This window comes from Dasypus novemcinctus, chromosome 25 (assembly GCF_030445035.2).
Source record: "Dasypus novemcinctus isolate mDasNov1 chromosome 25, mDasNov1.1.hap2, whole genome shotgun sequence".
NCBI classification, from domain to species: Eukaryota; Metazoa; Chordata; class Mammalia; order Cingulata; family Dasypodidae; genus Dasypus; species Dasypus novemcinctus.
The window spans coordinates 62100191-62314596 of record NC_080697.1 but is presented as its reverse complement, the minus strand read 5'-3'; the positions used below and the strand labels follow the sequence as shown (position 1 = coordinate 62314596).

General features: G+C 41.5%; 1 protein-coding gene and 1 non-coding gene across 7 annotated transcripts; one reads left to right on the top strand and one right to left on the bottom strand.

The window, feature by feature from the left end:
* The first annotated feature begins 1380 nt into the window (after positions 1 to 1380).
* FZD3 (frizzled class receptor 3) lies at positions 1381 to 130067 on the top strand. 6 transcript variants are annotated; one of them, XR_011647418.1, is made up of 10 exons: positions 1449 to 1556; positions 12226 to 12735; positions 28548 to 28744; positions 40457 to 41474; positions 79340 to 79488; positions 82755 to 82988; positions 87550 to 88003; positions 102398 to 102666; positions 105899 to 105978; positions 128676 to 130067. XR_011647418.1 is itself a non-coding variant. In XM_004454788.5 (7 exons), the coding sequence occupies exons 2-7, from the start codon at positions 12547 to 12549 to the stop codon at positions 87761 to 87763; spliced, it is 2001 nt and encodes a 666-aa protein (XP_004454845.1). In that variant the 5' UTR covers positions 1381 to 1556; positions 12226 to 12546; the 3' UTR covers positions 87764 to 90264. The 6 variants fall into 6 exon arrangements, 3 of the variants coding, with proteins under 3 accessions (XP_004454845.1, XP_058144062.1, XP_058144060.1); XR_009183512.2 differs by lacking the exons at positions 105899 to 105978; positions 128676 to 130067 and having other exon boundaries at positions 102398 to 102694; XR_011647419.1 differs by lacking the exons at positions 105899 to 105978; positions 128676 to 130067 and having other exon boundaries at positions 1455 to 1556; positions 28548 to 28740; positions 102398 to 102694.
* On the bottom strand, positions 28924 to 29030 carry LOC111763270 (U6 spliceosomal RNA). The gene has a single exon (XR_002796165.1). It is a non-coding gene; the product is annotated as a U6 spliceosomal RNA (small nuclear RNA).
* Positions 130068 to 214406: the final 84339 nt, after the last annotated feature.

Below are 214406 nucleotides of genomic sequence, written 5' to 3'. Positions count from 1 at the left end.
CAGGATTGCGTGTAAACTATGTAAAAGTGCACCTAGCAGCATCTCCACAAGTCCTGCAGTACAAGGGATCCGGCAGCCTTCTGCACCCCTCTGCCTCCCACTCCCTCGGCACAGGCAGCATCGGCAGCATCAGCTTGCACAAGACTCCAGACTCGGCCAAGGGCACTATAGTCCTGTTTGCTGTCAACAGGACCAGCGATGCCCACGCGGTCCAAGTTGAAGAGGCACGCCAGGAAGAGCGCGAGAGAGGAGCAAAAGCGGTCTAGTGAAGTGGAAACGCAGCCTTGGCTTTGCACGCACCCGCGCGGCCGTGGGTGAGTGCTTTAACCTCTCTGCGCTGAGGAATGGTCTCTAAGGACTCGGTACTAAAACCATTTGCGTAGAAAATGAGACGGGAAAACATTTTCTAAGGAGCAAAAAATGGGAACAGAAATCTCCAGTTCCACCTGTTTACAGATCTTCGCGAGGGCAAACATCCGCCTGGAGCTGCCGCCCACCCTACCGTCCCAGGCCTCCCCCAGCCCCAGGTCTCGCCCTGGCAGGTTTAGGGGACCCCTCCCCGTCCCAGGCCTCCCCCAGCCCCAGGTCTCGCCCTGGCAGGTTTGGGGGACCCCTTCCCGTCCTAGGCCTCCCCCAGCCCCGGGCCTCGCCCTGGCAGGTTTGGGGGACCCCTCCCCGTCCCAGGCCTCCCCCAGCCCCGGGTCTCGCCCTGGCAGGTTTGGGGGACCCCTCCCCGTCCCAGGCCTCCCCCAGCCCCGAGTATCGTCCTGGCAGGTTTAGGGGACCCCTTCCCGTCCCAGGCCTCCCCCCCGCCCGGGTCTCGCCCTGGCAGGTTTGGGGGGCCCCTCCCCGTCCCAGGCCTCCCAGCCCCAGGTCTCGCCCTGGCAGGTTTAGGGGAACCCCTTCCCGTCCCAGGCCTCCCCCCCGCCCGGGTCTCGCCCTGGCAGGTTTGGGGGATCCCTTCCCGTCCCAGGCCTCCCCCAGCCCCGGGTCTCGCCCTGGCAGGTTTGGGGAACCCCTGCCCGTCCCAGGCCTCCCCCCCGCCCGGGTCTCGCCCTGGCAGGTTTGGGGGGCCCCTTCCCGTCCCAGGCCTGCCCCAGCCCCGGGCCTCGCCCTGGCAGGTTTGGGGGACCCCTCCCCGTCCCAGGCCTCCCCCAGCCCCGGGTCTCGCCCTGGCAGGTTCGGGGGCTCCAGCAGGCAGCCACAGGCGTGGGCGATTCGGCGGCTCAGGGAGCGCCGGAAGCCTCAGGGCGCAGGGAAACCCTTCCAGACCCCGAGGCCGCCGCACCGACGCGGGGCCGCCAAAAGGCCGGCTCTGGGCAGGAGGAAACCCCGCGGCTCCCCCGGCCGCAGCCGGGCTGCTCGCGGGCGCCCCCGGCCGAGCGTGCGCAGCGCGCCTGCGTCGTGCGTGCGCGCCCCCGTCCCGGGCCGCGCGCCCCGGCGCTCGTGAAGGCGCGCGCCCACGCGGAGGCGCGCCCGGCGTCTCGCCCGCCGCGTCCGCCTGAGGGGCCGCCTGCCGCCCCCGCGCTGCCGCCTCCTCTCGGCCGCGGTCTGAGGTGAGCCCCGAGCGCGCGGCCGGGCTGGGCTCGGGCAGGGGCGCCCGGGGGCGGGGAGCGCCCAACGAGGGGCGCCCGGACGGCGGGGGGCACCCGGTGGGGGGAGCCCCGAGCCGTCAGCGGCCCCGCCGCCTCCCCGGGGACCGCGCTCCTCGTCGCGGCCACAACAAAAGCCTCGCGCGGGCCGGGGCGGGTCGGCGCGGGCCGGGGGGTCAGACGGGGGCAGGCGGGGTACCCCCACCGTGCGCCTCCCGAGCGTGGCGGGCAACCTGTGGAGTGCGGAGCCGGGGCCCCCTTCCCTAGGGGGGACCCTCGGGGGAGCCCCCTCCCTCCGGTGGGACCCTCGCGGTGGAGGCCCGGCGCGACCCCCGTCCCCTCCGGTGGGACCCTCGCGGTGGAGGCCCGGCCCGAGCCCCCTCCCGCCTGCTGGGACCCTCGCGGTGGAGCTGGCCCGGCCCGAGCCCCCTCCCCTCCGGTGGGACCCTCGCGGTGGAGCTGGCCCGGCCCGAGCCCCCTCCCCTCCTGCTGGGACCCTCGCGGTGGAGCTGGCCCGGCCCGAGCCCCCTCCCCTCCGGTGGGACCCTCGCGGTGGAGCTGGCCCGGCCCGAGCCCCCTCCCCTCCTGCTGGGACCCTCGCGGTGGAGCTGGCCCGGCCCGAGCCCCCTCCCCTCCTGCTGGGACCCTCGCGGTGGAGCTGGCCCGGCCCGAGCCCCCTCCCCTCCTGCTGGGACCCTCGCGGTGGAGCTGGCCCGGCCCGAGCCCCCTCCCCTCCGGTGGGACCCTCGCGGTGGAGCTGGCCCGGCCCGAGCCCCCTCCCCTCCTGCTGGGACCCTCGCGGTGGAGCTGGCCCGGCCCGAGCCCCCTCCCCTCCGGTGGGACCCTCGCGGTGGAGCTGGCCCGGCCCGAGCCCCCTCCCCTCCTGCTGGGACGCGGGAGCGCGTGGGAGCGCGGGGGGCGCGGGCTCGGCGCCGGGGGGTGGGCGTCCTGGCACCTGCTGACCCTCAGCTCCCTGCCGAGAGTTGTGTCTCCTCTGAGGGGAGCGCTCCCTCCCAGGTGCTCTTTCTTCCCCAGTACGTGTAATTTAATGGGGTGCTTTTGGATAATTAATCGACACCTCCGAAAGAAAGGTGCTGTTAAAGGATTAAGCAAATAAGTCATTTTAAGAAATTTAAAACTCTTCTAGAGGTTTTTAATATTTTAGGAGTCTGAGTTGTGTCTCTATGAGAGAAGAAGGCTCTTCTGAGAACAAAAGCACATGCTAATAATTTAGGCATAGGAGTTGACTTGAAGCTTAAAAATACCTGCCCCAAGAAAGAGGTCCTGTTTTTGCCCAGTATAAAATGAAAATTTGAATTTTGGTTCCCCTTTAAATTTAGACAGGCGCAGCAGCAGAGCAGTAACGCAGCATCAATGACTGCTATAAAGGAGCAGGATATAAGGTATAAAATAAGAGTATTCAAACAAAATCTTATTTTATAGAATTTGTTTTGATAGGTCTGTGTTCATTTATGGGAATTGGGTTATTTGAAAAGCCAGCACAAAAAGAGCAAAGAAACAAAGACCTGACTGACGTTGGGGGTGGTAGCTCCCTCTTCAGCCTTCCTTAGCCGTTAGGGGTGTGCAGATAGCTTTCTTTCTTTCTTTCTTTTTTTTTTTTACATTGTACCCTGGAAGAGGAATAGATAAATCCTTAGTTCTGTTAAGCAATTACTAAAACAAACAGAAAGTGAAAAAAAAAGCAGTTACTCCTCAAGGTAGTGCTGTCCATCCATACTTTTAAACAAATCAACGCAAACTTTTTCCTCCAGGAAAAAGAAAAATCCTCTCGTACTACCAAAGCACAAAAGGAAGGTAAAATGATTGAGTTAGGGACAGTAGGAAGAGATGCAAAAGCTTGGTTGGACAGGCTTTGGAAGTGTAGAGCTAAAGATGGAATATAATTAAGATGCAGCCCCTTTCTTTCCTTGCTGCCCTGTTTCTAGGAAAATAACATGCCCCTCATGCTTTGAAACTATTAGAAACATAAGTGCATTAATAAAGCTTAAGTACCTTCTCTTTGCCCACTTTTTTTCCTCATCCACTACTAATATGCTCCACCTCCACCCTTGCCTAAATCTGTAAGTCGTTCATTAATATAAGAAAGTAGTAAAGGCTCTTATGTGCTTTCATTTCTTTTCCCATCCTAGCTCCTCTATTCTTACAAGCTTTATTTTATGCTTTGAGCATGCTGGTGGATTTTTCTTGGGGGGGGTACCCGGATTGAGATATTTGAAGTAGGGAAGGTTGAGGGGAATTTAATAGCAAAGTGCACATTCTTTCTTTGTAGAGTACCTTGTGAATGCTTTATCATCCGGAAAGGACAGAGGAGATTTTTGCCCACAATAGTCCTCTGTTTCCCACTTGACATCAGGAAAAATATCTACTGAACTTAAATTTCATATTAGTGTGTTAGTAAAACTGAGATTTTATTCTCAAAAGTTATTCTGAGAGTATTTGTTGATGTTAGGGTGCTGTTGACTTTATCTTCTTCAGGAGACCAGTGATAGGAAATAGTTCTTAACCACATTTTATCTTTTTTTATGGGGGAGGGGTGTGTTGGCCTCAGATTTTTTTTACTCCCAAAGCTGCTAAATGCCACAGCTGCCCACAAATAGAGCAATATTGCAGATAAAAAGAGTAGTCTGGAAAATAAATACTGGAAAAATTATTCATTATAGGTTATAGAAAAGATGTGTAGCAGGGTCTTAAGGAATGAAATGAAGGTGTTCAGTGGTGGCATTTTTTATAAGGCTAGGAATACATGAGTTGGAAAGAGTTTTAAGTGACTTGTGTCAAAAATGAATGATCTCTTTGCTTTCAAATTCATTTTGCTGAGAACTCCTGACAGTTTTGGTGGATCCAAGGAATGCACTGCAAATGAAACTTGAAGTGAATATAACTAGGCTAATGGGCTTAAAAGCAAAACAAAAAAAACTCATCAGGAAGCTCTGTCCCCAGATTCTATCTCATTGAAATCTACAAAGCATCCCTTGCTAAGGAAAAATATCAATGGCTTGATATTAGAGAATTTTTTGATGAACAGATTTTACTTAGATAGGGAAACTGGGCTGGAATTTCAACCCTACTTTTAATAGTTCAGAATCTGACCATCTTTTCACTTTCCAGTTTTATTTTCAAGTTCATTTTTTAAAAATCTGCTTTTTTCGTTTTAATGTAAATTATAAGTATGGACCAACTTTTGATGCCTACCTTTCATTGTGATTTTGAACCTAAATGTTACCTGTTTTGTTTTATACTCCATTCCTCAGCACATTGAAAGATTATGTTATTTGTTGTAATCAGTAGATGACAAGATGGACTTTAAAAATTAGGGAGATGGGGTAGAGAAAGTCAGAAAAGGGATATTTATCCTGAGATAATAAGAATCTAGGCCCTATGAATAAATCTGAACTATATAAACTTTCCTGTAGCAAGCAGGAGGCAATAGTTTGAGAATGAATTTATTTTTTAAATAAGATAATGGAAAGCAAAAAAGGCCAAAGACCACATGGGCTTTAGGAAAAGGAGAATAACTCGCAGAGCATTGTTTATGCTCTGAGTGTGTATTTTCCCTCTCTAACAAGACTATAATTTCCTTGAGAAGGAACTCTGATATACAGAGGTAATCTTGCTAATCCTTGTAACTCATTCTTGGAAAACCGAGTCTGAAAGAAAGACAATATTCCTCCTACCCTCACTGTAACCACTGCATAACCTGTATATACTGTGAGGCAACCCAAAGATGGTATTTCTGAATTGGAAATGCAGTGTTTATAGGATGTCAAGAAAATTAAATCTATTCTGAGAATGATGAAACGAATTGCTTTGTGTACAGAAAGTGTGAATTGCTTCTGAATTGATGAACATCATCATCTGTTCTTAGACCCTCTTGATATGCCTTTAGGGCCACTTTTCCATTTTTTCTTGAGAGATTCAGCCTGCTTTCCTCTTCACAGTTACCACCCCCTGCTTTTCCCTGAGTTCTTTGGATCTAGTTTTGCAGCCATCCTAGGAAGTCTTCCAAGATTGTACCCCCTTCTTTATTGCTGTTCCTCAGGAAAAATACTAGGTTTATTGTATTTTAAGTGTATTTACTTTTATCATTAAAAAAAACTGATAAATAATTGGGAATATCAGATTTCTGATGTTTCACATTCATAAAAATAGAAATATGTAGGTTTAAAAGTAATCTAGTCAGGCAGCAGATGTAGCTCAAAGTGGTTGAGCATCTGATCCCATGTACGAGGTCCTGAGTTTGATGCCTGGTACCTCCTATAAAGCAAAACAAACCAACAAACAAAAAAAACAATTCTTACTAGGGAGCAGATACAGCTCGGTGGTTGAGCACCTGTTTCCCACGTATGAGGTCCTGGGTTCAATTGCCAGTACCTCCAAAAAACTCCCCAAAAAAGTATCTAGTGCATTTCTGACGGACCTGGAACAGTTAATAGCTACTGCTAAGGTTTCCACTATAGATGCAAGAAAAAGAAGGTCCTTGCGCTTTCTCTCTGCTTAGTTGTGGCAGCCATGATAGAATGGAATGGGGGAATACAGAAAATTCTAAAAACATGGGGAAGGGGAAATAATCTTTGCTACTCAGAAGTAAACTTGTAAACAGCAAATAGCCTTTTTATTACACACACACAGAAAGTAGTCTTGTTTTCTGATAGAGTGAGAACCGAGTAACTTAATCTGAAATCAGTTTTCCAAATATTTTATATTGCTTTATGGAGAAGACAATGTGCCTCTTTTTTAAAAAACAACAGGAGCAACAACTGTATTTTGAAATAATTTTAAGCTTACAAAACAGTTGCAAAAATAATACATAGAATATATATCTCCAAAATATTCCCTATCCAAATACCCAGATTTACCAACTTATAATATTTTACCACATTTGTTTTAATCATTTTTTTCTCTCTCTTCTGAACATTTGAGAGTAGGTTGTATGCATTATGCTTTTTGAACACTTAATACTTCCATGTATATTTTCTAAGAACAAGGATAGTGAATGTGCCTCTTAACCCTTAAATAGGGCATGAATAACTGTGGTCATACTACTCAGTTTTGGGGGGAGTGTGGGGCTTAGCCACTGAAGCTGCTCTTTACAATTATGTTAACCCAGCAGTCCCTTTTATTTACTTGAGATACTGTAGATTTGTGCAGTAAAAAATGTGGTGCTATAAATAAGAATGTAAAAAAAAGACTTGACCTGTATTAAGTGAGTTGCTTTATTTTGAAAGGATCTCTTTGGGTCTAGAACTTGAACTTACAGCTTTTCCAAGGATGAGCCCACTTTAGGAAAAAATGACTTGCTACCCACATTCACATGAGACTGATTAGGAGGAGAAAATTAGCTCATTATATTATTAAAGAGTAATTTGGAAACATGTATCAAAAATTTTAAAATATGTGTACCATTTTACTCAGCTGATAGTTGATCTGATTTTTTTAGCACTGAAAATCAGTTTTGACCCAGCTCAAACTAAGTTGGCCATTACTTTTTTGCTTTTCTTACCACCCACAGTGGAAAGGATGGTAGTGAATCCCTTGGCTTATTGTTTAATTAGCAGCCAACTAATTAGTCATTCAACTAGTATTTAGTCTTGTCATCCAGTCCGCATACATTTGTGGATTTAACAGAGGCTAATTATCCATGCACAAAATAATGTGCCATAGGTTCTTTTATAGAATCCCATAGAGCATTTATAACATTTTATTTTAACATAGTTTTATTAAAATTTTTTTGAGATACTGGAGATTGAACCCAGGACCTCATACGTGGGAAGTGGGCACTGAACCACTGAGCTACATCCACTCCCCAAGTTTTATTATATTCTCTGCACCTATTTTTTTTTTTTTTTACAAAAATGGGATTAGATATAGGAACTGTTTCTAAACTGTTTTTGTTTGTGTATTTTTGCTTATTATGTTGTGAATGTCTTACCATGTCAGTAAGTACAGGTTTATGGTCATCCTTTTTAGTGACTGTATAATATTCCACTATGCGGATGTACTATAATTTAACCAATCACTAGTAGATTTATAATAGACAACAAAAAATTGGTTGTTTCCAGTTTTCCCCTATTATAAACATTACAGTAGCATTTTTATTTATGCATCATGTGTTTAGTTTCTTAGAACAAATTATAAAATAGATTTGCTGGATCAAATTGTGCACATTTTAAGGGCTTTTGATTTAAATGGTCATTTTTTAAAGTAGCAATTTACATTCCACCAATAGTGTTGAAATGTTCTTTTCTCTATACTCTTTCCTATGCTGTGTCCTGTCATCATTTTTGGCCATCTGATTGGCAAAAATGCTATCTCATACTTGGATTTTTTATTATTTGTAAATTTGAACATCTTTTCATATATGTATTTTTTTTGCTATTTGTATTTCTTTTTTAAATTGTGTGGTTTATGTCCTTTGCCCATTATTTATTAAAGTGCTATTGTTTATCTGCTTTCATTTTTTAATAATTTGTTTTGTGTATTACTTTTCCTGAAAATATATTTGTGTAAAAGTATACCTGTACTCTTTACATTATTCTATTTTAGGATAGCACTTCTCAAAATGTAATTTATGCACTACTTTTAACAATACTGGAATAATTGTTAGAATGCACATCATTCTCCAGATTTCTTAAACCTGGGACTGGGGGAAGAGCAGTTCATGAATCTGCTGCACATTAAAATTAGAGAACTGGTGTTTTAGGGGGCATCTTTACATTGTCTGTTTCCTTTTGTCTCACTTTTTTTTCTTTCTCTTAGTTATTTTAATAATCATTAACTACACTCTTGACATACTGAGATTATTGCCCTACCACAGCTTAACATAATAGATATTACAGAAGTGTTTTGATATATGGTAATTTGGATCCATTAGTATACAATGGAAGCACCTTTGAAAGAAGGTGGAAAGTTTTACGTGCAAAAGTGGCAAAGGAGGGAAGTCGATGTGGCTCAAGTGATAAAGCTACTGCCTACCATATGGGAGGACCTGGATTCGATCCTTGGGGTCTCCTGGTGAAAAAGAAGAAGAGAAAGCGTGCCCACATGGGAAGCCAGTGCCCCTCACAAGCAAGTCATGCAGCAAGATTATGATGCCAAGAAAAGACAAGGGGAGAGTCAAGGTGAAGCACAGCAGAAACCAGGACCTGAGGTGGTGCCATTGACAAGGAACCTCTCTGCATCGGAGGTCTCCAGGATCGAGTCCTGGAGAATCCTAGAGGAGAGAAAATGGGAAGAGAAGGCAACACAGACAGCAACAACAGCAGGGTGGGAGGAGGGGAAGGGGGGAAAATAAATAAAAGGAATAAATCTTTAAAAGGAAAAAAATGTGGCAAAGGAACATTGGAGAGAAAATCAGGTGAAACAGATGGAGTAAGCAGAAGTATAAGGAGGTGTTTGAACTACTTTTAAAAATCCAATTGTGAAATCCATAACTTCTTGAAAAATAGATTAGTCTAAATGAAATGCTTGGTATTATTATACTCCTATTTAGTAGGGGACAATATTCCCTTTAATTTTTTTTTAAGTTACAAGCAGATGAACTTGCCACATAAACAACAAGCTACAAAGACTAAACTTAATGGATGTTTTAACACTGAAATCAAATAAAGCTTTCAAAAGTTATTTGACACATATTTAATGATATGCATAATTGTTATTGTGCTGTGTTATAGTTAAGCTTAATTATAAGTGAATATGTTTAATGTCAGTTTGTATAGCCAGACCTCACTTTTTGGAGATCAGCTTGAAGGAGAAAAAATGTGACAAGCCAAGAAGCTGTCCCAAAGATCTCTGATACAGAGCTCAGGGAAATTTAATTAGACTTTTGGTGCAGGGTTTGCTTATAACTTTAGTTTCCTAATTCTAGAAGCCACATACTTTCCTTTTCTACCATTCAAGACCATCTACTTGGGGGAGTAATTGGGAAGATTCAGGCATTGCTTTACTTTCCCCAAATAGTTTTCTGACTAGAGCTGAAGCTTCAGATGCAGCAGTCCCAGTCATAGATGACCAGTACAGAAAGTGTAGTTTCTTTCCCTATTTAAGCCATATCAGCTCCAGGCCCAAGATCTGAGTCCTCTTAATATGGGACTCAATTTCTGAACCTGAAGTTCTCATCTTTTTCCAACCTAGACTCTCCACACAAAATTATCCAGTTTACATGAAACAAAATGAAACAAAAGTAAGTTTAGCATCTTGATCAAACCAAATTGGAGTATAGTAGCTTAGACTGACAACAGATACTATACTTGGTCTTAGCAGAAAGGCTGAGAAGCGATGATAGCTTAGAATATGCCTTTTTCATCTAGACCTGTGTATTAGTCAGCCAAAGGGGTGCCAATGCAAAATACCAGAAATTGGTTAGTTTTTATAAAGGGTATTTATCTGGGGTAGGAGCTTATAGATAGGCCAAGCATAAGTTACTTCCCTCACCAAAGTCTTATTTTCACGTGTTGGAGCAAGATGGCTGCCGACGTTTGCGAAGGTTCTGGGTTCCTCTTGACTCAGCTCCTCTGTTTTCTCCGCAAGGTCAGCTGTAGTCTCTGAGGCTCTCTGGGTTTTGCCTCTCTCTACAAGGTCAGCTGTAGACTATCAGGTGAACAACTTTGTCTCTCTCCCTGGGGCTCCAGCTTCAGCATCAAACTCCAACATTAAAAACCCTAACTCTGTTCTTTGCTGTGCCCCATCAAAGGGTGGGGACTCAATGCCCTACTGGCATAAGAGGTTTACATAATTACTTAATCAAGTAAACCTATGAATCCAATATAATCTAATATGCCCAGAGGAAAAGATCAGTTTACAAACAATCCAATATTTCTTTTTGGAATTCATCAATAATATCAAACCGCTACACCTGCCTTCTCCATCCACACCCTTTTGGCCTAATTGACAATTGTGTGTGTTCTTTCTCCTGGAAATGTAGAGGCAAGTGAAAGATTCCAGAGTTTAGTGGAAACTATAATTGGGAATCATTACTATTTCCACTGCTACTTTTTAGGAAGGATTTTCTGTGCAGCCTGACTGTATAATGGCCATTTGTTGCTCAAATGTTTCTTATTCAGGGCTATATTTAAGTACTAAATTTTTATGCTACCTAAAAAGATAAAATCTTGGAAAATTTTCCTGGTATTACTTTTAGAATCTTTCATTTGCCAGTTTAATATTAGTTAAATATTAGGGGCTACCTCTATCAACTGTAGTTCAATAGTAAAAATACCTAATGTTTGATGCTGCTTTATCATTTATAAATGATACATTTTGCAAACATTTAATAATTCACACAAACTTCATCCCAGTGAAGAGATGTGGTATTGGAATCATTTGCGTTTTTTTTTTTTTTTTAAGATTTATTTTATTTATGTATTTCTCTCCCTCCCCCCTCACTGTTTGTGCTCGCTGTCTGCTCTTTGTGTCTGTTTGTGTGTTGTGTCTGCTTATCTTCTTTTTAGTAGGCACTGGGAACCAAAACCGGGACCTCCCATGTGGAAGGGAGGCACCCAATTACTTGAGCTACCTCTGCTCCAGCATGTTGTGTCTCTCATTGTGTTTCCTTGTTGTGTCTCCTCATTGTGTCATCTTGTTGTGTCACTTTGCCATGCCAGCTTGTCATGTCAGCTCTCGGTCTCGCTCGTCTTCTTTAGGAGGCACCGGGAACTGAACCTGGGACCTCCCATGTGGTAGGTGGGTGTCCAACTGCTTGAGCCACGTCTGCTTCCCCGGAATTTTTTTTTTTTTTTTAAAGATTTATTTTTATTTAATTCCCCTCCCCTCCCCCGGTTGTCTGTTTTCTGTGTCTTTTTGCTGCGTCTTGTTTCTTTTTCCGCTTCTGTTGTCGTCTGCGGCACGGGAAGTGTGGGCGGTGCCATTCCTCGGCAGGCTGCTCCCTCCTTTGCGCTGGGCGGCTCTCCTTACGGGTGCACTCCTTGCGCGTGGGGCTCCCCTACGCGGGGGACACCCCTGTGTGGCACGGCACTCCTTGCGCGCATCAGCACTGCGCATGGGCCAGCTCCACACGGGTCAAGGAGGCCCCGGGGCTTGAACCACGGACCTCCCATGTGGTAGACGGACGCCCTAACCATTGGGCCAATTCCGTTTCCCTGGAATTGTTTTAAGGAAGAAAAATTCTGGGTTCAGAGAAGTTAAGTGATATGTTCATGGTCAAGCAGTGAGTAAGAGGCTTGAGTCTATATCGTTTGACTTTCAAGGTATGGATGTCTTTTGCCAGATCAGCTGAGGTAAAAGAACCCTATTAATTTTTAATATATAATAAAATTTAATAACTTAGGTAATAAGTATGACAGTTATCTCTTAAAATTTAGGACAACAACATAAAAATTTTCAAAATCAGATTTTGTTAAAAATGAAAAATTGCCATCATAGATAAGAGGTTAACCTTGTACTATAGCTGGCATAGATTTGCCTTTAAATTCTGTTTAAGGATTGTTTTAATATATCCATAGAATAAGTAATAAAGTAGAAAATTATTATGTCTTTATGAAGTGCACATGTAAATTATTATGTCAGTATGATATCTTTTATTGAAGATTTTAATATCAAGTATACAATAATTATAGAGGAAATGGCTAATTTCTCCCATTCTTTAAATGCTTTTCAGATATTTCAATAAGAGGATGAAATAGTGCTTCTCCTAAAATGGAATCTGTTGTTTGGGAATGTGGTTAATCTACTTTATATTTTGGCCAAATATGCCCTATGTAATAAAATGAAAAGAAGAGGCAAGATGATGTCATTTTCCCATGTTGTGAAACCAAAAACAAATGCCTTTTGTGAGATCAAGCGAACAAAGCTCTGACGGCAGAGTATTTAACTGTTTGAAGAACTTAACAGTAAGATATATAAGAAGTACTCTCAAGCTGAGACCTAAAGTACATATTGAGTAGTCCGATCATCTGAATCTCATTCAGATCCAGGAAGGATGGCTATGAGTTGGATCGTCTTCTGTCTTTGGCCCTTGACTATGATCGTAGGGCACATAGGTGGACACAGTTTGTTTTCTTGTGAACCCATTACCTTGAGGATGTGCCAAGATTTGCCTTATAATACTACCTTCATGCCTAATCTCCTGAATCATTATGACCAGCAAACAGCAGCTTTAGCAATGGAGGTAAGACTTTATCTATTCTTTGACATGTCTTAGAAAATGACTCACATATATATATGCCCTATTAACTAATCTGAATGTGTCAAATAAACAACAGGAAGAATATTAAGGTTTTTCTTATTTTGAAGTACTGTATAACTATATTTTATACATTTAAAAAATTATGTATTTACATTCAAACTCTGATAGACTGAAGAATTCATGTTTAAGGAAAGTTACTTTTGTCTTATTTTTATCATAAAAAATTTTATAAAGAAATTTGAAACACTGAAATATGGAAGATATTAGCCATTTAGAAGTTTTACATTATTTAAATTTAATTTTAATATGGTAACACCTATTCTGTTATTTGGCTAATAAACTTCAGATAAAGAGCAGAATATTATTCACAATTCAGTTATTTAGTATTGAATCTATTGTAATTGGAAAAAATGAGTTCTTGTTCAACTTTTAGGCTTGAATTTCAACTTTTAGAATTTGAATTTTCTTGGATACTTAGAATGATTTCCTGGTCTTACCTTGTTTACATCAATTTAAGAATGATAACTCAAACAATGAAAATGTTTTTGTTTAAATTATTTCTTTCTGACCTCTCAGTATTTTATGAAAAATTATTGCTTTACTTGAATTTTTCTAATGGTGGTTCTTCATGCATTTCTCTTAATTAAATAATTACTTTATAACTATGAAAAATGAATGGTTATAGTCAATAATGAGTTTAAGAGAGAGAATGAGAGAGAATGAGAGAGAGAGCAGGAGAGAGAGTCAGCCTCTATCATGGTCTTAGAATTGTGGAAAAGGGGACAAGGGTCTATTTACCAGGTAAGAAGTGGGAAGCAGTTAACAGGAGTGGTAAGGAATGTCGGCTTTGGAGTTGCACAAACCTAGGTTTGCGTTCTAGTCCCACCACTTTCGAGCTATTTCACTTTGAGCAAGTTATTTGAATTTCATCCTCGTAATTTCTTTGCTTGTAATGTGAAGCTAATAATACCTACATCACATGGGTTTTTTAAGGTACAAAATGAAAATGTGTATACAGTACTTGGCACATAGTAAGTATTCTAGAAATGACAGCTTTTACTGTTTATCCATTCTCTTATACTCATGTACCTACAAATACAAATAATGTAGAGAGAATATTTTGTACTTTCGTCTTTAATCTATGTTTTACAGTGCTTTTAACAAATTGAAACCTATGTGTTTTGGAACTCTTCAATTTATAGTAAAACTCAAAGATTCATTACTTCAAAGTTGACTAACACAAATATGTTTTGGGAAATTTGTAGGAAGATTATTGTTCATAAATTTCTGTATGGGCGTGGGAATCATATATTCTAAATACTGGAAAATGCTGTAGAGGTTGAACAAAACATTTTCTTCTCTTCCCCTGATTGCAATGTGTAATTGGTAAAGAGGGAGTCTATGTACTGTCAGATTAGGATGTATTAAAATGGATATTTGTTTAATACAGTAAGTTGATTTCAGGCATGATAGTCCCTGCTGTTTATTAAAGCCATCAGTTTTCTCACAAAAAATTGTAATAGGAATAGCTTTATATCTAGTATCATTATAAATTAATATAACTCCTTTGGAAAGCAAATCGTAAAGATGTTTGTAATGGCTTGGATTCAACTTTTGGCTCTGCCACAAACTACTTGACTTTGGACAAGTCATTTAACCTTCTTGAACCTTAGTTTCTTTGTGAAAAGGCAATAATAATGAAAATACCTTGAAGGGCTGTTAGGATTAAATGAGATATTTATAAAGTGGCTAGTACAATTCATGGTATAAATAAGTGATTCATAAATGTTAATTCTGCTCCAAATTCTATATTACCCTAGAGAGACTATAATAGAAAGAAAATATGTTTGCTTCAGGTGAACTTGCATCCCTGATTACAGGTTCATGGAGCATTTATTGTCATGGTAGGGTAGACTATCTCTCTGCTTCTCAAAGGTGCCCATGCAGCTAGACGTTTTATGGGCAGTGGGGTTGGCCTCTGAATTTCAGACATCTAGGGAGAGTGCCTTAGTGGGTAGGAGTTTCTGAGAGAAAGCTCTGCTGATTTGGAGTAATGTTGGAGATAGTTGCTGGTGGTGTGGTTGTTATATCAGAATAATGATGTCACTGACAGAATCATCAGACACAGTTTTAAGATGTCACGTTTCTGTAATAGCAAAGGACATGGAAACTCAACAGACAGCACAGCATGCTTCCAGATGGAAGTCAGGCTTTTGGGTCCTTAGAAGCATTCATAGCTGCTGATGACACGTTCCACTTCTAACCCTCTTCTGATCCAGAGAGTCTGGATACATGCCTGCCAGCTTTTACCAGGAGCAAAAAACAATCTCAGCACATTCTTGAGTGTTCACTGTGAAACTGATGAATTGAAAAACATTTTCCCAGGATAGCCTCTTTTAGGAGGCCTAAGTTTCAAGACTGCCTAAGGTCCGTTCCTGTCCTGTTGTTTGGTGAAGCAGAATGAAAAGTGCCTGGAGCAGAGGGATGTGGGGGCAGGCTAGGGATGCCAAGGATGAGAGTCAGTGCAGAGTCTGCTTTATTTCAGATTTGTCTAGTCACAGTCTACAGGTTAGATGTTCTCTCATTGTGTGTAGAGGATTCCTAGTTTGTACTTTCATTGTAAGTGGGATAAGTTTAAATAAATGGGATGTGTCAATCCATTAAGTTAGAAAAGAAGGTCATTGCTGATACATTTATTTCTCCATAACTACCTTCCCAAACCTGCACATCGATATATAAACACACACACTAAAGTTTTTAAGTTCTTAACTTTATGTCTCTTTTTCCTCTTAAGTATCTGGCCTCTGATAGAAAAAAAATCACATTCCTGAGTTTCCCAGACCATTTTTGAGCCATCTAAATTGCTAAGTAAGTTTTTTGGGAGCTGTCCAGCATGGAGCAATAATCAACAAATTGTCAGTAACTATCAAGCCACACCTTATCGGGTATTTATAATTCCATTGGTAATAAAAGAGTTCCAGGCAGCTTTCCCCCTATACTGAATAATTAAACAAAATGGAATGGGAAGGGAACAGTGGAAAAGCACTAGAACAAGGATGGGAGATTTGTATCGGGCCATAAACTAGCTGCTGACCTCTGTGTTGATTTTCTCTAGGAAGTGGATTTTTCCCTGTCTGTTTTACAGGGTTGTTGTGAAGATCAAATGAGATAAGTGAACTGTGTATTAAAGAATTCTGAAAAATTAAAGTGTTCTGTGAATGCAGAGCATTATTCTTTGTTGCCTCTAACCCTGTCCTTAATGTCAGTTAGTATGTGGACAGTATGTGATCTTTAATCTTTTGGAAGGTAGGTTGAGTGCTTGTCTTTTTTTTTTAAGTAGACTTACAAGGATAATCAGAGGAAAACTTCTGGGAGATTTAAGATCTTTTAGTTATTTAACGTTTGCTTACAATGGGAGAAGGGGAAGCTGCCAGCAGGATAGATGCCTAGTGGGAATACAAAGCCTAAAAGCCTGAACATCCCTGGTGTCCTTTATAGTTCATTAAGGACAAAGTATGTTTAAACCAGTTTTCCAAACTTAAATCCCAGGTTTTTTATTTGTATTTTTTTTAGCTTTTTATTATGAAAAATTTTGGTTATATGTAAATGGAGAATAGTATAATGAATGCTATGTGCCTATTATCCGGCTTCAAAAATTATCAACTCGGAAGCATCTGTAGCTCAATTGATTGGGCTCCCGTCTACCATATGGGAGGCCCTAGGTTTGTGTCCCAGGGACTCCTTGTGAAGGCAAGCTGGCCCGCGCCCGGTAGAGTTGAGAGCCCGCGCCCACGGAGAACTGGCGCAGCAAGATGACGCATCAAAGTGAGACAAACAGACACAGAAGAACACACAGCAAATGGACACAGAGAGAAGTCAGCAAATAAGCCTCAAGGGGGTGGGGTGGGGAATAAATAAATCTTTAAAAAAAAATTGTCAACTCATAGCTAGTCTTGTTTCATCTATCACTGCACCTCCCCAAAACTGGGTTACTTTGAAGCAAATCCCAAACACTATAATTTCATACATAAATATTTCAGTATATATCTCTAAACGATTTGGACTCTTAAAATATATAGCCACAATACCTTACCACTTCTGAAAAGATAATGCTTATTCAGTTCCAATTAATATTCAGTTAATGTTCAAATTACCCTGCTTCATAATCTTTTTTTTCAGGTACTGGGGGCTGGGAATTGAACCTGGGACCTTGTATATGGGAAGCTGGCGTTCAACCCCTGAGCCACATTGGCTTTCCTAAGTTGGTCTTTTTGTTCGTTTGTTTTTGTTTTTTTCAGGAGTCACCTCAAACCCAACCCCAGACCTCCCTGTGGGAGGCAGGCGCTCAATGCTTGAGCCATATCAGCTCCCTCATAATTTTTAATAGGTGGTTTTTTAAAGTCAGAGTTATATACATTACATTTAATTGATAGGTTTCTGAAGTGTCTTAGTTTATAGATTCTCCCCCCCCCCCCCTTTTTTTAATCTGTCTGTCCTATAGAGTTTCTCATAGTTTGGATTTTGCTGGTTGCATTCTTGCAGTGTTATCATGTCCTCCATCTCCTTTATTTTCTGTAAACTGGCAGATATATAGGCTTGATTAGATTCAGGTTTGGTTTTCTAAAAACTTTTTGGAAACACTTTCATAGATGGTGCAACATCCACCTGGAGGCACGTAATGTCTGGTTGCCATTCTTTTTGTGGTATTAGAAGCTGTTGATGATCATTACTTCCTAGATCAAACATTTTATTAATGGTTTGCAAGGTGATGATATTCTAATTTTATCATTCCTTCTTCATTTATTAGCTGAAATACTTCTATAAACAGAAAATTTTCCTCCTAGACTATTGGGTTGCTCTGATGTGCGGTTTAAATAAGAAAGTCAGAGAAATACTTGATTCTTGCCCTTTATTTACTAGGTTTTAGAATAATGAATTGATTCACAAGCTACTCCGAAGGTGGCAATGAGTTTATTTTTAAAAATTTTTTAGTATCACTGTGAACTCATGGATTTTTAACATATTTGATGTGTTTTAACCCATTGCAGTTATTCTAAAATGCTCCGTCTTTGAAAGTAGGAGCCTCTTCAGCGGAGTTCCTGCACGCCTTTGACCCCTATTCCAGTGGTCTTTGAGAGCTTGCTTGTTTTCTGGTATGATGTAAGCTTATTTCATAAAATCCTGCCTCAAGTTGTGAACCAGCCATTCCTCTTGGCGCACTGGTTCCTTTTAACTGGAAATGATAGTTAGAGACCACCATCTGGGTGCTGAGCCTGGTACACGCTGGTCATTTTTAGGCCTTTTCGTGGAGAAGACTTTAGGAAATACTTTTTCTTTTTAAGAAAAGAGAAAATACATCCTAAATTCATATTGATACTTAAAATTCAAATGATACAGGGTTTTTATTAAATATCTTTAAGTTTATAGTTGTCTCTTTTATACTGAAGCTTTATTATATACAGATACACATTAGTTTCAAAATAATAGCAATATTATTACTAACTTATGATACTGAAAGCAGTTTAGTAATTTGTACTTCTAATTTGTAATTTGTCTTTAGAGATGTATGTCACTCAGGATGTACGGCAAATTACTGTGTTTTTTTTTTAAGATTTACTTTACTTATTTCTGCCCCCACCCCCACACACACTGTTGTTTGTGCTTACTGTCTGCTCTCTGTGTTTGTTGGTTGTGTGCTCGTAGTCTTTTTAGGAGGCACTGGGAACCAAACCTGGGAACTCCCACATGGGAGGGAGGTACCCAATTGCTTGAGCCACCTCTGCTACCTGCTTGTTGTGTCTCTCATTGTGTTTCTTCATTGCGTCATCTCGCCATCTTGCTTATCTTCTTTAGAAGGTACCAGGAACCAAACCCAGGATCTCCATGTGGTAGGCAGGCCCCCAACTGCTTGAGCCACATCTGCTTCCCAAATTACTGTGTTTTAAGGTGACTTAAGTAATTCCTTTATGGGTAGTTAAGCCACCAATTCAACATTCCTTAGGTTTCATTTTGCTTTTGATTGTGAGATACCACTTTAAATTTTTTTTTTAAAGATTTGTTTACTTTTATTCATTTATTTATTCATTTTTGTACCCCTGCCCCCAGATGTTTCCCAAATCTGTCTGCTCATTGCTTGCCTTCTCCAGGAGGTACTGGGTACCAAACCTGGGAGCTCCAGCATGGGAGTCGAGCACCCAACCACCTGAGTCATATCTGCTCCCTGCTGGCTGTGGCATCTGCTGGCTTGTGACATCTGCTCCTTTAGGTGCCTGCTCCTTGCAGCGGCTGTGGCAGCATCTGCTTGTCTTCTCTTTAGGAGGCACTGGGACCTGAATCCAGGACCTCCCGTGTGGTAGGCGGGTGCCCAACTCCTTGAGCCACATTTGCTTCCCTAAAAATATTTTTTATTTAGATTTATTTTATAATTTACAAATTTTACATATAAAATAAAGTGCATTCATAGAAATCTAGCTTCTATCTCTCCTCTTATTCTCTCCTTCCCCTTAAAGTTAGCCATTTTAAAAAGTTTTTTTGTTAATCCTTCCATTAAAAACTGTAAATATAAATATAAGATTTGTTTAAAATGTTTATATACTATATATATCCTTCCACCTTTTTTGATATAGTATCATACTGTTTATTTTTTCCACTTTTTTTTTTTTTCACTTTACAGTATGTTCTGGATATTCCATAGCAGTATTTATAGATATTTCTCACAGGACAATATTCAGAACTGTTCATGGTATTTGGAATATTAAACATTAAACATTTATTTACTAAGGAAAAATTTATGAAGTGCTCTGGAACTCTTTGAGTTAGGAAGATAAATATGCTTATGTGCTAATGGCAAATTTCTGCATACCAACTTGATGAAATTGGAAAGTATTTAATATGTTATCTTGGAATATTTAAAACAAATAAGGTTTGTAAAAGAATAGCAAATCTATTAGAGGTAATTTACACATCTAGAATTTTTTTTTAAATAAAATTCTTAAAGGTTTGGGCCTTTTTCACTAGGAATTTTGTTACAGAAAGGTGGAGTTTTAGAAAGTCTTATTTTTAATGACTTAAATTATTTATTTTTAAATGTTTATTTTAAAAAATGATTTCTTATTATATGAATCTGAAAAAGCCATATGAATACTGTTATTTTCAAGACTGTTCTATATTTGGTTATACGTTTAGTGAATTTATTCCCAAACTCAGGAGGATGCAGTTTCTATGGTTACCAGACCCTTTGTAGAGTAACAAAGGTTGGAATTCTGATTCTGGTGAGTCAGATTTTGGCCTTTGACATAGTCCCCCTTCACACCCTTTTCTAAGCTTGGGCCCTTGCTATGCTTGAAGGCTTGACAGCCAGCAGGTTCCTATGGTAACAGGAATGGAAATTTGAAAGAAGAAAGAACAAGAGTATAAAGGGTTGGTTGATTTGAATTTGAACAAAGAATGGAAGATTCCGTGTAATACACCTTTGTTCTAGAAGGCAGAAATTTAATTTTAGAAAGTTACTTTTCAGTTTGTAAACTTCTTATTCCCTAGTCTTGATTTAGTGAACAAAGGTAATACTGTTTAAGGAAGTATTCAATAGGAATCTTTTAAAATTCAATCACCTAAAGTTCATTTTTTCTACTACATAGAGCTATCATAGTGTTACTTATCTTATATATTTTGTTTTCAACATTACAGTATTTAAGGTATCTCAATTGTTAATGTTAAAACCAAAACAATTTGTTGATTAAATATTATATTTTGTTTTTATGTAGCAGCTTTATTTAGGTATAATTTATATACAATAACTGTACCCATTTAAAGTGTAAAATTGGATGAGTTTTGATAGATGTATTTACCACAGTCAAGACAGAGAGCATTTGCATCACCTCAGAAGTTTTTGTATCCCTTCTTTCTATTCCCTCTTCCAAGTACTGATCTGCCTATTGTCACTATGAATTAGTTTTCATTTTCTGGGAGTGTAATGAATATACGTCAACATATACAGTATCTTGTTTCTTGTGTATCTGGATTCTTAACTCAGCATAATGATTTTGAGATTCATCTATGTTTTGTTTTGCTTTTAAAAATGACATTCCAGTTTACTTTCTATGTATTAATAGATGCTAGCACTTAGCATTTAAAAACCGGATATTCAGCAGGGTTCCTCACATCCGCACAAAGGCCTGCTACAGATCTATTAAGTTGCCTACTCCTCCACCCACCTGTGTTTTTATTGAGGCAAAATTCACGTAACATAAAATTAACTATTTTAAAATACACAGTTCATTTCCATTAATGACATTCGTAGTGTTGGGCAACTGCCACCTCTCTGTCTAGTTCTGAACCATTTTCATCACCCCAAAAGAAAACCCTTTACCCGTTAAGCAGTCAGTCCTTATTCCCCCTGACCTCCTTCCCCTGGCAGGCAACATTCATTTCTGTTTTTAGCTCTTCTGGGCATTTCATGTAAATGGAATCATACAATATATGACCTTTTGTGTCTGGCTTCTTTTACTTAGTTTAATATTTTTAAGGTTCATCCTTGTTGCAGCACATATAAGTACCTCATTCCTTTTTATGACCAGGTAACAATTCATTAGATGTATCTACCACATTTTGTTTCTCCATTCATACATTGGTGGACATTTGGGTTCTTTCTACCTGTCGGCTGTTGTGAATAGCGCTGCTGACATCTGCGAGGGTCTGGGCTTTCTCTTCCTCTTAGGGCTCCATGGTCCCGGTTTCCTCCAATATCAGCTGTACGCTGGGATAAGTTTCTCTCTCCTGGGGCTTGTATCACTCCAGGCTCAGCTGCTGTGCTCTCTCCACAAGGTCAGCTGTAGACTATCAGGCTCCCTCTCTTCCCAGGGCCTCAGCGGTGTCTAAGGAGCCATCTCTATTCCTCTGTGTTCTTCTCCTGCTTGTTTACTTCCCGGGACTCTAGCATCCAAAAACTCCAACTTACTCTTATTCTGATGAGTAGTTTTTTCTGTTGGTCCCTACCCACTCAACATCCTACTGACGTGGCCCAATCAAAGCCTTAATCATAATTTTTTTTAAAGATTTATTTTATTTCTCTCCCCTTCCCTCCCTTGTCTGCTCTGTGTCCATTTGCTGTGTGTTCTTCTGTGTCCCTTTGCATTATCAGGCAGCACTGGGAAACTGCGTCTCTTTTTTTTTTCTTTGTGTCATCTTGCTGTGTTACCTCTCCATGTGTGCGGTGCCACTCCTGGGCAGGCTGCACTTTTATCATGTGGGGTGGCTCTCCTTGCAGGGTGCACTCCTTATGCGTGGGGCACCCCTACATGGGGACACCCCTGCCTGGCAGGGTAGTCCTTACACGTGGGCCAGCTTACTGGTCAGGAGGCCCTGGGTATCAAACCCTGGATCCTCCATATGGGAGATGGACACTCTTATCAGTTGAGCCATGCCCGCTTCCCCTTAATCATAATTTAATCAAGTAAAAGTGAAACCTCTGAATCCAATACAGTCTAATATACCCAGAGGAACAGACCAGTTTACAAACATAATCCAATATCTATTTTTGAAATTCATAAACAATATCAAACTGCTACACCTAGCAATCTCACTACTAGATATATACCACCCAGAAATTGAAAGCAGAGACTCACATAGATATTTGCACACCAGTGTTCATAGTAGCATTCTTCACAGTTGCCAAAAAGTAGAATTAAACCAAGGACCCATTAACTGATGAATGGTTAAATAAAATGTGGTATATTATTCAACCATAAAAAGAAGTAAAGTCCCAATACATGTGACAACATGGATGAACCCTGAAGACATTGTGTTGAATGAAATAAGCCTGACACAAAAGGACAAATACTGTATGATCTCACTGATATGAAATAATTAAGCAAATTTATAGAGTCAGAAATTAGAGTTTGAATTACCAGAGCCAGGGTGGAGGTAGACAATGGGGAACTAATTCCTAAATGATACAGAATTTTTTCTTGGGACAATGGAAAAATTTTGGTGATTATAACACATTGTGAATGTAATTAACACCACTGAATTGTGTATTTTAGCATGAATAGGGAAATTTTAGGTTATGTATGTTTTTTATTGTGAATTCCATGTTTAAATGTTAATAATTTTATTTAATTTTAGAATATTTCCATCTACCATTAAAAAAACCCACAAAAGCAACATAAAACAAAAACAGTTCTATCATTACAGTTTGAGAGGGACTAAAAAGAGAACATTAAAATCAAGAAATCAAAAGACATTCCAAAAAATAAACAATGCAAATGGGAAAAAATGTTTGCAGCCTACTAATTAACAAGAGGTTGTGAATCATTTCTAATAAATAAAAATGGACAAAAACATGTAAGTAGACACTTTACATGAGGATTCTGAAGGCCCCATCAGAAATGCTCAACATCACCATCATCAGGAATGTATATATGTTACTAGACTAAAAGTAAAAGAAAAAAAAAAAACTTAACTGTAGAGCTGTACAACACAGTGAACCCTAATGTAATTTATGGCCTATAGTAGTACAATTATAATAGTATTCTAATATTAGTACCATGCTAATATACAGTGTTAATAATGGGGGTGGAATGAAAGACTATTTTCTGCATAATTTTTCTGTAAACATGCAACATCTCTAATAAAAAAAAATTAAAGGGAAGCAGCTGTGGCTCAAGTGATAAGGCCTCCACCTACCATATGGGATGTGGATTCGATCCCTGGGGCCTCCTGGTGAAAGGTAAGAAGAGAGTGTGCCTGCACAGGGAGCCAGTGACTGTGTGGTGAGCCGAGTGCCCATGCGGTGAGCCAGTGCCCGTGCGGTGAGCCAGTGCCCGTGCAGTGAGCCAGTGCCCGTGCGGTGAGCCGAATGCCTGCCAAGTGCCTGTGTCATAAGCTGGATGCCCACATGAGTGCCTGCATGGTGAGCCAGCCTGTGCAGTGAGCCACTGCCCGCCGGGTGAGCCAGTGCCTGCGCTAATGAGTCGTTCAGCGAGATGATAATGCAACAAAAGAGAGACCAAGGTGGTGGGACATACATACACAAAGAACAGTGAGTATTTGCATGGTACAGGAGGATACATCTTTGTCAGTTTCCTCTGAGGGGCCAATCAATTTATTTGCCATTGACTTCACTTTTCAGGTCTTCCTTAAGTTACAGATTTGTTGTATTCACCATTATATATCAACAACTATAGATACAAAGGCTTTTGCTTAGGGCATATTTCTTTATTTGAACATTTAATTCAATAGTATCACTTTAGGTCAGTTATCAAAATAAAAGAGCAATCTTTAGTGAGTATTTTTGCACTTAATAAAAATGTAGGTTGTAATTCCATCAACGCTGAAGAACTCAAATTTTCAAAGCAGTATTTTAGTGTGAAGAATTTTGGTGGGAGATATTTCAGAAGTGTTTAAAAATAGTTTTTCTAGCGTATTTTAAATATTAAAGTGTAACAAACAAGTTCGCAGACTATAATTTTGATGAATTTTTACAAAATTACACACTCAAGCCGTCTTAAAATGAGAAACAGAACCTTACCAGCACCTATTACCCCTTAACTTCCTCTCTGTGAAAGCTAGCCCCTGTTCTAACTTCTGTCAACATAGATGATTTTTGCTTGCATTAGAATATATAGATGGAATATATATATAGATATATAGCTGGAATCATACAATGTTTGGCTTCTTTTGCTCAATGTTATATTTATGAGAGTCCATCATGTTTTATATAGCAGTAGTTCATTTATTATCATTACAGTATAATAATTATATAAATATGCCACAATTTAGTTGTCTATTTTTTTACCTTTTATTAACAAATCAATTTTACTGATACATATTAATAAGGCATAAATCCATCCAAAGTGTGCAATCAATGGTATTTAGTATAATCACATAGATGTGCATTCAATACTTCAATCATTTTTAGAACATTTTCATTATTTTAGTCATAATAATAGAAAACAAACCAAAAAACCTTCATCACCTCTCAGTCTCTGTGGTTCCCCTGCCGTACATAGCTGCTGTTCTGTTTCTGTCTTTCTAGTTTATTTGTATTTATTTTTGTAAAAAGTCTTATATATGCAATATTACTCATATTTATCTTTTATATGAGGTTTCACTATGTTATACAGTCCCATATTACATTTTTTACCTTCTAGTAATATACACGACCTTAGACTTGCAACCACTGTCATACCCGTATAACAGCTCTGCTAGTTACGATGTGCTTTCACCATTTCTTTTCATTTCCACAGGTTAACAACCTTTTTACCAATTCTGCACAGATTAAACCTCAGCTTTCCATTCTCTACCCTCATTCTGTTTTCTCGTGACCTATATTCTAATTATTAACTCTATGAGTTTACACAATATATTTAGTTCATAGAAGCACAGTCATACAGTATTTGTTCTTTTGTGTCTGACTTGCTTCGCTCAACATAATCTCCACATTCATGCTTGTTGTCATAGGCTTCATGATTTCATTTCTTCGCAGTTTATACTGTTTCGTCTGTTATCTCCAGTATCTTAATCACCAAAATGTATATTTTGTTCTTGATTTTAAGTCTTATATGGCCCTCTCTTGGACTGCCTGATAATTTTTAATTGAGTGCCAGATAATATAAAATATTGGTGGTTTTTTTTTTTTTTTAACTCCAGAGAGATTTCACTCTCTCTTAATTAGGAGATTAATTGGGACTGACTGCCTTTATTCAGAGACTAAATTTAGTCAAGTTTGAGTTGCAGTTCTGGTAAGTCTTTGTGTCTCTGATTTGCCCCTCCTACCAAGGTACAGTCATCCAGGGCTTCTAGCTAAGAGTCTGGAATGTTCAGTTCCCCTGAACATTCAAATCCATTTCTCTTCAGCCTGATAACACTGCCCAGATTTCAACTCTCTTGTTCATAGGCTTTCTTTTTAGTTTTTAACCTCTCTCCCTGTATAGCTTCAGAATTTTCAAATGTCTTGAACAATAAATGGGGTCAGTGTCACACTCAAACCTTGGCACCTCCTTCTCTCCTAGATATTCTTTCATTTCCAGTTTTGTCTCTATAATCTTGCAAGACTGAAAGCTAAAACTTCTGTTTCAATTTCCTGGGCTGTTCAAGCAAGTGTTTAAGCTTAAGCAATGGAAATTAAGCAATGGAAACTCATGGTTTTGAGGCTAAGATAAATTTCATATCAGGACATCATTCATGAGAAGGGGATGCGGCTGAAGTGATTGGGGCCTCCCATCTACCATATGGAGCATCCTGGGTTGGATTCTGGGGCCTCCTGGTGAAAAGCAAGCTGGCTTGCATGGTGCAACAAGATGATGCAACAAAGAGAGACACAGGAGAGACGGGGAAAGACACAACAAGCCAGGGCTGAGGTGCGTTGGGTGATTGAGAGTCTCCCATGTCAGAAGGTCCCGGGATCGTTTTCCAGTTCCTCCTAAAGAAGACGAGAAGAGAAGACAAGCAGACACAGAAAAACGCGCAGCGAATGGACACAGAGAACAGGTAGCGAGCGTGTAAGCGGCAAGGGGGCAATAAATAAGTCTTAAAAAAAAAAAAAAGGCATCATCAAGGTGATGCTTTCTTCCTGAAGACTGACACTCCAGGGCCAACCGCCAGTCATCCTTGGTTCTTGGTTCCTCTGTCACATGGCAGTTCACGTGGCCATCTCCCTGGCCTCTCTTCTTCTGGTTCTAGCGATGTTTTGTTTCTGACTGCTGCCTTTGGCTTTCTCTTTTTCTGTCTAAATTTCATTCTGCTTATAAAGGACTCCAGGAATAGGATTAAGACCTATATTAGTCCGCAAAATGGGTGTTGACGCAAAATACCAGAAATCGGTTGAAAAAGGGTATTTATTTGGGGTAGGAGCTTACAGATACCAGGCCATAAAGCATAAGTTACTTCCTTCACCAAAGTCTATTTCCATGTGTTGGAGCAAGATGGCTGTTGATGTCTGCAAGGGTTTAGGCTTCCTGGGTTCTTCCCTTCTTCAGGCTTCTTTTTGGGGGCTCAGGGTTCCTTTCTTCCTGGGGCTTGCTTCTGTTTCCTCTGTGAGCTTACTTCCTGGGGCACCAGCTTAAGGCTTGAGCATCAAACTCTAACATCAAAAACCCTCCAACTCTGTCCTTTGCCATGTCTTTTATCTGTGAGTCCCCGCCCCTTGGCCCAAGGGGCCAACACCCTACTGGCACAAGAGATTTACCTGATTACTTAAGTAAACCTCTGAATCCAATATAATCTAATATGCCCGGAAGAAAAGATCAGTTTACAAACATCCAGTATTTCTTTCTGGAATTCATCAGTAATATCAAACTGCTACACGACCCATCCTGATTGAGGTGGGTCACACCTTAACTGAAGAAACCTCACTGAAAGGTTCTGTATACAATGGGTTCACACCCACAGGAACTGAGTAAATTTAAGGACGTGCTTTTTCTGGGATATATACAGCTCAAAACCACCACAACTTTGACCTCATTTTAAAAGTTACTCCTGGGGAAACGGACTTGGCCCAGTGGTTAGGGTGTCCGTCTACCACATGGGAGGTCCATGGTTCAAACCCCGGGCCTCCTTGACCCGTGTGGAGCTGGCCCATGCGCAGTGCTGATGCGTGCAAGGAGTGCCGTGCCACGCAGGGTTGTCCCCCGCGTAGAGGAGCCCCACGCGCAAGGAGTGCGCCCCGTAAGGAGAGCCGCCCAGCGTGAAAGAAAGTGCAGCCTGCCCAGGAATGGTGCCGCCCACACTTGCCGTGCCGCTGTCGACAATAGAAGCGGACAAAGAAACAAGACGCAGCAAATAGACACGGAGAACAGACAACCGGGGGAGGGGGGGAATTAAACAAATAAAAATAAAATAAATCTTTAAAAAAAAAATAAAAATAAAAGTTACTCCTGTTTTTTTGGCTATGTCTTCTAATCTTTGCATTATTTATGTGAGGCTCTGGAAAACATTTCATAAATAAGTAGATTGTTACTCAATTGAAAGGCATGGTGGTGAGAATATACATTATCAGTTCAAAATCAGCATTGATTTTGAAACTATTATATAAACAAGTAGAAATATTATTTGACAGTCAAAAGCCCAGGTGCACATTTCTTGGGATATTTAATCTATTCCTATGGTTATAATTATTTTAGTATGGTTTTAAGTTTGGGACTGCTCTATTTTTCTCTTTCCTTCATATCAGCTTACAGTGTTCTATTAATGTCATGTGATTTCAGAGTTTAAAGAACTCTGTATAAAAAGTTTTGAAAAATGTAAAAGGACAAGAAAATAGACAAAGGTTAGATATCCTCCCCATTGCACTCAAAATAACTTATGTATAATTACTTCTTTCCTCCCCCCTCCCTCCCTTTCTTTTATTGCTTGTCCTTCCTCTCTTATTGATACATGTTATTTAATGAAAATGTAGATTGAAATATATAAAAAGAAAATGAAAATCTCTTGTTATCTCACTATCAAGCAGTAATCAGTCTTTGGAAATTTTGGTGCATATCTTTTGTATTATTTTTCTATATAAAAATGAATTATATTGTATAATATATTAGTGGTCCTTAGCTCTGCCTCTGTATTAGTATCAACTGTAACAATTTAAAAATATATGTAGATTCTGGGATCTTCCTCACACTTACCAAATCAGAATCTTTTAGGGTAGTTTAAGAGGGTCTTGTTTAAAAAGAAAACAAAAAAACTCCCCTTCAGAATTTAATAACCTTCAGAAATTTTTTAAAATGGTAAAAACTGTAATACTGTAGAAAGCTCTAACTTATATACAGTTCATATCTAATTATTCAATTTTAACTTTTTCCTAGCCATTCCACCCTATGGTGAATCTGGATTGTTCTCGGGATTTCCGGCCATTTCTTTGTGCACTCTATGCTCCAATTTGTATGGAATATGGACGTGTCACTCTCCCCTGTCGGAGGCTATGTCAGCGGGCTTACAGCGAGTGTTCAAAGCTCATGGAGATGTTTGGTGTTCCTTGGCCTGAAGATATGGAATGCAGTAGGTGCGAAGTCATACTTTTTCATGGATCATTTCATTTGTTGCATTATGTTTAAAATTACTTATTGCCTTCCATTTCACCAGTTTTTAAAATGTTTGACATATACATACAGAAAAGTATACATAGTAGTCATCACTTTTATTTTATTTTGATTTTTTTCCCTATTTTTCTTTAATTTATTTAAAAATATGGAACACTTCACGAATTTGCATGTCATCCTTGTGCAGGGGCCATGCTAATCTTCTCTGTATCATTCCAATTTTAGTATATGTGCTGCCGAAGCGAGCACTAGTCATCACTTTTAAACAGAAGTTTCATAGCCTCAAAATTTTTCAGTTCCTTAGAAATTTAGAAGCATGAGATGAAAAACATAGAAAAAGGAAAAGTTTCTATTATAAAATATTTTAAAGAATTAAATTAAGAAATATATAATCAAGACAATTAGTAGATTTCCCCTTTTAAATTTTTTTCCTGATTATAAATGTAGTTCCCTTTAAGAAATATTAGAAAATACAGAAAGATATAGAGAAGATAGTGACTTTTATGATTTGTGTTAATGATTGAGATAGTTGTGTCAGTTCTGTTTTTCTGTCATGCATTAACATGCCATATCCCGGAAATGTCACATGCTTTTCATGTTACTTCCACTAGGAGGTGCTAAGCATTTCCTAAAGATTGAGGATCTGTTTATTAGGAAATGTTATTGATAGGATAATGTGAAAGAGCATTATATTATTAGTAATTATATAACTATAGTTTTTTATATATAATAGTGGTATTCTGAAATATTTCAAGGATAAAGAATACTAAGATGAATATGCATTTTTTATTATCTAGCTTTATTCAATCTCAACATTTTGTGTTGGTGTTTTTTTTTTCTTTTTTAAAAAGAAAACAATACAGATAGAGTTGATGATTCCTTGGTACCCGTCTTAATCTCATTCCCATCTTTCCTCCCTAGAAGTGAGGTAATGTTTATCTTAAATTTTGTTGTTAATCATTCCCATCTTTGTTTTTATACCCTTTCTACCTATGTACATATCCATCAACAATAATTTTGTTTTACATGTGTCTGTAAGTTAGGTTATTCTTTTTAATTGCTATATAGAGGCCAGTTGTATTAACATACTGTAGTTATTGAACCATTACCTGCTGATGGTTGTTTAAGTTGTTTCCACTTTTTTTGCAAGCAATGCTGTACTGAACATTATTTTCTCTTTCATTTTGTTCATTTATTTATTTTTATTTGTTAGAGAAGTTGTGGGTTTATAAAACAATCATGCATAAAATATAGGATTCTCATATATCACCTCATCACCAACACCTTGCATATGGGACATTTGTTACAATTGATAAAAACACATATTTATTTATTTATTTATTTATTTATTTATATAATTCCCCTCCCCTCCCCCGGTTGTCTGTTTTCTGTGTCTTTTTGCAGCGTCTTGTTTCTTTGTCCGCTTCTGTTGTCGTCAGCGGCACGGGAAGTGTGGGCGGCGCCATTCCTCTGCAGGCTGCTCCCTCCTTCGCGCTGGGCGACTCTCCTTTTGGGTGCACTCCTTGCGTGTGGGGCTCCCCTACGCGGGGGACACCCCTGCGTGGCACGGCACTCCTTGCGCGCATCAGCACTGCACATGGGCCAGCTCCACACGGGTCAAGGAGGCCCGGGGCTTGAACCGCGGGCCTCCCATGTGGTAGACGGACGCCCTAACCACTGGGCCAAAGTCTGTTTCCCAAAAACACATTTTTTTAATTGTACTATTAAGTATAGTCCATAGTTTGACTTAGGGTTCACTGTTTGTGTATTATAGTTCCATGCATTTTTAAAAAAAAATTTTATTGAAGTATATCATTCATAACATGAACACACATAAACGATAAGTGTATAGTATAGATTGCGAACTTACAAAATAAACATACATAACATCTCATGGGTCTCATATATCACCCCTCCACCAACTCTTTGCATTGGTGTGAAACATTTGTTACAAACTATGCAAGAACATTGTCAAAATATTACTACCAACTATATTCCTTATCTTACATTTAGTGTATTTTTAAAGTATTTTTGTTACAGATATTGTGAACTTGCAAAACAATCATGCAGATGTGTAGATTTCCCATACAACTCCACACCCTGGTGGAACATTTGTTATAGATTATGAGATAATATCATCAGACTATTACCACCAATCATGGTCCATAGCATACATTTGGCACACTTTTTCCATGCACCTCCATTATCAACACAGTATAGCTTGGCATTAATGCAGGAATATTATAGTATTGCTGTTAACCACAGTCTATAGGTAGACACCAATTTTAGTTTTCCCATCACCCTGCAATAGTGATGTACATCTGCTCTAGCTAACAGAAGGACTCTCTTGCATTTGTACCCTTAACCACAATTCTCAACCACCTCTGGACTCACTGTGTTATTCAGTCCCTAGATTATTCTTTAGCTTGCTTTCTACTGACATTTACTTCCCCAGACTACCTTTTTCAGTCACAATCCCATTTATAAACCCGTTGTTACTCGCTCTAATGTGTTACTATCAACTCTATCCATCTCCACACTTTTACAGTCAAGTTAATTAAAACTTCTATGTACATTAAGCATCCATAGTTCTTCTCAACCCACCTCTTATCTCCTTATAACCTCTACTCTAGGTTTTAATTCCATGTGTTTATTTGCGGCGGCTTGCTCGGTTGGTAGAGGTGGGGTCTGGCTGCGGACGAGGGGTCGGTCCAGCTCTGGACGAGGGGTCGGTCCCGCTTGGGACGAGGGGTCGGTCCCACTTGGGACGAGGGGTCGGTCCGGCAGCAGACGAGGGATCGGTCTCACAGGGGTTGCGCGGTTCGGCTGACGGGGTCGCCCGGCGAAGCCGGCGACGAAGGGGTCGCCCGGAGAAGCAGGCGACGAACTGGGGACAAGGGAGGCCAGGCCCTTGTCGGGGGCTCTCAGGACTGGAGGGCGCACGGCAGAAGAACTACCGCGGAGACAAGGTAAACACGCAAGTCCATTTTACTGAGGGAGAGGCAACAGTTTTATAGGGGCTGGGGAAGGCTGATTGGTCGAAGCCACGCCCTGTTCTGATTGGTTGCCGGCGAAAGGTCAGTGGGCGGTACTGGACGGGGGAGGGGTGGTGGTTAGGGATTGGCTGTTGCTGTTGCTGGGGGAAGGGGCAGGGTTTAGGGATTGGTGGCTGCTGTTGCTGGGGTGGAGGGCAGACTGGAGTTTCCCACCCACGCCTGGCTGTTGCTGCTGTCGGGGGAGGGGAAAAGGGCAGACTGGAATTTTCCGCCCTGCGCCTGCGCAGGGAGAAAGAAGAAGAAGGGTGCCGCCCCACAGGCATCGGGTGGCGCCATCTGGGAGGAGGGGCGGCCGCGGAAGCATGGCTGCCGAGAAGGGGAGACCCGAGGGCACTCTGCGCCCATGCCGAGCTCCCTTCAGGGGTGGCGGTGAGTCCGACCAGCCACCCTATTATGGGGGCAGCGGCTTGGCCTACCGCGGCTGCTCCCCCGCCAGGCCAGCAAACCACACTTCAGCCCGAGGGGTGACCGCATTTATTATTTGTATTTAGTTCATGTTAATGAGACCATGCAATATTTGTCCTTTTGTGTCTGACTTACTTCGCTTAGTATAATGTCTTCAAGACTCATCCATGCTATCACATATGTCCCAATTTTGTTTCTTCTTATTGTAGCATAGTATTCCATTGTACATATATACCACATTTTGTTTATCCATTCATTGGTGGATGGACACTTGGGTTGTTTCCATCTTTTGGCAATTGTGAACAACGCCACTATGAACATTGATGTGCAGATGTCTGTTCGTGTCCTAGTTTTTAGTTCTTCTGGATATGTTCCTTGTAAAGGAATTACTGGATCATGTGGCAGTTCTATATTTCGCTTCCTGAGAAACCGCCAAACTGTCTTCCTCAGAGGCTGCAATGTTTCATTTTTAATTTTTTTGTTTTTTGTGTATTTTTTATTTATTTATTTTTGATTTCTCTCCCCTTCCCGCCCCCTGTTGTCTGCTCTCTGTGTCCATTCACTGTGTGTTCTTCTGTTTCCACTTGCATTCTTGTCAGTGCACCAGGAATCTGTGTCTTTTTTTTTTTTTTTTTGAGTCATCTTGCTACATCAGCTCTCCATGTGGGAGAGAGGCGCTCAATTGCTTGAGCCACCTCAGCTCCCTGGTTTGTCTTGTCTCTCATTGTCTTTCCTCTTTGTATCTGTTTGTTGCATCATCTTGTGTCAGCTCGCAGGACCTGCCCATCACGCCAGCTTGCCTTCTCCAGGAGGCACAAGGAACTGAACCTGGGACCTCCCATGTGGTAGGTGGAAGCCCAATCATGTGAGCCATATCTGCTTCCCTGCCAAAATTATTTAAAAATAATTTTTAAAATTCTGACAGTAGCTCTTGGAGATAGGTAAAGCAAATGTTACTTTCATTTGATAGATGAAGAAATTTAATAAATAATATGTATTAACTTTCTTTAGTTAATTTATTGACAATTAACTTTTTCTTATCTGTCTACTCTTTTCCCAACTATTTGACCTATTCTATCCTCATCTAACTATATATCTACTCTCTCAAACATCTTGTTACAGTCCCTCTTTATTTAATTTAATTTAATTAATTAATTAATTTATTTATTTAATTTCTGCCCCCCCCAGTTGTCTGTTCTCTGTGTCTATTTGTTGCGTCTTGTTTCTTTGTCCGCTTCTGTTGTCATCAGCGGCACGGGAAGTGTGGGCGGCGCCATTCCTGGGCAGGCTGCACTTTCTTTCGTGCTGGGCGGCTCTCCTTATGGGTGCACTCCTTGCGCGTGGGGCTCCCCTACGAGGGGGACACCCCTGCGTGGCAGGGCACTCCTTGCACGCATCAGCACTGCGCATGGGCCAGCTCCACACGGGTCAAGGAGGCCCGGGGTTTGAACCGTGGACCTCCCATGTGGTAGACAGACGCCCTAAACACTGGGCCCAGTCCGTTTCCCTACAGTCCCTCTTTAAAAGTCTACAAATTGCTTGATGTTTATAACTAGAGTTATAAATTGCCTGGGCTCTATTTTATGTATCTTGTATATAACTCCCATTGTTCAATGATCTTTTTATTTTAATACCCTAAATACAAAAGTAGAAGTCTCATAAACTTCAGGTGTTTTTTCTTAATGTGTTTTGATAGGATTGAATTTATTTTATGTCCCCACCATTGCCTAGAATTGCCTAACTCTGAAATTTAAATTTTGGCAAACTGATTTCTCATAACAACCTTTCATTCTTCTATATTTCTAATACCCTTATTCTTACTGTACCTCCTTCTCAACTTCATAGACAACTCCAGATGTTAGGCCTTTTTCCCTTCTAGTAGTCCTCTTCCTTATCTCATTCATTTCCTTATTTAGCTTAGATTTTGTAGTCTATCACTTGAAATATACTTTCCTAACAATTTAAACTCATCCTTCCTTCCACTGTACTTGTTCAAACTCCATCCTAGATCAACGCAGTCATTATGCTTACATATTTATTGATTCAAACCTTAGAAATTTTATTTGTTTATCACTGCTTATCTTTGGCTAGGAAAACTTCTGCTCATTCTCCTCAGCAGCTACATGAAATTTGTTCACTTCAAACCAAGATATTACCCTCATTCTCCTTAACCTCAGCCTGTCCTGCTTTCCTAAAAAAAAAAAAAAAAAAAGTCATTTAGACACTCATGTGTGAAGTACTGTGGACTGTTAATCTCAGACCAATCCTTCTCAATTTCCTTTCTTGGATCCTCTTCCTCTTTCTGTCTCTTCACAGAATTCTGCTTCCCAGAATTCTAAACCTTTTCTTAGGTAATTTGGCATGCTTTCCCCAGACAATCTCTTCGCACTGATTTTAACTATTTTTCATACACTGATGGCTCCCAAATCTCAATCTGTAGCCCTGACTGTTCCTTGCTAAGCTTTATATCTGCATATCCAGCAGCCATTAGAAATGCTAATCTGAATTTGTCTCAGATGCCCAAATTTCAGCATGTATAAAATTGATCTCATTCATTTTGTTAATGAATGTCATTTTCTTTTTTTTTTTTCTTTTTTTTTTTTAATTTTTTTATTTTTTATTGACTTTGTAATAATATTACATTAAAAATATATATGTGAGGTCCCATTCAACCCCATCCCCCCACCCCCCCTCTCCCCCCCCCAACAACACTCGTTCCCATCATCATGACACATCCATTGGATTTGGTAAGTACATCTTTGGGCACCTCTGCACCTCATATACATTGGTTCACATCATAGCCCATACTCTCCTCCATTCCATCCAGTGGGCCCTGTGAGGATTTACAATGTCCGGTGATTGCCTCTGAAGTACCATCCAGGGCAGCTCCATGTCCCAAAGACGCCTCCACCTCTCATCTCTTCCTGCCTTTCCCCATACCCTTCGTCCACTATGTCCACTTTTCCCATTCCAATGCCACCTCTTCTATGTGGACATTGGATTGGTTGTGTCCATTGCACCTCTATGTCAAGAGGAGGGTCAGATTCCACCTGGATGCTGGATGCAATCCTCCCATTTTCAGTTGTAATCACTCTAGGCTCCATGGTGTGGTGGTTGTCCTTCTTCAACTCCATCTTAGCTGAGTGTGGTAAGTCCAATAAATCAGATTGTAGGTGCTGGAGTCTGTTGAGGCTCAGGATCTGGCTATCACATTGTCAGTCCAGAGAATGAATGTCATTTTCTATTCCTCCTTCATTGACCTCAGCCTCCTCTACAATCAATTATAAATCATGTTGCTTTTATTTAATTAATTTCAAATCTGTCTTATTCCTGCTATCTTGGCTGGCTTTAATTCCAGCCCCCATTTTTGCTCAGCTTAACCTGTCTTCCACAGGCTCCTAAATCATCTTTCTGATTACTTGGGTTGTTTATGAATATATTCATTAAACAATTGTTTTAGTTTGCTGGGATGCAGTATGCCAGAAATCGGTTTGCTTTTACAGTGGCGATTTATTAGCTTGTGGTTCTGAGGTCATGAAAATGTTCAAATCTAAGCACCGTCAAGACAGTGCTTTCCTCCTGAAGACTGGCTGCTGGAAGTCCTGGACCCCTCTGTGGGAAGTGCTTGCACAGCAGCCATGCTTGGCTTCACCCTCGTCAAGCATCTGGGTGGTGGCCGAACTCTAGCCTCCAGCCTCCGAGAAAACTGGGGTGGAGGCCAGACTCTCCGTAACCCCCCGGGCACAGGCTCAACGCCCTTAGACAGCGGGGTGCTGGCCAGACACTTCCCAGGCCCAGGAAGTGTGCTCCTCCCTCTCTCAAGACCGGGGCAGCAGCCTCTTCCTGACAGTGGGGCAGAAAGGTCACCCTCTGCGTGCGCGCCCTTTGCACACACACGGGTGGCTCGCTCTTGTGGCCTGAGCGGATGTCTTCATTCCAGACCTCAGCTCCCACGATTCACCTTTGAAATCATTTTCCTTCAATTCATTCCTTTTCTGTCCCTTTTAGTCCAGGCTGGTAGTGGTTCCGTTCATACAGAGCTCACAAAAAAACTCTCAGTTTTTGCATGTAGTATACTGATCCCAACTGTCAGACAGTGAGACCTTCCACAGATCCCTCCTGGAATTTCCAATCCTGACTTGCACTGAAACGGCCTACGGGTTCCATGTTCAGTTAAGTCCTCACATGGGGCACTATGCTCTGGGGATTTGTTTTTCCAGAAGTTCAGAATTTTCCAAACCATCAGTTACTGGTTTCTTCATGCCTAGGAGTTCAGTTCTCAGTTTATCCCTTTCCTCTTACTTTTATTATAATCTTCAAGGATAAATCAAGTCACACCATCCCCATTTAGTTTGGAAATCTCCTCAGCTTGTCACTTTCAAACTCTAACTTCCACTCGATCGGAATGTAATTTTGCCAAGTTCTCTGCCACTTTAGAACAAGGGTCGCCTTTCTTGTAGTTTGCAGTGACACATTCGTTTGTGTCTAAGGCCTCATCAGAAGTATCTCTAGCATCCAGTAGTCTGTTTTTCTACCAACAGTCTTCTTCAAAGCAATTTGGGCCTTTTTGTCAAGCACCTCACGATTCTTCCCATACATCCAATCCATAAGCCGTTTTCACATTTTTGGTATTTGTAATAATACCACACCATTCCTGGTACCAAAATTTGTTTTAGTTTGCTTGGCTGCTGGAATGCAATATGCCAGAAATGGGTTTGCTTTTACAATGGGGATTTATTAGTTTTCAGGCTTGAAGTTCTGAGGCCATGAAAATGTCCAAATCTAGGCACATTAAGGTGATGCTTTCTTCCCAAAGACTGGCTGCTGGTGATCTGGACTTTGTCACGGGACAAGGCCCTGGCGGCGTCTGGTGGGCCCTCCCTTCTCCAGGTCTCGTCACTTTTAGCTTCCTGCTTCCCGGGCTTTTTCTCTCAGCTTCTGTGTCTCTCTTGGTATTCATCCTGTTTAGAGAGGACTCCAGTAAGAGCATTAAGACGCATCCTGGGCCATGCCTTAATTGAAGTCACCGAAGCAAAAGGTCCCACCACAATAGATTTACACCCACAGGAGTGGACCAGCTTTAAGAGCATGATTTTCTGGGGGTACATACAGTTTCAAACCACCACAACATTCATTAACTCAACAAATACTGATTGACTGTCTTCTATGTTTGGCACTATATTCTAGGTCCTGAAGATGAGCAGTGAGCTAAACAAAGTCCCGGAGCTAAAATTCTATTGGTGGTAATAGTGGTGGGAGATAAAAATAAATACGTAATGCCATATAGTAATAAGAAAGAGTTGTTAGGTTATAGAGATACGATACAGGGAAGTGGTGAGCCTCTGTTTTCTCTAGTGTCATCAGGGTGGGCCTTTCTGATAAGGAAGCATCGGAATAAGGACCTGAATGAGGTGAGAGAACAGCTATACAAATCCCTGGGGGAAGAATAGTGCAGACCAAGGAAGAACAGTGTGCAAAGGGTTTGAAGCAGAAGCATGCTTGGAGTATTCACAGAGTGACAAGGGGATTAGTGAGGCTGGAGCAAAGTGAGTGAGGATGGAAGGCAGTAGGACCAGAACGGTAATGGGGAAGGTCAGATTTAATAGCACTTTGCAGCTGTGGTAGAGAATTTTGACTTGATTCTCAGTGAGATGGGGAGCAATTAGAGGGTTTTTACCAGAAGCCTGATCATGAGCTGAGGAGATCACTGCGGCTGCTGTGTGGAGATGAGGGATCAGTTGGAGGCCACCGCAGGAAGCCTAGGAAGAGGCTCTGGTGCTTCATCTAGGTGGCAGCAGCGGAGGAAGGGGTGTGCCAGATACTGAGTATGTTACCACATCGAGCAGTGTGAACTGCTGGCAGATCAGATGTGGTATATAAGAGAGAACTGCCATCAAGGATGGGCCCAAGGTTTTTTGCCTGAGCAACTGAAAGAAGGAAATGGGGAAAATTAACAAGTGGAAATCAAGAGTTTGATTTTTAGAAATGTTAAAGATTGAAGTGACTATTAAATATCCAACAGTATGTGTTGAGTTGACAATTGGATATATAAAAATATAAACAGAGTATAGTAGTATTACTTTGTATGGTTTTTAATGTTTCCATTTATGTAAATATATACATACGCAGATATATTTGTTTATCTACCTAGCTATGTATTTATTTCTGCAATATTCTTACTTTTCAATGTCATATCCTGTCACAAGTCCTGCACACTTCATGCTCCAGCTGTACTAAGCATACCCTTGTCAGACCTCAGTGCCTTTGTTCCATTTGCTTGCTAAAATGGCCATTCTTTACCTGATAAATCCTCATTCAAAATTCTGAGGAACTTACTCTTTGAAGTCTTTCATAATCCTTTCCCCTGAAATAGCTATTCCTTCTCTTTATCATTGTTATTCCTTACGTACATTTTGATTGCTTCATATATTACACTGCTGTGTTTGTACTGTTTACAAGTTCATGTCTTCTTTAGACTCAAGGATGGAGATCTTGTTTCTTTCTGTCTTTAATCCCTATTATACTGCATGATTCCAATAAATACTTGAACATAAGTTTTTGTACTTTGGCTTTATAATTCCAAGTCCTGTGAAGAAAATGGTTTGTATTTGAATATAAAAGATTTGACTATATTAATCAGGACCATAGGAAAAGTTATTTGTATATTTTGCAGTCTTAATACTAGTGATAGTTTCTACATCATGCGAATTATTATTTAGTAGTGTCTAGTTAGTGGGGAGTCTGAAGGCTTAGAAACTGATGGCAAGAAATTTGAAGATGAAGGAAATTCATGAAACTGTTGTCCTTGATCATATTAAGTACATCTGCAACATACCAGGTTTTTTTTTTTGTTTTTTTTTTTAATCCTGAGACTATGACACTTTATCAAGTATTTGTGGATCTGCTCCCTCTGGAAACTTGTTAAAAATAAAGATTTCTGGGCCCTAACCATAGGCATACTGAAGTATGATTTGTGGTAGTGGAAACCAGGAATTTGCATTTAAAAAACATCCCTAAGATTCTCTTATGCACACTGAAGTTTTCGATTAATGGAGTTAGGTACTACAGTAGAGCTGGAGAGAAATCAGGAATGATAGGAGAGAACTATTTGACATTAGAGACCTAGAAGACCTTTCACTAACCAATAGTATAAGCAGAGAGCAAATGTAAAAAGGGAAGAAAAGTTCCAAAAATGGAGCCTCTTGCAAGGATTTTTTTTTTTTTAGTTTTCGTAATTCAGATTAGTTTTATTATCAAATAGCATCCCATTCAAAGTATCAGTAACTTTTAAATCTTTAGGAAGTAAAGTATCATTAATTTAAATATATAGTCATGATTTGGGGGTGACATTTTCACGAAATTTCTTTAGAGACGCAGAATATTCATTAGCAACAAGGGTAGCTAATATTTATTATACACCAATTAAGCATCGAAGAAGCTAGGTGCTGTTTTTACATGCTATCTCATCCTTTTAATCTTTGATGGAAGTACAGGCTCCTTTTACAGTAATATCTCAGCCTTCGGATGGATTAGTAAATGGTTCTGAGAGCTGATGGCAGAACTCATGTGAGATTTTTAGCACAAAAACATACAGAACTGTACATCTCAAACTTTTATTGCTGTGAATCACCTGGGGAACCTTGTTAAAATACTTGCAAGGATTTTTAATGCTAATTAACTCAAAGCACCTTGAGCAACACATTTATGGGAAGATTTTTAACTTGATAACATCCTAAGTAAACTCTATATGATCTCTGGTAAATTCAGGACTAGACTATATTTGAAGATTAGAAAAGAGGAACTTTAGGTACTGTGCTGTTCAAAGTTAGATAAAACTAAAGAATAGAAAAAGAGCTATATCATTGTGACTATATATTTTTATATTTTGAAATCTTACTGTAATAGGTGTATCCTAATTAAATATTCTATTAACTCTGCTATTCCTTGATTGCTACATGTTACCATTTTAACAGAGTAATGTTTTGAAGCCAAAACAGAATTATGTATAACATCATATTTTTGTCAAATATGGGAAATCTAGTTGTCAGGCCCACAAATAAGATATCACCATCTACTTTATTCCTAATACTTATTTTAATTCCACTCCAAGAATATATGAATAAATAAGGTCATGGGTGCTAAATTCGGAAATTCAAATTGTTAGGTAACAGATGTCTCAGAGAGTAAAGTGGTTTTCATTTCGTATTTTTCTAGGTTCCCAGACTGTGATGAGCCCTATCCTCGGCTTGTGGATTTGAGTTTAGCTGGAGAGCCTACTGATGGAGCCCCAGGAGCAGTTCAGAGGGACTATGGCTTTTGGTGTCCTCGAGAGTTGAAAATTGATCCTGAACTTGGTTATTCCTTTTTGCACGTGCGTGATTGTTCACCTCCTTGTCCAAATATGTACTTTAGGAGAGAAGAACTTTCATTTGCTCGATATTTCATAGGATTGATTTCAATCATTTGTCTCTCAGCCACATTGTTTACTTTTTTAACTTTTTTGATTGACGTCACAAGATTCCGCTATCCTGAAAGACCTATTATATTTTATGCTGTCTGCTACATGATGGTATCCTTAATTTTCTTTATTGGGTTTTTGCTTGAGGACCGAGTAGCCTGCAATGCATCTATCCCTGCACAGTATAAAGCTTCCACCGTGACACAAGGATCTCATAACAAAGCCTGTACCATGCTTTTTATGGTACTCTATTTCTTTACTATGGCTGGCAGCGTTTGGTGGGTAATTCTTACCATCACATGGTTCTTAGCAGCTGTGCCAAAGTGGGGTAGTGAAGCTATTGAGAAGAAAGCATTGCTATTTCACGCCAGTGCGTGGGGCATCCCTGGAACTCTAACTATCATCCTTTTAGCAATGAATAAAATTGAAGGTGACAATATTAGTGGCGTGTGTTTTGTTGGCCTCTACGATGTTGATGCATTGAGATATTTTGTTCTTGCTCCCCTCTGCCTATATGTGGTAGTTGGGGTTTCTCTCCTTCTAGCTGGCATTATATCCCTAAACAGAGTTCGAATTGAGATTCCATTAGAAAAGGAGAACCAAGATAAATTGGTGAAGTTTATGATCCGGATTGGTGTTTTCAGCATTCTTTATCTTGTACCACTCTTGGTTGTTATTGGATGCTACTTTTATGAACAAGCTTACCGTGGCATCTGGGAGACAACATGGATACAGGAACGCTGCAGAGAATATCACATTCCATGTCCATATCAGGTAAGGGAAACTTTGTTATAAATTTCAGAATGCATAATAATGAAAAGAAAGAATAGTAACTAAAAAGAGCTAATCCTAGCTGTTTTGTTTTTAAAATTCTTTATGAACCATCAACTTGTACGTGAAAATTATAAAGGAAAGATAATGAACAAATATATTGTAGTATGTAATATGCATGTTTCTGTAAACATCTGCAAACTTCTGTTATCATGAAACAGCTGTTTGTTACAGTTGATTCTTTAGAAGTTTTCGGGTTTGGGGAGGATGCCCTTTACAAACTCTGGTAAAAGTACACCTCTATCTTTTTGTGGAAATTTTATTAATGGTTGGAATAGGAATTGTTAATTGTTTTAACAGTTTTTCAAAAATAATGGAATGCAGTCACACAAACTAGTTCATCCCTTTGATGGTCTTGGTTTTTCTTCTTTGCATACTGAATGTTTCTGTGATTTTTATTTTTTTTAACAAAGCAGTTTTATTGATACATATTAATAAAGCATACAATTCATCCAAAGTGAACAATCATTGGAATTTGGTACAATCACATAGTTGTACAATCACTTCATTATCAGACCATTTTCATTATTTCAATAATAATAAACAAAATACAAAGTTCTTCACCTCTTAATCTGTTTCTCCTGTTGTACGTAGCTGCTATTTCTGGCTATTCTTGCACAATTATTTATTTATTAAGCAGTTTTACTGAGATATATTCACATACCATACAATCTATCTGAAGTGTATAATCAGTGGCTTTTGGTATAATCACAATGTTGTACCTTCATCACCACAAAAAGTTTTAGAAAATTTTGTTACTCCAAAAAACTCCACAACCCTTAGTATTCCTTCCACAGCCCTACATAACCACTAATCTAATTCCGTCTTTATAAATTGATTTATACTTACATTTTATATAAATGGACTCATACAATATGTAGTACTTTGATTCTGGTTTCTTAGCATAATTTTTTTGTCTGACATTAACATTTTATAGTATTAACATGTTAGTTCAATTTCAAAGAAAAACTCTGTTATATGCAATATTCCCCATATTCATAATTCATTTGTGCTTTTATTATGCTGTACAATTCCGTGTTACACTTTTTAACCTTCCTTTTAGTAATATACATGATCTTAGACTTTCCCTTTAAACCACTTTCATACCCACATAATAGTACTGCTAATTACAAACATTATGTTGCACATTCTATTTATTTCCAAAGATAACACAAATCATTTTTACCAATTCTGTACAAGTTAACCCTCAGTTTTCCTTCTCTAAACTCATTTTATTTTCTGGTGACCCATATTCAAGTTAGTAACTTCATGAGATTATACAATATAGTTCATAGTAGTGTAGTGATACAATATTTGTCCTTTTGTGCCTGGCTTGCTTCACTCAACATAATGTCCTCCAGGTTCATCCATGTTGTCATGTGCTTCACGACTTCATTTTTCTTACAGCTGCATAATATTCCATCATGTGAATACAACACGGTTTGTTTATCCATTCATCATTTGATGGACACCTGGTTTTCAACTTTTGGCAATTGTGAATAATGCTGCTGTGAACATTGGTGTGCAGATGTCTGTTTGTGTCACTGCTCTCAGTTCTTCTGGCTTTATATCCAGTAGTGGTATTGCAGGGTCACATGGCAAATCTGTATTCTGCTTCCTTAGGAACTGCCGAACAGTCCACCACAGTGGCTGTACCATCTACATTCCTACCAACAGTGAATAAGTGTTCCTGTCTCTCCACATCCTCCCAACACCTGTGGTTCTCTATCTTTTTGATAGTGGCCATTCTGATAGGTGTGAAATGATATCTTGTAGCTTTGATTTGCATTTCCCTAATCACTAGTGATGTTGAACATTTTTTCATGTGTTTTTTCGCCATTTGTATTTCTTCTTTGGACAAATGTCTATTCAAGCCTTTTTCCCATTTTTAAATTGGGTTGTCTGTCTTTATATTGTTGAGTTGTAGCATATCTTTATATATCATGGATATTAATTTCCAAATGTTTTCTCCCATTTAGTTGGGTGTCTTTTCACCCTTTTGATAAAGTCCTTTGAGGTGCAAAAGTTTTCAATTTTTCTTTTTCAAAAGTGTTTAATTTTGAGGAGGTCCTATTAATCTATTTTTCTCTTTTGTTCTTCATGCTTTGGGTATAAGGTTCAAGAAACCACCACCTACCACAAGGTCTTTAAGATGATTCCCTACATTTTCTTCTGGTGGTTTTACGATCCAGCTTTTATATTTAGGTCTTTGGTCCATTTTGAGTTGATTCTTGTATAGGGAATGAGATAGGGAGATCCTCTTTCATCCTTTTGGTTATAGATACACAGTTCTCCCAATGCCATTTGTCAAAGAGACTGTTTTGTTCCATTATGGCTTTGGTGGGTTTGGTTGGCCGTAGAGTTGAGGGTTTATTTCTGGACTCTCAATTCTATTCTACTGATTGATGTATCTATCTTAATACTAGTACCATGCTGCTTTTTTTTTTTTTTTTTTTTTAAGATTTATTTATTTATTTATTTTATTTATTTAATTCCCCTCCCCTCCCCCGGTTGTCTGTTTTCTGTGTCTTTTTGCTGCGTCTTGTTTCTTTGTCCGCTTCTGTTGTCGTCAGCGGCACGGGAAGTGTGGGCGGCGCCATTCCTCGGCAGGCTGCTCCCTCCTTCGCGCTGGGCGGCTCTCCTTATGGGTGCACTCCTTGCATGTGGGGCTCCCCTACGCGGGGGACACCCCTGTGTAGCACGGCACTCCTTGCGCACATCAGCACTGCGCTTGGGCCAGCTCCACACGGGTCAAGGAGGCCCGGGGCTTGAACCGCGGACCTCCCATGTGGTAGACGGACGCCCTAACCACTGGGCCAAAGTCCGTTTCCCTACCATGCTGTTTTAACCATTGTAGCTTTTTAATATGTTTCAAGGTCAGGCAGTGAAATTCCTCCAACGTTACTCTTCTTTTTTGAATAGTTTTGGCTATTCCTGTACACTTCCCTGTACATCTTCAATTGATAGCATTTAGATATATTGGATGGAAGAAAATACCTTATTAAAGTTAATCTTGCTGTTTTTGCCTTTTTAAAATTAGATTAGAAAATTTAAAATTACATGTGTAGGAAGTGGGTATCACTCATTTTAATTTTTAAATTTTTATTTTTTATCCCCCACCCACCCCGTTGTCTGCTTTCTGTGTCCATTTGCTGTGTGATCTTCTGTATCTATTTCTCTTTTTGTCTTTTCTTCTTGTCTTTCTCCTCTAGGATTCATTGGGATTCAGTCCTGGGAACTGTGAGGTGGAGAGAGGTTTCCTGTCAATTGCGCCACCTCAGTTCCTGGTCTCTGCTGCACCTCACCTTAACTCTCCCTTTCGTCTCTCTTTTGTTGCATTATCATCTTGCTGCGTGACTCACTTGTACAGGCACTGGCTCGCCCCATGCACTTGGAGTGAGCCCTGGCTCACCACATGGGCACCCGACTTGCTGTGCAGGCACTTGGCTCGCTGCATGGGCACTTGTGCGGGCACTTGGTTCACCGCATGGGCACTTAGCTTGCCGCATGGGCAGTTGGCTCACTACACAGGCATTGGTTCGCCGCACAGGCATGCTTTCTCTTCTTCTTTTCCACCAGTAGGCCCCAGGGATCAAACCTGAGTCCTCCCATGTGGTAGGTAGAGGCCCTATCACTTGAGCCACATTCACTTCACCTCCCTCATTTTTAAGAGAAAGTTTTGGTAGATATAAAATTCATGGCTGGCAATTTTTTTCTTTCAGTACTTTATTTCTTACTACTGCTCTTGCCTCCATGGTTTCTGATGAAAAAATGGCATTTAATTTTATTGGCATTCCAATAAGAATTATTGGAACTAACTGATTAACAAGTTGTATGTAACTTATTGCTTTTCTCTTTCAGCTTTTGGAATTCTCTGCTTTTCCTTGGCATTGGACAGTTTTATTGTGTATAGTTTATTGTGCATAGTTCTCTTTGAATTTATCCTGTTTGGGACTCACTGGGCTTCTCGAATGTGCATATTCATGTCTTTCCATAAATTTAAGATGTGTTCTGCTACTGTTTCTTTGAATATTTTGCTGCCCCCTCCATTCTTCTCCCGGGACTCCTTTAATGCCTATATTGTTATGCCTGATTGTGTCCCACAGGTTTATCAGGCTGCTGTTCTTTCTTTTTTATTCCTTTTTTCTTTTTATTCCTCAGCTTGGGTAATTTCATTTGTCTTGTCTTTGAATTCACCGATTCTTTCTTCTGCCACCTCCAATCTGCTGTTGAAATTGTCCAGGGAATTTTTCATTTCAGTTACTGTATTCTTCAACTCTAGTATTTCTCTGGAGAGATTCCCATATTGTTCATTCATTGTTTTCCTTATATCTTTTATTTCTTTCTTTTTGTTTTCCTTTATCTCCTTAAATATATTGAGTTTCATTCTTAAGAGTCTCTACCCAGTAAGTCCAAAGTCTGGTGGTCTTCCTTGATGGTATCTGGACTTTCATCTTGCTCCTTTGGATGGGCCATCATTTCCTGTTTCTTTGTCATATAATCTTTTGTTCTACACTGTACATTTTAATTTTCTGAAGTGTTAACTCTGGGGTTTAGTCCCTGGGCTGTTTATTGCTTAAGTGTGTATGCAGTTAGTGATATGACAAGAGATTTTCTTGTATACCAGGAGCTAACCAAACAAACCAAGGCAAGAAGCACCTTTCACTGTCTTTGCAAATTGGCTTGCTTTGGTTGGTCCTCTTCTGTAGAGCTTAGGCTCGATCAAGAAGATAAGCCTGAGGCAGATGGGAAATGCAAGGTCATGTCTTATCTGTGCCTGCCTGGAGCCAGAGTCCTGGAGCTAGCTTTTATGCTTATTAGAGGCCTTTGGAATTCCTTGTTTACAGTTTGCAGGATTTCCTGTGCGCACTCCCTCTGTCTCTTTGAAATACATCTCCTCTTTCTCCTGGGTGCTCTGTTGAGTGACTTAGTGCAGGTAGTCCCTTGCCCCAGTCTGTTTCAACTCAGTTGTTTCTCACACTGTCCCAAGGAAGGGGGGGGAACCAGCAAGGTTGCCAGGAGCTTCTTTGGTAGCTGATGAAACAGTTTTCTAGATTCAGCACTTGCCCAGTTAATGCAGCCCTTTATGTGTTTCATAGTTTTGAGGAATTTTACTGCCTTTAAGATTCTCTGCCCTGTTTGCCTGAGGGGGAGTTGGAGCAATAGCCACCCTCCTCTAGACATGAAGTAGTTGATCAAACGTAGAGGTCTAAGATTAGACCTTACATCCCCATATTTTGGAAGACTCGGTTTTTTGTTCTGTTTTTTAAAATTTATTTATAGTTTTATTATCTTTTTTTAAAAAAAGATACATAGATCACACAAAATGTTACATTAAAAAATATGAGGTTCCCATATACCCCATTCCCCACACCCCCCATTCCTCCCACCTTGACAACTTCTTTAATTAGTTTGATACATTGATTGCATTTGATGAATACATTTTGGAGCATTGCCGCACAGCATGGATTACTCCCAGTCCATTCAGTGGGCTATGGCAGGGTGTATAATGTCCTGCATCTGTCCCTGCAATATCATTGAGGACAACTCCAAGTCCTTGTTTTGTTTTTTGAGGTACCGGGGCCCAGGGATTGAACCTGGCACTTCACATGTGGGACGCTGGCGCTCGACTGCTAAGCTACATCAACTTCCTTGAATTGTTTTTTTCATATGTTTTGCTTCTTGTTTTTGTTTTTGTTTTTCGCAGGGGGACCTGGGAACCAAACCCAGACTTGCCATGTGGAAGGCAGGTACTCAACTTCTTAAGCCATGTCTGCTCTGGAAATCTAGAGTTTATGTCCCGTTCTAGTGCCAGCAAACTGTGCCAGGAGCCTGAGCTCCAGTCCCCTCTGCTGCCTGCCATGAGGCTAGGGGTGGTAGGCCCTGTAGGGAAGGGGAAACTTACCCTTACTTATGGCAGTTTACCAGCCTCTTCTTCCTACGCCTCCTTGGATGCTGCCCAGTGTTCTGCTAGACTCAGGAGTTTCAAAGTAGTTGATTCAGACAGTTCCTGCCAGTTCAATAGTTGTTTGGGTGGAAGGACTGATTTCTGGAGCTTCCTACTCTGCCATCTTCCCACAGTCCTTCATTGGTTGATTTTTTCTTTGTTTTCTTTGAAAGAAGCCTATATCATAAAATATTTAAAATATATAGAGGTATAGGAAATAACATAAGCATCCATAACTCATGCCATACTAAATTACCTAATATTTAATATATATTTATAAAATATAATATTAAGATAGCGTTGATGCCCCATATCGCCCTTTGATATTCCCATTCCCTTTCTTCCTCCCTAGAGGGAAGAAATATGATATTTAACGTTCTCCTGCATATTTTATAGTATTATTGAATATTAATGTATCTATAAAACTTGCTGTTTTACAGATTTTAAAAATCCATGTAAGTGGGGTCACTGTAGGTTTCTTTTTTCACTCAGTTTTATGTTTTCGGAACTATTTATGTTGATACATGTACCACTAATTTGTTCTCTTTAATTGTAGTGGGGTTTTCCATTGTACATATTCTGCAATTTATTCACTCATTCTTCTGTTGATGGACATATAGTTCTTTACAGTTTTTTTTGCTATTATAAACCACCTTTCAATAAACATTCTTTTAATACTTGTCTTGAATATAAACAAGAGTTCCCATTGGGTATATACCAAAATGTGGAATTAATTGCGTTGTAGTATATACTATATAAACATCTTCAACTCAAGTGGTTGTTTTAGTTTTCATTTTACCAGAGTATGAGTTTCCCATTTCTCCTCCATCTTGGTGTTTCCAGGCTCTTTAGTTTTTGCCAAGCTTTGAAATGGCATCTTTTTTTTTTTTTTTAAAGATTTTATTTATTTATTTAATTCCCCCCCGCCCCTGGTTGTCTGTTCTTGGTGTCTATTTGCTGCGTCTTGTTTCTTTGTCCGCTTCTGTTGTCGTCAGCGGCACGGGAAGTGTGGGCGGCGCCATTCCTGGGCAGGCTGCTCTTTCTTTTCACGCTGGACGGCTCTCCTCACGGGCGCACTCCTTGCGCGTGGGGCTCCCCCACGCGGGGGACACCCTGCGTGGCACAGCACTCCTTGCGCGCATCAGCACTGCGCATGGCCAGCTCCACACGGGTCAAGGAGGCCCGGGGTTTGAACCGCGGACCTCCCATATGGTAGACGGACGCCCTAACCACTGGGCCAAAGTCCGTTTCCCTGAAATGGCATCTTAATTCTATAACAACACCTTCCTTTTCACCAGTAAGGTTGAGCATGTTTTCATAAATTTGTTAGTCATTTGTGTTTTCTGTTCTGTGTTTTGCCTGTTTTTTGTCTTTGTCCATTGTTCTTAGGCTTTTTAATTTGTTTAGGTTTTCTTGTTATTAATTCTATCAGTTCATTTCATTGAACATATATTCTCCTGGTCTTTGGCTTGTCTTTTTGCTTTGTTTGTGCTGTTTTTTCTTTGCCTTTTGTATTTTCAGAAATCCTTTTCTACCTCTAAATTCATAAAAATGAGTAAGTATAGTTTAGTAATGTAAAGACTTTACTCTTTTGATTCCTATCTCTTATCCCTTGGAATTTACTTTTGTCTATTATATGAGGAACATAATTTTATTTTCCTGTGTATGTAAGCGTTGTGCAACTGAATTGTAATGCAACTGGATTGTAATGCAACTTTTTCTACTTAAAGAGAGACATTTCTAATGTCTCTCTTCTGTTCCCTTGGTCTATTTGCAGAACCTTGGGTCAGTTCCACATTTCTCCCACCTTATTATTCTTCTTTAAAATTATTTTAGTTATTCTTGGTACTGTGCTCTTCTATATGAATTTTATTTTATTTTTTAAAGATTTATTTATTTTCCTCTCCCCCGCTTGTCTGTTCTCAGTGTCTATTTGCTGCGTCTTGTTTCTTTGTTCGTTTCTGTTGTCTCTTTGTCCGCTTCTGTTGCCGTCAGCGGCACGGGAAGTATGGTGGCGCCATTCCTGGGCAGGCTGCACTTTCTTTTGTGCTGGGAAGCTCTCCTTACGGGGCGCACTCCTTGCGCGTGGGGTTCCCCTACACGGGGGACACCCCTGCGTGGGACGGCACTCCTTGCGTGCATCAGCACTGCACATGGGCCAGCTCCACACGGGTAAAGGAGGCCCGGGGTTTGAACCGCGGACCTCCCATGTGGTAGACGGACGCCCTAACCACTGGGCCAAGTCCGTTTCCCAGTATATGAATTTTATAATAAATTTTCCTTGGAAAACACTGTTGAGATTTTTAAAAAAATTAATTTATTGAAGTATATCACTCATACATAAGCATATATAAACAGTAAGTGTATAATAATAGATACGAACTTACAAAACAAACATGTAACATCATACTGGACTCTGATAACTCCCCCTACCACCAATAACTTGCATTGTTGTTAAACCTTTTTAACTAATGATTAAAAGAGCATCGTAGGGAAGTGGATGTGGCTCAACTGATAGAGCTTCCACCTACAGTATAGGAGGACCTGGGTTCAATCCCTGGGGCCTCCTGGTGAAAAAGAAAAAAGAGAAAGCGTGCCCGCATGGCAAGCCAGTGCCTGCGCGAGTGCCCACGTGGTGAGCCAGTGCCTGCACAGTGAGCAAGTGCCCCATGCAAATGAGTCACACAGCCAGATGATGATGCATCAAAAGAGAGACAAGGGGAAGTCAAGCTGAAGTGTGGTACAAACCAGGAACTGTGGTGGCGCAGCTGACAGAGAAACTCTCTCCCCATTGGAGGTTCCAGGATCGAATCCCAGTGAATCCTAGAGGAGAGAAAATGAGAAGAGAAGGCAACACAGACAGCAAAAACAGCAGGATGGGAGGAGGGGAAGGGGGCGGGGAATAAGTAAATCTTAAAAAAAAAAGAGCATCGTAAAATATTACTATTAACCAAAGTATTTTCCCCCCAACCAACCCAATTATTATTATCTTTATATCATTTATATATCAGCATACATAAACAATAAGTGTATAGTAAAAGTTGTGAACTTACAAAGCAAACATGCATAACATCATACGGGGTCCAATACATCAACCTTCCACCAACATCTTGTGTCATGAGAATTTGTTACAAATTAAGAAAGAATATTGTCAAAATCTTATGACTAATCATAGTCCTTATCTTACATTTGGTGTGTTTTTCCCTCAACCCACCCTATTTTTTATATATATATATATTTTTTATGACAGAAGTTGTACACTTATAAAATAATCATGTACATGTTCAGAATTCCCAAACAACGCCCCTCCATCAACAGATGAGATTGTGTTGGAACATTTGCTACAGATAAGATAATATCATATGATTGTTACCATGTTCCATAGTGTACATTTGGCTCACATTTTCCATACTGCCTCATTATCAACACAGTACATCTTTTGCATAGATGCAAGAATATTATTACTGCTAATCACAGTCCATAGGTCACTCCAGCTGTATTTTCCCCATGCTTCTTCACATTCCCACTCCCCTGCAGTAGTGAATGTATGTTTGCTGTAGCTCACAGAGGACATTCTTGCACCTATACCATCAACCACAATTCTCATCCATCTCTTGGTTTACAGTGCTGTTCAGTTCCTAGATTATTCTCTAGCATTCTGTTAATTGGTATTTACATACCTAGACTACCATTTTCAGCCATTTCCCCATTTATAAACTAGCTGTTACTATGTGTTACCATCCACTCTATCCATTTCCACACTTTTACAATAAAGCTAATTAAAACTTCCACATACATTAAACATCAGTAGTCCATCTCAGTTCTCTTATCTCATTTAAGAATCCACCACCAGATCTTAAAGATATTTTCCTAAAATGGCTGAAAGCATTATGTTTCTTTTATTTTTAGGTTTTTGATCCATTTTGAGTTAATTTTTGGATAAGGTGTGAGATAGGGATCCTCTTTCCTTCTTTTGGCTATGGTTATCCAGTTCTTTCACCACCATTTGTTGAATGGACTGTTCTGCCCGAGCTGTCTGGTTTTGACAGGTTAATCAAAAATCACTTGACCATACATGTGAGGGTCTGTTTCTGAACCATCAGTTTGATTCCATTGGTCTATGTGTCTATCTTCATGCCAGTACCATGCTGTTTTTACCACTATAGCTAGGTAATATGATTTAAAGTCTGGAGATGAGGGTTTGCTTTTCCTTTGCATGTTTCTGGCTCTGCAAGACCCCTTACCCCTCCAAATTTGATGATCATGTTTTCAATTAAAAAAAAAAATGCTGGTGGAGTTTTTTGATTTCTTTTAACATTGAGTTGCAGTTTTCTGAATATAAGTGCTCTACATCATTGGTTAAGTTTATTCCTGACTATATGAGTTTTATCTGTCATATTTTATTTTCACCACTCTTTTGACACTTTTAGTTACTTTTACTGATATAATCTTCATTTCTAGACCCTCTCCCAGGCCTCCCTCTCCTGCTTTTTCTTTTTAGGCTCTAGCACACCCTTTAGTATTTCCTGAAAATCTGGTCTCTTGCTTAGAAATTCTGTCAGTTCTGTGTATCTGTGAATATTCTAATCTTGCCCTCATTTTTGAAAGACAGTCTTACTGGATATACGATTCTTGGCTGGAAGTTTTCCTCTTGTTGTATCTTTTTTTTTTTTAAAGATTTATTTATTTATTTAATTTCCCCCCCTCCCCTGGTTGTCTGTTCTTGGTGTCTATTTGCTGCGTCTTGTTTCTTTGTCCGCTTCTGTTGTCGTCAGCGGCACGGGACGTGTGGGCGGCGCCATTCCTGGGCAGGCTGCTCTTTCTTTTCACGCTGGGCGGCTTTCCTCACGGGCGCACTCCTTGCGCGTGGGACTCCCCCACGCGGGGGACACCCTTGCGTGGCACGGCACTCCTTTGCGCGCATCAGCACTGCGCATGGCCAGCTCCACACGGGTCAAGGAGGCCCGGGGTTTGAACCGCGGGCCTCCCATGTGGTAGACGGACGCCCTAACCACTGGGCCAAAGTCCGTTTCCCTCTTGTTGTATCTTAAATTATATCGTACCACTGTCTTCTTGCCTCCATGGTTTCTGGTGAGAAATCAGCACATAATCTTATTGGGTATCCCTTTTATGTTATGCATTGCTTTTCTCTTACTGTTCTCAGAATTCTCTCTGTCTTTGGCATTTGACATTTTGATGAGTATATGTCTCGGAATTGGTCTATTTGGATTTTTATGGATGAGAGTATGTTGTGCTTCTTGGACAGGGATATCTATGTCCTTCAATAGGGTTGGGAAATTTTCTACCATTATTTCTTCAAATATTCCTTCTGTCCCTTTTCCCTTCTCTTCTTCTGGAACACCCATGCCATGTAATGTTTGCACATCTCTAGCTATCGTTTAGTTCCCTGAGACCTTGTTCAATTTTTTCCATTCTTTTCATCTGTTCTTTTGTATGTTCACTTTCAGAGGTCATTTCTTCAAGCTCACCAATCCTTTCTTCTGCCTCCTCAAATCTGTTATTATAGGATTCCAGTGTTTTTTAAATTTCATTTATTGCACCTTTCATTCCCATAAGATCTGTTATTTTTCTATGTATGCTTTCAAATTCTTCTTTATGCTCATCCAGTGTCATCTTAATATCCTTAATCTCTTTAGCCATCTCACTGAATTTACTAAGGAGATTTGTTTGAATATCTATGATTAATTGTCTCAACTCCTTTATGTTATCTGGAGGCTTATCTTGTTCCTTTAACTGGGCCATAGTTTCCTGTTTCTTGGTGTGGATTGTTATTTTTTTGTTGGTGGCTTGGCAGCTGGCTTACTAGAGTGTTCTGGATGCAGTTTTTCTCTTTAGTTTAGGGCTCCCTGCCTTTCTCCTTTGCTGGTTGTGCGGTTGGAGCCAAGGACATAGTTGGTGCTGCAAGCTGTGGAGGCTGAAGCTGTCCTCATCGTCCCAGGGACTGATGAAGTTTCTCCCAACTTTCTCCTTTGTCAGGGGTCTGGACAGAGTGACAGGTGTTTGGAATAATCCAGATCGTGCAGGCGTGGCTGTATTTGCCCAGAGAGACTTTTGAAGCTTTGCTCCCTTTTCTCCCCTGCCTGGGGTGGGGATGGAGCTGCCAGTGTGGGCAGCATTCTGTACAATGTGGGTCCAAGATGACTGCACTTGTCCCGGTAGACTTCCGATTTTCAGTCTGTGCCAGCCAAAGATACCTACAGTTACCTGGATAGGCTGCAGGGCCCACTAGCCTCCTCCCTGCCAGAGGTGGGGCTGAAGCGTAGTCTAGGGCTGCCGGCGATCTAGGTGAAAGAAACTGGTTCCTACTGTCGCTGTGATTTTTGGTCAGCCCAGCTTCCCCGCAGGCTGGGGGTGGAGTCAAAATGGCAGCCCCCGGCCTCTTTCCAACTTGGACAGGTTCACACCCAGCTGTTCCCGGGGTTATATCTTAGTCAGCTGAGTCTACCAATTCAAGCCGAAATCAGCAGCCAACTGTCTCTTCCTCCCGTTTTTGGGAAATGGAGCTTCAATTCCAACTACAGAATAGCTCCTGGGTTCACTCATGCCTCCAGAGTAGGATAATCACTGGCCTCCGTGGCTTGGCTGGTAATTTCCCTGAGAGGTTGGCACAGGTCCCTGCAGCTTCCTCCATGCTGGAGGTGGCACTGGGGCTTAGGCTAGAGCTGCAATCTGACCTGGATGGAAAGAAGCCAGTTCCCACCAGCCTTGATTCTCCATCCACCCCGCTTCTCCTTGAGCCAGGGGTGGCCTTATGATGGCAGCTCCCAACCTCTTTCTGACTTGGACAGGCTCAAACTTTAGCTGTTGTCAGGATTATATTTCAGCCCACTGAATTTACTCTTCAGTAGCTGAAGTTAGTGTCTGACCACCTCTTCCTCCCCCATTTTGGGAAATGGAGCTTCCAGTGCCAGCTGCAGAATAGCTCCTGAGGTGGCTTGTGCCTCTAGTGGAGGATGGGCACCGGCCTCCATGGCATAGAGCACTCTCCTTATGAGTTTTCTCTGCAGATTGGCAGTTTCCTCCTTCCACTCCTTCAGGGATGTTGCAGGATGCTCATCTGGCCTCCTGGAGCCCGAATCAGGTGCTTCACCTAGCTCCAGAGAACTCTGGGTGGTTACTAATTGGCCTGTAGCAGGAGCTAATGCTAGAGCTCCTTATTCTGCCGCCGTCTTGCTGGCTATCCCACTGTTGGGATTTTGATTGAAATTACCTTCAATTTATAAATGAATCTGGATACAATTGCCATTTTTGCAATACTGAGTTTTAATTTTTTCTTTGTTTATGTATTCATTCTTTTTTTCCCTAGGTACCTTATGCTTTTGTTGCAATTGTGAAAACAGTCTCTATGTTACATTTTGTAATTGGTTGTTGCTGTGTATAAGAATAGTGTTGATTGTGTAATTTGTATTGAATTTATATTGAACTAAATCTTTTATTACTTCTAAAATTGTATGTAGATTCTCTTTAGATATTCTTTGTAGAAATACTATTGCTTGAAAATGAGGAAGTTTTGTCGTTTTTTCTTTCCAATAACTCAAGCTATCCATATCCAGTTTAAAGAGTTGATACCTATCTATTCTTGTTTGCTAGATATTTCTTTAAATTATGAGTTTTAAGTCGTATAGAATCCTTTTTATGCATCAACTAATACGATTATTTGTTTTTCTCTTAAACTTACTAATGTGACTAGATTAGTTTAATATATATTTTGATGTTTGAGCCCATCCTTACATTCCTTTGGGTAAATTCCATGTATTGATACTGTATTATTTTTAAGCCTTGCTGAATTTTATTTGCTAATATTGTACTTAGGATTTTTATATCTTTACTCATAAGTGAGATTTGATAATTTTTTCTTTTCTTTTATTGTCCTTGTCCAGTTTGATAACAAAGTTATAATAGCTTCATAAAGTGAGTTGGGGACCATTCTTTTCTTTTTCCTATTCTCTGAAATAGTTTTTACAATAAATAGGGACTATCTATTCTTGAACGGGTTGGTACATCCTCCTGTAAAAACTCTCTGTCTTGGTATCTTTGAGGTAAGGGGAAAGGTTGTGTTAGACAGTAGATTTTTTTTTGAATAACCATCTCAGTTTCTTTAATAGTAATTGGTTTATTCAGGTTTTTAATTTCTTGAAAGATATTTGGTAATATATATATTTTTCTAGAAAATCATTTTCTCTTAACTTTTTTTTTAAAGATTTATTTTTTATTTTTTTTCTGTCCCCTCTTACTCTCCCCAGCCCAACCGTTGTCTGCTCTCTGTGTCCATTCACTGTGTGTTCTTCTGTGTCCCCTCGCATTCTTGTCAGCAGCACTGGGAATCTGTGTGTCTTTTTACTGCGTCATCTTGCTGCATCAGCTCTCCATATGTGCGGTGCCACTCCTGGGCAGGCTGCGCTTTTTTCACGTGGGGTACACTCCTTGTGCCTGGGGCTCCCCTACACGGGGGACACCCCTGCGTGGCAGGGCACTCCTTGCGCGCATCAGCACTGCATGTGGGCCAGCTCACCACATGGGTCAGGAGGCCCTAGGTTTGAACCGTGGACCTTCTATGTGGTAGGCGGATGCTCTTATCAATTGAGCCAAATCTGGTTCCCTCTTAACTTTTCAAATACATTGCCATGAGGTGATTGATGTTATTCTTTTTTTTTTTTTTTTTTTTTTTTTTTGAGGTAATGGGAGGCAAGGATTGGACCAGGGACCTCATATGTGGAAAGCTGGCACTGAACCACTGAGCTACATTGGCTTCCTTGAGTTGGTTTTCTCGTTTGTTTTGCTTGTTGTTTGTTTCTGTTTTTTAAGAAGGCACCAGGAACCAAGCCTGGGACCTCCCATGTGGGAGGCAGGCATTCAATGACTTGACCCACATCTACTTCCCTCCTTTAATTTTAAAAAATGCTACTACTACCTTTTTTGCTCCTAATGTGTTCTCTCTCTTTTTTGACCTTGATCATCTTGCTAGGAGATTATCTTTTCATTTATTTCTGTTCCTATTTCTTTCTTTAGAATTACTTTGTTTTTCTAGATTCTTGAATTGAAAGCATGACTTGGGTATTGTCAGTATTTCTTAATTTTTAAAATATATTTAATAATCATTTTAAATTTAACCATTAACCAGCTTGGTCACTGATATAGTTCCCATACTTGGCTCCAAGCAACTTTATGCTTTTTTAAATATTCAAATATTAGAATTTTAATATTAGTTTTCATTCAAAATTTTACTATAGAGGGATCTTATACAGATTTGTGACTTGAGTATCAGAGGTATTAAATTCCTATTTGAGGTAATATCCACACATAAATGAACAACATTTGCTATCAGGGAACATGCCTAATAGAACATTTAGCAGACTCTGATAATTTCTAATGAGAAGTTTTAAAAAATGTATTAAGCAGTGATTTAGCCTTGGAGTAGTCTCCTGAGATGACTTAGAAAAAGAAAATAATGTTTGAATATGTTTGCTTAAAAATCAGTAAGGCTGCAGAGTGGGTGTAGCTCAGTGGTTGAGCACCTGTTTTGCATGTGCGAGGTCCAGGTTGGGGGTTCAATCCCTAGTAACCCCTAAAAAAAATAAAAAATGTTGCTTAATTTTCTGAACCATTTATAAAATACCTACCATATTGGCATGCTGTTAATTGTTGGTGACAAAAGAGTAAATAAAATACAGCCCACAGTTTAAAAAAGTGACCTTTTTCCTAGAATAATTTTTCATCTTATGTATTATCAGCAGTTTTATAGGTACTTGCTTTTATTCCTTTAGTGATAATTCGCTCTATTTATTTAGTGCATTCCAAGAAGCCAAAATAGTTTTTTTGACAAGAGTAACAGGTCTCAAAGACTGTTCATTTTTCTAGAGAAACATTTGAATATAATGTATTGTTTAAAAATATGGGCTGTAAAATCAGACAGACTGGTTTGAAGTCCTGAGCCTACCATTCTGAGCTTCGTTACCTCATATGAAATGCAAGTAATCTATGTTCTAAACAGTAACACATATCTCACAGATGGCTATAATGATCAAATGAGAGAAATTTAAATTTCTTACCATAGTACTTTGCATAAAGTAAGATTTCAGTGAATTTAGCCTCTGTTATTACAAATGCATAATTCTTGAGGTTTGAAAAACGATTATCCCTGTATCCTGTACTAGAATCATCATACCTTTTCTTTTAAACTTTGATTTTTAAAAGAACATCTATTCCTAAAGTGACTCTTTCCTCATTTTTATCTCTTCTTTTTCATCCATCTAACTGAATTATTTTTTCTGTTTTATAAATACTGTACATGCCAGGGAATTTTTGTTTGTTTGTTTGTTTCCAGGGAATTTTGGTACTAGAAGCTTTGTTTCTATATCAGAAAAATATTACCATAGTACAATCAGCATAGCTATCACATTCCAGTAGAGCCATTTGTAGAAGTCTAAAGAAAATTATTTTTATAAAAACAAACCAAAATTATTGTATTATTTGTATTATTAATACAAATACATTATTTGTATTCTTCTGCGTACACCAGACACCCCATCTGTTGTTTAGTCTTGATTCAGAAAAACTCAAAAATATAATAATGTCAAATCTAACATGTGAATTTAGCCTCATTTTCTCAGAAGAATGCTTCCTTTTACTATACAATTTGAAAGGAATCATTTTATTCTACTGAATAATTATATTCAATTGTACAATTCAATTGTTCAAAATATTCAGTACAATTGTAGTACTAGTATATCACTATAATCAATAAATAGAAATAAATCCCAGTACATTATTATAATAAAGACATGCTAATAAGTCTTGTCTCCAATAATATTTTAAAAATTTATTTATTTCTACTGCGCCCCACCCCACTCCGGTTGTCTGTTCTCTGTGTCTATTTGCTGTGTGTTTTTCTTTGTCCCCTTCTGTTGTCAGTGGCACCATAATCTGTGTTTCTTTTTGTTGTGTCATCTTGCTGCATCAGCTCTCTGTGTGTGCGGAGCCATTCCTGGGCAGGCTGCACTTTCTTTCGTGCTGGGCGGCTCTCCTTACGGGGCACACTCCTTGCGCATGGGGCTCCCCTATGCGGGGGACACCCCTGCATGGCATGGCACTCCTTGCGCGCATCAGCACTGCGCATGGCCAGCTCCACACGGGTCAAGGAGGCCCGGGGTTTGAACCGCAGACCTCCCATGTGGTAGACGGACGCCCTAACCACTGGGCCAAGTCCACTTCCCTCCAATAATATTTGAGGGCATCACCACACTATTTTAAGGAAATAATTGCAGTAGTTTATGAGAAGAGTAGAATAGAAGCAACATAGTGTAATAATCATCATGGATTCTAGTTATTATGTTCATATTAGGTGCCAGATCCTATACTCAGCAAATTATAACATCTCATTTAATTGTCACATTAGTTCAGTAAGTTAGGTTGTATTCCATATTACAAATGGGGAAATTGAGTCTTATATAATTATATAAGTTTAATCAAAGTTTATTTGAACTGTCTGATTCCAAAGCCTATAATATTAGCAGTATCATTTTATGCCACGTTCTTATGCAAAAAGTACTGATATGAATAAACTGGAAAGACATGTTCTAGTTCTAGTCTCATCTGTATCTTGAGGCTCGTTACTTAATTTACAATTTCTTCATCTCTAGAACGATTAGATTGAATAATCTTTAAAGTCCCTCTCAGGTCTAATATTAAATGAAATCTAGAAATTATTCTGTCATTAACAATAGCTTTTTTTCTTCCTTTATAAAAACTCATTCACGAATTCAACAACTATTTATAAAATACCTACCATATTGGCATATTGTTAATTGTTGGTGACAAAAGAGTAAATAAAATACAGCCCCTGTCCTAAAGGAGTTCATAACTTTGTAGGAGAAAATAAATACGGAAATCAGATAATTCTGTGACTAAAGTACAATAATTTTATGTATTATTAAATTTTTGAACATTTTAAAAATATGGAGAAACTTAGTGAATCAAAAACACCTTATGGAATATAATATCAACTATACTATAGCTGAAAATACATCATATAGTAATTATACAAGGATTAATTCAGAGCAGTTCATTTTATTTTTCTAGCATTTCCAGTATCTATTTTTCAGAGCTAAGTTAAAATATGTGTATTTTTGAGTAGGAAAAACTTCCTTGAGATTGTAAGATTTAAAAGTGACCAGATATTCATTTAAATGACTTGTTTATTTCATCTTTACCCTAAAATAAATACAACACTTTAATCCCAAAGGGTAACTTTGGGAAAAATAGAGAAATGAGGTCTTGAAAGAACCATCAGCTACAGCTCTGTGCCTCAACCTTATATCAGATGATTGTTTTAAGTTAGTGCATTATTTTTGGGAGCAGCTGTGGCAGGCTGAGCACCTGCTTCCCCTGAGCTCCTGGGCTCTCCCTTTCCTTCCCAGATATTGTTACCTAATAAGCATCTTGTGCCCTAAACTTCATTTCTGCGTCTCCTTGAAAACTTACCATGTTCGTAGGAACACGAGAAATAGTCATTTTCATATAAACAGACTTAAGAGTTTACCACGAAGAAACTTGTACTAAAGGAACTTCTAAAAGATGAAGAAGAGGGGAGATGATTTTAAGGATAGTAGGAGATACAAGGAGGAATGATGAAAATTGTAACATCTGTATAAATTAAATACTGTTCTATAAAATATTAACTACCTAATTTGAGGGTTAAAAGTACACCCCAAATCCAGTTCATAATAGAGGGTGAATAGTATATCAAGCTGATTCACACTGAAATCCATGAGTTGCATCAGAATTGAGTTAATGGTGACCCAGAACCCCTGTCAAAATGCTCTTTTAAACCCCTCCTTTTGCTCTCGCCCCCTCAAAGGCCTTTTGTACTTAAGCAATTTTTTTTCCTTTTTTTCTGGTTATGTTTTTTAATTTAATTTTTGATTGGGTGACAAATTAATATGATTCAAGAATGTTAAAAATATATATGTAGTGAAATGTCTTGTTCGCATTTATATTTCTCATATTCCCACTTTCCAGCCTATCTCTAGCCCCTTAAGTAACCACATTTATTAGTTTCATGTATATTTCCAGTTTCTTTTTCCCTAAGATTGTTTTGAGAATGAAAAGTTATGATATACTTTAAAAAGTCCAATATATAGTAGGTTACTAAATTTAATCCCCTTCTTCCATTATCCATTTTATGACATTGAGACCCAGAAAAAACATTATGTATCTTGCTGCTGAATGTCATAGCTGCTTTATACCTGAAAACATAAATTAGAACCTGAAACCAAGTTTCATGCATGTCATGTCCTCAGTGAAAAATTCAGAGAACTTTGCTGGGTCTTGACCTAAAACTAAATGAAGAGGGGAAGTGGACTTGGCCCAATGGATAGGGCGTCCACCTACCACATGGGAAGTCCGTGGTTCAAACCCTGGGCCTCCTTGACCGTGTGGAGCTGACCCACATGCAGTGCTGATGCGTGCAAGGAGTGCCCTGCCACGCAGGGGTGTCCCCGCGTAGAGGAGCCCCACGTGCAAGGAGTGTGCCCCGTAAGGAGAGCCGCCCAGCACGAAAGAAAGCGCAGCCTGCCCAGGAATGGCGCCGCACATGCGGAGAGCTGACCCAACAAGATGACCCAACAAAAAGAAACACAGATTCTCAGTGCCACTGGTAAGGATAGAAGTGGTCACAGAAGAACACACAGAGAATGGACACAGAGAGCAGACTAGGGGAGGGAGAGAGATAAATGAAAAAAAAAAGTCTTTAAAAAAAGAAAACTGAAGAGGTAAAATTTTTTTTTTTTTAAGATTTATTATTTATTTCTTGCCCCTTCCCCACCCCCATTCACTGTGTGTTCTTCTGTGACCACTTCTATCCTTATCAGCGGCACCAGGAATCTGTGTTTCTTTTTGTTGCGTCATCTTGTTGGGTCAGCTCTCCGTGTGTGCGGAGCCATTCCTGGGCCGGCTGCGCTTTCTTTCGCGCTGGGCGGCTCTCCTTACGGGGCACACTCCTTGCACGTGGAATTCCCCTACGTGGGGGACACCCCTGCGTGGCAGGGCACTCCTTGTGCGCCTCAGCACTGTGCATGGGCCAGCTCCACACGGGTCAAGGAGGCCCTAGGTTTGAACCCTGGACCTCCCATGTGGTAGGCAGATGCCCTATCCATTAGGCCAAGTCTGCGTCCCAAAATGTATTTTTAAGTGTACATGATTGATAGAGCCATGTGCACTGTCTGGTCTGTGGCTCTGGTGTTTCAGAATATGCTATCCGTGGCATTAGGAAGTTTTAAGTATTATTTATAAAATTATAAAAATGTGTGATCAGATTTTTCATAATTTGAAAATTATGACAATTTTGATGAGCTTTAAAGATGGTCTATCCCCTACATAGTTTTTACAAGACTAAGAAAGTCGACCTGTTGTGTCAGTGTTTGGTAATGTCTAAACAATGTTTCCTGTTTCATTATTCTTTACTTAACGAACTGATTTTTTTCTGATTATTCTCAATTGTTTTAATCCAGAAAAGAAAGATTATGCATCTCACATAATGAGTGAGCATCATTATACTGTGAATGAAGATTATTGTTTTTTGTGGGTATCAAGATTAAGCATACATTTTATAGTGCTTTTGTTTCCACTATGACATCCACTATTATATACCTGTGGTATGCTTTTCTATTTTTTAGTTATTTCTAGTTCATAAGACTTAAAATGATATCAGAGTGATGATTATTTTTTCCAAAGTATAATAATTTGGATGAAAGTTCATGGTGGTGTACTTTGCTTAATTAAATATAATTTGTGGAAGAAATGATATTTTCTATTTCATCATGCCAGCAAAACAAAGGAATTATAGAATAGAGATCACTGGATTGTTTCTGTTCTTATTTTATGGTCTTGAGTGAGTTTTGACTTTAAACTTTTTCCATACATCATGTATGAGTTTTCTATAAGGTTAAGTTTTTAAAAGAATATGCAAAATATATCCAGGTGTCATGGCAAATCTTTAAGATAATATTCTGTGGTTGCTTCTCTTAGGAGTTATGGTCTGTACCAACCAATTCCTTCCTATCAAGCAAGTTTTGCTTTATTTCTTGTCAGTTTACTCATCAAGCCATTCTCTCATCTCTTTGCCTTTCTAGTCTTTCACTTGGGTGACTGCTTGATCCTTGAATAATGAAATAAACATCTCATTCTTTAGTGTTTACATTTTATTTTTTATTTATCCAAAAGTTAATATCACCGATGGTTTTGTGAAAGCCATTGGTAATGTTAATTAGAATCTAAATTGTTTGACTTTCCTCACTGCCATTAGCAGTTCTTAAATTTGGAAGACAGAATTTTTTTAGGAAGGTAGTCTTTGTGTTTGGAAAAAGAAGTGTGGTTATTTACAAGTATTTGAAAGGTAGAGTTTGTATTTTATTATTTCCTCTAATGATTGGTAGAAAGTTTGGGAACTTAAATCCCAGCTTACTGTACTTATTTTTATAGGGTTATAAATAAATTGGTGGGCTAAAGGTAGGAGAAAATAAGCTTAGAGAAGAGAGTAAAAGGCAAATTTGTCATCTATTTATATTTTTTATACATACACACACATACATTATATAGACACAGTTAAAGGAGGGAATTACTAACCAGCTCTCTATTTTATTTACTCTATAAAGTGCTGTTTTAATTTCAAAAACCATTGCCTCCCTGGAAAGAACAAAGTATATTGTAATTATAGAAGCCTTCTTTTTTTTGTCCTTTCTTTTTAAAAGTATTATAAATGTACAGTGTATTAGACTGAATACCAGTAGTTCTACCATTCACTCAATAAAACACTAACGATATCCTGTGTGTACCCCTTCCTGATGACATCTACCTTTTAAACTTCCATTGTCCAGAATTTTGTGGTTTTGTGCATTTATTTATATACTTGTGTATATTTTTCCTAATATAGTATATTTGTTTAAATATTTTAAAAATTTATAAATAGTGTTAATACTGTTTGTTTGAAAATAACAGCTTGCTTGTTTTATCATGTTTGTGAACTTTGTCTATAGTAATATATGTGTGTTCATTTACTCTCACTACTGTTTAGCATACTGTTATATGAATAGACCACAATTTGTTTATCTGTTCTATACTTAATGGGCATTTAGGTTGTTCCTTGTTTTTTTCCTTGTTTTTGTCCTTTTGTAAATAACGTTGCCATGAATATTCTTGTGTACTTGTGGACTTCTCTAGAATATATACATAGAAGCAGAATTGTTGGGTCATAAGATCTATGAATCAACGACCTTACTAGATGTTGCCAAATTGCTTTCCAAAGTGGATATACCAATTTAGAATCCCATAGGAAATACAACAGTTCTCACTGTTCTCCCATCTTCTCCATCACTTTTCTTCACACTTTAGTTTTTACCACTCTTTATTGGTGTGAAAAATTTATCATTGCTGTTTTAATTTGTATTTCCCTATTTACTGGTGAGATTGAACCTCTTTTATTATGTTTACTAGCTATTCAGATTTCCTATTCCATAAACATACAGACCCAAATATTCAAGCATATATGCTGGATTATAATTCTTAGTTTTATGCATTACAGTATCTAGTTTGGCTTTTCACCTTTTCACTGGTGTCTTTTGATGAATAGCTGTTTAAAATTTTAATGTAGAAAAATTTATCCATATTTTTCTCTTTTTTTCTTTTTTCTTTTTTTTTTTAAAGTAGTTTTTTGTTTGTTTTTTTTAGATACCCAGGGCTGGATATTGAACTGGGACCTCATATATGGGTAGCTGGCACTCAACCTCTGAGCCACATCGGCTTCTCTGAGTTGGTTTTATCCTTTGTTTTGCTTGTTTGTTTTTGTTTTTTCAGGAAGCACTGGAACCAAACCTGGGACCTCCCATGTGGGACCTGGGTGCTCAACTTCTTGAGCCACATCTGCTCCTTAAAAGTAGTTTTATTCATATACCATACCATCCATCCAAAGTATACACTCAGTGGCTCTCAGTATAATTAGAGTTTTGCATCATCACAATAAATTTTAGAACATTTTCATTGCTCCAGAAAGAAAAACCCCATAGCCATTATATTTACCTGTTATTGATACTTATCATGGGTGTGGTACCTTTGTTACATTTGGTGAAAAACTATTAAACCATTGCTGTTAACCATAGTTCATAGTTTGCATTAGGTGTATTTTCCAATATACCACACTATTATTAACACCTTGTAATAGTGACATACATTTGTTCTAGTTCATCAAAGAACATTCTTACATTTGTACTATTAACCACAGTCATTGTCCACAACAGGGTTCACTATGTTACACGATCTTGTTTCATCCTTTAGCATTTTTTCTAGTGACATACATGACCCTAAACTTCCCATTTCAACCATGTCCACACACATAATGCAACATGGTTAATTACACTCACGATAATGAGCTAGTATCTATATCCATTTCCAAATATTTTACAATTAGCCTTACTAAAAATTCTGCACAAATTAACCATCAGCTCCCCATTCTCTATTCTCATTCTCTCCCCTGTAACCTACATTCTACATATTCCATGAGTTTTCTCATTAGAATTAGTTCATATTAGTGAGATTATACAATATTTGTCCTCTTGTGTGTGACTTATTTCTCTCTCAAAGTAATGTCCTCAAGGGTCAACCATGCCACATGCATCAAGATTTCATTTCTTCTTACAGCTGAATAATATTCCATTGTATGTATATACCACATTTTGTTTATCCATTCATTAGTTTATGGACCCTTGGGTTGTTTCCATCTTTTGGCAATTGTGAATAATGCCACTGTGAACATCGACATGCAAATGTTTGTCCCTGTTTTCAGTTCTTCTGAGTATGTACAATATAGAGGCAGGATTCCCAGATCATATTATACTTCACTTTCTGAGGAATCACTAAACCGTCTACCACAGTAGCTGTACTGTTCTATATTCCAGCCAGCAGTTGAATAATTGTTCTATTTGTCCAAACCCTATCGAGATTTGTAGTTTTCTATCCTTTTGATGGTGGCCATTCTAGAAGGTATGAAATGATATCTCATTGTGATTTTGATTTACGTTCCCTGATAGCTAGTGATGCTGAACATCTTTTCATGTGCTTTTTAGCCATTTGAAGATCCTCTTTGGAAAAATGTCTGTTAAAGTCTTTTGCCCATTTTTCAATTGGGTCATTTGTCTTTTTCCTGTTAAATTGTAGGTATCTTACATATTCTGGATATTAAATCCTTATTAGAGGGAAGTGGATGTGGCTCAAGTGATTAGGCTCCCGACTACCATATGGGAGGTCCAATGTTCAGTTCCAAGGGGCCTTTTGGTGAAGGTGAGCTGGCCCACGCAGTGAGCTGGCCCATGTGGAGTGCTGGCCCAGGCCCGCAGGGAGTGCTGGCCCGCACAGGAGTGCTGGCCCATGCGGCAAGCTGGCCCGAGTGGAGAGCTGGCACAGCGAGATGACACAATAAAAAGAGACACAGAGAAGAGACAAGAGACTCAGCAGACCAGGGAGCTGAGGTGGCACAAGAGATTGAGCACCTCCCTTCCACTCCGGGAGGTCCCAGGATTGGTTCCTGGTGCCGCCTAAAGAGAAGGCAAGCAGTCACAGAAGAACACACAGTGAATGGACACAGAGAGGAGACAACAAGGGGTGGGGAGAAGTAAATAAATCTTTTTTAAAAGTTCCTTATTAGATATATGGATTCCAAATATTTTCTCCCACTGAGTAGCTGCCTTTTCACATTCTTGACAAAATCTTTTGAGGCATAAAGTATTCAGTTTTGAGGAGATCCTATTTATCTTTTTTCTTTTGTTTCTGTGCTTTGGGTGTAAAGTCTAAAAAACCACTGCTTACCATAAAATCTTGAAGATGCTTCCCTACATTTTCTTCTAGGAGTTTTATTGTCCTGGTTCTTACACTTAGGTCTTTGATCCATTTTGAGTTAATTGTTACATAGGGTGTTAGATAGGTGTCTTCTTTCATTCTTATGGATAATATAGTTATCCAGTTCTTCCAGCAGCATTTGTTAAAGAGACTGTTCTATCCCAGTTGAGTGGACTAGACAGCTTGTAAAAAGTCAATTGGGGGAAGTGGATGAACTCAAGTGGTCGAGCACCTGCTTCCCGTGTCCCAGGTTCCATCTCTGGTGCCTCCTAAAAACAAAACAAACAAATGAAAAAATCAACTCTGGGGAACCAGTATAACTCAGTGGTTGAGCAACCACTTCTCACATACAAGGTCCCAGTTCAATCCCTGACTTTGATACCTCAACAATAACAATAAAAAAAGTCAATTGACCATAGATGGTGAGGGTATGTATCTGAACCCTCAATTCAATTCCATTGATCAATATATCTATCTTTATGCCAGTACCATGCTGTTTTCTCCACTGTAGATGTGTAATATGCCTTAAAGTCAGGATATGTGAGTCTTCCAACTTTGTTCTTTTTCAAGATATTTTTAGTTATTTGGGGACCTTTACCCTTACAAAGAAATTTGATCATTGGCTTTTGCATTTCTGCAAAGTAGGCTGTTGAAGTTTTGATTGATTGTGTTGAATCTGTAAATCATTTTTGGTAGAACTTTACATCTTAATGATATTTATTCTTCTAATCCATGAACACAGTTTGTCCTATTTATTTATGTCTGTTTTTTTTAGCAGTGTTTTGTAGTTTTCTGAGTACAGGTCCTTTACATCCTTGGTTAATTTTATTCCTAGATATTTGACTCTTTTAGTTGCTATTGTTAATTGAAATTTTTTCTTGATTTCTTCCTCAGCTTGTTTATTACTAGTGTTTAGAAACTTGATTTTTGCATGTTGTTGATTTCGTATCCTGCCACTTTGCTGAACTTATTAGCTCTCAGCACTTTTCAGGACTTTCTGTACATAGGATCATGTCATCTGCAAGTAGTGAAAGTTTTACTTCTTCCTCTTCAATTTGGATGCCTTTTCTTTCTTTTGGTGTATTTTCCTCCCAACCCGCCTTATTATTATTTTTAAAATATATTTTTATGACAGAAGTTGTAAACTTATAAAACAATACTGTTACATGTGCGGAATTCCCAAACAACACCCCTCTATCAACACACCACAGTGTGGTGGAACATTTGTTAGAGATAAGATAAAATCATCTGATTTATCACATCCATAGTGTACATTTGGCACACATTTTCCATACTTATCAACACAATACATCTTTGGCATAGATGCAAGAATATTATATTATTACTGCTAACCACAGTCCATGGGTCACTCTAGCTGTATTTTTCTGATGCTCCACATTTCCACTACCCTGCTGTAGTGATGTACATTTGTTCTAGCTTACAAGGGACACTCTTGAATCTGTACCATCAACCACAATTCTCATCCACCTCTTGGTTTACTGTGCTATTCAGTTTCTAGATTATTCTCAAGCATTCTGTCAAGTGGCATGTATATATCTAGACTACCATTTTCAGCCACATCCCCATTTATAAACTAGCTGTTACTCACTGTGTGTTACCATCCACTCTATACATTTCCACACTTTTAGAGTAAAGCTAATTAAAACTTCTACGTACATTAAACATAAGTAGTCCATCTCAGTCATCTTTATCTGCTTTAAGAATCCACCACCTACCACCAGGTCTTGGAAGATATTTTCCTACAATTTCTACTAGATGCTTTATGGTTTTCCCTTTTATTTTTAGGTTTTTGATCCATTTTGAGTTAATTTTTGGGTAAGGTGTGAGATAGGGGTCCTCTTTCCTTTTTTTCTATGGATATCCCGTTCTTTCAACACCATTTGTTGAATGGACTGTTCTGCCCAAATTGTGTGGGTTTGACAGGCTAGTCAAAATCACTTGACCATACATGTGGTCTGTTTCTGAACCATCAGTTTGGTTCCATTGGTCTATGTGTCTGTCTTTATACCAGTACCTTGCTGTTTTTACCACTATAGCTAGGTAATATGATTTAAAGTCTGGAGATGAGAGTTCGCTTTTCCTTTTTAAGATGTTTTTGGCTAATAAGGATCCCTTACCCTTCCAAATAAATTCGATAATGGTGTTTTCAATTAAAAAAAAATGCTGGTAGAATTTTTATCTGGATTCCATTGAATCTTTATATCAATTTGAGTAGAATTGACATCTTAATGATATTTAGTCTTCTAATCTGTGAGTATGGAATGTTCTTAAAATTATTTAGGCCTTTTTTGATTTAACATTGACTTGCAGTTTTCTGAATACAAGGGCTTTACATCGTTGGTTAAATTTATTTCTATTTGAATTTTATCATTTCATTTTCACCACTCTTTTGATACTTTTAGCTACTTTTATTGATATAATCTTCCTTTCTAGACTCTTTCAGTCTTCTTTCTCCTGTCTTTTCTTTTCAGGCTCTGGCACACCCTTTAACATTTCTTGAAAATCTGGTCTCTGCTTAGATTATTTTCTCAGTTTCTGTTTATCTGTGAATATTCTAAACTCGCCCTCATTTTTGAAAGACAGTCTTGCCGGATATAAGATTCTTGCCTGGAAGTTTTTCTCTTGCAGTATCTTAAATATATCATACCATTGTCTTCTTGCCTCCATGTTTTCTGATGAGAAATCCACACTTAATCTTATTGGGTATCCCTTATATGTTATGTATTGCTTTTCTCTTGCTGTTCTCAGAATTCTTTGTGTTTGGCATTTGACATTCTGATGAGTATGTGTCTTGGAGTTGGTCTATTCAGATTTTTTCAGATGGGAGTACTTTGTGGTCCTTGGACTAGGATATCTATGTCCTTCAATTGGGTTGGGAAATTTCCTACCATTATTTCTTCAAATATTCTTTCTGTCCCTTTTTCTTTCTCTTCTCCTTCTGGGACACCCATGACATGGATGTTTGCACACCTTTTGCTGTCCTTTAGTTCCCTGAGACCTTGTTCAATTTTTCCATTCTTCATCTGTTCTTTTGTATGTTGACTTTCAGAGGCCATTTCTTCAAGCTCACCAATCCTTTCTTCTGCCTCCTCAAATCTGCTATTATATGATTTCAATGTTTTTTTAAAATTTCATTTATTGTGCCTTTCCTTCCCATAAGATCTGCTATTTTTCTATGTATGCTTTCAAATTCTTGTGCTCATCCAGTGTCTTAATATCCTTAATCACTTTAGCCATCTCATTGAGTTTATTAAGGAAATTTGTTTGAACATCTATGATTAGTTGTCTCAACTCCTTTGTGTCATCTGGAGGCTTATCTTGTTCCTTTAACTGGGCCATAACTTCCTGTTTCTTGGTGTGGATTGTAATTTTTTGTTGGTGTTTTGGCATGTTGCTTACTAGAGTATTTATTGTGGGTACAGTTTCTTTCTTTAGTTTAGGCTTCCTCCCCTTTCTCCCTTGCTGGTTGTGCAATTGGAGCCAAGGATGTAGTTGGTGCTCTAATCTGTGGAGGTTCAAGCTGCCCTTCTTGCTCCAGGGACTGATGAAGGTTCTCCCAACTTTTCCTTTGCCAAGGGTGGGGACAGAGTCACAGCTGTGTGGAATAATCCAGGTCGTGCAGGTGTAGACTGTAGTTGCCCTGAGAGACTGATGAAGCTTCACTCCCCTTTCTCCTCTGCCTGGAGTGGGGATGGAGCAGTCTGGGTAGTGCGGGTCTAAGATGACTACAGTTGCCCCGATAGACTTCTGATTATTCAGTCTATGCCAGCCCAAGCTACCTGCAGTTACCTGGGTAGGCTGGTGCAGGTCCCGCAGCTTCCTCCCTGCCAGAGGTGAGGTGGTGCTGGGTCCTAGGGTAGAGTTACAATCTTATCTGAATGGAAAGACGCCGATCCCACCAGCACTGTGATATTCAGTCCACCCTGCTTCCCCTTGTGCCAGGTGTGGAGTTAAGATGGTGGCTACTCGCCTCTTTCCCACTTGAACAGGCTCAAACTTTAGCTGTTCTTAGAATTATACTGAGTTTACTCATCAGTAGCTGAAGTTGGTGCCCAACTGTCTCTTCCTCCCCTGTTTTTGGGTAGTGGAGCTTTCAACTCCAGCTGTGGAGCAGCTCCCAAGTGGCTTGCTCGTCCGCTGTAACACGAGCTGACTCTAGGAGCTCCTTACTCTGTTGCCATCTTGCTGTTTGTCCTCTTCTTTGCTTTTTAAAAATAGTTATCTTATATAGGTATTCACTTAGCACCTTATTGACTAGTCCCTCTTTTCTCCACTACCCTGTAATACCGCCTCTGTTATATATCAAGATTCCATATGAAAGTGTCAGTTACCAGATTCTATCCTGCAGTCTGCTTTTCTCTACCTGTGCTAGGTTGTTTTAATTACTGTAGCATTATAATAGATGTTCGTATCTGATAGGGTAAGTAGGTGACTTTTCAAAGCAGAGTAAAAATAGAGGCAGACTTATATCAAAGTTAGAGTAAGCCAAATGGGAAGTTAAAAGATAAAAATAACCCAAGCTTGTTTTAGTCTAGCAGGTCCTTTTTAATATCTGCATTTGTGATTTCAACAACACTTCATATACAGTTGTTTCTTTGTTCTTGTATTAAATTTTTATGTAGAACAAATTCAAGGGACAGAAAAGAAATAAATCTATGTACCTATACTGTGAAAAAAAAATCCTTTAATAAGAGGGCAACTAGTTGTCCAGGCTGGGATGGGAGGGTTTTTGGACTTTGACACTGTGTGATGGTTAGGTTCGTGTGAAACTTGGCTGGGTTATTGTGTGTCGCTGTTTAGTCCAGCAAGCCCTGGCCTCATTGTTACTGTGGAGGTATTTTATCGGTAGATTTAAATCATTAGTTGATTGCATCTATGCTTGATCACATCTATGATCAATAAAGGAGAATATCCTCAGCAACGAGAGGTGTCTCATCATCAAATCATTTTGAGGCCTTAAAAATGAAAGCTGAGGATTTCAGTAGTCAGAAGAATTTCTATCTCTTTTTTTTTTTTTTTGCTAAGCCATTCTATTTTTTTTTTTTTTTTGTGGACAAAGATCATTGAATTTAATGCAATCAAAGGGTATCACAACCAGAGGAATAGATTAGTTTACAAACATAATCCTTCTCTTTTTGGGATTCACAAACATAATCTCAAACTGTCACAATACCTTATTATTAACACTTTGCATTAGCATAATACATTTGTTACAATTCATGAAAAAACATTATTATAACTGTACTATTAACAATAGCCCATCACTTACAATAGTGTTCAGTGGTTATATTGTATAGTCCTGTTTCTTTTTATTTTTTAATTTTTTTTGTTTTGTTTTTATTTTTTTTATTTTTTATTTTTTTAATATTTATTTATTATTATTATTTTTAATTACATTAAAAAAAAAATATGAGGTCCCATTCAACCCCACCGCCCCCGCCCCCCAAGAATTTCTATCTCTACTTCAGTTCTTTTCTCCTGGGGAATTCAGCATTGTCTTTGTCAGCTTTCCAGCTTTCAGCCTCCCCTTTGGTATAAGAACTTGCTAATCCCCACAGCATATGAGCCAATTCCTATAAAAAATCTCTTAATAGTCACATTTTTAAAAAAGTAAAGGCAGGCAAAGCAATGTAGTGTAATAAAATGGACACAAAATTTGGAGTCAGGAGTCCTCAGTTCTAGAATTGTTGCCACTTAACCTGTTGTATGACAGACTTTGCATGAGTCTGCTCAGTAGTTCATTTTTTTGAAAGTTTTATTTATTTCTCCCCTTCCCCCCTCCCCTGTTTGCACTTGCAGTGTGCTTCCTGTGTCTTTCATCTTCTTTTTAGGAGACATTGGGGTGGAGGTGTCTAATCACTTGAGCCATCTCAACTCCCTGTTGTGTCTCTCATTGTGTTTCCTCACTATGCCTCTTGGTTGCATCATCTTTCTGGTCAGTGTGCTGTGCCAACCTATCAGCTCACTGTCTTGCTCATCTTCTTTAGGAGGCACTGGGAACCGAACCCAGGACCTCCCATGTGGTGAGTGAGTGCCCAACTGCTTGAGCCACATCTGCTTCCTCCAGTGGTTCATTTTTATGTAGTCTTTAAATGATCTCAGTCACAGTATAAGTCAAGATTTTGTAATGAAACCTATTGCCAGAAAATAATAATAATAAAAGCAAGCCTAATGCAATATGCATTTCTTAGTGAAGTGTACATTACACTTTTTTTTTAAAGATTTATTTTTATTTCTCTCCCCTCCCCATTGTCTGCTGTGTTCATTCGCTGTGTATTCTTCTGTGTCCACTTACGTTCTTGTCAGTGGAACTGTGAATCTATATCTCTTTTTGTTGTGTCATCTTGCTGTGTCAGCTCTCCGTGTGTGCAGCACCATTCCTGGGCAGCTGCGCTTTTATCACGTGGGGCGACTCTCCTTGCGGGGCCACTCCTTGTGCATGGGACTCCCCTACGCAGGGGATACCCCTGCATGGCACGGCACTCCTTGTGCGCATCAGCACTGAGTGCGGGCCAGCTCACCACACAGGCCAGGAGGCCCTGGGTTTGAACCCTGGACCTCCTGTGTGATAGGCAGGTGCTCTATCAGTTGAGCCAAATCCGCTTCCCTAGATTCTGCTTGATAGGAAAAGAGAAGCTAAGCACTCTGCTAACCTGATTTAAAGCCAAGAACTCAGAAACAATAATTGAATGTAGACCCATTTCAATAACCATAAATATGCCCTCAGTCATTTTCTTTTTTCCAAGCCTTTTTTTTTTTTCCTTCTCAGGAGTAATTTTTTTCCATTTAATTAAAAAGAATTTTAGCCCCAGCTGTCTTTAATGAATTATGGCTCTAAATAGGGAAATCAGTTTGTGGGAAAATGTTTTTTATCTTATGGTCGAATAAAGACATTGTTAAATTTTATTGATTAAAATTAGAGTGGTCATAGCAGGGGTTGTTCAGAAGATAGTGAATGCGGCTGTTCGTAGCAATTCAGGCTGCTACAGAGAAAAGGACAGGGATTACGACATGCGGCTTCCAGCGGATGCTGCGTCTTCCTTCCTTGCTGGGTTTCTTCTTCAGAAAATAGGCCAAAGAAATTCATCAGGTGAAGTTTTTCAGTCCTTACACTGAAATATTTAACATGAAGAGTTAGGGTTTTCAGAGGACACTTAAAAAAAGAAAATACTTTATAAAGTTCCTCATTTGTCCATTTTTTCTTTGCAAGAACTCAGAAATATAACTGTAGACATTCTGTTCATTATAGGCAGTTTAAAAATAAACACTGAACATTGTATTCCTTTTCCTTTATTTAAATATTTTTCTTTAAGTGGGCTCTCCCTCTCCAGTTATATATCCTATAACTCTTTCCGTACTTTTTGTATTCCCTGTGTAATTGATTTATAACCAGATAAATAATGGTTTATCTTTCTTCTTTCTTTTTTTCTCATTTATAAAGAAAACAGTGTTCTTTATATTCAAAGCTTAACATTCCTTCCTGGTATCTTAGACTTCTGTCACCAGCACTCTTTAACTATAGCATGTTCTCAAAACAGGTTGCTTGGGCTGCTTTCTTACTGCAGTGTTACCATGGGCAAACGCTGACTTGTCTTCCCTGGAATTTTTACTTTAACCAGTGCTTTGTAATGCAGAATGTTCCATGTTACATCCCTGCTTTTTTCCACGTCACCTATGCTCTGCCCTGCCTAACTGAAGGTTTTTAATTCTTGCTCCTGTTCTTCCTTGTTTTATTTATTGTTTTGGTCACTCTTCCCTTTAATTAAAGCATTTCTGTTATGTGGGTAGTAGTTCTAGTTTAGGAACGACAACACACTGTAGTTTAAAACACTAAATAATAGAAATTAGGAGATAAGATTATCACCTAGTCTTGCTCTTCTCTCTCTCTCTCTCTTTTTTAAAATCTTTTTTCTGGGTAATCTCATCCAGGCCCAAGTTCTAGAATATGTAGCCCAACCTCATTGCTGAGTCCCAGACTTATACATCTATGTACATGACATTTCCATTTGGAAATCTGCAAAGCACTTCAACTTACCATGTTTAAAAGAGAACTCTTAAATTTTCTACTTAAACCTGCTTCCTATATCCCATCTGCAGGTATTTTACATTTAGTAAATGGTATCATCCATCAGTTGCTCAGACTCAAATTTGGAGTCATCTTTTGTTTAATTATCAATATAACATTTGGTAATTTCTTAGAGCAATTCATTTGTAAAACATTTATTGATGTCTACTATTTAATCCAAATTTACATATTCTCATGAGCTTTTGACATTCTTTTAATCTGTTATGGCTTTAAATTTTTTCCTGGCTAAATATGTTTTGTAAATATTGATTATATACATGTAGTTTTCCCCACTTTAAAATTATCAGAAAAAAATAAATGTAACTGTTGTAAAACATTCATAGAGGAGGTGAAAAGTCCCCTCCCAACCTATCAGTGTGATCACTGTTTACATTTATGTATTCTAGGTTTTAGTTCCTGTGGTACCTAGTCTTGGTGCTTTTATTGAAATTATTTTGAATTTAATAACTAAATCTGGGAGACTTTGTATATTTATTGTAATAATGATATTTTTTAGCCAAGAGTATATTTTAAGGGCAGTGTGTTTTAAAGCATTCTTCAGAGAGGTCACCACTTTTCTTATTAAATTTATTCCTAGGTTGTTTTTTTTTTTTAATCTCTTACTGTGGTGGTAAAGACTTTCTTTTATATATATGTGTATTTATATAAAAACTTTTCACATATATCCTATATGTATATGTTTTTATTTCTTCTGGCTTTTATACCTTTAATTTTTTTCCTTTGATTGTAATCTGAGCAGTTGAAACAAGCTTAATTAAAAATGGTAACAGTAGATAATCTTCTTGTATACCTGACTTTAATGGAATATTTCCAGTGGATTGTAGTATTTTCCCATTAAGCATGATACTGGCTTTTGGATTGAGATAGATACATTTGTTACTTTGAGGAATTATTTATCATCTATTTGTATTTTACTATAATTTTTAAAAATCAAAAATGGATATTTAATTTTATTAAATGGTTTATGATGTCCTTATATATCCATGGAGCTAATCTTGTTTTCCCCTTTGATCTAATAATATGCTGAATTTGTAATTAAATTTACTCATATGTTTTCATTCTTTTGAGATACCAGGGCCTGATTTGGTTTTTTCATTTGTTTCCTTCTTGATTTTTTTATTTAGGAGGCACTGGGGACTGAACTCAGGATCTCCCATGTGGGAAGCAGGTGCTCAACCATTTGAGCCACATCTGTTCCCAGCATATTCTTGTAATGTGATGTTAGATAAATGCCTTTATAAATGAGACCTATCTACAGTTTTATTTTTTTAATGCAGTCTTTGTTGAGCTTTTAACCAATATTATACTTGCTTCAGATAAGGAATTTGAAAGTTTTTTTTTGTGTTCCAGGACTGTTCGGAATTATAGATTCTTAAATGGCTTCTTAGAACTTTCCCATGAAACTGTCAGGATCTAGTGCTTTTTGTGAGGAAGTTGCTCTTTTAAAGATTTATTTTATTTATTTATTTCCTCCCCCCCTCATTGTTTGTGCTTGCCGTCTGCTGTGTCTGTATGTTGTGTGCTCTCTGTGTCTGCTCCTCTTCTTTTTAGGAGGCACGGGGAACTGAACCTGGGACCTCCTATGTGGGAGGGAGGCACTCAATCGCTTGAGCCATCTCCGCTCCCTGCTTGTTGTGTCTCTCGTTGTGTCTCCACATTGTATTTCCTATTTGTCAGCTTTCTAGTGTTCTTTAGGAGGCACCAGGAACCTAACCTGGGACCTCCCATGTGGTAGGCGAGTGCCTAACTGCTTGAGCCACATCCACTTCCTGGAAGTTGCTCTTTGATAACTTTATTTCTTCTATAATTTATCTGCTTAAATTTTCTGTGTCTTATAGGGTCAGTTTTATTAAATTATATCTTATTATTTGTTTCCATTAATTTCCAAGTTTATTTGCATGGAATTAAGCAAGGTCTCTTAAGGTTATTTTAGTTCTGCTGTATTTGTAGCAATTTCATTATCATTTTTGGGGGAGGGGTGGTGGTTGCTGTTTTCTCCCCCTTTGTTGTTTGATTATGTTAGAGAGTGGCCTATTTTTTTTTTTCAAATAACCAACTTTGTGTTTCTTAATTAGTTCTACCATTTTTTACTATTTTTCTATATTGCAATTACTTAAATTCTTTATCTTTATGAATTCCTTCATTTCCCTTTCCTTAGACATGCTTTATTGATATATAAGAACTCTTTAATGCTCTACCATATATAATACAGTTAATATTCCTAGTTTGTTGTTAGTCTATTAATTTGATTTGTGGTGACTTGTGCTACAGAAGTTTTAAATTTTTAGTAGTCAAAACTATCAGTCTTTTCTTGTATGGTTTCTTGAGTTTACACAGTACTCTACAAAAAGGTCTTCTGTATCCCTCCTTCCCAATTATAAAAATGTTCTTCTGCACTCCTTTAATACTTTTACAGTTTTTTATCTGTCTAGATTTTATTTTTCTTTATTGTGTTATGTGGGCCCTAAATGATTTTATCCCCAAGTTGATTGCCAGCCATCCCATTTTTTTCCTGTTTATTTGAAATAGCACTTACTATTATAAACTAATTTTGCAAGTTTTAAAAAATTTTGGTCATTTGGTATTTTATTAAGATTGTAGGATTAATCAGACTAATTGAATTTAATATCTTTGAAACATTGAGTCTTTACATTAGAAATATGGAATATTTCTCCATTTACTCTGATCTTCCTCTTTGTCCTTCAGAGAGTTTTATAGTTTCTTTATCTTTTTTGTTAGGTTTATTTCCAGATGCTTTATAGTTTTGTTTGATATTATAAGTGAAATTGTTTTTATTATGTTTTCTCCCTGGTTATTGATGATATATAGGAAACTATTAGACTTGTATATTTATCTAAGCCAATTTATTGAATTTTCATTGTTTCTGTTGATTTTTCAAATGATTATTTTGAATTTTCTGGATAGACTTTTGTGTCTTCTTTCCCAAACCATTTTTGTTTTGTTTTGTTTTGGTTTTGGCATGATATCTTACTGAATTAGTAGGACTTCTGGAATAGTAGCTTTATTCTTTATAGCTCCAGAGGCCTGATGAGCAGATTACTAGAGCTATTTGAACCTGGAAGACACTCTCTTGTAGTTTTATCAGTTTACACTGTACTAAATGTATTCATAGAATAACTAAATGGAGAGGAAATCATTTCTTAGCTAGAGAGTAGGACTAGATGACTTCTAAGTGATTAGTGGAGAGGAAAGAGAGAAGAGAGGAGTAGTGACTTTAAGAACTTCTGTATGGGGAAGCAGATGTGGCTCAAATGACAGGGCCTCCAGCTGCTATATCAGAGGACCCAGGTTCTATTGTTGGTATCTCGTGGTGAAAAAGAAGAAGAGGAGGCATGCCTGCGCAGTGAGCCAGTGCCCACTTGGTAGCCAGTGCCTGCACGGTGAGCCAGTGCCCATGTGGTGAGCCAGTGGCCACGCAAGTGAGTCACACAGCAAGATGATGATGCAACAAAAGAGAAACAAGGGGAGAGTCAAAAGTGAAGCGCAGCAGAGACCAGGAACTAAGGTGGCGCAGTTGACAGGGAACCTCTTTCTATACAAGAGGTCCCCAGGATTGAATCCCGGTGAATCTTAGGGGAGAAAAGACAAGAAGAGAAAAAGAGAAATAGATACAGAAGATCACACAGCTAATGAACACAGACACACAATGAATAGGAAAACAAACAATGAACACAGACAGCAAAAACAGCAGGGTGGGGGCCGGGGGAGGGGAAAAATAAATAAATCTTAAAAAAGAAATAATCATTAAAAAAATTTTTCGTATGGAGCATAGCAGAAAAGGGGGGGAGGGGGACAGGCAGTAGCTGGCTAGGAGGTCCAGAAGAAAGTGTAATGTCATTTTAGGAGAATTATCATGACTGGGTATTATAGAAGCCAGGGGAGATAACAATTTTGTAAAATATGTTACCAGTGCTACATACAAGTAAAAATAAAAAGTGAATAAAAAAGAAGCCATTATATTTATTACTTGAGGAATTTGTTTCTGATCTGCTTTAGTGGTTCTTCATCTACTGCTTCTTTACTGTTAGATAAATAGAAAATTTGTCAAGAATATAGATTTGAAAAACAACTATAAAGTTGATCTAATATATATAAAGGATGTTGTACCCAGAAAATGAAGAATATGTGTTATTTTTGAGCCCGTGAGGAATATTCACAAAAATTGTCCTAGATCACCGAAGAAGCCTCTAAAATTTAAGGTCTCCAGCATCACATAGACCCTACTCTCTGACCACAATAATTAAACTAAAAACCAGCAATAAAAAGAAACTTTTAAAAAAACTCATCTGACTAGAAATCAGAAAATACACTTCTAAATAATTCATAAGTTAAAGAGGAAGCTTGAAAACCACCAGCAGAGTGAACATAAAGTAGGTAAAAGGAAGGACAAGTTAAAGATAAGAACAAAAATTAATGAAATGGAGGAAAAAGGTTTTAATTCTTTTCTAATTTCATATTGTGATGACCAATGATAGAATTAGTAAGATTGGCTAATAATAATTTAGATAGTATTTGAACCACTATTCCTATTCATTGTTTGTTTTCTAAGTTAGTAATCTTTTTCTTTGAAAATGTTTGATATCAGCTGGTAAGAAAAATAAAGGATTTAAAATACAGAATATAAAATATTGTCAAATTTTCAGGAGTGTATCTTTTCCATGTAGCAAAAAATTTACCTATATAGGTATAGAACCTTATAAATGAAAACCTCAAATTTGTAGAATCAATTATATTTCTATTATTTATTTTATTTAAAAGATTTATAGTGGGTTTTCTTAAGTAGCAAGTTCTTTTTATATACTTGAGATGTTTTTATTTCCCTTTTTGTAGGTTACTCACATGAGTCGCCCGGACCTGATTCTCTTTCTGATGAAATACCTGATGGCTCTTATAGTTGGTATACCCTCCATTTTTTGGGTTGGAAGCAAAAAGACGTGCTTTGAGTGGGCCAGTTTTTTTCATGGTCGTAAAAAAAAAGAGTAAGTTGAAATAAATGATCATCATGTTCACAAACTTCACATCTACATAAAGTTTTGTGTTGTTTATGTTGAAACTGTTTGGATATGGAGGAAGTAGTCGAACAAGATTATAACCTTGTAAGCAGCTACCAGTTGTGATCAACAGAGTAGCATGTCTTTTTTTTTTTTTTTTTTTAAGATTTTATTTATTTATTTAATTCCCCCCCCTCCCCTGGTTGTCTGTTCTTGGTGTCTATTTGCTGCGTCTTGTTTCTTTGTCCGCTTCTGTTGTCGTCAGCGGCACGGGAAGTGTGGGCGGCGCCATTCCTGGGCAGGCTGCTCTTTCTTTTCACGCTGGGCGGCTTTCCTCACGGGCGCACTCCTTGCGCGTGGGGCTCCCCAACGCCGGGGACACCCTTGCGTGGCAAGGCACTCCTTGCGCGCATCAGCGCTGTGTATGGCCAGCTCCACACGGGTCAAGGAGGCCCGGGGTTTGAACCGCGGACCTCCCATATGGTAGACGGACGCCTTAACCACTGGGCCAAAGTCCGTTTCCCGAGAGTAGCATGTCTTAATTAAAAACTAAAACTTATTTTCAAGTAGAAGCAGTGTTAAGGTCTGTTCCTGTATTAATTCAGAATATTTGAGGGAAGGCCAATTCTTACGAAAAAAATACAAATTATACTTTTCTTAAAGTTAAAAATAAATAACTCTTGATATTCCTATGAGGATTAGTTTGTATTATCGTCTGTTTTACAGATGAGAAAACATACACAGTGAGATTGAGTGCCTGGGCCACAATCACACAGATTTGTTGTTTAGTTAGATAAGACTTCTTTTTCCTGATTGTTCATGGTTCCTTCAACTATACCAAAAATGACTTAAAGAGGTGTCAGTCCATCATGATGTAGTACATATTAAAGCCAAAATTAAAAATGATACTAGTAGATGAAATGAGAAATTTAAACAAATGATTTTAATTCATAATTGACCAAACTGAATAAAAATGTGTATGGTAAAATATAAGACTTGCAGAAGCATCATTTAGGTGCATATTTTAAAAATATTTAATTTCTTGAAGGTTTAGTTTATTAAGCAAAACAGAAAAATAAGACCACCCTAAAGTATTCACAAAGGAAGAAATTATTTCAAACTTTTTACTCAGTGCAAATATCGTATGTACACCGTATCTGAGTTATTACAAATTCTAAATTAGTGGAATCCATATACTTATGATTTTACTTAACCTAGGGTCCATGAAAGATGGACTTGGGGGGATGGCTAGTCTATAAAACTCTAGGTTATATGTAAAATGTTGTGCCTTTCATGGGTTTAGTTTTCTTATGTGCTATAACTTAAATTTACTTTAGTTTTTGCCTCCCAAATAAAATCTGTATTCACTAGAACAACATTTTTTGTTACATAGATAAGATTAACAACAGAGATAAATTAATCACTGTTTTAAATTGACATTTCTTATTACAGTATCCAAGATTGCTACTAGTGATGTATTTCTCCTTTAAATACAGTTTTATAGGTCAGAGAAGGAAAGAAGGGGAACAGATCCTATAACAACAACAAAAATGTATTTCTTAGGTATTTATTCATTCTTTAAGAAAGTCTTTACTGAATGTTTCCTATGTACCATGAACTATTTTAGGATACCAGAGACTCAATAACCAACAAAACTGTCAAAGTCATTGCTTTCATGGAGTTTCCTTCTTTGTAGGGTTTACTCTGATTTGCTATGTATTCTTTGAAATTTTTACTATATTTTGTAATCATAGTAAAACATGATGCTGAGGAAAGGACTTGAATTAAACTTCTTTGGGCATGTCTGAACCATAGAAAACAATTCTGTAATAGGTTGTCTTAGAAATTCAAGATGGAGCTAACCCCAGGCTACCCTTACTTTTTGAAACTGGTTTGCACTCTCAAGGAACATTCTACCTGTTTGCAGCAAACCAGTGCTTGTGCAGTGAGCCAGTGCCTGCACAAGTGAGTCACACAGCAAGATGATGACGAAACAAAAGAGAGACGAAGGGGGAGTAGAGGTGAAGCACAGCAAAAACCAGGAACTGAGGTGGCACAGCTAACAGGGAAGGTCCACATCAGAGGTCCCCAGGATTGAATCCCAGCGAATGCTAGAGGAGAAAAAATGAGAAGGCCCGAAAGAGAAATAGATAAAGAAGATCACACAGCGAATGGACAGATAGCAAAAACAGCAGGGCATGGGGAGGGGGGCAGAGGGGGGAAGGGGGAGAAGGAAGGGAGAAATAAATAAATCTTAAAAACAACAACAACAACAAGCAAACAAACACAACAGCCAACTTATGGCAGCTGATGTGGCTCACTAGCTGAATACCAGCTTCCTACATACGAGGTCCCAGGTTCAGTCCCCAGAACCTAAAAAAAACACCAAAAACCCTATGCTTATGCCAATAATTCTGACAGTGATTGAAATATTATTAGAAATCTTCTCTTGAAATTATCTTGGTCAAGTCTTAAGATTTCTCTGAACCTCTATTTTCTTATCTGTAAAACCTTCAGATAAAGAGGGAACAAACCTTTACCATTTAAGGGTGGATTAAGTATTTGGAACAACAAAAAGTCAGTTTGAATCAACTCTAGAAAATAAGGTCAGCAATCAGGTCAGGTGTTTTTTTTTAACTTGCAAAGCAAAGTTCCAAGGGAACTTTCTTCCAAGGGAAGAAGGTATCCCTTTTTGGATGTCTCTTTCTCTATAATGCCTTAGAACATAAACCCGATTGCTACTTAGACATACTTGGTGGGATGTATGTGTATATATATATTTATTTATATATATGGCCATTGATAACAGAAACAAATCAATATTGCTTTTTACTAATCATTTTGACTTATTATTTCTTCTACCTAGTTTTTGATACTTTGTTTTTAGGATATATATAAACACAATGTTTCACCACTATTCTATATTTGGCTTCTAAGTCAATTAAAATGTAGGTTTGATTCCTGACTGTTGTTGGTTTTGTTGTGACTTCTGGCAAATTCTTTAATCCCTTAGAACCTAAGTTCCTCATCTATACAAGGGGAACCACAATATCTATTAATAAGTGTCTTATGTCCTCTTGTGGTGTTTTATTGGCATGGATTTCATTATATTCTTTCTTCAATCAACAATGTTTCTTTATATTAATCCTAAAGACATAATTTGGGGAGAAGTTAATTTCAAAAATGACATCTATGTTCATTGGGCTATAGGGCATGCTAAGCCTGTATTTTAAACTTAGTATTTTGTTGTTTAGGATAGTAAATGAGAGCCGACAGGTACTCCAAGAGCCTGATTTTGCTCAGTCTCTCTTGAGGGATCCCAATACTCCTATTATAAGAAAATCAAGAGGAACTTCCACCCAAGGAACATCCACACATGCTTCTTCCACTCAGCTGGCTATGGTGGATGATCAGAGAAGCAAAGCAGGGAGCGTCCACAGCAAAGTGAGCAGCTACCATGGCAGCCTCCACCGATCACGCGATGGCAGGTGAGTTTCATTATAGCCTAGCTCATTTCATGTGCTGAATATGATCAGGCAATTTAAAAAAGAGTAGCTAGTTCTGAAATAGAAGTGGAATCTTATTAAGCCTTTTGAACTTTTGCTAGGTAAATTTGTCCCAGATTAAGAACAGACTTGAAAGCCACAGGAGTTCAGAGTTTAGACCTCATGCAGTAAGCACTGTGGAGTCATAGTATATTGAGTAGGGAGAAGACAGAGTGAAAATGGTAATTTTAGTAAGATTAGTTTAGCAAACAGTTATGGAATACCTCTGTGTTAGGCACTGTGCTGGTTCTAGGAATATGAAAATGATTTTATATGATCCTTATTCTTAATAAGCTTAATAAATAAGCTTTTGTCCATTACAAAAAATAGTGTAGATCAGGGTTCTTAACCAGGGATCCGTGGACGGGTCCATGGAAAGATTTCAGGGAGTCCATGAGCTTGAATTGAAAAAACTCAACTTATTATCTTTATTTTCTCTGACCTCTGATGTTGAGTGTCATAGAACTATCTGTCACTACATTCTGAGAAGGGGTCCATGGGACAAAAAAGGTTAAGAACCCCTGGTGTAGATAGTGTAGGAACATGGGGTCTGGAATGATAAGCCTTAGTTTCCTCATCTGTAAATGGAAATAATTGGGAATGTTGTGAAAATTAAGATAATATATCTAATTGCCTATGTCATTAAGTACCTGATAACCTTCTATTATTATTGTAAATGAACAATTAAGTGCAGCAGTGTATGTAATCCAGGGGTTAGCAAACCTCTTTTTAACCACATTCAAAGATCCTTCATCTTTCTTGCTTTCTTTCCTTCCTCTTAGCATTCCTAAATGAGAAGCTTTCTTCTAAGTGCTAGGAATACAGAGATAGAAGCAGAAAAGTAAACAAAATAGGTATGAGAGGGAAACGGACTTTGGCCCAGCGGTTAGGGCGTCCGTCTACCATATGGGAGGTCCGCGGTTCAAACCCCGGGCCTCCTTGACCCGTGTGCAGCTGGCCATGCGCAGCGCTGATGCGCGCAAGGAGTGCCGTGCCACGCAGGGGTGTCCCCCGCGTAGGGGAGCCCCCACGCGCAAGGAGTGCGCCCGTGAGGAGAGCCGCCCAGCGTGAAAAGAAAGTGCAGCCTGCCCAGGAATGGCGCCGCCCACACTTCCTGTGCCGCTGACGACAACAGAAGCGGACAAAGAAACAAAAGCAGACAAAGAAACAAGACGCAACAAATAGACACCAAGAACAGACAACCAGGGGAGGGGGGGAAATTAAATAAATAAATAAATCTTTAAAAAAAAAAAAAAGGTATGAGAGAATTATATCCAAGTACTTTGAGGGCTGAGCCCAAAGAATAAAATCATCTACTTCATGGAAAATCAGAAAAGCTTCACAAAGAAGTTGACACTTCTACTTTAAAAATAATTTAGAGGAGGCAGTAGGGAATTAAAGATAAGGAAACAAAATATATAGTGGCAAAGAGAACGAGCATGCAGTTAGGTACATGGATCATAGCATGTATTTTTGGGTAATTGTAGGGGATAAAACCATGCTAAGGAATTTGGATTTTCCCCATTGAAGGCAGTGAGGAACTACTAAAGGTCTTTGGGCATTAGGGTGATAAAATTAGATTATTTTAGAGAGATCTCTTTGTTAACAGCATCAGAGAGGAGATTTTCAGTTAAGATCAGTTAGAAAGTTACTAATTTAGGAGTCCTTTTTAAGACACTGGTAAGGAGGGAGGGAATATGAATGTTGTTTTGTCATCTTGCTCCATCAGCTCTCCGTGTGTGCAGCGCCTTTCCTGGGCAGGCTGCACTTTCTTTCACGCTGGGCGGCTCTCCTTACAGGGTGCACCCCCTGCACGTGGGGCTCCCCTATGCGGGGTTACCCCTGCGTGGCAGGGCACTCCTTGAGCGCATCAGCACTGCGCATGGGCCAGCTGCACACGGGTCAAGGAGGCCCGGGGTTTGAACCGCGGACCTCCCATGTGGTAGATGGACGCCCTAACCACTGGGCCAAGTCTGCGTCCCATTAACTGTTTTTTACCTTTCTTTTGGTTATGATCTACTTTCAGCACATTTGTCTTTCCTCAGTTAAGTCTGCAGCCTCTGGAAGAAGAGAATTGGGTGACAGACAACTCTGCACACTCTGGCACTATCTAGTACAGTGCCAGGCATATATCAGGATACATATTTATTGAGTAATTAATGACTTCAGAAATAATGGGGTCATTTTCCTGGAATTCAGGGCCCAGGGCTTACAACAACAACCTTCTACAGGTGTTCTATAACGTATAGCATAACTACTCATGATAGGGCAGATCTGAGAGATTATAAGACTATGTTGGAGCTAAGTCTGAGTAAGGATTTTCAGGAACACCAGCAGCCGTCTCATGGAGATTATTTTCTGCTTCAGTTGGTTTTTAGGTTTATGTATAACACTATCTTTTTTTTTTCTTTTTTTGTTTTGTTTTTTTATTTCCTAACACTATCTTTTAGCCATCATTTTCTCATTATTACATGGTATCTTGGTTATGGGATCACACGCACACTCACACACATCCATTTCCCAATACTCCTTCTGGTCCAGACTCCCTGATAGATAATCATTGACCTTTGTGTTATATAAAATGAAATAGGCTTAGGTAAATACACCTACATGTGTATGTCAACTTCAGAGAACAAGTAATTGGTAGTTGAATGGGAATGGGTAGAAAAGGAAGTGGGTGAGTAGATAAGGAGAAGTTTTGAGGCATAATTCTAAAGTTCATTTCACCGAGTCCATGGACCTTGGATAAATTTTTTTTTTATTACCAGTAGTTCTTCAACCATTTATGATTAGTTTTTTTGCTGATTTTTAAAAAAAAATGGCCTGCTGTTTCCTCCTTATTTTTAGAAACATTGCTTAAAATTTAATATACTATATATATCAATAAAATTGATTTGTTAAGGAAAAAAGTTAATATACTAATTTAAAGTTATAAATTATATTCAATTAAGTTTTCTCTGAACTTTGTTATCCTAAATAAATACTTTTTACAAAGTGGTATATGTATGAGTGGGTTTGAACAAAAAGCATTTTGTACAAATATTTCTTGAGGTACTAGGGATAAAAAGAGAAATGAGGGAAGCGGACTTGGCCCAATGGATAGGGCGTCCGCCTACCACATGGGAGGTCCAGGGTTCAAACCCCGGGCGTCTTTGACCCGTGTGGAGCTGGCCCATGTGCAGTGCTGATGTGTGCAAGGAGTGCCCTGCCACGCAGGGGTGTCCCCTGTATAGGGGAGCCCCACGCACAAGGAGTGCACCCCGAAAGGATAGCCACCAAGTGTGAAAGAAAACGCAGCCTGCCCAGGAGCGGAGCCACACACACGGGAGAGCTGACACAACAAGATGACACAACAAAAAAAGAAACACAGATTTCTGGTGCCTCTGATAAGGATAGAATCGGTCACAGAAGAACAGAGAGAGCAGACAACTGGGGAGGGGTTGGGGGGAGGGGAGAGAAATAAATAAAAAATAAATCTTAAAAAAAAAGAGAAATGAAATACTGCCTGTACTCTGGAAGTGCTCACTTTAAAGCCAGAAAAAATGACAAACAGCATATTAGAGGTGTAAGCAAAGTACTAATACAAATTTTTTAAAAACTGGTTTTCATGACCTTGAGTGGCCTAGAGCTAATCTCACATTTCTCACAGCGAAGAGGTTTTATATATTCTTGCCTCCAATGGGAATCCATGAGTCAGGGTTACAGCAAAAGAAAATTTAACAGCTCCCATTGTGCTTTCAAGGTAAGTACAATGATGGAGGGAGAAGACCACTTACAATACACAGTGCAGCCTAGTTTATAGAACTGGAAAGCTGGGACCTGGATTATGGATACAGAGAAAATTTGCTTTGGTGGGAATATGCATTACAAAGCGTTAGGGCGTTGTTATAGGTATATTTAAGTAGATGTATCTTCTATGAAAGAGCATCTTCACAGCCTCAAGCCCTACTGAAAAGTACAGGTAGTTAATTCAGCTATTAACTGGGCTATCTAGAAAGAAACTGTCAGCAACATGTCATCATTGCTTGCCAGTTCATTTACTTATTTTTTCTGGTTACACAATTTCTCCTCCAACTTCATATGCTTTCTCTTCCTATCCTATTCATTTAGTTAAATTTGAGGTTGCTGTAATACTGATTATAAGCAGTCTTCTAGATTCCAGGGGCAATGGCTTATTCTATTGTTTCTTCTTTCCCTGAACCCATTGCCCAGAACTCATTCAAGTGAGAAAAGTACCCGTACATGACCTAAGTCCCTCTCATCATTCAGCTCAAATTATCTTCAGCTTCTGTCAATTTTATTCTGAAAGGAGGATCATCTCCACTTTTTTGTTATCCATGTCAACATTTCTACAGCATCGGTGAAATTTCTGTTGATCAAACGTTGTTTTGCATGTGTGCTTTCCTAATCATTTCACTAAATTTCACTTAAATTAGTGAAAATTAATAGTGCTGTTTTCTAACATGTTCTGCCACCCATTTCACAATGAACTCTCCTGTGTCAGGTATACTCCGTGCAGTTACAGAGGAGTGGAGGAGAGACTACCTCACGGCAGCATGTCGCGGCTGACGGACCACTCCCGGCACAGCAGCTCTCACCGGCTCAACGAGCAGTCACGACACAGCAGCATCAGGGATCTCAGTAGTAATCCCATGACGCACATCACACATGGCACCAGCATGAATCGGGTCATTGAGGAAGACGGAACCAGTGCTTAATGGGTCCCAGCTATGGTGGCAAACATGTGCTTTTTAAAAAGCAGTTTTTATGCTTTGCCTTTGCATGACTGATTGCTGTAACTCACTGTTATCATGCTTTCAGTCAAATGCAGACTGGGTCCAATGGAAAGGTTAACTTTTGCTTTTTATATTGCATCAAACTTGCAACATCAAGACATCTAACACTAATAATTATAACACCACAAAAATAATTCTAGGTAATAAAGAGATATTTGTCTGGTAAGCATTTTTATAAACCTACTCATTTTATATTTAGAGAAAACCCTCAATGTATGGTGATTGCTTTGTAGTGAACTTTCATATATATAATACAAACTTTTGAGTGATGAGATAGCATTCTGGTAGTTCTGTTATTAAAATTTCAGAATTAAATTTTCTATGCAAGGGTCATTTCTCAGATGATAGTAGGACTTTGTAGTTCTTTCCACTTGTGTGAAAAGGAACTGTGTTTTTTAAAATGTAGGAAAGTTTGATAAACTAGCAGGGATATTTTAGTTAATAGAATATAAATGTAACTGAAGAATCTGATTAGTTTATTGAAGGATTTTTGAAAAATTCTGTCAAAATATTCTTCATCCAGAGATATTCAGTATTAGGATTAGCAGTGGAATAAAAGCAGAGATGGACATTTATCCCTATAATTTTGCTGTTTTTATTACTTTTGTAAATATTACTTTTCCTGGCTATGTTTTCATAACATCCATATGCATGACAGAAAAATGTTAATTTGTAACCATCTTTTCCCCGTAATATTGATTCATTGAGAACTTCATGTTCAGATCTGTTTTGTGAAGGCATGTAGTGAGATAATTATCACACATTATAAGTTTTTTTTGTGGTAGCATAACTACAAAATGGCAAAACATTTTCTCTGTACTCATTGTGCTGTTTTTCTATAGTGAGATGTGATCTTACCAAAGCAACCAGACCTTGGCTTCCAGGCCCCTCTTAGCAGGGAGCTGATTGTCTGCACTCGCATTGCCCTGATAGCCTACAGCTCTTTCACCACACCCTTGTTTTCAGATTCTGGATCATTCTTGTTTACAGCTGAAATATAAATAACCTAAGTCTAAAATAGTGATTAATATGGAGTATTTGAAAAGTACTGTAAGTAAACGAAGCATGATTCGTCTCGCTGTGATAAATCTTTTATCTTAAAAATATCAACTGAAGATGTTTGGCATTTTGGCTTATAATGTTTAAATAATTTACAGTATGAACTGTGAACTTTGTTAGGCATGAAACTGATTAGAAGGAAAAGAAAAATTCTGGAAAATGTTGAAGGTGTTATGTAGAAGAGCATGTTTAAAACAAGAGGTCCTTAACCCTGACTGCAGGTATGAAACACTCGGGGAACTTGGCAAGGCTCAACATCTTCAATTAAATTCAGATTTAATTGGTTGGAGTGAGGCCCAAAGAATTGTTTCCTTTTTTCTTTATCTTCTCCCTTTTTTTTAAAGCTTTCCAGGTGATTCTAATCTGCAACCAGGTTTGACAACTACTATTTTAAACTAACTTCCATGCCCCCCCATAGTGATCTGATGGTGTCTTATTATACCATGTAGAAATCTAGCTGTCTTCAATAGTATATTTTTATATTATTACCCACAGTACAGTTGTTTTTCACTTATCATCCATTATAAAATACAGAATTCTAGGTCCTGCTCCTAGAGATTCTTTCTTAGTACGTCCAAAGGTGATAGGAATTTAAAAATCTATATTTATAAAAAGATCACAGGTGATTCTAATGCAGGCAATCCAAGAATCACACTTTGAAATACTTTGTTCTAGACTCTAGAGAGGCCTGTCTGCCGTATCCTATTTTTTTGATCTTTAACAAGTTAACCTGTCTGAGCCCAGGTTCCCCTATTTGTGAGTGAAGATAGAAGTTAATACTATCTACCTCACAAAGTTGTTGTGAGAACCAAATGAAAAAATCATACAAAAGCTCTTTGGAAACTGTAAAGCATTATGAAATGTAAGGGCTTAATATTGAGGAGTTAAGAGATCTTTTTGAGGACTACTATAGTACATTCCTTGACATACATTTAATTAAGTTGTACTTTTCTGTCTCACCCTTTAAGAAAAATTCCAAGATTAGGTACTGAAAAGTAAAAAAAAAAAAAGCTTTTCTCAGGCACAAATTTTCTGGAGTAATAATTTATTTCTTTTTTCTTTTAAGGTACATATATCTTAATGTGAATCATTACTAATTAATTCTTCACAAGATACATTTGATCATTTGACCCAAAATATTTTTCTTTTTATTCTCTTTTCATTGTCTTTCTCCTTGAAACTGGAGTTAGAGCTCAGCACAGGCAGAATCTGATTTACCTCAGAACTGGCAATTAATAAACCTTTTCTCCGAAGGACAGACTTATAGCAACTTATGTATAAATAAATGATTCGTGAGCCTTTTGTCTGAGAATCTCTCCTGACAACAGCATGAGAGAACCAAAACACACATTAAAAAATAAAAATAAGAAGTTAAAATAGAAGGTACCAGTTTGAGCTCAAAGATGTTGTCATCCATTGCCATCTGCATTATGTTATTGACTGCCAAAATGTTAGTTGGTTTTCTTGTAGACGTGGGCCAAGTGTAGACAGTTAAGTGAACATTGCGTGAAAATCTTAACTTTGTCTCCTGATTTTTATATATTTATTTGTGTCTTCACCAATTGTTGGTTATGTGTAAATATTATATTGCCCTTTCAGTTACTTCTGCTATTGTTTTATATTGTCCCACAAAATCTATATATTATTATTAGTCCATTGGTTTAAATAACATTATTTAGTTGGACCATGTTATTTATCAAAACTATTGCTTCAAATTAAGAATTTTTCTTTTGACGTGAGTTGAAGAGCTTTAGTAAAACTGAAGTCTCAAGTTTGAACTAGCTTAAACCAGTTTGAACAAGTCTAGACAGTTTTCTTACCATATGTTTAACATTAATTAGTGTCTTAATTGGCATATGATAATGTTTAGTGTTTTGTTTGTGTAGTTGACAACTGAGAAAATAATAGTTCTCTCCAAAATGTTACTATATTAGAAGTTTTTAAGCAATATGCTTTTTTAAATTCTGTAGTTAATGCAAAAGACCAGAGACCATGTTAGGCTCAAAACATAATTAATCTCAAATAACAACTGATTAATAACCCAACAACTAGCCCAGGGGCTAGTACATAGTAAGTTTTCAATAAATATTTAAATGAATGAACAACTCATCACACAATTCATTTTTATCACAATAGTGAACCCCTCAGTTCAAAGAATTTTGGTGTTTCATAATTTAAATTTAGTGAATGATGTCTCTGCTTTACCAGAATTACATGTGGCAGGTAATAAGAAATAAAGTACTCCAAATGAAGCTTCTTCTAATTAGAGCAACAGTCCATTGCTACTTTAATTAAAGAAATATATATACATACTTATACCAACATTTCATGTTAATTTTAAAAGGTAAACAAGTGATTCTTTGTTAGCAAATAATTAGGCTCCTATTGGTCTCATGTGATGTTAGATCTTTGCAGACCAGTGGGTGGATGAATATGCAAGCAAACTTTTTTCTTTTTTTGAGGTACCAGGGCCAGGGATTGAACCCAGGACCTTTTTTGTGGGAAGCCAGCACTCAACTGAGCCACATTGGTTCCCAAGCAAACTTTTTTTAGTTTGATTTTTCCTTTTTTGCTGTTTCCTAGAGAAGATTAATAAAACTTCTAAGAACCACTTCAGATTAGAAAAATGTACTACATTTTTACCTACCTACCTCATTAATTTTTTTGTAATAACAGAAATAAATTGTAATTATCTTAGTTTAGGGTATATCCCAATGAAACAAAAGGAACTACTTGGTTTTGTTTTGTTTTGTTTTTATAAAATAGTGGATCATTGGCTGGAGCTTGGAAAACATTAATTTACCAACATTTCACTAATGTGGCTTTTGACATGCCAAAGGTATATTTACATATTATGAATACATGAATGACTTATATAGTCTAGTGTCCTGAAAATTCCACTGGGCTTGGAATTTGAAGACCTATGGGTCTTCACATTAAGATGTGAATTGGACATGTCTTTTAACTTCTCTTAGTTTCAATTTCTTCAGTAAAAATGAGGATAAGGTAATTTTTTGTTTGAACCTACCTTACTGGGCCTTGTGAGGATCAAATGAAATAATGTGCATTATAGTATTCTGTAACCTATTAATTGCTATACTGATATTATTTTTGTTAGAATCTTGGAGGTATAGAAAACAAGAATATGGTCTGCAGTAATATTTACTTTTAGCAACAACAAAATGGACAACTAGAACAGTATTCATTTGGTTCAGTCCTTAAATCAGTAATCCAATTAACCTTTAAAAACAAGTTTTACTTTTAAGAGGAGCTATACTCTTAAATTGTGTTGGTTCTTGAAGGTATGTCTATACCATGATATGCTCCCAAATATTATATGGTTGAATTCATAGGTAACTTCCAACAGAAATTGGGGATCTCCATTATGTTTTTCCTTTGATATGGAATTATATAATAACATTAGCCTGACCTGACTGAAATTTCTAAGAAAAATGTAAAGAGGAGTACAGGCCATGTAACTTTTTTTTTCTTTGAGGACTTTTCATATATCTAATTATTTTTTATTAAGAACAAGTTTTGAAAAGATGATTCCTATAATTTGTGGGTTTTCTTTATGGCAAAACTTTAAATTTTAAGTCTTAACACTATGGGAATTGTTTATATATATATATATGCATCTAATTTTTAAAAATCTGTGTAAAGTAACTTTCTTCTCCAGTTTTCTCTTTACATAAATACACAAATGATAGCTTTCATTTGCACCCTAGATTTACAAAAGAACTCATGATTCTTTTAAACTTCTTTTATGATTTTTTGCAACTGAATAAGAAAAAATGTTTACATTTAATTCAGCTACGTTTGCTGAATTGCTAGTAGCTGTATAATTTTATATATTATACCATTTTGATTTATTTTATATGAAAAAATATGTTGGCATCTCTTCATAATTTAATTATTTCCCCTTCTCTTTTTATTCTGACTGTATGAATTTGGGGAAAGGAATGGGAAGACTAAGCATCAGGACTTTACCTTCCATCTGACTGTAATAAGTCTTCTGCTTTTTTCTCATTTAATTTTAATCCTGTACTTCTTTAATAATCAAATTATAAAGGACTATAATATTCTTGCAAGGATCCAAAATCTGTTAAGAAAGAAAATGAAAAGGTCTACCTAGAACCAGCCATCTTTGTAGACCTTCCTATTTGGTTGATTTATAAACATTTAATATAAGTTAATGAGCATATAGAATTCTTAGTCTGTGGTCTCAAATTAATTAGAAAATAAAAATTTGTTGCCATAAAGATAACAGGCAGTAAAGTACACTTATATTTTTAGTCAAATCCTATACCTGTATAAAGTTACTGTAAGGAGAGTTGTTCCATCTATTTAAATGCTTTGAAGGATAGTTTCCTTCAGATTTTTGAAAAATAATCACCTCTCCTGGGAAATTTACTGTGTTCTTTCTTGAACATGTTCATTGGTATGGTAGCTTTACTCATAATTTTCATTTTACTGGGCATTGTCACCAGTTTTCCCTGGTAAACAAGTTTTACCTTAATTTGGATTTTGAAGACTCAGTGCTCCACTAATTTGCTAATTAGCCTTAACTAGTAAGTTAGGGTTTATAAGACAGTGATTTTTTCCCCTTGCTTGCTCTTTTATCATATTTTCTAATGTAGAGTGAATGACTTTATTATTACTCTTATTGTATCCTTGAAGTTTTTGTCTTATAAGTCAGCTTATTTGTATATGTTAACTTAACAAATATTTCTTTGTGTTGTGCTTATTGGCTGTTTGTTTTTTAAATTAGAGCTTAATCATTTCTATTCCCTAAGTTGTCAGTTTTTAATGCTTAGTAAAGAGGCATTATATATTTTTTAAGACATGGAATTTTGAGTCAAGAGACTTAATAGTTTTAGTCAGGAGACTCTTATCAATGAGCTGTTTAACTTTGGACAAGGCACTTTACCTCTTGGGGCCTCTGTTTTCTCATCTGTAAATAAAAGGTTAGACTAAATAGTCATTCAATTCTACCCAACTCTACTTTGGTTCTCTCTTGATCATTTTGTCATAATTCTGGTCTCACTTTTATTATTTTTCTACCAATGAGTTATATTTACTAGATTAATCTGTTCTATTGTTGCAATTTATACTTAAATTGATAGGATTCAGATGTTACCTCTTTTCCATTTGTGATTTTAAGTAATTTTAAAGGTGAAAAAAGTGAAAGAAAGATTACACATAATAGACAGGACCTTTTTTTTCCCATGGGAAAGTATAGCAATATAAACACCTTAAATTGATATATGGGAAAAAATGACAAAATTTTATGATATTTGTTCTCTTAAGTATGAATAGAGCTAGCCTAAACTTTATCCAAAATATATTTAAGATAAAATTAGCTTATTTCCTTAGATTCATTGAATAAATAATTTCTTCTTAACTATAAGATAATACAATATAGTTTCATTGGTTTCATCTCAGCAGAGTTCTCTTCTAGATCAACTCTTTCTCTCAGAAGCAGGCCAGAAATTTCCTGTTACTTTTAGTTATCTACAGTAGCTCCTGTTGATCTCTTGAACACTTTGGTCTATAGATTTAAGTCTAGGTTTGGAGCCTGGTGGGTAGAGAACAGTGGAAATTGTATTCGTTTTTAGTGTGATTTCTTTGACCATACTTGATTTATTCTCTTACATAAATTCACTGGATCAAGTAACTCTTGACTTTCAGAAATTAAATTAGATGCCCAGCCTTTCTCTTTCAGAGATGTCTGTATTCCATTGTTAATTTAATTGCCTGAAGATAAAAACTTTATTTTAAATTCTCTCACTCTATAAGTTTTATTGTCACATTTGTTAAATTTAAATACGATGGCTAAACATTTCATTGAATATTTTCCAGTTTTTATTAGGGAATAATCTATAAAATACAATCCTAGAGTGATTCAATTTACAAAGTATCCCTCTACCATTGTCCTCTTTTTCTCTAAAATGTCTCCCATCTCAATTTGAAAAGGAAATTTTTCTTCCTTAGCACTGCCTCATAATTTTTCCCTGGTGAGCTTCTCTTGCTTAATATCAAATATTTAGTATGAAATGATTCTATATTTCTGAGATAAGATCAGCATATAGTTCATTACATTGAGCTGGGGTGACTATGTACTTGAAAATAACATATCTTTATATGAGAACTTAAAAATTATTTTTAAAATCATAAAAAGAACTTCCCAGTGTGAAACTATTGCTCTAGAACTTCTCTTTCATCAAGTGCTATAATTACTTAGCTATGAGATTTCAGAATAAATCTGAATTATTCTTTATCATTTGCCTTTTTATAATATTTAGTTTCTGTAGAATTATCCCATTTCCTATGTCTTTAACATCATCTTCAAATACCCATTTTGCTTTTATTTTCAAATGCACATTTTATTTTTGAGAGTTTTATTTTCTCATTGAAGTTTAAAAGTGTTGCATAAATGAAGGAGTAACTGTAGTTTAAACATTTACTTTGGCTTGACAAAGGAATCACCACCACCATCCCTCTCTCCCAAACCCCAAAATGAAAAGTTCATTTGACATTCAAAAGATATTAAATTTTCTTATTTTTTTATTTGAAAGAGCTGTAAAAGGCTGTCTCTTCTAAATTAAAAATTTTGAATTAAGAAAATACTGACTTCTGTATCTTTGTAGGCTGACAGTGAACTTTGGGGATTACTTATATAAATATATGTATCTCTAATTAGTAGTAGTTACTGTAATTTTACTTTCTGTAATACCCAAAGCTCAATTTATTTAATTGTTCTGAGCCTCTTTGTTTTGTTTTGTTAACCTTGGTCAGTGTTGTATATGTCGGGTGTCGTGGTCATCATCAGCAGAGCAATTCGTTGTAGATTAACTGTTCTCTTTGAGAATCAGGCCAGGGAGGTTGTTTATGTTTTCAGGGTAAGATAATACTACTCTGAACTATATGCTATTGCTGTTTTGTTTGTTTTTTTTTTAGGTCAAAAGTGATTAAATGTTAGCAATTTCGGAAAATAGATTCAAAAAACAATCAAAAAATATTTTAGAACAGATACATTAACCTCTGTCCCAACTCTTCTTATCTACCTACCAGAGACTTTCTGAAAGGAGACTACACTAAAGAAAACGGCAGTCTATCAAGAGAAATTAGGCTTGGTAATGTTAAATTCCAAACTTTTCAAAGATATTTTATAAAAATGACATTAGTAACTGAAGCAAATACCTTTTGGGGATACGTAAGTTACATAAGTCTTTTCATTAAGTCTCCATTTACTTTTTAAGTTTCATAATTTGAGATTATTTTTATATATAGAAGGATTAATCTGTGCATACCATTTAAAAGTAAAATAACTTTTTTCCCCCTCACATCCAATATGGACTCATTTTGCTAGTTATAGAATTTTATCATCTTGGTAGGCCCTCTAAAATAGTTAATACTCTTGTGTTATATAGTTATATTAAACATCAATAAATTTGCCTTAATTGCCATTTAAAAGATTTTCTTAATTCCTTTGTTTCAGGTTTTAATAATGAAATATAAAAATGCGTATAAAAAGTATGATGCTCCTATATAAGAAAACCCCAGTTTTAAGTAGAGCTATCATCTAAAAGGTTGTAAATTAGGTAGTTCTAAATGCAGACTATACCTCCTCAAAAAAAAAATTAATAAATGTGAAAGGCTAGCTAACTAAAGCTGATGTAGTGTGCTCCCATATCAATCTAGGTGTTCTGGTTTTGGATAATACAGAATTGTACCACAGAAAAGTTGGCTTGACCTCTCAAGAACGGCCTGGTATACTTCTTTCTGGGTGATAACCTTGGTGATACCTGAGCCCTGCCCACGTACACACCCTGTCCTTCTGACCTGTTCCCCAAGTGCTGCATTTCCCAAAATACCTACCTGCCTCCTAGCCCCAGTCTTTCCTGACAGTGGTTCCAAAGTACAACCTATCTCAAGGTTAGGAAGAAGCAAAGTTGCTTTAACTAATTGATATTAAAGTATTAATGACATATCCCTTTATCTCTTAAAGTGAAGCATACATTAGAGACAAACACATTGCAGTTAGCACAAATTAATCTAAAAAAGTAGAATGTTAAGCTTTAAAACAGAATTGGAAATATTTAATCAGTGTCGGTGGGATGATTTTGAGGCAAGAGATGTTATTAGGTTGACCTAACTCAGGAATCTGCCCCTATTTATCCCAACCCACATAATGTCTGAAAGCGCTGTATATTTTCAGTGACCTAGAGGAAGGGAGCGGCTTGGTTTGTATTTATCAGCCAGATGGAGTTGGGCTGATCCTGTGGTTCCCCCTTGAGCTCAAGAGCTGTGCCTGCAGCATCCTGGAGCTCCCTTGCACACACTGTTCTAGGCTGTTTCCATCTCGGGCTACTTACTCCACGCTGCAGCTAGAACTGTCTTCCAGCTCTGCCCATTGAGAGTAAATTTACAGATCAGCACTCTCCATGGTGCAAAGGAAATAAAGAAGGCTTTCTCTGTTTTACAGTTATCAACAGTGACCATCATTATTTTCAAGAGTTATAAAGGTAGAAAAGAGACTTTTCATTATTCTACAAAACTATTATTTTTAAATACCCAGCATTTGGCATTGTTGTTTCTCCATATGTATTCTGAAGTAAATTGCTAAGGTGATTCTAAAATTTATTCATAAAATTCAATCTTGCTTTATCATATAAACATCCAGTTAGAAAATATTTATGATAAAGCTCTTATACTGTGTAGCATTGGTTCTTCATATTTCCTTTTTATATGCTTATTAAAATTGTTATTCATTTCCAAATGAGTGGAAAAGTTACTGTTTTGAGATATGTATAAGCCAGTGCACTTGGTTAGAGCATGAACTATATTTTAACATTAGCTGGATGTGCTTTGCACTCTGCTCTTGTAGATTTATTTTGTTTACGGTAGACTGATGTCAGTTTTTGTAAATGGTTTTTCTTAGCACTTTAACTGTGAGTGTACAAACTGATTTTAAATGTAGTGGTTGTATATTTTGGTTATAAATTGGAAATTTTTAATAAAATTAAATAATTTGTTCTCTATTCTGTCATTAATTAACCTGATTGCATATAATTTTCTACATCATTTTCCTGACCTTTTGTTTAAATAGCTTATTTAATATATTATACTGCTATTTTTAAATTAGGTTTCCATTTTATGTTGTTCTTCTAATATTACTAATTTTTTCATTCATAATAACATAGGATTCACTTTAACCTGAAAGATGGAAATACATAGACCCACACCATCCTATGTCTAATATCCCTTTCTCCCACACTTATTTTATCAATATAGGTAAGACCCATCTCTGTTCATTGTTAAATACTCAATATATAGTACTACTAGGAATATAATAGGGCTTACTAAATATTTGATGGAAAAATGAATACTTCAAAGTATATTAATATCCCAATAGGAAATCCTATCCAGATAAGTAAATGTATTATCAGACGATTTTTCATTTCATACATTAGAAGGCAGACCAGGATTAAAATTACTACTAGAGTTTCTTACCTGGATCATATTTTAATTGGAAGGGGCCCTAGAAATCTTAAAGTTCAACTTCCTACCCAGTACATGAATTCTTTAGTACACCATTCTTTATAAGTATCTGCTCAAATGATTTCAGTAATAGGAAGTGGCTGCTCTGCAACCCACATTTCCACCAAAAGCAGGTTGTACCTTGGAAAAATATGGAGATTTTCAAGTGTGCAAAATACTAAAAAGGGTGAGGAACATAGCTTTATTGCCTGGTTCTTGGATACTCCTGGATACACACAAGAGAGGTTTATATACAAATCTTTTTTTTTTTTTAAATAAAGATAGCAGGCACTCAAAACCTTTGAAAATAAAAGATTTTTGCTAAGGTACTGATTAATTACTGTCTTTTATAGCTAAAGAATTATATTGCACCCTTTCACTATCTTTGTATACCTCTCAAGACTGAAGGTCTCAGTTAATATTAGATGAGCTACTATATAAAAATATAAATAATAGAAACATTTAGACATTTAAATGAAATGAACCAAAGAAGTATATGAATTTTTATTTTAGGAATTTTTTGACATTAGTCTTCCTAGAAATGTATTTGCTGAATATTTGAAATAACATTCATGCACTAATATCTGAATGCAAGCTTCTGTTTCCCACACGTCTCAATGGCTAGAAAGGACAGAAGGTGGAAAGTCGTACTCTGGCTATAGATTGGGCACATTTAAGCCAGTTTAAGGAAATGGTCAGTAGTAAACCCAAGGACAGGGATAATACATATGTCCCTTCACCATCAATTTAGTGGATTCCAAATGAACCCTTCGAGTAATGACAAGGATAAGTCCCTTGCATTCTCAGTGTAATGATAAACATATCTGAAAATTCCAGAGACTGTGTGGACCATGTGGCTGCCAGAAATTCTATTTCTGTAGTCATAGCTACAGAACTAAAGTTAGTTAGCAAAGCAAACTGTAAATCCTTTTATCTAAAAATCCTTCCTTTCCTTTCTTTGTCTGGAGTTTGTTTTCAGGTTTTCCTTTACAGAAATAGGCATGATTTAACTTTTTTAGTTGTCATAGTTTTAGGATTTTTCCAGAAGCAAAGGTCTTATCTACATTGTTTTCTTGTCTATTAATGAAAGTCATTCTAGCAAATGGTTCTTCAAGTCTTTGTGACCATTCAATAGCATTAATTGATTAATTCATTTATTTAGCAAGCACTCATTTGTTTACCTACTCATTTCTAGGTAGTAATACCCTAGGAATTCAAAGAAAATGGCATGGTTTCTAGCAAAGTTCACACTCTAGTTAGGAGAGAAACTTTTAAATACCTGAGTTTTAAAATACTGGTATGTTCAAAATGTTCTGGAAGTACAAATGTGGAAGAAGTTACTTCTGTCATGAGGGCTGCATGTATTGGGAGTTTTTATAAAATATGAAAGATTCATTCAGTAGATGTTTATTGACCATCTAGTAGTTGCTGAAGATATGGTAGAGACCAGAAGAGGCAATGGTTCAGTTGGAGTTCTGACTCTAGAATCAGAATTTTTAGTATAAAGGGAGGAGACAGACAAATAAGTAAACATAACAGCTAGTGATGTGTTATGAGATTAATAAATAGGGTTGTAAGAGAGTGATAGAATTGAGGGAGACTATTTTAAAAAGGGTGTTCAGGAGAGACCACTTTGAGGAGGTGAGGTTTTAACTAAAATCTGATAGATAAGAAAGAGCCAGATACTGGAAAAGATGAAAGAGCATTCCAACAGAGGAAGGAACAATTTCAAAAACCTTGACAAAAAGAGATCCAAGATGGTGGAGTAGAGAGCGGCAGGGCACACTCCAGAAGCAACGAGAGGACAGGCAGAAACTGGTGGCAGTGCTCAGAGGCCAAGGGGCCACGGTATGTCATCCAGGAAAGAGCAGGACGGGGAGCCTGGGAGCCTGTAGCAGAGGAGCTGTGTGTACCTGGTCCATGGCAGTGCTCAGAGGCCCAGGGGCCATGGTGCGTCATCCAGGAAAGAGCAGGACAGGGAGCCTGGGAGCCTGTAGCAGAGGAGCTGTGTGCACCTGGTCCACGGCAGTGCTCGGCACCCTTCCCCCACCCTCGAGGCAAACAGCCTCGGGCACAGCTTGTGGCTGGCTGGCAGCTGTGGATGAAGAGGGGCAGAGAAACCTGCCTCCCTGCAAACGAGGCAAGGGCCCAGCAAAGCTCCTGATCAGAGAATTTGAATTGCTGGGTCTCACCTGAATAGTGGTTTAGCCGTCAGTTCAGGGGTCCTCCCTGCCATTGTTTCACCATGGCTCCCACAGAGGTGGAGCCTGTGGATGGGGGGAAAAAAAAGAAAAAAAAAATTCTCCCTAATGTGAACAGTTGACTGAAGAGTGCCATCTCCTGGGCAGGCAGGGAAAGCACATTTTCAGGGAGCCAACAAGACCAAAAAAAACTGGCCTTTTGGGGTCTTTGCCAACCTTCTCCCCAGGGCCCTCTGGAACTGATCTGCCCACCTTTGTGGGCCCAGGCCCTGTGATCAACATGGACAATTATAAAGATTTAGAATAAGTTGAAACAGGTGTCAAGGAGGAGCTTTAATTCAAAGCCAATCAACAATAAAACCCTAGGTAAGAGAGAAACTCAACATCAGCGTAAATTCATCGCGATAATTAGATGCCTAGACATCAGCAAAACATTATAAAGAAGATTTGGCTCAGTGAAAGGAACAAATCAAAAAGGCAGAGGACACACAGAATTTGGAGCAACTAATCAAAGATATTCAAACAAATCTAAATCAATGCACACCTGAAGGAAGAGATAAAGGATAATAAGACATTGGGTGAGCATAAAGAAGAATTTGAAAACATGAATGGAAAAACAATGTTATATACATACAATAGAATATTATTAGGCCATAAAAATGAAATCCTGATACATGTGATGACATTGATGAACCTTGAAAACATTATGCTGAGTGAAATAAACCACACACAAAAGGACATATTATTAATATATAATCTCACTGATATGAAATAATTAGAATAAACAAACTCATGGAGTTAGAATCTAGAATCTAGGTTTCTGCTAAACTCTGTGCTTCTCCTTGGTACAGCACATGGGGAGCAAGGGCTTCAGCTAACCACCGACACCAACTGAGTCTAATAGGAAACTTTCATAAATCTGGGACATCAAAGTATTTTACCCTCAATGTAAAGCATGGAGTAGGGAAGCCACAGAGAAGAGAGTATCAAAGAAACCTGACTGCTTTGAATTTAGCATTCATCGGCAGAAGTAGGGGGGATTGCCCCTGAGAATTTGTAACCATAACCAGCCCTTGTGGAGGTTTTTGGTCCAAACACACACTATCTGTATCAATAGTCAATAGTAGGAACCAAAGCACCCTTGCTTGTTTGTAAACTCAGGTAATCGGCAGAAGCAAATACACATCTTCTTTAGAGGAATGCAACTTCAATTCAGGTGTCAGGGAGTTCCCACAGAGAAATTTCCATGGAAAATGAGCAGCTCACAGTCAAAACTAGCACAACACAAAGAGAACAAGGCATCATAAGTAAGAGCCTACTTTCAAAAGATTTAAGATTTTATAATTAACAGGCAATACATAACAATTTAGTACGTTTAAAGAAATAAAAGAAGATATTAGGTATTTAGGGAACTGGATATTATAAAAAAATCACCAGGCAGATTTGAAAAAAAGACAAAATTGAATATCCAGTTGTGAACAATTTAATAGCTGAAATTAGAAACAACATTAAATATCAATGAGGGATTAGTGAAGTAGAATGTATGTGTGGTTTTAAACGTCCATAATTCTTCCGTACTCCTTCCTTTAAGAGGTGGAAGTTAATTTTCTTCCCCTTAAGTGTGAACTGGACTTAGTAATTTACTTCTAACAAATAGAATAAAGTAGACATGAAGGTGTGTGATTTTGAGAGTAAAACATTGAAGGCTTTTAATGTTTCTAATGTGACTTTCTCCTTTCTCTCTTTCTCTTAGATCCCTGGCCCTGGGGGAAGCCAGCTGCTGTTTCTTGAAGACTCGTAGGCAGCCCATGTGGCAAGGAATTGAAGATTTCTACAGCAGCCAGTGAGGAATTGAGTCCATGACCAGAAGCCGTGTGAGTGAGGTGCCGTGGAAGCATATGTCCAACCCTGGTCGTTCCTTTAATGACAGCAGCGCTGGCTGATGCTTGACTGTCACCTCCTGAGAGACACTGAGCCAGGACCATCCGGCTCAGCCACTCCTGGATCCCTGACCTCGAAATGGTGAAATAATAAATGCTTGTTGCTTTAAGCTGCTCAGTTTTGACATAATTTGTTATGCAGCAATAAATAACTAATACACAGGAAGTGGACTTGGCCCAACAGGTAGGGCGTCCGCCTACCACATGGGAGGTCCGCAGTTCAAACCCCGGGCCTCTTTCACCCGTGTGGAGCTGCCCATGTGCAGTGCTGATACATGCAAGGAGTGCTGTGCCACGCAGGGGTGTCCCCCGCGTAGGGGAGCCCCACGCGCAAGGAGTGCGCCCCATAAGGAGAGCCGCCCAGTGTGAAAGAAAGTGCAGCCTGCCTAGGAATGGCACCGCCCACACGGAGAGCTGACACAGCAAGATGATGCAACAAAAGAGAGACGCAGTTTCCTGGTGCCGCCGGGTGATGCAAGTGGACACAGAAGAACACACAGCGAATGGACACAGAGAGCAGACAACTGGGGGGGGAGAAGAAATAAATAATAAATAAATAAGTAATACAGGATCCGTTTTTAAGAAATTACCCCCAAATGCAGCACAGAGAGACAAAGAGATAGAAAAACATGAAATTAAATTAGCATTTCAGAAATAATAACAGAATGAGAACAAGGAAATATTTGAAGTGTTAGTGTTGAAAGACAACAATAATCATCAAGTCCATGGAGCCCAGAGACTCTAAAGACATATTTTTTTAATTGCACTTAGACACTTTATAGGAAAATTGGACAACAGCAAGGGAAAACAATCTTAAAAGCAACCAGAGAGAAGAGATAGATTAATCATAAAGAAATGGCAATTACATTTAAAGCTGATTATCTACAGCAAAAGTGAAAGTTGGAAGACAGAGGAATATATCTCAATTTATTGAGAGAAATACAACTGTAAACCAAGAATTCTAAGCCAGCTAAAGTATCTTTCAAAAATGAGGTTAGGGAGTGGGTACAGTTTAGTGGCTGAATGCCTGCTACGCACTTCATATATATGAGGTCCTGGGTTCAATACTGGGTACCTCCCAGAAAAAAAAGGTTAACGTAGACCTCTGAGTAGCTGAAACAATGGTGGTGACCTAATAAAAATTCCTCTCATTATTATTTAAAATGAAAATAAAACCACACAAATTGCATGCCTTCAACATAACTAGAGGACAGACACATGCAAACTCTAAATTACCTAAAGTAGAAAAATAGACACCACTTTATAAGAGAGATTTCTCTTGAGCTCCTATTGCAAAACTTTGTAGAAAGGGGAGTAGATGTAGCTCAGTGGTTGAGCACCTGCTTCCCATATATGAGGTCCTATGATCGATCTCTGGTACCTCCCAAAAACAAAACAAGCAAAAAAACCAATTCTCATTAGAGAGCTGATGTAGCTCACTGTAGAGAGAGCCAAAAGTCCTGGAAAAACTACACAGAAGAGAGAAAAGAGGATTGAACTAACAACATCCCCAGAAAGAAAGCTCATTCTAAGTGTGAAAATATGGGAAAAGTCAGATTAGAGCCTAATGTGGCTTAAAAAGTGCTTTCAGGGTTTGAGGGGCATCTTCTAGGGGAGAAGAGAGTTTAAAAAAAATAAAAATAAAGGCCAAGAAAAGTGTTGCCTACTGGAAATTAGGTGGTAAAGGAGGAAAGAATCGAGGGGAGGGAAGTGGGCATTGCTCAAGCGACTGGGCTTCCGCCTGCCACATGGGAGGCTCCAGGTCCAGTTCCCGGTGCCTCCTGGAGAAGGTGAGATGGCACGGCAGGCAGGCGAGGCACACTGCTGAAACAAGGTGATGCAACTAAAGAGACACGGAGGGAAGGCAATGAGAGACACAGCAAACCAGGGAGCCGAGATGGCTCAGGTGATCGAGCACCTCTCTTCCACATGGGAGGTCCTGGGTTAGGTTCCCAGTGCCTCCTAAAGAGACGATGAGCAAACACAGAGAACACATGATGACTGCAGACAACAAGGGAGGGGGATAAATAAATCTTAAAAAACAAAACAGCGAATAGACAGAGCAGACAACTGGGGGGTGGGGGAAGGGGAGAGAAATAAAAAATCTTTAAAAGAAAAAAAAAGAATTGAGGGGAAGTTTTGGCATCTTGTAAGATGAAAGAAAACCAAAAAGTCAGATGACACCCCTTCTCTCTACACAAGAGCTATCCATTTGAGAAATGCATTCTGCTACACAGAAGAAGGTACTCCTGAGCTACTCACCGCCCTGTCCGGGAAAGGCTTAGATGAAAGCAATCTTCACTTATGCAAGCCCACTGCAAGAAGAAAACAAAACAAGAACCAAAATATTAGCTGCTGAGAGAAGCAGCTGTGGCTCAATCAGTTGGGCTCCCACCTACCAACAGAAAGAAGGGAGACAAGTGAGAACGCAGAAGAGCCCACAGCAAGTGGACACAGAGAGCAGACTGCATGCAAAAAAGGCCGCAAGGGGGGGTGGGATAAAAAAATATATTAGCTGCTGAAAACGTCCACCAATCTCCTCCCCGCAAAATAGCAACACCCACAAAGCAGAAGGAAACTGTAACAAAGTTTTATCCAGGAATAAAAGAACACTTGAATCTACCTGTTGAATGGGTCCACTGGGTACTGGGAAAACTCAGAACTGTCAACTCTGAGACCTAGCCTTACAGGTAGGTGGGGGCGACGGCCGGGGCCCTCGGGGTCTGACCACATGTGCTGCTGGGGCCAGGGGGCTTAGTAAGCGGGATGCAAGCAGACTCCCTCAGGTGCACGTTTAGGCTCGTCCCCTTGGAATGCTGCTGCTCAGAACCCTGAGCCCGTGGGCAGAGGTCCAGCTGCCTGCGGAGAGAAGCCAGCCCCAGCTGCTCCTGTCTCCTCGGCTGACACACTGGGGGGGCGAAGGCGCTATCTTGGGCCCCCCAGTCCCAACAGGCTCTTGGTGAAGCAGGACTGCCCACCCCAAATTGCAGAATCAGGAGAAATAAATCACTGTTTAAGCCACTAAGTTTTGGAGTGGTTTGTTAGCTAATGTAGCTGGTAAAGCTATTAGACTTTAAAGATAAAGAAAAAATCCTCAGAGCCTTGAGGGGGAAAAAATTAACTTATACAGGTAAGAGAAGTAGCCTGTCCTTCAACTTCTCAAAAGCAATATACAAATCAAGGTAACCATAAAGCCATCATTTTAAGAAACTCAAGAAAAGAAATTATTTTATATACAGCCAATATATCCTTCAGGTTTCAAGGCTATAGAGAAAGTCCTAACCATGTAGGAACTAAAGGAACATGTCTTCCAGAGTCCTCATTGAAGAGTCCACTAGAAGTTAAGCTCCAGCCAACCAAGACATGCCCGGAAACTTTGACAGAAGGACTTACGGTGAGCATTTAATATATTTAATTTTAGATCTAGGACCAAAACAAAGGTGGGTTTGAAGGTGAAAGAATAATCTAGAAATGTTTTATGTCCCGATAAATTAGAAATATTTTAATTTTTACATGGGAGGGTAAGAAAGAAAAAGAGGATGTAGAATAAGTTCATTGACTGTTGTCTAGGCAGTTGGTGGGAGTCAAATGAGACCATTAAAATCTGATGCCTAGGTTAAACAAGGTTAATAGGTTAAACCAGGTTAATAGGTTAAACAAGAAATAAGGGGTAAAGGAGGAAAATAAGGGATAAGATATGAGAGCAAAAGTGACTACTTGAACAAAATCACAAATCTCCCTAGATATTAAAAGAAATTTAACAAATAAAAGAACAAGGAAAACACACCAGCATAGAAAAAAACACAGCAAATAAAATGTTGATACATAAATGTTTTAAAGCCCCTTATAAAAGAAAGTAATAAATATAAAGGGAACATTAGAAAATCACCATTTAGCAACCATTTTAGGAATAATTAATTCAGTAAGATTCATTGATGGATACTAAAAAAATGGGTAAAAATCATAAATAGGTTATATACATAGCCTCAAAGTATCTTCCAACAAATTACTTATTATAAATTATAATAATATTATAATATTATTATTATAAAGAAAGTGTTACAGGAGAAAAACCTGGTAGACACCTCCTTAACCGTGTTACCAAAATTAACATCACCAATAGTGGGACAAATGACATCATATGCCTCTTGATGCACTGAGATTGACACAACATCGCTTCTGTGGTATTCCTGCTGAAATGGATAATCTGAATTAATCATGAGGAGACGTTACATCCATCCAAATCAAGGGACATTTTATAAAAACAGCCAGCAGATACTTCCCAAAAATGTCTGGCCATGACTAAAATACTAGGAAATTCTGAGGAGCACTTCCAGAATGAAAGAGGCTAGAGACATGGTGGTGCAGGGCAGCGGTTGGACAGACCCTAGAAACCGAGAGGGTGTGGTGGGGCTTGGGTAGGAGGAGGAGGGCGTCCACGTGGGGATGCAGGGATGCCGGTGCGGAACATCAGCCTGAGAACGGCAGCGGCTCTGGACAAGGTGAAGACAGAGACATTCCTGCCAGGGGACATTCTACAAAATTTTTTAAAAAGATTTATTTATTTATTTTTCCCCGTCCCACCTTGTTGTTTGTGCTTGCTGTCTGTTATCTGTATCTGTTTGTTGTGTGCTCTCTGTGTCTGCTCTTCTTCTTTTAGGAGGCACCGGGAATTGAACCCGGGATCTCCCATGTGGGAGGGTGGTGCCGAATCTCTTGAGCCACATCCGCTCCCTGCTTGTTGTGTCTCCTCATTGTGTCTACTCATTGCATCAGCTTGCCGTCTTGCTCGTCTTCTTTAGGAGGCACCAGGAACTGAACCTGGGACATCATGTGTGGTAGGCAGGTGCCCAACTGCTCGAGTCATATCTACTCCTCCTACAAAATCTTTTGTAATCTTCAAAAATGTCAAGGTCATGATAGTCAAAGAAAGACTAAGTAACTGCTCCTGACTGAAGGTGACTAAAGAGATATGACAGCTAAATGCAACACAATTCTGAACTAGGTTCTTCTGCTGTGAAGGCCATTATTGAAATAGTTGGTGAAAAAGGAATGAGTTCTGAGAATTAGATGTTAGTAGTGTATCCATGTTCATTTCTTGGTTTTGATTATGTAGGAGAATGACATCATTTAGAGGAGACACATTAAAGAATTTGGGGGTGATAGGACATCAGGTTGGCAATTTATTCTCCAGTGGCTCGGGGCGGGCGAGGCAGGGAGAGGGAACTATAAAGAAATTTTTGGCAAAATGTTAATAATTGGGGAAACTGAGTGGAGGGAATAAAGGAGTTCTTTATACTATTCTTACAAATTTTCTGTAAATTTTGAAAGAAAGATACAATGAGACATTTACAAACAAAATTTGATAGCACCTACTGCCCAGAGGCCCTTATGAAAGGACATTCTAAATGATGTTTCTCAGGCAAAAGGAAAATAGTCATTATGTGGAAGGTCTAAGGTGCAAGGAAAATCGGTGAACATGGATATAGGAAAATGTGTCAGTAAATCTAAGCAAGCATTAATTGTATTTAATTAATATTTGTGGCATTATTGAAAACAAATCCTAAAACTAAAATACTGAAAAATAACATGAGTTAGGAGAGGACGATTAAGACTTAACAAATTAAAAGGTTCAGTAATATTCAGGATTAAAATAAAAATATTGTTAGACATTAGGCAAAATAGTGGTGGTGGATGGAGTCCAGGGAATGAATAACATGTGGTGTGAAGGAGGTTTAATCAACCCAAAGTAAAGCAAGGAACTGGTAATGGGGAGAATCGGTAATAGGGAGGAGGCTAGTAAAAGCAGGACAGCAAAAAATGTAAATGTACTAAATTCTCAAGATAAAATACAAATATTGTTAAAATATAGCAAAAACAGAATTCTGTCATAAGAGACACATGAAAATCAAAGAATGAAAAAAAAGATATATTAGACAAACACTAACTTATCCAAAGTGGGATAAACTGTATTATTACCAGATAAAATAGTGTTTAAGGCAAGTAGAATTAGAGATAAAATGTTATTACATAATAATAAAATTATTCAATTCACTGGGGAGATAAAAACAACTTAAAATAGGTAGGTAACGACTAATATTGTTCCAAAATATATATAGCAAAAATTGACTATAAGGAAAAACTAACAAATCTAACATCTTTTTGGGATATTGTAATGTATTTCCAGCAATTGATAGTTAAAGCAAATAAAAAACAGATAGGGGCACAAAATATTTGAATAGTACAATTAACAAACTTTATCTAAGGGGCACATGCATAACATAGAATCAACAGCTGAGGGATACATACTCTTTTCAAGCACTGATAGGTACATGTATAAAAAATGACCATGTGCCAGCCATGAAGTTTAAAAGAACATTGCCTCCATGATTAACAGAAACAAATCAAAAAATGGCTTGTCCACAAATCTGGATATATTAAAATACCCAGTGTAGCAGTTTGATATGGTTATGAATTCCAAAAATAGATCATGGATTATGCCTGTAATCTGATCTGTACCTGGGCATGGTTGAGTTATGATTAGAGCTTTGATTGGGCCACATCATTAAGGCATTGAGTCCCCACCTTTTGGTGGTGGGGACTCACAGATAAAAGGCATGGCAAAGGACAGAGTTGAGGGTTTTTCTGGTGATGACATTTTGATGTTGGAGTTTGATGCTGAAGGCTTAAGCTAGAGCCCTGGGAAGTCAGCACGCAGAGGAAGGAGAAGCCAGCCCCAGGAAGGAACCTTGAACCCAGAGAAAAGCAAGCCCCAGGAACATAGGAACCCAGGAAGCCTGAGCCCTCGCAGATGTCGGCAGCCATGTTGCTCCAAATAGACTTTGGTGAGGGAAGTAACTTATGCTTTATGGCCTGGTGTCTGTCAGCTCCTACCCCAGATAAATACCCTTTATGAAGACCAGCCAATTTCTGGTATTTTGCATCAGCACCCCTCCGGTTCACTAATACAGAATTTGGTACCCAGGAGTAGGGAAGTGCTTTTGCAATTACTGAAATGCTGGGACAGTTTTATAAATGGGTAAGGGGTATTTTTTGGAGGAATTTTGAGATGCTTGATGGAAAAGGCCTAGAACACTTTGAAGAGACTGTTGATAGCAATATGGATGCTAAAGAGACTTTTTATGTTGCCTTAGAAGTAAATGATGAAACTATTATTGGAAACTGGAGGAAAGGCGATCTGTGTTTTAAAGTTGCAGAGAACTTAGCAAGATTAACTCCTGGTGTTTTATGGAAGGCAGAATTTGAAAATGGTGAGACTGGGCATTTAGCTGAAGAAATTTGCAAAGTAAACCTGGAGAATGTGGCTTGGCTTCTGCTTGCAGCTTATAGCAAAATGCTAGATGAGAGAGATATGCTGAGAACTGAACTGTTGTTGGGCACAAAGAAAAGAGAAACTGACCTGAAAATTCCAAGTCTCTGGAAATCAGGCTCCCAGATGAAAGTGCCCCATTGGAGGACTTAACTAAACTTGGAACTTGTAGATCAGGATGGAAGATGCAGTTATGTTGGAAAGACTTGTGGAAGGTCTTACTGTCTGATGGCTTGGACCCCTGCTTCCTGCATGCTAAACCAACAAGGTTTTTGAGAGAGCTATATGGACAAAACCACTGTCAGCCTGGAATAAAAAGGATATGGAAAGGAGAGTTTGAAGGAGAAACAGCTTTAAGAAGAAAACCATGGAAGCTGATCTGGAATTAGGACATCACCTTGGGCCAAGAGAGGAACCACCCATGTGTACAGAGAGGGTGAGTTTGCCCAGCAGTTGAAGAGGGTGGACGTTCCATCTGATATTCTGGGAGAGTTTTGCCACACCAGGATATAGAGAAGGTGGAGCACATTCCCCAAGGATTAGGATGGTTAAGGTCAGCACCCCCAGGTCTGAGAGGGGTGGGCCTGTCCCCCAGAGGTTAGGGAAGGCCAGGTGGTCAACCCTTTGCTCTGAGAGAGTTGAGCCTGTGTGCCAAAGGTTAGGGGGCATGTTGTCGTCATGTCACTGTACTAGGGAGGTTAAGATTCTAACCCAAATATTGGGTAAGGTGTGGCAATCACCCCCACACTCTTGAAGGGAGAGGTCTGGAGCTTGGTTGACACCCAGATGCTTGATGAAGGTGGAACCAAGAAAATGGCTGTTGGGCAAGCCAGGGGAAAGGGTGGGTCCCCAGATGGCCCCAAGGAGAAGAAACCATCTTCTTAAGGATGACTCTCAGACTTTGAAATCAAATGGAGGATGCCCTGCAGGTTTACTGAACTGTAGAGGACCTGTGACTCAGGTTTCCCTCCTAATTTCTCCTTATTGTAATGAAAATGTTTATCCTATGTCCATTTGGGTACTGGAAACAGATAAATTATTGTGTAAGTTTCAGAGGTCTATAGCAGACCGGACTTTGCCCCAAGACAATTTAATTTCTTTAAATTGATTGTGATATGATTTAGTACTTGCATTGTTACTGATTTAAGTTTTTTTCAAGTATTGTAATGTCTTTTTGGAATTCAGAGGGTGGAGTGTAGCAGTTTGATATGGTTATGAATTCCAAAAATAGATACTGGATTATGCTTGTAATCTGATCTGTACCTGGGCATGATTGAGTTATGATTAGGGCATTGAGTCCCCACCTCTTGGTGGGTGGGAACTCACAGATAAAAGGCATGGCAAAGAACAGAGTTGTGGGTTTTTCTGATGATGGCATTTTGATGTTGGAGTTTGATGCTGAAGACTTGAGCTGGAGCCTTGGAAAGTCAGCATGCAGAGGAAAGAGAAGCCAGCCCTAGGAAGAAAGCAACTTTGAACCCAGAGAAAAGCAAGCCCCAGGAACATAGGAACCCAGGAAGCCTGAACCCTCGCAGATGTCGGCAGCCATGTTGCTCCAAATAGACTTTGGTGAGGGAAGGAACTTAAGCTTTATGGCCTGGTATCTGTCAGCTCCTACCCCAAATAAATACCCTTTATAAAAACCAACCAATTTCTGGTATTTTGCATCAGCACCTCTCTGACTGACTAATACACCCAGTTAAACAACTCATACTTAATAAAAATATCATAATGGATGTAGAAATATTTAGAAAAAAATGAAAATCAAGATACTAATATTGAAATTTGTAGTATGTAGTCAAAGCAATTTATGGAGATAACTTTATATCCTGAAATATTTATGACCACCCAATAAATTGTTACTATTATTGCTTTTAACAAATCATTTATCTTTACACCAATTAAGAATAAGAAAATAAAATATTTTATTTTACCTTCATCCAATAGTCTTCCCTTCTTTATGTAGAACCAAGTTTCTGACGTATAAAATTTTCCTTCTACCTGAGAACTTTGTTTTTAGGAGGTACCAGGGATTGAAACTGGGACCTCATACCTGGGAAGCAGGCTTTCAACCACTGAGCTACATCTGCTCCCCATCTAAGAACTTTTATTATTATTATTTTTTAAAGATTTATTTATTTATTTCTCTCCCCCCACCTCCTCTATCCCCCATTGTCTGCTCTCTACGTCCATGCACTGTGTGTTCTTCTGTGTCTGCTTGTATTCTCATTAGGCAGCTCTGAGAACCAATCCTGGGACCTTCTGGGTTGGAAGAGAGACAATCATTCTCTTGCGCCACCTCAGCTCCCTGATCTGCTGCATCTCTTATTGTCTCTCCTCTATCTCTTTTTGTTGCATCATCTTGCTGCACCAGCTCTCCACGTGGGCCAGCACTCCTGTGTGGGCCAGCCTTCTGCATGGGCCAGCTTGACACACAGCCCAGTTGCCTTCACCAGGAGGCTCTGGGCATCAAACCCTGGACCTCCCATATGGTGGAAGGGAGTCTCATTGTTGTTGTTGTTGTTGTTTTGTCTTTGTTTATTTTTTTAATGTTACATTAAAAAAATATGAGGTCCCCATATACCCCCATCCCCCTCATCAGATTCCTCCCCCCATAACAACAACCTCCTCCACCATCATGACACATTCATTGCACTTGGTAAATACATCTCTGAGCACCACTGCACCTCATGGTCAATGGTCCACACCATAGCCCACACTCTTCCACAGTCCACCCAGTGGGCCATGGGTGACATATAATGTCCAGTAACTGTCCCTGCAGCACCACCCAGGACAACTCCAACCCCCGAAAATGCCCCCACATCACATCTCTTCCACCCATTCCCTACCCTCAGCAGCCACCATGGCCACTTTCTCCACACCAATGCCACATTTTCTTCGATTACTAATCACAATAGTTCATGTATAGACTATAACCACAATAGTTCATGTATAGGCTATCAGTAAGTCCACTCTAATCATACTCTATTCCTCCATCCTGTGGACCTTAGAATGGTTGTGTCCACTCCACATCTATGTCAAGAGGGGGCTTAGATTCCACATGGATGATGGATGCAATTCTCCTGCTTTCAGTTGTAGGCACTCTTGACTTCATGGTGTGGTGGTTGACCTTCTTCACCTCCATGTTAGCTGAGTGGGGTAAGTCCAATAAACCGGAGTGTAGGAGTTGCAAGTCTGTTGAGGCTTAGGGCCTGGCTATCACACGGTCAGTCCAGAGATTCAGGTCCCTGGGTATACACTAAACTCCAGCACCAACTACAGATCCGTTAAAAGTAACAGGAGAGGCTTGTGGACAAAGATCACATCTGAGTCCAGCTCCATCACACAGAAACACAGACTCCAAAGTAGGACCAACTGACATGGCACTGAACTCCATCTGCCATGACCATAGAACCTGTGGGTCTCTGTAGCCCTCAGAAGAACCAATACCTGGGGTTGTATCTACTTTACCTGTCTCTGGGACTCTGCTCAGGTGTGCATAAGGGTGACCCCTCTGATAACCTCCTGGCTCTTTTTGGAGACTCATAGCCATATAAACTCATTTGTCCTTTCTATTTCCACCTTTTATTCAGGTCAAAAAGCATTTTTTTTTTTTTTTAAAGATTTATTTATTTATTTAATTTCCCCCCCTCCCCTGGTTGTCTGTTCTTGGTGTCTATTCGCTGCGTCTTGTTTCTTTGTCCGCTTCTGTTGTCGTCAGCGGCACGGGAAGTGTGGGCGGCGCCATTCCTGGGCAGGCTGCTCTTTCTTTTCACGCTGGGCGGCTTTCCTCACGGGCGCACTCCTTGCGCGTGGGGCTCCCTCACGCAGGGGACACCCTTGCGTGGCACGGCACTCCTTGCGCGCATCAGCACTGCGCATGGCCAGCTCCACACAGGTCAAGGAGGCCCGGGGTTTGAACCGCGGACCTCCCATATGGTAGACGGACGCCCTAACCACTGGGCCAAAGTCCGTTTTCCGCAAAAAGCATTTTTAACTCCTGGTATTATATGTAGACTGAGATATTCTGCTGGTCCGAGTTGACCCTTTTATTCAAGGTCATTTTCTAGTTGCATCATCAGCTGGTACTTGGTAGTAATCCCTCAGCGCCAGGGAGGCTCATCCCTGGGAGTCATGTCTCATGCTGGGGGGAAGGCAAAACATTTATATGCTGAGTTTGGCTTCAAGACTGGCCACATTTGAGCAACATGGAGGCTCTCAAGAGGTAACTCTTAGGCACCCTGCAGCTCTAGGCCTTGTCCTTACTTCAGGTGCACAGGCTCACAAGCATAGTCATTAGTATCAAGGGCTCATTGTTGGACCTTTCTTCTTTTTTGGTCTTTGCCATTGCACTTGGGGGGTTGTTGCTGTTCCTTTAGGGACTGTGATAGAGCTCCCCTGGCTGGGAACTCAGCACTCCCTGAGTTGTTGTTTTTAATTGTAACCACTATGAAAATATCCAAACATTTTTATGGACCCTGGATATATGCCCTGTAAAACTCCTGCCAACCATGTGTCCCGTCAATAACATCCCACACCAGTATTCCTCCACTGCCATTGTTGAAACTCTCTGTGATCCAAAACTTCTTCAAAAATGAAGCCCAATATATTGCCAGGTTCCATTAATAGTAAAATGGAATATAGTGATGAGTTTAAAGGTTAGATACAGAATACATATTAATTTTTAAAAATTAAGGTAAAAATAAATTGGGGTATCAAAAAATTAAAAAATGCAAAAGCTTTGTTTTTGATGCTTTGCCTTCCATCACTGCAATAAGTGTTGTCCTGTATGCAAATTGGCAAGGCAATTTCTTCCATCTTTTCCTCAGTGTCTATGTCCTTTCTTTTTTTCTTTTTTTTCCTAATTATTAAACTTATCTTCACAAAAGTTTTAGATCTCAGTAATCCATATATACAATATACAGTACTCCCACATATCCAACATAAAACCCTTTTCCCTTCCACAGCAATAATGTTTTTACTTGTTCATACTATATTTACTGAAACTGATGTACAGATATTGAGACAATAGCTTTCAAACAAGGTAACATTTGGGTTTACATTGTGATTTATATTTTGGACTATACAATTTTCTAAATTTTTAATTATCTTATGTTTTACATTATGATTTACATTTTAGCCTATCAGTCCCTATATATTTTTGGTGTAATTTAACATGTCTTATATTCATCCTTGCGTAATCTTGTGGAACACTTCTATTGCCCACACAGTTACATTGATTCCATCTATCCAACACCTCTTTCTCCCTCCCCTCAGGGCCCACAGTGACAGTCAATCTTCTTTGCTTGAAGGGCCATGTTCAGAGATACTTGCATCAGTGTTGAGGACTTGACATGCTCAACTGCCCTAATGCACTGGGAGCCACCATTTCTCTCGAGAGATACAATTCCCTCTGTGTGAGAACATCAGTCATCCCCAGGATGTGGGTATACCTTCACTCTCATTATATGGGGCTCTATCCAATGATATAACCCACTGTGGCAAAATGAGCACTGACACAGTCCCTAGAAGCCTGTCCTACATCAGATTATCCCCTTTAAGCGTCTTAAATAGGTAACCCTCCTTATTATATTTTTGAAAAAGTTTTCTCAGCATTATACTCTCAACCAAATACCTAACAATCTCCTATGTTCATATGTTCCCCCACCCTTCCGGGAGCCACATTGTTGAGCCACATCTGCTTCCCCCCTTCTAAGAACTTTTAAACATTTCTTGTAGGGCAGATTTGCTAGAGATGAATTCTCTCAGAATTTCTCCTCCATTTTTTTTTCTTTTTTAAAGATGTATTTTATTTATTTATTTCTCCCCACCCACTCGTTCACTCTTGGCTGTGACTGTTCGTTCTTCCTTGTTTCTTTTGGAGGCACTGGGAACCAACCCGAGAACTCCAACATGGGAGAGAGGTGCCTAATCACTTGAGCCACCGCTGTTCCCTTTGTTGTGTCTCTCATTATGTTTTTCTTCTTGTATCTCTTGTTGCATCATCTGTGTCATCTTGTTGTGTTCTTGCCATGCCTGCCCATTGCATCAGCTTGCTGTCTTGCTCATCTTCTTTAGGAGGCACCAGGTACCTCCAGTTCCTGCTTTGTTGTGTCTCTCATTATGTTCCCTCTTCTTGTATCTCTTGTTGTGTCAGCTTGTTGCACCTGTCTGTCGTGCCAGCTCACTGTCTTCTTTAGGGGGCACTGGGAACTGAACCAGGGACCTCCCATGTGGTAGGTGGGAACTCAATTGCTTGAGCCACATCCATTTCCCTCTCCTTTGCTTTTAAAGAATACTTTCAGTGGATATAGAATTCTAGGATGTTTTTCTTCAACACTTCAAATAGTCCAGTCCACTCCTGTATAGTTTCTGATGAGGAGTCTGCTGTAATTTTACTCTTGCTCCTATACAGGTTAGATATTCTTATTCTCTGTCTTCTTTCAAGATGTTCTTGTCTTTGGTTTTCTGCAGTTTTAATATAACCACGTATGATTTTGGGGGGTACTTATCCTGCTTGGTATTCTCTGAGTTTCTCAGATCTGTGGCTTGATGTTTGCCATTAATTATGGAAAGTTCTCAGTCACTATTACTTCAAATATTTTTTCTGTTTCTTTCCCTCTTCTGATAGTCCCATTATGTTTTTGTTACATCTTTTTCTTTATTTGTTTACATTCACCTTATGCCTGAAAAATTCAGACACACAAAAAAAGCCAAAATGTACTCTTTTCCTACTGTTTTGTTTTATTACGAAGTTGTAAATTTACAGAAAAATCATACAGAAAATAGAGTTTCCATATTGCCCCCATCACACACATATTTTCCCTATTATTAATACTTGCATTAGTGTGGTATCATGAAACTATTGAGGAAACAATATTATTATACCTATAGTATTAACTATAGTTCATAGTTGATATTAGGATTCATTGTTTGTGTTGTACAGCTTTATGGATTTTTCTTTGAATTTTTACTCTAGTAACATATATACAATCTAAAATTAATCATTTTAATCACTTTCAAGTATACAATTCAGTGGTATTAAATACATTCACAATACTGTGCAACTTTTGGAACACTGGAATTGTCCTGCATGTCATTGCATGATGGATACAGGGAATTATGCACTTTGTCAAAACTTATAAAATTGTGTGGGGCCAAGTGTAAACTATAATGTAAACTATAGTCCATGATTAGTAGCAATGCTTCAGAGTGTGATCGTCAATCGTAACAAATGTAGTACACTAATGAAAGATGTTACTGTGGGAAAGTGTGAGAGGGGAAGGGGTGGGGTATATGGGAATCCCCTATATTTTTGATGTACATTTATGTAATCTAAAGCTTCTGAAAAAAAAAAAACAGTACAACCGTCACCACCATCCATTACCAAAACTTTTCTATCACCCCAAACAGAAACTCTGTACCAATTGAGCAATTAATTCCCATTCTCTATTCTCAGCCCTGACCCTAGTAACCTGTATTCTAATTTCTGACTATGAATTTGCATATTCTAATTATTTCATATAAGTGAGATTATACAATATATGTCCTTTTGTGTCTGGCTTTTTTCAATTTGATGTGTTCAAGGTTCATCCATGTTGCTGCAAGTACCAGCACTTCATTCCTTTTTTTTTTTTTATCTTTTTTTTAAAAGATACATAGATCACACAAAATGTTATATTAAAAATAAGAGGTTCCCATATACCCCACTCCCCACAACCCCCGCTCCTCCCACATCAACAATTTCTTTCATTAGTGTGGTACGCTCATTGCATTTGATGAATATATTTTGGAGCACTGCTACATAGCATGGATTATAGTGTATGTTGTAGTTTATACTCTTTCCAAGTCCATTCAGTGTGTTATAGCAGGATATATAATGTTCTGCATCTGTCCCTGCAATATCATTGAGGACAACCCCAAGTCCCAAATATGCCCCCATATCACACCTTTTTTTCCCTTTCCCTGCCTTCAGCAACTCTCATGGCCACTGTCTCCACATCAAACATATCATTTCTTCCATTGCTAGAGTCACAATAATTCTATAGTAGAATACCAGTAGGTCCACTCTAATCCATATTTTATTCCTCCATCCTGAGGACCCTGGGATGGTGATGCCCACTCCAACTCTAAATTTAGAGGGGGCTTAGTCTCATCTGGCTGATGGATGGGATTCTACTGCTTGCAGTTGTAGACTCTCTCAGTTTCTTGGTGTGGTGGTTGACCATCCTCACTTCCTTGTTAGCTGATCTGGGTAAGTCCAATGAACTGGAGAGTAGGTGTTGCAACTCTGGTGAGGCTCAGTGCCCAGTTGGCACAAGGACAGTTCAGAGATTCAAGCCTCCTGAGCATACACCAACCCCAGTGCCAACCACAGGTTCAGTAAAAGTGACAGAAGAGGCATGTATAGAGAAGTTACTTCTGAGTCCAAGTCTATCACACTCAGGCACACAAATTCCAAAGTAAGGCCCACTGGCAAGGCACCAAACTCTGGAGCCATCTGCCATGACTGTAGGACCTGGGTGTATCAGTAGCCCTCAGGAGTACCACTACCTGGGATTGTTTCTACTTTGGCTCTCTCTGAGATCCTGCTGAGACATGCATAAGCATGACCCCTCTGATGACCTCCCAATTCATTTTGAAGTCTTTTAGTCATATAAACTCATTTGTCTTTACCCTTTCCCCTTTTATTCAAGGTATTTTTCTATTTGCATCACCAACTGGTGCTTGGTAGTAATCCCTTGGCACCAGGGAGGCTCATCCCTGGGAGTCATGTCTCATGCTGGGGGGAAGGTTATGCATTTATATGCTAAGTTTGGCTTAGAGAGTGGCCACATCTGAGCAACATGAAGGCTCTCAGGATGTAACTCTTAAGCACCCTGTAGCTCTAGGTCTAGTTGAAATTTCAAGCACACAGTCTCATAAACATAGTCACCATATCAAGGGCCCATCAACGGACCATCCTCCTTCACTGGTCTTGTCCTTGCACTTGAGAGATTGTTGGGGTTCCATTGGGGAACACAACAGAGCTCCCCCAGATGGGAACTCAGCACTCCCTCAGTTGTCGTGTGAAACTCTACCCACTATGTCAATACCCAGTGAACATCTGGACACATCTATATGCCCTGCATGCATGTCCTAGTGAACTCCCTCCCACCCATGTATCCCCCGTCAATGACACCCCACACCAGCACTCCTCCCCTGCCATGGTGGAACCCCTCTGTGATCCAAAACATCTTTAAAAATGAAGCCTAGGGAAGTGGCTGTGGCTCAATCAGTTGGGCTCCCGCCTACCGTAAGGGAGGCCCTGGGTTCACGTCCCAAAGCCTCCTCATGAAGGCAGGCTGGCCCGCAAGCCACGGAGAGCTGACAGCCTGTGCACCACGGAGAGCTGATGGCCCATGCGCTGCAGAGAACTGGCACAGCAAGAAGACCCAACAAAGGGAGACAAGCAGATACAGAGAAAACACCCAGCAAATGGACACAGAGAAGAGACAGCAAAGAAAGGAACAAGTTGCAAGGGGGGGGAGGTTAAATAAATAAATACATAATGAAGCCTCATATATTGCCAAAATCAATTATAGAAAAATGAAATAGTAATGATAGGTTTAAAGATTAGAAATAAAATACATAATAATTTAGAAAAACTAAAATAAAGTAAAAAATAAATTGGGGTATTAAAAAAATGAAAAATACCATAAAATTTTTTTTGATGTTTTGCCTTTCATCACTGTAATAGTTGTTACCCTGTATGTACAGTGTCAAGGCAATTTTTCCATTTCTTCCTCAGTGTCTTACATCTTTTTTTTTTAATTATGTCTTCAAAAAAGTTTTAGGTCACAGTAAAGTCACATGTAGAATATAGGGAATTCCCATATATCCAACATCCTCCCCCTTTTCTCCCTTCCCCAGCAATGACCTTTTTACATGTGGATGTTACATTTGCTACAACTGATGTACAAATATTGAAACATAGCTACTAACCGTGGTTACATTATGGTTTACATTATGGTTTACATTTTAGACCATACACTTTTATGAATGTTTGGTGAAATTTACCATGGCCTGTATCCATCATTGCAGGATCATGCCGAACACTTTCATTGCCCCCCAGTTGCCCCTCTTCCATCTTTTCCTCTCTTCCTCTTCCCTTGGGACCCACAGAGACAAGCAAGCTTTCCTGCTTGAAGGACAAGGTTCGTAGATACTTGCAACAATGCCGAGGGCTTGGCACACTAGTCTGTTCTCCCCCACTGGGAGCCACCCATGCTCTCAAGAGACACCCTCCCCTGTTTGAGAACACCAGGCCTCCGCAGAGTGGCAGTACAACCCCTTCCTGCTCACTGTACGGGTCTCCACCCACTGATATAACACCCTATGACAAGAGGAGCCCTCACACTCCCTAGAAGCCTGCCCCAGGGGCACCCCGTGCCAGATGCCCCCATCAAACACCCTAAACCAGTAACCCTTCCTTCCTACATGTTCTAAAGAATTTTCTCAACATAGTTTCAACCACACACCTGACAATATCCCATGTTCTCCTGCTCCCCTCCCACCCTCCCCCCAATTCCATGGACCTTCTGACCCATCCTCCCAACCCAGGGCCCCCTCAAGCCTGCAAATCCCCACCCAATAGTACCCTCTACCCCTGTCTTACCCCTTCACAGCACAACTACTTACCTCCACTTATCAAAGATTTTGCCCTTGTAGGCATCAGCTCACAACCTTCCTCTTCCCCTATTTCCTTTAAGCCTGTCTTCCAGTCTCCAGCTCTCTGACACAGCTTGGTTTGCTTGTTTCATATCAGAGAGGTCAGGTAGTATCTGTCCTTCAATGCCTGGCTTGCTTCACTCAACATGAGGTCCTCAAAGTTCATCCATGTTATCCCATGTGTTAGTACTGTATTCCTTCTTACAGCTGAGTAGTATTCCACTATATGTATATACCACATTTTTTTGTTGTTGTTTTGTTGTTTTTTTTAAGTTAGACCAGTAATTTATTCAGGTAGGGAGGGATGAGAAATGGGAGAAAATAACAGGTCACAGGTCCCAGGTAGAGAGGAAAGGGATAAAAAGTGATAAAGAGGGCTGATTTACAGACTACAATTCCTTGTTATAGATTATAAATGTCCAGGTTTACTTGCGTGGCCACATGGCAGAGGAAAAATGGTGAGAGCAATGTGCAGAGGGTAGGAATGGGTCCAGAGACAAGAGCACAGGAGAGAGCGCGGTTTCTGGCCTGTGCTTGGCTTTTGAACTGTTAATTATTCCACCCTTTGTTAATGGCAGGGGAGGGGTTCCAGCTGTTTGCTGTTTTATTTTTTGTTGTGTTTTTTAAAGACTTATTTTATTTATTTCTCTCCCTTCCCCCCTTGTTGTCTGCTCTCTCTGTCCACTTGTTGTGTTTTCTTCTGTGTCCACGTGCACCCTCGGCTGCACTGGGAAACTGCATCTCTTTTTTGTTGCATCATCTTGTTACGTCAGCTCTCTGTGTGTGCGGTGCTGCTCCTGGGCGGGCTACAGGGTGGCTCTTCTTGAGGGGTGCACTCCTTGCATGTGGGGCACCCCTATGCGGGGGTGCCCCTGCATGGCTTGGCACTCCTTGTGTGCGGCAGCTGCACGTGGGCCAGCTCACCACATGGCTGCCACATTTTGTTTATCCATTCATCTGTGGATGGGCATTTGGGTTGATTCCAACTTTTGGCAATAGTGAGTAATGCCGGTATGAACAATTGTGTGCATATATCAGTTTGTGTCCTTGTTTTCGGTTCTACTGGGTATATACCCAGCAGTGGAATTGCTGGGTCATATGGCAAATCTATACCTAGTTTTTTGAGGAACCACCAAACTGTCCTCCAGAATGGCTGGATCCTTCTGCATTCCCCCCAGCAGTGGATGAGGGCTCCCGTTCCTCCACATCCTCTCAGCACCTGGAGTCCTCTGTTTTTTAATAGCTGCCTTTCTAATGGGTGTAAGGTGGTATCTCATTATAGTTTTGATTTGCATTTCCCTAATAGCTAGTGATGTTGAGCATTTTTTCATGTGCTTTTTTAAAAAAAGATTTATTTTTTATTTATTTCTCTCCCCTTGCCCCCCGCTCCAGTTGTCTGCTCTCTGTGTCCATTTGCTGTGTATTCTTCTGTGTCCACTTGTATTCTTGTCAGCGGCCCTGGGAATCTGTATCTCTTTTTGTTCCATCATCTTGCTGCATCATCTTTCCATGTGTGTAGGGCCACTCCTGGGCAGGCTGCACTTTTTTTGCACGCAACAGCTCTGTCTACAGGGCACACTCTTTGTGTGTGGGGCTCGCCTATGCAGGGGACACCCCGGCATGGCACGGCACTCCTTGCGCGCATCAGCACTGCATGTGGGCCAGCTCCACACGGGTCAGGAGGCCCTGGGTTTGAACCCTGGACCTCCCATGTGGTAGGTGGACACTCTATCCGTTGAGCCAAATCAGCTTCCCTCATGTGCTTTTGAGTCATTTGTATTTTCTCTTTGGAGAAGCATCTGTTCAAATCTCTTGCCCATTTTTCAAATGGGTTGTTTCTCTTTTTATTTTCAAGATACAGGATTTCTTTATATTTCTGGATATTAGGGTCCTATCAAATATATGGTTACCAAATATTTTCTCCCATTGGGTAGGCTGTCTTTTCACTTTTCTTGATAAACTCCTTTGATGTGCAAATGTTTTAATTTTGAGGAGGCCTATTTATTTTTCCTTTCACTGCTCATGCTTTGGGTGTGAAGTTCATTAAGGTATTTCCTATTACAAGGTCCTGTGGATGCTTCCCTATATTGCCTTCCAAGGTCTTTATCATCTTGGCTCTTATATTTACATCTGATATTGAGTTGATTTTTGTATAAGGTGTGAGATGGTGTTCCTCTGTCATTCTTTTGGCTGTGGATGTCCAGTTCTCCAGGCACCATTGGTTGAAGAGGCCATTCTCTCCCAGTTGAGTGGGCTTGGTGGCCTTGTCAAATATCAGGTGACTGTGTATGTGAGGATCTACATAAGAACTCTCCATTCTGTTCCATTGGTCAGTATGTCTATCCTTGTGCCAATACCATGCCATTTTGACTACTGTAGCTTTGTAGTATATACATTTTTTAAGATTTATTTATATCTCTCCCCTTCATCCCCCTCCCCCAGCTCTCTGTGTCCATTCACTGTGTGCTCTTCTGTGACCACTTCTATCCTTATCAGTGGCACCCAGAATCTGTATTTCTTTTTGTTGCGTCGTCTTGTTGTGTCAGCTCACCGTGTATGTGGCGCCATTCCTGGGCAGGCTGCACTTTCTTTTGTGCTGGGCGGCTCTCCTTACGGGTGCACTCCTTGCGCGTGGGGCTCCCCTACGCGGGGGACACCCCTGTGTGGCATGGCACTCCTTGCACGCATCAACACTGCACATGGGCCAGCTCCACATGGGTCAAGGAGGCCTGGGGTTTGAACCGTGGACCTCTCATGTAGTAGGCAGATGCCCTATCCATTGGGCCAAGTCCGCTTCCCTGTAGAGTATATTTTAAAGTCAGGTAGTATAATTCCTCCGATTTAATTTTTCTTTTTCAACATGTCTTTGGCAATTTGGGGCCTCCTTCCCTTCCAAATATATTTCATAATTAGTTTTCCCAGTTCATTAAAAAATGCTTTGTTGATTTTTATTGGGATTGCATTAAATCTATAGATCAGCTTGGGTAGGATAGACATATTAATGATATTTAGTCTTCCTATCCATGAACAGGAAATGTTCTTCCATTTATTTAAGTCTTCTTTGATTTCCTTTAACAGTGTTGTATAGTTTTCCGTGTATAAGTCTTTTACATCTGCAGTTAAATTTATTCCCAGGTATTTGATTTTTTAATTTACTATTGTAAATGGTATTTTTTCTCAATTTCCTCCTCAGATTGCTCATTATTGGTGTACAGAAATGCTGTTGATTTTTACGCATTGATGTTATTATATGAGAATATACTGAACTCATTTATAAGTTCTAGAAGTTTTGTTGTAGATTTCTCAGGGTTTACTATGTATAGAATCATTTTGTCTGCAATTACTGAATTTTGACTTCTTCCTTTCCAGTTTGGATGCATTTTATATCTGCTTCTTGCCTCAGTGCTCGAGCAAGTACTTCTAACACAATGTTCAATAGAAGAGGTGACAGTGGGCATCCTTGTCTTGTTCCTGATCTTAGAGGGGAAGATTTTAGGATTTCACATTGTAAATGATGATGGCTGTGGGTTTTTCTTATATACCCTTTATCATGTTCAGAAAGTTTCCTTCTAATCCCATCTTTTGCAGTTTTTTATCAGGAAATGGTGTGTATTTTGTCAAATGCTTTTTATGCATCTGTTGATATAATCATGTGACTTTTTTCTTTTGATCTGCTTATGTTGTGTATTACTTTGATTTTCTTATGCTGAACCATCCTTGCATACCAAGAATGAAACCCATTTGGCCATGGTGTATAATTCATTTGATGTGTTGTTGAATATGATCAGCAAGTATTTTGTTGAGGATTTTAGCATCTAGTTTCATTAGAGAGATTGGTCTGCAATTTTCCTTTCTTGTGGTGTCTTTGTTTGTCTTTGGTATTAGGGTAAGGCAATGTTCTTTCTATTTCAATTTTTTGGAAGATTTTAAGCCAGATTGGTGTTAGTTCTTTCTGGAATGTTTGGTAGAATTCACCTGTGAAGGCGTCTGGCCCGGAACTCTTCTTACTCGGGAGGGTTTTAATGACTGATTCTACCTCTTTATTTGTGACTGGTTTGTTGAGAGCATCAATTTCTTCTAAGAATTTGTCCATTTCCTCTAAATTGTCCTTCTTGTTGGCATAAAGTTTTTCAAAGTATCCTCTTATGATACTCTTTATTTCTGCGGGGTCAGTGGTGATATCCCTTTCTCATTTCTTATTTTGTGTATTTTCACCTTCTCTCTTTTTTCTTTGTTAGCTAAGGGTTTGTCAATTTTATTGATCTTCTCAAAGAACCAGCTGTTTGTTTTATTTTTTCTAGTGCTTTCTTATTTTCTATTTCATTTAGTTCTGCTCTGATCTTTGTTATTTCTTTCTTTCTTCTTCCTTTGGGGTTAGTTTGTTGTTTTTTTACTAATTCCTCCAAGTGTGCAGTTGGGTCTTAGATTTTAGCTCTTACTTCTTTTTTGATATGTGAATTTATGGCTATGAATTTCCCTCTCAGTACAGCTTTTGCTGCATCCCATAAGTCCTGATATGTTGTGTTGTCATTTTCATTAGTTTTAGTTTCATTAGTTCTTTTGAGTTTTCCTCCTTGGCCTACTGTTTATCTAAGAGGATGTTGCTTAACTTCCATATATTTGTGTCTAATCTTGTTCTCTGGCCCTGGCAGATTTTCATTCCATTGTGGTCAGAGAAATTATTTTGTATGATTTAAATCTTTCTGAATTCATTGAGACTATTTCTGTGGCCTAGCATGTGGTCTATCTTAGAGAATGATCAATGTGTGCTTGAGAAGAATGTATATCCTGCTGTATTTGGGTGTAATGTTCTGTATATGCCTATGAGGTTCAGATCCTCTAATATATTATTCAAAGTCTTTATTTCTTTATGGATTCTCTGTCGAGATGTTCTGTCTAATGGTGATAATGGTGTATTAAAGTCCCCCACTATTGTAGGGACATCCATTCCTCCACTTAGTTTTTCCACTGTTTGCCTCATGTATTTGAGGCACCCTGGTTAGGTGCATAAATGTTTATGATTGTTCTTTCTTCTTGAAAGATTACCTCTTTTACTAAAATATTCTTTGCACATATATACCACATTTCGTTTATTCATTCTTCTGTTGAATTGGGTGAAACTCCATTTTCCACAGATTAAATCTACTTATTTAAAATGCTGTTTAAACTTAAACATACTAATATATTTTTATTGCTAGGGCTGCTTATCCAAGCTGTCTCTCTTTCCTGTCTAGCAGTTTTGCAGTAGGCTTCCCAAAGTCTACCAGAGAAGAGGTTCTCAAATTCTTTTTAAAAGCAAAAGTGATTCTGATGCATATGTTTAAGGACCATTTTTTGGAAAACAGTATGGGTTTTTTGGTTTTTTTTTTTAATAGGAGGTACCAGAGGTTGAACCCAGGACCTGGTGCATGGGAAGCAGGTGCTCAACCATTTGAGCGGCATTTCTTCCCTGGTTTCTTGAATCCCCTCGGCAACAAGTGAATCCTTATAAACAGACAGACAAATAAGCAGGTGAAGGTGAACTGTTTTCAATGCTTCTCTGTATTTTCTCCCTACCCCTTTGTCCCAGCTCTGCTTGCTCCACACATTACACAGCATGGCATCGTCTGTGCCATGGGGTGGCCAAGTGGAGAATCTGCAGAAATGTGCAGCTAGCCTGGTGAGTGGGTACAGCTCCCGGGAGGGGACAGGGCACTGAGTCAGCCTTCCTGATGAGCATCACTTGTCGACTGAATAGAGAGGAGGAGCTCATTATTTGCATTTGGCCCAAAGCCTTCTCTCGGGGAATTGTAAACGAAGGGATGCCAGGATGCCAAACAGCTTCCCTGTTCACCATAGTGGAGAAAAGGGGAAAGAGCATTAAATCAACAGCGTGGTTCACACGTCTCATTGGAGACGTTCAGACGAGCTGGAAGGAAGCTTGTGGGGCTGTTAGAGGATTTTCACACTTGATCTGCTCTTTTCTTCCTCAACGGATTACCCCTGCCCCACCCACCCTGATCCCTTGAAAAGGGACATTGTCTGCTCCAAGTCATCCAAAACAAAGCATCTATTCTTTTGAGCAACACCTGCCCACCCCCATCCCCAAGTCTAGGAAATACAACCCCTAAGAAAACAAGCGGAGGTAAAGAACATCGTGTTGGGAGTCCGTGTTCCTTAAAGGGGCTGGCCAGATCCAGAAACTTCATTTCTTGTCTTTCTGCTTCAAACCCTTCACCACCTTACAGTACTCTTTTTTTTTTTTTTTACCACCTTATTATTTTATTTTATTTTTTAAAATGTTACATTAAAAATATATGAGGTCCCCATATACCTCCCACCCCCCTCACCCACTCCTCCCATAACAACAACCTCCTCCGTCATCATGGGAGATTCATTGCACTTGAACACATCTCTGAGCACCGCTGCACCTCACGGTCAACGGTCCTCTTCTTATAGCTCTCCTCTTGGTAAGAACTCTAGAATGAAAACCCTGGGGCCAAGCAGTTAAAAGTTAAGTCAGAGGTTCAGTTGGAATTTATGGAACTCTCCTCCAGAATGGGATCGGGAAGAGGCTTGGGGCAAGGTCAGATTTAGATAGTTTACAGATCGCCACCTTCTTTAGTCATAAAAAACAGATGATGCAGAAGTTCAAAGCGTCTCCCTTCCCTCCTGCTGCCGTTTCTGAAGCCCAGCCGCCCGGAAGGCAGGGGCAGTTCAGCTGCCTTTCCGCAGCCGCTCCTCCTGTTTTTGCAGTCACCCCTGGGACTCCTAGTGCCCGGGGCAGCTTGTGCGCTGGCACTGTCATTCGAAAGGTTCTGCTTCCATCTGCTCGAGCCTGTCATTGTGAAATTAAGAAATAGGGGCCTTGGAAGGTAACTGTCTTACCACAATCACACTGCTATACATGGACTCCTGCTGATCTAGAATTGCTCCTATAAGTTTGAAGAGCGCAGGACTCCCTTTTAGGGCGGGGAGTGAGAACGCAGGTGGATGGAGAGAGTAAAAGGCGCCGAGAAATGCCAGTCCCCTGGGCTTCGTCTAGTTCTAACCTCGGAATGGGCTCTAGGTGCAGGAGGGCAGGCTCGACATTGGCCCTTCTCTCTATCGCTCTCCGTCTTTCTCCTCTGTGTTTCTCTGCTTTTGCTTCTCTATACCCCTTTTTAGAATACGACTTCTTAACCTATTGTTCATGGACCCCTTAAGTATATAAAAAATATGTCTATTTTATGGAAAGTTGTCTGTAGTTTCTCATATTCTCAAAATGGACTGTGATGAGAAAAAAAGTTAAGGACGATTAGTCTAGACTTTGCCTCCACTTTCCTCCTTTCTGACCGTCTCTCTGCCCCTTTAAGGCTCTGGCTATTGTACCATGACCACTCACAATAATAAGATATTGTTATCCCTCTTCCTCCCAGCCTATGACTTTCTCCTTCTTTCATGTCCATTTTGTTTCTCCTTCCATTTTTTGCTTCCTGCCCCATCCTATTTTCTTCTCCCCCCACATGCCCCCATGGCTCCCTCCTCTGTTTGCTTTTTGTTTTTGTTCATTGTTTGCACTTGTTGTCTGCTCATTGGCTGTTTGTTTTTTCTTTCAGAAGCACCAGGAACCAAACCTGGGACCTCCCATGTGGGAGGCAGGCGCTCAACTGCTTGAGACACATCCATTCCCTGCTCATTTGTTTTTTGCTCGTTGTCTGGTCATTGTTTTTGCTTGTTGCCTTGCTCGTTGTTTTTGCTCATTGTCTTCTTGTTTTTTTCTCATTGTCTGCTCATTGTTTTTGTTCAGTGTCTGCTGTTGTCTGCACACTGTTTGTTTGTCTTTTTTAGGAAGCACCAGGAACCAAGCCTGGGACCTCCCATATGGGAGGTGGACATGCAACTGCTTGAGCCACATCCACTCCCTATTTTCTTTTTCTTTCTGTTAGCTAGTCATAATATGAAACCAAATACTAATTGCTATTTGTTGAACAATATTTAGTAATAATGGTTTAGGTTTCCTAGTAATGTACCCGTTTCTAAAAATCACTGAATTGTGTATTTTATATTTTTCTCTAAAATTTTTTTCACAGGGGGCAGTAGCGGTCTACGTGTTACTTCCCTGTGACTCAGTTGGCTTTCCCCCCCTGAATCCACAGCTGTCAAGAAGCTTCCTGACCTCGGTCCAGTTTGACATCGGGAGCACGGTGGCTCCCTCTAGTGTCAGAGCTTTCACCTGCACATTGCTTTGGATGAGGAAGGGAAGGAAAAAGGCAAGAAACCCGAGGGAACTCGCGTGGATGAACAGGCTCGCTTTCCACAAGGTCCTGGGCTTTCAGGACAGGTGGTGGCAGAAGGGCGGAGGAACAAGGCAGGGTCTGACACCGTGTCCTCTGGCAACATGAGCCCAGTCCTGCTTCACCTCAACAATTAGATGGAGCAGATCTCTGGAGTTCAAGAGTGCGCATTGCTATCCCAATTTTAGGTGTTCTGATGTTTTTTAAATCAGTGTTCCAGTGCACTGTATTATTTTTCAGTACTAAAATACTAGCATTGTTTGTTGATGTAATGCTGCCATCTAGTATTTTTAAGAATCGGAAACGTTTACATCTGAGATATATATTTAGAGAGCTAGACATATTTTCAGAGGAAGTTAAGGTATACTTATCTGAAAAGTGTAATTTATGGCTCTGTAATGTTCAAGAAGAGCAAGAAAAATGATGATAAAGACTCATTTGTCAGAATGAGCCTTAGCTTTCTTTCTTTTTACCCTTAATGGAAGAATATTAATATATTACTATATGCTATTGTCCATATTTTGTTTTGGTTGTATTTTTGCCCTTATTAACATTTTGTGACATTAACATACATGTGTTCAGTTTCAATGAAAAACTGTCTTATATATGCAATATTGCCCATATTCATATTTCATATGGGGTTTTGCTATGCTCTATAGTCCCATATTACCTTTCTAGTAATATACATGACCTTAGATTTTCCCTCAAAGACTTTGGACAAGCAAAATGTGAACCTGATGGTACTGAAAAAGATACAGGTAACTATGTTATAATCTCCAACTAGAAGATAAAAATAATCCAGATGAAAACTATAACTCAGAGTCAATAAAATGATTGTAGTACCTGAAATCCAAAAACGCCAAAAGGTTCTAAAAAGATTTTTTTTCAAAGTAATAAAACAAAAATTGTGATATTTGCAGATAGATTCGGAGGAAAATACTTAGCGATAGCTTGTAACTATTGTTTTCTCACTATTCCTCCAACTAGCAGAGGGTCAGAAGAGGCTTTTACAACAACTGGGAAAATTTGTATGAAATGCATTTATAACTCAACACTGACACTGTTGGGGCATTTTGTTTTTTAATGTTTCACTTTTTTTAAAAAGCTTAAACTTATATTTTTTCATATTCAAATTGTCATTAATCTCTTTTTTATTATTTTAGATAATAAAATATCTAAATATTATCACTTGATTCTGCATTTATAATTTTAAAATTTGAAATGCATTATAATTTTTACTGGTACTTAATTGCACGAATTCTGAATTTAAAAATGAAATATATAACGTGTGCCAAGCACTGTTATAAATGTTTGGCACATATTAGTTCATTCAATCCTCAACAATTCTGTTATCACCTCCACGTCACAGATGGGGAAAGTACAGAAAGATTAAGTGAATTTCCCAAGGTTATAACAGCTAGTATGTGGTACAGCTCGAGTTTAAACCATGCAGTCTGACCCCAAAATCTGTGCTTTTAAACCCTGTTATTCTGCCTCTCCAAAAACTGAAATATTGGTATTTCAGTATTACATGAAATAAATATCAATATTTTTGGTTGGCATCAAAATTGTAATCACCATTTCGAAAGAAACGTATTTCAAGAGTTTCACAAATTCCCGGTTCACAGATTCATTTCCCGTGCAGTTTTTAGGTCATCAGCCGGGATCTCGCAGAGCCTAAGGAGATTCGCGTTCACATCGCGCCGGCGAGCGGCGGCGCAGGCACCCGCGCTGGGGGCGCCGGCCCTGCGGGGCTTCCCGGGACAGCGGCCCCTGCCAGCCCGCCCCTGCCGAGCCGCGCCCCACCCGGGTCCCCCGGGTCCCCCGGGTCCCCGAAGGGGGCAGGAGGCGGGAGGGGCGCCGCGCGGGGCCTGCCCTGCCTTCACCCCCGGGAAGCCCCGGGCCCGGTCCTTGGGCCCTCAGACGGCGCCGCCGGGGCCTCTTCTGTCCAAGGACGCTCGGCCACAGCCACGGAGCCCCAGGATTGCCGCCTCCCCGCGAGGCGCGCCCCTGCCTGTCGGCCCCCCAGGCCTCCCTGCGCTCCCCTCCCCCGTCTCTCCTGCAGCTCCCCTTCCTCCCATCCCCAAGTCCCCTCGTCCCTCGCCCGGGCTCCCCGCAGGCCCCCCAGCCTCGGGGCTCCCTCCTCTCCAGCTGCCGCCCTCCCTCCCAGCCTCTCACGTCTCGCCTGTGACCGGCCCTCCCGAGAAGCTGGGGCCGGGACCCGGCCCTTGAGATCCAAGTAAGGGAAGCGGATGTGGCTCAACGGATAGGGTACCCGCCTACCACATGGGAGGCCCGCGGTTCAAACCCCGGGCCTCCTAGACCCTTGTGGAGCTGGCCATGCGCAGTGCTGATGCGCGCAAGGAGTGCCGTGCCACGCAGGGGTGTCCCCCGCGTAGGCGAGCCCCACGCGCAAGGAGTGCGCCCAGTAAGGAGAGCCGCCCAGCGCGAAAGAAAGTGCAGCCTGCCCAGGAATGGTGCCGCACACACGGAGAGCTGATGCAGCAAGATGACGCAACAAAAAGAGACACAGATTCCCGGGGCTGCTGACAAGAATGCAAGGACACAGAAGAACACACAGTGAATGGACACCGAGAGCAGACAATTTGGGAGGGTGAGAAAATAAATTAAATAAATAAATTTTTTAAAAAATCCAAGTGAGAGTGCTGTGAACACCTCTTGGGTGCCCTGGGGAGACTCGCCCTCTGCCCCACTCTCTGCCCCCGAGCCCCGCTTCCTCGTCCTCAGCTCGGGGTCTCCACCCCACAAGCACATGCTCTGCACTGTATCCACTCAGCAGCGAGATTCAGCTTTCCTCTCCGTTTCCGCCCCACACCTGCTGAAGGAGGCGTTTGTGACAGCGATAGACAACTGAACTTTGGGGGGGGGGACCCCCAGGCTTCAGGGCACCCGGCTTCAGAGCGAAGCAGACGCTCCTGTCTTAGCGCTCCTCGCCAGGCTGCGGCGCCTGCGGGGCACGTCTCCCACTTGCTGTTCTGTCCTTCCCGTTCACGAGCCGCGCAGCCTACTCGGTGCGTCACGGCCAGGTTGCTTTAACGTGAACCAGACACAGCAGGCGCAGGAAGTGCGCGCGTGCGCTCGGTAATGCGCACTGCTGTGCCCACGCGCTTCAACCGTGCCCTGTAGGTAAGAGCTTGGTCGGGTTGTAGTGATCGTGGAAGTCGGTGGCGCAGGCCCCCCCGCGGCTGAGCAGCCAAGCCCACCTGCCGGCCCCACCTGTCCTGTCTCAGCAGGTGACAACACCTGCCTTTGAGCACGAGCCACCCCCAAAGGCCGATGGGGGCGCGATCTTAAATACACCCCGCACAGGGTCCTGTGCGCCCGCCGAGCAACCCCTCTGCGGTTTCTGAGCGTGTTTGTAATAAAGCAGGACTTTTCGGTGACTTGATGTGGCTCTTTGGCTCGGGGACTTGGTGACAATGTCGGTTACTTCTGCAGCGCCTAAAGGGAAGGCCGTTCTTTGTTTTGCTACTGCAGCACCTAATGCGTCCTGCTCTGGAGATGGGCAAGTCTCGAGGAGCGAGCGTGTTTCTCGCATTACTTGGTAATATTTCTTAAGTTAAAAAAAAAGAAAAAAAAGACGGCCTTTGCGCCACGTCCAGTGCTGCCACGACGAAGCGGCTGCGTCACAGCGTGCCAAGCCCCGAGGACGGGGAGCCGAGCGGCGGCCCAGGCCGCGCTGACCACACGGCGCGCGTCCTGAGCGCCCGCGGCGCAGGAGGAGGTGCGTCAGGCACGGGGCGCGCGGCGGGGCGGGGCGGGGTCCCCGGAGGCGAGGTGTGCGGGCGCTGCCCCCCTCGGGCCCTCAGGCCACCGTGGGCGGGTCACCCGAGGAGGCGGAGCTGGAGCCTCCGGCGAGCCCGGCCCTGGGCACGCGGAGGGGGAAGGCTTCCTGCCCAGCGCTCCGGGGGCCGGTGGCCTGGGCGGCTGCAGGCGGTGTTAGCTGCTGGCGTGGGGCAGAGTGCCGATGCGCGTCCACACCGCCAACGCGGGCGTCCACACCGCCTTCCGAGGGGCTGGCGTGCGGGGCTGAGGACAGGCCAGCACTGCGCCGAGGCCCCGTCCCCCGCCCTCAGCTCCGGGCGCCGCGCGGGGACACCGTCCCAGGCGGGGCCCGGCGAGTCCCCTGCGCCCGCCGGGCCGAGGAACGGGCGTGACGCGAGCCCCCGCACTGCGCTGCCGCCACCGGGCACGGTGTACGGTACTGTCCCTGAAGACGGGGCCATTCAGGCGTTCATGCGTCTTTCACTTTGCGCAAAGCTTTTCAGTGCTTAATAACACCGTTCAGTAAACTCCTTGTTTTTCTGAGAAAACAGCGAGCCCGTCCTACTTCAGTTCCAGCGTGCTTGTTTATACCGTTTAGAGGGACAACCATGTAGCTTAAAAGTCAAATTTCCACATGACATGGTGTACAGGGGTGTGTGTTAATGGTAAAGGTGTTTTGAAAAGCAAGATCTAGCTTTTTCCAAATTCTTTTAAAAATCAAACAATTCAGATGAAAGAAAATCATCCTAGAAGAAAGAAATGAGTGGGAAGCTTGAGGTGACAGAGGGACGCACAGAGCGGTGGGGAGGGAGACCCAGTGGCGAGGTCGGGGCTGCGAGGGAAGCGCTCGTGGTGCGCGTGGCGCCTGGGTGAGGGGGCTGTGACGCTGTGGGCGAGCGCAGCGGGGTCTTGCCGCTTCGGGGGAGACTTTTCCTTAACTATGAGGGGGACTCTGAGAGTGAAATCAGGGAACAAGCAAAGGGGAAACAACCATAGAGAACCTGTTTATTTTGCCATTTTTCGCAGGGCACATACTTACTGTCTGTATCCACAGCTGCGGAGACTGCAAAAGGGTGGGCCCCGTTTTTCCTCCCGCAAGGAGGGCTCCCTCTGCCCGCTGTCCGCTGGCTCGCACGTTTCCCCCGCGTCGTGTGCCATCCCGGCGCACACCCAGGAGGAAGCAGCTGAATCAGCACAGTGGTGGAGAGAGAGAGAGCACGCTTGTTCTCTGTTTTGGAGTTTATGGTGACCCATGGGTTACTTAATTTTTTTAACTGTAATACTTCTTAATTGAGGGACAACGTACATACAATATAATGCACAAATTGTGACAATTTTTAAAAAGGTTTATTTTTATCTATTTCTGCCCTCCCCCCTCCCGTCTGCTCTCTCTGTCCATTTGCTGTGCATTCTTCTGTGTCTGCTTGTGTTCTCATTAGGCAGCTCCAGGAACCGATCCTGGGACCTTCTGGAGGGGGAGAGTGGCGATCACTCGCTTGTGCTACCTCAGCTCCCTGATCTGCTGCATCTCTCTCTTTTTTAAAAAAAGATTTATTTATTTATTTGTTTCTCTCCCCTCTCCCCTCTCCCCTCTCCCCACCCGACCCCGGTTATATGTTCTTTGTGTCTATTTGCTGCATCTCGTTTCTTTGTCCGCTTCTGTTGTTGTCAGTGGCACGGGAATCTGTGTTTCTTTTTGTTGCATCATCTTGTTGTGTCAACTCTCCGTGTGTGCAGCACCATTCCTGGGCAGGCTGCGCTTTCTTTCGCGCTGGGCGGCTCTCCTTACGGGTGCACTCCTTGCGCGTGGGGCTCCCCTACGTGGGGGACACCCCTGCGTGGCAGGGCACTCCTTGCGCGCATCAGCACTGCGTGTGGGCCAGCTGCACACGGGTCAAGGAGGCCTGGGGTTTGAACCGTGGACCTCCCATGTGGTAGGTGGACGCCCTAACCACTGGGCCAAGTCCGTTTCCCTGCATTTCTTATTATTATCTCTCCTCTCTGTCTCTTATTGTTGTGTCATCTTGCTGCACCAGCTCTCCATTTGGACCAACTCGCCACATGGGCCAGCTCGCCTTCCCCAGGAGGCCCTGGGCATCAAACCCTGGACCTCCTATATGGTAGACAGGAGCCCAATTGCTTGAGCCACATCTGCTTCCTGAGAATTATATATATATATATTATATACACACATACTCATGTACTCACCAGCCAGATCGAGATATAGGATGTTTCCAGACTCCAGTAGACTCTCTGCAAAGGTAACCATTTCTCCAATCTCTAGCACTGTGAATTATTTTTACCTATGTGATTTATTTTTAATGAATCATATCATGTATATATAAAAATATGTATTTGTGCATTTGACTTCTTTTGCTCATCGACTTTGAGAGCCATCCATGATATATGGGACTGTGTATAACAATAATTCTTTTTCATTTCTGGGTAGCGTTCCTTTGTGTGATATATATATATCACAATTGATCCATTTTATGTATCACAATCGATCCATTCTATTGTTGATGAGCATTTGAGTTGTTTCTAGCTCTGGTGATTATGAATAAAGCTGCTGTGAACAAGTTTGGACACATCTTTTGGTGGACACAAATACTCATTTCTGCAGGGTATATACCAGAGAGCGGAATGACCGAGTCAGCTTTTTGTTAGACAATCTTGGAATTCGATTAAATGGATACTGTAGTTTCCTTTTGGTGGTTTTGAGTTCATTCCTTCATTGATCTAATCAAATGTATAAGTTGATTCTATTCTAGTAGTGCGAGATAGACAACAACCAAAACATAATAATAAACACGAAAATTATCAGCTGGTGATAAGAGTTAAAGTACGGAGGCACAGCAGTGAGTGCCTGGGTGCCCTCGCACTGGGCCATCTGGGGAGGTGACGTTTACCCTGAGTTCTGCCTGGTTCCAGCGGCAAGAGCCCCAGACGCAGGCACAGCTGGAGCAAACCCCCGAGGCAGGCTGAGCGCGCCAGTGCGAGGGACAGAGACAAAGCCCACTCTGTCTGGAGCAAGCAGGAAGGGGGTAAGAGAGGGGGGGACGCCAGGGGCCAGATCGTGAGGGCTTGGCGACTCGGGAAAGGATGCGGATTTGCTTCCAAGTGCAACGGGAAATCTTCAAGCAGAGGGATATTTCGGTATATACTTCTGGTGGACTTGTGAAGAGCGGACAAGATTGGAATCTGCGAGCCCAGTTAGGGTGATACTACAACAGTGAAATAGTCAGGATGGAGAAAAGAGAATGGCTGTGGGGTGCATTTTTTAAAATTTATTTTTATTTTTTTATTTTTTATTTTTTTGTGGGGTGCATTTTGGAAGTAGCTTTGCAGGAGATGAGGAAGAAGAAAGCAGGAGATAAAGGAAGTTCTTAAGAGTTTTGACTTAAGCAACTGAGTGGACAATTGCGCCTTTTCCTGAGAAGGGGAGACCTGGAAGAGCAGATTTGGGGCTGGGGGTGGCTGGAATCAAGTGCTCTATTTGAGGGAACTCATTTGAGGTATCTGAAACCATGCACGTACTCACCTGAAGCTCTGCGTAGAGGTCAGGTCTGAATAAAGATTTGAAGAGCCACAGGGAAATATGGTGAAATCTTAATGTTGGTAGCTAAACCGCCATTGCCTCCACTCTTCTCTCTACAAATCCCAGAACCTCACTCTCCTAAGATAATGGAGCTTTTCTCTGCCTATTGGCTCTTTCTGCAAAAATAAGGACCTGAGCTGACCAAATTCCTTTCTTTTTTTTCCCATTTTTGAAAAATTTATTGAAGTACACCACTCATACATAAACATACATAAACAATAAGTGTATAATAATAGTTGTGAACTTAGGAAACAAACATATATAACATCATACAGGACTCTCATAACTCACCCTACCACCAATACCTTGCCTTGTTGTTAATCATTTTTAACTAATGATTAAAGAGCATTGTCAAAATATTACTACTAACCAAAGTTTTTTTTCCCAACCCACCCTATTTTTATTTTCATCTTTATATCATTTATATATGAACATCCATAAACAGTAAGTGTATAGTAAAATTATGAAAGCAAAGCCAGCATGCGTAACATCATGCAGGGGTCCCATACGTCAATCCTCCACCAACACCTTGCATTGTCGTGAGACCTTTGTTACAAATTATGAAAGAATATTGTCAAGATCTTACTAATTATAGTCCTTATCTTACATTTGGTGTATTTTCTCCCAACCCACCCTACTATTATTTTTTAAATATATTTTTATGACAGAAATTGTAATCTTACAAAACAATCATGCACAAGTGCGGAATTCCCAAACAACACCCCTCTATCAACACACCACACTGTGGTGGAACATTTGTTACAAGTTATGAGATAATATCACCCAATTGTTACCACGTCCATAGTGCACATTTGGCTCACATTTTCCGTGCTGCCCCATTATCAACAAAGTACATCTTTGGCATAGATGCAAGAATATTACGTTATTACTGTTAACCACAATCCATAGGGCACTCCAGTTGTATTTTTCCCATTCTTCTCCACATTCCCACCACCTTGCAATAGTGATGTACATCTGCTTTAGCTCACAAAGGACACTCTTGCATCTGTACCATCAACCACAATTCTCATGCACTTCTTGGTTTACTATGCTATTCAGTTTTGGAAACTGAGGCACAGTGGCCTCTCAAGGAGAGACGTGCTGTCTCCATAACTACACTTGCAACCTAAGCAATGTGGTAATTAAGAGTTCCGAGCAAATGGGATGAAGCTGTTAAAGGCTGAAAGAGAAGATGAGCACATACCTTTTATAATGAATAGAACATTTAGACTTTGTACCTTGAGATAAGATTTTTTAAAATTCCTTAGACTATGGGTAATGCTGATAGTTAATAAGTGTTGCTCCTTAATGTCAGGTGTGCTATGTTTGTGCTTACTGGAACGTAGGCTACCTTTGCCTGCTTCTTGGCACGTACACTGGGGTGTATAAAGAGCCCCTTGTAAACAATAAAGTTGTCTGATGAGCTTGAGGCTTCCATGCTCTCAGGTCCCCTGATCCCAATCTCTCTTTGTCTTTCATTTCCGATACCCTTCGGGTCTGCAGCTCTGACATCTGGCGCCCAACGTGGGGCCCGAAGCAGTGACTGCAATAAAGATTCTTCCATGGCAGTATCGGGAACGCGGAAACTGAAAACCTTCCTGAAAGGTTGAGGTGTCCAATGAAAGGTGACTCGAGTCTGACAATACAGTGGTAAGAATCTTAATTAATTTTGTTTTCTGCTAGCATCAGAGTATGGGTACTCAACCAGGATGTCTGGAAGAATATTCACAGGTACTGAAAACTCTTTTAAATACTGTCGGAGTCTCAGTAAAAACTACTGATTTACTTGAACTTTTTGCTCTAGTACAAAAATACTGTTATTGGTTTCAGCCACAAGGAAAGAATCTTTTAAATCTTAAACAGTGGAAACAAGTAATGAAGGTGCCACTTAGAGCATACCAAAAAAGAAAAACTATACCCCTGTCGGTGTGGGCTTTAGGACAACAAATTGCAGCAGCCTTAGATCCTTTACAGTCTAAAGAAGGAGAGAAAGATGAAATTCCTGTATTTTCTAAGCCCATAAGTAAATTTGAAATGAAAGAAAGTAGATTGGAACAAGAACAGGAGCTTGAGGCGAATGGGGAACCATCAGGTTTTTTCCCTCATCCTGACATTAACCCTTTCATCAACAAAAGCTCAGTGAATTGTTCTAATGAAATATCTTCTGTGTATCCAGTACAACCCTCTGCACCTACTGAATTGCCTTCTGTTACTAAGCCTAAATTAGAAATGTTTTCAGATGTTGCCTATGCTTTGCTTTATGTTAAACAATTATTATCTGCTTTCCCCATAACATTACATGTGATACCACCAGATACAAATAATCTGCAAGGGGGTGTCGAGTTTCATCCTGAGCCAAAACCTTTTAAACTATTGAAAGATTTAAAATGGGCAAAAATACTAAATAAATTCCTTGTTAGTGAAATTAGGCTTGTAAGAAAACTCTCTGTTAAAGTGTTAACTAAGATGAGGAAACTATTCTGGCAGCAACTCTGCAACCCCCCTGCTATCTACATGACAATGTAGCTGTGGGCTAGTGGGGGTTAACAGAGTTAAGCCACTGAAAAAAGAGAAAAACATGGCAGATTTGGTGTTCTGTTTTGTTTCCATGTTAATTCTGATTGGGCATATTTAACCAAGATAATAAAATTATTACAAAATTTTTATCAAGGTCTAAAAGGAATTTTCAGTTTTAAATCAATAGTTTACTCTGGAACTTCAAGTCTCAGTATAGTCTTACAGAGTAGTAATCCAAAAATGTGTGTTAACAGTCTGTCTAAACTGCTAAATAAGAGCTTAACTACATTTATGCTGCTCAAGTTATCTTAACTGATTGCTGATAACTAATAAAAATGTCTCCAAGCACAAGCTTGCATGTTACAGGCAACATGGATTTCAGGAGAAATCTTAAAAAGTACAATATAAGATGTGATATAATGATTAAAAGCAGCTATACCAAGAAAGTAAGAATTACGAGCCAATCGTAAACTGTATGTTTCTGTTAATGTGTTGTAATTGTTTTGTGTTTGTCTGTCTGTTCAATGTCAGTGTATGTTTTGATACCTCCGGATGGTAATATAAATTAATAAGTAAAAATTTATAAAAAAGAGCTCTATTCAAATGGCCAAAAATTAAATAAGCACTTATATTAATACATAAGTTTAAATGTTAATAAGATATCTACAATGATAAAAATTGTAAGTCTTGATTAACAAAATTACTATAAGTCTTTTCATAAAAAAATTGTTCTTGCCTAGATTGAAATGAAAAGTTTATTTTTCTTCACAGAATAAAATGAAGGATATAAAACTTAAGTGAATATTTAAAAAGGTTAAAAGTTTGTGGGAATGCTGACTGAAATTTAGTAAGTTTTTTCTAAAAGGTGTGTTTTGTCCTAAAGTAGGATGGCTAATTTTTCATAAACTCTTGGAACTTAAAATGCATGTGGCAAGTTGTAGAAGGTATTGTGCTAACTTTAAGTAAGAGAATGTTTCCTCTGAAGGCAAAATTTGTCTTAAAAATATAAATAATTATAAAAAGTTTAATGAAGCATTGTTTAAATTAAGGTATTTAAATGGCTAATTCCAAAAAGTCTTTATTAAACAAAAACTGAATTGATAATACTAATAACAAAAAGTAATTTTATAACAGGAAAACTTGTTGGTGGCCAGTCTCCCCTGCCAGCTTGCTTCTAGGGGGCTGTTTCTGGTATTGCATGCTACTAAGTATTTAAAGTGAAGAAAAGTTCATTATTTTAACAAGCTTGTTTAGTGTTGATGGCAATTATGTTGTAAGAAGTTTGCCTGGTAACTTAGTATGAGGAATATATAGAATGTGTTTTTATTATTAAAAATAATAGTAATAATTTTGTTCTAAGATAAAATGATTGATTATTGGGAAAGAGTAAAGTGTGGGACAAAACCTGAATGAATACTGAAAGCGTAGAAGGTTCATGGAAAAGAAATTTTTATGATTAAAGTTAAATAAAATTTGATGGGTCTGTCTATAAAGTTTTTAAAGGTTTAGTATCAAGTAGTATACTAATGCAAACATTAAAATTTTGTCCTTTTTCAAAGTCTCAAGTCATTAGTCTGTTTTAGTAAGTTTCTGGAATAATCAGTATACAAAGACAGTGTTTTATCAAAATAGCTTCTTGTGCTTTAACCTCATCATTTCCTCAGTGTTTGAAGAAGAAAGAATCTTATCTTTTAAAGGAAAATAATGTTTAAACCTGCTTTCTTTTTATTCCAAACTAATTACAAGAGATTTGTTCTTTTACCTTGAAAGAAAAATTAAAGTAACAGTTAAGTTCATTTAATATGTTATAAGTTAAGTAGAGAGTGTTTAAAAGTGTTATAAAATTAACAAGATTTTTTAACCTCCTGTTAATTAAAGTTGTATGAGTAAAAGTTTCAAATGAGTACTTAAGAGTGTATAAATTTGGGAAACGGACTTTGGCCCAGTGGTTAGGGCGTCCGTCTATCATATGGGAGGTCCGCGGTTCAAACCCCGGGCCTCCTTGACCATGTGGAGCTGGCCATGTGCAGCGCTGATGCGCACAAGGAGTGCCGTGCCACACAAGGGTGTCCCCCGCATGGGGAAGCCCCACGCACAAGGAGTGTGCCCATGAGGAAAGCCGCCCAGCGTGAAAAGAAAGAGCAGCCTGCCCAGGAATGGCGCCGCCCACACTTCCCAAGCCGCTGACGACAACAGAAGCGGACAAAGAAACAAGACACAGCAAATAGACACCAAGAACAGACAACCAGGGGAGGGGGGGAAATTAAATAAAATAAATAAATCTTTAAAAAATAAAAATAAAAAAAAGAGTGTATAAATTTACCAATATTTCAGCATAATATTAAACAGAAGTACAATGTGGTTTATTATGGTTTTAGTTATTATAAAAAGGAATGTGTCACAGAAACAACCTCTTATCATAAATTAAAATAACAACATTGTAGTATGCAGCAGTCACAAATATTGCTAGTTTGTTGCAAGAAGTTAATGTCCAGCTATGTTGCTATCACTTTGTTTTAAAATGTGCTAAGACTTTCTCTAGTATTTCCTTAGGCAAGTCAAGCCAGCCTGCATTCTCCTGCCTGTAGAAAACCCCAAATGGACTTTTTTTTTTTGCAGTGCTTCCCCAAGGCTGTGTGCATAACCTAACCATCTGTCCTGGCATGGTGATAATAATCTAGCTGTGTAGAAAAAATCGGTGGCTGAAACTCTACTGATGACATTATGTTAACCAGTAATCCTTTTTTCAGAATGAAAAGAAACATCAGAGATAATAGTATCTTCTCTTAAAAGCCTGAACTAAGGAAACAATTGGGACAGGCTGCAGGGTCCTTGCTGCTCCATCAAATTCCTAAATGTGCTTTGGCTGGGTGGAATAAAACTACGCCCTCTGTTATAACTAACAGAATGCAATGTTTTCTTATGTTAATAGAGTTTGTAATATTGTTGGAATACTGAAAATCTTTCATCTCTCACTTAGTCTCAAATATTAAAACCATTGTATATAATAATTGGGAAAAATCCTTCATGAAAGTAGGAATACCTCCAGCAAGCTGCTTTTAATAATAATAAAGGGAAGGTTAATTGTGGACATTAACTTAGTCTAAGAATTGGATGTAGCAAGCACCAATATTGACTTTAGGTGGATTTGTGGCAAAAGCAAAATTCTAAACAAGTACTCCTTGGGTTTTAATCACAATTCTGGAAGGAGGTCAAAAGTACAATATAAAAAGGCAATTGTGTGCAGCATAGGAGGTCCTGCTAAAAGTGAAAGACTTAACCCAATAGTGTCTGGTCACTCTAAAGACTGCCATCCCTATCCAGGGGTAAATTGCAAATACTAAAAACAAGACAGAAATGATGGACTGTTGTAAATCACCCTCAAATCTATGAAAAAACATCCGGGATACCTGCTAGTAGTAACAGGTGACTGTCATGTCCCTGCCACTCCTCTAACATCACTTTTAGGACTGTTGACGCAGATGCCTTTGTGAAGATCCAGGGCCTACCACTGAAACCTGAGAAAAGGCAGAGTAGCTCCACCAGAAAGATGAACAACGTGAGTACCAAACCTTGTGGTGCCTAGCCCAGCAGTTCCACCTGCGTGTTACTCACCAACAGCTCATAGACATCCCCCATAAGTTCCTTCATGCTTACGCCAATGACTGACATCAGATCCCTCCTGCTCTTGAGAGGAATGAGCCCTCAGATGCACTATTCAAACCCTCTGGGGAGTGATACAACAAAAATTCACCGAAGCTGTATTCATTACTTTACAAAAAGAAAAAGGGGAAATGTGGAAATATGGCTGGAGATTAAAATACTTCACTGAGACCTGTGGCAATTGCTGCCACATTAACTTTACAAATGCTGGAGCTGTGAACTTGCAGCTTGTGTCTGCCTATGGACTTTGGGACTTTGGGCTTGTGTGCCCTCTCCTTATGCTATTGTGGCAGGAACTGTTAACATTACAAAGGAAAATGGATCCCAGCCCTTTGGATTAATGGCACTCATAGTCATAACCTACAAAAGAATTCGTGGAAAATATTTCTTGGAATTGCCCCTCCGTATGAATGGCTGGGAAATATAAATAAGACAGGACAGTATTTGATGCTTAGTCAGACATATCATTTTAAAGCCTGTGTTAGAGATCCATTTGTTTTCATAACTGGTAAGATAACTATTAAGAATGACTCACTGTTTTATGAAAATGGTGCATTGTATATATGTCTATCAGAAAGTGTGTTGCAGGATGGAGAAACAATAGCGATGGCCAGAAGAAGAAAAGGCATCTGGATACTGGTGAGAATGATGCAGATTTGGCAGCCATCTCCTGAAAGTCAGTTATTGCTACATATGGTACAAGAATTCTTGAAACAGACTAAACACTTTATTGGACTGCTTATTATAAATAACACAACAATATGTGCATGATTGGCATAAAAATACTAGTGATTTGTGGCATAACCAAGAGCATATTGATGAACAGTTAAATAATTGGGTTAATGATGTAGAATCTGCTGTTTTGCATATTGGAGATCATTGTATAATTTAAACTTAAGGGGATTGAAATGTGATTGGAATGTATGACTCTGCCTATAATTCATCAGATATAGTATGGAAAAAATTAAGAATCATTCATTAGGCCATAAAAGTAATATCTCTCTGGAAATTATGAAATTACAAAGAAAAATATTAGAAATGTCTCAAAATCAAATTCATGTAGGAAATGATAAGGCAGATATGATTTCACATATTACAAAATTTTACCCAGTTAATTGGTGGCAATCACAGCATTTCCTGTCAGCTTTAGGAATAGGGCTAATCTATTTGTTCTGTTGCTCATGATTCTCGCCTGTGCCAGACAGTGCTTTCAAAGAAAACTGCAAAGCATAACAGTCATGGGACATGCAAATAAGCAGGTGCTAGCAAAAGCACTTCAATAATTTCCCCAAGTTGAAGAACTTGGCTGATAGTCAATGACGGGTAAGACTCTCAGAGGAGGGCAACCTAAGACAGGCATGGTCACCTCGACTAAAACAAAAAGGGGGAAATGTTGGAAACTGAGGCACAGTGGCCTCTCAAGGAGAAACGTGCTGTCTCCATGCTAGTGCTGTCTCCATGGCTACACTTGCAACCTAGGAATGTGGTAATTAAGAGTTCCCAGCAAATGGGATGAAGCTGTTAAAGGCTGAAAGAAAAGATGAGCACATACCTTTTGTAGTGAATAGAACACTTAGACTTTGTACCTTGAGATAAGATTTTTTTAAATTCCTTAGACTATGGGTAATGCTGATAGTTAATACGTGTTGCTCCTTAATGTCATGTGTGCTATGTTTGTGCTTACTGGAACGTAGGCTACCTTTGCCTGCTTCTTGGCACGTACACTGGGGTGTATAAAGAGCCCCTTGTAAACAATAAAGTTGTCTGATGAGCTTGAGGCTTCAATGCTCTCAGATCCCCTGATCCCAATCTCTCTTTGTCTTTCATTCCCGATACCCTTCGGGTCCGTGATTCTGACAATTCAGTTTCTAGATTATTCTCTAACATTCTGTCAATTTGCATTAACATACCAAGACTACCATTTTCAGCTACATCCCCATTTATAAACTAGCTGTTACTCACTATGTGTTACCATCCACTCTATACATTTCCACATTTTACAGTAAAGTTAATTAAAACTTCTACATACATTAAACATCAGTAGTTCATCTCAGTCCTCCTCTTATTTCCTTTAAGAATCTACCACCTACCACCAGATCCTGAAGATATTTTCCTACAATTTATTCTAGAAGCTTTATGGTTCACTTTTATTTTTAGGGTTTTGATCCATTTTGAGTTAATTTTTGGATAAGGTGTGAGATAGGGGTCCTCTTTCCTTCTTTTGGCTGTGGATATCCAGTTCTTTCAGCACCATTTGTTGAATGGACTGTTCTGCCCGAGCTGTGTGGGTTTGACAGGCTAGTCAAAATCACTTGACCATACATGTGAGGGTCTGTTTCTAAACCATCAGTTTGGTTCCATTGGTCTATGTGTGTGTCTTCATGCCAGTATCATACTGTTTTTACCAGTACAGCTAGGTAATATGATTTAGATGAGAGTTCGCTTTTTCTGGGTATTCAGGATCCCTTGCCCTTCCAAATAAATTTGATAATCGTGTTTCCAATTTTAAAAAAAATGCTGGTAGAATTTTTATCAGGACTGTATTGAATCTATAGATCAATTTGAGTAGAACTGACATCTTAATGGTATTTAGTCTTCCAATACATGAGCATGGAATGCTCTTCCAGTTATTTAGGCCTTTTTTTATTTCTTTTAATATTGAGTTGCAGTTTTCTGAATGCAAGTGCTTTACATCATTGGTTAAGTTTATTCCTGACTGTTTGCACTTTATCTGTCATATTTTATTTTCACCACTCTTTTGACACTTTTACTTTTATTGATATAGTCTTCATTTCTAGACTCCCTTCCAGGCCTCTCTCTCCTGTCTTGTCTTTTCAGGCTCTAGCACACCCATTCATATTTCCTGAAAATCTGGTCTCTTGGTTAGAAATTCTCTCATTTTCTGTTGATCTGTTAATATTCTAAACTCGCCCTCATTCTTTGAAAAATAGTCTTGACAGATATACAATTCTTGGCTTGGCTGGAAGTTTTTCTCTTGCAGTATCTTAAATATATGATACCACTGTCTTCTTGCCTCCATGTTTTCTGGTAAGAAATCAGCACTTAATCTTATTGGGTATCCCTTTTATGTTATGCATTGCTTTTCTCTTGCTATTCTCAGAATTCTCTTTGTCTTTGGTATTTGACATTCTGAATAGTATGTGTCCCGGAGTTGGTCTATTCAGATTTTTTTGCATGGGAGTACATTGTGCTTCTTGGACATGGATAACTATGTCCTTTAATAGGGTTGGGAAATTTTCTACAATTTTATCTTCAAATATTCCTTCTGCCCCTTTTCCTTTCTCTTCTTCTTCTGGGACACCCATGACACATATGTTTGCATGTCTTTTGCTGTCATTTAGTTCTCTGAGACCTTGTTCAATTTTTTCCATTCTTCATCTCTTCTCTTGTATGTTCACTTTCAGAGGCCATTTCTTCAAGCTCACCAATCCTTTCTTCTGCCTCCTCAAATCTGCTATTACATGATTCCAATGTTTTTAAAATTTCATTTATTGAGCCTTTCATTCCCATAAGATCTGCTATTTTTCTATGTATGCTTTCATATTTTTATTTGTGCTTATCCGATGTCTTCTTAATATCCTTAATCTCTTTAGTCACCTCATTGAATTTATTAGGGAGATTTGTTTGAACATCTGTGATTATTTGTCTCAACTCGTTTATGTCATCTGGAGGCTTATCTTGGTCCTTCAACTGGGCCATAGCTTCCTGTTTCTTGGTGTGGACTGTAATTTTTTGTTGGTTTCTTGGCATGTGGTTTACTCAAGTATTTATTCTGGGTGCAGTTTTTCCCTTTAGTTTAGGCTTCCTGCCCTTTCTCCCTTGCTGGTTATGCAGTAGGAGCCAAGGATGTGGTTGGTGCTGTAAGCTGTGGAGGCTCAAGCTGCCCTTATTGCCCCAGGGACTGATGAAACTTCTCCCAACTTTCTCCTTTGCTAGAGGTAGGGACAGAGTCACATCTGCGTGGAATAATCCAAGTCGTGCAGCCCTAGACTGTCGGTGCCCAGAGAGACTGATGAAGCTTCATGCCCCTTTTTCCCTGCCTGGGGTGGGGATGGAGCTGCAGGTGTGGGCAGCAATCTATGCAGTGCAGGTCCAAGATGACCACAGTTGCCCCGGTAGACTTCCAATTACTCAGTCTGTGCCAGCCTAAGGTACCTGTATTTACCTGGATAGGCTGGTGCAGGGCCCACCAGCCTCCTCCCTGCCAGAGGTGGGGCTGACGCCTAGCCTAGGGCTGCAGGCTGATCTGGGTGAAAGAAACCAGTTCCTACCATCGCTGTGATTTTTGGTCAGTCCGGCTTCCTCACAGGCTGGGGGCAGAGTCAAAATTTTGGCCAATGGCTTCTTTCCCACTTGGACAGGTGAGTTCAAATTTCAACTCTTCTTAGGATTATACTTTAACCTGCTGAATTTACTCCTCAGTAGCTGAAGTTGGCGCCCAACCGTCTCTTCTTCCCTCATTTTTGGGAAGTGGAGCTTCTAATTCCAGTCATGAAACAGGTCCTGAAGTGGCTTGTGCCTCCAGTGGAGGATGGGCACTGCCTCTGTGGTGTGGAGTCTCTACTTACGAGTCTTCTCTGCAGATGAGCAGTCTCCTCCTTCCATTCCTTCAAGGATGTTACAGGATGCTCTTCTGGTCTCCTGGAGCCCCCAAACTGTGCTGTAGGTAGCTCTGGGTGTTTACTAACTGCCCTGTACCAGGAGCTGACTCTACGAGCTCCTTACTCAGCCGCCATCTTGCTGGTTCCCTTTTTCTTTTTAATAGATTTTTATTTTTATTTATTTATTTCTCCCTGCCTCCTCGTTGTTTACACTTGCTGCATCTGTTCTTCCTTGTTTCTTTAGGAGGCCTCGGGAACTGAATCTGGGAGGGGGGGCAAGGTGCCTAATCACTTGAGCCACCTCCATTCCCACTTTGGTGAGTCTTTCATTATGTTTTTCTTCTTGTGTCTCTTGTTGTGTCAGCTTGCTCTGTCTGCCCATCACGCCAGCCTGCTGTCTTTAGGAGGCACCAGGAACCAAACCAGGGACCTCCCACGTGGTCGGCGGGAGCTCAGTCGCCTGAGCCACATCCTCTTCCCCCAAAGTCATTTTGACCCTGAGCATTTTTCCATCCTGCCCATCTATCCCCATTTCCTTTTTATCCTATCCCCCATGTGTGGCATACATATGAACACATATATGTGTACACCTGGGTTTTGCAACATATGTATCCATAAATATAAATTAAGAAAATTTTGCTGAATTTAAAATTTGGCGAGTCTTCCAAAATATCAGGTATCGATTTTCAATGACAGTAGCCCTATTCCTCAGATGGAAAAAATCGAAGAGAAGGTGGATCTTGGTTTTCATGCATATCTCATCAGTGGCAGAGGCAAAAACGAAGTCCCCCTGATCAGTATCCCGTGCACTGGACAGCAGAACCCCAAGCGCACTACAGGACACCCAGTTCATGTCTTTCATCTCCCACTCAGCCTGCGACTGGTGCTGCTGTCGTTTGGAGCCGAAGAAAGAAGCATGAACTGGGAATACGGAACAGACTCGTGCTAGAGCCAAGAAAGAGGGAAAGCCTGTGTCAGGAACCGTGACGAGTGCTTTACACGTTATCTAAATGTCCACACCAGCATGGTGAAACGACTTGACATGACTTCTTGGGAGTCAAGCCTATTCTGTTGATTTAGTAACACATACTGCCCCTTGCTGTGGGACCTGGGCAAGTATTTTAACCTCTCCGGGCTGGGGTTTCTTCATTTATTAACTAGAAAGTGAAAATAAGTGATTTCTATGCTCTCATCTCTAATATTTCTGGATTCTAAATGCATTTACGTGTGTTTACTTAATTTTTCAAATTTCCTAAGCAAGAGTTTTGAATCATACTGTAATTGAAATGCTTTAGCCAGCTACGATTTCAATCCCTTACGGCTTCTTTGTTCCCCTTGTTTAAAGATCTTGGTTTCCTCTTTTCTTTATCTCTGGAAAGTACTTCTCATTTTCTAAATCCTTGTGCTGTGAAGACCAGTTTGCCAGGAGAATGTCGAAGGGGGCGCAGGGTTAGATACAGAGCTGCGCCTTCACCTCCAGACCTGGTCCCCTCGCCTCAGTGGCGAGAGCAGCGCTTGGCACTCAGGACCACCGCCTCCCTCAGAGCCTGACAGCACAGCCCCCAGGGCGCCGGCCTGGCTGCCCGCCGGGCCCAGGGGCGCATCCCGAGGCGCGGACGAGGGGCGCACCCAGCAGGGGGCTTTGGTCAGAACCCGTCTTCATGGCAGAAGGCACTTGGGAGGGTAACCTCCTGTTGCGATCCTCTGACGGTCGTCCACTTAGGGCGTGTTTGAAAATCCAGCAGGGCGAGCCTTCTCTCTCAGCATCTTAACCAGCCATTTGCCAGGGGAAGTTTCACTGTTATCTTATTATATTTTATAAAATATCCCACATAGCTCTTTTTTTTTTTTGGTAATATATCAAATCTGTCACTGGTGAAGTTATTCCTTTGTCCTTAGTGTGGTTTAGAACATAAGCTCCTTCGAGAACCTGGCAAGGGTAATTTTACGGGGAGGGAAGTAGAGGCATTGAGGGTCGGTACCTGAGGGCGACACAGCCCCTGAAGAAAGGAGAGGGGTGGGATGTGAGAGCAAATCCTGCGCTTTCAAGGTTTTGCGTATGGCGGAGCTGGCTGGGGTGCCTGAGGGTTTCCTTCCTGAGTGAACTCCTTGTCAGTGAGTGTGGCCGTGGACGCGGAGAGCGAGCAGGTGTGCCTGAGGGCACCCGGGCATGGCCTGAACCAGAGCACCCAGTGGCCCCTTGGGGTCTGCGTTCGAGTTTGCTATGGCTCCCGCTGGGCTTAGGAAACAGAGGAAGACAAAATGTACGTCCCGGCTTATCCCCAAGTTCCTTTTTGCTCTCGTCTTACCGCCACATCCCGTTTTATGGTCTCACCCTCTTTACCCGGGTGGTCGGGTGGCACAGCGTCCTGGCTGCGCTCTACTCCAGGAGGCAGAGCGGTCCAGCCCGCCCCTGCTGGGTCTCGAGAGGGTGTCAAGGCAAAGCCCGAAAGGTCTCCAGCCAAGCCGAGCGTGCGGTGTGATTTGAGGGGCGCCATCAAGGGGGTCATGCCCAAAACACTATTTCCCACTCAGGCCTAAAATCCCATTGCTGATTCATACTTGTTAACACACTGTGCCTGGAGGAAAAGCACGGAGAGAAGATGCCCGCAGCTTTTCCTCATTTTGCTCCGGGCCGGTCCACGACTAGGGTTGTGGAGGCACTTCTGGGTCTGTGACCTGGAATGTCTTACGACTCCAGCAGGGGAGAGAAAATCACGGCATTTAATGTGTGCTCAATTGAACGTTCTTGCTTCTACTGAGTATGCTGTACTATTCATGTCCATGTAAAAACACCCAGCATCCCATTGCTCAGCTTTGTCCTTAATGGACCAGATTTATTATTGTTGTAGCGATTTGGCAGCTTCGTTAAAGTTTTGCTGAGTGTTCAGATGATAATTAGCAAGCTCTTGTCTGTCCCTTTTTAAGTCGCTTACTCTATTCTCTCTTTTAACCATCTGTTTTAGTTCCCCTGCTGCTAATGCAAACACCATACATTGGGCTGACTTAACACTGGGATTTAATTAGCACACGGTTTGGGGCTAGAAGTCCAGGTGGAGCCGCCTGCCGGGCGGTGCTCTCTCCGGAAGCCTGGGCTTCCCGGGCTGGCTGCCAGCGGCCCTTGGTCCTCGGCTTCTCTGTCACATGGTAGTGCACAGGGCGGCATCTCCTCTCTCTTCTGGGTTCCGGTGACTTCTCTTCTTGCTTCTCCCGGTGGCCTCTATGCCCAGTGACAGGAGTAAGACCAGCCCATCCCGATTCAGCTGCTCACGCCTCAGGTCAAAATAACCTCATCAAAAGTTCTATTTACAAGGCTCACACCGCAGGGATGGACTGACGTTAAGAACACGTTTTCCTGGGGTCCTTCACTCCAGCCACCCCACCGTCTGTCTCCCATTCTTTGAACTCTTTTCCATCGGCCAGTTCATAAATACACACCCCACAGCAGTCTGTGCTCGCTATTACCAGCTGAGAACGGCTCTGCTGGACTTGGGTGAGGATCAAATGCAGACCCGATGTCATCCTCTTTGGGGCAGCCCCTATCCTTAATTTGGGGGTCACTGGGGCCTCCTAACTAGCCTCTTCATGTGCTCCTACTTTAATTTCTCCCTGTTCGCTGTTGCCAGAAAGCATCACCCCAATCTCAAGGCGGCTCCTCGAGGAAATCCTGTAATTCAGTGTTGCAAAGTGGAGCTTTGGGCTTGGGCTCTTGTTTTCCTACTTTATACTTATAAAGGACTCTGAGGATAAATAGGAGTTGACCAGGAAATAGATATGAAGGCCCAGAACACAAGCAAACTTTGTTTGGGAAAGCAGCCAAGATTAGGTGAAGTTTCCAGAGGCAGGGCAGCAAGTAAAGCTGGAAATTGGTAGGCGTTATGTGCTGTGCAGAAGAGTGACCGTAACTCAGGGAGTGGTTTTAAGAAGGAGGGAAGTCTGATCAGGTTTGCCTGGTAGAAAACAACTCGTGTAGGCGATGGGTGCACAGAACAACGTGGAAAGCAGAGTGCCTGTCAGATCAACGGCTTCGTCTAGACCAGAGCTAATAAGCGCACGAATCAGCACGTAGAAGGTGTCTAAGATCCAGTTTACGTAAATTCGTAATTCGCCACCGTTTCTCCTTGGTTTTGTTACCGCTGTGGCACAGGCTTACCTAACAGGAGCCCACGTGTGCCTCCACTGGCTCAGCCGGATGTCAAGGCCCCAGACGGGACAGAAAGCCTCTGTGGGGCCAAGCCCCGTAAGGACTGCCCTCGCTTGAGCCCTGATGCTCTAACCTCAGTGCCCACCGGGCAATGCCCTTCAGGAGGAATTCCCTAATAAGGGGAATTTTCTTCAATCCGAGAAAGTTCCGGTGGCCCCGCTTTCGCCCTCGAGCTGTGTGAAAGCAGCCCACGCGGGTTCCTGCTCCTCGCGCAGGCCGGCTGAGCTCTCTCGGCTCTGAAAGGACGCTCCGTCTCCCCGCAGTGCCCCCTGCCCGTCCCCCGGGGGCCGTGTGGACCCTGCGGTCACCGCGCCCTCCCACCGCCCGTGGCGCCCACTAGCCTTGCTGCCCACTTGGGGGCCCTAAACCCACAAGAGCGACCCCCTCTCTGTTCTTGCCAGTGTGCCCACCCGCCATGCTTCCCTCGGCAGCCCCGGACTCCTCTCGTCGAGAGGCTTTGAAGCGAGTTAAGCTCGACGGCCTGGAGCCCCGGCTCTGTGCTCAGTGGCCTTGTGCTCGTGGCTTAAGATCAGCCACGGTGGGAGTGTTCACACCATGGAGATCTGCAGACCCTACACATTGGAGCTTTTCTTTCCAGAGAGAAACACTGATCAGCATGCAGCGACCTGGCTTCCGGTTCTTGCAGACTCGGGCAAGAAAAAGCAAAACTGACACCAAAGGGTTAGGCAGGGCCTCCTCCCCCCAGAAATCTCCTGGCCCTCGGCTCAGGAGGCAGGAGGCAGTGCTCAGGGAGGCTAGACCTTCTCGTCCACCCACGTGATGGGGCTGATTGGGAGAGGGTGGCTTAGCTCAGGAAACATTCCGCTTCTCCAGGGACCCGCCCAAGCTGCAAGGGCTCCTACCCGCCTCTTCAGCCAAAGCCTTGAGGTCTCCAGCCGACGGCGTTGGTGTGTGCCTTCGGGGGACAGGCACCCGTGCTCTGTAATCGTCAGCGGGTCTTCCTCTCGGCCGGGCTCTGGAGGTTCAAATGCGAGAGAGGCGCCTCCTCCCGGGCACTGGACATGCCCTTCCCACAGGGGACAGGTCCACCAGAGACCCCAGGTTTCACAGACTTTATGAAACCTGCTATTGTTAACTTCCCGAGACTCAGCTGGAAAGTCCTGGAAAGGGTTAAAGCAGAGAAAGAAAATGTTGTCATCCATTTACAACTGATTTTACTGAGTTTGTGCTGTTAAGATTTTGATACAATAAAGATTGAGTGGATTATTAATTTTTATTTCTTTTCATTCAGTGGGTTTGGTTTTCGTAAGATTATGCTTTGAATCCAAACCTCTTACCCTCCCAGCGTCCCCCCAAAAAATATACTTTCCCTTTTGTACTTCACCAGGGTTTGCAGACAAGCAAAATTGTCATGGTTCTCTAAAACCTCAGAATTTTTCTTTTAGATAAGTTGTTATTATTGCTTAGAGTGAGGAGAACCTGAATACTGTGATGCCATCCAAATGAGAACTAGTCCCAACAACCAGAAACATTAAAAGAAAGTTACTTCCTAAAAATATAAGGACCTAAGATCTATTAATTCTAAACTATTTACATTGCTCCAAAGTTTCTCTTGTATTTGTCATCGCATATGTTTTCACATAATTAGTCATAGGCCATGTGCTTTCTTGTGTTCTATGTTTTTCATTTAACATTTAAGAAATATTTCTACATCGTGACAGTGCTCATACTGGCAGTATAAATAGCTACATACTATTTTTTTTTTCAAGATTTATTTATTTATTTTTTTCCCCTTCCTCCCCCCCCACCCCGGTTGTCTGTTCTCTGAGTCTATTTGCTGCATCTTCTTTGTCCGCTTCTGTTGTTGTCAGTGGCACGGGAATCTGTGTTTCTTTTTTGTTGCATCATCTCGTTGTGTCAGCTCTCCGTGTGTGCGGCGCCATTCCTGGGCAGGCTGCACTTTCTTTCGCGCTGGGCGACTCTCCTTACGGGGTGCACTCCTTGCGTGTGGGGCTCCCCTATGCGGGGGACACCCCTGCGTGGCAGGGCACTCCTTGCGTGCATCAGCACTGCACGTGGGCCAGCTCCACACGGGTCAAGGAGGCCCGGGGTTTGAACCCTGGACCCTCCATGTAGTAGTGGACGCCCTAACCACTGGGCAAAGTCTGCCGCCAGCTACATACTATTTTTGTGCTTTCAACTATTTCCTTGAGACACGTATCCAGAAGAGAAAGCCTGGCTCACACAGTTTTGTGTTACCATTGTATGCTACCACATTATCTGTGTTTTTTGCCAGAAATAAAAACTTAATGTTCTGGTTTCTCCATAATCTCGTCTTTATTTAATTTTATAACCTTTAAATATTTCCCCTGGTTTTATAAATGTATACTAATTGTAACATTGCTTTAGTTTTCACTTCTGCTGCCAATGCTAGGGGGATGGCCCCAGGAACTTTTAAAGCATCCGGTTTATTCTTATTTTTTCTGAGACACGAGCACTATGTGACCAGCCCTAGGTCACCGCAGCCGTAAACTTCGCTGCAGGTTGGAAGGACCTTTCGTGCCCCCACCCCGGGCTGCGGGCTTGTTTGGGACTGCGCTGGGGGAGCCCCGGCCTTGGGCTCTGGTTCCGTGAGGCATCGGGCTCCGCCTTGGGGGTTAATTGGGCTGCGGCGGCTGAAGACCCGACCTGGGGGTCTGCAGGGGGGGCAGGAGACCCGGGGGTCTGCGGGGGCATGGACCCAGGGGCTGCTGCTTGTGCAGCTGCGGGCCTCCACCTGCTGCGCCCCTCCTGCTGGACGCCCACCTGCTCCACCTGCTCCACCTGCTGCACCCCTCCTGCTGGACGCCCACCTGCTCCACCTGCTCCACCTGTTGTGCCCCTCCTGCTGGACGCCCACCTGCTCCACCTGCTGTGCCCCTTCTGCTGGACGCCCACCTGCTCCACCTGTTGTGCCCCTCCTGCTGGACACCCACCTGCTCCACCTGCTCCACCTGCTGTGCCCCTCCTGCTGGACGCCCACCTGCTCCACCTGCTCCACCTGTTGTGCCCCTCCTGCTGGACACCCACCTGCTCCACCTGCTCCACCTGCTGCGCCCCTCCTGCTGGACGCCCACCTGCTCCACCTGCTCCACCTGTTGTGCCCCTCCTGCTGGACACCCACCTGCTCCACCTGCTCCACCTGCTGCGCCCCTCCTGCTGGACGCCCACCTGCTCCACCTGCTCCACCTGCTCCACCTGCTGCACCCCTCCTGCTGGACGCCCACCTGCGCCACCTGCCCCACCTGCTGTGCCCCTCCTGCTGGACGCCCACCTGCACCACCTGCCCCACCTGCTGTGCCCCTCCTGCTGGACGCCCACCTGCTGACCCCCACCTGCTGACCCCTCCTGCTGGACATCCACCTGCTGACCCCCACCTGCTGACCCCTCCTGCTGGACGCCCACCTGCACCACCTGCCGTGCCCGTCCTGAGGGTGGCCGCGCTGGCTCAGGTCTGCCGCCCCCCTCGGAGACCTCCCCCTGGCGCGGGAGCACGGCAGGGGCTCTTCAGCGTCGTCCTTTTGGGGAGGGTGTGCAGTGAGGAGAAGCTCAGGCTGCTGAAGCTTCAGATGTTTCTTCTCCCTGAAGCGCCAGGTTGGCCCCGTCGCACCTGCTGTCAGACCCTCTGCTGCCGTCTCCCCGCCCGGTCCCCGGCTTCGGGAAGCTTGGGTGCTTGTGCTGGGCAGTTTCAAACTCCCGTATGCGGGTGAGGACACTGTGAGGAGCCCTGGGGTCTGGGCTGTGTTTCCTCACGTCTGTGGGGGTGTGAGAAGCGATGGGCACCTGGATGCGGGGCCGCTGCACGGGGCTCCTGGCCCCGCAGGTTCAGGCCCCCCGAGGCACGTGCGCCTCTGCCTCCCCATCCAGGTCCAGGGAAGGCTCGAGCCCCCGAGGGCGCGGCCCCCCGCCCCAGGGCCGCCCAGGGCTCCAGGGGGCTCGCACCTCGTTCCCAGAACCGCTCGCAGTGTGCGAGCCTTCAGAAAGCAAACTGGGCGACAAGCCTTGGCCGGCGGGGCTCGAGCCTGCTGGGGCCGCCTCGCCGCTCCCCGGCCACCGCAGGGCCCATCCCCGGGTCCCACGCCTCCACCCTCCTATCTCCCCACCCGAACGCTCCAGGCGGAAATCCTAAGGTGACCCCAGCTTTGCCCACTTCATAAAGGCTCAGAAAGCAGTCCTCTGTCCCCAATGTAGAATAATTTATATAATTTAAAGGTACATCTTCCTTTACTTCACTCTTTATTTTATCCATTCCAATAAATATCAATCAATTGATTTTACTTTTGAAATCCAGGTTTCCTTTACTGTGTGGAAATTAAGACTATAATAGGGAAACTGTCTATGAGAGATTCTTCAGGTGAACATGATTCCAATTAGCTAATAAAAAAGGCAGTAGGTGGGAAATCAGGCAGGTGCATTTCTAGAACATCTTTGCCACTAAGAAAAGAAGGCTGAACTGTTACGTTCTCTTTTTTTGTTCCTTCCAAACCTAAAATATTATGAATGAACACATTGATTCCTTTTTGTAATTAGGTACATACACCTCTAGCTTGAGGTAACTGTCAAAAATAAGAAATACTTTCAAACTATTATCACCTTATCTCTGTTCAAGAAAGAAGTCTAGGAAGAACCTAGGATTATGTTAATAGAATTTTAAATCTTTGTTAAGATGGTTCTTCACCCTGTCTCTGGGTAATTACTTTCCTCCAGAAGTGTCAGTTTTCTATCAAAATAAGAAATTATGAATTGCTCATTATAAGTATTTTCTATTTGTTTTCCACATCTACTGTTAATGTCCATTTAAAAGTAAAGTGTATTTGTAAGTAAAAAGAAACAAATCTTTAAAGATTAAAAGCAAGAAAAAAAGCATCAGTAGTTATTAGTGATTTCCACATCTACTGTTAATGTCCATTTAAAAGTAAAGTGTATTTGTAAGTAAAAAGAAACAAATCTTTAAAGATTAAAAACAAGAAAAAAAGCATCAGTAGTTATTAGTGATTTCCACATCTACTGTTAATGTCCATTTAAAAGTAAAGTGTATTTGTAAGTAAAAAGAAACAAATCTTTAAAGATTAAAAACAAGAAAAAAAGCATCAGTAGTTATTAGTGATTTCCACATCTACTGTTAATGTCCATTTAAAAGTAAAGTGTATTTGTAAGTAAAAAGAAACAAATCTTTAAAGATTAAAAACAAGAAAAAAAAGCATCAGTAGTTATTAGTGATTCCCATCATGGGCCCCTGGGTTAGTGGCAATGCACCCAAAAGATATAACTGAAATCCGTCGTCGTGATCAGCAGCTCCCACAAGAACCGCAGGGCAGCCGTTGAGGTGCCGAAGGACGGTTAGATAACTCTGTACAGACTGCAAGCACCAGTAGCCCACAGCCTCAAGAGATTGCTGTAGGAAAACACCCACGTCCACAGGAAGACATTTAAGAAGAAATTCATGGGCTTGCTAGCAGTCAGCAGATCAACTCTTTGCCACATCATCTTTAAATACGTGCAGTTTGGGCTAATTTAAACAGTTGGTCCACTGCTTTTACAGCCTCCCAAGCTGAAGGAGGTAAATAAAAAACTGACCTCCAGCCTGGACTGTAGTTTATAGGAGTTACCACAAACAGGGGACTCCTCTCTTATCTAAGTCTTCAACAGATGTGTATCAAGCACCTACTGAGTGCAAGACTTGACTCATTGCTTTGACCCACTCCTAGGGAAAAATAACCTGTGCGTGATCTAGCAACCGTGGTCGTGTCATCAGTGCCACCCAGTAGGGCCAGGACACTTCTCAGACACTGAGGAGGCAGGCGCGCCTCTCAGAGGACCGTAAAAACCAAGTAAAACACATGCCATTTAATTAGAAGGGAGAAAGGGATAGAGGAAGTAGGTCCAATTATTTCTCCTTTGGGCTCCACTCTTGTGATGCCAATTTTTAAAAATCTTTAATAAATAATGGTATTGAGTATTCCTATTAGAGAATCATGCAATATGAGGCAGTCATTCTGGAGGAGAGGGTTAACCACGGGAGAAGTATGTGAATAATAGAAATACCAGCCTGTTTATTCATATTTATGTATTTGCTCAGTAACCATCCCAGTGCTGTGCTAGGATTGGAAGTACAGAGATGAATCATGTAGCCTTGGTTTTAAGAAGGGGCTCTAGCTGAGGAAATCAGCCCACAGGTAATTCTAGTATTGTATCTGCTCGGTACTGCGGCAGATACCTGCTCCTAGAGCCGTGGGCGCCTCGCCCAGGCGGGCCGGGCCAGGAAAGGCCTTCTGGAAAGTCAGTGCCTGAAATTTGTCTTACAGGTGTCGAGCTTAAAGCGCCTTGGGCCAGATGGAAGCGCCGTCTGGATCACGAGGTAGAGTAGCAGTTTGGCGTTGCCACAAAGCAAAGTAGGATGTCCAGACAGGAAAACACGGGAGCCTGGGCAGAGGGGAGCCCCAGAGGACGCGGGCAGGAAAGGGCCACCGCAAACAGCGCGCTCTGCAGAGTCGAGGGTAGACTGAGCGCGGGAGGCCCGAGAGCTGCCGGCAGGCGAGCAGCGAGAAGCACGAGGGCGCGTGTCCGGCCAGCGTCCTCTGTCTCTTTGGGTTTTCACAGCCACTCTGCAAGGGGTGGGGAAGATTAACCCTTCATCTTGCGAGCGCTCGGCCGGGCGCTTTGTGGACGTTCCCTCTAGCCCTTAGGGGAGCCCCACAAAGCGAGCTAGGAGGCTCTCGGAGGCTCACGGGCAGGGCAGGCTCAGGCGGCCACTTGCCCAGTGCAGGGCTCGTGCCGGCCACCGCACGGGCACCGCCGCTCCAGCAGGTCCACGGTCACTCCAGGGGCTCCGCGAGCTTGACCTGGAGGAGATCAGCTCGATCAGATGTCCAGCACGAAACGTGCGGTGCCGTGTCGAACACTACACCAAGTTTAATGCTCTTATTCAAATAAAGAACAGCAGCCTGCGCACTGACATGCCTTTAAAAATAAGATTTAACTTTACCTTTCCTCTATTTTTGATGTATTGGATTATTATTTAACGTGTTAAAAAAAGAAGCACATATGTACGGTATTATATCAGGTTTTTAAAATTTTAGTAACTGTATTTCAAGATATGTAACTGATTTCCTTTATAATTTTATGCATTTAGAAACAATCTTGTGGGGACGTGTTGGTGTGGGCATGATATATTTATTAAACAATACACAGTTTAAGTGTAGTCTTAGTGTAATTTTTATTTTGATGTAGTGTGTTCTGAGTGCAGTGGATAACTGCCTCCAAAAAGGTTGGTAAGGACGGTGGGGATGGTTTTATGACACCGTGGGAAAACTGGAATTTCTAAATGTTTGCCAAAAATGACTATTTGAAGAGATGCTGAACTGTGTTAGGTTATCAGGTATTGAAATTATGGGAAAGTTGTAAAGCGTAAGCTTGAATCATCCTAAAATTGAATTTAAAGACATGCCGACGATGAGTGTCATGAAACTACCTGCGGCTCATTCTGAGAAGGGCCCGTGGTTTCCACCTGGCGGCAGAGGGTCCTGGAGCACCAGAGGCTGGAAGCCCTGCCCTGGGGGGCAAGGGGGACTCGCCAGCTGTGCCGCCAGCAAACCCGCACCTCTGCGCTCCTCCAGGGAGGGCGCCGGGCCCAGCTCCCGGCAGCCTGTCTCCGCATTTCAAGGTCAGATTACCAAGGCCTAGGAATTTATGACGAATTTGTGATAAGAAAGAGTCAGACACGCAAGTCACAGATTACAACAGACACCTCGGAGAATGCAACCACGAGAGAAGCCTGCCAGGGCTCCTGGACGACAGGGCGGGCGCCGCCAGCGGGACACTGAGCCGGCAGGACACCGAGCCGGAGGGACACCGAGCCGGCGGGACACCGAGCCAGTGGGACACCGAGCCGGAGGGACACTGAGATGGCATGACACTGAGATGGCGTGACACTGAGCCAGCGGGACACTGAGCCGGAGGGACAATGAGATGGCATGACACTGAGCCGGCGGGACACTGAGCCGGCGGGACACCGAGCCGGCGGGACACTGAGCAGGAGGGACACCGAGCCGGAGGGACACTGAGATGGCGGGACACCAAGCTGGAGGGACACTGAGATGGCGGGACACCGAGCCGGAGGGACACTGAGCCGGTGGGACACTGAGATGGCGGGACACCGAGCCGGCAGGACACCAAGCCGGAGGGACACTGAGATGGTGTGACACTGAGATGGCGTGACACTGAGCCGGCGGGACACTGAGCCGGAGGGACACTGAGATGGCGGACACCGAGCCGGAGGGACACTGAGATGGCGGGACACCGAGCCGGAGGGACACTGAGCCGGTGGGACACTGAGATGGCGGGACACCGAGCCGGCGGGACACCAAGCCGGAGGGACACTGAGATGGCGTGACACTGAGATGGCGTGACACTGAGCCGGTGGGACACTGAGCCAGAGGGACACTGAGCCGGCGGGACACTGAGATGGCGTGACACTGAGATGGCATGACACTGAGCCGGCGGGACACCGAGCCAGAGGGACACCGAGATGGCGGGACACCGAGCTGGAGGGACACCGAGCCGGCGGGACACCGAGCCGGAGGGACACCGAGCCGGCGGGACACTGAGCCGGAGGGACACCGAGCCGGAGGGACACTGAGCCGGAGGGACACTGAGCTGGCGGGACACTGAGCTGCCCTTCCTCGGCTGAGACGCGGTGAGACCTGGCCGGGGCCACGGAGCAGCCGGGCCAGGCGGCGGTGCGGGGCGGCTGCGCTGCTCCTGCCCTGACAAGCCCCTCGAGGCCGCCGGACAAGGCCGCGCTGGCAAGCTTTTAGGAAGAAAGAAAAGCCAACTTTCCCCTCTTTATCGGCTTTGCGTGCAGCAAATGAATGGGATTGCTGAAGACACTTGGGTGCCTGGGATGGCGTCCAGCTGCTGGCTCTGTCTGGGTGGGAAAGTGGTGGTAAATTAGTTCACGCATTCGTTCATTCATTCATTCATTCATTCACTCATTCATTCATTCATTCACATCAAGTAGCCGAAGGCCTATGAGGGGCCGAATACCCTCCAGTTTCCAACTGTTCTGTTAACGCCTGCCTGCCCGCTTCCCTCCAGATGCCCTGCCTTGGAAATAAACTCCCAATAATGTCCTAACCTTGGTTTACTCCCGGGAAGGGCCAGTAGGGGAACAGAGGGGATGGGGTGACCGAGGTGAAGGACAGCGTGCCCCCTGCCAGGCGGAGCTGTGATCCCCGCGGCTCACGGGGCCACGGCGCGGCGGGAGCAGGGGCTGCCGTCCTGCCCGCGCAGCTCGCTGGGGCGCAGGCCACTTCTTGCTGCCTGCACCAGAGTGACACAGGAGAGACGCCCACAGACAGGCACAGAGACACGCAGAGCCCAAGGAGAGCCCAGAGGGAAGAGCGGCGTGGCCGAGGGGAGGCGGGCGGAGGCCACGTTCTCGTGACTGACGCCCCGACCTGTGGCACTTACGGATGAAGCCAGGTGGCTCGTCACAACTCCGTGCACAGGTGCACACACCCTCTTCTTTTTTTAATCCAATGTTTGGGAACTGCCTGCCTCCGGGAGACCAGAGGTACAGGATAGAAGGTAAAACATAATTAAAAACAAGGCGCTGGAGTTGTGCGTTAGTCTCCCGGGGTTACCAAGAGCAAAGTACCTCAAACTGGGTGGCTTAAAACAGCAGAGGCATGGGAAGGGGATTCGGCCCAACTGATAGGGCGTCCGCCTACCACACGGGAGGTCCGCGGTTCAAACCCTGGGCCTCCTTGACCCGTGTGCAGCTGGCCCATGCGCAGTGCTGATGCGCGCAAGGAGTGCTGCCCCACGCAGGGGTGTCCCCGCGTAGGGGAGCCCCACCCGCAAGGAGTGCACCCATAAGAAGAGCCGCCCAGCGCGAAAGAAAGTGCAGCCTGCCCAGGAACGGTGCTGCCCACACGGAGAGCTGACAGAACAAGATGACGCAACAGAAAGAGACACAGATTCCTGGTGCCGCTGACAAGAATCCAAGCAGACACAGAAGAACACACAGTGAATGGACACAGAGAGCCAACAATGGGGGAGGAGGGGCAGGGAAAAGGGGAGAGAAATAAATACAAAATAAATCTTTAAAAAAAAAACCCAAAAAACAGCAGAGGCAGAAATCCAAAACCACGGTGTCGGCAGGGCTGCTTCCCCGGGGCTTTGCGGGGCCCGCCGGCTGACGGCTGCTGACCGACCATGGCGCTCCCTGGCGTCCAGCTGCCTCACGCCAGCCTCCAGCTCCGCCGCGGCGTCCTGTCCTCTCGTAGGGCACAGTCACGTTGGACTCGCCCTGGCCTTGCGTGACCTCATCTCGATTTAACCAGCGGCCTCTGCGAGGACCCTCTATCCAAATGAGGTCACGTCCTGAGGCTGGGGCAGACGTGGATTCTGAGAGACACTGATCAACCCAGTATAGGTAGTTTAATAAAACAAGCATCAGATTCGAAATCACTTATCACACTCTGTGACCTTGAGCAATTACTTATCACAGTGTTACATCTTCTTTTCTGTGAAATGCAAATAAGGACAACCTTACAGAGTTGTTGTGAGAATTAGAAATCCTTTAATGTATTCATCCAACAACACGAAGTGTCAATTTAGGAGAGAAAATGATGACTAAGGCGTGGTTCTTGCCCTGGAAAGGCTTATAATCTGTGGGTTAGAGGGAGACACACGTGGACAAATAAAAGTAGCAAGGTGGTAAAAAGGGCTATACTCAGTGTAACAGACTCACTTGTTTTCTACACGTGATTCTTCTCCCACTTTTACTTGAACCTATAATTAGCATTATTCCCATAAAATATTTGTGCCAGAGACTTAAACCTTCCGTCTGTTCATAGACCAGTGAGCCCTGACTCTCAGCAGAGTTGCAGCCAACACCTACTCTCCAGTTCATTGGACTCGCCCAGGACAAGTAACTAAAGGATGATGATGGACAACGACCATCCCAAAAAGCAAAGAGCATCTACAGCTGCAAGCAAGACAGTTCCTTCCATCTGCCCCATGGGATCTAAGCCCCTTCCCAACCGGAAGCAGAGTGGGCATCACCATCCTGAAATCCTCCAGACCGAGGAACGAGCATGAGGGGGAAGTGCAAACGTGGACCAAAGTAGACCGATGGCTATTGTAGTAATGGAAGCACTTGTCACACTGACGTAAAGACAGTTTTTACCAGAGGTCCTGAGGGAGAGGGAGGAAAGAATAGGTGGGACACGGGGCTTTTTTAGGACACTGGAATTGTTCTGCACGGTATTGCAATGACAGATACAGGCCATTAGACATCTTGTCAAAACCTATGAAATTATATGGTGGAAAGTGTCATCCGTAATGTCAACTATAGACCACTTGAGCAGTACCTCAGTATGTGTTCATCAATTGTCACAATGTACCACACTAATGAAAGATGTTGACAAGAGGGAAAAGTGTGAGAAGGGTAGGGGATGGGGTATATAGGAACCTCCTATATTTTTTATGTAACTTTTCTGCAATCTAAAACATCATTAAAAATAAAGTTTTAAAATGTCTGGAAAAAAATAAAAGGGGTCTACTTGACATATGTATAAGGGGAGGTGGACACAAAGAAGGAGGCACTCATCAGTGAAATGCACAGTATAGAGTATGTTTTTTAAATTATAAAACAAAAGTGATCGCAGCATCTGTTTGTAAAGCATGCGGCTAACAGTTCAGTTCTGTATTTGTTGACAGGTTAAACTGAGTGCCATCCTTGAAAAAATGGTCCTCTAACACATGAAAATAATAAATTGTAGGCCTCTGCAATTGAGTTTACAGCAGTGTGACTATGTTGCATAAATACCACTCATAGCTTTTTAGAAAAAAATAAGGTTCTTAGATTTAGAATAAATGAATTTGACAGAATTTACCTTGTTATTTGTCAAATAACATTTTGAAACTTTGAATGTATCCATTGGATTTCTAAACTATATTATGGATTTCTAAGGCCAGTATTGGAGAGATTGATGCTGGATTATACTGGTTTTGTTTGTTTAGAAATAAATGTTCAGTAGTTTTTTGAAAAGATGATCATAGCAGCGATGCAGAGATTATTCCTGCTAGGCACCTGAATGAGGTGATTTGGCACAGAATTTGGCTTAACGTTTCTTGAAAGCCGCACTATGAAAGGAAACAGGTTAGCTTACATCAATTTCTTGTTCTGGCAAGCTACAGTGTGCAGACTGAACTAGAGAGAAGACTTTTTTTTTTCTGGAATAGACTCATAAGAAAGGATTTATTAGGTGGGTTTCCTTGAATACACTATCTTTAATAACTTTCATGGACAACTCTGAAAGCATTATACAGATAAATGGTTTTTATGCACAACAGTCTTCTCCCTTTGGTGGAAAAGATCTGGAGTTATCACTGAATATGTGAAGTGTTTTCCTGTTAGAATACTGTGGTGGGGTTCCAGGAGAGGCACTTTCAAGAAATTGCCTAAGGATGAGTCATCAGAGAACACCTGGAGAAGTGACCAGAGCTGCAACCCGAGCGGCAGTGGCTCTACCTGTCCACGGAGCGCCGTCATCTTTACTTGGCAGGAAACAAGGGCGAAGCGGTCCAACAGGCATCTAACCTTTGAAGCAAGAATAGAGTAAGTCACGTACTAATGTGGACACAAGATCGCAGGCTCCAGGGAAGAAAATGCCTACCCCCGATATAGACCAGGGATGAACCACCAGCCAGTGAATATACTTCAGACAAACTAAACAGGCAGTAGAGACATGTGGTAGAAAGGGGATGGTCTTAGGAGTCAGACAAATCTGGTTCAAATCCTAGCCCTGCTGCTTACTAGCATATGACTTTACAAGTTACTTAATTTTTCTTTTCTTCAATGTAATATTAATATCTACCTTTCCTGAGTTTTCCAGGTTAGAGATGAGGTGTGCATAAACATTGTTGTTTATATACACACATATTATTGTTTATACATATACATATAAATTATAATAAGGGAAGCGGATTTGGCTCAACTGATAGAGCATCTGCCTACCACATGGGAGGTCCAGGGTTCAAACCCAGGGCCTTCTGACTCGTGTGGAGCTGGCCCATGCGCAGTGCTGATGTGCACAAGGAGTGCTATGCCACGCAGGGTGTCCCCTGCGTAGGGGAGCCCCACGTGCAAGGAGTACACCTTGCGTGAAAAAAGTGCAGCCTTCCCAGGAATGGTACCGCACACATGGAGAGCTGATGCAGCAAGATGACACAACAAAAGGAGACAAAGACTCCCATTGCCACTGACAAGAATACAAGTGGACCCAGAGGAACACACAGTGAATGGACACAAAGAGCAGACAATGAGAGGGGGGAAGGGAAGAGAAATAAATAAAAAATAAATCTTTAAAAAAATTTTTTAAAAATTATAATAAGCGCTAATAATTGTTGAAGCTTATTTCATGTGAGGCAGCTCTGTGTGGTACGTACTACTTGACACCTAGTAAGTGCTCACTGGATGGTATACTTTAGTATTACTGGTATTAGTTGCAATGATAAGCTCATCAGACCCAAGTGGACGAGGCCAGTTTTGCCCTGGGAGGCAGAGCACAGAGCAGGGTCGCACAGAGCCGGCGGGTGACCTGCGCACTGTCTGCTTCTGCACAGCCATCAGCCTGACTCAGTGCTTTTCGGCTGACTTATTGTCTAGCGTTGCTTTCGTGCTAAAAGGGCGGAGTTGAGTAGCTGCATCAGGGACCGTAGCCTGCAAAGCCTCAAATATTTACTGTATTTTTATGATTTTTATAAATATTTGCCTTTAAGAAAACGTTGGCTGGCTCCTGGCCTAGATGGAAGCCTCCAGGGCCAGGGCAGCTGCGCAGCAGAGATTCCGCGCAGCTCAGCCCAGCCAGGTGAGTGTTAAACGCCGGGGCCTGGGAGAGCACAGGCCCGTGGACGGGGCTGCGGCCGCTGTGTCAGGAGCCTGGGCACCGGGCGGGGGAGGACCGGGGCTGAGCGTCCACAGGCTGCGCAGCTAAGCCAGGCTGGAGTTCTAATTTTGTTAAAGCCAAGAGATTTGAGATCCGGGGGCTGTTTGCCATAGGTTGGTGCAAAAGGAATTGTGGTTTCGGACCATGAATTTTAAATCATTATAATGAGGCTCAAACACAACTTTATTAATCAAAATAGGAACCACTACAATCGACACATTTTTGCCAATGAGAAATAAGTTTGTTTATTCCTGTAGCATAAAAATCTGTGCTTCAGGATTCGATAAACTCTTGGAAAGCATTTTCTGCATCCTGCTGGTTGTGGAAGCAGTTTCCCTGAAAAAAGTTGTCGAGATGCTTGAAGAAGTGGTAGTCGGTTGGCGAGGGGTCAGGTGAATGTGTTGGATGAAGCAAAACTTCGTAGCCCAATCCGTCAACTTTTGAAGCGTTGGTTGTGTGACGTGTGGCCAGGTATTGTCGTGGAAAAGAATTGGACCCTTCCTGCTGACCAATGCCGGCTGCAGGCGTTGCAGTTTTCAGTGCATCTCATTGATCTACTGAGCATACTTCTCAGAGGCAATGGTTTCGCCAGGATTCAAAAAGCTGCAGTGGATCAGACCAGCAGAGACCACCAAACAGCGGCTGTGACCTTTTCGTGGTACAAGTTTGGCTTTGGCAAGTGCTTTGAAGCTTCTTCTCAGTCTAACCACTGAGCTGGTTGTCATATGAAGTCCACTTTTTGTCGCATGTCACAATCTGATTGAGAAATGGTTCATTGTTGTGTAGAATAAGAGAAGACGACACTTCAGAACGATGATTTGTTTGATTATTGGTCAGCTCATGAGGCACCCATGTATCAAGCTTTTTCACTTTTCCAGTTTGCTTCAAATGCCAAATGATCATGGTCAGTGTCGAGTTCGTCGGCAACTTCTCGTGCAGTGTGAGAGGATCAGCTTCGATGATTGCTCTCAGCTGGTCGTCGTCAACTCCCGATGGCCGGCCACTGCTCCTTATCTTCAAGGCTCTCGTCTCCTTTGCTTTTATTTTTTCAAGATTTATTTTTTATTTATTTCTCTCCCCTTCCCCCCCGCCATTGTCTGCTCTCTGTGTCCATTCACTGTGTGTTCTTCTGTGTCTGCTTGTATTCTTGTCAGGAGCACCAGGAATCTGTGTCTCTTTTTGTTGTGTCACCTTGCTGCTTCCGCTCTCCATGTGTGTGGCACCACTCCTGGGCAGCCTGCGCTTTTCTTCATGTGGGGCAGCTCTCTATGCGGGGCACACTCCTTGCACAAGGGGCTCCCCTAGTGGGGGACACCCCTGCGTGGCACGGCATTCCTTGCACACATCAGCACTGCGCGTGGGCCAGCTCACCACATGGGTCAAGAGGCCCTGGGTTTGAACCCTGGACCTCCCATATGGTAGGCAGATGCTCTATCAGTTGAGCCACATCCGCTTCCCATTGCTAAACTTCTTGAATCACCACTGCACTGTACGCTTGTTAGTAGTTCCTGGCCTAATGCGTTGATGTTGCAAGTTGTCTGCTGCTTTACGACCCATTTTAAACTCAAATAAGAAAATTATTTGAATTTGTTTTTTGTCTAACATCATTTCCGTAGTCTAAAATAAATATAAAGTAAACAGCAAATAATGTCATTAGCAAAAGAACATAAAGTGAGAAATGCATTAAAATGATATACAATATAACCACATTTATTTAAGAATGTATTCCAATATCAAAAGGGAAAATTTCAACAACTTAAAATCGCAATTACTTTTGCACCAACCTACTTTTTAGGCTTTTGTCTTTTGTGTTTTAGCAAAATTTCTCTTTCAAAATTCTACTCTTATGTAAGCTGGGCCAAGGGGGAAAAGTGATAAACCCACAGCTGGGTCAGGGTCAGTCTCCGCTCCTCTTAGGCTGCGCAGTGTCTGCTCTGGCCCCTTCTCGCGCCGGCCCTCCCTGAGCCTGTTCTACTCGTGCAGCTCACAGCACCTGAGGGAAGCCACGTCACACGTCCCGCTTTCCTAATTTTTTCACTTCTTTTGAAAAACTTTCAAACTTACAGAACATTTACAAAAATCCTACAAAATCCATGTAGAGAATCCAACCCACTCCACACAGACATCCCCAGAGCCCCCAACTTTTAACATTTTACCGTATATGGCCGTATCATCCAACTGTCCTGTTTGTCTTTCTGTCTATGTTGATTTATTTTCTAAAAAGAGAACGGCGGGTTGTACATATCATACTCCTTGAACATTAATACTGCCACGTGTATTTCCTAAAACCAGGGATATTCACTTATGTAACAAGCTTAACTACAATTATCAAGTTCAAGAAATTTAACATTGATACAAAGCTTGTGGTCTACATTCCAATTTTTCTCATATGTTCCAATAAGCTTTCCTGAGGCATTTTCTACACCCCTATTAGATCTAGACCATATCATATATTGCATTTAATTGCGAATATCTCTTTAGTTTCTTTCTCTTTATAAAATTGTGGAATATATATACAACATAAAATTTCCCATCTCAACCACTCCCAAGCATACAATTGAGTGGGATTAATCATACTTATATATTTTGCTCATCTCTACCCATTATCAGAATTTTCCATTAACCCCAAACAGAAACCCTGTGTGCATCACACATAACTCCCCCCTGCCTCCCTCCTGCCCCTGGGAATCAAGGTCTTTTTCCATTTGCACTGCTAACTGGTGCCTGGTAGTAATCCCTCAGTGCCAGGGAGGCTCATCTCCAGGAGTCATGTCCATGCTTGGGGGACATATTTTATCTTAATCAGTTTTCTATACTTCGTGATATCACTTTTTTTTCATTTGAGAAGTTGTGAGTTTATTTTAAAAAAACAGGCTTTTTGTCTTTTTTGTTGTAGGAGTTCTTTATATATTCTTGATATTAATCCCTTAACCAGATGTATGGTTTCTAAATACTTTCTTCCGTTCTGTAGGTTGTCTTTTCACTTCTTTGATAACATCCTTTAATACACTGTATTAGTCAGCCAAAGGGGTGCTGATGCAAAATATCAGAAATCTGTTGGCTTTTATAAAGGGTATTTTATTTGGGGTAGAAGCTTACAGTTACCAGGCCATAAAGCATAACTTACTTCCCTCACCAAAGTCTGTTGCCTTGTGTTAGAGCAGATGGCTGCCGATGGCTGCCAGGGTGCAGGCTTCCTGGGTTCCTCTCTCCCCGGGGTTCTATTCTCTCTGGGTTCAGCTGCTCTATCCTCTGTGTGCATACTTCCTGGGCACCAGCTCAAAACTCCAGCATCAAAACTCCAACTAACTCCTCTGCTCTACCATGCAGTTTTATCAGTGAGTCCTTACCCACCAAGGGGGCAGAGACTCAACATCCTACTGATGTGACCCAATCAAAGCCTTAATCATTATTTTTCAAGTAAAAGCAAAACCTCTGAATCCAATTCAATCTAATGTGCAAAGAGTCCACTTTACAAACATAATCCAATATCCGTTTTTGGAATTCATAAATAATACCAAACTACTACATACACAAAAGGTTTTAATTTTGATCAAGTTCAATTTATCTTTTTTTTTTTTTTTTGGTTGTTTGTGTTTTCTAAGAATCCATTGCCTAATACAATAATACAAGATCCTAAAGGTATTTCTCTATGTTTTCTTCTAAGGGTTTTATGGTTTTAGCTGTTATTTAGGTCTCTCTCTTTTTTTTTTTTTTTAAGATTTCTCTCCTCTCCCCCACCAGTTGTCTACTCTCTGTGTCCATTCACTGTGTGTTCTTCTGTATCTGCTTGTATTCTTGTGAGTGGCACTGGGAATCTGTGTCTCTTTTTTGTTGTGTCATCTTGCTCTGTCAGCTCTCCATGTGTGTGGTGCCACTCCTGAGCAGACTGCACTTTTTTCACATAGGGCCCTCTCCTTACAGGGCGCACTCCTTGCACATGGGGCTCCCCTGCGTGGTGGACACCCTGTGTGGCACGGCACTCCTTGTGTGCATCAGCACTGCACATGGGCCAGCTCACCACATGGGTCAGGAGGCCCTGGGTTTGAACCCTGGACCTCCCATGTAATAGGCAGATGCTCTATCAATTGAGCCAAATCCCCTTCCCTGTTATTTAGGTCTTGATCCATTTTGAGTTAATTTTTGCATATGGTATGAGGTACAGTTCCACTTTGTTCTTTTGCAAGTGGTATCTAGTTTTCCCAGCATCATCTGTTGAAGAGACTAATCTCTCACCCACTGAGTTGACTTGGTACCCTCGTCAAAAATAGATCCGGGTTTATTTCTAAACTCTTGATTCTATTCCCTTGGTCTACATGTCAGTCCTTGTGCCAGTACCATACTATTTTGAATACTGTAGCTTTGTAATACTATTTTGAATACTGTAGCTTTGTAATAAATTTTGAAATCAGGACGTGTGAGCCCTCTGACTTTGTTCTTTTTCAAGATATTTTTAGCTCATCAGGGTCCATTGCCCTTCTATATGAATTTGGCAAATATTTTTTCTACTTCTGTGAAAAATGCTGTTGGAAACTTGTTTGGAGTTGATTAAATCTGTAAATTGCTTTGGATAGTATTGATATCTTAATGATAAGCATGGAATATCTTTCCATTTATTTAGGTCATCTTTGACTTCTTTCAGTAATGATTTGTAGTTTCTCACATACAAATCTCTTACAAACTTGTTTAAATTTATTCCTAGGTATTTTATTCTTTTAGTTGCTCTCATTCTTTTATATACTCTGCTGCTTTCTCTGCTTCCCATCCTTTCCCTCCTTTCTGCCTTGAGAAATCTCCTCCTTCAAGATTCCACTGAGTGTCACCTGCTCTGACTCTTTCGGTCCACCCTGGAAGATAGGATCACCTCTGCCTCCTTGCCCCCACTCTACCTCCTATCGAAAAGCCCATCACTCTGCATTGGCAGTTACTTTAGGAGTCAATGATTTTTTTCTTTTTTTAGGTACTGGGGGTTGAACCCAGGACCTTGTATGGGGGAAGCTGGTGCACAACCACTGAGTCATATAGGTTTCTTTTTCTTTTTCATTTAAAAAAAATTTATTGAAGTGTACACTCACACATAAACAGACATAAACAATAAGTGGATAGTAATAGTTGTGAACTTACAAAACAAACATGCATAGCATCATACAGGACAATCATAACTCACCCTACCACCAATAACTTGCATTGCTGTTAAACATTTTAAACTAATGATTGTCAAAATATTACTGCTAACCAAAGTATTTTCCCCCAACCCACCCTATTATTATTTTTATATCATTTATGTATGAATATATATAAATAATAAGTGTACAGTAAAAGCTGTGGACTTAAAAAGTAACCATGCATAACATTACACAGGGGTCTCATACATCAGCCCTCCACCAACACCTTGCATTGTTGTGACATGTTTGTTACAAATTATGAAAGAATATTGTCAAAATCTTACTACTAATTATAATCCTTATCTTACATTTGGTGTATTTGCCCCCCAACCCACCCTATTATTATTTTTAAAATATATTTTTTATGACAGATGTTGTAAACTTATAAAACAATCATGCACATGTGCAGAATTGCCAAAAACATTCATCTATAAACACACCACACTGTGGTGGAACATTTGTTTAGAAATAAAATATCATCTGATTGCTACCATGTCCATAGTGTACATTTGGCTCACATTCTCCATATTGCCCCATTATCAACATAGTACATCTTTGGCATAGATGCAAGCGTATTGCATTATTACTGCTAACCACAGTCCACAGGTCAGTCCAGTTGTATTTTCCCTATGCTTCTCCACATTCCCACCACCTTGCAATAGTGATGTACATTTGCTCTAGCTCACAAAGGACACTCTTGCATCTGTACCATCAACCACAATTCTCATCCACCTCTTGGTGTACTGTACTATTCAGTTCCTAGATCATTCTCTGGCATTCCGTCAACTGGCATTTACATACCTAGACTATCATTTTCAGCCACATCCCAATTTATAAACTAGCTGTTAATGTGTGTTACCGTCCATTATATCCATTTCCACACTTTTACAGTAAAGCTAATTAAAACTTCTACATACGTTAAACATCAGTAGTTCATCTCAGTCCTCCTCTTATTTCTTTTAAGAATCTACCACCTACCACCAGGTCCTGAAGATATTTTCCTACAATTTATTCTAGAAGCTTTACGGTTCTTGCTTTCATTTTAGGTTTTTGATCCATTTTGAGTTAATTTTTGGATAAGGTGTGAGATAGGGGTCCTCTTTCCTTCTTTTGGCTATGGTTATCCAATTCTTTCAGCACTATTTGTTGAATGGACTGTTCTGCCCGAGCTGTGTGGGTTTGACAGGCTAGTCAAAAATCACTTAACCATACATGTGAGGGTCTGTTTCTGAACCATAAATTTGGTTCCATTGGTCTATGTCTGTCTTCATGCCAGTACCATGCCGTTTTCACCCCTATAGCAAGTTAATATGATTTAAAGTCTGGAGATGAAAGTTCGCTTTTCCTTTTTAAGATGTTTTCGGCTATTCAGGACCTCTTACCATTTCAAATAAATTTGATAATCATGTTCGCAATTTTTTAAAAATGCTGGTAGAATTTTTATTGGGATTCCATTGAATCTGTATATCAATTTGAGTAGAATTGACATCTTAATGATATTTAGTCTTCCAATCCCTGAGCATGGAATGTTCTTCCAGTTATTTAGGCCTTTTTAAATTTCTTTTAACATTGAGTTGCAGTTTTCTGAATACAAGGGCTTTACATCATTGGTTAAGTTTATTCCTATTTGAGTTTTATCTGTCATATTTTATTTTTTCCCACTCTTTTGATACTTTTGATTACTTTTATTGATATAATCTTCATTTCTAGACTCTCTTCCAGGACTTTCTCTCCTGTCTTTTATTTTCAGACTCTAGCACACCCTTTAGCATTTCCTGAAAATCTGGTCTCTAGGTTAGAAATTCTCTCAGTTTCTGTTTATCTGTGAATATTCTAATCTCATACTCATTTTGAAAGCCAGATATAAGATTCTTGGCTGGTAGTTTTTCTCTTGTTGTATCTTAAATATACCATACCATTGTCTTCTTGCCTCCATGGTTTCAGGTGAGAAATCAGTACTTAATCTTATTGGGTATCCCTTATATGTTTTCCATTGCTTTTCTCCTGCTGTTCTCAGAATCCTCTCTGTCTTTGGCATTTGACATCCTGATGAGTATATGTCTCAGAGTTGGTATGTTTGGATTTTTTTGGTAGAGTACATTGTACTTCTTGGACTAGGATATCTGTGTCCTTCAATATGGTTGAGAAATTTTCTACCATTCTTTCTTCAAATATTCCTTCTGCCCCTTTTCCATTCTCTTCTCCTTCTGGGACACCCATGACACGTATGTTTGCACACCTTTTGCTATCATTTAGTTCCCTGAGACCTTGTTCAATTTTTTCTGTTCTTTTTTCATCTCTTCTTTTGTATGTTCACTTTCAGAGGTCATTTCTTCAAGCTCACCAATCCTTTCTTCTGCCTCCTCAAATCTGCTGTTATAGGATTCCAATGATTTTTAAAATTTCATTTATTGTGCCTTTCATTCCCATAAGATTTGTTATTTTTCTATGTATGCTTTCAAATTCTTCTTTGTGCTTATCCAATGTCTTCCTAATATCTTTAATCTCTTCAGTCATCTCATTGAATTTGTTAAGGAGATTTGTTTGAACATCTATGATTAGTTGTCTCAATTCCTTTATGTCATCTGGAGGCTTATCTTGTTCCTTTAACCGGGCCATAGCTTCCTGTTTCTTGGTGTGGATTGTAATTTTTTATTGGTGTCTTGGCATCAGGATTACTAGAGTATTTATACTGAGTGCAGTTTTTCTCTATTGTTTAGGGCTTCCTGCCCTTTCTCCCTTGCTAGTTGTGCAGTAGGAGCCAAGGATGTAGTTGGTGCTATATGCTGTAGAGGCTCAAGCTGCCCTCATTGCACCGGGGACCAATGAAGCTTCTCCCAACTTTCTACTTTGCCAGGGGTAGGGACAGAGTCACAGCCGTGTGGGATAATCCAAGTCGTGCAGGCCTAAACTCTAGTTGCCCAGAGAGACTGATGAAGCTTCACATCCCTTTCTGCCCTGCCTGGGATGGGGATGGAGCTGTAGGTGTGGCAGCAATCTATGCAGTATGGGTCTGAGATGACCACAGTTGCCCTGGTAGACTTCTGATTATTCAGTCTGTGCAGCCAAAGGTACCTGCAGTTACCTGGATAGGCTGGTGCAGGGCCCACCAGCTTCCTCCCTGCCAGAGTCGGGGCTGAAGCCTCGGCTAGGGCTGCAGGCTGACCTGGGTGAAAGAAACTGGTTCTTGCTGTCGCTGTGATTTTCAGTCAGCCTGGCTTCCCCACAGGCTGGGTGTGGAGTCAAAATGGTGGCCACTGTCCTCTTTCTGACCTGGACAGATTTACACCCAGCTGTTCCTAGGGTTACCTCAGCCAGTCGAGTCTTCCAATCAGTAGCAGAATCAGCAGCCAACTGTCTCCTCCTTCCCAGTTTTTGGGAAATGGAGCTTCTAAATCCACCAACAGAACAGCTCCTGGGGTGGCTCCTGCCTCCAGGGTAGGATAATCACCAGCCTCCATGGCTTGGCAGGAGAGGCTGGCGCAGGGCCCCCAAACTTCCTCCCTACTGGATGTGGGGTTGGGGCTAGGCTAGACCTACAGTCTGACCTGGATGGAAAGAAGCCAGTCCCCACCAGCACTGGGATTTTTCAGGATACTGGCCCTTCCTGACTTAGACAGTCTCAAACTTCAGCTGTTCTCAGGATTATACTGTAGCCCGCTGAGTTTACTCATCAGTAGCTGAAGTTGGTGCCCAACCATCTCTTCTTCCTCCATTTTTGGGAAGTGGAGTGTCCAATTCCAGCTGTGGAACAGCTCCCGAGGCAGCTTGTGCCTCCAGTGGAGGATGGGCACCAGCCTCTGTGGCGTGGAGCTCTCTCCTTACGAAACTCCTCTGCAGATGGGCAGTCTCCTTCTTCTGTTCCTTGAAGGATGTGGCAGGATGCTCTTCTGGCCTCCTGGAGCCCCCAAGCAGGTGCTTCAGCAGCTCCAGAGAGCTCTGGGTGTTTGCTAGCTGCCCTGTAGCAGGAGCTGACGCTAGGAGCTCCTTACTCCACCACCATCTTGCTGGTTGTCCTCTCATCATTTGTTTTTGCTTGTTCTTTGGTTTTTGTTTTTAGGAGGCACTGGGAGCCAAATCTGGGACCTCCCATGAGGGAGGCAGGTGCTCAACCGCTTGAGCCACATCTACTCCCTCTGTGACTTCTTTAAGATTAGGGGTGATGCTGTAACCTTAACACCTCACATTGTTCCTGAAATGTGGTTACCTAGAATGTGTGAAGGCTTAGGAGGAGGATCGGAATACTCCGCAGGGCCAGGGATAACGAACTCTGAACCTGGGAATAACAGGTAAAAACTAGAACCAATAAATGAAAACTCAGGAGAGAAAGGCCTAGAGTGGCAGGGTTCATGCTTTTTGTTTTTATTTGTTTTTCCTTTATGAAGGATATTGAATTAGTAGGAAATACCTTCAAATATAGCTTTTATAAAAAACAAAAAACTATTTCAACAGGGTATTTGTATCAAACCTCTATGAAGGCAGATATTACAAGACTATATTAAAATTCAGAGAAGACGTTTCAGGAGGGGCTGAGACAAGTGGGTCCCAAAACTTTGTTGATGATAAAACTAAATATAAGTCCAGATCTTGAAAAACAGAAATGGCCAGTGGGGCCGGTCAGAGGCTTCCAAACACAGATGCCCCACGAGAGCTCTTCTCTCACTGCAGAGCCCGTCACTTCGGCTGAGTCCCCAGGCTGGAGCAGCCCTTCCCTCGTAGCCTCTTGCTCAGTCCCAGGGTCACGTGTGCTCAGGCTGTATCTGAATTAGGAGAACTCGCCCGAGACCTTGATCTCAGAAGACAGTGGTCACTGATATCTCAAGACTGTTAGTTTACAAGCACAGTTTGAGTTGTTGGTGCTTTTCCTTTTTTTTTTTTTAACCAGATTCATTATCTAGTTTCTGCCTACTGACTCTTATCTCTACTTAGGGCTTGTCACACCACTTTGTGAGATAGTTGTACCGTTTATCAGCTTTGCAGTTTACCGTGCAGAAAAGTTTGGTATCATATCTTCAAACTTAAAATTTCCTCTTTCAGATTATTAGCAAAAATATATTCCAGTGAGACCTTTTATAAATTAGCTCTCTCACAAAAATCAAACATTTACTTCCAGACTCCGTCCTTTATTGATCTGCTGGATTTCAGAAAACCATGGACCCCTCCTCAGCTGGCCCTCGTGGTTTTGTCAATCCATCTGCATTTCCTGCTTGGCTCTCCTTCCCGTTCCCCACGACAGATTTTAAAAGGGCCCCCACCTTCCCAGGTTCCCCTCACTCACGGCGAGACCCTGCTGGCCACGTTACAGAGAGGATGAGGCTGCACAAAGGGACAGCTTGATTCCTGCCACGCTGGCGCTCTTGGTTCATTCTGGGTCCATGCTTTCCCCTTTCTGTGCATTCCAACCCAGGAGTTGTCCATCACATGGCTGACGGCCTGTCCCTCCACCTGCATGGGCCTGTGCCCGAGAGCCCTCCCTTCCGCTTCCAGGGAGCCCTCCATGCTCAGCCCCCCCTGCATGCTTCTCATGAACCTTGCAGTCTCCTGTCCCATCCTATCCTGCTACCCTCCCCACCTCTCCCCCGCAGCCCCCGCACCACCCACTTCCTGACTGAAGGTGTTTCTACACGCCAGCCAGACTCCGCTCCGCCAGGCCGCTCCTCAGCTCGCCCATCCACCGAGCCTGCCCCGCGGTCCGCGGGCTCTGCTGTGCCTGCACTTGGTTTGGTTCCTGACCACACCCGTCTCTTGGAAACACTCTCCCGGTTTCCTCCGTTTCCTTCCTGGGCTCATCCTTCTGTCTCTTCTTCACTGGAAACTCTCCTGTGCTCTGTTTCACTGTACCCACTCAAGCCTCAGCTACCCTGGGTTACCTCGGCTCACGTGGATTACCTCAGCTCACCTGGGTTGACCTCGGCTCACCTGCGTTGACCTCGGCTCACCTGGGTTGGCCTCAGCTCACCTGGGTTGACCAAGCAGCCAAGCGATCACCAACAACAGAAACAGCGAGGAGGGAAACGCGTAGGGCCGTGGGCCTGAAAAGGCCAGGGATTTGGTCCAGAGGCTTCAGATGAGGCCGCCACCAGCAGCTTCTTCCTCCCCTCTCAGCTGTTTTCTCCTGGGTGGTTTCAGCGTTCAGGTGGGTTTGTCCCCCAGGCGATGGCAAGATGCCTGCCAGCAGCTCCAGGCTTGCGCCCGATCCTCCTGGCAAGCACAGTGGGAAGACTCCTACCCGCTCCTCAAAGCCGCAGGAGTCGTGCTCGGCTGCTCCCCCGCGTCTGTTTAATTACCGAGTCTGGTCCCCGCCGCCGCGGTGTGCTGCTCCAGGCCTCTTCCAGGAAACCTTGACCTGACCCGCCAGTTCCCTCGCCAGCCCGTGGTGACCCCGCTGGCAGGAGGCTGCAGTGCAGGGCCTGCCTGGGGAGCCCGCTGGGGCCGCGCCCCTCTCCTGGCGCCCTGGTCCCTGCGTCCCCTGCGGCAGGTCCCCCAGCAAGTGCCCCCGCCCGGCCCACCCTGAGCCTCCCCTGGAGGCTCCACTCACCTGCTGGTCTCCCCTTGGGCACGACTTCCTAGAGGAGAGCCTCCCTGCTGCTCCGCGGGTCGCTCTTCCTGCTAGAACCTGCTGCTGCTGCCATCTCGCGCTCGGCACCTGTGCTGGGATTGCTTGTTGAACTGTCTGCTGCCTCAGTGGACTGCCAGGTCCGTGCAGGCAGATATCTCCTGCTTTGTGAAAATATGCCCAGCCTCACAGAGTAGCTGCTCAATAAATATTTGTTGAATTGTAAAATAGAATGAGGTAGGATTGTGCCAGGTTGCTTCTAGTTTTCTTCTAGGTTTTAGAATCTTTGATTCCATAAACTACTAGAAAATTTAAAAATAGAATGTCTACTGCATCTCTTATATGCTTATTGAGCCTCCTTAAAACAGAGTTTTAGAGTTGAAAAGGATCTTAGCCATCAGCTCTAGCATTAATCAACTTCCTCTGACAAATTAGGAAGCCGAGGCTCACGGATTCAGCAACGAGCACAAGTCACTACGCGAGCTGGACTAGGACTGAGAGCTCTTGACTCTCAGGCCAGGGCTTCTTAGTTTCACCTGCTATTAGCACTTTTCACAGACTAGTTAGTATGATTTACTATCAACAGGGGCGGATCACCAATACAAAGGAGACATTGCCTACAGCCTCCTATTTTTGCTTATTAAAATGAACTTTCTGTTCCTACAGAGCTCAAAAGAGGCGAACAGATTTTCAGGATGAAAATTTCTTGGTCTGTGGAGCCTGAGTATCCTCTAGAGTTCCACCCTCACAGGTAGGTTTGTATTCTGTGCCGTTAGCCTCCAAATGTGCTGCTAAAAAAAACTAGAAGTCGTTCCACAGATTCCCCTCAGAAGTGAAATGACTGAGTAGATGCAGTCTGGATTTGATGATCTGAGGAATAACCATGTGGTGTAGAAGAAATAGCAGACCTCTGCTTATCCTTTGTATTGACTCCTGTACAACATTCTCTCTGGAAAACTTACTGCCTGATGTCCATTATGAAAGATGAGCTTGAAAGAGAGTTATTTTTATAAAAGACAAATTGAGGTATTGAAAAACTGAGTAAAAGTAACCTTTAAAAATAACTATAATCGAATCGGGCATGGGTAAGGAAACTAAACTATTGGGGAACTTTTTTTAAATTAAATTTTTCCATTTTAAAAGTTTAAAATTAAAAAATTTTAGGACACCAAAAGTGGAACTGTTGACCAATATATTATGAAACTCCAATTAATGAACCTATTCCACAAGGAATTCCTTGACTCTGCCTTCCATGATTGTGCATAAATGTTCTTCAAACATTTTAAAATAAAGTGTTCCACGTATTTTTTCATTATGATTCCCTGCTTTAACCAACAATTTTAGTTAACTGAACTACTTACTCTCTGACAGTGTGTATGTGCACTTGCTATATGCTTGTGAATTTTTTCATGTAGTTATAATTTTGCTTTTGGACTGAATTTTAAGCCTCTCAAGGGCAGGACTGGACCTTTGTGCTTTATTCATCTGACCCTTACTCGGCGCCTCATGCCACGTTCTGCACAGGCCTCAGGTGCTGGAGTTTTATTCCCTGGCTGTTAGTGGGGTCAACCGGCCTTTCTCACTCTGGGTCAAACTACTGTTTTGTTTCGATTTCCCTCCCTCCCTTCCTGTCCTTCTTAACTTGGGAACATTGTTTCTTCTGAAAAAGAGAAAGAGAGAGGGAGAGTAATAAATGGCAGGAGATGCTCAACCAACCAGTCTCTATTGGGGACTTGCCATGTATTTGTCAAAGCATTTGATGCTAAAAAATAAACTTTAAAAATGAAGGGGGAGCAGTGTGAAGAAGAGGCGAGGACGACCCCCCGACTGACCAAAGCCCCCGCCGCTGCATCCCCACGTCCAGTGCCCAAGTCCCGCCACCGCCACCATGCCCAAGAGAAAGGCTGAAGGGGACGTTAAAGGAGATAAAGCCAAGTAAAGCATGAGCCACAGAGATCTGCAAGGTGATCTGCTAACCCTGCTCCTCCAAAGCCAGAACCCAAGCCTGAAAAGGCCCCTGCAGAGAAAGGAGAGAAGGTACCCACAGGGAAAAAAGGGAAAGCTGGTGCTGGCAAGGATGGGAATAACCCTGCAGAAAATGGAGATGCCCAAACAGACCAGTGCACGGGGAAGCGGACTTGGCCCAGTGGTTAGGGCGTCCGTCTACCACATGGGAGGTCTGCAGTTCAAGCCCCAGGCCTCCTTGACCCGTGTGGAGCTGGCCCATGCGCAGTGCTGATGCGCGCAAGGAGTGCCGTGCCACGCAGGGGTGTGCCCCGCATAGGGGAGCCCCACGTGCAAGGAGTGCGCCCATTAGGAGAGCCGCCCAGCACGAAAGAAAGAGCAGCCTGCCCAGGAATGGCGCCGCCCACACTTCCCGCGCCGCTGACGACAACAGACGCGGACAAAGAAACAAGATGCGGCAAATAGACACAGAGAACAGACAACTGGGGGACGGCGGGGGGGGGGGGGGGGGCGGGGGGAATTAAATAAAATAAATCTTTAAAAAAAAACAACAAAAAAAACAGACCAGCACAGAAAGCGGAAGGGCTTGAGATGCCAAGGGAAGTGTGTGCATTTTTGATAACGACTGTACAGTTTGAAATATTTTTTATCAAGTTTTATAAAAATGCAGAATTTTGTTTTACTTTTTTTTTTTAAGCTATGTTGTTAATACACAGAACACTTCATTGTTTTTGGAGGAAGGGGCAAATGTCACTAATAGAATATCTCTGAGGCTGGATTAATATGGGAGAAAACACCTTTCCCCTTAGTTTTTTGAGAGCCTTCCTTCCTCTCTACTTCCAGAAGGGAATCCCTGACGCTGATAAACATTATTCACCTTGGCACAGATGCCTTGCAGTGTGGAAAAACTAAATTTGTTTTTATGTCCTCATGACCTGTTCTCTCTCTCTGCCTTCAGCATACACTTGACTCCCTTAACCCAGGGACCTGTTGGGGCCTGACCCCCAAAAAATTGGTTACCAGGATGTCAGGCAATCTGGACTTTCCAGTGATGCCATGGATATGGCATCCCTCAAAAAAAGTAGCAATTCCTTTTTTAGATTGTGGATAATTCTGCTGTTTTCATTTCATTTCCTGAAAGTCAGTGTTGGCTTGTGAAAAGTTGTTAAACATCATGCTAAATGTGAAATGTCAACCCTCACTCTAAACTTCCCCTGAGCATCAGATGAAGACTTCACTGGGTCTGTAGAGGCTTTCTGATTTTGGTAGTGCATTCAAGAAGGGAGTTTGAAAGTTGTTGTATACTGTTAAAGATTGTCTGCCCACGTCCTGCCTGAAATGCCATGATTGTTTATGAAAAGTATCTTTAATAAAAGCTGGATACAGTTTAAAAAAAAAAAATGAAGGGGGTGGGAAGCGGCCGTGGCTCAATCAGTTGGGCTCCTGTCTGCCATATGGGTTCACGTCCCAGGGCCTCCTTGTGAAGGCAGGCTCGTGCATGTACCGTGGAGCGCCGCCCGGCCCACAAGTGCCCCCCGGCCTGCAAGCACCATGGAGAGCCGACTCAGCAAGGTGATGCAACAAAAATAAGGGAGACAAGCAAGAACGCAGAAGAGCATGCAGCGAATGGACACAGAGCAGACAGCAAGCAGGCCGCAAGGAGGGGGGACATAAAATAAATAAAGACAGACACAGAAGAACGTACAGCGAGTGGACACGGACAGCAGACAACACACAAAAAGCCACAAGGGGGAATAGAAAAAAAAATGAAGAGGGGGAGCAGACATGGTTCAAGTGGTTGAGCACCTGTTTCCCATGTACGAGGTCCTGGGTTCAATCCCCAGTACCTCCTAAAAAAAAAACAAAAACAAACAAACAACAACAAAAAGCAACTCTCACTGGGGAGCAGACATAGCCCAGTTGTTGAACACCTGCTTCCCATGTAGGACATCCTGGGTTCAATCCCCAGTACCTCCTAAAAGAATATTAAAAAAGGAGAAGGGAAGCAGCAGTGGCTCAACTAGCTGGGCTCCTGTCTACCATACGGAGGCCCTTGTTTCACGTCCCAGGGCCTCCTTGTGAAGGCAGGCAGGTCCGGGCCCGCGGTGAGCTGACGCAGCAAGATGATGCAGCAAAGGGAGACAAGCAGATACAGAAGAGCGCGCAGCGAAAGGACACAGAGCAGACGGCAAGCAAGCTGCAAGGGGGGAGGGGAAATGAAATAAATACAGACACAGAAGCACGCACAGTGAATGGACATAGAGAACAGACAGCGTGCAAAAAGCCACAACGCGGGGGGGAACACTAATATACTTGATCTTGAGTATTTTCCCGGGCTGCTTCTAGACCCTTGTTTGTATTAGATATTACGACATCATCATTGTTAATAAACTTTCACAACTGCTCCTAATGCCTATGCCACAAGTCAGTTTTCACTGATTACATGTTTAACTGGGTTTTTCCTGACATTCTCCAGGAAGATACCTTACCTGCATATCTCTGGAAAACAATACAAGAGATTGCTGCTGAGGTATACAGTTTAAAAATTTTAACTATAAAGAGAGAAAGAAACACAGTATTTATTTCTAGGACCAGGATGCTTCTCCTGGTCATGGTAATGTAGAATCTTGGGATAAGGTAAAAAAGAAACTTGTCTGGCTTACAGATTCTTGGGAGATTCATTGACGTCATCCTGCCCAGTCATAGTGAGATTTGTTCACCTTATGCTGAATTTGCCTCAAAAAAAGGAGCTTTCAGAAAGATTTTATTGTTGAAACCATTTCAGTATCTCCTCTAATTCCATTTTCTTTCATCACATTCACATTGACGATCTATATCATATAATAAATACTAGGACAAAATACTTCCAGTGTTTGCCTTTCTGAAATCCTACCTTCTTTCTCATACCCCAAATTAGTCATAGTACTTCAAACATTCAAATTTTCTGGCACATACCACACACATGGACCAATTGTTAAGTTTCAAAATATGCTCTGAGCATCTCAAGTACCTCAGATTTTATTAAAATATTGGCAATGTTAACATTCTCAAACTTTTCCTCTTCTGTCTCCTTAAATACAGAGGCTGGCCTATACTCAGTACCAAAAAAATGATTCTAGACCAGGGCTTCTTTTTTTTTTTTTTTTAAAGATTTATTTTTATTTATTTCTCTCCCCCCCCCCCCCCCCATTGTCTGCTCTGTGTCCATTTGCTGTGTGTACTTCTGTGTCTGCTTGCATTATCAGGCGGCACCCGGAAACTGCATCTCTTTTTGTTGCATCATCTTGCTGTGTCAGCTCTCCTTGTGTGTGGCACCACTCCTGGGTGGGCTGCGCTTTTCTCATGTGGGGTGGCTCTCCTTGCAGGGTGCACTCCTTGCACATGGGGCACCCCTACATGGGTGCCCCTGCATGTCACGGCACTCCTTGCGTGCGGCAGCACTGCTCATGGGCCAGCTCACCACATGGGTCAGGAGGCCCTGGGTTTGAACCCTGGACCCTCCATATGGTAGATGGACGCTCTACCAGTTGAGCCACGTCCACTTCCCCAGGGCTTCTTAACCTTTTTGGTTCCACGGACCCTTTTGCCAGTCAGGTGAAAACCATGGACCCCTTACTAAGTCCACGCTATACTGTGTATTACTTAATAAATACATCACACCCACCCCAACACGTCCCACAAGAATAATGTTGTTTTGAATTTCAATTCCAGCTCATGGACCCCTGGTTAAGAGCCCCTGCTCTAGACCTCTTCCTTCAGCTCATGTTTCCTCATCAAAAAAGTACTTAACAGCTAAACAGAGGAGAACTACTATTTTGTCAAAACTTTAGTCTTAGAGAAAAAAAAAAAGCAGATCCTAATTGGGAGCTAAAGCTAGATGGGAAGAGGGGACAGATTTAGTTTTCTGATCCTCTTCACTGTACTCGTGGTTGATTATTGACATTTGTAAGGTTAGCATGAAGACTATTTGTAGCAGCATACATTGAATATTCCTTCAATTTTCTGGGCACTTAAAAATCTGTCACCTGATTTAATCGTCAACATAGTTCTAGAAGACAAATATTGTTGTGCCTGTTATATAAGAAATTCAGGCTCAAATCGATTGACCAGTTGGCTGTGGTCATCCAAGAGCTCGATAGGGCTGGCCTCAAGCCAGAGCCCTCGTCTTGGCCTCATTAACCTCATGCTTCAGCTAAAAGGCATTCATCCCCAATGTGCAGCTAGCACACGGGGGCCTGGGCATTTTGCTTCCCTCTCTGCTGGTCATGAGGAGGGTCCTGAGCAAGCACAGTGGCGGGGAGAGGAGTGGGCTCCTCGGGGCGTTGCCCTGGGGTAGAAGCCGCAGGAGGGGCCGAGACCAGACAGTCAGGGCGTAGGCTCGCGGGGAAGCATGCCGCCTTTTTCTTCTTCTTTTGTTCAATAAATCTATTCATTTCAGGGAAGCACCTGCCATTAAAAATACTTTCCTCTGAGGCGTGCCAGACCTTGGTCATTTGTAACTGACCATCTTGGAGCAGCTGGGAAGTCCAGGACACACAGCAGCGCGCAACTCTGCTAAGGGAGAATGAGTTCCACCGGCGCCCGCGTGAGGCGGGCTGTGGCGAGGAGCTCCCGGCGTGAGGGCGCCGAGGCGGAGACCGGCTTCGCCGCGTGAGGCGACCTCCAGGGACGGCCTGACACGCCAGCCTCCCAGCGGCTGCCACTCCGCGCCTGGAGCGTGCTGGAGCGTGCGCGCCCCCGACTTTGTGCGTGTGGCGCGCGCTGCGTCCTGAGAGCCGTTTCCCCTGCACGCTAACCACGTGCTTCCCGCTGATTGGTCCCGGGTGGTCACCTGACCTAAGCTAGCCAATCAAAGGCGCGTCCCAGGAATGTCGCCCTTAAAACCAGAAAAAGCTGGCGCAGTAGTGACTCGTGTTCTCTCAGTTTCCACAGGCCACGCTTCCTGTCCCGTGGAGAACGCTATAAACGGGTCTTGCAGCGAGCAGCCTGAGGAACGACCGCGGCCGCGGGTTTTGCTTGCCCCCTTGGGTTGCTCGGCGTTCTGGGTTCTTCCTCCAGGCGCGCCCCTTCGGGTGACTGAGTTCCTGTTATTTGCAGGCAAAGGAGTCCCGGTTAGCACCGTCCCCGAGTGCTGTTCACAGATTGCGGGCTCAGGAGGGACTGAAGGCAGACCCCTTGTGCATACCAAGCTCTACTATAGATATTTTCAAACTTTGGGGCACTTGATTTTGCATCTAATTTTATTGACTTTCCTTTAAATAAAGTCATTAACTGCTGAGAAACTTCGCCAGCTTCAACTACCCCCAAACCTACTCAAGTCTTTTGAATACGATCTTTTCCCACAATCACTAAGAAGCTGAGAAAAAATCTGGCAGAGTTTAAAAATGTTTGTTAAGTTTCTGCAGTGAATGTGACCACTCATCATTTGGGCTTAGAGAATGGAGGGAGAGTGGCTTGCGGCTCTGGACACCAGGGTGTCCGGCGGCCTTCGGGTTTCGCGGCTCGCTGGCGGGCAGCTCCGCTCCGGCCAGTCGGGAGTCGCGAGCCTGGCCCGGGTGGCTCACGACAGGCGGCACCTTCGGAACCACGGGCAACGATCTCTCCTCGTTGTCCTCAGCGGCACAGTCCTTACGGGGCCACCTGAGCGCCTTTCTTCATCCGTCAAGGTTTCTGGACCACGCTAGAATGGTGATTTGGCTTTTTCATGTGAATATTTCATATTTTACTCTATGCTTTTTGGTTTATAAGAGTAGTCCATACTCCTTTAAAAAAAAAAAGTTGGAAAGCACATCAAAGGCCAGGGGAAAGTCACCCATCGGTCCGCGACCTAAGCGAGTGGCGCCCGTGCTGGCCCGCTCCGCTTCTCGGGGGCGTCTTGGGGGCGCCTCCCGCTTGCCACGGCAGGAGGCCGCGCCTGCGCGCCTGCCCCAGCCCCCGGCCTCCTGTGCGCGCCCCTCCCCGGACAGAGGTCCACTTGCTCCACCCCGCTCTCCCCCTTTTGCCCTCAAACGTTAGGGCCAGCTGCTTGCGGACCCCGGCGCGGGCGGGGACGGGGTGGCGAGCTCCGTGGCGGGCGCGGGGCGCGGGGACGGGGTCGCGAGCTCCGTGGCGGGCGGCGGGTGGGCTCGGGACCGGCGGGGCGCGGGCGCGGGGCGGGGACGGGGTCGCGAGCTCCGTGGCGGGCGGCGGGGGGCGGGGACGGCGGGGACGGGGTCGCGAGCTCCGTGGCGGGCGGGGGTGGGCTCGGGACCGGCGGGGCGCGGGCGCGGGGCGGGGACGGGGTGGCGAGCTCCGTGGCGGGCGGCGGGGCGCGGGGACGGGGTCGCGAGCTCCGTGGCGGGCGGCGGGGCGCGGGCGCGGGGCGGGGACGGGGTCGCGAGCTCCTGGCGGGCGGCGGGGGGCGGGGACGGCGGGGACGGGGTCGCGAGCTCCGTGGCGGGCGGGGGTGGGCTCGGGACCGGCGGGGCGCGGGCGCGGGGCGGGGACGGGGTGGCGAGCTCCGTGGCGGGCGGCGGGGCGCGGGGACGGGGTCGCGAGCTCCGTGGCGGGCGGCGGGGCGCGGGCGCGGGGCGGGGACGGGGTCGCGAGCTCCTGGCGGGCGGCGGGTGGGCTCGGGACGGCAGGGCGGCGGGGCGCGGGCGGGGCGCGTGCCCGGGCGCGGGAGGCGGGGCCGGAAGCTCAGCAGCGCTCAGACGGGCCTGCGGGCACGGGGCGACCCCGCGCGGGGCTGCGTGCCCTCTTCCCAGCTCTTCCCAGAACGCGTGAAACTGTAAACGGGAGCTTTGAGGAGATGACACGGGCAAGCAGGCCCCCCAAAACCAGCTCGCTTCTCCGCGTTATCCTTGGCCCCTGGGGTACGGAGCTTCATGACTCCCTTTCTCATTTAGTCGTCTTATAGAGGAATGCAGTCACACGGTTCAAAAGCAAAAAGCCTTCGTCCTGCTCTATCCCCCATCCACCACTTCCAATTCCAGGATAACCAGTTTTTAGTGTATTCATCTAGAGTCGTTCATGAATATCAAAGCAAACAAAAATATATCCTAAATTACCGCTTTTCCCTCTGTTAAACAGAAGGAAGTATCTTACATCTGTTTTCTGTATCTTACTTTTTCATTTATCCATAGATCTTGGAGATTTTGTATAGCCACACACTGAAAATTCCTTCATTTTTATACCTTCAAGATATTCCATTGTGTATATGTAGCATGATTTATTTTAACCAGTCCCCTGTTCCAGGATATTTTAGTTATTTCTAGTCTTTTGCTATTATGAATAATTCTGCATCAAATAACTTTGTATATATGTGTTATTTCTTAAGTATACCCATGGGATAAATCCCCAGAAGTTAAATTACTGGATGAAAGGAGGTACTCATTTGTAATTTTGATCTCTGTGGCTGATTGCGCATGGTGGGATTGCACCAATTTACACTCCCCCCAGGAAAGCAGGAGGTGGGCTCCTCCAGGGGCTTTTCCTGCTTCTCATGTGCTGCCTTGAGTTGCTCCTCAGCTTTAATTTGGATGTTCTTCCCAGTTAGATAGTACGTTTTTTGTGAGCAATGGCCAAGCATTTTGCTACTTACTTATTGTCTTCACTTATAAATAATATAAGACACCCAAAGAATATAATAAATACTTTTGTTTTCAGTATAATTTGACAGAATAAGCCAATTAAGCCTTAATGATTACAAGATTCTTATACTTGGTTAGTGTTCAACTGAACTCATTTCTTTCCCCAAAGTAAAGTTCCTAATAACTTACCTCAAGTAGTCATGGAATTAACCTTGAGGTAAGGTCCCTTAACCTGGGCTCACAGGAGATTCACTTACTTAGGTGTCAGCTTCTGTCCCGGGATTTGAGTGTTGCTTTACCACAGTCAATCCTGAGATGCCTTAGCATCAGTAGCAGTCTCATTGCATGCTTGTCCCACCATTCTTTTCCTCAGCATGTGCCAGCACCTGCCCCAAAGTAAGCAAGAGAACAAAGAGCTGCTTCTAAAACTTTTTATAGCTACCACATCTGTAAACATTACATCACTGGAACTTCGCTTGCCTCTACCCTAGGAGCACAAAGGTACTAACTGTTTCTTTGTTGTCCCAGTTTCTACTATATTGAATTCACTAATATGTATTGTCCGATATGCCTTAACTAAAACTTTTGGTTTGCATATCCCCTAAGAGAATTTTCTAAAATTGCATGCCCCCTCACACTTCTACAGTCTATGTCTATAGTTTATTATAAGTTTAAATAGTTGCAAGGGATGTATTTTACAGGATCTTATAAATGTTAACTTTAAAAAATAATGCTATTGAATATATGTGTACACATGTGTATTTGTCTTTTGAGACCTTATACACACAGTATTTACTATTTATTTGTTTTCTTATTTATCATGCTCTAGAAATCTTTTTTCTTTTTTTTCTTTCCTATTTTAATGGGAGGAGTTTTCTCTCTTTTGTTTACTCACATATTCTACATACAATGAAATTCACCAACTTAAAGTATAAGTGTAGAGTTTGATGAATTTTAATAATTCTATATAATGTGTAACTACCACTGTTATCACACAGGGATGTTGAGTAATGGAAAGAAATTTGTCACAGCACTGTCCATCAATTCTTTGAGCTTACTCTGAGCTAAAAATCATGTACTGTTTATCATCAAAAAGTATTTTTAATTCTTACCAGTTTGCAACTCTACTAGGTCCTCGTTCAGTTCTGTTGGAAACAAAGAATTAGCAGAGCCTGATTTGCTGAAGCGTGTTTTACCCAGTCAGTGCAGTCAGTCATGTCCTCAGCCCCAGTGCTGGCATTTCCAATGTCCTCTCTGTTCAGTACCATAGATAGTAAAACTAGGATGGGGTGGGGGTTGGTCTACACAGCTGAAGTCGGGCTCCTGAGGAGCAAGGACCTGCGCGCCGCCACAGGCCAGGTGCAGCGCGTCAGCCCGGCGCAGCGGCCTGCAAGGGCTGCCCCGGCGCTCCTGCTGCCCCACGGCATCCCCGGGCACTCGGACACCCCAGCTGAAGACCACTCTGCTCTGCAGCCCTCAGCCTTGTCCAGTTTACAAAACTGCCCTCTCCAACCTCCCTTTGAACAAACTCATTTCAGAATGAGGCTGTGGCGGACGAAACCGCTATTAATAACTTAGATTGGAAGCGGATTTGGCCCAACGGATAGGGCGTCTGCCTACCACATGGGAGGTCCACGGTTCAAACCCCGGGCCTCCTTGACCCGTGTGGAGCTGGCCCATGCGCAGTGCTGATGCGCGCAAGGAGTGCCCTGCCACGCAGGGGTGTCCCCCACATAGGGGAGTCCCACACACAAGAAGTGTCCCCGTAAGGAGAGCCGCCCAGCACGAAAGAAAGTGCAGCCTGCCCAGGAATGGTGCCGCACACACAGAGAGCTGACACAGCAAGATGATGCAATAAGAAGAAACACAGATTCCCGTGCCACTGACAACAACAGAGGCGGACACAGAAGAACACACAGCAAATGGACACAGAGAGCAGACAACGGGGGAGGGAGGGGGCAGGGAGAAAAATAAGTAAAAAACAAATCTTTAAAAAAAAGCAAACTTAGATTGCAGGCACACTTAATGGCTAGATCCTCCCAAACTCTAAAAACCACACTCAAGAATTTGACTGGTCAGGGGACAGTAGATATTGAGAGAATAGAATCTTGGGAAGAGAAGAAGAGCAGTGAGAAAACATGGCTGGCCCCTGACCCTTCCAGGACACTGATCGAGTGGCCTCGACCTGGTGCTCCCACTCCCTGGCTGTCAGGAGATGAGAGTGCTTGCTTGTCCATCTCGCAGACTCTCACACCTGAGACTCAGTAAATAGTCGAATTACATTTGCTAGCATATGAATTTGTTTCAGCCACAAATATTTTCAGGAGGGTGAATTTGGCATTTTAAATTATGACAGATGTTCTGTTGAGTGGTGGGGGGCAATCACCTCATCATGAAGCTGAAGAAATTTGGTGGAAAACAGTTGCTAAAAAGAAATAAAAGAAAAAGAAAAGGAGGCAGAAGCCAAATAAGCAAACTGATGGGCTTTTTTCTTTTAAATTTTTTATTTTGAAATATTTTCAAACATATAAGACAGTTGCAAAAATAAAACAAACTCCATACAGAGAACTTCAACATGCCCCACCCTCCCAGACACCCAGATCCACCAGTTAAAACATTAGCACCACTGCTGTGTCATCTACCCATCCATCCTCCATCCGTCGTCCATCCATCATCTCTCTGTCCAGTCTATTTCCTGAACATTTGAGAGTACATTATATACTTCACGCTTCTTGAAGACATAATACTTCATGGACATCCTAAGAACAGGATATTCACTTATGTAGCCACTTTAAGGCAGTTATCAAGTTAAAAAATTTAACTAATATGAATTTTATAGTCTAAATTCCAATATTTTCCTGTGTCCCAATAATGTCCATTTTTCAGCTTTCTCTGTTTTGTGGCTTGCTGATCTGCAGCCTGATGTGTATCAGATTCTTAGTGGGATGGTTTAGAGGAAGAAGACTCTAGTTCTGATTCATACATGAATTTTTTTTTAATATTTATTTATTATTATTATTTTTAATTACATTAAAAAATATATATGAGGTCCCATTCAACCCCACCGCCCCCGCCCCCCACTCTCCCCACAGCAACACTCTCTCCCATCATTGTGATACATCCATTGCACCTGGTAAGTTCATCTCTGAGCATCACTGCACCCCATAGTCAATGGTCCACATCATAGCCCAGACTCTCTCACGTTCCATCCAGTGGGCCCTGGGGACATCTACAGTGTCCCGTAATTGTCCGTGAAGCACTATCCAGGAAACTCCACGTCCCAAAAATGCCTCCACATCTCATCTCTTCCTCCCGTTCCCCACACCCAGCAGCCCCCATGGCTACCGTTCCCACACCCATTCCACATTTTCTCTGTGGACATTGGATTGGTTGTGTCCATTGCACACCTATGTCAAGTGAGGGCTTAGATTCCACATGGGTACTGGATGCACTCTTCCCGCTTCTAGTTGTAGACACTCTAGGCTCCATGTTGTGGTGGTTGACCTTCTTCAACTCCATGTTAGCTGAGTGGAGTAAGTCCAATAAGTCAAAGTGTAGGAGCTGAAGTCTGTTGAGGCTCTGGGCCTGGGTGTCATATTATCAGTCCAGAGATTCAAATCCCCTACATATATCTTAAACCCAGCACCAACTACAATTCCAATAAAGTAGCATGCAAGTCTTGTGAAAAGAGATCCCCTCTGAGTCCATTTCCATCACGCAGAGACACCAGCTCCAAAGAAGGGCCATCTGTCATGGCAGTGAACCCCTTCTGCCATGACCATAGAACCCGTGGGTCTCTTTATCCCTCAAAAGAACCAATACCTGGGGTTGTATCTACCTTATCTGTCTCTTAGACTCTGTTCAGTTGTACATAGGGCTATTCCTTCTGACAACCTCCAGACTCTTTTTTAGAGACTCACAGCCTTATAATCTCATTTCTCCTTTCCATTTCCCCCTTACATTAGGTCAAACCGCTTCCCGAAGTCATGTTATTATATGTAGACAGGTATATTCTGCTGTTCCGCATTGAATCTTTAATTCAAGGTCATTTTCTAGTTGCTTCTTCAGCTGGTATGTGGTAGTGATCCCTCGGTGCCAGGGAGGCTCATCCCCGGGTGTCGTGTCCCACGCTGGGGGGAATGCATCACATCTACACGCTGAGTTTGGCTGTGAGAGTGGCCACATTTGAGTAACATGAAGGCTGTCAGGAGGAAACCCCCAGGCACAATGCTACTCTAGGCCTTGTTCTTATTGCAGGTGCATAGGCTCAAAAGTGTAGCCATTAGTATCAAGAGCCCACTGTTGGGCCCTCCTTCCTTCCTGGTTCTTGCCGTTGCACCTGGAGGATTGCCGCTGCTCTCCCAGGGCCCACAACAGTGACCCCCGGCCAGGAGCCCAGTACCCCCCCAGCTGTTGTTTTTAATTGTTTCCACTATGAGTATATATAGACATTACCATATACCCTGGGCATATGCCCTGTATAACTCCCTGTCAACCATATATATCCTGTCAATAACATCCCATATCAGTATTCCTCCGCTGCCATTGTTGAACCACTCTGTGATCCAAAACTTCCCGTAAAGTGAATCCCAACATAATGTCAGCTTCAGAAGAGTCTTAGATCACCAAAATTCATATATACAATATACAGTATTTCCCCAGATCCACCATAAAACCTTTTCCCTTCCACAGCAATAATCTTTTAACTTATTCATATCATATTTCCTGAAACTGATGTACAGATTCCGAAACTATAGTTTTCAAACAAGGTAACATTTGTGCTTACTATGTGGTCCATACTTTAGGTTGTACAGTTTTCTAAATTTTTTAGTTATCCTATGTTTTGTCTTATGGTTTTCATTATTAGTCTGTCATCCCCTATATGTTTTTGGTGTAATATTAGCTGTTTTATATTCATCCTCGTGTACTCTCACATAACTCCTCTTTTGCCCCCTTATTTACCTTTGTTCCATCCATTGCACGTCCATTTTCCCCTCCCCTTAGGGCCCACAACGCCTGCCAATCTAATGCCCTGGGAGCCATCCTTTCTCACGAGAGATACAGTTCTCTCTATTCGACGGCATTAGTCTTCCCCAGGTGTTGCTGCCTCCCTCCACCCCTTCCCCCAGCCTTTGTTATCTTCTTCTTCCAGCCGTTGCTATCCTTCCTGCCAGTCCCGCCCACGTTGCCAACATATAATCTGCCTCCTTCCTTAGCCACTGCTTACCTCATAGCTGCCTGCCCAGTTCCGCCCATCCCCTATCACCCCGTAGCCAACCCACCCTAGCTCAAACCCCTCCCCTACCCTGCACTATAAAACCAAGTGTACTTCCTCAGTAAAGCAGACCTGCGCATAGACCTCGTCTCCGTGGTTCATTTCACCGAACCGCGCGTCCCCCAAGCCTTGAGCCGCCCGCTGCCGCCCCGGTCCGGCCGTGGCGTAGGCCCGACCCCCGGCAGCGACCCGCCCACGTGCCAGCGACCCACCCGTGGCATCGCAGCGGCGGCCAACACCCAGGGTATGGGTCCACCCCACCCAATGGTAGAACCCACCTTGGCAAAATGAGCCTTCAGCTATTCCCTCCGGAGTCCGTCCTGCATCAGACCATACCCCCTGAGCATCCTAACCAGGTAACCCTCCTACTTATACTTTGATATGTTTTACTCAACATTTAGTTCTCAATGAACTTCTGGCACTCTCCCATGTTTGTATGTTGCTCCTCCCTCCCACCTATTTCTTGGACCATATTACCCCTCTTCCCATCCCCAGCCCCCCTCAAACCCAGAAAACCCCACCCGAAGGTAACCCCTTGCCCCCATTTTGTCCCTTCTTTGTGCTCATACTTACCCCCAGCTCATCACAGATTCCACCCCTACAGACATTAACTCACATCCTTCCTCCACCCCCCGATTTCCAGTAAGCCACTTTTCCAGACTCTAGCTCTCTGAGGCAGTTAACTTATTTCATATCATTGAGGTCATATAGTATTTGTCCTTCAATGCCTGGGTTGCTTCTTTCAACATAAGATTCTCAAGGTTCATCCATGTTATCACGTGCGATTGTAGTGTATTGGTTCTTACAGCTGAGTAGTATTCCATTGTGTGTATATACCACATTTTATTGATCCACTCATCTGTTGATGGACTTTTGGATTGATTCCAACTTTTGGCGATGGTGAACAATGCTGCTATGAACATTGGTGTACATATATCGGTTTGTGTCCTTGTTTTCAGATCTGATGGGTATATACCCAGCAGTGGTATTGCTGGGTCATATGGCAAATCTATGGATAATTTTTTGAGAAACTGCCAAACTGTCCTCCAGAATGGTTGGATCCTTCTGCATTCCCACCAGCAATGGATGAGTGTTCCCCTTTCTTCACATCCTCTCCAGCATTTGTATTCTACTGTTTTTTTCATGGCTGCCAATCTTATGGGAGTAAGATGGTATCTCATTGTAGTTTTGATTTGCATTTCCCTGATAGCTAGGGATTTGGAGCATTTTTTCATGTGCTTTTTAGCCATTTGTATTTCTTCTTTGGAGAAGTGTCTGTTTAAATCTTCTTCCCATTTTTTAAATGGGTTGTTTATCTTTTTGTTTTCGAGATATATGAGTTCTTTATATATGCAAGTTATAAGTCTCTTATCAGATATATGGTTGCCAAATATTTTCTCCCATTGTGTGGGTTCCCTTTTTACTTTCTTGACAAACTCCTTTGAGGTGCAGAAGGCTTTAATTTTGAGGTAGTCCCATTTATCTATTTGTTCTTTTGCTGCTCGTGCTTTTGGTGTGATATTCATGAAGCCATTTCCTATTACAAGGTCCTGTAGATGTTTCCCTACACTGCTTTCTAAGGTCTTTATGGTCTTGGCTCTTATATTTAGGTCTTTGATCCATCTTGAGTTGATCTTTGTATAAGGTGTGAGATGGTAATCCTCTTTCATTCTTCTACATATGGCTATCCAGTTCTCCAGGCACCATTTGTTGAATAGGCCATTCTCTCCCAGTTGAGAGGGTTTGGTGGCTTTATCGAATATTATATGGCTATATACATGAGGTTCTATATCTGAACTTTCAATTCGATTCCATTGGTCTGTGTGTCTCTCCTTATGCCAGTACCATGCTGTTTTCACTACTGTAGCTTTGTAGTATGTTTTGAAGTCAGGAAGTGTGATTCCTCCTATTTCGTTTTTCTTTTTCAATATGTCTTTGGCTATTCGGGGCCTCTTTCTATTCCAAATAAATTTCATAGTTAGTTTTTCTAGTTCCTTAAAGAAGGCTGTGTTGATTTTTATTGGGATTGCATTGAATGTGTAGATCAGTTTTGGTAGGATAGACATCTTAATAATATTCAGTCTTCCTATCCATGAACAGGGAATATTCTTCCATTTATTTAGGTCTTCTTTGATTTCCTTGAACAATCTTGTATAGTTCTCGATGTATAAGTTTTTTACCTCTTTAGTTAAATTTATTCCTAAGTATTTGATTTTTTTATTTACTATTGTGAATGGTATTTGTTTCTTGATTTCCTCCTGATCTTGCTCATTATTGGTGTATAGAAATGCTACTGATTTTTGCGCATTGATCTTATCACCTGCGACTTTGCGAAACTCATTTATGAGTTCTAGGAGCTTTGTTGTAGATCTCTCAGGGTTTTCTATATATAGGATCATGTCATCTGCAAATAATGAAATTTTGACTTCTTCCCTTCCAATTTGAATGCCTTTTATATCTGGTTCTTGTCTCAGTGCTCGAGCCAGTACTTCCAAGACAATGTTAAATAGGAGCGGGGACAATGGGCATCTTGTTTTGTTCCTGAGTTTAGAGGAAAGGATTTCAGGATTTCGCCATTGTAAACAATGTTGGCTTTAGGTTTTTCATATATACTCTTTATCATGTTCAAAAAGTTTCCTTGTATTCCGATCTTTTGGAGTGTTTTTATCAGGAAGGGGTGCTGTATTTTGTCAAATGCTTTTTCTGCATCAATAGATATAATCATGTGGTTTTTTTCTCTCAATCTGTTCATATGGTGTATTACATTGATTGATTTTCTTATGTTGAACCATCCTTGCATACCTGGAATAAATCCCACTTGGTCATGGTGTATAATTCGTTTAATGTGTTGTTGAATACGATTAGCAAGTATTTTGTTAAGTATTTTTGCATCTAGGTTCATTAGAGAAATTGGTCTGTAATTTTCCTTTCTTGTGGTGTCTTTGTTTGGCTTTGGTACTAGGGTAATGTTGGCATCATAGAAGGAATTAGGCAGTGTTCCTTCTGTTTCGATTTTTTGGAATAGTTTCAACAGGATTGGTGTTAGTTCTTTCTGGAATGTTTTGTAGAATTCACCTGTGAAGCCGTCTGGCCCTGGGCTCTTCTTAGTTGGGAGATTTTTAATGACTGATTCTATCTCTTTGCTTGTGATTGGTTTGTTAAGATCATCAATTTCTTCTTTCGTCAGTATGGGCTGCTTATGTATTTCTAGGAATTTGTCCATTTCCTCTAAATTGTCATTTTTGTTGGAATATAGTTTTTCAAAGTATCCTCTTATGATAGTCTTTATTTCTGTGGGGTCAGTGGTGATATCACCTTTCTCATTTCTTATTTTGTGTATTTGCATCTTTTCTCTTTTTTTCTTTGTTAGTCTCGCTAAAGGTTTGTCAATTTTGTTGATCTTCTCAAGAAACCAGCTCTTGGTCTTGTTTATTTTTTCAAGTGCTTTCTTATTTTCTATTTCATTTAGTTCTGCTCTTATCTTTGTTATTTCCTTCCTTCTTCTTCCTGTTGGGTTACTTTGTTGTTGTTTTTCTAATTCCTTCAAATGTGCAGTTAATTCTTCAATTTCTGCTCTTTCTTCTTTTTTGATATATGAATTTATGGCTATAAATTTCCCTCTCAGTACCGCTTTTGCTGCATCCCATAAATTTTGGTATGTTGTGTTATCATTATCATTTGTTTCAAGGTAGTCATTGATTTCTTTTGAGATTTCCTCTTTGACCCACTGTTTATTTTTTTTTTTTAAGGTACTGGAGTTGGGGATTGAACCCAGGACTTTGTATATGAGAAGCTGGTGCTCAGCCACTGAGCCACATCAGCACCCATACATCAATTCTATTTTTTTTTTAAGATTTATTTTTTATTTATTTCTCTCCCCTTCCCCCCCCCCCAATTGTCTGCTCTCTGTGTCCATTTGCTGTGTGTTCTTCTGTAACTGCTTCTATCCTTATCAGCGGCACCAGGAATCTGTGTTTCTTTTTGTTGCATCATCTTGTTGTATCAGCTCTCTGTGTGTGTGGCGCTATTCTTGGGCAGGCTGCACTTTCTTTCGTGCTGGGCGGCTCTCCTTACGGGGCACGCTTCTTGCACGTGGGACTCCCCTACGCGGGGGACACCCCTGCGTGGCACGGCACTCCTTGCGCACATCAGCACTGCGTGTGGACCAGCTCCACACGGGTCAAGGAGGCCCTCCCATGTGGTAGGCGGACACTCTAGCCATTGGGCCAAGTCCTCTTTCCATATACATCAATTCTTAACTCTATTTTCTTTATACCTGATCCCTCAGCTTTCAGCATAACAATTTTTTACCTTGTTCATCTCTCTTTTTTTTTAATTAGTGAAGTTATGAGTTTATTGAGTAATGAAACATAAAATACAGGATTCCCATATACCTCCCTTTTATTAACACAGCATTGGTATGGCACATTTGTTATAACTGATGAAAGTACGTTTTTATATTATTAATTATAATCAATGGTTTGTCTTCCGTGCAGTCTGTGGATTTTTTAGAAAAATTATTCTAATAATATATATACAACCTAAATTTCCTCTTTTAATCACATTCAAATATAGAATTCAGGGCTGTTAATCACGTTCACAATCCTGTGCTACCATCACCACCATCCCTTACCAAAACTTTTCCATCATAACAAATGGAAATTCTGTACATTTTAAGCTTTAACTCCCTACTCCATACCCACAATGCATTCCCTGGTAACCTATATTCTAGATTCTGGCTCTGAATTTGCTTTATATAATTGTTTCAATCAGTGAGATCAATAATTATCATTTTGTGTCTGGCTTATTTAACTCAACATGATGTCTTCAAGGATCAACCATGTTGTTGCATGTATCAAAACTGTATTCTTGGGGGAAGCAGATGTGGCTCAGGTGACTGGGCTCCCACCTACCACATGGGAGGTCTCTGGTTCAAATCCCTGGTGCCTCCTTGAGAAGAAGACGAGCTGGCACAACAAGAGACACAAAAGGGAATGCGGCAGCTTGCTCGGTCGGTAGAGGTGGGGTCTGGCTGCGGACGAGGGGTCGATCCAGCTTTGGACGAGGGGTCGGTCCCGCTTGGGACGAGGGGTCGGTCCCACTTGGGACGAGGGGTCGGTCCGGCAGCAGACGAGGGGTCGGTCTCACAGGGGTTGCGCGGTTCGGCTGACGGGGTTGCCCGGCAAAGCCGGCGACGAAGGGGTCGCCCGGAGAAGCAGGCAACGAAGGGGTCGCCCGGAGAAGCAGGTGACGAACTGGGGACAAGGGAGGCCAGGCCCTTGTCGGGGGCTCTCAGGACTGGAGGGCGCACGGCAGAAGAACTACCGCGGAGACAAGGTAAACACGCAAGTCCACTTTATTGAGGGAGAGGCAACAGTTTTATAGGGGCTGGGGAAGCCTGATTGGTCGAAGCCACGCCCTGTTCTGATTGGTTGCCGGAGAAAGGTCAGTGGGCGGTACTTGACGGGGGAGGGGTGGTGATTAGGGATTGGCTGTCGCTGTTGCTGGGGGAAGGGGCAGGGTTTAGGGATTGGTGGCTGCTGTTGCTGGGGTGGAGGGCAGACTTGAGTTTCCCGCCCACGCCTGGCTGTTGCTGCTGTCGGGGGAAGGGAAAAGGGCAGACTGGATTTTTCCGCCCACGCCTGGCTGTTGCTGCTGTCGGGGGAGGGGAAAAGGGCAGACTGGATTTCTCCGCCCACGCCTGGCTGTTGCTGCTGTCGGGGGGAGGGAAAAGGGCAGACTGGATTTCTCCGCCCACGCCTGGCTGTTGCTGCTGTCGGGGGAGGGGAAAAGGGCAGACTGGAATTTTCCGCCCTGCGCCTGCGCAGGGAGAAAGAAGAAGAAGGGTGCCACCCCACAAGGCATCGTGTGGCGCCATCCGGGAGGAGGGGCGGCCACGGAAGCATGGCTGCCGAGAAGGGGAGACCCGAGGGCACTCTGCGCCCATGCCGAGCTCCCTTCAGGGGTGGCGGTGAGTCCGACCAGCCACCCTATTATGGGGGCAGCGGCTTAGCCTGCCGCGGCCGCTCCCCCGCCAGGCCAGCAAACCACACTTTAGCCCGAGGGGTGACCGCAGGGAAAAAATGTGATGAGAGACACAAAAAAGCCGGGAGTGGAGGTTCCTGGTGACTTCTAAAGAAGACAGCAAGCTGACATAACAGGCAGGCGTGGCAAGCTGACTTGACAAGATGATGCAACAAGAGACACAGGGAGGAAAAACATAATGAGAGACACAACAGATCAGGGAACAGAGGTGGCTCAAATGATTAGGCACCCCCCACACACATCAGAGGTTCCGGGTTCGGCTCCTGGTGACTCCTAAAGAAACAAGGAAGAGATAAACAGATACAGCAAGTGCAAACAACAAGGGGGTGGGGAGTAATAAATAAATAAAATAAAAATCTTTAAAAAAAAACAACTGCATTCTTGGGAGCTGATATGGCTCAGTGGTTGAGTGCTGGTTTTCCATATACAAAGTCCCAAGTTCAATCCCTGGCTCCAGTACCTAAAAAACAGCAAGAAAACTGCATTCTACCTTATAGCTGAATGATCTTCGATAGTGTATAGATGCACCACATTTTGTTTATTTTGTTTGTTTATTCAGGGGTTGATGGACAATTGGATTGCTTCTGTCTTTTGGCAATTGTAGATAATGCTACTATGAACATCAATATGCAAATATCTGTTCAAGTTTCTGCTTTCTTCCTTCTTTTGGGTATATAGCTGGAGTGGGATTACCGGGTCAAATGGTAGTTCTATATTTAACTTTCTAAGGAGCTGCCAAACTGTCTTCGGCAGTAGTTGCATCATTTTACATTGCTGCCAGCAATGAATGTTTCTCTTTCTCTGCATCCTCTCCAATACTTGTAATAATCTGTGTTTTTAACAGTAGCCATTCTAGTGGGTGTTAAATTGGTTCTCATTTGTGGTTTGGATTTCCATTTCACTAATGGCTATAACGGTGAATATGTTTTTGGCCAATGGTATATCTTCTTTGGGAAAAAAATGCTTACTCAAGTCTTTTGCCCATTTTAAATTTGGATTGTTTGTCTTTCTGTTGTTGAATTGAGGGATAGCTTTATACATTCTGGATATTAAACCTTTATCAGATATGTGGTTTCCAAATATTTCCTCCCATTGCATAGGTTGTCACTTTACTTTCATGAGAAAGTCCTTTGAGGCAACAAAAGTTTTTAACTTTGGTGAGATACCATTTATCTACTTTTTCTTTTGTTCCTTGTGCATTGGGTATAAAGTCTAAGATTTTATTTTATTTATTTATTTATTTATTTATTTAATTCCCCTCCCCTCCCCCGGTTGTCTGTTTTCTGTGTCTTTTTTTTTTTTGCTGCGTCTTGTTTCTTTGTCCGCTTCTGTTGTCGTCAGCGGCACGGGAAGTGTGGGCGGCGCCATTCCTCAGCAGGCTGCTCCCTCCTTCGCGCTGGGCGGCTCTCCTTATGGGTGCACTCCTTGCGCGTGGGGCTCCCCTACGCGGGGCACACCCCTGTGGGGCAGGCACTCCTTGCGCGCATCAGCACTGCGCATGGGCCAGCTCCACGCGGGTCAAGGAGGCCTGGGGCTTGAACCGCGGACCTCCCATGTGGTAGACGGACGCCCTAACCACTGGGCCAAAGTCCTTTTCCCGGGTATAAAGTCTAAGAAACTATTACCTAACAGAAGATCCAGAAGATGCTTCCCTATTTTTTTTTTTTTTTTTTTTTGGGCATTTATAGTTCTGGCTCTTATATTTAGGTCTTTGATCCATTTTGAGTCATTGCTTTGTATATGCTGAGAGGTGGGGCTCCGCCGTCATTCTTTTGCAAATGGATTTCCAGTTATCCCAGTACCATTTGTTGAAGAGACTATTCTTTCTCAATTGAGTAGTCTTTGCCACCTTGTCAAAAAACAGTTGGTCATTAATGCGAGGGTTGATTTCTGAATGTTTTCATTACTCCAAAGGAACCTTCCCATACCCTCTTATATCCCCTATTGTGGGCCCATAGAATCGATATAATACCTTCTTTGCCATTGTTGCAAAAATGTTAAAATATTTCTGTTAACTATAATCCATATGTTACATTAGTTGTGATTTTCCCATGTATCACAATATTCTTAACACTTTGCAAAAGAAGAACATTCTTATACTATTAACCACAATCTTCATCTACTACCTAAATCACTGTTATACATTCCCTAGATTCTTCTATCATTTCCTTTCAATTGACTTTTTTTAAAAAAGATTTATTTACATATTTATTTCTCTCCCCTCCCCCCCACCCCAGTTGTCTGTTCTGTGTCTATTTGCTGCATCTTCTTTGTCCGCTTCTGTTGTTGTCAGCGGCATGGGAATCTGTGTTTCTTTTTGTTGCGTCATCTTGTGATGTCAGCTCTCCGTGTGTGCGGCACCATTCCTGGGCAGGCTGCACCCTCCTTCGCACTGGGCAGCTCTCCCCATGGGGCGCACTCCCCGCGCGTGGGGCTCCTCTACGTGGGGAACACCCCTGCGTGGCAGGGCACTCCTTGAGTGCATTAGCACTGTGCATGGGCCAGCTCCACATGGGTCAAGGAGGCCCAGGGTTTGAACCACAGACCTCCCGTGTGGCAGACGGACGCCCCAACCACTGGGCCAAGTCCACCGCCTCAATTGACTTTTATATCCAGAAAAGTGTACTTTTCAGCCACAATCTCATTTATAAATCAGCAGTGTTAGTTATACTCACTATAATGTGTTACCATCAACTCTATTCATTTTCACAGTTTTACAATAAACTTTATTAAAACTTCTGCATACATTATCAACTTGCATTCTTAACCCACATTCTATCTCCTAGTAACCTATATTCTAGAGTTTACTTTCATGAATTTACTCATCGTAATTAGTTCTTATTAGTGAGTCCATATGATATTTGTCCTTTTGCATATGGCTTATTTCATTCAACATAATTTTGTCCTCAAGGTTCACCCATGTTGTCATATGTGTCCCAGTTTCATTTCTTCTTATGGCAGGGTAGTTTTCCATCATATGTACATACCACATTTTGTTCATCCATTCATTTGTTGATAGACACTTGAGTTTCCATCTTCTGGCAGTTGTGAATAATGCCACTATGAACACAGTGTGCAAATGTCTGTTTAAGTCCCTGTTTTCAGTACTTTTGGATATGCATGTAGATTTTTTATTGTGACTCCTTTCACTTAGCATAATGCATCTGAGAGTCAATGATATTCATGAGTATTTCAATAGTTTGTTCCTTTTTATTGCTATGTAGGATTCTTTTTGCTGCTGTATAACAGATACACCACTTATTGTGTATTTACCAGTGGAAAGATATTTGGATTTGTAGATTTTATGATTCTGTGTGGTAGTTTGGAGCTGGGTGGACCCCAGAAGATCATGCCCTTATTTCCTTCAACAGAATATCCTCTAGATTCATCGTATAAAGATGCATTCATCATGTGCGTCCTGATTTCATTTCTTCTTCCAACTGAATAGTAAGTATTCCATTGTATGCATACACCACATTTTGTTTATCCATTCATTTGTTGATAGACTCTTGGGCTGATTCCATATTTTAACAACTGTGAATAATTCAGCATGAACATCATTGTGCAAGTGTTAGTTTGCATCCTTGCTTTCAGTTTGTGATGGTGAAGCTTTTGTGTCAACTCGGCCAGGTAATTGTGCCCAGTTGTTTGGTCAAGCAAGCACTGGGCTAACTGTAATACAAGGGCATTTATGGACTTTAGTCACCATTGACTTTCTGCAGTGGTAAATCATAGATAACTGGTTATAATTGCATCACTCAGGGAGACTGCCATCAGCAATGAGTGACACTTAACCCAATCAATTGAATCCCTTAAAAAGGGAAGTGATTCCAGCATTGAGAGAGAATTTCCCAGCCCATCTTTGGACAGCCAACCTCTCCCAGAACTCATCAACAGTCTTCATCGGACTTTCATCAGAGCTCCTGGTTGCAGCTTGCCTGTGGAGTCTGGGCTTGTGCATCCCCACAGCTGCGTGAGAGACTGATAAATCTCTTACTATCGACAGATATCCCTTGTTGGTTCTGCTTCCCTAGGGCACCCTAACTAATACACAGTTCCTCTGAGTATTTCTATTAAGAGGATTGCTGGATCATATGGCATTTCTATAGTCAGCTTCTTGAGGTACTACCAAACTACCTTCCATAGAGACAGCACCATTCTACATTCCCACTAACAGGGAAGGAGTGTTCCTATTTTCCACATCCTCTTCAGCCCTTGTAGTTTTCTGTTTGCTTGGGTTTTTTTCTTAATGGTCATTATATAAGGGTAAAGTGATAAATCACTGTAGTTTTGATCTGCATTTCCCTAATAGCTAGTGATGTTGAACAGTTTTGCATTGCTTTTTGGCCATTTGTATTTCCTCTTTGGAAAAATGTCTATTCAAGTCTTTTGCCCATTTTTTAATTGGGTTGCATGGTTTTTTATCCTTGAGTTGAATGATCTCTTTATATATCATGGATATTGAATCCTTATTGGATATGTTGTTTCCAAATATTTTCTCCCATTGAGTTGGCTGCCTTTTGACTTTCTTGACAAAGTCTTTGAAGAACAAAAGTGTTTAATTTTGAGGAGGCCCTGTTTCTCTATTTTTTCTTTTGTTGTTCATGCTTTGGTCATAAGGTTTAAGAAACTACTGTCTACCACAAGATCTTGAAGATGTTTTCCTACATTTTCTCCTAGGAGTTTTGTGTGTGTATGTGAAAGATTTACTTTCATTTATTTCTCTCCCCTTCACCACTTCCATCCCAGTTGTCTGCTCTCTGGGTCTATTCACTGTGTGTTCTTCTGTGTCCACTCGTATTCTTATCAGCGGCACTAGGAATCTGTGTCTCTTTCTGTTGCGTCATCTTGTTGTGTCAGCTCTCCGTGTGTGTGGTGCCATTCTTGGGCAGGCTGCACTTTCTCTCGCGCTGGGCGGCTCTCCTCACAGGGCGCACTCCTTGCGTGTGGGGCTCCCTACGAGGGGGACACCCCTGCGTAGCACAGCACTCCTTGCGCACATCAGCACTGCGCATGGGCCAGCTCCACACGGGTCAAGGAGGCCCGGGGTTTGAACCGTGGACCTCTCGTGTGGTAGGCGCATGCCGTATCCATTGGGTCAAGTCCGCTTCCCTCTCCTAGGAGTTTTATGATTGTTTTTATATTTAGGTCCTTGATCCATTTTGAGTTAATTTTTGTATAAGTGTGAGATAGAGGTCCTCTTTCTTTTCTTTTCTTTTCTTTTCTTTTCTTTTCTTTTCTTTTCTTTTCTTTTCTTTTCTTTTCTTTTCTTTTCTTTCCTTTTCTTTCCTTTTCTTTCCTTTTCTTTCCTTTCCTCTTCTCTTCTCTTCTCTTCTCTTCTCTTCTCTTCTCTTCTCTTCTCTTCTCTTCTCTTCTCTTCTCTTTCTTCTCTTCTCTTCTCTTCTCTTCTCTTCTCTTCTCTTCTCTTCTCTTCTTTTCTTTTCTTTTTTGGATATGACTCTCCAGTTCTCCCAGCACCATTTGTTGAATAGACTGTTTGGCCCAGCTGCATGGGCTTAACAGCCTTGTCAAAAATCACTGGGCTGTAGATGTGAGAGTCTATTTCTGAGTTCTTAATTTGGTTCCACTGGTCAGTCTGTCTGTCTTTATGCCAGTACCATGCTGCTTTTACCACTGTAGCTAAGTAATATGCTTTCAAGCCAAGAAGTGAGAACTCTCTAGCTTTGTTCTCCTTTTTAAGACATTTTTGGCTATTTAAGGCCTCTTACCCTTCCAAATAAATTTGATTATTGGCTTTTCTGTTTCTGCAAAAAAGGCTGTTGGGATTTTTATTGCGATTGCGTTGAACCTGTAAATCACTATGGATAAAATTGACATCTTAAGAATATTCCAATCCATGAACACAGAATGTCCTTCCACTTATTTCAGTCTTCTTTGATTTCTCTTAGCAATGTTTTGTTGTTTTACTGAATACAGATCCTTTATGTGCTTGGTTAAATTTATTCCTAAATATTTGATTCTATTAGTCACTATTATATATGGATTTTTTTTTCTGATTTCTTCCTCAATTTGTCCATCGGTAATATATAGAAATGCTATTGATTTTTGCATATTATTTTGTATCCCATCACTCTGCTGAACTTGTCTACTAATTCTAGTAGCTTTGTTGTGGATTTTTCAAGATTTTCTAGATAAAGGATTACATCATCAGCAAATAGTGAAAGTTTTACTTCTTCCTTTCCTATTTGGGTGCCTTTTATCTTTATCTAGCTAGAACTTCTAGCACAATATTGAATAAAAGTGGTGAGTATGGGCATCCTTGTTTTGTTTTGATCTCAGTGGGAAAGCTTTCAGTCTTTCACTGTTGAGTACAATGCCAGCTGTAGGTTTTTCATATATACACTTTAGCATATTGTGAAAACTTCCTTCTATTCCTATCTTTTGGAGTGTTTTTTATCAAGAAAAGGTGCTGGGGAGTAGATGTAGCTCAAGTGGCTGAGCGCCTGCTTCCCATGTCTGAGGTCCTGGGGTCAATCCTTGGTACCTCCTTAAAAAAAAAAAGGTGCTATATTTTGTCAAATGCCTTTTCTGCATCAATTGAGAAGATCACATGATTTTTCTTCTTCAATTTGTCAGTATGGTTTATTGCTAACTGATTTTCCTGTGTTGAACCACCCTTTCATACCTGGGATAAAATCCACTTGATTGTGGTATATAATTCTTTTAATGTGCTTTTGGATTTGATTTGCTGAGAATTTTTCCATCTATATTCATTAGAGATATTGGTCTGTAATTTTCTCTTTTTTTATATTATCTTTATCTGCTTTTGTTATTAGGGTGATATTGGCTTCATAGAATGAGTTAGATAGCGTTTTTTCCTGTTCAATTTTCGGAAGAGCTTGAGTATTGGATTGTCTTTGAATGATTGAAAGAATTTACCCGTGAAGTCATCTGGTCCTGGGTTTTTCCATCTTTGGGAGGTTTTTGATGACTGTTTCAATCTCTTCACTTGTGACTGGTTTGTTAAGATCTTCTATTTCTTCTAGGGTCAGTGTAGGTGGTATGGTGTTTCTAGGAGTTTGTCCATTTCATCTACATGGTCTAGTTTTTTGACATATAGTTGTTCATCATATCCTTTTATGATCTTTCTTATTTCTGTGAACTCAGTGGCAATGTCCCCCTCTAATTTCTGATTTTATTTATTCGCATCTTCTCTCTCTTTTCCTTGGTTTTTCACATCTCTCTATTGTGTTTTTGTTCTCGATTTCATTTATTTCTGCTCTGATCTTTACTATTTCTTTCCTTCAGCTTGGTTTGGGATTAGTTTTCTATTCTTTTATTAACCCCTCCAGGTGTGCAATTAGAGCTTCAATTTTAGCTCTTTCTTTTTTTTTTTTTTCTTCCTTTTTTAATGTGAGCATTGAGGGCTATAAATTACTCTCTCAGCACTGCCTTTGAAGTGTCCCACAGGTTTTGGTATGTTGTATTCTCATTTTCGTTTATCTCAAGATATTTGCTGAATTCTCTTCCAATTTCTTCTTTGACCCACTGATTATTTAAGAGTATGTTATTTAATCTCCATATATTTATGAATTTCCCCTTTTCTATCCATTATTTGATTCCAACCTCATTCCATTATGATGAGTGAAAGTGTTTTGTATAATTTCAATTGTGTTTAAATTTATTGAGATCAACTAATGGTCTATCTTGGAGAAGGATCCATGAGCTCTTAAAAAGAATGTATACCCTGCTTTTTGGGGTGCAGTGCTCTATAGATGTCTGTGAGGTCATTTGTCCCATTATTCAATCTCTCTTTTTCTTTATTTATCCTCTGTCTAAATGTTCTATCCAATATTGCGAGTAGTGTATTGATGTCTCCAACTATTATTGTAGAGACGTCTGTTTCTCCCTTCAGCTTTGCCAGTGTGTGCCTCATATATCTTGGGGCACTCAGGATAGGTGCATAAATGTTTAGTATAGTTATTTTTTCTTGGTGAATTGCCTCTTTTATTAATATATAATGACTTTCTTCATCCCTTATAACAGTTTTACATTTGAAATCTATTTTGTCCGATATTAGTATCATACTCCAGCTCCTTTTTGTTACTATTTGCATGGAATATCTTTTCCCACCTTTCACTTTTAACCTGGTTGTGTCCTTATGTCTGAGGTGAATCTCTTGTAGATAACAAACAGATGGCTTATTTTTTTTAATCCATTCTCTCAGTCTATGTCTTTTGATTGGGGAGTTGAAGCCGTTCACATTCAATGTTATTACTGTAAAGGCAATACTTAATCGATTTGTCCATTGGGTTTCTGTTGTCATATCTTACTATTGTCTGTCTTTTTACCCTTTAATTTATCCTCCCTAGTAATCTTCATTTCTTCTTTCTTCTCCAAGTCTCTTGCCCTTGTTTTTTTTCTTTAAGGCTGCAGCACTCCCCTTACTATCTCTTGTAATTCTGGTCTTTTAATAACATAGTCTACCAGTTTTTGTTTGTCTTTGAAGACTTTGAACTCAGCCTCATTTTTGAAGGACAGTTTTGCCAGATATAGAATTTTTGGCTGGCAGTTTTTCTCTTTCAGTGTTTTTCTTTTCGTTTTCTTTTTCTTTCTTTTTACTGGATACATATAAAAAATTTTAATCATACAATGTATTATACAATATATTTGATTCATAGTAATGCAATCATACAGTATTTTTCTTTTGTGTCTGACTTGTTTTGCTCAACATAATATCCTCCAGGTTCATCCATGTTGTCATATAATTTACAACTTCATTTCTTCTTGTAGCTGCATAATATTCCATTTTGTGAATACAACACAGTTTGTTTATTCATTCTTCTGTTGGTGAACATCTGGATTGTTTCCAACTTCTGACAATTGTGAATAATGTCACGATAAACATTGGTTTGCAGATGTCTGTTCGTGTCACTGCTCTCAGTTCTTCTGGGTATATACCTGGTAGTGGTATTGCAGGGTCATGTGGCAAATCTATATTCAACTTCTTTAGGAACTGCCAAACAGTCCTCCACAGTAGCTGTACCATTTGGCATTCCCACCAACAGTGAATATGTGTTCCTATCTCTCCATATCCTCTCCGACATTTACAGTTTTCCGACTTTTTAATAGTGGCCATTCTGATAGGTGTGAAATGATATCTCTTTGTGGTTCTGATTTACATTTCCCTACTCCTTAGAGATGTTGAGCATTTCCTTATGTGTTTTTTTGCCATTTGTATTTCTTCTTTGGACAATGTTATTCAAGTCTTTTGCCCATTTTTTAATTGGGTAATTTGTCTTTTTCTTGTTGAGTTGTAACATCTCTTTATATATCATAGATATTAAACACTTACCGGATATGTGATTTCCAAATATGTTCTCCCATTGAGTTGGCTGCCTTTTCACCCTTTTGACAAAGTCCTGTGAGGTGCAAAAGTGTTTAATTTTGAGGAGGTCCCATTTATCTATTTTTTCCTTTGTTGTATGTGCTTTGGGTGTAAGATCCAGAAACCACCACCTCTTATAAGTTCTTAAAGATGCTTCCCTACATTTTCTTGTAGTAGTTTTAGGGTCCTGGTTTTTATATTTAGGTTTTTGATGAGTTGATTCTTGTATAGGGAGATAGGGGTCCTCTTTCATTCTCTTGGTTATAGATATTCAGTTGTCTCAGCACCCGTTGTTGAAGAGACTGTTTTGTCCCATTAACATGGACTTGGTAGGTTTGTAAAAAAAAACAGTTGAATTTATAGGTGATGGTTTATTTCTGGGTATTTAATTCTATTCCACTGGTCTTCTTTATGCCAGTACCATGCTGTTTTGACCACTGTAGCTTTGTAATATGTTTCAAGGTCAGGCAGTGAAATTCCTCCCACTCTGCTCTTCTTTTTCAGAATGCTTTTGGCTATTTGGTTGCACTTTCCCTTCCAAATGGATTTGGTAATTGCCTTTTCTAATTCTGTAAAGTAAACTGTTGGGATTTGATTAATAGTGCATTGAATCTATAAATCAATTTGGGTAAGATTGATATCTTCATGATATTTATTCTTCCAATCCATGAATATGGAATGTCTTTCCAATTGTTTATGGTCTTTTTAAAAAATTTCTTTCAGCATTGGTTTGCAGTTTTCTGCATATAGGTCCTGTACTTCTTTGAATAAATTAATTCCTAGGTGTGTGAGTTTTTTTCTTCCTATTGAAATGGAATTTTCCCCCTGATTTCCTCAGATTTTTCAGTACTACTGTACAAAAACATTACTGATTCTTGCATGTTGCTCTTATATCCCGCCACTTCACTGAACTCATTGATTAGCTCAAGTAGCTTTGCCATGGATACTTCAGGATTCTCTAATTACAGGATCATGTCATCCACAAACAGTGAGAGTTTTACTTCCTCTTTCCCTATTTGGATGCCTTTAATTTTTTTTTTCTTGTCTAATTGCCCAGCTAGAACTTCTAGTACAATATTGAATAATAATGGTGACAGTGGGCATCCTTGTCTGGTTCTGGATCTTAGAGGGAAAGCTTTCAACATTTCCCCATTGAGTATGATGTTGCCTGTGGGTTTTTCATATATGCCTTTTATCATATTGAGAAGTTTTCCTTCTATTATTTCCTTCTATTACTATCTTTTTTTTTCTCTTTTTTTAAAACACTTTTTAAAATTAAATTTAATAAATCACATAGAATGTTACATTAAAAAAAAAATAAGAAATTCCAATATAACCCACTCCCCAACCCCCATCCCCATCATTTTAGTAAACTGTATTTTTTTGAAGATACATATATCACAAAAAAGGTTACATTATAAAAAACGTAAGAGGTTCCCATATACCATCCACGCCCCCACCCCAATCCTCCCACACCAACAAACTCCCCCATCATTGTGGCACACTCATCACACTTGGCGAATACATTTTGGAGCACTGCTGCACCACATGGATAATGGTTTACCCTGTAGTTCACTCTCCCCCAGTACATTCAGTGGGTTATACAAGGATATATAATGTCCAGCATCTTAACCAGCAATATCATTTAGGACAACTCCCAAGTCCAAAAAATACCCCCACATCTCATCTCTTCTTCCCTCTCCCTGCCCTCAGCAACTACTGTGGCCACTTTCTCCACCTCAATGTTACAATTTCTTCTATTACTAGTCACAAAAGTTTTATAGTAGAATATCAGTAAGTCCACTCTAGTCCATATATTTTTTTTTTCTAGTCCATATTTTATTCCTCCATTCTGTGGACCCTGGGATGGTGATGTCCACTCAACCTCTAGATCAAGAGGGGGCTTAGATCCCACATGGGTGATGGGTGCAATTCTCCTGCTTGCAGTTGTAGGCCTTTTGGCTCCCTGGTGTGGTGGTTGACCATCTTCACCTCCCTGTTAGCTGACCTGGGTAAGTCCAATGAACCAGAGAGTAGGGGTTGCAACTCTACTGAGGCTCAGGGCCCAGCTGACACATGGGCAGTCCAGAGATTCAAGTCCCCTGAGTACACACCATCCCTAGCACCAACCACTGATTCAGTAAAAGTGACAGAAGAGGCATGTGTAGGAAGGTCACATCTGAGTCCAGCTCCATCACACTCAGAAGCACAAATTCCAAGGTAGGGTCCATGGATATGGCACAGAACTCCAAATCCATCTGCCATGGCCATATACCCTGTGGGTCTCCATAGCCCTCAGGAGCACCAGTACCTGGGGTTGTATCTACTTTGGCTGTCTCTGGGGTCCTGCTAAGGTGTGCATAAGTGTAACCCCTCTGATGACCTCCCGACTCTTTTTTGAATACTCTTGGCATATAAACTCATTTCTCTTTGCCATTTCCCCCTTTTATTCAAGGTCAAAAAACCTTTTTTAACACATGATCCTACATGTAGGCTGAGATAATCTGCTGATCTGAATTGACCCTTTTATCTTTTGAAGTGTTTTTATCAAAAAAGAATGCTGGATTTTGTTGAATGCTTTTTCTGAGTCAATTGAGATTATCACGTGTTTTTTTTTCCTTCAATTTATTAACGTGGTATAGTATGTTCATTGATTTTCTTATGTTGAACCACCTTTGCATACCAGGAATAAATTCCACTTGGTTGTGATGTATAACACACCCAACAATATGCTACTGGATTCGATTTGCAAGTACTTTGTTGATAATTTTTGCATCTGGTTCATTAGAGAGATTGGTCTGTAATTTTCTTTTCTTGTAGTATCTTTATCTGGCTTTGGTATTAAGCTGATGTTGGCTTCATAAAATGCTTTGGGTAATTTTCCCTCTTCTTCAATTTTTCAAAGAGTTTAAACAGGATTGGTGTAAATTCTTTTCAAAATGCTTAGTAGAATTCACCTGTGAGGCCATCTGGTCCTGGACTTTTCTTTCCAGGAGATTTTTGATGACCGATCCAATCTCCTTAAATGTGATTGGTTTGTTAAGTTCTTGTATTTCTTGTAGCGTCAGTGTAGGTTGGTTGTACTTTTCTAGGAATTTGTACATTTCATCTAGGTTGTCTAGTTTGTTGGCATACAGTTTCTCATAATATCCTCTTATGATCTTTTTTATTACTGTGAAGTCAGGTGTAACTTCCCTCCTTTCATTTCTGATTGTATTTATTTGCATCTTCTCTCTTTTTTTCTTTGTTAGTCTAGCTAAGGAGTTGTCAATTTTATTGATTTTCTCAAAGAACCAGCTTTTGGTTTTGTTGATTTTCAGTATTTTTTGTTGTTGTTCTCGATTTCATTTATATCTGCTCTAGTCTTTATTTTTCTTTCCTTCTGCTTGCTTTGGGTTTGGTTTGCTGTTCTCTCTGTAGTTTCTCTAGTTGTTCAGTTAATCTTTGAATTTAGGTCTTTCTTCTTTTTTAATGTAGGAATTTAGAGCTATAAATTTCCCTCTCAAGACTGACTTCGCTCTATCCCATAAGTTTTGATAAGTTGTGTTTTCGTTTTCACTTGTCTCAAGACATTTACTAATTCACTTGCAATTTCCTCTCAGACCCACTGATTGTTTAGGAGTGTGTTGTTCAGCCTCAACACATTTGCAAATTTACTTTTTTCCTGTCTGTTATTGATTTCCAGTTTCATTCCACTATGATCTGAGAAGGTGCTTTGTATAATTCCAATCTTTTTATATTTATTGAGAACTGCCCTGTGCCCTAACATGGGTCTAACCTGGAGAAAGCTCCACAGGCACTTGAGAAGAATGTAGAGCCCACTGAGTTTGGATGCAGTGCTCTGTGTATGTCTATTAGGTCTAACTCCTGTCATATTATTCAAGTTCTCTGTTTCCTTGTTGATCTTTTGTCTGGTTGTTGTACATAATGATATGAGTGGGGTGTTGCAGTCTCCAAGGGAGATGTCTGTTTCTCCCTTCAGTTTTCCCAGAATTTGTCTCATTTATTTTGGGGCACCCTGGTTAGGTGCTTAGATATTTATGACTGTTATATCTTCCTGGTGGATTGTCCTTTTATTAATATATAAAGGCCTTCTGTATCTTATAACTTTTTTGCATTTAAAGTCTGTCTGATGTTAGTATAGCTGCCCCTGCTCTTTACTGGTTACTATTCATGTGGAGTATCTTTTTCCAATCTCTCACTTCAGCCGGTTTGTATCCCTAGGTCTAAGATGAGCTTCTTTTAAGCAGCATATGGATGGCTTATGTTATTTTATCCATTCTGTCAACCTGTATCTTTTGATTGGGGAGTTTAATGCATTCACATTCAATGATGTTACTGTAAATGCAATATTTACTTCCTTCATTTTATTCTTTGGTTTTCATATGTCATATCTAATTTTTTTTCTATCTTTTTACTCTTTTGGTTATCCTTTCTGCTATTCTTTCTTCTATACTTTCTTCCAAGCCTGTCTCTCCTGTGTTGGTCTTTCAGGTTCTAAGGCTTCCTTTAATATGTCTTGCAAAGGTGGATTCTTTTTTGCAAACTCTCTTAGTTTCTGTTTGCTGTGAATATTTTATACTCACCTTCATATTTAAAGGACAATTTTGGGTGTGCTTCTTGGACATGTAAGTTCATTTCTTTTGTGAAACTTGGGAAATTTTCAGCTATGATTTTCTCAAATACTCTTTCTGCCCCTTTTCCCTTCTCTTCTCCTTCTTGAACTCCCATGACATATATGTTGTTGTGTTTTGTGTTGTCATTCAACCTCTGAGCCCCTGCTCAATTTTTTCCATTCTTTTCTCTCTTCAATTTTAGCTATTCTGTCTTTGGTATCACTTATTCTTTCTTCTATCATTTTGAGTCTGCTGTTATATGCCTCAAATGTGTTTTTGATCTCACCTATTGTGTCTTTCACTCCCATTAGCTCTGTTACTTTTCTGTTCAGGATTTCAAATTCTTCTTAGTGCTGGCTCAATGTCTTCTTGATGTTATTTATCTCTTTGACCATATTGTCTTTCAACTCATTAATTTGATTATGGAAATTTGTGCACATCTTGCTAATTAGTTCTCTCAAATTCTGCATCTCTTCGGGGCTTTGATATATTCATTTTCTTGGGCCATGTCTTCTGTTTTCTTAGTATGGCTCATAATTTTTTGCTAATATCTAGGCATCTGATTAGGATGTAGCTTACTCAGATGCTCAATTTCTTTCTCTTTTGTAAGGATTTAGTGGCAGGAGGCTGCGTGTTACCGCTGCTCTTTGATTCTTGGCTCAACCTGGATTGTTAGGATTGTCCTGTTGGTTGTTCAAAACTGGGTGCAGGACCCAGTAATTGGCTGTAGAGTCAATTCCTAGGGCCTTTGGGAGGGAGGCTATAGATGCTGGAAAAACCTCTCCTGCTTATTTTTAATTTTCCTGCATGCACTTCCTTGGTCTGCTGCTAGATGGTGCTCTTGGGCAGCTCTCAGTTCAATGCCTGGTCTGATTTGTTTGTTGGAACACAGATTGATCACGTGATGGATCTTTCCATCTGGAGGCTAAGAGCCTCTTGATTCAAACTTTCTGAGACAGTTCTCCATCCTTTTCTGCAGCCCCTCTGTTTTCCTGCATAGGAAACATTTCCCCTCCCCTCTGAGTCCTCAACAGTCAGTCCCTGTTGGTGAGGAGGAGATTGGGAGGTCGTCTATCTTCGGCCCCTTGTGGGCTTCAAGGCAGACAATGGGGCAGCCCCACCGGCCTGGAAGGGCTCCTGGGACACAGGAGGCCAGATTTGTGGGTCGGAAGCAGAGTCGGCCCTAGGAGTGTCCCTGTCTCTCTCCTTTCCTGGGGCGGTGGATCCCTGGAGCCCCCTTTGTCTGTAGCCACAGGCCCTGAGGCCCGAGAGTTGTAAAGTGTCTTTAGTGGGGGGAGGGCGCCCACAGCAGTGGCCGCTGGTTCTGCCCGTCAGGATTCCCCTGCTTTGTCCCTTTCTCCTCTGGGTGGTGTCCGACCTTTACCTGGTATCCTAAACTCTAGAAGATCTTTTTCCAGGCTGTTTCAGCCTGTCCTCCAGCAGTTTTTCTGGAGAAGAGAGTCCCATATCTTTCTAGTCCGCCATCTTCCTGCAAGTCCTGATATTATTCTGATTTCTTTCAGTGCTTTTAATGTATCATACCACTTTCTTTTCTCCTCCATGGTTTCTGATGAGAGGTCAGGACTTAATCTTATTGAGGTTCCCTTATATGTGATACTTTGCTTTTCTCTTGCTGCTTTCAGAATCCTCTCTTTATCTCTGATATTTGTCATTCTGAGTAGTAGGTGTCTTGGAGTAGGTCTATTTGGTTTTATTCTGTTTGGGCTGCTTTGTCTTTCTCGGATATTGATATTTCTGTCTTTCCTAAGGGTTGGGCAGTTTTCAGTCATGATTTCCTCAAATATTCTTTCTGCCCCTCTTCCATTCTCTTCTCCTTCAGGAACATGGATAATACATATTTTTGTGTGTTTCATGTTGTCATTCAATTCCCTGAGATGCTGATCCATTTTTTCCATTCTTTTCTCTTTCTGTTCTCTATTTTCCAGTTTGAATGTTATATCCTCTAAATCACTAAATCTGGTTTTGAGCAATTCAAATCTCTTTTGTACCTCTAATGTATTTTTTTAAATTCCGCCCCCCCCCCCGCCCCGTAGCCTTTTTTGCTTGTTGTGTGGTCCATTCACTGTGCGTTCTTCTGTGCCTGTATTTTAATTTTTGTTTTATCCCACCCCTTGCAGCTTGCTTGCTGTCTGCTCTCTGTATCCATTTGCTGCATGCTCTTCTGTGTTTTTACTTGTCTCCCTTTTTGTTGCATCACCTTGCTGAGTCGGCTCTCTGCGGCACTTGTGGGCTGGCAGCATTCCATGGTGCCTGGGCCAGCAACTTTTCACAGTGAGCAGGCGAGCCTGCCTTCACAAGGAGGCCCCAGGACACAAACCCAGGACCTCCCATATGGTAGATGGGAGCACAACTGATTGAGCCACAGCCGCTTCCCTAATGGTTTTTTTTTAAGATTTATTTTATTTTATTTTATTTTATTTTTTTATTTCTCTCCCCTCCCCCCCCATTGTCTGCTCTCTGTGTCCTTTCACTGTGTGATCTTCTGTGTCCACTTCTATTCTTTTCAGTGGCACTGGGAATCTGTGTCTATTTTTGTTGTGTCATCTTGCTGTGTCAGCTCTCCATGTGTGCGGCACCACTCCTGGGCAAGCTGCACTTTTTTCGCGCTGGGCGGCT

What these genes read in the sequence shown, in the direction of transcription:
- FZD3 (XM_004454788.5), top strand. Translation starts at nt 12,547, where the DNA reads ATGGCTATGAGTTGGATCGTCTTCTGTCTTTGGCCCTTGACTATGATC. An exon ending in ACATTCCATGTCCATATCAG is followed by an intron (nt 41,475 to 79,339) that starts GTAAGGGAAACT and finishes CCCTTTTTGTAG; the next exon opens with GTTACTCACATGAGTCGCCC. An exon ending in CACCGATCACGCGATGGCAG is followed by an intron (nt 82,989 to 87,549) that starts GTGAGTTTCATT and finishes CTCCTGTGTCAG; the next exon opens with GTATACTCCGTGCAGTTACA.